At 42.8% G+C, this 288,358-nt stretch overlaps 2 protein-coding genes across 2 annotated transcripts; one reads left to right on the top strand and one right to left on the bottom strand.

Moving 5' to 3' along the window:
- The first annotated feature begins 14,520 nt into the window (after positions 1-14,520).
- On the top strand, positions 14,521-231,332 carry KCNAB1 (potassium voltage-gated channel subfamily A regulatory beta subunit 1). The gene is made up of 14 exons (XM_045852084.1): positions 14,521-15,488; positions 130,667-130,710; positions 158,404-158,441; positions 163,189-163,268; positions 165,611-165,655; positions 169,402-169,446; positions 171,292-171,335; positions 183,286-183,372; positions 208,839-208,924; positions 210,094-210,214; positions 211,274-211,368; positions 218,380-218,500; positions 223,983-224,071; positions 229,517-231,332. The coding sequence occupies exons 1-14, from the start codon at positions 15,268-15,270 to the stop codon at positions 229,604-229,606; spliced, it is 1,206 nt and encodes a 401-aa protein (XP_045708040.1). The 5' UTR covers positions 14,521-15,267; the 3' UTR covers positions 229,607-231,332.
- A 2,960-nt stretch (positions 231,333-234,292) lies between these two features.
- On the bottom strand, positions 234,293-248,202 carry SSR3 (signal sequence receptor subunit 3). Its single transcript, XM_045851664.1, has 5 exons — positions 247,999-248,202; positions 246,689-246,815; positions 241,706-241,804; positions 236,298-236,429; positions 234,293-235,347 (listed from the first exon to the last, which is right to left on the bottom strand). The coding sequence occupies exons 1-5, from the start codon at positions 248,129-248,131 to the stop codon at positions 235,281-235,283; spliced, it is 558 nt and encodes a 185-aa protein (XP_045707620.1). The 5' UTR covers positions 248,132-248,202; the 3' UTR covers positions 234,293-235,280.
- Between the last annotated feature and the right edge of the window lie 40,156 nt (positions 248,203-288,358).

The following is a 288,358-nucleotide window of genomic DNA, read 5'->3' on the forward strand; positions in this document are numbered from 1 at the left end:
CTTTCTCTTCCTGAGGACACTGTTGTACAGCTAGTAAACTTACGATTTTTATGTGGTAAGAGGTGTTTATGAAGAGGTTTGACAAATAACTGCCATTTCTTTGAAAAACCAAAGGCAAGGAGGAGCTAAATGCAATTCATGTGAAGAACTTATTTGGACTATGCTGGCCACGAGACCTTGTTCTGCTGCCTGCCCTCAGCAGGACCACACCTCAGCCAGCCCAGAGCTGGACACAGGGATGGACGTCACCCCCAGGTCAGGCCCTGGCCACAGGCATCGGAGCCGTTGACTGCACGCAGATCCCTGGCTAAGCCCTCTGTCTCCCAAGGGGAGCATTTTCCCGGGGCAGCGGAGGCTGGCTGTGTGGATGTACTCGGCGCACCCATGCTGAGGCAAAAAAGGTCTCCAGACTTGGCTTTTTGCAGCTCAGCAGCTGCTGCTCAGATCCGCAGCAGCCTTGTGTGCTGGGGGGGCAGGGGGGGGGGGCTCAACCACTTCTCCTCAAGGACTGTTTGCAGCCCCTCCCAGGCTTACGCGCAACTCTGTGTGAACTCCGCACAAGGCCGTCCCAATATTTGATCATCACAAAGGCTTGCCGCTGAAAATGAGATCTTCACTGGGCTCTGTTTTCTTATCTGAGCCCTAAAGCAGAGGCAGCATTAGTTGCTAAGAGCTGGGCTGAAGTCTTCGGCTTCCTCTCCATCTCAGAGAGTTAACTTTGCCGAATAGATCTGCTTTCACACAACATCCTTGCCATCCCCCAGTCTTTAACATCAAAATCTAAAAGCATTTCCTGGTTTGGCCTTGGGTATTAGGTAATGGAGCCTGTAAAGGAAGCAGAAGGATTTTTTTCTTTTCATTTTTGATCCCAATTGCCCCGATAGAAAGGAAGCTGCAGTGAGTCACCATGGCAGGATGCAGACATCAATTAGCAGGCTCCTGCTCCTCGCCCCCACCCCGAGGTGACTGAGTGGGTGACACGCGGCCCCCCACCCCTACTCACACTGACTTATGGAACATTCAGCGGCTAAGTTGGACGGCCTTTTAGCCACGCAGCCTGTCTGTCCCAGCATGACTATTTATAGGCTGCTTTGTTCCAACAAACCACTTTCATTCCAAGTTCCTTCGTCCGGTTGGTATTGAACTATTTCCATCATCTATGAGGGTGCTGTGCGCCAGGTCTTACTTACAGTTTGAAACCATTAATATCATTTGGTTGAAGTGCTTTGATGTGGGACATTAGGCCTGACTGCACTAGATATTTTACTGTCACAAAAACAAATTGGCCACAGTCGTGAAGCAGGAAGATGGAGCTGCAATAGACTGTGATGCTCAAAATAAAACAACGAAAAACATGTGTAACGTACATCCCAAGAAGACATGCCACCCATCAGAGTCTCTAATGCCTCCAGAATAGAGTTAGGCAAGCCATTTAGGGTTCTTCACGATATGATTCAACACCTTTCCCTGCCCCATCTGCCTCTAATGTCCTCTTTCACTGTCCCATCCGACTGTACCGCATCGCCTCCTCGAGGCACATTTGCCCAGCACTTCGTGCATCCATGTCTGTTTGCCCCTAACTCGAGGTGTCCCTGTCTTATTTGTCTAATGATGAACTCCTATGCCCTAAAACAATATCCTGTTCATTTTTAAAGCCCAGAGCAAACATCACCTCCTCCATGCAGCCTTCTCTGATTTTCACATAGTCAAAATGAATCTCTGCTTGGCACTCCCACCACTCCAAAATTATCTGAGCTGCTCCTTCTTCATTTTCTGCGATTTATTAATTTTAATTTTTAAAATACAGTTGACATCAGTATTGTATTATTTTCAGGTGTATAGGATAGTGGTTAGACATTTACATAACTTACAAAGTGATCCTGTCACAGAACAACAAGGGGAAGCCAAAGGCAATATACTATTACCTAAAGGAACCCCCCAGGTCCGTTATGTCTGCCGCCTTATAGGAAAGATGTCTCTCAATGCCCGAGATTCATAAAAAGGAAAGGAAATGTTATTTAATGCTATACAGACTTAAAGTAGTGACCTAATGCCTTCATCGAAATCCCAAAGTCCCTTAAAACACCTACAAATACACACAGTCCTTCCTTCCCGCTTTGCCCAGTCTGGGGTACCATGTCTTGGGAAAACAAATAGAAGTCCGAGGCTCAGGCAGCCCCTGGTTCTTCCCAGTGATCCATTTCAGCTGGTAGGCCTCCCTTGGTTCCCAGAACCATCAGCTGTGTCGCTGGGATCTCTGCTAAAGCTGAGTGGTGGTTCCTCCTTCTAAAGCTGCGGGGGTCCCCACTCTGGCAAAGCCGCGTGGTTCTCCCTCCTCAGTGGCTACAAGGAGGGGGGTCGCCACTCTGCTAAAGCCGAGTGGTGATTCTCTCTCACAGAGCTGTGGGAGTCCCCACTCTGGCAAAGCCACGTGACTCTCTCTCCAATGGCTGCTGCATCTGGGTTGAAATCCCCGAGCCAATCTTCCTCTGCAGCCCCATTTCCGACTCCTCCCACAATTGGCTACACTTGCCAGCCCTCTCATATCCTTCCAGCTGTACTGGGCTGCCATCTGAGTCTGGACAGGTGTGGCCCATGCCATGGAACCACTCATCTCCAAGCTCCCACGCAGGTGCTGTAACTCGGGGGACCTGCCCCCCAGTTACCTCTTGCGGGGGAAGTACTTCCATATCCCTGGCTCAGAGCGTGGCCACAGCTATTTAGCATATCTATGTAACCAGTTAAAGGTTAGAGATATGTTAAATGACCACACCAGAGGTTAGCTGCAAAACTGTTGCTATGCAAAACAGCTCTTAATGGCCCTGCTCCATTTGTCCCTTCCCCCAACCCACACCTGTGGGGGGGGGCACTGCGGGTGAGGATATCCTAATATTTCCTGAACACCTTGAGTTCTGGACCCCATTCCAAATCCCTCTTTGGGGCTCCCCTCTTGGCTGCACCCTGTTACAATCCCCCCCATAAGTCTAGTACCCACCTGGCACCATACATAGTTATTACAGTATAATTGACTGTATTCCCTCTGTTGTTCTTTACATCCCCATGACTGTTTGGTAACTGCCAGCTTGTACTTCTTAATCCTTTCACCTTTCCCCCTCAGACTCTCAATTTCCTTCGCATCTGGCAGCTATCAGTTCGTTATCTGTACCTATGAGTTCGTTTCTGGGTTTTTTTTTCCATTTATTTATTTATTTATTTATTTATTTTAGATTCCACATGTAAGTGAAATTATATGGCATTTGTCTTTCTCTGTCTGATTTAGCTTCTTTAGCATGCATTTCATTCTGTCCTGTATTGTAGTTTGCTAATTTTATGTTGGTCTTTCTTATTAGACTTTAAACTGCTTAAGGAAAAATGGGTCTTGTTTATCTGAGAATGTTCCTACCATTTCCAGCACCTAGAACAGTGTCCAGTATGTTCAGTAAATATTTGTTTAATAAATGGAAGGGTAATGTGATTTCTCTCCAATGTTAGATTCTTCCCAGAAAAAGGTGGGAAAAAACAGCCTTAGTTGGACTGCTGATTTGAATAATTTGAGTGAAACTGCTTGTATCTTTAGGTTTTAGTGGACTAATTTTAAATTAAAAAATGAAAAAGCATTATGTCTTCAACATGAATTATATTCCTGTTTTAATCTTAAATGCAAGGCAATGCTCCCAGAAACCTACCTTCCTTCTCTATAAAATTTTCACTTCCTGCATTTCAAACACAATATTTCTCCACATTTTGATTAAAATTAGGTATTTTAATGAAAGAATGAAAGTATTTTATCCAACTGTGTCTTTGGAAACGCCTGAAGGATGGTGTGGCCCAGCATATGTGGCTAGTGCCGCTTTAAACACATCACTCAGACTGCCTCCAAAGGTCACTGTGCTCTCCAGAGAGGCAGCAGTTCCTCGTTTCATGATATCCTCAAGCAGGGCAAGCCAGCCCCCCCAATCCGAGTGGATGCTCACCGTCTGGTCGGACATCATCTTCTGTTTCAGTGTCCCCAGAACAGGACTACATCTGCCTATTACAGCAAAGACTTATCAGTGAGCTGTGATATATTGACCTGTTCCTGCCTACTTGAAGGAAAATGTGACTTCAGTGCTCCCAACCCAATGTGTGTTGAGTAGTTTCTGTTTACCTGCCCAGATCCACGCCCTTCCCTTTTCTACTCTGTTTCGAACCCCAGGGGGCTGCTGTATGCTCCTGTGGCTTTTGGCTTCTAGTTGGGTTCAACCAATTGGCAGGAGATGGGTGGTTAGTTGGGACTCTGATTTCTTGAACTCATTTCCTGCGGGCTGGCCATATCCCTCCATCGAGGGTCACAGTTTTTGTCAGGTGGTTGTCACCACTCAGCCCCATTTGCCTTCAGATTGTCTCTTCAGGCCTAGGGCTGGTAAGAGATCCAGCTGCTACCAGGCCTGAGGCACTGCGGCCTCGGGGACACTCCCTTGTCTGTAGCCTCAGATGGCCCATGAATGCACTATCCTTTTCCTGCTAAGGCCTGACCAAACTACCATATCTCATCAGATGAGGCTCAGGTATCCCAGATTTGGTTTTGTTTTTAAATCTCCTTCCCCTTCTGGAAAACTGGTGCCCAATAGTGGGACAGATATTGAATGGTGGGTAAGAAGAGAAGAAAAATGAATGAGGTTTTCTGCCTGTAAACTCCCTTTATTAATCTTTGTGGGACACATCTCAACACTAATAAAAATCCAAACAAAACAATTGAGAGAGAATTAAAAAGGATAAAAAGGATTGTAGAAAGCTAAAATTAGAAATGGGGTGGGATCCGGTCCATTCCCAGGGCCACATTCTGAGGATAGCTTCTATACCTACAACACCTTTACCTGAAGAAAGAATTTTGAAGCGTTGGCCTCTTCCTCTTCATATATGGACACTAATCTCATTATGCTCCCCCTCCATGACTGCATCTAAACTTAATTACCTCCCGAAGGTCCAGCCTCCGAACACCACCACATTGGCGGTTAGTGCTTCAACATAGGATGTAGGGAGACAAAAAAAAATGTTGAGTCCAACACAGTGCCTGACATGAAGATAGCCTTCTGGGGTGGTCGGTATGAGATCTAGAGTTTACTTGTGTGTATCACATGGATGGTGACGGTATGGTGTGGTCAGTTTCTTTCTCTTGGGGAATTGATGTGGGAAGTTTGCAGTTAGTCAGTCTGCGGTCCCTGGAGCCCTGGAAGCAGAGGCGCAGTAGCTGAGTCACGGTGATATGGTGGGTAAAGCGCCAGAGAAGGAAAGAGCAGGCTCTGCCTGCTGAGGGAGCCATGAGAAGGAGGGGGCACTACAGGACATGGCCGCCTTCCAGTTAATTCTCAAGCAGGTCTTTTCCTGGGCTTAATGGACTACTAGTTAAAAAGACAGAAAGAGAGAGAGAGAGAGACAGAGTTTCTTTTTTCCAATAAAAGTCCCAGGATTTCGTATTATTGAACTGAATTGGGTCACATTACTGATCATCCTGCATCAATCACTGTGACCTGGGTCACATGCCCACAGCAGGAGCTTGAGAGTGGCACTCTGTCCCACTTAAATGGGGGATACTCTTATCAGAAGAAGGGAGGAGAGATGGACATGCCGAAAGAGCAAACCCATTTCAGTTTCTTACCACCTAAAGGGATCATCGAACCCGACTACCGTGCAGAGAAGTAAATTCTTTCTTTTCTCCATCATGTACATCTGGTCCTGCGGCCACACTTTGAGGGCTTCCAGTGACAACAAGCTCACCACATGTCCAGGTGGGCCGCCCGGTGTGCGTGGAACAGCCCTCACTGTCAGTGGGCCCTGCTGCCGATTCCCGTCTCTGTCCTACATATTCAACGACACCCCCCAAACTGAGTCCCCCCTCCACATGACCACCTTTGGAATTTCAGAAGACAGTTAACAATAAGCATGATTACAGGGGAATTAAAATCAAGCAGTCATTTTCTGGAAGGCATATATTTTCGCATTAGGTACATGTAACATTAGATAACTCATTTCCAATCAATTAAAAGGAAAAGCCCCGAGCCAAAAATGTTAGGTGTCCAAATGCCCTCTTTCCTGCTCCCGTACATGAAAGCCTTTTATAACAAATGACCGTGTTGCTGTGAACAATGTGCAGCACTGTTGCACGGATGAGCACTGAGCCTAAATAGCTGTGTTAGCTATGGAGTGGGGAAGGCTCCCCTGGATGTGGAACACAACAGCGGTCTGTACAGACGATCTGATCTGTCCATCAAGGAAGTGGCATGACTCTGCTTCCAACTGGCTTTTGTTTAATGATACCTCACTTTAAAATGTCACTTCAAGAGTTACAAACAGGCAACCTGATCTGCAAATGAACCTGGAAACACTTAGGGTGTAAGCCAAAGCAAGTGCTCGGGACTCTTTGTGTGCTCCCCGCAGAAGCAAGCCCCATCAGAGCCCCAGAGGGCCCCCTGTGGCCGGGGGTTTTGCCTGAGGCTCAAAGTGGGAAGATCAGTGACTAGACGAGAGGGCCCTAGTCATGACCTTTGGGCACCTTGTCCATCTGCTCAAACCTTCTTAGGAAGACCTGAGTCATTCCGACAGAGACAAGGAAGCTTTTTAATATGAAAAAGTGAGTCTCCTTAAACCCAGAATTGGCCGTTGGAGGACATAGAACGTTCTTCCAGGAAGGTCAGTCTGGGAGGTCTGAGGTCAAAGGTGGCAGCATGAGACCCTCAGCTTACTGGGAGTCTGCTACATCCTGCAAATGTCCATCGGTGGCCAGAAAAGAGGTTTTTATTGGCTGTCCTCATAAGCCTTCTTTCTGACAAAGGCAAGAAGAAGCTAGCAACTTGAAGAGCTCGGAGTGAACATTGAGCTATTTCAGAGTTCCAACCCCCCATCAGAGCTGATCTTTGGGCTGAAACCTCTAGGTTCTTCTTCTTCTCCTCTGAGTGGTCCCTTGTGCACCTGTTGCCTATGTGTCCCAGAGCTGTTCCAGCTGGTCTTTTGGGCCTTCACCTGCACCCAGTATGTTTGACTGTAGACCTTGCACAGCCTCCGTATCCAGCTCTGTGCTCTGCGACCTCCTGTGTGCCCCGGAACCCCAGTGGTCCTTGGCTGCTTTGTTGCCTGTGGTACCACCCTCAGCCATTGCTGCTCTGCCATCCCTGCATGCCCTCCCAAATCCAGTGTTGTGCCCAGTGTGGACCTTCTTTGGGAATGCCTTGGACTCTCCCTCAACCTAGTTAGGGTTTCCAGGATCTCAGCTCAGCAACGAAGGAAGCAGAGACTCTTCTGGGGAACCGCACAGCAACCAAACTCTTTGTTCTTCCCAATCTTGTCCTCAAAGCCTTCTCAGAGACATCCCAGACCTCTGGCTTTGTAATAAATTCTATGTTCAAACCTCCAGTCTTTGCCTCTGATAGCGAAAGGGAAGCCTGGAGTTTAAAACAACACAAAACAAAACAAAACAATACAAACTTTCATCCAAGTCATGCTTTGTTTTATTATTTTTTAAAACAGCTTTATTGAAATACAATTTATATGTCTCAAAATAAATCTTTAAATAATTTTAGTAAATTTATAGTACAACTATAATAAAAATTCAGTTTTAGAACATTCCCATAACCTCAGAAAATTTCCTCCTGCCTGTCTGTAGTTACTCGCGGTTCCCATTCCAGGAGCCAGGTGACTGCTGAGCTGCTTGTCCCTGTAAATGTGCCTTTCTTAGGCATGTCATAAACACAGAACTATGTAATGTGTAGCCTTTTGGTCTAGCTTCTTTTACTTAGCATAATATTTTTAAGGGAGATTCATGTTGTTGCATATTCCATTCTTTTAAATGCTAACTAGAATTATATAAATATAACATTTTATTTATCCACTCGCTATTTGATAAACATTTGGATAGTTTTCTAGTTTTAGTTATGAATAATGCTGTTATAAATATTTGTGTACATGTCCTAATGTGGTCATATTTTTTAATATCTATTAGTGGAATTCCTTGGTTCTCTGTGAGATGAACTTTTTAGGAAAATCTTTTGTCCAAAGATAAGACAAATATTTCTGACCAGCTTTTTCTATTGTAAGGCAGTGGTAGAAATTTTGCTAATGGTTAATAATTTAGGAAGTACTAATGACACTTATAAAAAAATAAACATACCATGTGTCCTGTCTTCTCCCAGCATTATGACCAGGCTCCAGACAAGTTTATGAGAAATTACCTATTATGAAGAGGCCTGAACAAAATAATTTGAATTGTGAATTTCCAATTTTTCCACACTTGCCTCCTATAGCGCTACACCACTTTCCCTTGAATATATAAAGTGATGCATAAATACTGGAGATCTTGCTGATGGCTGTGGGCATACTTAAATGTTAATTGAAAAGCTTAACTGTCCTGGAATTATGTTTTGGTTTGGACGTGTGGCTGGTGCTGTGAGAATACCTGTGTTGGCTTGTCCTCAGACTCTCTTGGTGAGGGTTTTCTGATGAGACTTCTCTCCAGGGAAGCAGAAGAGTTGACATCTGAAAGTTTCTTTCCTTCAGCAGAGCCTGGAGTTTTTCCAATTTGGCCTCTTTATTTTACTTTCTTAGTTATTCCAAAACTAAGCCCATGCAAATCTAAGCCCATACTAATTTTCATGGCTGGTTCAATTTCTCACAGTATAATAAATTGTTCTCCAAACCCACGTGTTAAGAATGTCTGATAAATAGCAAACTCCCTAACAGTTCCTCTACTAATCACAAATAGTTGGCACATAAACTGGCTTGCCATCTGTATACTTGCATGTTTAAAATTCTTTGGATATTAGCAGATTCTTTTCTGTTTTCAATGAATCCAGTTTTGTGGCTGCATAATTAAATGTTTCCTGGCCCTGGCTGGCTGTGGTTTCTAATGGAATAGAAACCATACGTTCTAAGTGGACTCAGCCAAAAGCATTTGACTTTACTTGTAAGAAATTGAATCAATTAAAATTTTTCCATGTCATAGAAAAATTTTTTGAGCCGTGGGATCCATAACAGGCCCCCAATGCTTGATCGGTTAGCCAATGATGGATAAGATTCCCCAAGGGGGGAATGACCTAAGACAGGCATGATCATGGGGTGGCCCCTAGGAAGAACTTGGGGGCTATAGCAAAAGGGGGTGATGGACCCTCGCCCCTTGGCTTTGACATACCCTGAGTCCTCATTCTGTCTGCAAGAAGTCTCCTAATCACTTGGCTGCCTTACTTCCCCTGCCTGACTTAAGTCTGAAACAATGACAGAGGGCAGTGTAGCCCTGTGCTGGAAAGGGTGGGTTCCCCTGGTGATCAGGCCTGAGAAAGAATATGTAAAATCCTGTGAAATCTGCTTTGCTAAGAATGCTGTCAATTAAATGATAAGGGCGCGAGCAGGAAATGAGTGTGTTTCCCAAAGTTTTGTAGCCCTTTAGCTAACAGACCCTGACTCAGAATAAGCCCTTGTAGTTCTTTGTACACTATCTGTTGTTTGATCCTTACTGCCTGACAATGATTAATGAGCTTCTCCAGTATTCCTGTGCAAATTGAAAGCCAATAAAAACTCGTCAAGGCAAGGGTCGGGGCACTCTCCTTTGAGAGAGTGGCCGTGCCATCCCTTTTCCTCCACAGGACTCAGTCTGTGTGAATGTATCTCATCTCATTCATAACTACGCAGACACTGGTCAGCAGTGTCCGCAACATTTCCTGACTGTGTCACCTTGGGCAACTTATTTACTTCTCTGTATCGCATGTTTTCTCATCTGTAAAATGGAGCTGATAACTCAGCGCCTCCCCATGGGATTTCATAAAGAGTAAATCAGTTATTGTGTGTAAAATGTTCTTAAGGGTTTCTAGGCTAGAGGAAGTGCTATATGTTACTGGTATCAGTAATTGCTGAGTCTCCTGGTGTGCTTGTTTGAGAGATTAAAGGGTTTTTAACAGCTCTGCTTTTAATAAATCTAGACAGATACGTAGCAGTTATTAAGCACCTTCTGTGGGTCAAGCACTATTTCATGCAATTCCCACAATTATCCAGAGACCACTTCTTGCACCACTTTTTTCCTCAGAGGATGCTGAGGTGCAGGGAGATTGAGAGTACTGCTCAGTGGCTCATGGGAAGGAAGAGGAGAGTGGAGCTGGGATTTACACCCACACTCCACACTGGCCCCATACTCCAGAGTCCTGCCACATACCATGAAGCCTCTATGATGAAAATGAGAAGATAGGGTGCCAGTTAAGTAGTGTGTGATCTGTTCCTTACCACCTCTGTCATCATGACCCAATGCTGACCTTTTGACATCATTTCCAAAGACTTCTAAATGTCAAGTAATAGAGACCAGATCAGATCAAGGTAAAATTGCAGAATAAGTGGTGATGTGGCTTTATGTAATCTTGCACCTCCATGTCTCTCTGAAAAAGCACTTCATGGAATCTATAGAGCAAGGAAGGATCTTGGAAACAAATATGTATTGTCCTCATATTTCAAGTGAGAGAAAAGAGGCAGAGAGAGCTGTAATGCCACTGGAGGTGACAAAGTGACATAGCCAGGGCTGGAACCCAGGCCTTTGCTTTCTGTTGCAGGCCTCTCTTCATTGCCTTATGACACATTTACGGGCGCTGAGTCCAGACACCCAGTGCAGAAAAAGCCCCTAAAAGACCAAATTGACGGAATAAGGAGATTATTAAGAATAAGAAAAAGTACTAGAAGTGCCTCGAAAATCACCGCTTTTGTATCCAGAGTCAGCATGTACAGGCTTTATGAGTTTTTGGAAAGGAGTAAGTTGTAGTTGGAACATGTCTTTAGAGCCTGTTGTGCTGTTGGTTTAGGATTCATAAAGTGGCAAGATGATGATGTTTATCACGGTCTAATAAAGACTTTTAGGGGCTGCTTCTTTAGAGAGCTCCAGTAGTTTCACTTGCCCCAAAATATAAGAATTAGAATAAAAACAAACAATACCTATATCTGTCTTAGTTTGTTAGGGCTGCTATAACAAAATACCACAGACTGGGTGGCTGAAACAATAGAAATTTATTTTTTCACAATTCTGGAGGCTAGAAGTCCAAAATCAAGGTGTCAACAAAAGTTGATTTCTTCTGAGGCATCTCTCCTTGGCTTACAGACGGCTGTCTTCTCCCTGTGTTTTCTTCCCGCTGAATGTGTCTTTGTCCTAATTCGCTCTTCTTATAAGGACACCAGTAATATAGGATTAGGGCCCACCAGAATGACCTCATTTTACCTCAATTACCTCTTTTTAATTGTTGTTCTATTACAGTTGTCCCAATTTCCCCTTCCCCTGTTGATCTCCCCTGCTCCAGCCACCCCCCCACTCCGACAGCCGATCCCCATCCTGTTGTCCATGTCCATGGGTCATTTTACCTGTTTGTTGATTAAACATTTCCCCTTCTTTCCCTCTTTATCTCCATCCCCCCTGCCCTCTGGTCATTGTCAGTCTGTTCCTTGTTTCCATACCTCTGGTTCTATTTTGCATGTTTGTTTGTTTTGTTTTGTTCACTAGGTTCCTCTTATGGATGAGATCATATGGTAATTGTCTTTCACCACCAGACTTATTTCACTTAGCATAATGTTCTCCAGTTTTACCCATGCTGTTAAAAAGGATAGTAGCTCCTTCTTTCTTTCTGCTGTGTAGTATTCCATTGTGTAAATGTGCCACAGTTTTTTGATCCACTCAATTACCTTTTCAAACACCCTATGTCCAAGACAGTCACATTCTGAGATATTTACTCAGGTGTTAGGACCTCAATATATGAATTGGGGGGTACCCATAACAATATCTATGTCTGTGTCCAATCTATGTTTATATCTGTGTCATCATTTGTGGGTCTTATTTGAACTTGAAATAATAATGAAAACTCCTGCAAATCTTGTGTGACAATGAAGGCATGCACATTCCAAATCTAATTTCCCTAGCTTAATTAGCATGTGGCCTGTTAGCACAAACTTATTGGAATGAACATTCTCACAGTCACCCATCACCTAATTTCCAGGCTCCTGAGACCCACTGCTCCATTAATGCTGGGAAGGGTGAGAACAGCTGGGTAAGTCCCCAAGCCACAGGCTGGCTGTCAGAAAGCCCATGTGGCGTCCGATCTGAAAAGACGCACTGTGGGTAGCAAGAAAAATGCTCACCCTGTGAGCATTCCTCTGGCCTCAGTCTCTTTGTTCTCTTTGTGGCACGTACGAATGTCTGGAACGCTTGTCTGCACACAAGAGGTGCAGACCTGAATGTGGGGCAATTATTTACTCCTTCTAAGTGGGCAGGCTGTGTGAAACTAGAACATGCAGAATTTTCTATTCTTTTTTTAAGAAGTCACATTTATCAAAGAATTTGGTATATTCCCATACTCCTCCCTTCTTCCCTCCCTCCTTCCTTTTCTTCCTTATCTTCCTTTCTCAGTTATTTTCAGGGAGGGTCTGCCTGTACAAGGCACTCTGTGAGGTCCTGTAGGGGATCCAAAGATGACTCAGAGGGGTTCCACCATGCATGTTTTATTCCGATGACCTATTCCTTGTTCTGCTTTTGGGTATATTTTCAGGCCTTGGTGTGCTAGTTCTTGGCAATCCTGAAAGCCACTTCAGTGAACAGTGTTGAGTGGAGATCTTCTGAACCCTGGATGCTTCTCTCTGTAGAATTGACAGCACTCTTACCTGGTCCCTTAACCAGCTTCCCAAACCTTCTCCCCCTCAGTGACTGGTTCCTGATCCCTCCGGACCCACCATGATCATTGGGCTCATCTTGCCTCCCAGGCTGCTTTATTTTTCCCTTTTTCTGAGCTGTTCCTTCTGATTGCCTCTTCTCACTTTGACTCTTTTCCTGATTCACATTGATCATTTCCGATGAGCCAGCTTAGTATGAAAAAGTAAACGTTTGAATGATCTGCTTCCTCTGTACCCACTGTTGTTTATTCCAGAGAACAGAGATATCGAGGGTAAAAAGAAGTCATCCTAAGTTCATTTGTTCTTTTCTATGGCCCTCACTCCATCCTAAAGTTACTTCCCAACCACTGAACATTAGGCAGTATATTTATTTTTAAAGAGTGGGAAGGGCATGGAGTGTAAAGAATGAGATTCCACAATGTGATTTAAACCTTATCTACAGGTTAAAAAATGTTTAAAATTTATATCTGGACTAGAATTCAAGACAAGCACACAGTCTACTTGAAAATTTAATTCTTACAACTTAATTTGGCTGGGAAGAACTAGTCAGACCTGCTATTTTTTTAATCATATAGACATTAATCATGTAGAGTGTTTCCTTCCACACCTGCCAACCCCTGGGAAGGCAGCCTCCCTCCTCTCCTGCTAATCAAATGCACGCCCCAGGCAAAGCCCCACCCCTCTGTAAGGGCTGCCTAGGCATCTGTGAGCTCCTTGAAGTGCAGCCTCTACATCATCTTTGCACCCCAGCAACAGCAAAGTCAGTACCTAATAGGGTCTCAGTAGAAGTGTGGGGAATTAATAAATGAGGAGCCTTCTCCAGCTTCCTGTAAGCATTCCCCTGCTAAACTCCAGTGTGTTTAGTGTCCGTACAGCTCATTCAAAAACTAATGTGTGCCTGACATTGCTAATTAGCCCCCTTATGACTGCATGCTCTGTCCTTTCCACCTAGATTGCCACTTCCTTGAAGAAGACAGTGTTTCATTTTTTCTCTCCATATTTCTCTCTATTGTCTAGTGCAAAGATGGTGCTCACAAATGTTGATTTGTACCCTGATCCTTTTTGCTTGACAGCAGTGTCTGTTGGGAACCACATTCAGAAAGCCAATTTAGCGGAAGCCACAACTTTATTGGAAATACATCCGTACAAGGAGTCTGGCCTCCATGCATTTTAAATGGAGAGATAAATTTCTACCGGCCAGTTGGTGTTTAGCTTGATTCATTTATGAAGCAGTTGCTCTGCACCTGATACTGAACCAGGCAATGTTCCTGACTCGCACTTTGCTGCTCACCCGTGATTTGGGGATAGTGCTAGTCCTCACCAGCGGGCCACAGATGACCAGCGGGCAGTGTACACACTTCCAGACACCTGGCCGGCACCTTTCTGGGTGGTGATGTGGACCAGCTTTTTCCCTAGTGTATGCAGGCCCCTTTTGGGTGGTGCCAGAGTGCTGTCTCCTCCTCCCCCACCCTTGGTCAATCTCTGGGAGCTGGAATAGATTTTGCAGCAAGTTAGATGGCTTGAGTCCAAGAAGTCTGTATTGTGGCTTTTCAGGAAACATCAAGCTTGTCTGCTTAAGAAATGATGTGCAAAGGGGAAATGAACCCTGGCAAGGCTAGTAATAGGGATTTTAGGCTGTGTTTTCGCAAGTCAGCCAGTCACAGAGTATTTCTGTGTTAATTCACTGGCATGTTCCGTGGCAGAAGCACCTCCACTCTGCCTCTCCCCTGTTCCAACTGTTGTGCTGCAGCAAGATTTGGTTTGAATCTGGGCAGAGGCCCCCTTTTATGAGCTGCCCTCAGATTCTGTTACAGCGAGTCTGTGAAAGTGATCCTTGCCTCTTTCCCCTTGCACACAAAGGCAGGGAGCTCTTTGAGGTAACTAACTGCCTGCTCCTCCGTAACTGCAAAGCCAGTGCTCCTCTGGGCTCCACGACCCAAGCTTTTGCCTGAAAATGAGTGGGAAGGGGTCTTGAGGAGCCCCCACGACATCCCTGAGTAGGGCAGGGAGGGAGCTGACAGCTGGAGTGGATGGAGACCACCGGTCCCCGGGGACCGGGTTCCGATTAGCTGCTTCTCGGGATGCTCAGCGTGCCAGCTGAGCATCCTGCCTGTGGTCCAGAGGGTGCTGGCGGCGCATCTTGCGGTATGCCTGCGTGGATTTGAGCCATCGCCCAGAGGCGAGCCCGCATTCAGAAACAGCAGCGGACAGGCTTCCGGCCGGGCTGTGTGCAGACAGCACGAATGCTCAGCTCTAGGCGTCTGCAACAGCCTCCCGACTGCATGGATTTGGCCGTTTAATCAGCCGAGATTACTGCCCGGGAAGACTGGCGAGCCTGATCCCCGCACCAGCTGCGGTGACAACTTCAGGGCTGGCTATTGACTTCTGTGGGTGCCTGGGCTCCGTCCTACACTGCATCTGCTGCTGCTGCTGCCGCCGCTTCCCGGGATCTGAAGTCGGCCACGAGGACTCCTCCGACGGCATCCCCAGGAAGGGGGGTGGGACAAGGAGGGGTTAAAAGACGAGCAGAAACCCACCCAACTACTCACCCTCTCGTGACTGCCTGCGCTCTGGGGTTCTGAGAGGGACCGTGCGCTGCCCGGGGAAGCAATGCAAGTCTCCATAGCCTGCACAGAGCACAATTTGAAGAGTCGGAATGGTGAGGACCGACTTCTGAGCAAGCAGAGCTCCAACGCCCCCAATGTGGTGAACGCAGCCCGGGCCAAATTCCGCACGGTCGCTATCATCGCGCGCAGCCTGGGGACGTTCACCCCTCAGCACCACATTTCTCTCAAGGAGTCCACTGCAAAGCAGACTGGCATGAAATATAGGTATGGATGTAAGATTCCCTCTGCCCGGGGTTTCCGTGGTCGGTACAGGTGCAGTGGAGGCAGTTCCTCAGGTTTGCAAAGTGACTTATTCATTGGTGGGTCGCTGAATTCAGAATTATCAGGCATCTCCGAAATAGCTTCTTAGGAGCATGGCTGTGTTGGGATGTGTGTGGATAGGATTTTTTTTAAATGCGGTCCTTTGTGTATATTTTAAAGTGTTAGGAACACCTTAGGAGCTGTATGCATTCCGGTCTGCAGAGAAAAACGCAACTGCTGGAAACTGGCATTGAGATCAGGGCAGCTTTGCAACAGCATGTGGTTGTCCCAGTTTATGGTACAGATTGTAGTGTCTGTGGTTATACTATTAAAAATAGTTTCCTATCTAGTACTGCATTCTTATTTATCTTTCGAAAGACCAAGGTATCAAATGGTATGCAAGCTTTTGAGGAAGTTTTGTTGGAGGCAGAGACACCTTATGATGGCAATTTAGATTGAACACTGACGCATTTAAATCCAAATTACTGCTGGAAATAAAATGTAGACTTTGTTGTGAAGTACGGAGAAAGAAGTCAGTTGTTGTAATACCATAGTTTCCTCATGAAAATTTAAGGTCCCTCTTCTGCTGTTGTTCATAGTTGAAAGTCTTCTTGGTAGTAGTTGATGCTCTCTTAAATGGGGGATGACTTAAATTTGATACGTAGAAAATTGCAGTATTCAGTTATGTGACTCCTGCTTTCTCATTAGATCTGCTTTGTACTGAGTTTTTCTGACTTTATTTTTTTTTTAAAGCTACTGTGCTTCTAATCTCTAAAAGAGTTTGGAGATGCAGAGGAGAAAAACTAATGATGCACCTTCCAAAGACTTTGCTTACCTTAATTTGCAGGTACAATTTCGTCAATGATTTACATTTAACTGTCCAGCCTTTTTCTTAGGAACCAGGTTTTAGGATAGAAGGAACTGAATGCAATTAAAATAATGCACATCTAAAATTATTCCCCATGTGGGATTTTTGAAATAAGCACTTACACCAATTTCTATAAAACTTGTCCCTGAAAAAGTTTTCTTTGCAGAGTTATAGGAAAGCTTCTTATTGCAAGAACTTCAAGCTCTGTTGTTTTGATGTATTTCTGAGCCATAAAGAAAGTGGGGCTGGGGGCAGGGGCACTAAAAACCATAGCGAAAGCCCTTCGCCCCAACCTCAGTACAGTGCACAGAGCCTGACTCCAGGCAGCTCCCCGCCTGTCAGCCGTGGATCTCTGCTTTCCTGCTACTCCCCTGATGGGGAGTGGGGGCCCACACTGCCAGTTCACTAACCAGGACTGCACTCTCCAGTGCACTGGCATTTTCTATTATTGCTGCTTCTGTGGCACATACCCAACCCCTGCCCCGTGGACACAGCGCCGCTCTGCTGCTCTGCATCCAACTCCACTGCATCCAGCTCCACTGCTGAGACGAAGAGGAACTGCTCGCTGCTTTTCTCCCAAGGGCCTCCTTGAAATGGGACCCTCAGAGTTAAGGCAAATCAGAGAGGTGATTTGAATTGTGGCCTCCAGCACTTTAGCAGCATCATGAACTTTTTTTTTTGTAAACCAGAAGAAATAAAAAGTAACCCCCTTCATTTCTTGTGGCAGAGTTTCATGGTTGCTTGGGGATCATTGTACTGAAGAGTTTGGCCTTATGAAGGCTTTCGGAGGCAGATTTTCATTAAGGGTTTTCTCATAATACTTACGGTTCAGCTCAGATGGATGATAATTGTCTCTTGCCCAAAGGCCCAGTGTGCTAGTGAGATTCACATGGGGCTCTTTCATTACTGGTAACTAAGGTCAGCTCTTCTCTGACAGAGTGCGCCACATGTGGTCTTCAGTGTACTTGGAATTGAATATGCTATTTGTTGTTTATGTTGACTGGACCAGATACCTGGTCTCTACTTCCCTTCTTATTCTGGACCTTTCTATGATAGGCAGGCAGTTTTGTGTCTGAGAGAGTATGACTTAACCCCTCTCTTTTACAAATTCCACTCAGAGTGACCTTTGGGAAAGAAATTATGAGATTATGCCAAATGTACACAAAGATTTTCTTAGTGTCAGAAAGAGCGGGGAGGAGAGACAAACTAACCGTGTACTTTATAAAAAATGATAGAAATAGTTTTATCAGCCAAGCTCTCCTTTTCTTTGACATTGATGTCACTAAAATATAATGTACACGTGTAGACTAATGATAATAGCAAAAAAAAAAAATGCCATGGATTGGGGAAGCTTGGGGAGGTAATCAGGAGAACGTCTGAAGGAACTAGAGGAAAGTCATTGACTAATTGTGTTTATAATAATATTCTCATCCTTGAAAATGATTTCTATAGATATAGCTTAATCTAGGATCCATAAACCCTATAGAAGATCAAAATTGTTATAGTTTTGTACATTTTTCAAGGAGAAGGTTCATAGATTTCATTGAAATTGGAAAAGTGTCTACTGCTCAAGCTATGAAAGGGCAGTGTGAGAGAGTAGAGCGATGTTTGTTTAGTCAACAGGTACTTACTGAGCACCTCATCTGTCCCAGGAACCTTACTAGAACTGGGTGCACAAAGGCATAGCAACAGGCAAGGTCTGGGACTTACATTAAGGTTGGGAAAACAGACCATGGATGAGAAAACAAATACATAATAATCTACTGTGAGATATTCCTATGAAGGCTATATTTTGGGGGTGATAGTCATGTCTGGGCCAACTTGGTTTATACATTTTGAGGCTGTCATCTCTGCTGTAGTTTCAGGATTACGGTGGCATCTTGGGGCATGGGTAATTGTGTCCACATCTGCCACCTGTTTTTGCCACCCCAAGGACTTCTTCCACATTTCAGCACTGCTGCAAGGTGCTACCTGGCCTTTGAGGACTTACTTATAACCCTGACAGATGAGTAGAGTGCCTCCTATCATTTAATGCCTTATGATTTTTGAAGCCCAATTCATATCAAAATCTGTGATTCCCGATTAATCAGGAACTCACGAATTTGGGGTTTTAGAAATGCATATATGTATGTGAAGCATCTGAATTCTGCAAGAATAAAATGTTCAAAGTCACTATTAAACCCACACTACCCTTGTGCAAGAATCTTGCATAAAATTAATTAGCTATTGTTTTAAGGCTAAAGACGGAAAAAATTCCACTAGGACAATTTGCAACTCAAATGATACTGTCAGCCCAAAGAACAAGATTCCACCTAATATTCATCCTGGGGACTATCTTGTGTGTTAATAACAGAATTATTGCATTACTGATAGAGTTTACACCTGTGCTTTACCAATGCATGAATGCTTTGTGTGTGTTATGTTACAATGCATATGTTAATTGTGTGTATGTGTTTAATCTCAGACTTCATCACACTACGTTAGAGTTTGATGTATAATCTGCAACCATATGTGGTAGATGTAGACACACACATGAACCTTTCATCCTACGAAAGCCAAATCACTCAGAACACAAATTAAGTCAGGTTGGTTTGGTTGCTTTTGCTTGTTTGGTTGTTGGTGTTTTTTTTTTAAATTTTTAGAATGATCCAACTAGTAGTGTTTGACATGGTTTTGGCACTTTCATCATTCCAAATTGAGCACATTTGTACTGATAAGCTACCTCCAATTCTATAGTTGTTACTTTTGCTCTAGAGCATTTGAGTATTGATGAACCCAAATTCACTGAGAAAAATTTTACCTGTAATGTATACATTCATGTCAATATAACCTTGTGCTGTGTAGTTACATAAAACATTCATTGGAATCCTTAAGAATTCTTTCTCAGAAGAAATTATTGCCTGAGTAACAATCTAAATTCCACTAAAAACTTCTCTTTTTCCAAATTTCCAGGTTAATCATATTACCAGTTTTTGTTATCATTTTAAAACTTTTTTGAAATAATTACATATTCACAGGAATTCACACACACACGCATGTGCAGGGAATTTCCATGTACTCCAGTCCAGTTTTATAGTGGTCACGTCTTGCATGACGATAGCACAGCATCAAAACTAGTAAACTGACAGTGACACAGTCGACAGACTGTAGTCATATTTTACCAGTTACACATATATTCATGTGTGTGTATGTTTATTTGTCTACGCAATTTTATCACATGCAGAACTTTGTGTAACTAACACCACCACAAAGAAACAGAATTCTTACATCACTACAAAAGACTCCATTATGGCCACTAATCTGTGGTTTATCTCTATAATTTTGCTGTTTCAAAAACATTATATAAATGGAATGGTACAGTTTTTAAAATATTTTGGGATTGTTTTTTTCCCACTTAGCATAACTCTCTTGAGACCCATCCACATTGCTGTGCATATTAATAATTCATTTCTTTTTAGTTCTGAGTAGTATTCTATGGTGTGGAGTTTCCACAGTATTTTGTAACCACTCATCCACTGAAGGAAAATCAAGTTGTCACCACTACTCTTAGGATGCATTAGAGACCATCAGATTATAACATTATTTCCAAACCCTTTCCCTGCCATTCAGTAGCTCAGGAGATCAGATTTAAATGACCTAATGTGGCACCTGAGGTCCTTCACGATCTGACTATCATCAAGCTTTCCCATTGCTGTGTTTTGTTTTCTCATCTTACCTCCAACTTCCTGCTTTATCAGAAGTACCTAGTTATGAAAGGTCTGCTCACAGTGCCCTGAACCTTCTTGTTTCTTATGTCTCTGCGTCATTTTTCACGCTGTTCCTTCTGCCCTGGAATTCTCCTACCCCTCTTTATAAGTCAGGTAAACTCCTATGCATCCCTTAAGACCAGCTCTAGCATAATCTTCTCTGTGAAACCTTCCTTGGCTCCTTCCCAGATAGCATTAAATATTTACTCTTTAATGCCCTCACTGACTCTGGTCCTTATTTCTGTTATGGAAATGATCGAGAGCATAGCACTGCTATTATATATCTGCATTTATGTCTTCCCATTAGTTTGTGAACAGCATGACGTCTGGATTTTATTTATCCCTGTAACCCAGAGTCTAACCTGGCACCTAGCACATAATAGCTACTTAATAAATACTTGGAACATGACTACCCATGTGGGACACTCTGTTAAGTGCTGGAGACACAGAGAGTGAGAGTCTTCTGTTGACTATTTATAGTTTAGTCTGAGTAGTTTTCTACACAAAAGGGTGATATGTTAAGTGATGCAAAGAATAAATCTTGCTGTAGTGTTGGGAGCCCTCATTCAGCAAGGGCTGTCGGAGTCAGGGAGAGGTTTCATGAGAAAGGCGAGTGGAGCTTGGCGTTGAGGAAGGAAAACTACCAAGATGAGCAGAGAGGAGGAGAACAGCAGACTTTGGCAGGGGCAACTGTGTGTCCAAAACCCTGGGCGTGGAGTGATGGGAAACCATGGAACAGGGCAGAGGGCTCCTGCAGGGAAGTGGTGAGAGAGCACAATGCAGAAGTGAAGAGGGGTCGTATTGTGGTACCTTGGCGGTCACGCTAAGCAATTCAGTCACAAGGAAAACAGCTGTAGTGGAACCATTACTGATTTTTGATCAGGTATCTGGGTACAAAGTTCTGTTAAGAGAAGTTTAAACCTACAGTTATTCCAAAAAGAAAAATCTAAGAGTTTTAAGTTTGAACTAAGAGAATTCCTGTTGAATTCCACAGCACTCTGTCTTTTCCTACAGAGAAGCAAGACTACAGAGAAAAGACGCAGACCAGATGCCTTTTCCATGCCATTCCTTTCCCAGCCTCTTAAAGCACACGTCTCATCCACGGTTCTTTACCTCCCACGAGTGGTGGGCAGATTTTGAATCAAAGCAATTGAACTGAGATCAGTCTTGTCAGCCGATTACATAAAAGGCACTGTGTGTGCGTGTGTGCATGTGTGTGTGCGAGTGCCTCCGTATAGGGGAAAGTGGGAGGAAACAGGTGGGCTGAAGTGGAGGAAGAGGAGAAGAGCCAGCTCTGTGGCTGTGTTTCAAATAGAAAAATCTGACTTCAGTCCAGAGAAGACAGCAGCGTGGTTATTTAAAATGCCATTTTTTTTCTGTTTTTGGTAAAGAATACAATTGTCATTTCCGCTAACTCTCATCATGGGTGTGGGCCTTCCTCTCTTCCTCAAAGCAAAATGCTGAGAATGGGGAGGGACCGTTCTGAAAATTACTTGCTGATTCAATCTCCTGGAGTTTATCCCACCTCTGCAAAGCACCAGTCAGAAGTCTGGCATCCATGGGATGGTGAGAAAACGGTAGGAGGAAGGGAGCCTTCTGGAAGTTGTCAGGCAAATGCTGCTACAGTTCCCTGGTTACATGTGCGTGCACACACGTGTGTGTGTGTGTGTGTGTGTGTGTGTGCAGGTGCGAGGGAAGGGAGCCGTCCAAAGTGTTTCCAGAAGCAGCTCATCATCCAGCTGCAACATTTAATTGGGTTGCTTCCAGTGGAATCCTTCATCCCAAATCCACTCATTGACCCCCTGCGGAAGTGTGCTCATTTTAGAGGTATCATTTCATGAAAATGTCTGCAAACACTTCAACCTGTGGTAATTTGAGAAATGTTCAGAGGGGAGAAAAAATAACGTTAGACTCAAAAGGAAAATCAGATTAGTAAATATAGCTGATTTTCCCAATTCATTTTAACGAATTCATCGTCTATTATTAATATATTAATTCATGAAAGTATGAGGTTTGGGTCCAGTGAATCTGATTAAAATATAGGACTGTCGATATCTTTGAATATTATTCAAAACTCCTTTTAGGAGAGAAAACCTCTTTGTGAGAAGAATTGAATACATAAGCATCGATTCATACTTTTCCTACAAGAATTTAAAAGCCATTCTGATAGTTATCAGGCATTAAAAATGGTTCAGTGTTGCAAATTAATCATGCTGCAGGCTTAAAAAACATCACTGTCCTCAGTTTTCCACTCTTTTCAGAATTAGGAAATAGAGTGATAGAGACTGAGGAATTTCAGGCAAAAGTCTTTAAAGTTTCCATTTCAGTGTTGAGAATGATCAATCCCATTTGATCACTAGTAATGAAGAAGTTAGCGGTGGACATTAGCAGTGAGGGGACCTTAGGTACCATCTACAGCAGTCACGTTATTTTATAGAACATGGCCTGCTCCTTGGTCGGAGTTTCTCAGGGAGCTGATGGAAAGGTCAGGGCCAAACTCATGTCTCCTGACGCCATGGGCAGGACTCTTTGTACTCCTCTAGTTTCTACATTGCAGCTTCTTGGCGATGCCCCATTTTCAACATGGGAGAGAAGTACAGTTCGTTAACGGTTTCCGGAAGGGACAATTCCCATCTATACATATGCACAGTTTGCAGTTTAAGCTTTTATCTCTAGAAGACGCAAAGCCATGCTGTGCACTGAGCAAGACAGAACAGCTTTCTTTATCTCCTGTGGAGTTGTATGGACCCCAAAGTGTCCTCGAGATAACTTTCTACTTATACATGTTCTGAAGCTGGCCATAAATTAACTTCCAGATGACAGTGTGCTTAGCATCCCAATGTGTAAAGAACTGGTTTCTCAGAAAGAGATCTACAAAACCATGGATACAGATAATTGGACAGTGCAACGTGCCAATCTGGGATATGAAATGCTCACTTCGGCATTCAGTGCTGACCCTGCTTTACTCTCCTTCATGCTTTTAGAGATTACTTTGAAATCTGGCTGCTGAGGCTCAGAATGCAATACATTTAAGAATCCTCCTTGTAGGATGGTTTTCATTTACTCACATTGGAAACCAAAACAGAAGCCCAGCATTGATTTTTTTTCCTTTGGACTCCAACTGCTAGGGAGGACTCTGAGAGCGCTCACACCAGCCATCTGGTCCAGCCCTCACGAGAAATCTGCTCTGTTTTTCCATTTGCACTGTGCAGCGAGTACTTGTAAAGGCCCCTGAAGAAATACTGTGTAATCTCCTTTCACAGCAGACATGAAAAAAATAATGGCTCTTCTTTCTAAGAATTAGAATCATTCATTAAGCTCTGAAATCCTCAGAGGAAGCTCTAAGGTGAGGGTTTTTAGAATTCTCCTCTAGTGTCTGGCCCTTCGCAATCAAGCCAGTTTAGAAAGTGAAAATAGGAGATGGGGGTGCAAAGAAAGCAAGGGCACAGCAGGGAGGCAAGAGTGACCCTCGGTGGCATGCCGAAGATCCCAAGCCCCTGGGACACCGGGGAGGAGACCCCGTCCATTCTGGTTTCAGCACTGCTCACCTGGCCTGACTGTTCCACTGCTGAACCGTCCAAGAGTGAAAAAACATTTCACGAGGACAAAATCCTTGCAGTTGACTCAGCTTGTTCCAAGCTGTATTGGAAGCTTCTTGGTCTGTCCTTGATTGAAACAGAAAACAAACCTGCTATGATTTCCTGCATCGTAAGGCTGCTGGTACTTGAAAATCCTCCTGATTTCCAGAATGGTTCCATCCTTTTTCCTCCTAGATCTCATTTTCTGATTCCCATCTGTAAGAATGACCCTCATCCTTTAGGTCCTCCAGAGCAGGATACAATTCCAAGTAAAGTGCTGGGCTTTTCAGTGCAGAACAGTGAGCTGTCCTGATATCAGAGACAGGCTCTGTCGCCTTGTTTGCATGTCAGGGTCATGCTGACTGTATTAGGAGAAAAAATATTTTTAATATCGTGAGACAACCTCTGAAAAAGTGCTGTGAGACATTTTTAATAATTCTAACCCATTTATTAGAATCATGGAGCATGACTGGTGATAACACAGTAACTCTTATAAGATCATCAGCCCTAAAGGTTGTAATGGTAACAACTGAAGTCTCTGGGTTGGAGAATTATGATGAAGTCAAGTTTGATGTATAGGTTTCAGTGGTAGTGGAGTATCCACATGAAAACTAAAAACTTGCAGTACAATTAATTGGACTTTGCAATACTTTTATAGAGGAGTGTTTTTTATTTTTTCTTCTAGCAGGTTTAAATGTGAAGGTGACTGTACGTGGCTAGTATTACTCACAAGAAAAGTTTTCTGTGTTGGTCATGACCACCCTCCAGGAGAGTGTCCCAGAGGGACTTGGCTGCAGAAAATTCCAAGCACAGTATTCTTCAGGACGAGTTTGTATCTACTGGAAGGCCCATTTGGTTTAAAAGAGCTCTTACATAAGAAAAACAGGCTTTTCCCCCACCCTGAGGAACATATGCTAATAAAGCACCCGCTTTCCAACTTCTTTGAAATGAGTTTCCACTTTAAACTTGGTTTTTATGTCACTAGGTTTTCTTGTTAGCATCTTTGTCCTGAGACCAGAGCAGCAAGCTTGTTATAAAAATCAATTGTGTAAATAATATGGCTTTAATGAGTGCTGCTCCTCTCTCAGCTCAAGAACCAGCGATGAATTCCTCTGAGACATTTGATGAAAACAGGCTTTTGACTCACTCCTGTTCCGTTTCCCATCTCTACACGCACAAGCACCTCTGCGTCACAGAGTCTTTGTGTTTACTGAAAAGGCTGAAAGTGCTGGAAAAGAAGTTTTAGTTCGATTCCAGAGCATTTTCATCTCGATGGAAACCATATATGTTCAGTTTTAATGAAGAGCAAAAGTAGATGAACGGCAGAGGGACTCAAATGAAAGTGGGCGTTGGGAAATTCGTGGCCTAACTTCCCACTCACTGATGGCTTATCTTTTGTTTCCAAGGAAGAAGGTTCAGGTTTCAGATTTCACTCAAATGTAATTTCTCCAAGAGCAGTCTTCTGGAAATCAGGAGGCTTGGATCCCTTAGTCTCTGAAAGAACAGGATCATTCCTTCGCCAGAGAAGCAAATGACTGCCTGCCTGAGGACTCCAGATTTGACCAGATGTTTCCCGAGGCTTCCGCAAGACCTTCTGTGGTCCTATTTCAAAACAAGTAACGTAAAAGGGGATACAGCAAGTACCCTTAGTTTTCTATGCTGTTGCAACAAGCTACCATGAAATTAGCATCTCAAAACAACACAAATTTATTCTCACAGTTCGGGAAGTCCGAAGTCTCAGATCAAGGTGTCAGCAGGCTTGTGTTCCTTCTGCAGCTGCAGGGTAGAAATTCATGGCCTCCCCTTTTCCTGCTTCTAGAGGCCACTTAGCTCAAGGCTCTTCCCTCCACCTCTTCAACTTCTGATTTCGTCTTCACCTCTTTCCTTTCCACTTTGATCCCCTTGTCTTCCTCTTATGAGAATAATCTCTCTATCTCAAAGTCTTTAACTTAATCACACTTGTAAAGTCCCATTTACTGTGTAAGGTGATATTATTCCCAAGTTTCACAAATGAGGACATGAGCATCCTTCAGGGCCATTAGACAGCTTACCACACACATCATGCAGAGACGTGACAAGCAAGAGGAGAGAGTTAAAGGAACCCCAAGGAATCAAACATTACATACATCCTCATCACTTTCTCTAAGACTTATTCAGGTGTGTCAAGACAGCTAAAGGAATAAAGAGGTCATGGAAAATTCAGGGCAGTCTACCCCTGGCTGGGTTACTCACCTGGCTGGAGCTTCGGCCTGTACACCAAAAGACTGCTGGTTTCAGTCTCTGATCAGGGCACATACCTAGGCTGTGGGCACCTATAGCCTCCGTTGGGGCACCTGTGGGAGGCAACCAATTGATGTCTCTCTCCTCCCACCCCCCATCTTTCCTCGTGCTCTAAAAATCAATAAACATATCCTCGGGCAAGGATTGAACAAATGCAGGGTACTCAGGATTTCAGCGTTTAAGGCTATAGTTTAGGTTTTGAATCAGAACAAAAATTCCTTTTTACAGTGTGTAGCCCCAGTGTGAAAAGTTTAAACAGCTTAATTTGGCCTTGGCAATTACCATGATGGCAGTTACATACTGCCTGAATCTGCTCTGCTCCTTAGACTCCTTAATGCAGCAGCTACTAGAAATATCTCTTTTTCCTTTTTTTTTCTTTCAAGGCCAAAGGACAAATGAGAAGATTTGGAAGTGGACATTAGTGGAATATCAATAGATAGCCATAAAGATCAGCTGTAATTAAAATTCCTGTGTCTCAACAGGTAACACCTACCTCTAAATTTCAGAACTAGAGTCTGAGAGAGGGAGTAGTCACCCTCCTTCCCAGCACCTGGGCTGGTGGGAGCCGCCGCCGCTGCAGCAGCAGCAGCAGCAGCAGCAGAAGCAGCGGTGCACTTTTCATCCTCACGGGATGCATCTGTGCGGCTCTGTGCACATCCGCTGACAGGGTTTTGACACCCGTGAAAGTCCCACCGCACCTCCTCATAGCAGTTGTCGGGGCAGTCTTGTGGGGGAAGGAGGAAGGTGTTTCTTGCTGAGATGTAAAGTTCTCTTTCTAAACCCTTTATTAAATATCATTCCCTTGAAGCCATTAGGTTGGCCAGTCATTTTATTTTAATCACAAAAAGCTTTAATTCTTATTCATAAAATTGGTACATATTCTGACAAAAATTTTCAATTTTTTATGTCCCATGCAGCTTTCCTCTGTTGAGCTTGGCCTCACTCACCAACAGAGGAAGTCGGCTGTTGCTCAGTTTTTCCCTCTCCTTCCAAAGACCCACAGCTCCTCTGCCACCACTCAGAACATTGGGCTTTGAAGATTACGTGTTCTTGACGCCAAATCATTTAAACCTACACCCTCTCTTGGCATGAAAGCAATAAGTACCAGATTGCATCAAATTTGTGGTGAAAGATTAGTGGCTGCAGATCAAAGTAAGAAAAGAGATTCACTGGGAATTCAGAAATCAGCAGAGTCGACAGTTAAAGCTCAACCTTGGCCTGTAATTCCTTCTCTCATGGCCAGATCGTGTTTCCTGGGGGCTGCAGGGAATGCAGCTCTCCAGAGAGGGAATTGAGGAAATGACTCCTGTGGGACGGCACTGACGGTGGGCTGGGCCACCACCCTCAACTGCAGAGTGGGGTGCAGTGCACAGGCCAGAAAGCAATGGGCAGAGGCAGTAATTCTAAACCGGAAGTGGGAAGGTGTTGTAAAACCCCTCCCAGGGCTAGCCAGCTCCACGTGCATTTCCAACTCAGTGTCGTCATCTTTACATAGACAGCTCAGTGTGCTCAGAGCCAACAGAAACCACTAAGCCCCTCTAAGAGTACATTGAGGGCAGAAAGGGGAAGAGCTGGTTGCTGTCTGCCAAATTATTTTTTTAACTTTATTTGTGTTTAGAGAGAGAGGAAGGGACAGAGAGTAACATCAATGGGAGAGAGAAACATTGATCTGTTGTCTCTCATAGACACGCCTGACTGGAATCAAACCCACAACCCAGCGTGTGCCCTGACAGGGAATCAACTGTTAACCTTTCCGTTTCTGGGACAATGCCCAACCCCCTGAGCCACATCAGTCAGGGCCTCTACTGAATTCTCATCAACAGGGTCTGTATGCCAACTCAGAGAAGAGAGTTTCTTTAGGGCCTAATGCAAATTCAGCAATGACAACATTGGTTAATGTGTACAGCAGAACAGAAAAATAAACACATTGAAGTCTGTATGTTTATTCTGCTAATAAACTCTGCCTGATTACAGGTTGTTGACGGCCACTAATGGAGCAAAGAGAAGTGTGCTTTGATGTCATTTCTTAGCAGGAAGGCAACACCACCACGTGACAATGCTCTTGATCAAAGTATTTGAACTTACTTTAACAATGGTTACTTTTAGGAATAGAAACATTCATAAAATGTTAGTTTATTGCTTTTCTTGTTGTTTATTCCTCCAAGGGGATTCGCCTGGTCTATACTTATTTTGAGATAGAAATACCTTGGGGCAATGTTTGACAAGACAAATGCTTATTATCAGAATGTGTGAATAACATACTTTTCCACTGAAAATCTTACTGTATGTTGATTGCCTATGTAAACAGTTAAACCAAGGGATGGAAAGAGCTTAATTAATATTATTTTTATCCTTGAAAAAACACTGAAATGGGGTAGCAAGTAGAGTTATGCCTATTTTCAGTTCCAGCGAATGAGACATGAAACAGAACCTAATGACATATTGTGTAATCCAAAATATCCAGCTCTTGGTTTTAATTTTAAGTTCAGACAGCTTCTTGCTTAGTTCTTCTGATAGTGACCAGCATATGTTTATGCAAGGAGTGAACCAGGATGAAAAGATATCTAACATTGGCATATGACAGTTCTAGGCAAGGTTTCGTTTTCCCTTGTTGGAGTGGGGTGGCGGGGTGGTCCCGGTGCTCGGCGTTCTCCATCCTGGCAGAGATGGGGCTGGAGCAGCAGGACGGGACAGAGGATGTGTACTCAGGAGCTCAGAGCTGGTCCCAGAATCCACAGGCCGATGTGAAGTTCAGGAGCCATTGTATTTATTTTGGGCTGCTCAAGCTATTAGAAATCTTCATGAAGGTGGGGAGTAAGTGTGTCTTCAGGTGTTAATAAGTAAATTTATATATAGCTTAAGGAAGCAGCAGATATTTTGAAGGTGGGCTTCTTTGGCAAGTATTTCTCATGCGTATCTGGTCCAGCAAGATGTGTGTTGGGGGTGAGGAGGGGGGAGAACCACATAGTAACTAAGGGTCCTGTAGCATTTGCTTACTCAGCTTTATCTTCACTGGACAATAACTTCTCTGTGCCCCAGTATCTGTGAGATGAGCCTAGTAATCTTTCATGGTGTTGTTTGGAAGATTGCATGAGATAATGTATGTAAAGTACCAATTGTTACCATCATAACTGTCATTAACATCAATAACGAGGGGCAAGAATAAATGAGGCTCTACCAGCATATAGTATGGTCATTGTGGTAGGCCTTTTTTAAACTTTCTTTTTGGCTTCAAAATATTCATATTTTAGTCGTCCCCAGTACTAACATTGTGTCTGGCATGCCATAGGTAATCATTAAAAGTTTGTTGGGTGGATGTATGGGTGTATGAAGGTCCAGTCTTCACAAGTTGCAAAGGCTACTGTAAACATTTATTACAGTACAACTCTCTTGGCTTCCAGTGCAAACTTCACTCTCTACAGATTTGTCTTGTTCACACTCATGATGCGTCTTCTTTCTTTTGGAGGCAGGAATCCTGTCTGCTTTTGACCTTGGCTGCTGAAGAGCCTGACCTGTCTTTGAGGTCTCCCATGGTTTCTGTCATATCCAGTTACACTCAGCTTTGTACCAGAAAAGAATGTAAGGTGGTTCCCAAAATTGTATGGATTATAACAAGAAAAAAGAAAACTAACATGACAGGGTAAAGACAGGGGTTAGGATGCTGGTAACATTTGTCTCATTCAAACGCTAAGGCGTGCTCACGTCCTTGAAAACCAGGTGATGGCCTTATGCTGTGTGCAGGGGACTGGCCAGGAGGAAGGATTGGTCAGGGACTGCTCCAGTCTTTGTTTTTGTGGGTTTTCTGCTAAGAATGAGGGTCTGTGTGAGATGGTGAATCCTGAGTTATCATTTGCTCCTTCATAAAAAACAGGACGATGAAAGCAAGTCAGTTTATAAAATTATATATCAAAATATATTCCTTTATCACTATATATAGTAAACAGATTAGTCATGAAAAGAGAATACCTGTATGCAAATGATATTTGGGGGGCAAATTATTTATAATAATAAATAAGATTCACAGGTTCATATTGATCAATTAAAATAATGATATAACAACTCCAAGGCTCCTTCAGTGACTTCAGTTTTGAACAGAACGTGATGTGCAGATGGAGCTTGTTGAGTCTCCTCCCTATGGCACGTCCGGCTCCCTGGCCTTTTCTCGATGGCTGCAGCGGACTACCGAGGGTCTCAGTTTCCCAAGGGCAGAGGTAGCAGGGGACCCCAAGTCCGGGTCCACTCACTCCAGCCCACACTGAATTATGTTTTCTTCTGAGATTCGTGAACAGAGAAGTGATCTCCTGGTTTGTTTGTAATGGGGGCAGGTGTGGTGAGACCATTTAAAGACATGTATTAACATATATGGTTTCTCACTGCATCTCCCCACTTTCTTTCTTTTTCATTCAAGAGAGTAGCCGATGCTTTCTTATTTGCAGAAAAGGTGGTTTTTGCTTCCAGAATTCTAAATCCACTGAAGAAGTTCAGGTTTGAGAGAAAAGGCACTTCCCAGATTCAGCCCCATGAGCCTCGCTCCCTGATAACACCGGAAGAACATAATAGGATGTCAGAGGAAATGGCCCTGTGGTGTTGGAGATGCTAGATCCCCAGCCAGAGGTCTGCCCACTGCCCCAAGGCCTATGAAGCTCCCTGAGTGGCTGCAAAGTAGTACAGCCAAGCACCACATGGTCTGGGCAAAGGTCATTGGGGGTAAGAGTGGACAGATGACTGCTGATGGGAGGGAGTTCCTAATACCTCGGACGTATAAGACCCTGGCCCTTGGCCCAATAACAGCTGGGGAGGGAGCCAGGAGGGAGCCAGCATTGTCTGAAAGTTCAATTAACGGTCAGCTTGGCAGGAGGGAGTCCCTGAGTGGAAATTAAGTTAATTTTATAGAAAACTTTTAACATGTTTATTTCTCGCACACCTGAGTTTGTGGTCTGAGAAGGTTACCTGCTTCTTGTGCCTTTTGGAAGGTGGACAAGGAGGGCAGGAAGGACAATCCAGGCATTGTTTCAAAGTGGGAACCCAGCTAGTAAAGCAAGAAGGATGAGGAAGGGAAAAAGCACTTTATGCTGCAGAGGTGAGTCTCCAGGCTTAGCCACCCAGAGGCCAGAGGGATTCATTTTAAGAGCAACGGAAGTTCATTTTATGGAAATGGGGAACTTTTTTATTTGAAGATTTTTTTCATCATTTTTTAATTTTGTCTTTACAAAGACAGAAATTATTTATTTGGTTAAAAAGTTCCTTTTACTGTCATGCTTATTTCTCAAAAGAACAAGTAAACGGTCTCCAGTTTAGAACAAGAAAATATCTTATTAAAATTAAAGCCGCATTTGGTAGTGCAGTGCTGAGTACAAAGAGAAAATTAAGCACTCTGAAGTTGCCCCGATGCTGTTATTGCCCCTCTGAGAATGGAGAGCCAGGGGAGTGCAGGTGTATAAATAAGGGATGGAGAGACACCATCTCATGGAGGCCTTTGATGGACCACACATTACTGAAATATGTGCCCTCTTCTCACCACCATGCAGCAGAATTAGAGGACAGATGTGTCTCATTGTTAAACTATTGGCCTTAACACTTTTTTTTATATTAATTGTGATCATTGAGAATGAAATAGGGATTGCACAGAATAAATAGCTCCTAGAAGAGCATCGTGCTCACATAGTGCATGGATCCCTAATTATTAAGGCCAACATGACTTCGAATGGATGGCTTTATTCAACAAGCACTCCCTGAGTTCCCACTCCATGCCAGGCTCCGTGCTGGTTGTGAAGAATAAAGAAATGAATAAAATAGTCTTTGCCTTTAAAAAGCTTACATTTTAGATCAGGGAGAAAGAGAAACAAACAAATATTTTGAGTGTTGGGGGTGAGACCTGCTATGAAGTAAGCAGAGTCCTGGAGGGCACTATTTAAGAGGGTAGATAGGGGTGTGTTTCAGTAACTTTTGATCGTGAACGAGGAGAAGGTGAGAGAGGGAGCGCCTTCTGAGTACGGGGGCAGTGGTGAGGTGGGGAGGCTGATCAACCCAGACAGACAAAATAGCAAGTGCAAAGGCCTGGAGGGCACTTGCTGCATCTGAGAACAGTTAAGAGCTCAGTGAGGTTGGAATGTGCCAGGGAGGGAGAGGAGCAGCCAGGAGCCAGACTGGGTGGGCCTCGTGGACCATGGTGAGAACTTTGGGTTTATTTCCGAGTGAGAAGGAGCCATTGCAGGATTTTGAGCCGAGGAGTGAGTGACAAGAATTGACACAGGCTTTGTAACGATAGCTCAGGTATCTCGGTGGAAAATGGGCTGTGGGAGTACAAGTGCAAGTCAAGAGGCCAATCAGAAGGATGCCACAGTCATCTTCATGAAAATGAAGGTAGCTGGACCTGGGGTGATAGGGATGGAAATGGTGGGAAATGGTCAGATCGCAGGTTAACCAGTCTATGAGGGTAATGATAAGGTCCTTTTACATATGCAGCTTCTAAGCTGAGGCTGTTCACTGTAGTGATTAGTCTTGAGCTTGAATTCAGCTCTGTCACTTACACTGTCTTTGATGCTGAGCTAATTTTTCACCAGTAAGAGGTAGATGATGACAGTATCTGACTTCCAAGTTGTTAAGAGGATTAAGTAAAGCACTGATCTTAACATTTTGATGTTTTAATTCTGTCATGTTAATGTCAGAAAGCATCTTATAATCAACATCAAGAATTATTGTGGTAATGTTTCTTTGTTCTGAGCGGCTATTAGTAAATGGATGGTACACTTTCAATTGCTGGAATGTTAGAATTTAGGAAATACAGGGTAAAAATTGGAACACATATATCCTGAGAATTTATTAGCATTAGCTTTTATATTTTGACTAAGTTATTTTTTCCTTTTAGTTAGGGATATATTCCTTACTTTTTTCTTATTTTTTCCTTCCAAAAAGAAGAGCAAAAAAAATCTACCTTCCCTCCGTCAGACTTAAAAACAGAAAAACAAATATTTCTTCAGGAGTGCTAGCAATCTCCTTGTTTCCTCACCTTACCGGTTTTTCTTTGACACTATCCTGAGTTGCAAACAATCAATGGTGTTTTGTTTTTAGTTTTTTAGATAAAAGGCAAGCATTCAATATATGGATGTCTTACTTCCCTGACACTAGGAATCTGGATTTTAATTCCGTATTGAGTACTTGATGAATGAGATTCATCTTGAGGGTCACATAGACTTGCAGGCCAGAATGAGGCTGCGGCCCTCTCTGCCCCAGAGGTCTCAGCCCTCTGCAGCTCCGTGGCAGTAGGCAGCTGCACGGATTGCTGCCGCACAGACTCCTGGGGTCTCCAGCTTCTGTGGTCCCCCATTCAAACCAACGGATCCTTATGTAATCCTGATGTGTTATGTGCACAGCACTCTGTGCATAGAGCAAAAGAAATACTGAATTCTACTTCTTCTTTAAGGAGCATCCCAGCTTTTACCTGGTTGGGGAGACAAGATTCATCTGCCTAAGAGACTTGAGAACAGTATAAGTAATATAAAATAGATTGCTCAGTAGAATTATAACAATATCTCAAGTTGAATGGTCTAAACGGTGGGTTCCAACACACTGCATCCTTGGGGTCAAAGAGAAGATAGCAGACCTGCGATCACAGAAAAAGGAGCAAGGAGAAGGCTGGCAGCTCCCAATCTTTCTGCCATCTTTGTGACCAACCCTATTATCAAGTGTCACACACCAGAGAATGCAGGGGCAGAAGATTGGGATCCCTTTCTGGGATCTAGACGGAAAGCTAGTGCAATGCGTCCCCACTGTTCAGGGAATGATCTAGTTCTGTATAGACAGCTGCCAAGTGCAGTGGCCAACCACCTCCCACAGGCTCACTGAGGGGGGATTTCGGCAGAAACAGCCCTGACACCATCTCTACCACCCACTCCCTCAAATTAATCTAGAGAGGCTGACTGGGGAGAGAGTGAGAGCTCTCCTTGTGGAATAGCAATCGTCTTCCTCCTTTCACTGACCCTCTACAAGGAAATGGGGTATTTCTCCTCTCACCTCAAAGCCAAGAGGGAGACACCAGAAGAATCACTCATAAATCTTCCATAACCACCCACCATCTTCAAAGTCAGGGTTAATGATGGACGCCATCCTCATAGTTATCAAGCTACTGGCAAATGCCAGCGTGTGGAGGAAGGGTCAGGAGAGAGATGGCTGGCATGACGTGGGGCAAGGGCATGAAGAACTATAAAGAGGTGTGAGGGCAGGATCCCAGCTGGGTTCCTGCAAGCCCTGGAAACTGAGGCCAGAAAGATGAGACTACAGGCCACAGATTTCTGGGTGGTGCAGGGAAATACACATCAGAGGGGTTGGTAGGAAGCCATCAGCTGAGGGTTGATAGGCTAATCTCATAAAGACCCCTTTCTTCTGATCTCCAAGGAAACCAAGCAGGGTGGCAGTTAGGCCCAGACATGGGGAGGAGCCAAACTCTCCACATGAAGAGCGGCAAGGAGACAGCTCTCGCTCTCCCTTCTCCTGGACCAGCACCAGACAAAGCACAGAAGAGCGGGAAGGTGCTGAAGAGTGGAAGGCCCCAGTCTGCTCTGCTCCACTGTCATGGGCCATTGTGTGTTAACTACGGTGGTAGGGTCACGGGTGGGAAGAGGAGAGTTATATGAATTAAATTCGAAGTTGACATTTTAAAAGAAGCAAAGCTGACTCTCAGAAAATGTTTTAAGAAAAGCAACTGAAAGGTATGGAATTGAGCCAGCGTGCCTCACTGGGAACTGTCACCCCGTGAGACAGAGGTGGGGAGAGTTCAAAGAGTAGAGTTGGAAGCAGTTAGTGAGAAAAATACAACTGACTGACTTGTATAATCCAGTGCGTAAGGCAATAGTGTGTGCTGTGAGAAGCTTGGGAAGGGAGAGGTCAGTTTTGACCAGAGGGTTATCATGAAGGCTTCAGGGAGAAGGGGGGTGCGGGGCCTGAGTCCTCCTGTTGAAGGATAGGCAGGGGAGGAGCAGAACGGGGGTGGGGGGAAACAGGTGAGCCACATGGGGCAGTGGGGGACCAGCCTGGATGGACGACAGGCACAAAGAGTGTGACACACACATGACCAGCCTGGACCAGAGAGCCTGGCTCACAGGGTAGAGGTCTGAGGACGTGAAGCTCTGCAACCTGACCGTAGTTGTCCATTAAGAAGCCCAGGCTCCCCATCTTTGCACAGACATTGCTGACTCTGGAGCACCCCACCCATGGCCCATGCTGGCTGTGCCACTCACAGCTGTGCCAGCTGTGCCAATTCTCCCGTCAGCTACAATGCCCCGATGAGGAAGTGGGGGTGGCGAGCACACCCTTCAGTCTGGGGGATGTGACAGGACAGGTGCCCTAGGACGATGACGAGCCTATGAAAGAGAGCAGAGGGAAAGATGCTCCGTGAGAAGCTGTCCCAACCCCCCGTGTGAGGCAAAGGGATTCAGAAGCATGACGGGGACTTGTCCCACCTACACCTGCACTTAGCCCCGTGAATTGACTATAAATATTGCACTTGTGCACTTGAGTCTCTTCATTTCAAGCATTTGAAGGGCTCACAGGGTAGAGGTCTGAGGACGTGAAGCTCTGCAACCTGACCGTAGTTGTCCATTAAGAAGCCCAGGCTCCCCATCTTTGCACAGACATTGCTGACTCTGGAGCACCCCACCCATGGCCCATGCTGGCTGTGCCACTCACAGCTGTGCCAGCTGTGCAAATTCTCCCGTCAGCTACAATTTCCGATTGCTCTGCTCCCCTCACCCCTTGAAGTGCATTAGTAACTATGGAGACGTGGTGCTATTAGAGTGGCCAGAGCTTAGTGACATGCACAATTGCAGTACTGAGGCGGTTTTATGTGACAGCCGGCAGCATGGATGTCTTCATTGAGTAAAGTAGGTGACAAGTGTTGTGACCACATTTATGTAGAACATCCCCTCTGCTTGGAGATGTGGATATTGAACTTCAAATGGAAAATAGGGCTACACCTTTACTTTGAAGACAAGTTCCCCAAGGTTTTAAATTGCAAGAAAAGTGAACTATCAGGAGTACCAGGAAGGAGACTTTTCATATGCTAAACACAAAAAAGCCAAATTTCCCAAAGTATGTGCATACAAAAACCGATTGTGGAAATGTCAAATATCTCATAATGATGAGCATGGGTCTAAGTGTATTTGAATGGCCTGAATGCTACCGTGAAGAAATAGGTGTATTGCTGCTGCAGGCTCCGAGGGTGCGGGTTGACTGCTCGTCTGGCTGTCTCCCCACGGATTGTGGGGATTGTTCTCAGGGAAAGAGCTGGTCACCTCTGCCTTTTCTGTTCGCCTGGCCCCAGCCGGAATGAGCCCTGAGGCCTTCGCTCACTTTGTGAGCATTACTCTCCTGACCTCATGTCTCTCTAATCCCTCACCCCACCCACATACCTCTGACTGTATCTTTTTTGCTCCATGTTTCTATTCCTTTGGAAATATTGATGGTTTGGCCCTTCCACAGCATCAGTAACAGACAACATTAGCTCAGACCTGAACATCCAAATGAAATTCAGTGGAAGAATTTAAGCAAAATCTGATCCATGGTAGACATAGTATGGCAAGGGTGTGTGTCTTACTTCACTGACAAAGTTGCTGGATTCAATATTGAAATGGGCTAGAAAAAAGTAGTGTTTGGTCGGCACCGCCTCTGTCCCCTATGTTATTGGCTACCATGGTAGGCCGCAAAGTGGCCCAAAAGATATCCAAGTCCTTATTCCCGGAGCCTGTGAATGTGACCCTTACATGGCAAATAGGACTTTGCAGAAAGTGATTAAGTTAGGGATCTGGAGATGGGGACATTATCTTGGATTATCTGAGGGGGTCTTAAACATAATCACAAGTATTCTCGCAAGGGGTCAGCAGAGAGATTTGGCAACAGAAGAGTCAGGCAGGGCAAAGCGATGACAGAATCAGTGAAAGGTAAGACGTTACACACACTGCTGGCTTTGGAGAGGGAGGAATGAAGGAGCTGCAGATCCTGAAAGCCGTGAGGAAATGCCTTCTCTCCTAGGGCCTCCAGGAGGAACCGGCCCTGTCTGCTTTATCTGGACTTTAGCTCAGTGAAACTGATTTGGGGTTTCCGACCTCCAGAACTGTAAGAGAGTAAGTTAGTTGTGTGAAGGCACTAAGTTTGTGGTAATGTGTTACAGCAGCAATAGGAAATGCATTCAGCTACCTACTAAGCTAAAACCAAGAAAATGGAAGTGAAATATTCAGCATATGAGTGACCAGAGTGTGTAGTAACATTATCATTTTTCAATGACAGTTTATAGTCATCATGATTTTACATTAGTTTCAGGTGGACAGCACAGTGGTTAGACAATCACTTTTTTAAAAAAAGATTTTATTTATTTTTAGAGAGGAAAGTGAGGGAGAAGGAGAGAGAGAGAAACATCAATGTGCAGTTGCTGGGGGTCATGGCCTGCAACCCAGGCATGTACCCTAACTGGGAATCGAACCTGCGACACTTTGGTTCACAGCCCACGCTCAATCCACTGAGCTACGCCAGCCAGGGACAATCACTTACTTTACGTAGGGTTCCCCCTGATAATTTTAGTCCCCAGCCAGCACCACACATTGTTATTGCAATATGATTGACTGTATCCCCTGTGTTGCACTTTAAATTCCGTGACTATTCTATAACTGCCAATTTGTACTTCTTAATCCCTTCACTTTTTTGCTCAGGCCCCAAGTCCCCCTCCCCTCTGGCAATCATCAGTCTTTTCTCTGTATCTGTGAGTCTATTTCAGTTTTGTTTGTTTATTTTGTTCTTTGGATTTCACATATAAGTGAAATCATATGGTACTTGTCTTTCTCTGACTGACTTATTTCACTTAGTATAATGCCTTCTAAGTCCATTCATGGTGTCACACATGGTAATATTTTGTTCTTTTCCATGACCAAGTAGTATTCCATTGTATATGTGTACCATCACTTTTATCTACTCTATTGATGGGCACTTGGATAGCTTCTATAACTTGGCTATTGTAAATAATGCTCAATGAGCATAGGGGTTCATATATTCTTTCAAAGTAGTGTTTTGGTTTTCTTCTAACATATACTCAGAATTGAAATCACTGAGTTATAAGGCAGTTACACTTTTAATTTTTAAATGAATCTCTGTACTTTTTTCCATAGCAGCTACACCAATGTGCATTCCCAATAACAGCGTATGAGGGTTCTCTTTTCTCCACAGCCTTGTCAACACTTGCTTGTTAGTTTATTGACAATGGCCATTCTCACAGGTGTGAGGTGATACCTCATTGTGGCTTTAATTTGCATCTCTCTGACAATTAGTGCCATTGCACATCTTTCCATATGTCCATTGGCCACCTCTGTGTCCTCTTTGAAGAAGTATCTACTCAGGTCTTCTGCCCATTTTTAAATCAGACTGTTTGTGGTTTTGGTGTTGAGTCATATGAATTCTTTATAAACTTTGGATATTAACCTTTTATAGCTGTATCTTTGGTGAATATATTCTTCCATGCAGTAGGTTGTCTTTTTGTTTTGCTGATGGATTCTTTTGCTGTGCAAAAATGTTTTAGTTTGATGTAGTCCTATTTGTTTCTTTTTTCTTTTGCTTCCTTTGTCTGAGGAGATATGTCAGAAAAAAATAGACTGACATTCTTTGGAAGCTGCCCGACTGGAGGGGTAATAATTGAAGAGCTCCAAGCGCCCTTCTCCATGTAGCGTTCCATTCCAATCTGGGCAGAAGGATTCCTTCTCCTGCCCCTGTGTGTGTAACTCGCATGCCACTCACTTGCAGCCAGGCATAATTACTACTTATCTGGTGGGTAAATATTTTATCTGTCAACTTGATAGTGAACTTCTGGAGGGCAGGACCCCATCTTATACTTTTCCTTGATTCATTCATTCAACATTTACTGAGCACCTGCTATTTACTAGGCACAGGTCAAAGCATTGGAGGGGCGGCGTGGGAGATGGGAGTGAAAAAGCAAAAATGTAAGTAAATTTATGTGATGTGTTAAGTGCTGTGCCATCAACGTACAGTGGCAAGTTAACACTCATTTGGTTCATGCTAAGTACTGGCACATTGCTAAATGCTTACATTTATTCTGTTTACAACTCTCAACATCCCTGTGAAGTGGGTGTTGCTATCTTCATTTCACAGCTGAGTAAAGTGAGGCTTAAATGGGAAATCAGTCCATGGTCGCACAACCCGCCTGACTCTAGAGGCCAGCCTGTAAACCCTTCTGCTTTATTGCCTCAGTCTGCCTGCCCAGCTACAGGGCAATATTAGCAGGATCATCAAGGATGAGCGGCCCGCATGGCTGCGAGCCAGAACCTTGCATTTCAAAGATACTAACTTCCAAATGTTTATTGTCTAAGTAGAGCGGCTCGTTTATAAGGATGTGATAAATGCCCAGATGATACCAGCTCAAGATACAGAGAATTAATTGTCTTCATCTCTCTGTGGCAACATTTTCTTGGGTCTCTTAAAAAATCTTCAGGAATCGTATGAGCAAGAGGCCGGAAGCTGATAGTTTGTTGGTAGCAACATTGAGTCATGAAACAATTAAGTGGTATCCCCAATATCAGAGAGTGAGCCAGAATGACAGTGCAAAGAAGGTGAGACTTACCCATGTCTCAGTGGTGCTGTATGAATGCTCATTTCTACCTCCCCGTGCTGTGGCCAGCCAGCCTCGTCAATGGGGAGGAGGTCAGTATCAACGTATCTGTAAGCAGAATGGGCTGGTAACCAGGGCACAGTCAGGGACCCTGGCTTTGCCTCTGCCAGGCAGTACAGCACCAGCCAAATTACTGAGGTTTTCTGGGAGCCTACCCCGCCACCACTTCCATATCAGGGAGCACCTTGCTCACTCGCATTTTCTGGAATTCCTTATGATGTGAGGCTTTATCGATTCAAGCACCGATTCCTACTGCAAGCCAGTGTCCCTGAATATTGTTAAATATCTACCCACCTCCCAGCTGATGGAAAGGAGTGGAATTCATCTTTTCACTATTTCTTACAAAAGGCTTTATTTTATTTTGGATCCCAAATGTAATATGCATTCTGTATTTCAGCTATAGTATATAAATGGGCCTGGTTTAAGAAAAAAGTTCCTCTTTACCTTTTTATGTGAGATAAAGCTATTTTGTAAAACATATCTTCGTGTCTCTATTATCCTATTCCCTAAGGGTATAGGCATGTCTTGTTACACAGTGGGTTATCAATAGTGAATGAAATTTTTTTTACATTTTAAAATGGTTGAATAAGAATGTGGGATCCTAATAGTTACAACATATAGAAGTTTGAACTCTGGGCTAATAGTAGTAGATACTTTAACAAAGAGTTTGTGTCATGGAAGAACAGTGATATTTTACCCTACACAATACATGAGACATACTATTTCACATGTGGGTGCACACACAAGTGTACATAAATACATAGAGAGCTCTACATGTTAACATTGTTACCAATTGCACAACTCAAAGGAAAATAACATTTACAGGGCATGCACATCCTTTTGGGCCCTTTCACACCCATTATGTCACTTTTATTCTTATAAGAATGCTGAGCAATACGTGGAGTAAACGTGTTTCTCCCATTTCATGGATGATAAAACTGAGGTGCAGAGAAGCCAGGCGGCTTTAGAGAAACAACATGGCCCAGCTCAGCAGGGCAGGGGAAGGGCTGCTCCTCTCCTTGGGCTGGGAGTCCAGACCCTTTCCTTGTTTGACGTCTTGGCAGAAAGCCGGCACAGTGGGGATGCGGTTACAGACCATGCCCTGTACTGGGTAAGAGCCTGGGCTGAGATCTCACCCAAGTCTCGACTCCGGTATCTACTGCCTGTGAGATCTTGGAAAGGTCACATGACATGTCAAAGCCTCCGTTTGTTTTTCATTCTACAAAAGGGAACTGATAGTACTGTGTTGTGCACAGTCAGTGAAGGTCAGAGCCAGGGCACGGGCCAGGGTGAAGAGAGGTGGAGAGTAGGCCTGACGGGGCTCACGAAGAGTAGCCTGCGGAAGGACTATGTCACAGGGCCATCGAGACGATTCTACACAAGGCAGGGAACGGGCCCAGCACAAGGCCTGAATGAGTGCTCAACAAACGTTAGTCGTTGAAATTATTTTTATGATTACTCCCATTAATATTTATTTTTCACCTTCAGGGAGATATTTCTAGAAACTCTACTGAAAAGAATCTACTTTTATCTGGAACTTTGAATAATTATTCTGCTCTGAGATGGGAGAGGTGTGTCGGATGTTCAAAACAGGACTCCAGACACATCTGTCGGACTAATTCATAAGATTAAAAAGGAACATTTACATGCACATTTTAGCATTGTGTCTGGTGACAGTGTAATTAAGATTGTGTCAGGGTTTCCATGTGTCTTGCTATTTTCAAGCTTTTATAACTCGGTTCTGAAATTTTGTTCTGCCAGAAACTTGGCTTACTCTGTCTCAGCCTTTAGATGAAAATCTTGACAGAGAAAAATTACCTCTTAATTGTCTTTCATTTGAGTAATGGGATATATGTGTGTGCACACTGTGGATATAGTTCAGTGTATACCTATCCATTAGTACATGCAATAATTGCTTGGTGTTCCATTTTACTTCTCTGTCTTGATACTCTTAACCCTGCTACTTAACAAGAAAATGACTCAAAAAGATGACTCATCTGTAATCTCACCTAAGGAAGAAAGAAGAAAGAGCAAAAGAACAAGCAGAGAAAGACTATGGGAAAGATGACTTACAGTAACCTTGCAAATAATTTTTCAGTATCTAACAACCCACATATTTTTCGCAAAGCCTTTTCCCATCGGAGCTGAAGCACGTCACCATTACTCAGCACCCACCTGTCTTCCTGGATTCACTGTGAAGGGGAACAGTGATGCAGTTAGTAAATAACATTGCAGAGCAAACAGAGAATTTTCCAGAATCTTGTTACAGTGATATGCTCATTTCCATCCAACTGCTGGGCTAAAATTTTAGATACATAATTAAATATTGAAGATACCTAATGTATATGCACTCCTGGCTACTTCCAAAATGAATCTGCATCTCCTGAATGAGAAGCTGCAAGGACAGCAGCAGCAGAGAGAGGGAAGGAGACTTAGACCCACAGTGTGCTGGGTGTTCTTCTCTCTGTCCGGAAGAGTTCAGTCACGTGAGAGGTGGCGGGGCGAAGAGGCACACGGGGCAGAGGCCGTTTCCTGGCTTTACACACTCGTGCATCCATAGCTCAGTTTATACAATTTGTAACAGTATTAAGATGTAGGTTTTCTGTAACAGTTGAAAATATGCCTTTTCATTTTGTGTTGCATATACTTTTAGAGTCATGGCTGTTAGCAGTGAAGGACTCTGAGAGGTCACCCAGTCCAAGCATCGCAATCATAGATGCCCACAGGGTCCAGGCAGGTAAAGCGGGCACCCGGCTGGGCCGCCTTCAGGCCTGTGGAGGCGGGACCTAATGCCCAGTCTAAAGGTCTGGCAGCTCCTTCTCGTCTCAGGAACCCTTGCCGTGTTGAAGTGTGGGCCCCCTACCGCCCGACCTTCCAAATTGCCCAGAGGAGCTGGAAGTCCTCTAGAATGTCCACTCCAAGAGGCCATGAATTTTTTGCCTGTTTTGTGCATAACTGGAAACCCAGTGCTTAGAAGCACATATGGCACACAGTAAGCACTCAATGAGTGTATATGGAATGAATGCTTGTAGAAAAACAAACAAACAAGTAGCAAGCAGTATTTTCATGTGAATTATTTTGAATTCTAATGTTCACAAATAGATTTTTATGTTGTCGTGGTTCAGTTAAAAGGGAGAACCGCCCCTCCCCACCACCATGTGGACTGAACCAAACTTATCTCAGGACCAGGTACAATTCATCATGGGCACTGCTTTGCCTCCAGGGGTCTAGTCCAAGTTCCCTGTGCTACAGACAAGGAAACTGAGGCCCTGAAACATTATTGTCTTGTTCAGGGGTCACACAGATGATTCACAGCGGAGGCAGAAAAGCAGTAAAATAAACTTCACCTTGTAATTGTACATCTAGAGCTTTCTCCTCCTTTGTACCTTGCTATGACTTCAAAAATACAAAAACAACAGCAATAACAAAACATCAAGAAATAAAGTTATGTTTCTTTACAAGAGGTCAAAGGCTAGCCAGGAGCTTTGAAATTAAAAGATAAATGGCAGCAGGGGTGGGGGGCGGGGGGCGGGGCAGTGAAGCTACTTAGGAAGATACGGAAGGAACCCCGCCAGTGATTCCTACACAGCCAGTCCGGTGGTGGAATAAGCTCTCCTGTCCCACATTCAGTCTGTCGGAACCTAAACTCCATGTTACGCTACAAGAGCAAACAGCTTCCAAATCTCAGTGGCTTCAAGCACAGCGTTTGTTTCTTGCTCACACTGCATTTCCTCATGGGTCAGCTGGGGGCGCTCGGGTACCCATGCTAACAAGCAGCCTCCTCCGGGACATTGCCCACTGCTACGACAGAATAATCGCGAGAGCGTCACAAGTGGCACACTGGCTCCTAAAGCTTCTGCCCAGAAGCGAGACCTGTCACCTCTGTTCACATGCATTGGCCTTGTAAGTCATGGGGCCACTCCTAATGTAGAAAAGGCAGCAAGAACAGTCCCGCCACACGCTGGGAACGCAGGGCCAGAACTGCTGGTGGACAGTTGCACAGCTTGGTTTAGCGAGCTCGAGAGCACGCAGAAAGAAACGCGCCCTTGAAAAGCACCGACTTGTGTCTGCACAGTGGTTTCTTAGACTTCGGGCTAGTAAGGGAAAACCACATGTTCCGCTTGTCAACACATCTCATTGAGTATTCTCTCTGGTGCTGTCTCTTTTTTCAAATTGTTCCAAATAGCTGGTAATGAAGTGCTTAACTAGATGGAAGGAAATAAAAACCTTAAATATATGGCTTAATGTGAATACTCTGAATTTCCAAATAAATAACTATGCATTTTGCTTTGATGAAGTCTAATTTTAATGTTGATTGTAAAGCTCCCCCTATAACTCCATGAGTACCCTTGTCCATACATGTAACCCTGGGCAGGGTGGAGCTGGGTCCACTCCAGAAAATTAGAAGTGTGTTCAGAGATGCTGTAAGTCCTTCCTCCGTAACCAAAGAGTCTCCAGGGCATCAGACAGCGCAGTGCACAGAGGACCAGGAGCCACTCTGCAAACTACAGGCATAGCTGCTGGGCCCCAGCGGCACCGAAAGGCAAAGCTTTGGCCTGTTAGCAGGTGGAAATACATAGGCCTGCCCTAATCCAAGCTGCTGTTTGCGCTCCCGAACCTACACTGTAAGCTCTTGGAGGACAGGAAATTTTCTTTAAACAAAAGTTTTATTTATCTCTCTTTTAGAATATTAAGAACTTTATAACAGACTTGCTATGAACTTGAGTTCACCTACAACATCAGAGTGGTGATTACACTTAAGATTAACCCATGAAAAGGTTTAAGCATCATGCTATAGATATGCACTACCTGAAATTCCAGAAGGTATTCTTGGGATCTAACAAAAGATTTATCGAGTAAATGAAAGAATGAATAATACAAGCATTTGGTATGTGCTTAATTGCGTTGAGAGAGGTCAGGGACTATAATTTCATCTTCCAATGTGTTTCTTACTCAAGAATTCCTTTTCTGAGATTGAGAAACTGCTGAGGTCCACCTACAGTTCTGGGATTATCACTTGTGTACAATCCACAGTCTCCTGCCATTGTTCATGGAGAGCATTCGGAAGACCACAAAGAAGATCTAGAAGGCAGAAGGCCACCTGGTGGGACTGTGTGTGGTGAACAGCTGGGCACCGGGCCAGGGCTGAGGGGTGGCTCAGGAAGTAGCTGGAGAAGCTCTCCCTGGTCCCTCTGCCCTGCCTGCTCAGGGCTGCTTTGTAAGGATAGCTTCACGAGGTTTGTCTAGTAGTCTCTGGGAAGCCTGGAAGATGTTCTCCCCTATCACCACCTCATGTTCTTAACTGCCTTATGGCTCAGACACCCCCTGACCAGAGGGGAGCCGAAAAGGGTCAGCACAGTGATGGGCCAAGGAGAGAAGCGGGAGTAGAAGCATGGTGAGAACGACTGTTCCCAGCTCCCTTCCCATCGACACACCTCTCCTTTTCTTCCTTTCACATTGCATCAAATGTTTCTGGTTTGGTTTAGATTGCAGAATTCCCCCTCTCAGAATGGCAGGTGTTTGCAGAAGCACAAGTAGTGGAAATGCTGCAATGTGTGAGCAGTTCACACCCAGAGGGACAATTGTCGGAGCAGGCACAGAGCCCTCCCTGTGTGGAATGTACATTGGATAGACTGGTTATATCTGTACACACACTTTAAAGGGAAATACTCTATTAGCCCCACTTTATAGATGAGCAAACTGAGACACAAGAAGACTAACTTAGTTAAGGCCAAAAGCTAGTGGGTGGTGGTATTTGAACACAGAGAGCCTGGCTCAAGCACTCTTAGCCACTACACTATACTTCCTTCTCTGTACCCATTTTCCCCCTTTTCCTTCTATTTTCTTTTTTTTGCAATGTATAAATTTTAGAACAAAGATGTATGTGGGCTATTCTGGGAACCCACATACCTTTTGCACCATTTCTAACATTGTTTTTATAGCAAAATGCATTATAAGTTCCAAATAGCCAGCTTGCAAATAAATGTTGAGCCCTATTTATAAGCTGGATATTTATTTTATTTTATTTTAAATTTTAGGTAGTGAAAAGAACATTTTAAAAAAACCTGGAAATTCTGGTTCCAGAAAGCCACAGTCCTCTGAAATATCCTAGAATTAAAAATAGCGGAGTTGTGTCTTATACATCAGTTATGTTCCAAAGTCACTGGGTAAGGAGAAAACCAGGTATAGGTAAAATTAGCCTTGAAAATCCTTTTGGAAGTCTCTCTATGCGAGGCCAATGTACCAGCTCTGGCCTACTGTTTCTTCCAGTGCTGTGAAACACCAGCTGTATTTATGACCATGAACTTCAGGATCACTTCTGCACTGTAAGGTGCACATTCTGCGTTGGCCATGATGGACCAGGTCCCACTGAGGAAGTGGCAGATACTCTCACCTTCTGGTCATCCCAGAATAGTTTTTAGATGAAAAAAATCACTAGCAGAATGGCTTAAATTATTATTTCTCTTCTCACTTTTCTGACCCAGTGCCTTTGGTTGAATTTGAGTATGTTGAATGAATGTTTGATGTGACTAAACTCAAAATGCTTATACAATAAGGCAGAACACAAAAACTTAGGACTCTGAATGATCTCAAAAGATGCGCAAGCATTCCCATTGTTACTCTGTCACCCACTCTGTAGAGCTCTTTAAAATTGAACAGAACCACAGATTTCTAAGAGAATTCCCAGTAGAAACACAACACTAAGGAAGAGAGGAATCACTGAACTGCTCAAATTATTTCGATGTTTTTCTGGTCTCACCTACTGAGCCTGTTTTCTTAGCCCACATTCAGCCTCAAGATTTTTTAAGCTGACATATCTGAGGAGACTTTGTGTTATAAGCTGCCTGGGTTATGAGATATCAGCTCTCCTTTTATTAAAAGATGATTCTACTGATGTGCCAAAAGCAAGCCTGCATTTTTTTATTATTTTTCCAAGAGGTGGAATGTGACCAACCAGCCGCACCTCTTCACTGGCTCGGGTGTGGTGCCCAATTCAACAGGTCCCGCGACTCTCTGGTGGATTCACTCTCAGTGTCTGACTCCTACACCTTCTTCATTTTTCATGATTTGGGACTCGTGGGAAACGAATTCTCCACCTGTCCCCCATCCACATGGCTGGGTGCACATTAGTGACTGGTTTACAAGAAGATTCTTTAGGTAAAATGACTGGAATAGGTTGGGAGTGCTTTTCAAAGCAGCATAAAACTGAATCACTACTATTCCATTGGTATTGGGGGTGAGGGGTGGGAAAATGCACACAGATATTTGTTTATTTATTTGCACCACTACCGTAGACCTTTGAGCCATTTAATCTGTAAAAATATATAACAATCATTTGTGTACTTGGTGTATCTTTCATCTGTCTATACACCACCCCCTTCCTAAATGCATCTTTTAGCCATTAAAAATAGCCTTGAAGAAGTATTATTTAAACAAATCTGTTGTTCTTGTGTGTCAGATCTGTGTCATTCTGAAAAAAGGATTTGAGGTATTTCTTGTGTGTGCGTGTGTGCGGGAAGGTTAAGTTGCCATGGCAATGGCTTGCTGTGAAATATTGGGAGAAGTGCATTAGGAACACTGCATGTGGCAACTCCATATTGGGTTCCTGTTATTATAGCTGGGGCAGAACTTGACTTTTCTTGGTCCCAAACAATCTTTTGATATTTTTATAATAGTGGGAATTTGTATTTCTAGCCCGAGGTCGCCTTGTTTTTCTACCCCATGCTGCTTTTAAAACAAAAAGAGAATCATTATGGAAATGGCCTTGTGTCAGGTATTACAGAGGAACAGAGTTCTCACAGTTTTGACAGCATTTCAAACATGGAGAGCGCCCTGCTCCACTGTTTTCTACTTTGCATGGCCACTCCTTCTTAAAGCCAAGGAACAGCACAAAGAAAAATTGACAAGAACTAGAACAATTTAGTTTGCATTTGTGAAATATTTGCTTTCATTTCCTTGGGACAACACATATATTTTCTGAAAATATATGAAGAATTGGGGCTGCTTTCAGGACGTGATCAGAAATGTGAGTTGGAATTAATCAAAAAAGAGAAATCATAATCTAGATGCTGCTGTGTCAGCATTTTTTGAGCTGCATGGACAGACAAGTATTTTCATTTAAATAATTCAAGTTCATCCTGTCCTTGGCAACAGTTTGGCTCTCTCAGGCTTTGGGTCGGTCAAGCTGTCTTCTCTAAATTGGCCTGTATTGCAGTGCACTTTACGGATGAAACATAATAGGCGAGTACAAAGTGATTTTATGAAGACCATGTTCTGTAATTTCCATCTGCCTCCAGGAAAAGGATGCCCATATGATTTCCACGAATCAGTGATGGTTTAGTGATATTGGTGAAAAGATTTTGCAGAGACTGCCTTATTTTTCTCATGCATTTATTCATTCAGTAGATAATATTGACTGTCCGTGTTGTGTCGAGGATCATAACATGATGACACACTGACCTGGGTGACAGAATTCTCAAGTTCATAGCCAGTTCCAAGTGGGAGCCAGTGGTCAGAGGCCACCCCTGTTTCTTGGGCTGTGCTAGTTTTGGTACTTTCTCCCAGGCCCACACTATCCTAGCCATTTTACAATGGCTCTTCATCTCAGCGTCATTCATTTATTCAGCCGGCATTTGGGGGGCCAGGCTCTCTGCCGTGCTCACGGGGTATAAAGGCAGCAGTAGTCCCTGCCCGAAGAGGATTAGTCCAGAGCCTGCTGGGATCCTGCCCTTGGGAGTGTGAGCCCAGAGGAGATTGTTTTCTCATTGACCTTACTGCAATCATGCTCAGCCTTTCTTCAAACTTTTCAATCTCTTCATTTCTTCTTTCCCCTTTCCCCTCCAAGCAAGGGTTCATGAAGGTGCAGTTCGTAAGAGCATGACACCGAGCTTCATTTGCTGGGTGTGCCCAATAGTAAAAGAGGCAGCTTTCATTTATGGAGAATTCATTATGTGCTAGATGCGATGTTAAGCACTTCACACGTTTTATCTCATTTCGTCCTCACAAAAACCATGCAAGGTAGGGATTACTGTTATTCTTGAGAGAAGCTATTCTGCTGTCTCCTAGGTAGTTCCGTGGGAAAAGCCGAGGGCCAAATCCTGTTTTGTCTAATGCTAGTGCCCAAGTCCTTAAACATTGCAGCGCAGACATGATTATTTTACAGTAGGTATCGGTCTAGTTCTCGGTAGTGTCCATTCTCACTTGTGAACTATGATATCCATGCCACTATTTTATTATTATACTTTATTGACAAACATACGTCTTTTACAAGTCTCTTTAGAAATAAATGTAACTCATAGATGTAGAAAGAAAAGGTAGAAACTTATTTAATGTATTTCAGAAGGATTTAGGAATTAAATAAAGAAAATAACTTTCCTTGCTTTCCTTTGAATACTTGTTCCACATTTAAAAAATACATTTTATATATTAAGTAGTGCAAATTTATTTTTTTGAGTGATATAGCTACATTAAGGGATGTAAGTTTCAACATAACATAAAAGTCTAAAATATGTGTCATGTGTCTTTGGCTCATTGAAGTTTTTCTCTATAATTTGTATTTGGTTTTCAACAGTTTGACTCTAATGTGCTTATGGGTGATTTTCTTTGTATTTATCATGTTTGGGTTTGCTTACCTTCTTGAATCTGTAAATTAAGGTGTTCACCAAATTAAAATGATAATACCAATTATTAAAGCTGGTAAGCACTGAGCAGCAGGCTGAACTTTATTAATAACTTTGGTCTAATTAGTTTTTTTTTAATTTTTAAGGATTTTATTTTTCCAGGGCAGTGCACACTCCATATTGTTTTGTATAGTTTTGGTGCACAACACAGCAGTCAGACAGTCATACGTTATGAAGTTATCTCCCCAACATTTCAAGTCAATAACGTTGCAATTACTTTGTACGGTGCCAGGTGGGTACTAGTCAGGTTTTTTAATTTGCACAAAACAAAGGCCCCCTTACATTGCTTCAAGTGAGGTGGGGTTTAATGATACCCATAATGTAATGGACCTTGAATGACTGGAGTCTCACGGGACTCCAGGGAAAGCAACCACAGAACAGCCACTTCTCCCCTGAGCTGTGTACCAGGTTTTTTAACTGATGTTTTTGGTCCAGTTGTTCTATTAGCTCCTGAAAGTGGAATTGTTTATTTCTCTCTTTAATTTTTTCAATTGATGTATCATATATTTTGGAACTCTGCTATTAGGATATATATATTCATGATTGTTATGTCTTCCTGATTAATTAATTTTTATATCATCATAAAATGTGTCGCTTTATTTCTGACAGTACTCTTTGTCTTAAAGTCTACTTTATCTGTTATTAACATAGCCAGTCAGCCTTCTTTTTACTGTTGGCATGGCATGACTTTTTCCATCCATTTACTTTCAGTCTACCTTTATGTAGAGAGTGCATCTCTTGAAGACAGCACGTATTTCGATCTTGCTTTTCTATCCTTTCTTACATCCTCTGGCTTATAGCTGGAGTGTTTAGTCTATTAACATTTAATGTAATTGTTGATAATGTTGGATTTATGTTTGGATTGTGTTTTCTGTTTGCCCTTTCTGTGTTTTTTTTTAATCCTTATCCTTCCTTTCTGTCTTATTTTGGCATTTTAAAATTGCATTTATGAATGCATTTTGGCTTATCGATTGCCTTTTTAGCTATACCACTTTGCATTATTTAAGTGTTTGCTCCATGGAGTATAGTATACATCCTTAACTTTTTACAGTCTGCTTAGAGCTGGAGTTGTAATGCTGCACATAGAATATAGAAGTTTGCAGACATATACATCTCTTTACAGCCCCCCCACACCCTTTAGACTATAGATGTTTAAACCCTCATGACAATGTCATATTTTTTACTTTATAGATTCAAAGGTATTTTAAATAAACAAAGAGAAAAAATCATCTTTTGTATTTACTCACATATTTATCATTTCCAATGTTCTTTATTCCCTCCTGGAGGTTTTCTATCTGGTATTATTTTCTTTCTGTCTGCAGACTCTCCTTTGGCTTTTCTTCCATTAAAGATCTGCTAGTGATACATTTTCTTAGGTTTTTTAATCTGAAAAAAAGTTTTTATTTTGTCTTTGTTTTTCTAGGATATAGAATTCTGGATTGAATCCCCTGCCCCAGTGATATGCGTTGTTCTCCATCTGGCTCCTAGTGTCCACTGAGAAATTGGTTGATTTAAATCACTGTTTCCCTGTCAACAATGTGCCATGTGGCTTTAGTTGCACTCAAGTTTTTCTCTGTATCTTTGGTTTTTTAGCAATTTGACTATAATGTGCCTAGTGACAGTTTTCTTTGCCTTTATCCTGTTTAGGGTGTGCTGATCTTCTTGGATCCATAAATGAATGTCTTCACCAAACTTGGGAAATTTTCTGTCATTGCCTTTTAAAGTACATTTTCTCTCATCTTCAATTAATATATTTGTTAGCCCTTTGAATATTATCCCCCACGTTTCTGAGGGTCTGAGCATGTCTTAAAATTTTTTCCTCTCTTATTTTAATTTGGTACTTTTTATTCATTTAGCTCCAAGTCAGAGATTTTCCTGTTATCTGCATTCTGATGTTATGTCCTGCCAGTGACTGCTTCCCGGTACATTGTATTATTTGATTCTGAATGTGCATCTTTTAAAAATATGTCATTTCTATCAACTAAAATTTCCTTTTCTTCATTATGAGCATATTTTCCTTTCCATTCTTGAGTTGAATTATAATTACTGCTATAAAATTCTTGTCTGCAAATTCCAACATCTTCTCTACTTGGTGTTTTTCTCTGTTGATCGTTTTTTATCTTGAGAATGGGTTGTATTTTTCTGCTTCATTGTACCCTGAGTAATTTTGGATTATATTCTGGACATTGTAAATGTTGTATTCTAAAGACTCTGAAGGGGAGTATAGTTCTCCAAGGAGTTTTTTATTGTCATCACAGGCAAGTAACTTGATTGAATTTAAAGTGCAAATTCTGTCTCTTAGGCAACAACTGCAATCTCATTTCTGAAATTTTAGTCTCTCCTTGGCGATTTAGAGTTGCTTTGTAAATGCATGGTTCAGAGGTCAGCCAGAGATTTGGACAGACTCGATACACAGAATTTATAGTTCCTTTCTTGGCTCTCTCATTTCTGTGATTTATTTCTCACTTTTCAGTGTCTGAGCTTGTCCCAAACTCTAATTCTTTAAGTGAGAAAGACTGCACACTTTCTATCAGAGTCTTAGCCACTCTGCATGACATAGACTGAGAGCTGCTGCTACAGCAGAAGTCATGAACTTGGGAAATCCATCTAGTGCCATTCCTTTCTTTCAAGTGTCAGCTCCCCTCTGTCAAGTCTGGGATTTGATTTTACCCTCCTTACAAGCCAATATATAAGTCTGTCAATATTTCATGGGTCACAAGCATGGGCTTTATTATTTATGGCAGAGCAAGCATCATGAGTATCAACAAGCTAGCATTAATATCTCTTGTCCCCAGGTTCCACATGGATTGCTCCATGGGCCCAGAACACAGTGGGCCTGTGCACACAGTGGGTTGCATTATAGGAGAGGAACACTGAGCTCAGGGAATCTACCTCCCTTTTATATTAAGAAGTTAACTAGCCTGCTCTTGGTCCCTCAGAGAGACCTTATGTGATCCCTCAAGATCATTTACTGCACATTCAACCCTGAGTAATGGCCCAGGTCATGAGCAGTCAGGTTCTTATATCCTAGGCATATCCAGAAAGAGTATGCAGGGACACAAAGCAGATTCTTTCTCCCAGCACTCTCCAGACTCTTTCTTCTTTTGGTTGTTGTTCTGTGCCTTCCGGTAATTATTTTTTAATATTTTGTCCAGTATTTATAGTTATTATCTTCAAGAGGACCATTCTGATAGATGCTTATTTAGCCATTACAGGAAGTGAAATTGGCCTCTTCACCAAGACAGACCACACTGTGAATGGGATGGGAAGAGCCCTACCCAGCATTGACCAAAGTGCATCCTGCCTTGCGTGGGACAGCAGCCCAACCATGCAGCAGGCGACCTTGCTTAGACAGAAAGTTAGTCATCTGTGAAAGGTCAGATAGAGGACAGAGCCCTGAGATCCACAGACGTGGCCTTTCTGCCCTTTTTCTTTCACAATTCAGTGAATCAGCAGATCTAACATGCCCTCATCTTAGTTTCTGGTTTAATTAACTGAGTTCCCAGGAAGGAAAATGTCAGGCAACTAAGGTTCTCATAAATTCTATTAACAGGAAAGTTCTGGACTGATAAATAGGGGTTTTCCTCAAGAAAATACAACGGAAGTATGAACTCTTCAAGGAAACCCCAGACCAGAACGAAAAGTGCGAGGAGACAGATGGATCCGCCGTATTTGCTGACACCAGCAGATGAGGACTTGCTGTCACCACGGGGCTGTTCACAGGGCAATCCTCCCACAGGGCAGAAACCTGGGCCAGCAGATTTGCTGACCAAGATGCTCTTTCTTCTGCAAACCAAATGAAGAAAGAAGCCGATGTCTGTTGGAGTCATCAGTCCTACCATATTCCTTACCATCTACAAGCATCGGGCTTTGCAGTGCTCTCCCTTCCTTACTTTATTTGTTCTTTTGTTTTTGTTTTGCACTTGTGATTTCCTCTACTTGGAATGCTCCCAGCCCAGCAGTTAACATGCCTCCCTCCCTCACGTCACTCGGTTCTGGCTCAGGTACTGCCTCTTCCTTGTGGTCTTGTCTGGAAACACTACCTAAAGTAGTAGTTGCCATCATTTCCCATTCCCTGACTCCCTTTATTTTTTCTTTTCTTTTCTTTGTAGCATTTATCACTTGGTATAATAGTATATATTTATTTAATTGTTTGTTTTTCTCTCCTCCCACCAGAACATAAGGCCCTTCAAGGCAGGATGTTGCCCGTCCTGTTACTTGATGTATTCTCAGCACCTTGAATAGTAGCTAACACATAATATTTGTAGGATAAATGGATGACTAAAGCTTATTAGTTTTAAGAGTAGAAACAACGTTTACAGTGTCGCAGCTCAGACTCCATGCTCTGAAGAGCAAAATAGATAAGAAGCAATTGACAAGAATGCTGACCCGTGAATCTCTCTGTGTCTAATTTAGGCATAACACTTTTCAAAATTTACTCCACCAAATTAAGCATATTTTTAAAGATCTGGTAAAGGCAAACGCAAGAGCAATAATAAAATAGCACGTTTCCATGGTAGAGATTCAGCCTACTCACATGCTCAAGATTTGAAAGACAGTGGAAGGGTTTTGTATTAAAATCAGGTACTTTGTTTCCTTGTCAGTGGAAGACTTACAGTTCACCCATATCAGCTCTAGGTAGGCAGCAGTGCACCTGGCGACACCATATGATCCAAATTCCTGGCTTTCGGGCAGATATAACTAACTCAGAACATGGACTGAAAAATACTTTCTTCTTATTTTTAAAAAATAATTTTCTCAAAATGAGATAGATCAGGAAGCATTGATTCCAGTATGTTAATATTAGCATGATACTTTGAAAAATATGGTTGTCACTAAGATTTAACAAGTTAGAAACACCATTAATTTACTGAACATATACACATATGTGTGCATGTATGTAAATATATGTGTTGTATGTGCTATGTGCAGACACTGTGGTACTGCCACAGGTGCAGTACTGTGAATTAGACTCTGGGATTACACAGGGAAATCACGACCCCATCATCACACAAATATTCAGTCCAGTATGAAAACTGGAAATATAAACACATAATTGAAAATCTGGGCCATATAGAATCTAACGGAGAAATATTCAGGGTAGAGTTGCCATAGGGAAGAGAGTGGTCAGCTCTATCTTGGAATCATGAGAGAGAGAGAAAATAAAGTACAAAAAGGTTTGGGAAGAAAAATAAAGAAAGCAAGCATCTCAGGTAGGTGCTTCTTCCTTCTTTCCCAAGTACCACTCTTGCTTCCAATGTTTGACTCTCATAGCCTTGGCGCCTCCTTTGGCACCTTCCTGGCATTTGGCTCCCCCAGTTCTGCACAGTTCTGATGTCTGCCTGCCACTTCCTTCTGGGTTCTCATGCTGTCCAGCTCCTGACTCGGAATTGTTGTTGCCCACACCTACCACCACCCCCAAATCCCTCCCATCCTCACTGTCCCATACCTCATAGCAGAGTTGAATATTTAGACAAGGATGACTTAGACAGATAAACAAAGGCACAACAGAGCACGTGGAGGGAGTACGCTGTGGTTTGGAACAGGACAGAGGGCAGGAGACATGAACAGCAGCAAATGAGGCTAGGTCGCTGGAACAGATTGTGAAGGGCACAGTGGGCACACCATAAGAAAAGAGTTTGGACCTTGTTCCGGAGGCAGTGAAGAGCTATGACATGCTTTGGAAGAGGAGCTGAAACACTTGGGGGTTGAACTGAAGGAAATGTACTTTTCCAGGACAAACTATAATAAGATAAATGCTTCTTATAGACACTGATCTTCTATCAACACAGCTCAAACCCACAAGATACCCCAATTCTCATCTCTCGTTCTTGGTACATATTACTATTATGGTTAAGTCTTCTTACATATGAATTTGATGCCTTTATTATTCAGCTGGGTCACTTCTATCCTGTAATTATGATATTGCTATATTAAATATAACTACAAGATACAATTATTATTGAGTTTTCATCAAGTTAGTTCTTGGCTAGTTATTGCAGCTAGTGTCCTTCCTAGCTGTGGGCCAACTACAAATGCAATAATCATATCTTCTGTTCTTAGCAAAATCATTAATAGAGTTGTTGAACAGAATGCAGAATGGAATGAAACTGTGTGGTACGGCATTAAAGGTCTCCTTCCAGAGAGAAACTGGTCTATAATTCAATAAGCTTCGAGCAAGCTTCGAACAAGTTCAGTCACCAACAAAATCGCGTGGCTCCACGGTCCATCTGGTGAGCCTTTGCCTTATTGGGATGGAAGTGTTTGATATTTATATCGTTTCTCTAATCTACCAAGTTAGTCCTAAGTGAAATGTGAAAATAGCTGGGAAAGAGAAAGAGAGCTGAAAGATGAAGCCACCTCACCTTTGCAAAGAGGGGACAGAGGAGAAGACAGTGTCATGGACTGTCTATTAGAAGACAGCTAAAGGACCAACCCAGAGACTTCCAGCAGATACGGACATAGAGGCAACTGTCCTTTGAGGATCTTCAGTCAATTCACTCTACATTTCAAGGGGGGTACAAACTCGGCCAGATTAAGAAGTAAAGGTGAATGCCTTTCATCATTCACCACTGGCATTTTCATAAACCCACAATTTATAAACAACTGCAGGGAAAAGGAAGTGAATAGAGAAAAGAATCCTGAATGAGACAAAGACTTAATTGCAAAGTGATTTTGGAATCATGAAATTTCATTGACTTTCCTCAAATATAATGAGATGACATGTTCTGCAAATGAGAGTCTGAAATAGTTACAGAAAAATTTTAAAACTCGCTTTCTTGTAAAATATCCCATCTGCCATACTTTCATAGTAAAACAATGGAAAGTGAGAAAGCAGAACTACTTTTCTATGGCTTATCCATGCTGGTGGCTAATTATGAATTATCACTGCTTTCTCTGCTGCATGGATCTCATTGGTCCAGGAACCAGCACCTGACTTATCAGTGTAGTTTCCAGGGCTCATTTTTTCCCACTTAAACAAGTCAGGGCAGCATTTGCCTGCCCCTGTCCTTCAGGCACTTCCGTTACCGGAGATTTCTCCCAGACCCTGACAGGTTCTAGAGTCTGGATCTCTAAACTCGTATACAATGACTCAGAAGGCCTCCAACAAAACTTTTAAATACAGCCCCAAGGATTGTTTTATTCTTGCCCCCAGTGCTGGGTCTCTGTTGCACTATGAGCCATTGCTTCTGACACTTTCGCCTTGAGAACATTGTCCTTAAAGGGGAAAGATGAGCTCAAAAGGAGAGCTGAGAAGTTTGACTCCCGGTTGTCACCAGCCACATCACATCACCCGTCCCAAGTCGCAACCATTGTTTTGTCACTCCCCTAAGACAATGTCTGACGCCAGGAAAACCTCTGCTGAGTGAACTAGTGTTCTCAGCATCGTCTGTGGTCTTCTGCCTTTTTGAGGATCTTTTACCACTTTTGGTAGACCTCGGCTCACCTACTTCTGTGCTCCATGGACACACCGCAGGCCTACTCAGAGCTTCAGAGCAAAAGCCCTAAGGTTCCTGCCTCTGGGTTACTATTTTGGTGCTCCTCTTTTAGAGTGTGCCCTTTGTCTGTTATTAAAGCTGTTTTAAAGTCCAGAGAGACTGAACCTCCTTCTCTTCTTCTTAAGTGCAGCCATCACCTTAGTCCAGGAAGAGCTGTTCACACGAATGGAGAGGGGCCAGTCATGCACTCAGAGGGGGCCCGGGGGACCTGCTCTTAGAAGCCTTGAAGTGATTGACTTGGCTTTGCAAACAAGTATTTCCCAGCCTGTTCTTTAAAACTATCCTGAGATTCTTTTCTGAACACTTAGCCCCATTTGTCCCCTGGCCGGTCCAGTAATGGGCAATGCAGTCCGGTGTGGGCATGGTATTCAGAGGCAGCTGGAGAAAAGTCAAGCTGAGAAAGGGAAGAAACCAGGCTGCTATTGCCCACCTTAGTGGGACTGATACTGGAACAGAGGTCCCTACTGGTTCAAGAAGACAGTGTCAACAGTACGTGGCAGAATGAGAATCATTAGAACAACAGAGTGAAATTTTTCTTTTAAGCTAACCATTCTGTATAAAAGAATACTTTGGAGTTCATCATCACCAAGCCTTTCTTATATGAAATGTTAAAGGGACTTATCTAAGAAAAAGAAGAGAAAAAACATGTACAGTAAAATGACAGCAAACTCACAATTATTAACAACCACATCTAAAACAAAAAAACAAACTAACTAAGCAAACAACTAGAACAGGAACAAAACCACAGAAATGGAGATCACATGGAGGGTTAGCAACAGGGGAGTGGGAGGAGGAGAGAGGGGGGAAAGGTACAGAGAGTAAGTAGCATAGATGGTAGGTAGGAAATAGACAGGGGAGGGCAAGAATAGTATGGGAAATGTAGAAGCTAAAGAACTCATAAGTATGACACATGGACATGAACTAAGGAGGGGGAATGTGGGTGGGAGAGGGTGTGCAGGGTGGAGGGTTTTTACATATAGTCACACACCCAATTTTGCATAAATGAGAGCATATGGTTTTTAAAGTAGAATTTAGAGAGAGTATTGTCTTACACTTTTTGTAGTATGAAAAAAGCTTTTTTAAATTTATAAGAACCTGGTGATAGCAGATGGCGATGGGCATTTTGTTCTCATGTTTGTTAATGTCCTAACATGACAAAATATAAGTCAGCAACCTTATGTCCAGTGCCCAGTTTTTTTTAGAATATCTACCGGCACTTAAAATCTCAGCCTCTGGGAACCCTGAGTGTTGGTAAATTCCCCATGACGTAAGTTCTGGCAGCAGAAAGTCATGTTTTCCCAGGTCTTGTATTCAGGGCCCTGTTGGGATGAGCTGGACAACCCCTGGAAGAAGGGGGAGTCTGCGTCTGCAGAGAAGTCATCAGTGATCTGGAAACTCTCCCCGCTCCTGCCGGCACGTGCCTGAGCTCTGGGCGGAAGGCTGGGGCGCAAGGGGACGTGCCTGGAGCCCTTCTCTCATTCACCACATGTAAATACGCACTCTAACCCGGCTTAATCCTAATCAGGTCCATCTCTTAACACATTTTATTTTTTTAAAAAGCCATAAAGAGTACATGGACTTTGTAATTAAAATAAGTTGGTTTAAAAACGGTTGTTCTGGGCTTTATGTGTTTAGATTCTTCATTAGAGACTGTGGACATTCTTTTGTTTGAATGGTCTATGAAACACTAATGTGGCTTATTATATATATGACTAAAAAGGTCAAGCATAAATAGTTTGATGCCAAGTTTTCTTGCTCTTACACAAGATTCTTGCTCCTTCCCTAAACAGTTTTCACCAAGTTTAGTCATCTAGTTTCTCTTGATCATGGGGAATCCTTTATATCTCTTTAACTAGTTCAATTGAAACCTTATTTATCTGTGTAACTGTGCCTTACCTTTACTGCTGGGAACTGGTCTGTAGTAGGATAGTGCTCCCCCTAGAGTGTGGGTTAGTTCCAACCAGTATTTGTGATGGTTCACAGAGAATGTCTCTGCACCTACACTGAAGAATGTGGCCTAGACCTTTATACTCAGTGAACTTCTACACACACAGACCCAGAATTGCAGTGATTTCCATCTGGTGCTAAGACCATGGTCAGACCAAGAGGTGTGATCCTTCTTTCTGAAAATATGACCATTGTGATACCAACCCTTTACATAAAATTGAAAGGCAATAATGAAGTTGTGTTTGATGGTTGTGAAAACTGCTTCAACCTTAGATTAAGGCAAATAACAGCACAATACTATATGTGATTTGTGACCTCCTCCGGAGAGACCAGTTTTGCCCCCGGATTTTATGATCCATGGCTCATTTCTAAGTTTCCACAACCAAGCTTGGTCAGAACCCTAAGTGTAACATAGTTCTCAAAATTTCTTCTTATCTTTTCTTGCTTCCTTAGCCACTCTTTTGTGGGGTTGATCTTAACCATGTAAAGCCTCAAGGAGCCTTGAAATGAGGCTGAAATAAAGTGGGAACGGAGATAAAATCTGTTTGGTAGTGCCCCTGCACTGCTATCTCTCTTATGTGTGCATCGCTTTTCACTCCCTGGGCCCTTCTTCGCCCTGCTCCTTTTGCATAGAAAGAGAAGAAAATACATGCACACAGTGGAAAAAAATTCCAAACACTGACAAAGGGTGCAGATTGATAAGTCAGCTTCATTCCCTTACCTGTCCTTAGTTCCTCCACCTTGGAATGGAAACAGCTTTCCATGCATGTTAACAGTCATGCACATACAAGTACACAGAGGTATGCAATACACATGTACATGCACATGCCTTTTCTCCTTCTAAAATAATGATACACTATATACATTGTTCTTCATCTTGCTTTTCGCCTGTAAAAATACATCTTGGAAATCAGGTCATGTCAGCATGTATCTGCCTCATTCATTTTAGTAGAATATCCTTTGTTTAGCTATACTATAATGGACTTAGAGAGTCCCTGTCAACTAATTTTTACATTGTTACTAGTTCTCTAGGAACACATACACATGCACACACAATAGCTTCACAGAACACCACGATGCACACATTTTTTATACGTAGGTACATTTATAGGAAAAATTTCTAGAAGTGAATTTCCATGGTTAAATGGAATGTCCATTTAAAATTTTCGTGCATATTTCCAAATCACTCTGTAATAAGATAGCTTTGTAATACATTCCTGATAATGTTTGAGAATGCACGCTTCCCAGACCCTGGTAATGAAGAGAACTATCAAACTTTTAGGTTTTGCTAATCCGATAGACTAATCTGGTATAACAATGAGGTTTTGAAATTAGCATCCTTTCACAAATTAAAAATTCACTTCTGTTTTTTTTTTTTTTTACTTTCTGTGAATGTGCTTTTTTAATTTGGATTGTTGGTGTTTTAATATTGTTGTGTTAGAACCATTATTTATTGAGAACATTATCTTTTTGTGTATCAGGTGGGAGGCAAATCACACTTTTTCAGAAATGTGTAGTTTTTAGGTAGTCATGTTTTATGAAGGCATTTGTGTCATGCTTTGAAAGTCCTTCTAGACTATTTTTTCAAATCCTGAAGTTTCTTCTAAACCTCTTAGGTTTCATTGTTTTACGTTTAGGTTCTCAATCCCTCTGGAATTTTTTCTGGTGCAGCAAGTACATTTCTCCCTTTGTCTTTAAAGAAAAAGAACATCCCCAAATGTGTCAGCACGGGGTCAGGGAGATAGGAGACATAGAGTAAGTCGTTGTGGGACTAGCCACACCCTCAATAAGTAGCCTTCTCTGCCCTGCCAATTCATCTCCCTGGCTCTGAGCATTTTGACAATGATGTGTTTGTTGGTAGAATGATGCTGTAGGCTCCTCAGCGCCAAGGCCCGTGGAAGGGCCTTCTTTTCTTTTCCATCTCTTGCAACATGGGTTCAGAGTTCCACAGAGCTGGGAACAAAACTCTGCTTTATCCTAGTGAATTTTGAAGCTTCAGACCAGTTATTTTATCTGAGCCCCAGTTTCTGCATCTGTGACAGTAAGGACACCAGTTCACCAGTTCCTGCACACCATAGTCATTATGGAGGTCAAGAGTGAAAAGGTGTGCCATGTTGCCCAATGCAATACATAGTAGCATCTTTTTTTTTTTTTACTATTTTTAGAGAGGGAAGGGAGGGAGAAAGAGAGAGAGGGAGAAACATCAATGTGTGGTTGCTGGGGGCCGTGGCCTGCAACCCAGGCATGTGCCCTGACTGGGAATCGAACCTGCAATGCTTTGGTTTGCAGCCAATGCTCAATCCACTGAGCTACGTCAGCGAGGGCACGTAGTAGCATCTTAAAGTCACCCAATAAATGTTAGTTTAATCTTCCCTTTGATGAATTCATTCATTTAACTTTGGCCTTTTTTCTCATACAAAGAGAAATTAACTTTAGCCAGAAATCATGGTCCCTAGCTTCCCATTTTGGCCTTATTCACAACTTGACCCCTGCACCCATCCTTTTCTGGGACTTGGGACCTTCCTCCCTATACCCATTAGGACTCACTGTGGGTCAGGTACACTTGCATGTGAACTTAGCCTGAACCTCAGTTCTGTCTGGATTCTCCCAGCTTCTAGACTGTCTTCTCTCTGGGATTATACACTTCCCTTCTGATCATTTCCCTAACTCTAGCCTGGCCCTCTCCTCCAGATCCATGCTAGGGACTACAGCTAAATTGCGAAATTGCTAAACTCTGCTTCCAGAAGAAAATCCAGTCCCATTATTTCCGTTCTTAAAGGCTAAAACCCCAGCATCTTTGGGGGCTGGACAGGGCTCTCCACAGCTCACTCCTGCTGTTGTCTGGTACCTCCTCTTCAGGTGCTGGTAGATTCCCTGACACGCTGTCCTTGTCCATGCTGCTGTGGCTTTTCCTTGGCCATTCTCATCCCAGAATGCCCTCTCTTTCACTCTTTTTTTTTCACTGAGAAAACTCTTCCCTGGACCTTGAGACCCTGTCCCTGCTTCTTCTGTCTCTCTGAGTTTGCACACCTCTCCCCTTTACCTCCATCATGACTTGCCTTTTCCTCTGCCTCTGTGCAAGACAGTGGCTGCGAGTCACCACTTATTTTATGCCCACACCAGTCACAACACTTACTGTGTGACACCTCCATTATCCTCGCACAGTGCTAAATTATTCATACACATGTCTGGTTTTCCCTAGACTGAGTTCCTTGAAGTCGAGGCTACCGCTCTGTTTACTTCTAACACATTGCCTAGTGCACAGGCCACTCTCAAAATGATTTGATTTGTTAAATATTCAGGTGTTTTCTGGGCCTTGGGGAAGGAATGGTAAAGTTAGGATTTCAGGCTTTGGAATATGTCACTTTCAGCTAATACCAAGATACCTCAAGGAAAAAGCTTCTACTTTTTTTTTTTCACTGTCAGAATTTCTTATTTGGTATTTTATAACCTGAGCCTAATATAAAACATTGGCTAATGCATTAGAATTGTACTCAGATAAGAGCAAAATGCTTTTTTAAAAAAGAGTATGATCTGTGGGAAGTGCTAAAGCCATGTGGGATTTGTTTGTTTGTTTGTTTGTTTGTTTGTTTGTTTGTGGGATTTTTTCCCCATTCCGCAGATGTGAAAATTATAGCTTAACATCCGTTTGGCTAACATTGTGCATCTTACATTCTACTGTGAGATACCATTTTTATGTGACTGATTTGTGGTTATCTACTTGGGGGTGAAATATCAGAAACATTAGTTACAACCAAGGAACTATAATTATTTGTCTAATTTAACTTTTGTAATCCAAAATATATATATAAAAGTAACAATACTGTAACCATGCGCTAAAATAATCTTGGTTGGTATTGAATTAATTTAATAAACTATAGGAATAGCAACCACAGTTCTTTCAAGCTCCTTATGGAATAAAACACTGGACAGAAAATGGTTAACACTTTGGGGCTTAATTCTGAAGATCCACAGATTCTGTACATTCAGGATGGCCCAGATTAAGGAAATTTGGCTGCTGCTGTTGATAGTGATGAAAATTTACAAGACTCTATTTACACATATGAGATCCTGAAATTTCCAGTATTAAACCAGGAGATGCTTTGGGGAGATTCTAGGAGTGATTCTATCTCTTGGAGATAGTTCTCTCTTCTGAATAAAAGTTCTACCTTGAGAAAGAAATGTAAGGTGTGGAAAGCGGGGATGGTCACCCACCTGGGCAGCTCAGTTAGGTGACCTGGTTGTGGGTTCAATGAGTTGATACACCACAGCTCAGTCATACCCAAGTCTATAAACAAGTGTCACATGATGATATCCAAGAACCACAATTTTAAAACTAGATTTTTGTGATAAATGCAGATTGAATTACAGCACATATTTATGACCACTGACAGTGTAAGGAGTAGGCATAACAGCCAGTGAGAATGCTATTGTAGTTTGACAGAACTGGTAGGCAAGTAAAGATCAAAATATCTTCAATTACTATTGTCACAAATTTTTCTTGTCACCGTTATTATTATTAGTAGTAGTAATACAATTATTATTGTCACCATTATTCTCTCTTTTTTGCCTTTGCTACCAATCTCACTAAATGTAACATAATTCATACAGCATTTAGTTGCACAGAAATTATTCAAATTGTTTACATCTGCCTTAAGGGATCAACATTCCTCTTTTAGAAATTGTTTCAATATATATAAGTGAGATAAGTTGGAAATAAATTATTGTTTAGGATCGGGGTGTTGTGGGAGAGGAGTTGCCACTTTGAAGCATGCGACTTAGTGGCTTTGGAGCTATTTGCCCAGAAAGACTAGAGCATTTCTTATTGGAGTCAGAGAGCTGAATAATGTTTGACTTCCTTTTTCTTTCTTCCCCACTTTCTTCTTTTGTCCTTTTGTCTCTCTTCTCCTCAGTCCTCTTTTTTTCTTATTCCTTCACCCTGCCTTCTGTTTTATTTTCCCACTTCCAATCCTTCTCCCCTCTGCCCCTGGGAGCCGGGAGGCATTGCCTTCTCCAATAACGACGTCCCGTTGTGGAGTCACAGCACATGCAGCAGTGTGGATGCTCTGTGGCTGTTGCGCGATGTCATATGGCATGTATACATCGTGCATGCATGGTCACTACTACATTTTATCTTATTCTGGAAACTCCTAGGTCAGCACATGTGTGTAGAGACCAGCTTGGCCTTAGACAGATGTGGTTTTAAACCTTACCTTCTCCACTTAGAATCAGTCACTAGTAACGTTTGGTGAGTTACTTAACCTCATATGTGAAAGGTGGACAGTGATGCCTACCTCAAATGGTTCTTTTGAGAATTAAAATACGGTGGGAGATTTGAGTACCTAGCATAGTGATATTGTATGTGCTTGATAAATACTATTTTTCTTCCTTTACCTTGTTCCACATTCAAGGTGTTGTCTGTTTCTTTGTTCCAAACACTATTCAGTATGCACTAATGGCAGATCCTATTCTTAGGAAGCTCGTAGCCTGATAGGAAGACACTGTGTACACCAGCAATGTTGGTTCAAGCCATTAGGTGATGTGTGCTGACAGCCTCCAAGATGAGAGAAGGTCCATCTCTCTAGCCCCTCTGCTCACTGTCTGCCACCCAGGGAGGGCGTCACAAATCTGATTGATCAAGTTCTAGGACACACGAAGTGGGTCAAGTCTGGCAGTTAGCTAGTGGGCCGGATCTCTGTGTGTTCCAAGGTTGTGCCTATGGGCACTGACCTCTGTTTAGGTCAAAAAGCAGTAATCCATTTTCATTTGGGAAACCAGTCATCTGTTCTGTTTGCTGGCATGTCCACTTATTTTCATTTTAGTAAGCCTCCCAAAGGGTGGTAAATTTCAGGTTTAAGTTAAAGAGGAGAAGGTGGGCTGTTTAGATCTTTATCCTTGACCGTGTCCCAGCCATCAGTCCCTGTGATTCCACCCTGGGTCTGTCAGTGAACCCCGAGCTAGTGCACAGTGAGCAGTTTTTCTTATTGCTCATCTTAGTGAGTCTGTCCTGTGCTGTACCTTCTTTGGCACCTCATGGGGTTGTCGGGGGGGGGGGGGCAATATGCCGCAGCGCAAGACTGGGCACACCTGTGTCACCACAATACCACTAAAACCCTACTGACACTTCTAACATAGGCCTTTAAGAAGATTTTCATCAAAATATGAAGTCCCAGAAAAGGAAAATTATTCCCAGCAAGGGCATGATAAAGGGTGGGGAGTGTCCTCAGGTTGGAAGGTGTCAGGCAGGAACCTGGCCTAGACTTGAGGGTCGGAAACACAACTGACCCAGGCAAGCTGGTCCACACTAAATGGTTGTGAAGTTTTGCTCAAGAAAGTGGAAATGTGGGCCCAGGCATAAGCGTGGAATCTCTATTTTAGCTAATATTTATTAGTGTTTTATTTTATACCCATTTTTTGATGTCCTGGAACATAAGGACTATCTTGTTTACTTTTCCTAATAAAATCTATATAAACAGGCTTTATTCCAAGTGTAATATGACCTAGTTGAGGCCCAAGATAGTAGTAAAACACCTTCCCTTCAATTATTTAAGTACTGATCTTTACAACCCTGAATGGTGACTATTTTTCCATTTTATAGAAGCAGGCTGGAGGCTCACAGAGGTGCAGTCTCTGTCCTAAATCTCATTGGTAATAAGTGACAGGGCCATGATGCGAGCTTCAGATCCGTGGCTCCAGAGCTTCTGTTATTGTGGCCTCTCCCCACAACCTTGCTTACTTCAATCCAGCAAAAGGCCAGCCCATTTTAGTTAAAATAAACCTTGTGTCCATTGTCTTGTGATCATTTTCTCAGGCAGGCAGCAAGCCTATGCTACTGAGTGTCCCAGTCACTGTCACAGACATGCCCCAGTATAGGTACGTTCTCTTGCCTTTGCACCCCTGCAACCTGCGTGGAGGGTGGAAAGCTCACAGGCCGCCCAGGGACAACGAGCCTCACTCCTGTTTCATGATTGCTTGTCCTCCTTCTGTGTGGCATCCTAGGAAGAGGTGATGCTGGGAGACAGGATAATCTGGTTCATTTCCTGTCTTTTCTGCTACCTAGTGAGATGGGGAAAACTCCTGTCAGTTTCTGTGTCTCCATTCTCTCACCTCTGATTCTAGATAGTGATATCTGCTCAACTTCTGTCTCAAGATTATTATACACATCAAATTTGATCACTGAGGTAAAAACAATTTCTGAAGGTACAGTGCTGTGTATTATCATGGTTTACATTAGAAACAAAGCATTTCTGAGGGATCCACAAAAGAATCACACACATCATGCTTCCTGGACGTCAGTGCAACTCCAAAATATCCTTCACTAGGGCCCAGTGGAAAAGTCCATCTTGATGAGCATTTGGCTCAAGTAAAAGGAAAAATCCAAAGGAAACTGAATTCTGGATAAGCTAAAAAAATTAAATCCCTGAAGTTCTTAGCAGTGATTCAGTATTCCTTCTGACAGGGAGTTTTGTTTAATTGATATTAAACAAAACAAAAACTGTTTTGTTTAATATCAATACCCCCATGACACCTCTTTCAGAGAATAAGGGGCTTCAAAAACCACCACCATCCATTACCCCTGCAGATAGCTCCCTTCCTGAGAGTTCCGGGTACCTCCACTCCATTTCCGGCCAGTGTGCCACCTTGGACAAGACTTTCTGGAATAACCAGCCAAAGCAAGAACTTTGCAGGAGAGATTACCACCTGCATCTCTTTTTTCAAGAATTATATTTTATTGATTATGCTATTACAGTTGTCCCACTTTCCCCCTCTTTGCCCCTTCCATCCAGCACCTCCTACTCCCTCAGGCAATTCCCTCAGCATTGTTCATGTAAATGAGACATACATACAAGTTCTTTGGCTACTCCATTTCCTATACTGTACTTTACAGCCCCATGACTATCCTGTGACTACCTATTTGTACTTCTTAGTCCCCTCACCTCTTCACTCATTCCCCTACCTTCCTCCCATCTGGCAACTATCAAAACACTCTTCATATCCATGATTCTGTCTCTTTTCCCCTTGTTCTCTTAGTTTGTTTTTTAGATTTAATTGTTGATAGATATATATTTTTGGCATTTTATTCTTCATAGTTTTGATCTTTTACTTAAATAAGTCCCTTTAACATTTCATATAATAATGGTCTGGCGATAATAAACTCCTTTAGTTTTTTATTGTCTGGGAAGCTCTTTATCTGCTCTTCGATTCTAAATGAGAGCTTTGCTGGGTAGAGCAATCTTGGCTGTAGGTCCCTGTTTTTCATGACTTTGAATATTTCTTGCCACTCTCTTCTAGCCTGCAAAGTCTCTTTTGAGAAATCAGCTGACAGACTTATGGGAACTCCCCTGTAGGTCCTCTTGCTGCTTTTAAGATGGTCTCCTTAACTTTAACCTTTGGTATTTTAATTATGTGTCCAGGAGTAGGTATCTTTGCATCCATCTTGCTTGGGACTTTCTGTGCTTCCTGGACTTGCATGTCTATTTCCTTCACCAAATTAGGGAAGTTTTCTTTTGTTATTTTTTCAAGCAAATTTCCAATTTCTTGCTCTTCCTCTTCTTCTGGCACCTTGATGATGCTAATGTTGGCTTCTATACTTGTTTTTTTGGATTATTTTTTCTTGTTGTTGTTCTGATTGATTTTATTTTGCTTCCTTATATTCCAAATCATTGATTTGATTCTTGGCTTCATCCACTCTATTGTTGTTTCCCTGTAAATTGTTCTTTATTTCAATTAGTATATCCTTCATTTCTGACTAGATCTTTTTAATGCAGTTTAGGTCCTCACTAAGTTCCTTGAGCATCATTATAGCCAGTGTTTTGAACTCTGCATCTGATAGATTGCTTATCTCCATTTTTGTTTAGTTTGTTTTCTGGAGTTTTGATCTGTTCTTTCATTTGGGCCATGTTTCTTTGTCTCCTCATTTTGGCAGCCTCCCTATGTTTGTTTCTATGTGTTAGGCAGAGCTGCTATGACTCTCTGTCTTGGTAGTGTGCTCTAATATAGTAGGTGTTCTGTAGGGTCTGGTGGCACAGCCTCCCCTCTCACCCAAGCCTGGTAGTCAAGGTGCGCCCTTTGTGTGGGCTGAGTACACCCTCCTCTTGTAGTTGAGGCTTGATTACCATTGGCAGGTCAGTGGGAGGGATTTACTCCAGCCAGTCAGCTGCAAAGATTGGCTGTGACCACTTACCACCAACTTCTACCCTCCTTGAAGGATCAGCTGTTCAGGGACAGGGTGGTGGTGCTCTGACATGGTTTGTAGTTGTCCATTAGCTGCAGAGGCTCTGGGGGTTCCCCAGTGGTGCAGGTCAAGGTCAGCTTCCACCTGTGTTCTACCCAGAGCCACCCTGCATGAGCTATAAAGCAGTCTAAGATGACTTCTACTTGTGCTAAGCTTGGATATTCCCAGGCAAAGCCAAACTGTGAATGTAAGCTGTCTGTCACTAGTGCCATGCCTGGGGCCATCTAGCAAAAGGTACAGGGCTAGGAACTCACTGATGCCACCTATTGCTTGTTTGATAGGACTTAGGAAGTTGTGAAGCATGAACCAAGACCAGCCATTCAGGGGAAAGTCATGGTTAACAATTTGCTTGGGTCCATAAGTTGGGTGGGACAGAGCCTCAGAGGATCTCCAGGGTGTGGCAAACAGTGTGATCCAAGTTGATGGAGGCTTAGATATGGTGCCCGCCTGCTGGCTCTGTGGCTCTGTGAGGATAGGACTCAGAAAAGGGACAATGGCCTCTGCCTACCTTTCTGTCTGAGAGAAAACTCTCCTCCAGCTCTCTCCTTGATGCAAGACACTTCAGTTCCTCCCTGTATACTACTGCTACCCTTCAAGCTGCTACCCAGTGCTGGAGCTCAGATAGAGTGAGTTCGTGTGTGGGTTCTTTAAAGGGAACTGTTTGGGACTCCAGAAGTTTCTTCCACTGACTCAATCCCTACTGGATTTTGCAGCCAGAAGTTATGGGGACTTGTCTTCCTGCCACTGGAAACCTGGGCTGGGGATTCTGGTGTGGAGCTGGGACTCCTTGCTCCCAAGATATCCCTCCTGAATTTCTATCCACCACCCATTCTGCATCTCTGCTCCTCCTACCAGTCTGGATGGATGTGGTTTCTTTAATTCCATAGTTGTCAGGCTTACATTCAACTAGATTTCTGATGACTCTGAGTGATGGTTGTTCTGTATTTTAGTTGTAATTTTGATGTGGTTGTGAGAGGAGGTAAGCCATGTTTACCTACGCTGTCATTTGACCAGAAGTCCACCACCTGCATCTTCAATAGGCCTGCAATGAACTCAACTGATGGGCCAAATCAGTGAGTGTGAGGAGAGAAAATAGATTTTATAATTTGGGTGCCTGCCCAGGCCTTTACTGCTATTCTTTATTGGTCATCTTTGCTGCCAAGATAGCAGTTGCATCTTCACAGCATGTAATAGTTGATACATCACTTTTGTTATTACTGTTTTTTACTGAGAGTATTAGACTTCTCTAACATTGTCCACTTCTCCCCCCCTCAGATTAAGGTGAATAACAGAGAAATTTTGTTTTTGTCAAATGATTATCAAAGAAAAAACACATACACTTTATGCAATATGCTGGTCTGGAAAATGTAGCATATTATAGGGTAAATTTAATCATTCAAAATACCTTTCTAAACTCAATTGTATAAGTATTCTATACAGTTATTTTTGTAATGTAAAGTCACTATTTATAGATATACATGTTAGTGTCTCCTAGAGTAACATACCTACATTCATGGATAATTCATAAGGTTAAAATCTAGTAGAAAGTTGTTGACTCTCAGTGAAAGAATCTTATAAAATAAAAACAAGATCTAGACAATGGGTCAAGTTCTTTTTCGGCACATAAGCTCATCAAACTGTACACCACGTTTGAGATGAGTGCCAAGACAAAGCTATGGTGGAAAGCTCCCTTCTCACCACCTTAACCACACTGTCTTTCTCTGAATTTGTACCTCAATCAAGACCTGCCCCATGCCATAGAAAACTAGGTCACATGTTGTCACACCATCCAGTCCTCATCCAGGCATTGGTCTCATAGCCCTGCTGGCCCCTAGGCTGGGTCAGGTTGAGATTGCGGCTTATCTTCCCAGTGGCCTGTCTCGCAGTGACACAGAGTGCTGTGCCCACAAACTGAGTGTAATAAAATTTATTTTTCATTTTGCTGCAAAGAAATGTAATCTAGTCATTCTCAGATGTTTTGATCATAACCATAGCAAGAAATACATTTTCCACTGTAGCCCACTACGCACATACTTATCTTGCATACATGCATACCATAAACCAAAGTTTCACAAAATGAAAGTTATCCTCACATATGGGATGGACTCTGAGCCCTGATATTTTCTACTCTATTCCATTCCATGGCATTTTTTCCTGGTTAAAAATATGGGATGTAACCTTTTAAAAAAATCTTATGACAAACTAGTAGGTCTCAGTCATCAACTTAAAAGCCACTCCCTAGTGTATGTGGGGAGAGGTTTATCCCCTGCCCAGAGCAGAGCCACCCCCAGCTGCCACCCCCGCCCCATGCTCTCAGTGGAGCTTGTGGTGTCCTCAGCTGCCCCAGGGACAACACCCGGAAGGTCTGGCTGAAGTCCCTTCAATAATGCCTTGTTCCCAAACAAATGTGAATTTTAAAGAAAGTGTGACTGAGGGGGAAGCCAAATTTCCTTTTATGCCTACATTTCTTTTTTTCCCCTCTAAACTGCCAACACCACAGACGGTGCTAAAGGTAGACTACTCTCTGGGATGGGGAGACCTAAATGGAATTAAAACATTCAACAGGCCTATTGTTTTAACCCAAGGGAAAGCTACAAAAGATGTTCAGTTCTTCCCATGCGATCTCCCTGTGGATAGACCTCAGTGTCTACTCATCCTCCTATTCTCCAGTCTCCTGAGCTCCATGCCCTGAGGTTGCCCTAGGAGCTCATCTAAATGTACCTCCCCTCATCTCTGTGACACACTGTTCACTTCCTAACTCAGGTTAGTCAGTCTGGCCTGCACACCCAGAGAACCCTTCCAGAATACCCCTGCGCAGAGCCTCATATCCAAAGATTCCCATGTGACTGGCCTGAGGTGGGGCCCGAGTACTGGAGTTTTTGAGAGCTCGCAGGTGTTTCTGATGTACAGCCAGGGCTGAGTAACACTGGGACTGCCTGATACTGCTGGGGGACTTCAGGAGAGGAGTCCAGGGGTCTGGGCCTCCAGGTCAGTTCTCTTCAAGATGTTCTCTCCACCCAAGGAGCATGGGGAGAATTCTCCTTGATCACATGGATGGGGGCTGGGCAATCAGAAACACAGAGATGTTTCCCAGGACATGTTATGAGTTAATTAGAGTCAGTACAGTTTACATACACATTAAGGAAGAAAACTCATATCTGCAACATAATCTGCACAGGTTCCTTCATTTTTATAAAGAATTATGTTAGTCTCTCAACCTCCACTCCCTTACTCAAACTCCACCTTCTAGGTTGTGAACTTAGACCTTGCTGTATAAAATAAGGTCCAAATGCAGAGCCCCCAGCTGCCACAGCTTTGAAACATCTTGTTTAAACTTTAATATGCACATGAATCACCTGAGGTTTCTTGTTAAAATGCAGGTGCTGATTCAGTAGGTCTGAGGAGTGGCACAGATTCTGCATTCCCAACTGGCTTCCAGGTGATGTGATGCTGCTGGTCCATCTGTCTATAAGTGTTAGAACAGAACAGCTTCTGGCCACAGATCCTCTACATATTGGCTCTAGCAAGCGAGGAGTCATGTGGGAGTTTATGATGACCCCATGAAGTCTACCCAGAGACCTGGGGTCAGAGGGGAGGGTGCAGCCAGCTTTCCTGGCTACAGAGAAGCTTCGTCCAGCAAAGTGGCCTCCCAGGTCAGGGTCCTTTCAGCATCCTCGGCTTGTGGAAGGGAGTGGGGCTTGTTGAAAAGGCACCATTTGGTTCTTGCTCTCACTAAGATCTTCACTCCTTGGTTGCCCTTGGCTGCTTGGCTTCAGTGCTGGTTCTGATGACCTCAAGGACACTGGGGCTTAGGCATGAGTGTCTTTAGGACAGGAGAATTCAATAAGCCCAGGGAGCAATCACCAGTGAGTACACAAAAAGACTACTTATTTATAACAACACCAAACAACTAATTTACTTAAATATATAAATCACGAAATGCCAAGTCAAAGAAAACAAAGAACTTCTAAGTGGAAAAATGTATACTGCCTCTTCGTACTGAAGTATGAAGATCTGCTTGATACGTTCAGCTTCTTGGTGTTTTTTTTTTAACAGTTAATACCCTGGCTGAGATACTACATTATTACTTTCCTACTCAATAATTGGCTAGCACTGTTGTGTCTGGAATTCATTTGATCTTTGATAGTCCTGTTCTAGACTCCTGTTCTAGAATGGCCTGAAGATATCCATCCAAACCTCCTTTTAGTTAGATCTATATCATTGTTACTTGAGTTTAGCTCTTTCTGGCTGACTTCTTAAGGGGGTCATTTATTTGAACCACAAATAATATTAGAATTGAAAAGAAAAGGGCCATTTTCCTTAATAAAATAAAACTGCACTCTAAGGTTGGAAAGGGAGGGAAATTCACCTTGTAGAAATGGATTAAACTTCTCAGTCCTGATTCTTCTCTGTTCTCTACTCCTCTGCCAAGACCCACTTGCCCCTCCTGGAAGCTATCACTAGCTGCCGTTGACTGTCCACCTCTACAGCCAGGTTGTAGATGCCAGTGCTCCCTCTTAACAGTCTTGCTTCATGTGGAACAAAAGGTACACTGACAACTGGCTTAGAGCATAGTTAAGAAAGTGGGAATAGTTAAACAGACCTTTACTAAAGACCAGGGCAGTGACCCTCAACTGGAGGGCCCATTGAGTATCAGATAATAGGGTCTTAATCCCAAAGATTTTGCTTTACTGCACCTGGGGTGATCTAGGTGATTCTAATCTGGTCCAGGGACTACACTTTGAGAAATACTAGCCTACAGATAAAACACCAAGACAAAGGAAATAAACTCAGAGAACAATATAAAACAAAACAGTATCAGGTTGCATATTTATTTTATTTTATTGAAGGTTTTTATTTATTTATTTTTAGAGAGAGGGGAAGGGAGAGAGAAAAAGAGGGAGAGAAACATCAATGTATGGCTGCCTCTCGAGTACTCCCTACAGTGGACCAGGCCTACAACCCAGGCATGTGCCCTGACTGGGAATCGAACTGGCAACCTCTTGGTTCACAGGCCGGCACTCAATCTACTGAGCCACACCAGCCAGAGCAGGTTGCACATTTATGATCTGAAGCTCTGAGAGCCTGTCAAGTCTTATCTCCAGGTTTGGCTCTCTTCTAATTCTAGACCCAGAGGGTGAGATCCAGACACAGAAAAGTATGCTTCCAAGTTCACTCAACTATTGAATATGAAATAAGAACTTTTTTGTCTGAATTTTTGCTTCTCCCACCTTATTTTGCTGGTCACCCCCAAATATTCCGCATCTTCCATGGTGAAATAGAAAATCTAGTTCTTGGGAATGTACTAGTATATGCATGGTACACCAGAAGTATAGCTCCTTCCTCCCAGAGGTTACATTCTAAGCAGGCTAAACAAACTAAAATCAAATTGTTCTTAGGCATTCTCCCCCACAATAAAAAGTAAGCTGCCTAAAATCTTTTCTGGAATGAGAGATATAAATAAATAGCATAATGCGTTTTCTCCATTTGCACTTTAATTGCATGCTGTGTTCAGCAGGCAGTGGATCAGATTCAGAAGGCTTCGCAATTCTCTTTTCCTAGTAACAAAAGGGAAAAACTAATCACTACATCAGTAATGTGTGTTTGGGGGCTAAAGAAATAGATTAATGTTTTAGAAATAAGCATATCAGTTTTAATGTCGCTTTCTAACTTAGGTACATTTTTTATTATGGTTCTTAATTCTCTAAGTTTATCATGTAATTGAAAAGGAAAGTCTTTGTTCAAGTGTATTCTTAACACAAAGGAAAAAATACAAATTTACTGAAACTCAAGAACCCTGGGATCTGAGATCATAAAACTTGAATTGAAAGCAGGTTTGTGGATTTGTGGTATGATATTGCCATTGTTAAAACATTATGTTATGACCTACAAAACAAAAATGTTTTAGTCTGAGCATGCTCCATTTGATATCCCTGGACTCGGGTAATGGAAATGTGAAAAGTTGTATTATTACATTTTGCTGGAACAAACTCTGTTAGAAGCAGGGATGATACATTGGCCTTCCTTCTGAATCAAGGCTTTAACCATTAGCTGCTGAACAGTGGGGACAGCCAGAGGGACAGGTCGGTAGCTGGGACCGTGGTGGCTGGGGTACTGGGGAGAGCTTGAGGCAGGAACTGCTTCCCAACTGATTTAGAAGTACAGTGGAGGAATATTGTCTACCTTCATTTGAACCAGAAACAAAGAGGAGAAAAATGATCAGTTGTAGCCTCCATAAGAAAGCAGTAAAGGAAAAGAAAAAGGGAAATAAGTTGATGAGGATGTCTGGTTCTGTGCACCAAAACAGCATCTCGCCACAGTGCCGCCTGAATTTAAACAAGTCAGATTTGGTTAGGCCTCATTTGGGAGCCATCTGGTTGCTCTGAAGGAACAAATGAGAGGAGAGCAATTTTAAATTGAATAAACATTAAGCATTTACCCTACCTGGAGTAACAGCAATGGATTTGGGCCTGTCATGGTTTGATACATAAGTTTTCTAAGTTGACATAATAGTTAAGTATATGATCATGAGTAGTTATTAGCAACAAGTTCATACAGCAGACACAGAAAGGGAAATAACATATCAACTACAGTTTAAGCCCTAACTTCATTATTTTTGAACTGGTAGGAGAGAAACTCAGAGGAAATAATGCAATTTGTAGTGTATGAAGTGCTAATGTATATGTGGTCTGTGATGAATTACAGTCATATGGAAGTCCATGCAGAAATCAGTTAGCAGGAACATCACCTCTCCAAACACATAAGGGACAGCTACATCTCACTAAGAAGAGTGGGGCCTGGTGGGAAAAGGCATAGAATTTGCGCTTGACCAGGATTTCAGTTCTAGTCATTGACATTGTCTCTTACATGCTTTATAATCAGGAGAAATCTTACTAAGCATCAGTTTTGCTTTCTGAAAAAAAGCAGGTGAAATAAGCCTCAGGGTTGGTGTGAGGATTCAATGAAGTGATATATGTAAGTTATCTTGTTCATGATAACTGATCATCTAAAGCTAGCTATGATAATCATCAAAAATTAAGTAGTCAAATATGAAGGAGTCTAGGAAAAATGCAGAAGTTGGTTAATGTTATGAAACATTTTTTTCAACTATAACCCTTATATTAACTCAGAAGATGATTTTCAGACATTTTGCTTCCCTGGTTCTATTCTAGTCAGCCTGCCCCTGCCTAAAAACTTAAGAGTAATCAGAGTGATAGAATAAGCCAAGCTCTCTTACTAAAATAGTCAAAGGAGAGAGAGGGAGAGTGGGAGAGAGGGAGAGGGAGGGAGGGAGGGAGGGAGGGAGAGAGAGAGAGAGAGAGAGAGAAAGAGAGAGAGAGAGAGAGAGAAAGAGAGAAAGAGAGAAAGAAAGAAAGAAGAAACTAGCCCTAGCTGGTGTGGTTCAGTTCTGGACTGTGAACCAAAAGGTTGCTGGTTCGATTCCCAGTCAGGGCACCTGCCTGCATTTGCAGGCCAGGTCCCTAGTTGGGGGTGTGCAAGAGGCAACACACTGATTCATGTATCTCTTGCACATTGTTGTTTCTCTCCTTCTCTTTCTGTCTTCCTCACCATCTCTAAAAGTAAATAAATAAAATCTTTAAAAAAACCTAAGTGATATTTTGTTTTCAGAATCTGTGTGGCATAAATATTTAAAGAAAAATAATCCTCAGGTCAGAAACATATTAATTACTGTTTTACTCATAAGGTTAAAAAAAGTATCACAAATTTTAATACATTTAAAAGACAATTTTTTTTAGTTTAGCCTCAAGTACCAGGTAAAATGTATGATTTAATATTTGGAAACTATAGCGACAAGAGGAAGAGGGCACCCAGCACTAAACGAGTCCCAGGAGAAATGAGACCTCGGGTCACACTGAACTGAACGGAAGATGGAGTTTCCCACCCTGGGAGTCAGGGCTGCCAGGCGCATGGGGGCGCTGCTGCTTGCTGTCTGAGCACTGTTCTGGGTCTGAGCTCTCGGCAGACTTCTTAAGACTCTAAAAAGATGACTCTGAAAACACACCTCTGTCTTCCATGGCTTCATCATCAATGAGACCCTGATTCATTGAAGAAGCTAGGGCATCAGTAGGATCAGGCTTGTTTGGTGTCATGTAAGAAACGGACCCACCAGTTAGCATGCTAATTACACCATTGTATTGCCTCTGTGAGGTCAGTCAGAACAGCCCTTCAAGAGTCGGGAAACTCCCCTCCTTAAGAAGTCCTTTCATAGACTTATGTAACTAATGAGAGAGCCTCTCCATCCTTTCTAAGAGCTGTTTTTCTTCCAAACACGATTTTCTAGCTCTTCGAAATTGTGACCTTTACATTTTCTCACAAGTCACATCTTTGTATACTTTAAACTACCTTGGTGCTTCTGTGAGACTTCCATGGGAAATTCTCAAAACATGTGCAGTGTGGATCCAAAAGGGCAGAGTCAATGAAGTAAGAAACAGCGGGATCAGTTAGGAGGATTCTGGCTCACTCTTCCTTCATTTTGTTTTTCATTCAGGTAGTTTCCACGAACCATCTATCTCCCGAGGACCAGATGTTGTTCTAGACACTGGGGAGACAGGGAGAAGGGGACACAGTGGCCCTGCCCTTGAGGCACAAGCACACAAAGCAAACACATTCATAAAAAGTATGTAGGGAGTGATGTGCTCTAAAAGAGAAAGGAAAGAAACCAAGGGTTGGGATAAAGAGGTGGAAGAGGAGACCTGTTTTATAAGATATACTGATCAGGGTGGGCTCACTGAAGCTGTGACATTTAAGCTGAGAAATAAAAATGAGGAGATAGTTCAGAATGGGCGGTAAGGCATTGAGACCGTGGGAACAGCGTGTGCAAAGGCCGTGAGCTGGGAAAGAACTGAGTGGCTTGGAGGGGCGCAGGAGAGGAGCCACAGCCAAGAAGGTGCCGTCCCAGCAGTCTCGGCAAGGGTGCCAGTGGTCAGATGAGGGTGGTGTCGGCAGAGATTCAGGGCCAAAGTTCCCTATTTCAGTACCTGTTGGTTTCCTTCCAGTGAGGAAAAGATATGGCATTGAGATAATTGTCGGTGACCTTGTACCCCACTTCTTCTACTGGAAATTTCCCAGCTTCTTGTCTTTGTTTTTCGTCCATTTTCATTTGCTGCTGAGTTTTCTTCTCTCTGTGATTTCTTTGTCTTCCTGTTACTGACGGAGACCTGGTGGTGTTGGCTCAGACAGCTGCCACGTTTTTTCTCAGCTCCAGGCGGGGATCACTTGGAATGTTGTTCATATTTTTCAAACTATTTTCAAAATGCCAAGCTCCATGTTCTGTTTTACATGTACCAATATTTGGGTGTTTATCTTGTTATTTTTATATTATTGTTTCCTGTATCTGCCGCCATTTCATTCTGAAAACCCTTCATGGACCATGACCATGTTGGAATAACTAAACTTTGGTTCAGTGCTGAGCACACCTCAGTACAAGTGTTGTTTTTGTTTTGTTTTGTTTTAATTTTTAAATAATTGAGCTAAAAAGCTGAATTGATCAACTGGGTCAGTTATGAGAGGTGATTTTCTTCATTGGGAAAAAAGCTCTTCTTGGGAAAGAAGTGTTCTTAATACATGTAGATTTTTGTTTATAGAGCATTTACTTGAGAAGGTTGAGTGAGGAAAACTGGAATTCTGAATTGCTTCTTAGCCATTGCCTCCTAAAGATGAACAAAAAATAAAAATAAAGCCTTCAGAAGTTAAGACAGAAGTCCATGAAGATACGTGTTTTGTTTCATCAAAACGTTCAGGAGAACATTATGGAGGTAGTGCCAGTGACCCTGTATCACAAATCCCACTAAAGAATTCAGTAAGATCTGGTTGAATGAGAGAACTCCCAGTACCTGCTGAGTCCCTGGCACAGGGCGGGTGCTGGGGGAGGTGTTTACAGATGCAGCCTCAGCCCCACCCAGAGTGGGGCAGCAGAGCGAGGGACTCAGCATCTGGGACACCGGGTTAAAGGTTCTGAGAGAGATACGCCTGGGGCCCGGAGAGGGCTCTCCGAGTGAGTGCATGGAATCCGATAAACAGATTAATAGGTCGTTGGGGTGAAGGAACAACATGTTTTTAATCATCCAGGATGGAAAGGAAATCAAAGCCTGAACTAATCTGGAAGCTCTCATAAGAAAAGTCTCTGAAGTTCTTTAAGAAATCTCAGAGCAGACACAACAATGCTCTTGTTATTCTCCTAGTTGGCAACACTGAGCTTATCTTGTGAGTTGGCAGGTAAGCCAAGAAAGCAAACAAAATCCTACCGAAAGGAAGCGTCGGGGCTAAGCAGACAGCTCTGCGGTAAAGGAAGGTTCTATGTCACGAGTGCGTGGGTTTCTCAGGAAGAGGCAACGGAGGTGATGGAGACGGGCAGGAACAGATGTCAGCTTTCCGTTCCTGCCTCATGGTGTGCGGGGCGCACTCCAATCCCCCAGCAGCCCTCTGACATTAATCGAACTGCAGTTTATCTCTAATTTAGCACTTACTGTATCTTGCTGTTCGAGGCCACCTGGTTTCCTTGTACTCTTTAGGGGTCCTTTCCTTTCTCATTTGGGGTCCAACCGGTAGGACAAAGATCTGGACTCACAGAGAATTTTTTCCAGCCTGGTGAAAGGTGGAGGGGCCAGGGGCAGTGGGTTACGGCAGAAGCTCCCCTCACTCCATAACTCCTCTCATCTGCCCTCCTGACATGTGGGAGGCTCGGAGATGGGTACGGGTCCTGCCTCATCCCTTGAGCTGTGCATGACCTGCGACACTCTTTTCATCTCTGTAGCTGAGATTAATTTTATTTTGCTCTTCATTCCAGTGGGTGTGTGAAACAGTCTCAGATAATTTAGGGCCTTTCTCTGCCCTTGTTCTGGGGCTGTACCTCTGTCTTGGGGGATTGGGTCAATGCCAGGGTTAGTGTGGTCTGGACTGCCCTCTCTCCCAATTCAGCCTAGAGTCCCCATCCTGCCCTACCCTATCCAACCATGGCGGCCTGCTCAGGCTATCTGCTGCTCTTTGCAGCCCTGTTCCGTGGCTCCCTGCATGGCATTGGGACCCAGTGAACCCTGTGAATCTGGCTAGGGCTCATCTGCCCAGGCTTCCTACTCAGGCACTTCAACTCAAGTCCACCATCAGAGAACTGGGGCTGGGGGAACATTGCTGCCTCCTGGGGCCATGCTTTTGCCCTCAGACTCACTGTCCCCGATCTATCTGAAGTGTCCACCGATAATGGCTCTTGGGGACTCACATCGATGTCTGGTTCTCTTCTTTCCCCCTCAGAGGCTGTCGTTGCCCACAGGCTGGAAGGATATGGGCTACACCTGATCACAGATCCTCCCAAAGCTGTTATTTGTGTGGAGTCCTTTCTCTGCTCTGAAGCTGAGCACCTGTGTCTACAGCTTCTCAAAGGGGATGGTCCTGGAGGAAGGGGTGGTTGAGGGAGCAGGAAACGTAAGAGAAAGATGCGTCAGTGAACATGTCATCTCATGTCCACTCAGAGCTCACACAGTTGAAAAGGAGCTCAGCGTTCATCCACCCCAAGTCATCACCCAGGCTTAGACTTTCTTACAGCCTCAAACACTGCAGTGGCAGGAACCACACTGGACCCCGGCAGTCTCCTCTATACCAGGTTTCCCGGTAACATCCACAAGTTGGCCAGGTTCTGCCGTCAGGGTCACACTCAGTGGATCTATTTATTCCTTTGATGCTCCCAGATGTCCAGGCCCCAGGTGAGCTGCCGGAAAAGGAAAACCCCACCCACAGCAGAAAGGCCTTGGCCAGTTCTGGGCAGGGAAAGGCCACAGCCCCAACCCCACCCTCCTCCCCCGACCCCAGAACCCATCTGGCCCATTCCTGATGCCTTCTCTGTTCTCTGCAAGCTTCTGCCTCAGGGCTTCCCCACAGGCACCTCACCACGGTGGGAGGTGGGAGCCCGGCTGGGGATGGCCTTGGTGCTGATGGGCAGGCTGGACTTCTCAGCCAGGGCATCACAGGTGTGGGCTCACCCCCAGCGGGCTAGGCTAGTGGGTCTGGCATTCCACACTCACATGTTTGACAGAAGCTCCTGAGATGATTTCAGTGCATACCCAAGGGGAAAACAGTTGTTAAGCTGTTCACCAAATATAAAATTAATTAGAAGTGGAGGTAAAATCTGTCAACTGAGTGACTGTTCTTCAGGCAGTCAGCTGTTGATTCTCAGTGTTCTGTCAGCTTGAGTTTCTGTTCTTTCACAGATGCCTACTTTCCCCCTTCCTCACTCCCTTTCTCTGTCCCTTTTTCTTTCTTTCTTCTCTTCTTTCTCCAACATTTATGGAGCTTCTGCTGTGTGCCAGGGGGTGTGCTAGGTGCCTAACATACGTGGATGAGTCAGACCTGGTCTCAAGGAGCTCACACACAAGTGAATACATTATTATGATAAGTGTTGTAGGCTCTATTAGTGGTCTATTGCTGTGTGACAAATTACTCCAAAATTTAGTGGCTAAAAGCCATATTTATTATCTCAGAGTTTCTGGGCATCAGTCATCCAGGTATGGCTCAGCTGGGTCCTCTGGCTCAGAGCATCTCTTGAGCTGACAATGCATTGGACTGGGCAGCAGCCATCTCAAGGCTCAGCTTTGGGAAGACGTACCTCCAAATTCACCCATCTAATGACTGGCAGACTCCAACATATGATGAACGGTTCCCTGCTGGAGCCGTTCCTTGTTGACCAGAAGCCTCCCTCGGCTCCCCACTACATGGGCCTCTGTGTAGAGCAGCTCACATCGTAGAGGCTGGCTTCTATACGAAACAGCAAGCAAGAGAGGGAAGAGGAGGCCATGGCTGTTTTATAACCTAGTCTTAGAAATGACATCCCATCACTTTCATCATACTCTATTTGTTAGAAGCTAGTCAGTGGCTCCAGCCCACCCTCAAAGGGAGGAGATTATACAGGGTGTACAGGGTGTAATACTGGGAGGTAGGAATCCCTGGGGTGGGGGATATGAGATCATGCCTACCATGGAAGTGTTGCTATAATGTCTTTTAAAACACTGAAGCCTCAAATAACTGGCCCAAGCACAGTAAGTTACAAGATCAATTACCCTTAAGATGCAGTGAGGAAGGCAGGTGAGGAAACTTAAGAAGCATTAGAATGAAGCGCCAAAGATAAAATAAAGAAGGTTTATTATCCCTGTTTCCTGACTTTGCCAAATGTTACATCTCAGTTTCTGTCTCCGTTGGAGAATTGAGACAACCCTACCAATTCTGTTTAAGCTTATCCTTCCCACACATCCCCTGAAAAGACCAGTGCCAGTGACGCAAGTAGAGATTATTCAACCGAATATTCAATATTTGGCTCAATATCCATCCAAGTTAGTTCCAGAAAAATAAGCTCACTACAACTTGTGATATGCATATCTACTTTGACTCAATACCTTTTGTATTCAAATTTCCAACCAGCAAAACCTGTGACCTTAAGAATACTAGTTCACACACAATATCCAAATGAAAGATTTCCATTCAAGAATCTAGCCTATGAGTCTGGTTATTATTCATTTATCATGTCAGAGGAGGGGAAGATTGAAGGCATTCCTAACTGGCTGCCTTGGAATAACGCATTGAGACGAATTCAGCTGATATCTTACTGTCAGTTAGATGTTAGAGCTATTTATAGGGGACTTACATTTATTCTAAAAGATTAATAATGGATCACTCAACTGGATTCTGGAGTATAATTTGTGTAAGAGTTTTAAGAGTAGAATCACACTAGTGTCATCATTTTTAAAGAAACATGCAGAATGGAAACACTAAATATTTTATACAGAATGCATGATATATCAGCAAAGAATCTGCTATTTTTATTCATATAAATTGCCAACATTGAAACAAGACCCACGTTCTTAGATCCTAACTCAGTCTCACAGGCATTAATGCAGTGGCCCTCGTGAACCCCCTGAGAGGCAGGTCACCAGCGGTGAGATGGAGGTAGAGGAGATGTATGTCCACACTGCCTGGCCAGCTTCCTCTGTCATGGTCAATGCTGCCTCACCTTTCTGCAAAACCATCAGCCCTGCATGTGTTGACCTACCTTAAAAGTCCTCATTAATTGAAATAGTGCATATTAAATTAGATTTTATAGTACAAATGTAAAATAAAATCATATTTACTCTATAACTCAAAACTTAGAATGGTATTGTTAATTTTATCAAGGAGTAAATTTGTGTCAGTAATCAGAATTAGTTTGGGAATATTCCATATAATGCATGTGACTTTTGATAGTCACCTACAGTCATCTTTGAGGAATTTGGTTTTGATGTCTCAGAGCTTCAATTATTATATTACTGTTTTATTTTTCTGAAATGTTTGAAATTTCACACTACGGAAAATGTGACCCCCAAGTTAGAGATCGCCGAGGAAGAAAAACATGGAAACCTGTTTTATTCCATCATTTACAGAGGGGTGAATGTGAACACGAACATTTTCATTCTGCAAAACCAGTTTTCACAGGAACACATCAAGTGAGGCAAAGGTTATAACCACAAAAATAACCTAACTTCTGCCTTCACTTTAAAAAGAGGATACTGTGTCTGAGAAGTCACGTGAAGGCATTTCTGTCACTCCTCTGACCAAGGCAGGAGCCAGGATCATTGGCCCAGGTTGCCGATAGGCCAACAGAGTCACAGAGGGGCTGAGTGGCGTGAGCAGTCGAGCACTAATTCAACCCAAGCTCTTTGATTTTTACTTGTGGCCTTTTGTAAACCCAAGAGGTGCATATTTTTCAAACTTAGAAAGTGAGCAACTCACATAGCTCCTTTCTCTCATGCAAACAACACAACAAAATGCAGCACAAGTCAAACCTGCAATTAACTTGGAAATTCATCACCACTGGCCCCATAAGGTACATGCATGTCAGAGTTCTAAGTGAACTTCCCTCACTGGCTGCACAGGTTCTGCAGAAATGTCTTTTACCAGTTGAGAAAAGAAGGACTCAAAGAGCACTGTTTCTCAACCAACAGCTGTCCAGAGTGATATAAGCTCCACTTCTCCTGTGGGCCCTGCATCACAGTAAAGAAAGGACATAGGGTAGGGGGAGTGGTGCTCCGGCCAGCTAAGAACGGGACAGCAGAGAAGCCGGAGAGGGAGCCAGCAGAAGCGGAGGCCTGCTCATCTCACCGAGTTCCTCGCCCCTGCCCTATCTGTTCATTCCCCTCTGCCACCACCTCCCAGTCACTGCAAACCGGCCTGCAACAGCATGGGTCTCCGAGGTCTCCTTGGGAATTTCTATGGAAGAGCCAGAAGTTTTCACACAAATTAGAAAACACCGCATGTGCCTGTGGAAATAATTAAAATCAGTTATTTTCGATGGGTTCTGATTTTCATTTTTTGAAAAATGAGTTTGAGCTAAGATGACTGTTGAGTCAGACTTCCAGCGGCCCTTCTGTCCCCGTGTGGCCTCAGACAAGAACCATGGCTGGGTTTCCCCACCAGAAAGCACAGCTTCAATGAGGATAAAATGACATAGTATTTTCAGCACCTCTCAGGGAGTCTGGTCGGTGAAAAGTCCTCAGGAAAGGGTAAAACTTATTATTATTGTTTTAGACCACAGACATATAAAATTTATCAAAAACCCTACGTACTCCCTATGCATAACGTACAGGCACTTGAGAGCAGCACATCCCACACTGCGCAAAAGAGAAAAGCCCTTGTATGATTTCTCAACCAAGTATTTATTTTGAAATAAGCCAATCTTGACTTACTTCGTATGAATGTGTCCAGCAGCAGCACCACCCCAGTTATTCCGAAGAGGAGCATATATCACCTGCAGACCGCCGTCCAGAATTGGATGGCTTGAGTCATTTTATTCGTATGCATTAAAAATGAATGCCCCTCCACTTGTTGCGGAAGAAAAATACAAATTCTGCCCATGGTCAGTCATCTGCTTTTCTTTATGAATGCATGACTTCTTCCTTATTCTTTGCCTGTTTCTCCTCTTCTCAGCTCAGTCGCCAACACCCAAAGGGGCCACAGGGCTCAGGCTATGGCTTAGAAGGGATGTCAGAGGCCAAGCTTCTATGACACTAAGAGAATGTGTAATGACTTCATACCATGTCATTCCTTTCCCGTAACCTATTGCCATTGGTTTTTAAGGGATTTCAAAAAGTGAAGCCCTGCGAATAAGCAATGATTTTCTTCCAGCTCATCAGGTTGGATCAGTGGGCTCTTATTGACGCCGGACTAGAAAGGTCAGTGACCTTCAAGGGATCCAAGAGAACAAAAATGAGCAAGGACACCAGGAACAGGACAAACGATTTTCTTGTGTAACACTGAGGAACTAATCACCACAGTGTGTGCACATCATTATGTGAATTTATGTCATCTGCAAATGATCACATTAGGTAGAAATTGCACATCACCAAGTTATGCAATACACAGAGAGTGTGTCTTTATGGGTTTGTTTTTGGCAACATCCTGAAATACCTAACCAATATTTAGCTGTAATAAACTTTTTATAGATTCATAGTTTGAGAAAATTGAAACTGGGAATGTTATATTACAGGCAATGGTGGTAAAAAAAAAAACCCTGCAAAATCCAAGTTTGCATTCTATCCTACCACATACTAGTGGGGACCTTGGCAAGTTCTTATGCCATTGAACCCTCAGTTTCCTCATCTGTCAATGAACATCAAAATATACCCTAATAAATATGTGAGGATTAAGCATTATAACAAATGTGGTTTTCTAGGGCTATTCTTAACCTCAAGTGCTTGAAATTCATTTTAAACACACATAATTTTATTTACCCACATAAGAAAAATGTTCATAATAGATCATTAAATGGAAAGAGTAGATTAAGATATTATTCATAAGGTCATCTAATTTTTTTATTAGATACTCTCATCATTGTTTCCAGCCTGATTTTCCCCCTCAGGCTCCAGATTTGCACATGCAACTGCCCATTTGGCATCTCTGCTTGGATCTTCCCATACCCTAAACCAACCTCCTGTTATCCCCCACCTCTGCCCAAACTGTCTTTCCTCCAGCCTTCTCCGTCTCCTCAATCAACAACAGTTCATTCCGTCCATCCTTTGGGGCATGAAAACCAAAACTTTGCACTCATTATTGCTCTTCTTTTTCTCTCCTGCCCCACATCTGATCTATCGTCAGATCCTATTGGCTCTTCCTTCAAAACTACCCCAAATTTCAACTGTCACTTCCTCCACTGCAACCATCCAATGGAGGCTTTCTTTTCTCCCCTAAGCTATTGCTATGCCCCCTACCTGGTCTCACTGCTGCCTGCTGCCCTTGAATCGCCTACATGTGACCTAGCAGCCAGAGGGATCCTTTGAACCGCAAGTCAGTTGTCACTGCTCCGTGCAGAACCCTCCAATGGCTCCCCACCCACTAAGAGTCAGAGCCAAAGCCCTTACAAGGTTCATCAAAACCCTACATGACCTGATCTCCCCCCACTCCCCCATATCTCCTGGTCCTCATCGTTCTCCCCACCTCTGTTCACTCTGTCTCTGCCACATGGGCCTTGTGGATGTTCCTCTAACAGACCAAACCCTCTGCTGCTTCAGAGCCTTTGCACTTGTGTCTTCCTGCCTGCTCTTCCGCAGACACCCACATGGCTCCCCTCTGACAAATTTCAGGTCTCATCTCACATGGCACCTTCTCGGTGAGGTCCTTGCTAGCTCCCTATGTCACATAGCCCCCTACCCCACCCCTCACTCCTCGTCCCCCTTCCCTGCTTCATTTTCCTTTGGGAAGCTTATCACCATTTGACATTATCACTATTTGATGTGTATACATGTGTATGTGTGTGCATAATATGTATGCATATAAACACAAATGCATGTAATTTGTTTATTGCCAGCCACTTCCTACTGGCATGTAAGGTCCATGAGGGCAGGGATCTGTTTACCACTGCTGTAGCCCCACTGCCCAGAACAGTGCCTAGCACAGAGGAGGCGCTCAATAAATGTTTTTGGAGTAAGTTTACCTTGAATTATTTACCTATATTCATTCAACAGATGTTATTGAGCCCCCACCCTGTGCTAAGCATTGTTTTAGGAACTTGAAATATCACAGTAAATAAAATAGACAATGATAGGGTTCTTTTGGAGCCCTACTTATATCTCTATCTGTGGATATCTCTCTCTCTCTCTCTCTCTCTCACTCACACACCCATCTACATATATCCGTATAGCTACCTACCTTCCTATCAGAAACTGAAAAGTATATGTAATGGAATTAGGGGTGATTTTCCATATTTGTGCTCTTCTGTGCTTTCAAAATTAACCAGCAATTACTGTTGTAATCAGAAACAACTAGGTAGATAGGAAAGAGGAGTGAAGGAACAGTTAAATACAAAGGAAAATTTTAATATCTCTCCTGTGCTCAGTGAACTCAGTCAAACATCGGATTAGATATCAAACCATTATATTCCTGCTGTTGAGGCAGTGTGGCACTGAATTTAAGAGCAAGATTGCTGAGACAAATTGCCTGGATTTAATCTTTACCAGTTACATGACCTTAATTAAGCTTTCTCTGTAGCTCAGTTTCCTCCTCTAAAAATTGGAGATAATAATAGTATCTACTTCTTAGGTTGATGTAAGGATTCAGTTACTATACGTGAAGTGCTTGGAACAGTGCAAGACACAACTAATAAGTACTGTTATTGTTTTTGTTGGCATTATAATTATCTTATTATTGAATGAAGGGGGGGTCATTATTCTCCAGACCATTGCATTTAATTATGCATCTACTGGCTCCTAGAAAAAAAATACTATGTAGAATTTTACTCTCACACACACATTTACATAAATTTATGGTAAGATCTTCTGTTGGTAAATTCACCAGGAATTGCAGAACAGTTCTGAGAGCAGGAGCAGTCTCCCCAACAGCCGCGCCCAGTGCTCAGAGCCGTCTCAGACCCAGCCTGCGGAAGCTGATTTTCTGGCTGCAGGAGGAGGGAGTCAGGACGCTGCCTCTTAAGCTGCCTCAAGAATAGCAGGGAAAATGAATTTCTGTAATTGGCACTCCAATGTGAATGTCTGGATGCCTGATTGGAAGTTAATTATATTAACTAGGGAAACAATTACACTGTCTCAGAAAAAATAATCGAGTTAGCCCCAGATCACAATTAAAATTAATAACACTCTTGTGTATTGGTAAGAACATTCTCAAATGCTATTGTTTGACAAGTGGTTATGCCTTATCAAGTCCAACCTGGAAGGTTTTAATACTTCGGTAGTTATTTATTTGTTCATTTGTTTTTTGCTTCTCTGTATGTCTGGCCAATTACATTAAACCAATTACATTATTAATTGTGAATGTTTTCATTTAGCATTTTATCATATTCATTTACAAATAATTCAGCTAAATCCAGTCAAGCATGTTGCTTAATGCAGGAATCAGTGTTAAGACACCTGTGAATTCTGTGCCTTGGCAGCCATATTTATTATAATTAGGAACTTTTACAAGGCAACTGCATAGAACGTGCAGAATCCCAACATTAACCCACGTTCTCCGAGGCTGATGACCAGAATGCTGAAAGGCGAGGCTGCACAACTCCGTTTCCATTTCAACAGCTGAACAGAAGTGGCGAACGACAAATCCAGTGTGGTGGCTTAGGTGCTCTTTGCTTATGTATTTGACAGTTGAACACTTCTTACTTTTTCTCAGTTCCATACAATACATAGCACTCTCTCAAATTTTTTCAATGCTTGTAATTCCAAGAGAGATGCCAGGATACCATGCCAGGGAGGCCACAGAGTTATCAGTCTGAAGGAAGTATCAGAGTCAGTCTGCTTCATTCGTCTGTTTTCAGGCTGCGTCGCACAATTAAGACTGAATTTGCAGTTTTCTCTCCTCCCTGAGCAATTGAGATGTATGCGTGACGAATGAGGTGTATTTGAACATTGGGGAGAAGTGCTTTGTTCTAGTTAAGTTCAGTCCATTTTTTATGTCAGAAACTCTCCCCCAGACCTCAGTTTAGCATGAAGCCGAGTCCTTTGATGAATATCCAATGATCCTTAGCGCTTGACAGCGCATATTAGGAATTAATCTGGAACGAATGCCCTCAGCACAGAAACCAGATGCCTCTCTGTGGGTTAAAACTGTGGCACAAATAAATGCAGCCATCTGCATGGGGAAAGAGTCAATATTCAAAAATCTATTTCATTGGAAGCACCTGTATGCTTACTGCTGGGGAAGGGGTGTCCAAGAAGAGGTCACAGAAGAAACGATGTCCGGGAAGAAGGTAGAATCAAAGCTAAATATTAAACACAATCCGTTAGTGGTAAAGACAGGGTGGATCTCTCCTCAAACCGTTACTGTGGGACTTCTGGAACATGAGCTGGGAAAAGGAAGAGGAAATTCAGGGAATTTCTTTGTTTGTTGTCCCAGAGACTGAAAGCTTGCTCCAAACCAAGGCTGAGCAATAGAAGAGTTAAGAGCAGGGCTTTAGACTAACATGACCTAGGTTCAAAGCTTGCCACTACCAGTGGCAACCTCCTGCTATGCATTTATAAAATGATGAAAATGGAGGTGATGATAACAATGGTACCTGCAACCTAAGGTGGTTGAGATGCTTAATGATGGACTACGTGGTGCTGGGTGTATATGTAGTGTCAATATAACTGTTAGTTTCTACCCTATGTATAGAGTAGAATAGGAGAAACATGAGTGCAAGAGGCTCATCTCCTGACCTAAGGAGAATGCCATTTGCCATTAAACTTCCTGTAGACCCACAAAATGTGGGCAACTTTATTAAAGCATTTAAACATTCCCCCGCCACTCTCCCTTTACAACAACACGCAGCACTCGGCTTTGCACCCATTTCCAGTGTTCACTTTTATGCAACAGTGTTTTTCACATTTGCAATCACGGTGACTGCATGCTTTCATATTTCAGTATTTTCTTCTCACTTCCTTTGAGTCTCTCTTCTGCTGGGCCATACGTCACGCTCTTTTGTCTACTGGGATTTGAGGAGGGCCTTGGACCAAGACAAATCAAACCATTTTGTCAGGAAGGGCCTGAGCCTCTGCATCTTGAACTTCCACTCCTAATCACTCATTATCTCACGAAGAACTTGGTCCTCGCTTCACTCTTTCCACAACGAATGAAAATAGAAAAGGTCCCAACCCTCAAGAGTTCACAGTCTCTTTCAATCTAAATGGATGCAGACCAGAACATAACCTAGGCAAACAAGTTTTGAAAATTGCAGAAATTAAATTGTGTAGACTGGGGAAGTGTAATACACTTATGGCTTGGTGGGGTGGGCATTGCCCAGAAATGGAAGGGCTGGAGGGGAAAATGCTCCTTACCTCGGCCTTTCTCTTGACTCTCTATCAAACATGCAGTATTTTGTTCTATACTTGGCCCTCAGACATGAATGACATTAAAAGAAAGTAGAAGTTCTTGGCCCTCAAATGGTTCATAAAATTATTGTAACCAATGCACAGATATCACAGTATATGAAATATGCATACAATATGACATTTTCATGAGTACTAATGATGGAAAATAGTAAATACTTTTCTTTTACCATTTCTCTTTTGAAATAATATGTCCTTCTTTCTCTCCCATCATGTTTAAAACAAATGACAGATAAAAGAGAACAAACTTTTTTTTTAATTTCTTTTTTTAAGAGTTTATTTATTTAGTTTTAGAGAGAGGGGAAGGGAAGGAGAGAGAGGGAGAGAAACATCAATGTGTGGTTGCCTCTCGTGTGCCCCCTGCTGGGAGCTGGTCTGCAACCCAGGCATGTGCCCTGACGAGGAATTGAACCTTGACCCTTTGGTTCACAGGCCCACGCTCAATCCACCGAGCTACACTAGCCAGGGCAAGAGAGCAAACTTTAAATAATTGAGCAGAAACTGAAAGTGTAGGACAATGCTGGAGGAAGGTGAAGGGAGCGAAATCGTGTACTCAGTTTCTGGTTAGTTTTCAGAACGCTGATGGTCCTGTTCACATTTACTGCTGTACCCTGATGTACCCAGGAGAGGGCTGGTCCATAGCAGGTGCTCAATAAATATCTGTTAAAGAGTGAGAAAACAAAACACAGAATTTCAAGCCCCCGAGTTTACAGGGTGGGTAAAGTTGGGCATGATGGCCCCACTGGAATAGCAACCATACCCATGGAACATTCCAGCTCTCAGCAGGCATGATATCCTCTCAGGTCACTTGAGGGAGACCTCCAATGCAGGAACTGAGATTTCCCAGCATCTCATTACTTAAATGTAGAGGAGTAACACTTCAGCCTGCAACAAAGACTACTGCATTGCCACCTGACTCCCTGTTTAGAGTGATAATTTGACATTATTACCCAGTAAGAAGGAAAACCCAATGTCTCTACCTCCTAATTTTGTTTTAATAACTTTCAAATAGGAAAACTACTTTGCTCCCTATGACCTCTCATGCAGTGTATACTATATCTCATCTTAAAGTTTAATGCCTTTAAATTTAAGCCACACAGCTCTCAAGGATAATATTGTTTAGCTCCTGAAAACAAGCACATAGTTAGCAGAAGGAAAGGACCAGTCTCTCGAGTATTGTCGGAAACCTGCAAGAGAAACAGAAAGTTGTAATTGTGTTGTGGATAACCCAATACCTGGGCATGTTGAGTGGATTCTTGAATTTAAATGGAAAATTTTTTAGAGATTTCTGTAGTTCATAAAACTCTTTTGTATGAGTGATTAGTGACTTCAATAATTCTTATCTGCAGTAAGTGGCATTACAGAGTGATCTGAGTACCTTAATACAAATCCTTTATGGAAGAAGTTATTTGGAGAATATGAAAAAGCAATGCCCCCTCAAAAAATCAATAATTCAAAAATTGCAGCTGGTGCTATTTTAGTGGCTGACAATTTTGAGCAGGCTTTTCATTTTCCTTAACAAGTTGCCAAGTGGAAACGGCTATAGCAACAACATCAGGAAGGCACAAGAGATGCTTAATGTTTAATCCCTCCTCCTCCTGCCCTCAAATGCTGCAGACAGATACACCAGAAATGCAAAGGGCCCAAGTTGCTATTCAGTTACAGTGAGATCTTTTTTTAAACCTGTTCTCAAAACTGAAACATCTTTTAGAAAAAAATGAATGAGATGAAATTTTTGGTAGCAAAATTTCCCTACAGGGTCACTTTTTCTACCCTGAACCCCAAGGCTGACTGGTCCTCTTTTCCTCATCAAAGCTGTTTTCAGGGCTGTGTGTGTGTTTGGCTTTTTGCAGTTACACCTGAGCCCTGGTTGTGACACAAAAGGTTGTAGAACTTGCAGGTTTCATAAAAAAGATGGATGTGAGAGTGGTAGGGTTGCCAAATTTAGCAAATAAAACACAAATGCCCTGTTAAACTTGAACCTCAGGTAAATCATGAATAATTTTTTAGTGTAAATACCTTCCTTGCAATACTTGGACATACTTGTATTTAAAAAATGTATCCATTGTTTGTCTGAAGTTCAAACTTCACTGGGCATCCTGTATTTTACCTGCAACCTGGGGAGGGGCTTTCCTGGGCACGAAGCACTCCCCTAAGCCCCTGAAATCTCAGTGAGTGCATCTGTGCATAAGGAGGACCTGGTGATCCACCCAAAGGGGCCAAAGTGTCTTCCGATGAAAAAGTGATTCTTACCCTTGGTGGTGGTTGCTTGTTGGAGAGAGGTTCACCCTTTGCTGGTTTACATATACTTGCAAATAGAGTTTGCAAATAGAGTTTGCCTGGGAAAGCAGCACGGTAGAATGGAAGGAACACCCACTTAGGGGCCAATGTGCCCTGGATGTAATTCCAACTCTGTGTCACACTGTGACATTTATTCAGTGTCACCTCAGACTCAGTAATCTACATTGGCTACCAGAGATGATAAATAGCTGTTCTGCACACCTCCCAGGTTGGAGAATTAGAAGTGAACATAAAGCTACTAAAATGAATACATTGTCCAGTATATAAAACCATGCTCAGTGGCCGTAGAAAGGCAATGCTGTGATGATTATAGCACCAAACTTCTCGGTAAAGTGTTGGTGCATAGGTTTTCTTGTTTCTCTCTGTATTTAATACAGTCATCTGTCACTTAATGGTGGGATACATTATGAGAAATGCATAGAGCCTAATACACATCGAGGCTGTGTGGTATATAACCTATCGCACCTAGGCTATAAGCCTGTACAGCATGATATTGTACTGAATACCTTAGGCAATTGTAATTATTGTGCTTCCACATTATGACATCTGATGTCACTGGGAGATAGGAATGTTTCAGCCCCATTATAATCTTCTGGGACCACCGTTGGAAATATGTACTCATAGTTGGCAGAAACATCCTTATCCGGCACATGAGTATATTTTTATTGATGTTTAACTTACATGTGGTAAAGGGCACAAATATTCAATGTACAACTTGATAAATTTTTTCCTATGTACACACACAGGGAACACAGGCAGGTCAAGACCTAGAACATGTCCAGCTCCCCAGGAGGTTCCCTCGAACCTCTTCCTTTCCACACCATCACTCCGGAAGTAAACACTCCTACTTCTGTCATCGTAGGTTAGTTTTCCCTGCTCTTCAAGTTCATGGCAATGAAATCATACAGAATACTGACTTTGGGTCTGGCTTCTTTCACAGAATAATATATGTTTTAGATTCATCCATACTGCTGTGTGTATCAGTAGTTGATTTTTTCACTCCAGTGTAATATACCATTGAGTGACTATACTACAGTTTATTTATCCATTTTGTTGTAGATGGACACTAAGGTTGTTTCCAGTTCTGAGTGATTCTTGTACGTATCTTTTTGTGAGTGTATGTAGTCATTTCTCTGAGATTTGTAGTACTCTGGCTGGGACTTCCATGTTCTCACTCTCTCCAACGCCAGGTGCATAGCTTGCATTGTAAATTTGCAAATACGTTTTTTTTTTTTCCAAGAGGGAATGACGGACTAAGTATATAAGAAATGAAAAAAGGGAGGACCTGTGAGTGTAGTTCCTTCACCAGACTTCACCGTACTTAGATGCATGTTTTAAATTCACATCTCACTGCAGGAGGGGGCCCTGAGTTTAGGGAGAAAGCTTCTTTAACATAGTTCAGAAAACAGAATCCCTAGAAAATCTTGGGCCATGAGTGACGGTTAATTTAATTTAAGTTTAAACAAATGTCATTTAGTTTAAGGGAAAAAAAAACGGTTATTTTGTCCTACATAAAATTTATGTTCAAACCTGCATATTCATTTGTCTTATAGCAATCATAATATTTTTGCCAGTTCTGCAGTTGCTCCAACTGTCGCGTCATAGAGATTAACTCAGACATGAAAATGCTTTACAAACAAGTCAGGTTTTAAAGGCCAAAGATGTACCAAACATCAATAGAGTTGTTCCATTTTGGAAAGAAATAAAATATATTGAATTTTATGAAAAATAAAACTTTTATAAACTAGGACAATATATTACAAACTTCAATTCCTGTGGGCATTTTGTGCCTGTTGCTGCAATTTCTCAGTATAAGATTCTAGTCCTCCCTCCTGTGTTACGATGGTGAGGGATGCTGCATTCTGGCACCAGCAAAAAAGGACTTGACCTTGAACTACATTACCACCTGCACTCATCCTCCTCTGATGTAAGTGCTAAACTACACCATTCCAGGGGCACCACTGTTGAAGTTACTCAGGGAAGGCGGCTAATAGTGATAAGGTCAAGGAGAAGAAGCAGAGTCCCTCAAAATGAGATCTTTCAAATGAAACTCCAAGAAGTTAAGAACGTGGTTGTAAAGTACAATCACTTGTAAATTGATGTGAAATGGATTATTCTGCCTGTGAATATTTTTTGGCACTGAAATAACCAATGTTACCAAAAGCCCAGTGTCGGGATAGCAGAAAATAAGATCAAGTACTCAGAGGGCGTATTTTTATACCACAGGGCATCAAAAAGATGAGGGTTCTGGTGTGGAGCTGTTCACTCAAAACTCGCGTAGCAGAAACTGATGTACAGAACAGAGCCAAGTCACTAGAAAGGGAGGGAGACGTGATACAAAAGAAGCCAGAGGGTTTGTCCCCAACTTCTCGAATTGAAGAATTAAAGCCCTCCCTGAATTGTGCCTCTCCCACCATCCCTTCTTAAGGGACTGAGGAAATTGGTTAGAGAACAGCATAATCTTGGGAGGCAGCAGGCTTGAGTTCAGGTCTCAGACTTGCCACTTACCAGCTCTGTGACTTTGGGAATGTTAACCTCTGGAATTCCAGTTTCTTACCTGAAAAAGGTGGGATCAACAGTGGCCACTACAGGATCATTGTGAGAGAAGGTCAACAAACATTGGTATCGACCCCTCTCCCACCACAGTCCTCCCCCACTCTATTTTTCTGCTCAGATACCCTCAGCAAGTCAGTACGTCACTTCCTCTTTTCAAGGTCATCTTGCACGCTGACTGTTGTTTCACTTCCTGAGACATGATTCTATTTAGAGAAAAATGGGATGTTTTACACTAGGGTCTCCAACAGCTTTTGAAATATAGGAATGCAATCTGAAAGGGAGGTTATCAGGGTAGATTTTTCTTATGTGCAAAAGAAACCAGGTGATTTGGGGCTTAAACTAATTACAATGTTGATCAATTTTGGTTAAAAAAAACAAATCTGCCTCTCAATTTTCACAGTGTTTTGCAGAAAAATACTCAGTATAGCCAATAGGGGTTGAAATAAATTATAATGGTCAGTCTAACTCTGCATGCAATATAAGCAGAGTCCAAGCCCATTTTTTTTTTTTTTTGCAGAAAAACTACCCTGAATAACCACAAGGCAATGAAACAAGGATGCTGAATCTATCAATCTTTGCTCCTTAGAGAATACTGAGAACAGTTTCAGACTGATTTCAGTGCAGCAAAGTTTTGATAAAACCCTGTGATTTATTTTTCATTCTTCAAACAAATGTTCATTGACCGTCTACCCCAACCAGGCATGAGGTTTCACATCAATGTGCAGCATCACCATCCTGGTCTCCAGAAAACCAGAGACTCACAGTTATATATTATAATAACAAAATGGGAAAAGAGTGATTACAGATTTGACACAAGATACTGGGGAACACAATTTAGAGGAAAGGAATTTCTTCATAGAGAAAAAAAAAGTCTGTGAAAGTAACACAGTGAATAAATAGCAGGATATCGGGTGGGTAAGAGTGTGACCCTGGGTAAATGATTCAACATCTCTGTGCCTCAGTGGACTCAGCTGTAAAATGATCATATTATTTAACCTCAAGATTGTTGTCAGGGTTAAATGAGCTAAAATAGTGGGTCTCAAACTGGAGTGTGCATCAGAATCACCCAGAGTTAAGGCTGAAGTTGATGGCTCTGCATCCGAGTTTCTGATTTACTAGTTCCAGAGTAAGAATCTAGACTTTGCCTTTCTAACAAACTTCCAGGTGAACCTGAACCTGGTGCTGGCAGACAGGGCACAACACTTCGAGAACCAGAGTTAATACAAGTGAGGGCCTCAGCACCAGTCCTGGCAGATGGCAAACACTCAATAAATGTGAGCTCCTACATATGGGCTTTGAGTGGGGTTTCAAAGCATGAGTAGGAGTTTGCCAGGTGGACGAATACACTCCCAGAAGAGGGACTCTACTCCGAGACACTCTGGCCAAAAGAAACACATGATGTCTCTGGGATAAATGAGAGATTTGGTGTAGCTGGAATACAGGTTAGGGAGTGCTAAGAGGAGACTGCAGAAGGATACTGGGGAACAGTTTGTGAATGCTTGTGAGTGCCAGAGACTAAAGCATGACTTGATGAGCCCCTTATATTATAATATTTTGCTCTCAGATCTTATCTCTTTTTTGCAAGACTTCAGCTACTGGAGGGCAGCTACTGGGGGGCAGTCATGAGACCACACAGTGAGCTTTTAGTAAATGTTTGTGGGCTGAATGCATATTAGCAGTAAAATTTGTGTCAATTATAAAGAGCAGTAGCTGAGCAGTTAGCAACTTCCTAACTTGAAAATCACAGGCAGCCATGAGCTACTTAGGTCAAACACAAGATTTCAAGGCAGCTAAAGCAGCTGAAAACTGTCTCCTTTCATTATTTCACCCCAACAGAACAAGGAAAATCCTCAAAGCAATTGTATCTACTAAGAAACAATTATAGCTGGGTGCAGGAATAACACAAGAACCTTAGAAATTTCCTGAGAGCCGGGGTATATGAAATCCAGATAGAATGAATCGCCCCTGTTGCAGCCAATCCTTAAATGGAGAGCTTAATCTCATTTTTATTTTCCATAAGAATAATTTGAAGAGCCTTTGGGAGCTGAGAATCAAAGTCTCTTGGAGTTCAAGAGAGGCCTTATTGTTTAAAAAGCAAAAAAGAAGAAAAAAATGCAAAACGAAGGTTGCTCAAGTGCTTTTAAATGTTTCAATTCTGTAAATTCACCCTTTTAACACAAAACATAAAATATGAAATCACTGTTTTCATGGAATGATGCAATAATTTATGTTGAAAAACACAGCCAGTTTTGAGGATCGGTTGCCAGGCTGTGAGATGAAGATGGGCTATTTCCCTCTTTGCCCTGTCTCTCTGAGACGGTGTGTGTGGACGTAGAAAGATCAATATTGAAGGTCTAAATATAAGGCCTGGACCCAATGGCCTTTCCAGCCCCTGCTGTGATAGACTTTGGCTGGCAAGAACAAAAGAAATTTCACTCTCCTCAGGTATTCGTTGCAGGAGAGGAGGGGCGGGTGGGCAGGTCCTAGGGGCTCTGTCTGACCTGTATGGGCTGCCTGGCTGCGTTTGTTCTGTGTGAAAACGGGGTGGGTTATTGAAGGTCCAGAAGAAAGAAGTTAAGAAGAGTCAAATGTCCTCTTGGCTCTGCCATCACTGCACAGTCACCCAACCTCACTATACCTCAGCTTCTCCATCTGTAAAATGGGTGTGGTAATAGTACCTACTTTATGGAATTGTTGTGAACATCAGATGGGTTACATCTGAGATGTCACCACTCAATGGGCAGTAATCAGATGCCTACCAGCTGTGTGGCCTTAGGAAACTCACTTAAGCTCTCTGGACCTGAGATTTCTCAGGGAATGAGACGGCAAGATGAGTTTATCATTGAGAGCCTTCCTGGACTTAAACTTTCTGATTCTGTGACTGTGCTGTGACCGTACTGCCTCGATGTGGGCAGAGAAATAAAGGGATGGACAGGAGCAAAAGACTGACTTTTATCTCCTCACAAGTTCTGGTCATGAATTCCTGAGCTACTTGAGAGTTTGAACCACTCTCAACATTTTATTTGCCTTGGGAAACTTGATTTGTTCATGACAATCTGCACATAGAGAGTGTTTGTTTGCCAAACATCATTTTTTAGAAGGTACACCAATATTGAACTTTAATTCATAGCACTAGATAGCTCCAGTTCAAAATCATTATGTAGGAGAAATTGCAACAGAAATAACAGCTTTTCTGGCCAAGTGGGTAGAGAACTTGAAGACAAAATTCTGCCCTCAGCAAGCCCTCGGTATCACTGAGTTTTAGGAGCCAGGTGCCTTTGCCTTTCCCACCAGAGCCAGGCGGCAGGCACAGTGCAGTGGTGAATGGCACGAATGCTGGTCCCTTTGAGACAGATTTGAGTGCCATGCCCAGCTCTGCGACTTAGGGGTGTTTGGCCTTGGCCATGCTACTCAACTCTTTAAAGCCTCACTTGTCTTATACATAAAGCAGGGGGATTAACAACAATCCCTACTTCTAAGTTGTTTGCAGGGGTGCATGCAACCTGTGGGCCGCATGCAGCTGAGGATGGCTATGAATGCGGCCCAACACAAAACTGTACCTTTATTTGACACCTTTTCTTTGCTCATCAGTTTTTGTTAGTGTTTGTGTATTTAATGTGTAGCTCAAAACAACTCTTCTTCCAGTGCGGCCCAGAGACACCAAAAGTTTGGACGTCCCTGTAGGGTTAGGTATTTCTAATGTAGGTTGAGTGCTCAGTGTGATGTTTAGAGTAAGTAAGTACTCAACAAAAGTGAGCTCTTGTGATGGGCAACATAAAGAAGTTTAAAATGTTAAACCAGTGTTTTTTCTGTGATATAAATACACTAGGACTCTATGCAACCTATAAGTCTCCCTCTTGTCTCCCTTTACAGACCTTTGCAGGGATATAGTTTTAGTTGTGTGTTTAAAATAGGTCAGTTAAAATAAAATAATAATAAAGTAATAATCCTTGCATTGTTCCCTCACAATTTACAAAGTAAGTTTTTCTTAAATTTATTGGGGCAACATTGGTTAATAACATTATATAAGTTTCAAGCATACAATTAGGTAACACATCATTTGTATATTGCATTGTGTGCTCACCACCTTAAGTCTAGTCTCCTCTGTCACCATGTATTGGACCCCCTTAAAGCTCTCTTCAACCTCCTCCCACCCCCTTCCCCTCCAGTAACCACCATACTGTAGTCTGTGTCTAGTAGTTTGTTTCTTTGTTATGTTTATTCATTTGTTGACAAAGCTATTTCACATGCATTGTCTCCCATAGTCAACAAGTGGAATTTCTAATGAGAAAGCTAGTTCACAGGGCTGGTGAGTGGTAGAGCAGGGAATAGAACACAGTTTTCCTGACTCTCTGTTCCCTGCGGGAGCCACAACCCTTGTCTATAGAGTTTATGACTTGGGGCTGGTCTTACTACCCCCATTTGTTAAGTGAGGAAATCGACACTCCAAGAAGTTAAACGACTTTCCAAATGTGACATGACTGGTGTGGGGGCAGAGAGAAGATGACAACTAGCTCATTGTTGAGTGATACAAATGGAAATATAGATAAGCAATCAGAACAACATAATAAAGGGTATAAGCCTTCTTAAATGAATTATAAGGTATAGTTCGCTAGAGGCAAAAGATAACAATTGTGTTTGTGAGTTACATGTGAGGGTATATATTGTCCAGGGAAGGTTTCCCAGAAGTAATATTTGAATTAATATTTGAAGAAAAAGTAGGGTGCAAAATATGCACTTGATGGAACAGTAGGTAGTGGAGAGACCTTGTGCAAAAGAAGGTCTCCTCCTAACACTTGTGACTTGAAGATGAGGACGCTCTGGAGGAGGGGACACTGAGGCAGTGCAGGCTGGTGGCCTGTACTGTCTGCATCAGAGAGGAGACCTGACGTGGCACTTCTGTGAAAGCTTTGCAGCAGCCTCCACACATCTCAGCACTTCCACCTACTCACCCCCAACGCCCCTCTTTCCATCCCGTCAGAAGTGAGGGGGAACGAAGGTCGGTAAGGTGAATGCAAAGAGATGCCTATCAGGAGATGGGAGAGGTGTCATGCAGAGGTGGGCGTACCTGCAGGTAGTAGGAGGGAGAGAAGCAAAGGAAACTCGAACCATGTCAATCTGGAAAAATAGCTCTTCAAGTTTATTAGGGAAAGAAAGGCCCAGTAAAGATTCCAGAACAAGCTAAGTTCATGGAAAGTGCTGAGAAAAGCTGGTTTATTCTCAGTGTGTCTTCCTATTTTTATAACTTACCTCAATTCTTCTTCAGACATTAGTGGATGGCCCCAATAGTGTTGCTCGGAGAGAGACACTGGCAGTGTAAATATTCATGGGAACATCTCCAGGGAGGTGCTAGAGAAGGTGCTGGTGAGCGAGGGAAGGCAGCCTCCCTGGCGTTCTGAAAGAGGATGATTAATGTGCATGTGGACATGCAGAGAGGCTTTATCCTCAGAGCACAGTTCAGAGATGAAAAAGCAAGCAAAGCTGATTGTAAGCAAAATGAATTCACTGGAACCAAGTTGTAGGAACAAACCCAGGGGAGAAGTAAAGGCTGTAAGCTCTTCAGAATCAGCATGTCCTAGAGCTCAGAAGTGGACGCTGCACACGCTTGTGTGGGCCAGCTAGGGCACTGCCATGGCTCTGGAACAAAGGGCGGAGAAGGTGGGAATGGGAACCACTGCCCTGAGGAGCTGTTCCCACCTTCAGAGTCCATGTGAAAAGAAGGCAGCCCTGGTTGGTGTAGCTCAGTGGATTGAGCACAGGCCTGTGAACCAAAGGGTTACTGGTTCGATTCCCAGTCAGAGCACATGCCTTGGTTGTGGCCCAGGTCCCCACAACCAGGTCTTAAAAAAATAAAAAAGAAGGCAGATGCTTCCAGGTCAGAGTCTGGGGGAGGTCCCTGACCTCACTCACTCCAGAATTATGTCCCTTGAATTTGGGCTTTGAATCATGGATGTTTGGATGTTTCCAGGAAACTTGCTCCTTCAGGTTGGCCTATTTTCTGTCAGCCCTTCTGAGCCAGTTTAAACCCAGCCACCTCCATGAACCCTTCTCTGGGCATCAACGTTCCAGGGCCCCCTCGCCCCTCCTCTGTACTCCAGTGATGCCTCATTCATTCAACATTTAAATCAGGCCTTGCTTCACTGTTCTCCTGTCCACGTGCATCCACCTCATCTCTCTCGAGGGAGTGGTGTGGGGTGGGAGTGAGTCCTAGAGGGCACCATCCTTGACTGGTTCACTGGGGTCCCTAGAACACAGCACAGTTTGTAGCAGACAGTTGATGCTTGGAAAATGTTTCTTAGTTGGATGATTCATTGCCTTAAGGTGGCTCCAAGCCCAGGAACCAGGAGGGCCAAGAGCCAAGCCAGCCTCAACCAAATCCAAGAATAGAGGACAGGGACGGGAGGAGGGCCTGTGACAAAAAGGCAGGCCATCCCCAACACCTTGAGTGAGCTGCCATGGGAACCATTATAAAGTCAAAGGCTGTCTCTTCGACTGTTTCTGCTGATAATCCCAGAGCTATCACCTGTCTGTAGGGACCATGTTTCCTGTGGGATTTCTAGCCAGCCACTCCTTGAGAAGGGTTTGCGAGGACTTGCTGAATCATTTTTTTTTTAACCTCATCCGAGCAGATCACACAAGTGTTCCATGGCAGTGTTGTGAAGGTGACACTCCTTCTGGAAGGCCAGGTTCTTGTTTAGTTCTGAGCTGGGTGCTAGAGGCCCCTCTCAATTCTGTGAGCTGTCCTCTAGCCATTCATTCATTCGTTCATTCATTCATTCATCAACAAATATTCACTGGGCCCCTATTACACCTGCCAGCTCTGGTTCAGGAACTGGGGGTATAGCCAAAACAAACCTAACAAAAATCCCTGCCTTCAAAGGGCTTACATTTTAATGAGGAGACAACAGATTGTAAAGAAGATGAGGAAAATGTGTACTGTGTTAGGTGGCAATTAAGTGCATTAAAAAAAAGGAAAACAGAAGGGGGTGTGGGTGTGAGCACTGTGTTTTTTTTTGTCCAGGACAGTCAGGGAAAGCAGCCATGGGGAGATGACACTTGAGCTGAAGGAGGTGAGGGAGTCAGCCATGTAGTGGTCTGGAGAGGAGCATGGCCTGTGCAGATGCTCAGAGCAGGAGTGTGCCCATCTTGTTAAGGAAGAGCTAGGAGGCTGGGGAGGTGGCCACAGTGAGAACCGGCAGAGAATACAAGATGAGTGTGGGAGGCAGCGGGGGCCAGGCCCCACAGAACTCCGTAGGCCTTTGCACGGTAGATGTGGGAATTCACAGGAGCAGAGCAGATAGGATCTGACTTGTGTTTTAACAATATCCCTTTGGCCTCTAAGGAAGAGACAAGGTTAGAAGCAGAGGAACTCTCTCATGGCTCTTGTAATTGTTGAAGAGATGGGTGATGGCAGTGGAAGTGGTAAGAAACAGCTCGGTCCTGAATGCATTTTGAAGGGAGAGCAGACAAGATTTACTTCTCGATGGGCTGGGTGTGGAGGGCAAGATGAAGAGATGAGTCAGGACCGATGCTGTCTTAGTCTGCTTGGATTGCTATAGCAGAACACCACAGACCGGGTGGCTTATACATAACAAACATTTATTTCTCACAGTTCTGGAGGCTGGAAGTCCAAGATCACGACACTGACATGGTCAGGTGAGGGCTCTCTTCTGAGTCTCAGACTTCACATTGTGTTCTCACGTGGTGGAAGGGGGTCAAGGGGTCTCTTTTATAAAAGCACTAGTCTCATTAGGTCATGAGAACACTCATGAACTAATCACCTCCCCAAGGTCCACCCTACCGATGCCATCACATTGGACATTGGAGAGGACACAGACACTCAGCAGATGGTGAGGTTTTAACTTGAGTTACTGGAAGGATATGGTTGCTTCCAGTCAAGTTTGCTGTCTACGCTTCGTGATTCTAGATATGGGGATTGCCACGGCAGGCTTGTCAGCCACTGAACAGTCACACTGCAGCAAGGCGAGTTTCTCCATCCCGAAACCTTCCCGTCAGTTGAGGACTCTAAACACATCTAGTTCTTCTCCAGCATCTTCTTTCTGCTTCATTGCCAGGGAAAAGAGGAGGAAACCAAGGCAACCAACAGGAAGAAGGTTCACTTTCTCAGCTGGTTGGGATTACAGAGAAATGCCATGGTTCCCCCTCCGAGTGCCTTGATTTGGTTTGTGAATCATGTGTTCTGCGTGTGGCCAATGTTCATTTTTAGATGCGATCTGCATTCCTTTTGGTCCTGAACATTCATCTGGGAAGGCCTGAATGATATTTGAATTGTTTTGACTTAGATTTAAGAGAACTAAGGCCTAAACCTCAAAAATGACACAATTAGTTCACAGAAAACCAGAATTCAATCCCAGTCTCCAGGTCAAACAAAATCCTGAAGTACTTATTTGAAATGATTGCTGAATTGATCGAGGTTGGGGATAAGGTATACACTCAAAGATAAATAAAATATAACCTTAGAGTTACTGAAATCTAGAGAGGAAGATGAAATAACCTCCCTTCTTTCCTTCTTTTTTTCTTTCTTCCTTTACTTCCCTCCATCCTTCCAGAAATGTGCATTCAGCATCAGATATTACAGGATTTATGCAAGATGTTAGCAACACAAACATACAAAATAGATCAGCTCCCTGCTCTTGCAGTGCATAGTCTATTGAGGACACATTGGCCTCCAAGTTAACTCATAGTAGGTGGAAAAAAATCAATTTTAGAAAAGACCCAAGAATGCAGAGCCATTAGACTCTAGGAAAAATGAAGGTTTAATACTGAGTTTAAGGCATGGGGAATTTTGCAGTGAGTGTTGATACCTGAGCTGGTTGGCTAAAGAACAGAAATTTTGGCCCAAGAGAGTGGAACACTTTAGACTGAGGTTCAGTGTGAGGTTGACCACGGCACATGACAGTTTTAGAGAACAGCCCCAGAGGCCTAACCTGAGAGGGTTTCAGCGACACTGGAGAGAGGCAGAGGTGGGCCAGGACAGTGTGACACTTCCAGCATCCGAGAGAACCAGAGCATTCACCAGCTCCCACAACTGCTGGTCTCATCTCTCACATGCAGGCACTCTGTGTGGGTGCCCTCCAAGGAGAGGCACAGGCCGGGAGAGGCTCATGGCAGGGCTCCCTAATGGGCTTCTTGGGAAAATTTACAGATCGCCGTGTCTGACTAAATCAAACACTGAGAGACAGAAGGCAATCACCAACTTGGCCAGAAACACAAAGTAAGGAAAGGTAGGGGAAAGTGGAGGAGCTTCAGCACCCAGGAAACTCAGGGAAGTGGACCTAACAGACTCCTCTACCCTGTTCCTTCCCTGCTCGCCCCAGGAGCCAAGACGCCTCTGGAACAGATGGGGCCTGGGCAAACTTGGGAAGGCCCAGCCACTCATTCGACATGTGAAGAGGTCCAAAGAATTGCCCTATCGGCCTCAAACAAATGCTTACTGTTTTATTAAAGATTCACTCCTTTAGCTGAAGAGAAAAAGATAAAATTCAAACCCTTCTGAGGAAGCAGTGTAGGCAGGTCGGAAGAACACTGGACCAAGCGTCAAGAGACCTGACCTCATCGGACTCCTCACCTGAGCTGCTATGTGGCCTCAGTTTCCACAGATCACGCATCGGCACTTTCCCAACATGCTGCCCATTCCAAAATCCTAGAGAGTTTTAAAATCTATCTTGATTTCCAGGTTCTACCCAGGTTCACTGAATCAGAAACTCTAGAAGCTGGACTTAAAATGTACAATTTATGGGGCTGTGTGTGTGTGTGGTGCCATTCACCAACTAGTCCCTGTTCAGTTCACTCTGGGAAGCAGGTCAGGTTGTGTTTCATGGTCCTTTGGTGGTTGGGTGAGGCCATGGGACTAGTTCTGGCCACGGAGCTGTGAGTAGAAGGGGCCAGTGTCTGCTCCTGGCTGGAGTGTTGAATCACAAGAGTGAGAAAGTCCCTGTGTGTGTTTTCTCTTGGGCACTGTCACCAGCCTGTCCCTTTGGGGTCCCTGAGGGACCACAGTGGGCAGAGCACCCTGCTTACCTGTACTGGACATGAAGCCTGAGTGAAAATAACTTTTGTCATTATAAGCCACAAAGATGGGAAGCTTGTTTGTTCCCACAGCCTAACATAGTTGAGACCAGCTAATAACCATCTTCAGGTGGTGCCCACAAGGCCAGCCTGATGCTGGCCAGGCCTCTGAGAACCCCTGGCTAGACAACCTTTCAGGTGTCTTCCAAATCTAAACTTTTTTGATTCTGGAAGCAGGGTGTTAGCTATTCACCTCTGAGAAGATGCTGGCTGGCCATCAGATTGGTAAGGCCCTTCTGAGGTCTCTCTGAGAGCTACAGAATGGGAAGTGTGGGGAGGTCCGATTGGTGAAGGGGGCTGTCTAGGGTAGGGGTGCAGCGGAGCTCTCGGAGAGAGCAGCCATACCTGGGAGCGAGGGTCCGGCATATTTCCAGGCTCATGTCTTCCCTGGGCTGAGAGCCAACTCAGCAGTTGCAATTCCTCCCTTTATCATTTCGATTTTTCTGGGGATGGAATTTTTAAATGAATGGATGCACAGTCTGCTTTGGGGTTTTCATCATGGGTGAAGATGGTCCCTCAAAATCCTGCTGCCTCGAAAGTCTTTCGTGAGTTTGAGGTCTAAGCTCCTGAGCACAACAGTTCGGGTCACCTTCAACCGTTTCTAGGGTGAACAACCATCATGGTGTTCCCGGAACTGCCCTGGTGTTAGCACTGAAAGCCCCAACTATGGTGAACTCCCCAGTCCCGGGCAAGCTGAGACAGTTGGTCACCCTACGGGCCACTTCATTCCTTTCCAGTAATGTCACTATGAAGATAAACTCTCGCCACCCCACCGCCACGCCACTCGAGAGTTGGCAAAGTTAGATTTCAAGCTCTTTCCATGTGCTCTAGCTCAAGTCAGGAAAAAATAAACCCTCAACAGCTTCTGTTTCACAGAAAAAGGTTTACAGATTTCAATATGCCAGCCAAAAAGAAAAAAAAATTCTCAGTTTGATTCTTTTGCCAGCTTGATAGGCAATGGCAGAGATGGGTGGTTTCCAACAGAGCTTTTCTCCCCTGAGCTGGGTTTGAACCTCACAGCTCTGCCACTTGACGGCATCCAGGTTTCCAGACGCTGGCAGGGATGCCACAGTCTGTCACCATCAGAGCCGCTTGTGGTTCTCCTGTTCTGATGATTAGACAAGATGTGTTTAGTACTTGGGTGGTTTGTTTTCCAGACAAACCCCAGAACAGATTTGCTTCAGAAAGTATTAAATGTTGGAGACTGGTCCGTTTCCTACTTGAAGAGTCTGCTTAAAAAGTTATAAGGTTAGACATTTTTGTACTGTAATTAAGTAAAGTCACTGACCTTTTGTTGAAAATGGTCATTGGGACCTGAGTAATGAGGAACTGAACGGAAGCTTGTAGGAAAATGGCCGAAACCCTAAGCATTTAAAGCTGATACAGCTTTTGCTTCTCCTCTGGCTTATACAAGGTGTTATGAAGTGACTAAGATGATTATTTTTAACTTTAGGAAAATACCTCTGAAGTGAGCTATTGGCCTGAACGTCCTTCTACTCTGCAGCCCAGTAGAAAATAGGATTTGAAGAAAGGCCAGATTGCCTCTAGCTCGCTAACCCTCCCCCTCCTTTAATTCCCAGTAAGCACTGCATCCCACACCAGAGGTTGTTGTAGAAACAATTTGCCCTCGGAATAATGTACACAAGGGAAATAGGGTGCAAAAGGAAAAATCTGCTTCCATGGAGGTGGAAGTAGGAAGAAAGGAGAAGATGAAATACCAAATACAATGAGTGGGAAGGAAGGGAAGGGATGACATTTCTGGAGGCTGGGGTGGCCCCGGTGGGAGGCAGAGCTGTGGGGGCCAGCGAGTAAGGTTTGACCAATGCTGGGAAAGGCTTCTTGTTTTACATATTCACTCCAGCACAGGAACCACAATATTAAAAAGTCTACTATTTCTTCTTTTATTTTTATTTATATTTTTTATAATTACTTTTATCATACTTTTTCATTGCCTCCCCTTAGCCCCCTTATGCCTCCCTCCCCGCAGCAATCACCGTTGTCCATGCCCATGAGTCCTTTTTCCTTTTTGCTCAATCCCTCTACCCCTTAATAATGCCCCCACCCACTTAGTTGTCATCCTGCTCTCTCTCTCTCTGAGTCTGTCCCCATTTTCTTTGTTAGTTAATTTTGTTCATGGTATTTGTCTTTCTCTGAGTGGCTTATTTCACTTAGCATAATGTTTTCCAGGTCTATCCATACTGTCACAAAGGGTACAATTTTCTTTTTTACAGCCAAGTAGTATTCCATTGTGTAAATGTCCCACAGTTGTTTTATCCACTCACCTACTGATGGACACTTGGGCTGTCTCCATATCTTGGTGATTGTTAATAATGCTGTAAGGAAGATAAATGCACTTTTCTTTGGATCTAAAAAGATCCATTTTTAATTTTTTGAGGTATCTTCATACTGTTTTCCACAGTGGCTGTACCAGTCTGTATTCCCACCAACAGTGCAGAAGGGTTCCCCTTTCTCCACATCTTTACCAGCATGTGTTGTTTATTGATGATAGCCATTCTGTTATATGTGAGATTATATATCATTGTGGTTTTAATATGAACCTCTCTGATGATTAGTGATGTTGAGCATATTTTCATAGGTCTACTGGTCATTTGTATGTCCTTTTTGGAGGAGTGTCTATTCAGGTCCTTTGTCAATTTTTTAATTGGGTTTTTTGTCTTTTTGGTATTGAGTTATGTAAGTTATTTACAAATTTTGGATATTAACCTCTTATCAGACATATTGGCAAATACATTCTCCCATTTTGTGGGTTGTCTTTTTATTTTATTGATGAGTTCCTTTGCTGTGCAAAAACTTTTTAGTTTGGTGTAGTCCCATTTGTTTATATTTTTTCTTTTGTTTCCCTGCCTTGGGAAGATATAGCTGATAAAATATTGCTATGAGCAGTGTCTGAGATTTTGCTGCATATGTTTTCTTCTACAATTTTTATGGATTTGGTCCTAACATTTAAGTCTTTAATCCATTTTGAATATATTGTTGTGTGTGGTGTAAGGAGGTAGTCTAGTTTCATTTTCCTGCAATCCCAAGAGGGAAATTTATAGCATTAGAGGCCTACCTCAAGACTTGATGGAACTTGAAAAAGAACAACAAACAAAGCCCAAAGTGAATAGAAGGAAGGAAATAATAAAGATCAGAGCAGAAATAAATGAAATAGAGTCTAAAAAACATGATACAAAATATCAGTGAATTGAAGAGCTGGCTCTTTGAAAAGGGAAATAAGATTGAAAAACCTTTAACCAGACTTGTCAAGGAAAAAGGAGAGAGAACCCAAAGAAATAAAATCAGAAATGAAAGAGGAGAAATAACAACTGACACCAAAGAAATACAAAGGATTGTAAGAAAATATCATGAACAACTATGCCAACAAACTGGGCAACCTGGACAAAACTGATAAATTCCTAGAAACATACAGTTCCAAAACCAAATCAGGAAGAATCAGAGAATCTGAATAGGCAGATTACACCTAGTGAAATTGAAACAGTAATAAAAAAACTCCCACCCAACAAACACTCTGGACCAGAGGGCTTCACAGGTGAACTTTACCAAACATTCCAAGAACACCTCTCCTTCTCAAACTATTTCAAAAAATTCAAGAGGATGGAAGGCTCCCAAACTCATTTTACAAGGCCAGCATTATCCTAATTCTAAAACCAGATAAAGATACTGCAAAAAAATTATATAGGCCAATATTCCTGATCAACACAGACACTGAAATCCTCAACAAAATATTAACAAATCAAATACAGCAAGGCATCAAAAAGATCATACACCATGATCAAGTAGGATTTATTCCAGGAATGCGAGGTTGGTACAAACATTCACAAATCAATAAATGTGGTTCACCACATAGAGAAAATGAAGGATGAAAACCACATGATCATATTAATGCATGCATAAAAAGTTTTTGATAAAATCCAGTACCAACTTTTGATCAAAAGTCTCAGCAAAGCGGGAATAGAGGGAACATACCTAAACATAATAAAGACCATATATGACAAACCCACTGCTAGCATCATACTCAACTGGCAAAAACTACAAGCATTCTCCTTAAGATCAGGATCAAGACTGGGATGTCCACTTCCACCTCTCTTATTCAATGAAGTACTGGGAGTCCTAGCCACAGCAATCAGACAAGAAGAAGAAGTAAAAGACATCCAAATTGGAAAGAAAAAAGTAAAATTGTCTTCATTCACAGATGACATGATATTGTACATAGAGAATCCCAAAGATTCCACCAAGAAACTACTAGAACTAATAAATGAATTCAGCAAAGTAGCAGGATATAAAATTAACATCCAGAAATCAGATACATTTTATGTGCCATTAATGAACTAACAGAAAAGGAAATTAAGAAAACAATCCCATTCACAATTGCCTCAAAAAGAATAAAATACCTAGGAATAAACCTAACCAAGGATATAAAAGACCTGTACTCAGAAAATTATAAGACACTGAAGAAAAAAATTGAAGAAGATACAAATGATTGGAAGCATATACCATGTTTATGGATAGGAAGAATTAGCATCACTAAAATGTCCATACTACCCAAAGCAATCTATAGACTCAACACAATTCCTATGAAGATTCCAATGACGTATTTCAAAGAACTAGAACAAGTGTTTCAAAAATTTATAAGGAACCACAAAAGGCTCTACATAGCAACGATGATCCTGAGAAAGAAAAACAAAGTTGAAAGAATCACTCTACCTAATATTAAACTATACTACAAGGCCATAGTAATGAAAACAGCAGAGTACTGGCATAAAAACAGATACATAAATCAATGGAACAGAAGAAAAAGCCCAGAAATAAACCCACACCTTTATAGTCAATTAGTATTTGACAGAGGAAGCAAGCACATGCAGTGGGCTAATGATAGTTTATTTGATAAATGGTATTGGGAAAACTGGTCACTATTTCTTCCATTAGATTAAATTTTGTTCTCCTTAGAAAACTTCCATTATGTTGAAATGTCCCTTGGAATGGGATGACATGTACATATGAGTGGATTTATCACTTAGAGTTCATTCTGCCAGCAGCAGAGCACGGCACCTGAGGGGCAGGGGCACCTGGAGGTGAGAAGGGACAGGAAAGAGTGTGCCGTAAATATTATTCCTTGGACTTCAGCACTTTCCCACAGCTGACCCTGAGGGAGGGAAAAGAAAACCAGAAAACCTAAAATTGTTTAGATTGGGCTTTTCTCCCCACCAGCCCCTTCATAAATTTAATCTTGGTAACATTTGTGCAATTAAATCTTGCCTTAATGTCTTTAATTTTTACAAGACTTCAGTGTTTCCTGCCAATGCTAAAGTGCCTGCCTTCGTGACTTTGTAAATCATGGGCTTTGAGTGGACACCCTGTCACGAGCATATGTTCGTGATATAGTCTTTTCTATAAGTCACCCGGGCAACTGCTTGGCTAGCTGCCTGCTGAGCAGCTCAGCACAAAGGAATGGACAAGAGTCACACACAATAACTATGCTCTTCACTTAGCTTTTATTGAACGCAGGTTCACTCTCTAACACTCTCAGAATTATAATGTGTGCGCGCACACACACACACAGAGCAATCAGTGGGGGATAGGAAAGGGGATAGAGCTGCATGGAAAGGGGACAGGGAAAACGGGACAGTCCCACCCTCTCACAGCTTTTCTCTCTGTTTCCTGGCAGCGTCAGTTATCAGAAGCTCCTCACCTTGCCATGACCTTGGCTTCTTTTACTTCCTTAGCATAACCTACCCCAGCAAGGCGTAGATTAGAGGAACAGGCAGGTCTGCAACTCCCTGCTGCTCTTGCCCCTCTAGCCCCTGCCACCATTACATTCTCATGACCACACCCAGACCCCACGTAGAGGAAGACATGTATCCATTACAGGGATTCTCAAAGTGTAGTCTTGGACCCGAAGAATCCACACCTTCTGGGAACTTCTGAGGAAAGCAAATTCTCAGGTCCCACCACAGACCTACTGAGTCAGAAATATTGGAATTTGGGACCTGACATTCTGTTTAGGAAGCCTACCAGGTGATTTTGACACAAAGTTTGATCATTTGCATTTCTGACAGTTGTCCAGGTAATGCTGATGCTGCTGATCTGAGGGCCACGAGTTGAGAACCAGTTTATGAGCTTTGGGAAATTGTTATTCTATACCAGAGTCTAGCATACTATAGCTCATATTCCAAATCCAGCCCCGGGTCTGTTTTGCAAATGAAATTTTATTGGATCATAGCCATGCCCATTGCTTTACATATTGTGTATGATTGCTTTCATGCTACAAGGGCAGAGTTGAATAGCTGTGACACTGACCATATTATCCTCAGAGCCTAAATTATTTATAGAAAAGGTTGTTGACTCCTGGTCTACACAGACAAATCCTCTTTGGGACCATCTACATGGCTCCTTTCAGAGCACAGAGCGTGATAGCACACCACATTGATTCTGGGCAGGGGAGAGGTGCCGTGTGCCAGATCAAATGTAAGCACAATGCAGAATGGGCACTTGCATATTTTGTTCTGCCTGAAAATGAAATGGCTTTCTCCAAACCTCTGAAAGCAGCGCTAGCTGAAATCAGAAGTCTCTGGTAGAGGCTGTTGCGGGCACTGAGCCCCAGGAGACCCTGGGATTGATGGCTAGACCAGGGGCAGAATTGCAGGTTCACAGGAATGGAGAGGCAGGGATGCTGGGCTGTCAGCTATGCACAGAAGAGGTTAACTTGTAGCAGTCTAAGCATCCCTTGACTTAAAAAAACAACTACAGATTTTTTGAGGCAGCATGCTCGTGATTCTCTCAGATTAACATGTCTATAAAATGAAAGCTTTTATACAAAGGCCTATTTGATTATCTTAGATGCTTAAAAAAGAGGAGAGGATGTTTAAACACTTTCCCTTAGCAGCTAAGAAACTCTTTTTATTTTTTGCCCTCTCTACAATATCGAAAATGCTTTCTCCGCATTCCCCAGCTGCAGGCTATTCCAGAACAAGAGCAACCTGTAAATGTCGAAAGCTGGAGAAGGTCATTAGGTCAGACCTCCAATTTAGATGTGTAGTTCAGTCCCCGATACTCATGGGAGGCGGAGGGGTGGTCCTCTGCCTGGAAAAGAAGATATTGTCACCTTTTCTTAAGAAATATAGGAAATGGAAATAGACATTCTGACACAGCAATTTCTGAAGATCAAAACGTCACAAACTTATTTTTATTTTTAAATTTTTCTTATATTTTTTCAGAATTTCTTTTATTTTTTTAAGTTGTTGTGCATCAGTATACTTTGTTCATCAGCGTCCACATATAACTGAGATCACATGGCAGTTGTCTGTCTCGGACTGGCTTGTTTCCCTTAGCATAATAATCTCCAGGTTCAACCGTGGTGTCGCAAATGGTAAGAGTTTCTTCTCTTTTTCCCAGCCGAGTACTTATTGTTAAGAAGCCGTTTCTTTGTGGTCTCTTCGGAGTGTTTGTCCCTTGGGCACACCCCATTCCTCAGAGCAGCCCCACAGCCCGTTCATTCCCACACCTTCACTTCCACACCCTCACCGACTCATCCTCTCTCCAGGGAGGTCCTCCTCCTCCCCCCACAGCAGCTCAAATCCCACCTTGCTGCCAGGTGCCACCTCTTCTGTGGACCTTCCTCTTACTAACCCAGCCTCCACTACCTTCCTCGTTGCCCCCAGCAACCACACCGCACACCTAAACATTTCAGTCCCTCCTGCTTTGCTTTCCGGTTAATAATTATTCCAAGTCCCTATTCCTGTCTGCCTCTTCGGGGCCACCTTTTTCAATGCCAGGAATAAGCTTCCCTTCCTTGCGTGGTACAGTGGAGGACACTCCCTCAACAAATACTCCTGGGTTAAATAATAGCAACCAATGTGCGACCGGATAAGGAATGAGGTCTTATTTCTCCCTCCATTTCCTCTTTGGGGGGAGGGAGGATGAAGGGATGTTCAAAAGAAAACAGTTTGATCCAGTTAAGAGAGACGGGATTAATCTATTCACCTGCACAAATTGGAACTTTAAATTGCCAGCTGAAAATGATTACCACAGTAGCACTGGGAAGAAAACGATAAAGAGAAAAGGCTTTAAAAAAATCTCTAGCGCCCTGGCTGGCGTAGCTCAGTGGACTGAGCGCGGGCTGGGAACTAAAGTGTCCCAGGTTCGATTCCCAGCCAGGGTACATTCCTGGGTTGCAGGCCATAACCCCCAGCAACCGCACATTGATGTCTGTCTGTCTGTCTCTCTCTCTCCCTCCCCCCCTTCCCTCTCTAAAAATAAATAAATAAAATCTTAAAAAAAAAAATCTTTAATACCTTTTTGTCACCAGCTGAGAGTGGAACCATAGTTCAGGGAGAGAACACCAACCCAGAAATCAAAGACCTGGATGTGAGGCCAGATCCATCCCTTCATTTCTTCTCAGTGAAGTCAGTTAACTTCTAGAGTGCTGATTAGTTAGACGTCCCTGGGACAAGAACCATGCCTGGCCTGCCCAGTCTAAATGTGACTAATGAATGCAGTGGGTTCAAATGAGACATAGTGCTGTTTTACTGAGGCAAGATTTGGCTTATGCTGGGGGAGCAAAAAACTGGAGATAAACACCTCATTTATATTAGCCGCTTCATCTCTTCTAGCGTGGAGCTCAACAGCAGTGAGGGAGCTACAGTAAGACAAATGCTGATTCTGCCATATTCTGAAAACGAGCCCAGAGGAGTGAAGTCTATTTTCAAAGCTAGGGACCAAGAGCGGTGGAAGAAGTTGGACTAACGAACAAAAAGCTTCAGAGGAAGTTCACCCCTCCAGGACGACACACCACATTGATTCTGGGCAGGGGAGAGGTGGCGAGAAACCTCTTCCCCAGCTGACATGTGCTAGGGAGAAAGCTGCCTCCACAACCACTTGTCAGCTTCCTACCTTTACTGATTGTGATGAAGACAAGCACCATGAGGCTAGAAAGGAAAGAAAAGAAGAGTGTTTGAGGCCAAATCTCATAGGGGAATTCAACATGTTTGCCTCATGTAGACCCCATTACGCTGTCCGGTCTCCAAGTCACCCTTCGGCACAGTCTCTGCACTAATCCTGGCAACTACCAATTAATTTCCAGTTTTGCATATTTTTGTTAACCAGCTTTATTCTGTTCCCTTCAAGTCCCAGAAAGCATGCAGTGGGAGTTCCTGCTCCAGTGTTCAATGACACTTGGCTATGGCCCAGGATATAAATGAACTTAACAATTATATGTCAATCACCCAGGGTTATTGAAAGCTGCTCACTGCAGACACTGAAATACTCTTAAATAACCAAGACGACAATGTGGGAGCTATTTTACATGCAAGCTCTTGTTAGTATTCTGCCATTCTATTTCATATAACATTCAGATATAAAGGAGAATTTCCCTAAATTAGACCTCTTAAGCTTCTTTGTTCAAAATGTTGCAATAATGGATGTGTACTCTTTAATCCTAAGAATGCACATTCTTTCCAGTAGAAATGCTCGCCACAGTCTGATTTTCTTTCATCAAGACAAATATCCAGTTTTTCTCTTTGTGTATGTAATCAGCGTCTTCAGATGCACTTGACTTACAGTCTCAAAGCCAGGCATTTTGATTTGTGAAGGCCACTGGTTCCAAGCATTTGCAAAAGGAAACTGGTGTTGCAATATTTATTGTTTTTTCTTTCTCCTGAGAAAACAGTAGGTTGTGGATTTAAGGTAAACATTCCTAAAGCAACATGTATCATTTTAGGAGGCTCTCTCTTTCCAGGTTTAAAGACCTGTGTACACTGCCCGTGGTGTGCATGCACACCTATGAGAGCGGGCAAGACAGGGCCAGGCCAGTGACTGTGGAGAGACCGATGCCTTGAGTACTCGGGAGAAGCAGCCTCCTCCCTCCCTACATCATACCTTCTTACCGCATGTGGACAACGCCCACTCAGTCCTGCCCTTTAGTGCTTTTAAAGGGTGGTCAAACTGAGCCATAAGAAAGGATGAAATACTGCCTTTTGTGACAGTGTGGATGGATCTTAAGAGTATCATGCTAAGTGAAATGAGTCAGATAGAAAAGAACAAGACCCATGTGATTTCCCTCACATATGGGGTATAAAATAGAAAGCGACAAATGAGCAAACAAACTCATAGACACGGACAACAGAAGGGGTTTACCAGAGAGGAAAGGGGTTGGGGGAGAGATGGAGAGGGTAAAGGAAGTCTGTGGTGATGGAAGGAGACTTGACTCTGGGTGGGGAATTGTGCGTTTGAAACTTACATAATATTATTAACCATTGTGACCCCAATAAACTTGTTAAATAAAAACCTTTTTTAAAAAAAAGAGGATAGTCAAACTGAGCCAAAATATGATTACTTCAAAGGCTAGGGACAATGAGCTTATAGACCAGTAATGAGAAGGTTAAACAATAGTGAACCCACAAGGTTCTGGTGAGAACGTCTGGCCGGTAAACCTTGTTTGAGGTGACTTTGAAAGGCTGAAGAACATCCCCACTTGATCAGGGCATGTGGTGTTTTTCTCTGAAGCGAGATCTAATTGTTCTCCTGCATTTACTGATCCTATATAATTTTGGGGTTTTTTTTTTACAAGTAGTTTACCTCTGTTGTAACCTCAGTGACCCTGTATAGTTTCTCATGCGCAGCTGGCACTGATCTTGTTGGTTGCAGGCAGGTGGAACTAACTCAGGGGGGACCTGCTTTGACAAGTAGATTATGCAAATTGTAAAAAGAAGCTAGAAACTTCCTTTTGTTTAATTTTTGTTTTAAAACCACAACACTGTAAAATTACAATTCAAAATATAAATATTGAACAAGGCAGCCACTGTCATTCTTTGATACTTAAAATGCGTCTGTTCCACCAGAGCAAAGCAAACATTTCTCACCAAGATTTGCTTATGTGTGGCCTCATTTCCCAAAGAGCTCGGTCACAACACCTCCTAATCAATCAGCCAGATACAATAGTCAATATTTCTACTTACTCCTCTCTGCTGCCCTGACTCCAAGCCCTCCCAGCAATTACAGGACCAAAAGAACATGGTAGAGGGGCCTCAGGTTTTCCGGAACAAACGCAATCTAATAAACCACAGGACTTCTACTTCCCCGAGTTTTCTGAGTAAGCCGCATCTGCCTGGGTGTGTTTCACAGCACTATCATTTTCCAACATTTTCCGTGACAATTAATCATTCTCGAAGTGGGGGTGGACGGCAGATATGTAATCACTCAGGAAGTTTATGTGAGCAGCACGGGGGCTGGGAACACTGAGGTCCACGGGGATTCTATTTTGGTGGCTCTGGCATTCCCATAACTGGTTATTTCCATTCAGATTCCTTTCATCTCAATTAGGACAGGCGACGTAATGACACAATCAAACACATATGGTAGAATTATAAAACATTTGTGATGACTGCTGGCTGCTGCTCTGGTGGTATTTACCAGCGTATATTGATTTGCACATGTAAAAATATTGGGCTGAGGAGTAGGAATTGCCACTGCGCCTGAGGCAACAGAATTGATATATTTTGGCTACCAGGAACCCACCAGATAATCCGAAGCTAGGCATTGTCTTACAGAGCATTTGCAAGCTACGTGTCATGGCAGACAGAGCCCAGCAGGGTTAGCTGGAATTCTTGCTTTAACAGTGCGAGTTGAGAGACTTTGCATTCGTCCCTGAACCTCTCTGTGACTCCGTGTTCCCCTCTAAAACTATGGGAGAGCTACCACCTCACAGCTGTATTTATGAGAAGTAAATGAAGGGACATATATAAAGAGCTGGGCACAAGTTCTCTGTGAAGAGAATTATGAGTATCTGGGTGCCTCATTTGAATTTCTTTACTCAGCCAACTTCTGAACTATGTGTTCAGTTTACACTAACTCGAAGAGAGATCTTGGAACAGCTCACATGGTCGACCAAACTGCCTTTGTGAAAAAAAAAAATGGAATTATCAACGTTTTCCACGCCTTTCCCTTCTGCTTTGTAATGATGCTCCTCACCCCCGAGGGAGCTGTAATGGCCTGGCTCCCGACAGCCTGTGTGAGCTGTTTCTGTTTCCTTCCCATTTCCTTCCATAGGGACGTTAAAACTGTCTTTCCACTGGTGTCTTAAGAATCTCATACTTGCAAGAATAACAGCCTCAGAACCCAGAGGCCCATCCTGTTACTGGGGAAGAGGGGTGCTCTTTGCTCTTCACCTCCATCCTACTCACTCTTTTTCCTACACCTGTCCTGATCTTTGAGAACAATTACCGTGTGTGTGTGTGTGTGTGTGTGTGTGTGTGTGTATACCTGGGGGGAAACAGCCACTGAGTGTCTGTTTCTATATGTATGTATTGTCAGCTCCCTAACTAGAATGTAAGCCTTCAGAAACAAGACCTTTGATGTAGGGCTGGTTTTTTCCATAGCAGGTCCCCCAGACCACTTTCATTGAATGCCCGAGAAAACCAGCTATTTCCAATAAACAGGAATTTATTTTTAAAGTATGTACTACTATGCTAATATTATAGTAATCATAAAATAGACAAAAAGCAGGCATTTTCAAAAGAAGGGATTACAAGTGCAAATATGAATACTTCTATTATCATTCCCCCCCCCCACACGGCAGTGGGCTGTCGTGTAGGCATGGACATGCTGTGGAGACTGCTGCCCCGCGGCACTGAGGAATGGCTGACTTCAGACCGAACCCTTGCCCTGGCCACTCAGGCCCCAGACACGTGTTCTGAATCGCTTATTTTCCCCATCAGCCACCTGCCCACCATGCTGTCTCTTCAATGCCTCCCTCTCCCATACACGTTGACTCAGTAGGTATCAAAGAAGATATATGGGAGGCGAATTTCTTACTTAACTTATACTCATACTTTCTGTGACTATTTTCTTAGATGTAAAAGGTGTCCCAGCAGCCTGCATTCCCCCATCTTGCTGGCAAATACAAGAAGTCCCCAGGGGCTGCTGGTTTGTGAGGATCTCACAGTCCGCCCAGTGTTTCGGCCGTCTTAGGTGGGCTGTATGAAATGGCCGCCCATGAGAGTCATGGGGAAAGTTCTTCGCAGAAGCAATCCAGCTTCTTTCATTCCAGGCCAGATGGAGCTATGGTAAAGAGGTGGGGGGACAGGCTGGGGTATGCGCGACTGTGGAACCGGGCCATCTTGTGGATTCTCAGGGAGCCCACACACTAGCTCTCTCACCAAACATGTGCTGAGGCCCTGTCACAGTCGGAGAACTCTAAGGTAGGGTTGTCCTTTTCAGGGAGTTTTCAGTCTTCCTGTGAAGACCAAAGTACGGAGTGGAGACACTGTATTACACCGCCAGCTGCGTAAGGACAGGACGCGGCATAGTCCTGTAGTGATGGGACGTGGCATGGTCATGCAGAGAATACCTGCGTGTACTATCCAAGTCCTGCCAACACGCCGAGGGGACCAGGGTAGCCCAAGAGGGATGCCGGGTTGACTAGCGATGGACACGCATACTGAGCAGGGTACTGGACACAACCCTTACCGTGGGGCCAGACCCATTCTTGGTGAATAGGAGCTGTCTTGAAGGGGCAGACTGAAGAGCAGAATTTAACAGGTGGATGAGTCTTCTCGCTGGGAGAAATTTTCATCACTGGAATCTGAAGAATAAAATTCCTTCCATCGTAAAACAGTCTGCAATCATCCATGTCAGAAGCCATATCCTATTGCTGCACCACTTTCTCAACCATAGCTCTCCCTCTGGACTGCTGGCCTCCTCATCCAGCTCCGTTACCAGCATGGTCTGTTATTCTCCAGCCCACACAGAGGCCCCGCCATGCTCCTCATGAGCCTGCGTGGTCAGGGGAGCCCCTCGGTGCTGGCCACAGACCGGGCACCCAAGAGTCAGGGAGAATCCATGGGTAATCCTTCACAAGACACCCCAGTGTGATCTTTCCATTTGTGCTCAGTGCCCACTAGGGGGGAAATCTGTTATCTGTCAGTGACATAAAAAGGAGAAAAGATTTATAAAGGTTTGACATGAATGTTAAAAAATGTTTATGTTTCCTGGGGTTGTTTCTTGGTTTGGTCTCCCTTCAATCACCGGGCGTGATGGCAATGATTTCAGAGTCTATAAAATGCTGCAGTCTGCAAAGACAACAGCTGTTGTCCCCCCAGGTCCCTCACAGACCTCTTGTCAACTGAAGACAGCTGCTCTAATTCAGACTGATACTTTCTTCTTTAGACTACTGAAATCGCCTCCTCATTGATCTTCTCCCTTCAGTCACTGCCTCCGCCAATCCATCCTCCACACTGCTGTCAGTATCTTTCTGCAATGCAAATGGGATGATATTTTATCTTTGCTTAAACACTCTGATAGCTTTACATCACCCACAGGTTACATTACTCATCAAACTTGGCCTTCAAGCCTTTCTCACTCTAGTCCCATCAATCTCTCCAGCTGTCTCAAGATCCCCAGCTGCACTTTGACCCACGGTCCATCTGTTAACCATGCCATGCCCCCCCTTGTTTAGGCGTGCTCTCTATTCCAACTGGTTCCTCTGCGTGGAACACTTTCCCCTCCCCCGCCTTTTTTTTAAACTAGTGAATACCCCCTCTCCCCTCAAGTCTCAGTTCAGCTTTTTCACTCCTGCAATGCCGCTTTCAAACACCAGCAAGCAAAGATCCTCACTCACCTCTCCTCTCTGCTCCCACCCACCTCCTACCTCCTACTTAGTGTTGTTGTGTACTCGCCATTGTCTTAGACTGATTCCTGTCTCCTCATTGTCCTTCTTGCCTCCAGAACTGATACAGATACCCCAGCGCCACTCAATAGACCCTCCATGAGTCTCTGAATAGAAGGGAATTATTGATCTTTGAGGTTTCCTAATAAAGAAATCTCAGCCCTGGCTAGCGTAGCTCAGTGAATTGAATGCAGGCTGCAAACCAAAGTGTCGCAGGTTCGATTCCCAGTCAGGGTACATGCCTGGGTTGCAGGCCATAACCCCCAGCAACTGTACATTGATGTCTCTCTCTCTCTATCTCCCTCCCTTCCCTCTCTAGAAATAAATAAACAAACAAACAAAAAAAAGAAATCTCCTCTCTGGGGGGTTTACATAATTCTTCTTCGTAGGTGGCCCAATCCCCAGGTCTGAATGTGGAGGACCTCAGATTCATTCACCACTTCTCTATAAATACCTTGAATCAAATTATAGGACATCTGTAAATAAGTAGAAAACCTCAAGCTGAAATAGAATATAAAACAGAACATCATTCAGAAAGTGTCTGTCATTGCTAAGTCTTTTTCCTTACCACATATACTGGCCACTTTTTAGATGTTAATTCTGTTTTGTGCATATATGTGTATGCAAACCAGATAAATCCTGGATGAACTAGCTGCAAATTGGATTTTAACAGCAGCCCCACATCTGATGTTCTATTACTGAGCCAGTCCTGGACATTGAAAATGTACTTAATGAGTCACTGAATTGGGTCTTGATTGCCTTTTTTTCCCCCTATTTTTATAGGGAGGCAGTGAAATCCAAGTTAAGGGTGCTTCAGATAATGGATGCATCTTGGCATTGAAATGAGGCCGTGTTAACGCATCCATGTCCAAGTTCACTCATTTAATCCATAGAAAAGCCACCTGGAAGGTCTGAGTCCAGATCTCCATTCTCTTTGTCTAACAATGAGAACCCACCTTCCCTTCAGCTGACAATTCCCAGCTCTGAGGCTGTAGCCACCTCACGGAATCTGCCTCTCTTGCAGAACAGCAACAAGGCGCACAGCCAGTTTTTTGAAATACTCTCTCCAGAATGAGCTAAATTAAATGTAAAGCTCATTCCAAAACATGTTCCTTTCTACATTTATAAAAGAATGACTGCTTGGCAAGGCACTATTAAGAGAAAAGGGCAAAGTCTCCCCAAAGATTTTCAACTTTATTTTTTACACTAGTTAGAAAAGTGTTTGGAAAAGCAAATTGCAGTTTGACATTTTTTTTTCAGTTTTGTGGGTGGGAACATTTGAAAAAATGTAATAATCATAGTGTTTCATTATCCCTTGAGACCAATATTAAGTGCTACCAGAATCTAATATCTCTAAAAATAGAAATAATGTACTTACAAGTTAATATAAGAGATATGTTTATCTGTTCACTTAGAGAAAAAAAATGCTTCACACAAGCTCTCATTATAAACATATATTTTTGGCCTACTAGTATTTTGCATTGAAAATTTTTATTTTAGGGAACTTTTATGTAATTACCAAACTGCCCAGAGTTAAGTAAATAGAGTCTAAATAACTGAATCCACATTTCTTCAACACCTACTATTTTAATGATAAATCTAGAGAATATTTTCTCTCCCTTTGCAGACAGAAGAGGGAATGATACATAATTATTTAAATTGTGTTTTGTTCAACTGGTAAAGCTTGGGACACTGGGGTTTCCTTAATTGAGGTGGATCAATAGAGGCTACGATATGGTAGCTTGCTTCTGGCAATAGCCTATGTCAGGTGCCTTGGAGGAAGCTAAATCCTGGTAATGTTAGAGACTGGCTTGTAATATACCATGAGGAGACATAGCACTGTCTAAGACACAGTAGTTGACAAGGCTTGGATTCTAACCTGTATCTGTCTGATCACAGCTTGCACTCACAGAGTACTAACCTTGTGCCAAGTACTATCTTAAATGCATTCATCCTCACGATTACCCCATGAGGTAGTTGCTATTATCATCACCAGTAAAAGATGGGGCACACAGAGGTTTGGTAACTTTCCCAAGGTTTCACTGAGAGTGAGGGGTCAAGGCACTTTAGAGACTATTTGTACTTCAGCACTGCGCTGTGCTGGCCAGCGGTTTCCTGTAATCCACAGAGCTGCTCAAGACAAGGGACAAGTGAGAGACAATGTGGTCTTTATCCACAGCAAAGCCATAGCATTAGAGCACTCACTGTGGGCATCACTGAACACCTACTATGCACCTAGCACTGTGCTAAGTGTTAGGAATAAGCAGATGCATTAGACACAGTCCCTGCCCTCACAGATCTCAGTGTGAAAGGAGAAACAACCTCATACACGGTGCGTATAACGCGCACTGTGATACATGGCACTCTGATGGCAGATATAAAGGCTATGGACACACAGAGAAAACAGGCATTAATTTTCTGTTCTTCTGTCAAGGACAGTGGAAGGCGAACTAATGCACAATGGCTGAAAGCATTTGCTTCTGATAAAGTGGATATATAAATATCAAGCTGCCTGTCCCTCAGGCTCAGGCCTCGGTCTGCATTGCACTGCTGACTCCGCTTTCTAAAGAGGAAGCAAGAAACTCCCCCACAGTAAATGGAATTGAAAAGATGTGAAGCACGGAACTCCTACCTCAGATGCTTTTTTGTTTCATTTGCCTTTGAAAACTGCACAGCTCATTACAGTGGAACTAATCATAGCTCCCATTACAATGAGGATGCTGGGAAAGACTTGACCTTTGCTTCAGCTAGTCTGTATGTGATATTTACATAGGAAAATAATCATGCTCTTGTGAGGAGACATGTGACCCTGGACAAAATTTGGTAGAGGGCAAAGTGTATTCTTCCCTCTGGGGATCGCTAGTCAGCATTGTGTCTCTGTCCTCCCAGGAGTGGATCTCTCCGCCCTATGACACCATCTGTACCTCGGCTTCTACACGGACACTTTCCTGGTGTCCTTCTATGTCTCTGCCACTCCTTCCTTCTCAGCTTCCTCTCCGCCACCTTGGACACATTGGAGCCTCTCAAAGCCAGGTCCTTGGCCCTCTCCTCCAACTGAGTACCATCTCCTTTGGCAGTTGCCCCCAGCCCATGGCACCTGTTGCCCTAGAGACCCAGAAAATGCCTCTCCCCACTCTGAGCTCTAGGCAACTAGCTAGGATATCTCATGCATGTTTGCCCATATGCCCAAAGGTGAGTCAAAAACCTCTGTTTCTCAAATGAACCCTACTTTAGTGAAATGTACCCCTCTTCACTCAGCTGTCCAAGTTAGAGACCTGAGAATGACCCATTACTCCTCCTAATCTTTCACCCTCATATTCAACCAAACACAGAGTCTTACAGATTTTACCAGATAGGAACATCTGGAATCTTCCCTATTCTCCTACCTCCACTAAGTCCGATTTCAAGGTACCATTATTTCTCATCAGGACTCCTAGCTCAAAGTAAATTCCTAGCTCTTCTTCTTGCCTCCCTTTAACCCATTCTGCTGTTTCTTTTTTTCAGTAGTTTTCTATTACTCCTATATACTAGTTTGTTAGTTTATACCAATTTCAGTCTTAACATGAAGGAGTAATGGAAAACTACTGGAAAAAAGGCACAAGGGTGAAGGGATTAAGCAAATAAAAAAAAAGAAAGACTCATGGGCACAGATGAGAGTGTGGTGATTGCCAGAGGGAGGGGTTGGGGGAGGCGGAACAGGGTATAAGGGAGATAAATGGTGGTGGAAGGAGACTTGACTTAGGGTGATAAACACACAATGCAACATACAGACAAAATTTGGTAGGATTGTATACCTGAAACCTGTATAATTTCATTAACCGATGTCACCCCAATTAATTTAATTTTTTTAAAAAGACCAAGATCGGTAATATAAACTAGCCAATAAGGCCCTGTTTGGTGGGCGTCCTTCCTCTCTCCCAGTCACCCCTTCCTCACCTGGAGTCACTCTGAACTCTACTTTTCCACTTCTTCAGCTACCTGTGCTTCTTGCAACGCTGAGCCTTTGCACGTGCTCTTCACTCTTTTTAGCATGCTGATCCCTCCCCTTTTCATTAATTAACTTCCTACTCTTCCTTTGGTTCTCAGATTAAATGCTGCTGGAGAAGCTTTTTCTAACCATCCAGACAATGTCAGCTTCCCCAACATCCCAATTTTACGCTTAGGGTATACTCCTGGGATTATAAGCAAATACTGGATTCACTATTTAACGTCTATTTCCTTTTCTTTGATGTGAGCCCCACTATAGCAGCAACTGTCTGCTGCTTAGCCCACTCCAACACCAGAATACAAAGCTTGTTATATAATTGAAACTCAGTACATCTGTATCTAACTAATTGATTACAGAAACTCTCTTTTGCCATGCTTCTCTAGGATTTTCTAGAATGATAAAGATCAAGAGGTGATTTTTATATATTCAAAGAAAACAAATAAGAATTTACATTGCCTGTTGGAATTTACAACTGACAAAGGACTTAAACCTATAACTCAGTGAACCTAGAAGAACCCCGTTCTGCTTTGTTGCCACTGCCATAAAAGTTGAGAAGAAAACAGAGCTTCATTGTGCTACTTGTCAGTGCCTGTCATCAAAATGCATGGCTTTTTGGTTTCCAAACAAATCGTTATTCACTTTTCAACAGTGACGCATGGTGCCTTCACCAGAAAGCATTGTTACCATTTGTAGTCACCTGAATGGCAGTCAAAATGTACGTTCCTGTGTGATCAGCAAAAGCAGCTGACTGACAAATGAACCTGCCTTACACTCTAGATTTTTTTTAAGATTTTATTTTTATTATTTATTTTTAGAGAGGGAAGAGAGGGAGAAAGAGAGAGAGAAACATCAATGTGCGGTTGCTGGGGGCCCTGGCCTGCAACCCAAGCATGTACCCTGACTGGGAATCGAACCTGTGACACTTTGGTTCACAGCCCACGCTCAATCCACTGAGCTACGCCAGCCAGGCATACACTCTAGATTTTTAAAGAAAAATTAAATGTACATTTCTTGTTTTTTAAAAAATTCCATGCCCCAGACTTCACTAGTAACTTCCAGGGAAGGCACCCCACAACAACGGTGTATGAGTTAGCGGAGTCAGAAAGATGCTCACACAGAGTGAGACAGCAGATGGTGCAATGGTCTGAACACATGCTAACAGGGCAAACTGAAACTCATTTCTGAGAAGCTGACATGGCCACGTGACCCCTTTCAGGCGGTCTCGTTGTGTCAATCTTTAAGTCAGGAATTTTGTCCCATGCAATACGCATCTTACTTGGTCAAATGCAAGGTACGTAATTTAGCTAGCTACTCCTCTTTCCTGGTGTTGCATCCAGCAAACGCGAGAACAAATGTCGGAGACTTTCAGGGTATCAAGGATGTTACTTTATTGGCCAAGTTTAACCTGCGCAGGGGCGAACTCTGAGTGTCCAGAGACACGGTACCCACAAGGGACTGCAAACGAGAGCCACGCCGAGCGCTTACAACTATGTCCTTGTATGGGGCGGGCAAGCAAGTGTTATACAGAAGCAGACATGGCAGTTAGCAATTCGCTTACAAAGACCGAGCGCGGGAATTTCAAACCAAGCATTCTTGTACAAAGCGGGAAGGCAGGATGTTTGTTCAGTAACCTAGTAATCTCCTAGCTCTAGCTAGGTAGGTTCCTATTTTCTCATGGTCTAAGTTTTTCCCTACTCCTTACACCTGGGCCATTCGCAACTGTGTATAATCTCTAAAATACATGTATTCAGAAACAAACAACTTAAAACAACACACTGGGGTTGCTAATCTCCTGCTTTTAGCACCTTGGATTTGTAAAGGAACAGCAAGCGTCACAGTGGCTTGCGAAGCTCTGCCTAAGCGACGATTGATTTCAGTTCTCAAAACTCCATCACTGCCTTAAAACCAGAAAGAGCCTGGCGGATGCTCCGCAGAACAACCCTAGGAGTTACAGTTGACATCTCTGCCACAGAACTAACATTGTTCTAAAATAAGTTCAGCCAAGTATTCACTAAGCGACTGCCCTGCCTTCAGAAAGAAATACCATGGTTGAGTTCTCAGAAGCTCTATCTCTTCTCTTTACTGAAGTTTCTTGAGTTAATATTTAGGATTTCCAAAATTTGACTGGCAAAGCTCAAGGTCCCATGCCCTCACACTGATGTCATTCACTTCTAATATTAGCAGCAGCACAGCTCAGATTCACCTGGGAGAGAGGAGCTTTTATTTTGAGTCAAACAGGAGCAGATACTAAAAATGAACACTCCGAGACTTCCTTCTTGTATACCTGGCACAGATAAAATAGTTAAACCCATACAATGAAACTGGTGTTTTGAATCAAACGGGAAAGAAATTCAATCTAATTGGAAATGTGATATGCCTACAAAATTTTTATGTAGCCTCAATTGTGCAAATGCAGAGGAATTAAGAAATAACATAGAAATCTATAAAGCTGTTTTGTTGTGCAATGTCACACAGGATCATAAATTGTTCATGAAAATTCCATTTGGTGAGATAAGGAAGGTTCCAAGGCCTCCATTACAGCCCAGCATGATGTGTAAACTGAGCCATTATTTGGTGCTATAGCCATACAAACAAGCTTTTTATATGGGTGAGACATGTACTCATTAGATCAAATACATCCAGTATTTGAGATCCTATTACCCAGCAGAGCTTAAATAGATGAGCATAGCTGGACAGTTGCCACATCTCCAGTTAATATTGTGCAGACATAAGCATAGACAGGAGGATGCAGATATGCCATTTGGAATCATGGAAATTGGGTTGGAATTCCATGCCCTGAATTGGAAGGAGCTAATTCCTCCTACCTTTTCCATCTGCAGAGTGAGAGGCATCATTATATGCTGTAAGAGCTTTATAAGGTAGGAGTCTCACAAAGATACATAGCCCTGGACAATCTCAGGGAGATTAGATATGGCTCGTGCACAGAAAATGCCTCTCACTTTAAAAACAACCACCTGAATATTGTAACCATTCCCTACAGAGGTTGAAGATATATTTTTAAAAGAGTTAAAGGAAATAAAACCATCAAGGCCTAATGTGGGACCTATCACCACTACATCAATATTTGTCTGTGACTGAACTTTTCTTACAGTGCAAAATCTGCTAAGGCTTTCATTCCAGAAAAGCTGGCCTGGGTGCTTAAACAGCAGTGGGAAAAAAAAAAAAAAAAAAAAGCAAGCCACGTTTAGTGCTTGCTACTTTGCAGTTTGATTTTGCTGACAATTCTCAAGTTGTTTCTCCATTTGGTCCTCCAAACCCATACATAGCAGAGTAACCATTATCCTCCTAAGTCATTGTCGTAGGAAAATAGGGCAGGCCTCCCCACCTCAGGTGCAGAGATGTTGCTCAGTAAGTGCCCAGTTATGTGACTTGCCTTATTTTCATTTGTAATGAAGATGTCTTGCTCTGCGTAGTTTTCTGCACCATATCCCTCCTCCCTGTGGTTCGCAAAATCACTGAAAGATAGTAAAATGACAGGAAATATTTGTCATTAAATTGACAAAAATTTTTATTTTTTTCTCCTTTTTACAAAATTTTTTATTGTTCAATTACAGCTGTCCCTGTTTTCCCCCTATTACTCTCCCCTGCCCTACCCACCCCCACCTTCCACATTCAGTCCTCCCCCCACCTGGTTGTCTTTGTCCTTGGGTCCCTTATACATGTTCCTTGACTTGCCCCTTCCTCTTCTTTTCCCCGTTATCCTTCTCCCTGCTCCCCTCTGGTCACTGTCAGTTTGTTCTTTATTTTCATGTCTCTGGTCTATTTTACTTGCTTGTTTGTTTTGTTGATTAGGTTCTACTTATAGGTGAGATCTTATGGTTTATTTGTTTTTCACCACCTGGCTTATTTCAGTTAACATAATGCACTCCAGATCCATCCATGCTGTCACAAAACATAAGAGTTCCTTCTTTCTCTTTGCTGCATAGTATTCCATTGTGTAAATGTGCCTCAGTTTTTTGATTCACTCATTTAATAATTGGCACTTAGGTTGTTTCCAGCACTTGGCTATTGTAAATTGCACTGCTATGAACACTGGGGTACATAGGTTCTTTTGGATTGGTGTTTCAGGATTCTTAGGGTATAGTCCCACCAGTGGAATTGCTCGGTCAAAAGGCAGTTCCATTTTTAGTCTTTTTGAGGAAATTCCAAACTGTTTTCCACACCAGCTTCACCAGTCTGCATCCCCACCAGCAGTGCACTAAGGTTCCCTTTTTTCCACAACCTCACCAGTCCTGGTTTGTTGACTTGTTTATGATAGCCATTCTCACCTGTGTGAAATGGCATCTGTTTGCAGTTTTAATTTGCATCTCTGCTGGCTAGTGATGTTGAGCATCCTTTCATATATCTCTGGGCCCTCTGTATGTCCTCCTTGGAGAAATGTCTATTCAGGTCCTTTGCCCATTTTTTAATTGGATCATTTGTCTTCCAGGTGTGGAGTTGTGTGAGTTCTTTATATATTTTGGAGATCAAACCCTTGTCCTAGTTATCACTGGCAAATATATTTATCCATATGGTTGGTTCCATTTCCATTTTGCTAATGTTTTCTTTAGCCTTGCAGAAGCTTTTTATTTTGATGAAGTTCATTTGTTTATTCTTTCCTTTATATCCCTTGTTCTAGGGGACATATTGGTGAAAATATGTGTGCAATATCTGAGGGTTTCCTGCCTATGTTCTCCTCTAAGACTTTTATGGTGTCACAATTTATATTTAAGTCTTTTATCCAACTTGAGTTTATTTTTGTGTGTGGTATAAGTTGGTGGTTGAGTTTCTTTCTTTCTTTCTTTCTTTTTTTTTTGCATATAGCTGTCCACATCTCCAAAGACCATTTGTTGAATAGGCTATTTTTACTCCATTTTATGCTCCTGCCCCTTTTGTCAAATATTAATTGACCATAGAGACCTGGGTTTATTTCTGGGCTCTCTGTTCTGTTCCATTGATCTATGTGTCTGTTCTTATGCCAGTACCACGCTGTTTTGATTACTGTGGCCTTGTAGTATAGTTTGATATAAGGTATTGTGATCTCTCATACTTTGTTCTTCTTTCTTCAAATTGCTGAGGCTAGTTGGGGTCATTTATGGTTCCATATAGATTTTTGAAATGTTTATTCTTATATCTGTGAAATATGTCATTGGTATTTTAACAAGGATTGCATTGAATGTATAAATCACTTTGGGTAGTATGGATATTTTGATGATGTTAATTCTTCTAATCCATGAACATGGTATATGCCTCCATTTATTTGTGTTTTCCTTAATTTCTTTCTTCAATGTTGTGTAGTTTTCTAAATATAGGTCTTTTACCTCCTTGGTTAGGTTTATTCCTAGGTACTTTATAAAATGACAGGAAATTTTTTACCTAGATTTTTCCCCCATGATATGCATATATAGCTATGCAAATATAAGCCTGTGATGGCAGCCCCCTTCCCATGTACTCCCAAAGACCCTGTGCCTTGTTCCTCTCTATAATCCCATGACCTGGGCATTGTCTGGAATGTGGTCACCTCTCCATAAATCTTCGCTGACTCATCAATGTTGAAAACTCCTCCTGGAAGACTCAATCACACACACATACACACACATATATATTTTAGTTTGTTTGTTTTGGCATAGTCTTTTTCTTTTATTCTCCTTACTATATAGCTTTGCTCTTAATGCCTATCCTTAAAATTGGTAGACTTTTAGACTAAAAGAAAGTTCTTCTAGTTGCACACCCTGTAGTTTTGTAAGAAACTACTAAAAGGATGATTTTTTAAAAATTCTCATCTGAGGATATGTTTGTTGATTTGAGAGAGAGAGGAAGAAAGAGGGAGAGAGAAAAGAAACATTGATGTGAAAGAGAAACATTAATGGGCTGCCTCCTGTTGCCCCCTGGCCAGGGATTGAAAACACAACCCTCTGGTGCATTGGATGATGCTCCAACCAACTGATCCACCCAGCCAGGACTAAAAGAACAATTTTTTACATACAATTATAATTCAAAAAATTTAACAATTAAAATGAATAAATAAATGAACAATTTCTTATGCAAAGTATTTTCATGGGAGAGGTCCAGTGACTTTTTTTTTAGTACAATAGTTCAAAATATTCTTCATACCCACTTTTACATGAGAGTTTCCTTCTAGGAAGACATATCCAATTCATGTGGGAAAACTTAGCACTATGTCTGTGAGAGGGTGAGCAGAGACAGAAATACCAAAAGTAATTATGCCTTGCCTTTGTTTACTGGGTAACACTTTAGCAGACATTACCATGTCCCCACCCCAGATGCTGGATGAATGGCACAGCCACTAATATCCCATCCTACTAATGAAGAAATTGACCCCCACAGGAAGGAAGTGACTTCTCCAAGGTTACCTGGCTAGTTGTGACAATAGGATAGAAACCTGAGTTTTTCAGGTCTTTGCAATGTGATGCACTGTGGACTATGTTATGAAATTAAATGTGTTGCTTGGGTGATTCTATAAACAAGAATAATAAGTAAAGGGAAGAAATCGATGCAAAAGCTAGAGCACTAATTACTAACTCCGAAGAAGCTACACTGCGGAAGATCTAGGGAGGACCTGGAGGAGCTGAGCTGTGCTGTAGTTGGAAAAGCGTGTGCTGTTCTGTTTGGACGGGGGGAGGAAACTTGTGTTCTCAGAAGGGCATCTGATTATAAACTATGGGATGTGAGTACTTGAAATATCAGGGGGATCACTTTGTAAAATATATAATTGTCTAAACACTATGCTGTATACCTGAAACAAATACAAAATAATACTGATTGTAAACTGTGACTGGAAAAGGAAATTTAAACAAAAAGAAAAAAGAAAGGGATGCAATTTTCTTCTGTGTTTCAATTATTTAAGCTTCACCTCCCTACGAAATTCTATGAGGCATCTTCTCCCCGAGAATTCGATTTCTCCTCTGACAGCAGTTAGGTGGATGACAGGAAGATGGATTGGGTTGGGGTTTCCATGGACAAATACCTTATAATAAAGGCCAGAGTGCCTGGCTCTCTCCCTGTGCATTTCCTTTCCCTGACACGCTTTTAGGGGCAAAAAGCAAAGGTGCTGATGAGGGGGAAAAGAATCGTTTAAAAATGACTATCTGACCTTCTTGTAATCAACTTCGTGCAACATTTTATTTTTCAAGAAATAGAATTTTATTTAAATAGCCTTAAGGATTTTGTATTTGTTCTTCTGATAATCTTCACCCGTTAGTAATAATACTTGGTTTTAGAAGTCAGTCTGTCAGTTGCTCAGCCAACAAATATATATATTCAGAGTCCACTGGGCATCAGGCTCTGCTGACGAAGAACAAATAAACAACGAGTGACTGGCTGATGAATAAGATATAAATCTTGTCACCAAGGAACCCACATTCTAGAAAGAGAAAGACAATTGGTAAACAAATTAATAAAAACTATCATTCGGGGCTGAAAACCTGTGTTTGGTGGGGACGTCTGTTCCTGTGCTGAGCCCGAGCACAGTCGGAGCTCCCTAAGGCCTGAGTGGAGATGAATATGAACCTCCCCAAGGCCACACAGCCGGTGTCTGGGGCTCAGCCTCCCCCATGGCTCCAGTCAGGCGCAGTCTCATCCAAGTGAGACTAATATGCATGGTTAAATGTATACAGCATCACCTGAGTTCGAAACAGTGACCACATGTTGCTTTATTTTTATTCCAGGAACCTTGGAAAATCAGGACTCAGAGTTTCTTGCTTGGGTCTTGGTAAGTACTTGGCGTATCATGTAGGGTGGGCCGGGAGGTGGGAGATTGGGGAGCATGCCAAGGAGTGACTGGGATGCAGGTCTGAGGCGAAAAGGACTTTGTGACCAGCATTGCCCATTTCTGCTTCGGATCCTTTCCTGCCCAACGCAGCCCCGCCTCTCTCTCACTCAAGGAGACACTGTGTCCTTGATGCCTTCTGGGGGCCCATCAGACAGAAATAAATCACATGGGAAGGCACGCTCTGGACGAAGACTCACGTGGTACTTCCCTTTAGCGCATGTGAGGGACCTCGTGGCCCCCCGTCTGTGCGCTCGCCTGTCCTGCAGCCTCACCCGCACTTTTTTATCCTTGTTTTCTCTTTGCCAAAATTCTTCACTTGTTTTTCTATGTCGTTTTATATTTTAGATTTTTATATACTTTCACAATCTACCTTACATACTTTAGGAACAGGGTGATTTTATATATATATATAAAACTAAATTTGGGAGGAGGGTTTCTTGACTCCTATTGAATGGAAGTATGGAGACCAGGGAAGGGATGACAATGAATGAAAAAAGAAAGTGGCAGCTAATTCCGCCTCCTTTCACTGTATTTCAAAGATATTAAAGTTGTTGAGGCCTAAGTTTCCCTGATTCTTGCTAATGATCTGATTTGGGAGGTAAGGGTGATCTTTGTTCACTGTAAGTCTAAGGGACTTCAGCTTTACTTAATTTAGAGCTCTAGTCTTGTTACTGCTCACTTCTGTTTTAAAGGAGATTCACTATCAGGGATAGTCTAACCTTAGTTTTATAAGAATTAATAATTCTCATAATAATTATTCACTATCCACTTTTGAAAGAAACTATAAATATAGCTGCCTATAAATATACTAATTTAAGAAAATACAAATTAAGGAATATGGTAAAAAATCATTGACCAATTATCTCATAGAGTCAGGAGCTATAGTAGAGAATCATTTAGTCAAAAGGACATAAAAAATTCTGCCCTGGCTAGTGTGGCTCAGTGGAGTGCCAGCCTGTGAGCTGAAAGGTCACTGGTTCGATTCCCAGTCGGGGCACATGCCTGTGTTGCAGGCCAGGTCCCCAGCTGGGGGTGCACAAGAAGTAACCGATCAATGTGTCTCTCACACATCAGTGTTTCTCTCCCTTTCTTTCTACCTCCTTTCCTCTCTCTCTAAAAATAAATAAGTAATTTTTTTAGTACATAAAAAATTCAACCAAAGGCCCGTAAGACTATAAAAAATCTTAGGTATCTATGATGTGCTGCATGTAAATGAGTCTCCAGAAGGCAGACAGCAGTTTGTTAGAAACCCCATGTGCTTGAGCTGTAGGGGTGAACTCTGGAGCAGACGATTCAGGAGCAGAAGTCCCGATTTGAGCTTCAAGCTTCTCTGAGAGTCTGAACACTTGTGATAAGACACTGCATGAAAAATAGGAGGAAACAAGGAAGTTTAAGGGTTGACTGGCTTCATTCAAAACAGGTAACAAAGCTTGACAGCTTGAATAAGCATTCTTTAAGAAATTTTCTGAGCTACCTCTGTAAGCGAGAAGAGACAAAAAAAATTAGAGAAAGGAATAATGCACCCGCCTTAGATAATTTGTCAGGGTCTGCAGACCCCATCTGTCAAACCGAGGGGGGGCTGGGTGTACTGCTGTGGGCTCGGGGTGCCAGCAAACAGCCCGTGTTCAACGGGAGCTTTGGAAACTAAGTATTAAGTGTTCCAAGCAATCCCAGAACTGTAAATGTCCTTTATTTAAATACTTGAAAAGCCATAATTAAAGCTAACAATTCTGACTTTCTTCTCTACCAGAGGACTGGCTGGGAACTTCTTGCCCTGCCAAGCTTTCTTTTGATCAACTAAAACCATGTGTAACTGAGAGCAAGCAGGGGGAGTAACTTGAGGATGAACTGAAAATATACCTGAAGGAACACAGCTCTGCCGATGAGAGAAATAGGGGAAAAAATTAAGTGGCCAAACCCATTTGTGGGTTGCTGTGACTGACCTGGTTTATAAAAACACTGGCAACTACTATTGAGACTCAAAGTCATTTAAACTGATGGAAAAAGTAAATCCATCAAAGAGTGACCGAAAATCATCTCAGTCTAGTGGGAGGTGAGACCCTCTTCTCGGAGAGGAAGAATCATTCATTCTGAGCAAACATTTAGGAAACCAGCCCTTGTGCTGGTTATAGGGGACACCAAGATGAAAGCAGCAAGGACCTTGCTCTCAGACAGCTCCCAGTGCAGCAGGAGTCATGCACGCAGAAACAGACATTGCATGTGACAACGCTGCAGTAGAGAGTCCAGGACGAACCAAGCACAAGGAAAGGCTCTTGGGGAATTTGGGACAGCTTCACAGGGCGGATGCTGCACAGTTGAGACTTGAAGGGAGTCATCAAATGGAGAAGGAGGTGGGAAAAGGGGGTGAAGAATTTGAGATAGAGTGAGCATTTCAAGCAATGGCCCGGAGGGAGACTCCCCCAGAGCAGGAGGTACTTGGGGAAACACTGGTGTGTGTGCAGAATATTGTGAACGCAAGGTGCCTGGGAACCTTAAGAGATGAGCCTAGAAGGAGAGCTAGGCCTGACTGGGAGCTCTCGCTTGCTCCGCTAAGGCCGTCAGCTCTTGTCTTCTAGGTCTCTGGTGTTCCTCCGAGTCCTAAGGTCCCAAGGTCTCAGGGAAAGCTTGGAGGATAAGTGACAGACAGGGCTGTCTCCACACTCCTCCGCCCATCAAAGTGGCTCTTTTTCTAAATGTAGATATAAATTTTTCAATGTAGTAAGTAACAAAGGACTATTTTTTAGAGTGGTTTTCAGTTCATAGCAAAACTGAACAAAAAGTACAGAAAGTTCCCCTTGCCCCACATACACACAGCTTCCCCCACTTTGGATATGGCGCACCAGAGTCGTACCCAGGTTACAATTTCATGTTACCACATTACTATCTCCCGAAGACTATCGGTCACATTAGGTACATGTGTAACTCTTGGTGTTTTACATTCTGTGGGTTTGAATAAATGAACTCGGCATATATCAACCATTGTATCACACCAAGTAGTTTCGCTGCCCAAAAAATCCTCTGTGCTCTTGCCTATTCATCTCTCCCTTCCCCGTAACCCCTGGCAACCACGGATCTTTTTACTGTCGCCATAGTTTTGCATTTTGCAAAATGTCATATAGTTGGAATCATACAATATGTGGCTTCTTCAGGTTGGCTCCTTTCACTGAGTAATATGCAGTTAATTTCCCTCCATATCTTTTCATGATTTAGTAGCTCCTTTTGTTTTAGTTCGTCACATCACATTTTGAAGTGGGGCAGGTGGGGGAGGTGGAATTCTGCCAAACAAAAGTTTAAAACTCTGCTCTAGTGTGTGAAAAACCATTTAAAAACTTGGGTCAGAAGTAGGACATGATCAGACATTTAGAATTGTTTTCTGGCAGTGATACAAAGGCTACATTAGAGGGGGAAAGTGTTGAAAGCAGGGATAGGCAGATAAGTTAGGGGCCAGATGACGAGGCAGTGGTGTTGAACATGGACCGGAAGGAGATGGTTATTTAGGAGGAAGAATAATCGGGACTTGGTGACCTTGGGTGCAGAATGAGAAGTCGCCCTGCACAGAGAAGGATGCCCAGGTTCCTGGACTGAGTGTGGGGGGGATGAGACCAAATCTCAGGAGGAAATGCAGGAGGGAACAGTCAGAGGAGGGAGGATTCAGAGAAGCAGGAGCTGCGTTGGAAAGTGGTGATCAGAGAGCCTGTGAACTCCTGCTTCAGTTACCCAGAGGGAGCTCGGGGCTGGAAAAAAAAGACTCGGGAACTTCTAACCCAGGTGGTGGACCCTGGGTTGTTATTAAGATCGCCAGCACAGAGGACTGAGCTATTTGCCCAGGTTTCAAATGGTGGCCTTGTGGAGTTTGCCAGATTGTATGTTCCCTGACAGCAGCCTCTGTTTTTTTCTGCACCCCTATTGTGCCTTTAGCAGATCACAATATCTGGCGAGTAGTAGGTGCTCAAAAATATTTACTGAATGAGTATCTGCATAGATGGGTCAATTGCTAAGGAATGAAATAAAGCGCACCAGGTGAGAGTGAAGATCTGGCAGAGGGCAGACAGCATGAATCGATGGGGTCCAGCCAACCCAGTTCTTTGGTTTTCTTCAGCAGCATTTCAACTCAGAAACAGAGAAGGCCGAGTGGAAGTGGAGGGTGGGGGAAGAGCTAGAGATCAGCCCAGTGTGAGGACTGTCCCCAGAGCAGGTCAGGGCCCAGGGGTCTACCGCATACACCATGCCATGGAGTGCATGAGTTGGCTCAGAGCCTTCTCAGCAGGGGCTCACTCCTGCCGTTAGCAAGAGGCAACTGCCCACACTGAGTGGCTCCACATGGTCTGACATGAGGAGCAGGAGGCCCATCTCATCCGTGCCATGGGAGGTGACACACCACAGTGGGCAGCTGCCCCTACATGTCCTTGAATGGGGCTGACTTGACCCACCATTCACATCAAGAGTGTGCACTTCCCTCCCAATGAGAGGCTGTTGAGAAAAGGGGCCTGTGACGATTACTTTTGTGTGCCAATTGACTGGGCCATGGCTGCGCCTGGAGAGTTGGTCAAACATTAATGTGGGTGTGTCCTGAGGGTGTTTTGGGTTGAGGGTATCCTCAGTGTTGGCCTTAAAGTTCTCTGGAAATCCTAGGAAGGTACCTGTGGCAGTCACTGTGCTCAATTCCCTTCCATTCAGCACCTGCCACCTGGGCTCATCTCGCCTTATTTCCTTCCCTACCCAAGGGAACCTTCTAGAGCAAACACAGTGAATCAATCATAAGAATAAATGTGTGACTTCCTTCTAATGTGTTGCACAGATGCAGGATATACTCCTGGCTCATCTTCCTCTGCCTTAGAGATGCTCTCGCTGCACTAAATATTTTGGCACTAGGAGAACATGACTTTAAGTATTTAACATGGATGTATTATTTTTGTGACACTCTTCATGACTGTCATTCTTATTACAGAAGCCAATACAAACTAGCCACCTCCCCTATTACCATAACAATGTAACGACAACAACAGTATTTATAAAGTGCCTCCAAGACTCCTAAGAAATAATTTAATAAGTGCAATTCCTTCTGTCAGAGAGTCTACTAATTTTTCTGCACAACACAATCGGAACTATCTTAAGACCAAAATACTCACAGAATGGGAATGGTGTATGAATATCAAACATATAACAAGAGAGGCTTGTTACTTTTCCTTGAAAGTCTACCTTGAGTAAATGCCATGGTGCATACACATTAAAAAGGAAAAGGCATTTGTATTCTTACAAAATTGTTTTAAAATATTGCTTCTTCATTTTTCATATCTTCCTGGATAAAATCCTTCTTAAGAATTGCTGAGAACTTGGCCGTCTCTGAATTACCAGTGACTGCTGCCCACGTGCCTTTGCCCTCCCTCGTGGAGCATGTTAGACGCAGCGGGGTGAGAACACGAAGCCTGGGGCTGCATGGTTGGAGCTGGAGCTCGGGAAAGGACTTGAGAAAGCATAGGCCTACAACACCCTGTGTGCGTGCACGTGCACATACACACACATATGCACATACCCTTCATTGCCCTCAGTGTAGTGGTAAAGGGACAAATAGCCTCTAATGCTAGCCTGGGTTTCAGAAGTGAAACAAATGCCTGCAAAATGTTTCATTCAGTGTCAGGGGAGAGAAGGTCTTCCATAGACCCAGATGTGGGCAATTTGTTGGAACTGATAACAATTCAGAAACAGGGTCTCACAGTTAGGAGAGGGAGAATTGGTTATTGCAGTCACCAGCCCCTTTACAGATGAGAAAAAGAGGCATATACAAGGGAAATGCCCCCGACCAGTGGTAGAGACAGCAAAGCCCCCATCATCCCACCCTGATCCCTCCACCAGCCAGCAGGTTCCTGCCCATCACCTCCAGCCTCCAAGTCCCCATAGCCCCATGTCTCTCCACTTCCTCCGCCTCTTCCTCCAGACGTAAATGGCTGGACCAGGCACAGAAGCCCATTCCAGCTCTCACAGTCATGATGAGCTCAGTGGTCAAATTCAGCCTGACTCCAGGACGGCAGCTGGGTAAAAATGCCTTTACTTTAGAAGTAGTAAATATTAGAGCCTGAGGAACTTCTGGCGTCACTCTCCATTGTTAGGGTAGACGATGACCCATCAAAGTTCTACAGACAGAACAGCAGCCAGAATCTGTCTCACGTCCATGATCAAGTGTGCTTTCACTATAAGAGATTTCAAAGTAGGAGTGCCACTGAGTGCAGACCTTTCGCTTTTGTGTGGGTGCCCTGAATGAAGCTCTGAACTCCTGCCTTTCCCTCCTGTGCATACTGCCCTAGAGACCTCATGAAGTTCTGCCCTAGCTCCTGCACTCACAGAAGCAGCCTAAGGCACACCTTGTGTACATGCAAGTCTATTCATACTGTGTGCCCAGAGTTTGCTCTGAGCACTCTACAGTTATAAAATTCTTTGCCTAAACCCTATGAAGCATAAAAACCCAAATGAAGTTTTTATAATTTCAATCAACAATTCAGCTGAGTTACTCTAATAGTGAGGCTAAACATGAGGGAAGCAGTTGGGGTGAGTCCACCCAGAGAGCTGGGCTGTGCCTCTGGTGTGCTTGGGTTAAGGGAGGACAGGGCTGCGGGGAGCCACCTCTGGGAGGGTGGCATAAATGCCCAAGGGGCAACCTGCTGTGGGTCAACACACCGAGGGAAGATGAGTGGAGATTCATACATGTGCCTTAGAGGCCTTAGCTGCACCAAGTTAGGAGTGAAATCTCAGTTCATTTTAGGTCTACCAAGTGTGGATCAATCAGAAGCCTTCTTGAATAAGCGAACTGAAAACCTAGCTCAAAACAAAGCAAAAACATCAGCTTAGGCAAAACCAGAAATTTCTAGGCTCACATAGAATTTCTGGGATCACATGGACTGTGGACCCATATGGCTTGGCCAGGGATTAGACTAAGAGCTCTGCAAACTGGAAGGTTGGTTCCATTCTCAGGCTGGGTGACCAGATGGCTCTAGCACCTCCAGGCCTCTTATCCCATTGGTTCCGATTGGTTTATATATCTATCCTGAACCAATCATTGAAGGACTTCAGCCAACCAAGACCCTCCTCTGTGGCTGGGGAAGGGCTTAAATCCACCCAACCTTCAGAATGCAGATTCCCAAAGGAAATTTAAAGTGTACTAGCTTAAAGAGCTCTGATATTCCTGGATCCTGAAAGCCCTTCCCCCTATTCTAGCTTATCAGAGCCTTTTCTATGTCATTGGTAGCCAAGGTTGAAAATTTACATTCTCCCAACCTTTTCTAAAGCATGAGACCTGCTCAAAATTTGGGAGGTCAGATCATGTTTACCTCCTGCTATCTCAGTTCATCTACTTGACAAATTTTCCCTCTGCAGGGTAAATATGCAGCTTTGCCTATTTAATATACTCTCTTCTGTACATTTTTGTCATAATCCTGAAGGATCCATAAGACCTGAGTCTCATTTACAACTAAAAGCTTCGTCATAACACCTGGATGATGAAAATAAGCAAAGGAGGACCTCCACGAGAACAAAGCAGAAAATACCCTCAATGCACATTTTATATTTGATAACTAATTAAATTGAGAGGAGGAAGAGGCTACCCAACATGTAATTATAGAGAGCTGGCAATGCTGTGATGCATAGGAGCTAAACTGGAGCTGACGGTCTAACCAGGGGGAACTCTTCAGGCTGAAGAGAAGGGAGTGGGAAGACAGACAGTCCTGGCTTGGCTCTGCTGACAGTGACTCAAAACAAACTTTCTACAGGACTTTGTCCTGCTTCTTCTTAGTCTCTACCTCCCCTCCTATACATTTGGTACCTCCACCTCCCACTCCATGCTACCCTTTCCTGCTGCCTTTACTGAGCAGAAACTGCAGCCCAACTCAGCCCAGATGCTTTTGGCAATGATACCCATAAGTACTGGCTGAGGAGAGGAGGCCAGACTGGTCCTGAGACATGTTTCTGGAAGTGACCCTTCTTCTGACTTTGTTACCTGTTATACCATTCCCAGAGTCAAGGCTGAGGAGCAGAACAGTACCTTGATCGCTGTCAGTGCTTTCTTGGGTGGGCTGGTTAGCTACCCTGGCCCTGCCAGTGAATTTGCTGCCTTAGAGGGCAGAAACTGCAACTGCTTCTGTCTGTCTCTCCTGTAAAGCATGGAATCCAGCACTCTTCTCATTGATGCACCAGGTCATTGATTGCTCAAAGGTATGCCAGATGCTATGCTGGGGAAGTGGGAGAAAAGATGCTCTAATGCAGAGAGCCTGCCCTCACACAGCCTGCATGGGAGTGGGGGTGGGTAGGGGAGAGCTGACCTAATTGCCAGGCTGGTAACCCCGGAGGACACCTTGCATTTATAACTCTTAGACTGTCATTTCTTGCTGGATGCTCAGTTCAGAACATATGCCTAGATTGGAGAAGGTGCTCAATATATACTCATTTATGAAATGGATGAGTGACTGAATGAGTGAATGAATGAATGAATGAATGAATCACAATGTGAACAGTGCTCTGGGAGAAATGTGAGATGCTATAGTAACACATACAAGTGCTGCCTCAGTTAGAGTTGGGGGTGTCATGGAAGGCTTCCTGAAGGAAGAGATATCTGAGCTGATTACTAGTAAGGTAGGAAGGAGATAGTTCAAAGAGTAAATGAACTAAAAACCAGTTTAACAATAATGTGATGGAGTTAGAGAGACAGAGAGATAGACATAAAAGACACAGAAATAACAGATCAGAAAGTGACTAGCTTTTCTGGGGGGCAGGGAGAAGCTTCAGAAGGAAGCAGGATTTTGAAGGATGCATAGGAATCTGTCAGGTTGATAAGAGAAAAAAAGCCATGGGCAATTAATTCTTTTTGTTGAATTTCCTACTTATTCTTCCCTCAGATCCAGACTTGATGGTTGCTTTCCTGACCACCTGAATCCAGCTAGGGGGTTTCTGGTAGTCCCATAACAACCCTTCTTACTAGTGTATAGCCCCGTTGGTCCCTGCACTGTGATTGCTTGAATGTTTTTCTTTCTTCCCCCACTAAACTGGGAGCTCCATTATTATCATCTGCCATTTTGACCCCACCATCTGGCATGATTCTGGAAGAATGATGGGGACTCAATAAATATTTTCTAAATGAATTGATACATAAATTTCAGGAAGGAAACCTTGGAAGTCTAAATTCACATGGTCTGGAGAGGGAACTGTATGGGAAATAAAACAATGAGAGAAGGCTTTAGAAAGATTACGAACCTTGAAGATCATGCCACAAAGCTTGCAATTAATTGGTTTTGTGACTGGGAGTCTGAAATAGTTAACTCCAGGAGTCACTTGACCAGATGGGTTTAAGGAAGCTCATTCTGGCCGCAGTGTTCACCAGTGCAGACGGCAAACTGGAGAGGGCTGAGGACAGAGGCAAAGAGAAGGGCAGTATATGACTCAAATATTCCCACTTTTACAGCAGATTTCAAGTAACAATTAATCAGTTGCTCACTAATTGTGAGCTCAGTTCATTATATGGTGGACATGTAGAGAAAGTCTATGCAGAATATACAATGTCTAGCACAAATAATGCCCCCTTTTTATTACAAAATGCTAAGCATGTAATTTGGTAATATAACAATATCACACTCAAGCACACTATATGACACGTTAGGTGGAGTGTTCAAATTAAAACTATAAATTATTACACCCACATTATTACCCTACCAACCACACTCCAGCAGGCATTACTTCTGCCGGACCCTGTGTATGGAAGCTGGGAGATAAATGAGGCTTGACCAAATTAAAGATAGGCAAAGAAGATACAAAAGGAAATGTTCTAAAAGCATGAAATAAAAGTTCAGAAGAAAAGATCCAATAAAGATGTCATTGTAGTAAATTGTAAAGTTTTAGAATTGAGTAAAAATAAAAGTGTTAGTTCCTACCTATGTTCTTTAAGGAAAAGGACAAAGATAAATGGAAAATAAGGACATGGGCAAATACAAATCAAACAAGTATGGGAAAATAAAAGGAACTGAATCAGAAGTGTAAAATTAATATTAAATAACCAAAGTAGAACCAGACAGAAAAGCTACAATAATGGAAGATGATGACCAATGGAGTAAGGTCCCGGGAAGAAGCAGGAAATAGTACCTAGATAAGCAATGGAGAAATAAATCTTGAGAAGAAGGGTCCCCTCTTCCATGGTGACAAGAGAAGGGGGAAAATGATGTTCTCTTAGTTATGTTTCCTTAACTCTGGCGCCAGTGCACACCCAGCAGACGCTTAGGAAGGTGGAGCGTCTGCACACCAGGGGGAGTTCTCAGACAGGTGGACACCCACAGGGAGCGGGGCAGGACATCATTCTCATCTGCTCTGGGGAGGTCGGTTGATTTGGTAGCAGAAAATGGAGGGGGTTACAGTTTGTTTGCTTTTATGTTCTTTGCTGAATTGCTCTGTGAAGGTGTGATTGTCTGCCAGTGATGAAGGAAGAGGAGGTGGGATCTGAGGATGAGAAAACTAGGGCAGGTTTGAAATCCAGATAGGGAGAGAAATGATTAGAAAACAGAAGGCTAGTGGTCTCTATGCATAATTAGAATAAACCGAGAATGTACAGCACATGAGTCTCAGCAGTCTGTGACTTTCTCCAGCACAGCTCAGCATCTTGGTTATAGGTGATGAACACAGTCAAATTCATCCAGATATGAATTTTTGCCAGGCAGGTGCAGTGAAGGAAGAGTGAAGCAATGGAGCTGAGAAGAGGGCAAGAGAATCTTCTAAATAATGAACCATGTTATTCAGCCATCCTAACCTTTCTGGTTAAGAAAGGAATTGAAAACAGAGACTAGGTGGACGGGAAGAAAGTAAAGAGTTGGAGGCCAGAGTGTGTGAGGAAGGTAACTGCACAAGATCCGCCAGAGTGAGAGATTAGAGCACCCGAGAGCTGATGACCAGACCTCTAACACGTGAGTTTGGAATCTGACTGAGGCACGCCTCCACCCAAGCTGTTCTGTGTGCATTTTTCATGGCACCTTTCTGGTCTTCTAGTTCCACCTGATCAGCATTTTTTACTGTTCCATCTAATAGTCCTCACCTGTCTTACAAACATTTTTTTTCATTTTTTAAAAATTGAGTGTTATACTTGGGAGTTTGCAATATCCAGGGTGAGCTAAATGTATATAATTTCCTTACCAGTGTACCTTTAAGGAGGGTTGGCATTTTATTGAGGTGGCTGCTGTGTTACTCCTCCAGTTGACCCACCAGTTATGTGAGGAAGACAGCAGATCCTCAATTACGTCTGCTAAGGGAGGAAACAGTGACACAGAAAATTAAAAATGCATTTATGTTTGTGTTTAGAATGAATTTTGCATTTTTATTTTTAGGAGCCATAGACATGAAAATCTGGTAGTGGAAAACAAGAGTTGCCCCGAGTTAATAAAACATGTTGGGAGAATATAATGACTTAGTAGGCCGTCTCTGACTAGGCTGCAGTCAAGCTTTTAACTCTCCAAGTTGAATTAATCATTCTACATGGCTCCAGTGGGAGAAATCTGACCCTGAACCCATAATACTGATGTGTCTCACTTGTACCCTATTCTATCAGGATTGGTGGTCCTTATAATCTTGTCCTAGAAAACAAGAGTGCTAATGCTCTTTTTTATTCTGCTATTTTTTATGTCCACTGGACTATTTTTGCTAGTCCATTTACTGCCACTGGGATTTTTGCAGAAGTTTAATAGTACTAATAAAATGAAGGGCAAAGAGAAAATCTTAAAAGAATAGTCTGTAACCCTTTGTTTAGCCAGGGCTAAAGACCCCACAAGGCATTACAATCTCCAGTTTGAGGTCAAAGCCATGTTCATTCTTTGCTGACTTGTTTTTCAATGTCTGACCTTGTACTCTGAGCTTCCCCTCATTTTGGGAGCTTGTAGGGGATTTGAGTCCATTTCAACAATGTTTTTAATCACTGCCTAGACCAGTTTTCAACTCTGGCTGCCATTACCATCACATGGAGAGCTTTCCAAAAATACCTGTGCCTGGGCCCTACCTCAGACTAACCGCACCAGAATCTTGGGTAGGAGAGGGCCTCAGCTCCCAGGCTTGAGGATCGCTGGACCAGACAAGGAGCACCAAACTCATCTTCCTGGATCCCCAGTTGAGTTACTTGCTCACCAGAGGGCTGAGTCTACCATGAAAGCTTTGAGCACCTGAGAGATTTTGCTTCCCAGGCAGCATGCAGGAGACACCGCCAGTGACCGGGGGGACACCACCGTTGGTGCCTAGTGCAAGAAGCAAGTGCCACGTGGGGTCTTTATTTTTCCTTTAGCTTGGTCTCCAATTAAAATTAAGAATCTTGTGGCATTTTAAAATGTTTTAGTCTATTCATTAATCTACACATATCCCTTCAGAACAGTCCATAATAAATAATAAATATTTCTGTGCTTCATTAAGATGGTGAATTGGTTAGAATCTATGTATTCTAATGTTGACTTAGGCTTTCACTGTGGTCTCTGGCAAAGTCATTTGTCTTCCTGTGAAATTGTCTGCCGCCTAAAATATCATCTCCTTGGAAGATCAGAAAGAAAATAACATGTAATGAGCACCTGTTGTATGTTTAGTTCTGTACTAGACACTGGGCATATGCCCGCAATTTTCAGCCAGCGTGTCACAAGAGGCACAGTGCTGTGCCATAAGAATTTTTAAAACATGCAATACGTGACTATGTAGTCAGGGCCACTGACCTGTTTTCCTTTAAGTTGTCAAATAAAGAAATGACAATAGCCAACACAACGATAGCCATCTGGTGTGAATGAATCAAAATTATACCTGTTTTTGTCAGATTGGCAAGGAGTATAATATATTTTTTGGTGTGCCACAGAATTGTAGTAATTGGTTTATGTGCACTATGAGATGAGAAAGGTTGAAAACCACTGACCCATACTGATAAAATCATTCAGAGCATGGCTGTGGAGTCAGACTGCCTGGGCTCACATCACACCCGCCCAGCCACTCCCCAGCAAAAAAACTCCAATCACAGAGTGCCCAGGAGTTTCAAGTGAGATAATGACTATAACGTGTGTAACACGGTGCCTGGCATCATTTAAATTCTCAGAAAACTGTTGGCTGGCATTGTCATCATCCCATTAGCTCTCACAACAATACTGGAATGGGTATCATGATCCACTTTTATTTTTTAAACAAAAATGCTGGTTATTTATTTTATTCCCTAGTTTGTTTGTTTTTTAATGTATTGGGGTGACAGTTGGTTTGCAAAACCATACAAGTTTCAAGTGTACAACTCAATAGAACATCATAAGCATGCTGCATTGTGCACCCGTTGCCCCAAGCAAAGTGTCTTCCCCCTCTTTGTCCTCCTCACCTCCCACCCCCTTTCCCTCTGACTAGAGATAAGCAAAGTCTCAAAGATGAATCTATTTATCCAAGGACATACTCAATTCAGGTATGTCTGAAAGAAAATAAAAATGCCTACCCTTCAGGGTTGTTGAAAATTAAGAGAAGTAATTTCAGAGTGCATTGCCTAGGACCTGAGAGACAGCTGACGGGCAAACCAGAGGTCTGGTCTGGGTGTTGGAGGGACAGGGATGAACAAGACAGTTGGATTCCCCGTCCTTGTGGAGAGTAGGCTGACATCTCCACCCAACTTCGGGAGCCATGAGGTGTGGTATGCACCAGATCTTTTGGTGACACGTCCTTTCCTGGTTAACAGAAAGTTCTAATCCTTAGTAGTGAGTGGTCCCTAAGGTTCTTGACTAATCACACAATGGTCAAAGATAGAATGTCACCAGGCGAGTATCTCTACTCCCCCAGGAGTAGAAGTTCCTTCTAGGAAGACTCTCCTTTGTTTCCTGAAACCAGAGCCCCTGGTGCTAGCAGAAGAAGTATCCAGGTGCTATTACTACTGTAAGATGGAAAATACAAGTATTATTCTGCTGTAATGACTCCATACATCCATGCCAACCTCCCAGCCATCCTCTGGAACGTTCTGCCACAGTGTACACTGGGGCAGTAGCTGGTAGATACCCAGACCACTAATTCGTATAAAGTCCACAGATGTATTCATTCAGATTAACTCCTTTTCAAGCAATAAATTAATGAAAGGAAACACAGGTTATAAAAGAATTTATTGAACATTACTTCTATGTTAATCAGTCCCTCTCTGCTGTTCTTAAAATTCATTCATTCATAAAGCACTTAATAAACCCCTCCTGTGTGCCAGGTTTCACATAGTCTGTGGGGATACAGAGATTATCCCAAGATTTTAGTGGTTTCGAAAATGTCTTAGGATGGCCTATCTTCTGTGTTTGAGAGCAATGCAAATTACTGTTGACACAGAGATATAACTTTTATATTCTTTAATGTCTCTGGTTACCTAAATTTTTTGAATAACTTTCCATACAGTATGTTCAGAAATTTCATTCCAACCCCGTAAACTCAGGCCTGTGTGGTTATGTTGCCATCTGCCTGATGCCCAAGCCTGGCTGGGGACGGTGGTGCCAGATCAGGCTGCCAGGAGCTGTGCTGGGCTTCTCCCATGCCACAGTTAATTTTTCAGTACAGTGTCAAATAGCATTTCAAAGGAGAATGAGTCTGGGAAGAGTTTTAATTAAATGGGATCTCCTAAGATTAATGATATACCAACATGGTTTTATGACTTAGTATTGCTCCATTTTCTTCTTTAACGTGAGAAATTTCTGCACATAATTACTGAAAAGGGAAGGTCTCTGTCTCTTAGATAGAAATCGAGAGTCAGTTCGTAAGAACAGTCCATGCACTGTTCTATGGGAGATGCAAAAATGCCCCATCTGCGTGATACAGTGATGAATTTTCCATTAGGAAAGGATGTTGTAGTTTTGTTTTTGTTTTTTTAAAGCTAAACTCATTAACAGTTGGTACCCATCAGGCACAGATAAAATAAGTCAGTCTCTATATGTAAATGTATGAATCTACAGGGAAATATGAGAACTGAGTTAATTCGGGAATTTTTTAAATCTTTAGGTTTTTGCTAAATTATCCCTTATACACTTCTCCAGTTTTAATTTCTCTACATTTCAAAATTTTTCTTGGGTCAAAAAGTATATGAATCATTGTGTACCCTTATTTTGAGTTACTAGTGATATTGAATATCATCAACATCACAAAGTCCATAGCCCAAGAAGGAGAACTGGAAAGGACTGTTATAAAATATTTTTCATTCTTTTTTACAGTGTAATATCTTGTTTTCACTAAGAGTTTCTTTGCCTCAGCATGGAATAAAAATTTCTTTCTTTACATATCCTGATAGTCCTGTGAGCACACACTGTTTTTTACATACAGATATACCAGTTATTCCAAATTATTACTCTTTGGGAAAAATAACTCACTGAATCACCAAAAAATATATCCCCACACAAAAATAAGAATTTGACCTGAACTTTCTAGAGATGAAAGTGTAAAGACTATGCTGACTTTCAAACTTCTTGACATCTGTGTTTTTCCTGAGAGTTCTTATTCACAGTAACTTACTATGGAAACATAAATCCAAAAAAGAAATAAGAACATATTTTTTAGTATATACTATGTTTTAGGACCTGTGCTAGTTCACAGAAAAATAAAACTTTCAATCTTAAGAACAGATCCCATTTTAGAAGAAGATATTGAAAATATTTGAATTTGTTAAAAAAACCAAACAAACAGAAATTGCCACTTGGGCCTAGCGTCCCATAGTAGGTGTCTGATTTTATTCTAACACTGTGTTATTTCACCTATGTGTACCTTCCTTACGTGTGTTTTTCCAAAGAACAAAATGAATCAGGCACATTAACGAAGCATGCTAGTTGTAAGTGCTCCAGAAACTTCATTGTAAGAAATAATTTTCACATGTAAATATCAATACAAGAAAATTGGAGGAATTTTGACCAACAAACTTAGGAAAATATACTAGCAAAACAAAAACACTGCCTCTTTTTCACGTTCAGGAAGTAGGAAGAGCTATAATTTGTTGAAACCCTTGTTTATGAATGGATTTCCCTGTGAAGTAATAAGGACTTTTTTAAAATTTTGCTTTTATTATAAAAGTAATAATATTTATTTCAAAAAATTTAAACACACAGAGAAGAAATATTCATCTAAGAATTTTTGGGCTCCATTTTATTTTAAATTTTCATAAAAGGTTCAAGGTGTTAAATCAATGCAGGAGTCATACCTACATAAGGAACTTTAAGGAGCTTAAGCCTTGCATTTAAATTACTAAGCATTATTAATTCAAATACCTACACTCTGGGGAGTGGAGAAAAGTTTGTTTCCTGGGGGAAGACTTAGGGCACTGAAATTTCATTCCTGTCCTACGCTCACAACGGCCTCTGCAGAGAAATACCCAGCCTTGCATTTCTGCCTTACACACAAAATTGCCTCTTCTAAACCCCTCCCCATGCTTCACCCTATTTCCTCGTCTCTAAACTTTACTGATCAGATTAAAGAGAAAGAGAACAAAATGATTCCGGGAAGATTTGCCCCGAAACAAAACTTAAAACAAAATGGAGCTGGCGGCATCCCTTGGCACTTAAGCACATAAAACCTTCAATCAAAGAGGGAAGGAAAATATCAAATATTTGTACATTCTCTACAAGGATCATGAAGAACCTAATATCAACCCCAGCCAGTTAACCCTCAAACCTCACTTACACACGACATTAGAAGAAGGCCCCGGGTCCACCTCCCCTCTGATTTTCATGGGAGACCCAGCCAGCCAGCCAGCCAGGTCCACCTCAGCCTTGCCTAATCTAAAACCGAGCTCTCCTCTGCCACTACTGCTTGAACACTGGTCCACCCTGCCCCAGATTCCTTCAATGACAGGCACATCCTATTATCTCCCAGCTCTTAGCCTTGGCTCCAGGTTTCTTAAGGATTCGAGAGCTTCACGCTCAGGATGGCTCTGTGCAGGAGGTCTCTGGGCAAGACAAGCTACAACCTGTTCTTGGGTCAATCTGGGAGGCTCTGGGAACAGGAAGGTGGTCTAGAGGACTGGGGGGAAGTAGGTCTCCACAGACAGGGCAGTTTGGGGACAGGGATGGATATGAAGCTTATCAGAAGAAAAGTTCAGTGGGAGAGGCATTTGGCAGAGGGAAGAACACAGGAAGATTCAGGAGAGCAGGATACTGTTACAAGCACTTAGAGCAAACACTAGGCAGCAGCATTTGGCCCAAGGGGGTGGGGAAGGGCGGTAGGCATCATATTGCTAGAAAGCAGCGTGGGGCTGGCAGAGACCATGGCCTTGGAGACCCCACTTCTAACCAGCTGTGAAAAGTCACTTCCCTACCACTCGCTTCCTCATCTGTAAAATGAGTAGAATTCTTCAGGCTGTGCAAAATTGCCTGTAAATGGGAACACTGCTTGCACCTCACCTGCCCGAGAGCCCGCCTTGATTCCACACAGCCTTTACCACTTCCTTGCCTAGTCCCATTGAGATCTCAAACGTTTTTATGAAGCGCAGTTGCAAAAGCACCACTCCCCCCCCACCCCGAAGGACTTGAGTCGTATTATTGGTTCTTGCAAGAAAAGGTAATCAAAGTTAAAAAAAAACAACAACAAAACTAAGTTGTTATCACATCTGTTAACTCAGGCCAGATGCTCATTAGCAATACACTAGAAGCCAAAAATGAAAGGCCAGGCTACAGCTTGAATTCTAAAATAAGGGCCAGGCTCTGCAGAAAGCACCAACAGATGCAAACCAGGCCAAGGAAGAGCGCTTTGTCTGTGCCGTTTGTAAAAGATAGAGCCTTGAGCTGTGTCCCAGGTGCCCAGATACAGGTCCACCTCCAGCTTATCTGTTGTGGCCACACTGGGTTGCTCAGAACAGTGTTTTATCTCCCAGCCACCTAGGATGCTTGTTAAATAAAGAATCCTGCATTCTACCTCAGATGTGCCGAACCAGGATCTCAGAGCGGGGCTCCGAGAAGATTGTTCATACACCCTGAGGAGTAGAAACCATTGATCTGAAAATGGAGATTAATGCTCACATGTGGCAGACGCTGTTAAACACCAACAAAATTTCAATGAATCCTCCTAACAACCCTATAAACTAGATACTATTATTACCCTTCCTCCCTGTGCTAGTGAGGGATGGACTTAGAATTCCAGCCCAGGGCCACCTGATTTCCCTTACCTGCTCAGCCACTCACTCTACTGCCTCTGCAGCAGGGCCATCGATCTGTTTCGTGTTCTTCAGTTAGCAGAGTGCCAAGGGCAAGTTGCCAATTCTTCACCTCTGTTACCTTTCTGTGCATCCCAGCCCCCTCATCTGAGGCTTCCCCTAGGGCCAGACTTCTTGCAACTTGCTTTCTGTGTTTGATTCGGATCCTGCATCAAAGCAAACATTCAGGTACCTGTGTGACTTAGGTATCTTACTGAAGGAACAGCGCTGGCTCCACACCACCCTGCCATTAAGACTGGAAAGTTGGTTGTGGGTAGGAAAGACCCTGAAATAAGTTTGCTTAGATTTAAATCCGAGCTCCACTGCTTACCAGATACTTGAACTTTGGGCAAGTCACTAACCTCTGAAAAATGGGGACCGTAGGAAAAGAACGAGAAACGCCAGTCAGGACATAAAGAGAAGGGTGAGATACTGAAACATGAGCATGGGAAGAATCTGGAGCTGTGGTGCTCAACCCTGGCTGCAGTTAGAATTTTCTGAGGGTATTTTTAAAATTCTGACGCCAGATTCCTGTTCCCAGAGATCCTGGTTGAACTGGTCTGGTGAGGAGCCAGGTCAGCAGAACTATTGAAAGCTCCCCAGGATATTCACATGCGCAGCCAGGGTTGAAAAGCACTCATCCCAGATGGTGAGCGAGGGAAACCGCCAACAGGCCGCATGCACGTGCTCTCTCTCGGGTCAGAGACGCTTTGTTACCAGAGCGAAATGCTCGTGGTTTACAATGTTTACTTACTGATTCCACAAATGATTATTAAGCACCTGCTGTGTGCACGCTCCACTTCAGCGGCTAGAATCAAAAAGTCAGACTGAGTTTGATCCCTGCCCTCAGGACAGTTGCAGTCTGATGGGGAAGTCATTTGCACAAATAAATGTGGCAGTGACGCTGCAGTGTGGTCAGTGTGGTAACGGTGGCTTGTTCGAAGTACCAGCAGAAGAGAAAATGAAACTACCCCTCCCTTCAAAGTCCAACCACAGAATCATGAAATTACAGAGATAAAGGAAGCTTACGGTCCCTAATTTTTTTTTAAAGACTTTTTTAGTTTTAGAGAGAGGGGAAGAGAGGGAGAAAAACACTGATATAAGGGAGAAGCATCAATCTTCTGCCTCTCGTACACGCTCTGACCAAGAACTGAACCCATAACCCAGGCAGGCGCCCTGACCGGGGATCGAAGCAGTGACCTTTCACTTCATGGGATGATGCCCAACCAATGAGCCACACCCATCAGGGCTTAAGGTCCCTAATTTTTGGCATACGGAAACTAGAAATTAAGGAAACTAGAAATCACAACTTTCTCGGGGTCACAGGGTTCATGGAACAGAGATCTAAAATCCTCACTTTGACTCACCAGGGGAAGTGTTAAGACAGCAGCACTAGACTGTGAGGCTGAGGTTCCAGGTCCCGAAGAATGACTAGGATAAGAACGTAAGTACACGGGAAGGGTTACATTCTCAGAAGACTCAGCCCAAAGCCCAGAGGAGTGAGTACGCAGAGGGCGATGCCCTGACCCTGATCTCCGGGGGTGGCCAACAGTTTGGTGCCCCTCCTCCAAATCAGTGCTGGTCCTGGGCTCACACCCTGTTTCTTGCTCTCCACAGGATTTGGTGGGCTGCTCCCACCTCAGGCTTCACCTCTCTCTAGGAATAGCTGCATTCAAATGAGATGGTAAACACGTTAATTTTGCCCAGTGTATTGTCTAAGTCCAGTGAGATCTGGGATTTGAATGTCCAACCTTAAACTTTTCAGGGATATAACAGACTTTAGCAAATAACTCTAAGCTAAACACCTCCAGATTAAATAACTAGCTGACCATCACGTGGTCCACCTCGACTACATTAACCTGGAATCGACATGCGCTCTACTTACAAAACTTAAAATAATTAAATCCACAGTGAAATATGTTGAATTGGTTCTCTCTTCTCCCCCTTGCTCTGACCTTGATGCTTGCTCTGGAAGTCTCACCTGTCACACTCTACATTTTTTAATCAAAAATTCAAGCACGTCTCACGATCCTCACTCCCACCACCCTGGACCAAACCGCTGTCATGTCTCACCTGGCTTATCACAACAGCCCCCTAACTGCCACTCACAGCACACAGTCCTATTCGAGGGGTGTCAGAAGGTATCACTTTCTATTCCAAACTCTTCACTGGTCTCTGCAAGTTCCTTTCATTAATTAACTTGACCCCACATGACCCGTTCCTCATGACTCCTTGGACCTCCTCACCTTCTCTCCACAATGGCCTTCTCACTGATCTTGAACATTCTAAGCAAGCACACCCCACTCCCCCGACATGTTCCCCACACACACACCCTGGAACGCTCTTCTGCAAGATGGCTGCACGGCACCCTCCTTCACTTTCTTTGGGTCTTCTCAAAAGCTCCTTTCTTTGTGACCTTATCTGGCCACCCTATCAAAAATCTCAGCACCTACCCCCTAACCTTTCTTATACCCTACTCTTACAAAAAATGACTCTCTTTAACACTCATCAATAAACATGGTGCATTTTATATTTTATTTATGTTTATATTATATTTATTTATAAAGTTAATATTTCTAAAATAAAGACTATGTGTCTAACTTATTTTTGTCTCTCCCTATAATTCTGCCCCATGGAAGGAGAAGTAATCACCAGGTTTTCTCCCTGTTGTATCATAGTAATTTAACTACAATGCCTGGCACAGGGGAGACTCAAATACTTGTTGAATGGAAGGTTAGTTGCAGTATAATAAATATTACCATTGCATTTTTATATGTCCGTCTTGATAGTTATAAAAAAAATCACCCAAACTATAGCAGGTCAAAGTGCAATAGAGAACAAGACATCACTAAGTCTATCATTTTAAATGGATTCCAACCCAGATTGAGAGACATTCTACAAAGTATTCGATCAGCACTTTTCAAAAGTGTCAAGGTTGCAAAAGACCAGGTAAGACCAAGGAACTATCACAGATCAGAGGAGGCTGAGGAGACACGCACACTAAATGTGGCCTGGGTCCCCCATAGAATCCTGGAACAGAAAGGAGGACAGTGAAATTCAACAAAGATCTGTAGTTTAGTTACTAATAGCATAAAATCTAGTTTCCTGGTTTGATACTTGCACTGTGGTAATGTAAGATGTTAAGGGGCCAGGGAGGTAGCATCTGTGAACAAACATTATTACATCTAAATGTCTAAATAGCAAGGAGGTCATTTAAATGAGCATGTTTCTTGAATGAATGACAACAAGTAAACCACCAACAAAGTAACTAAGTAACCAAGATAGGAGTGTGTGTGTGTGTGTGTGTGTGTGTGTGTGTGTGTAAAGGCAGTTTTCTTTTTCTGTTTCCATTTTGCCAATCATTTTTCTATGCGATGGTAGGTGTATGCCAAGGCACCCAGAGTTTTCAAAGCATATATTCCTTGGTGCATGAAGGAGTCTCATCAGAAGATAAAATAACAATTCAAAGTTCTCTTGATACTCCCTCTGCTCTTAAAGGGTTAGATATAACAAACGTCAGTTTAGTGAAATTACCTTCTAAATCGCATCCCACTAATTTGAGATTTCACAGTGAAATAATCATATGCCATTCCTAAGTCCCAGGAAGGCGTGTTCTCATTAGAGGCAGAAAAATGATTAAGAAAGCAGTCACAGAGTGTTTCCAACAATCATTTTAACTAATAAACCACCTTAGATCTTGTGGAGGTAGGCAGTAAAGGAAAACATCATACGGGCAGAGGTCCCCTGTCTGGAAGGTTCTATCGCTCTCCATCAGGAGGGAATATGTCGTATTTGTGAGTGGCCACTCTTTCTTGGGGTGTGGCTGGGTGGACCCTGCCTACCATGTGCCACACACAGCCCCCCACCCTGTGGGATGGGGGAAGGCAGGGAGAAGATCCCCGGCCCTGCTCCAGGGGGCAGAGCTGAGAGGGTACCCAGGGACCCAGAGAAACATGTTAATCACCTCGGGACTAGGACTGTTGATGAGCATTATATTGAAATAAAAATATATTGGTTCGCTCAGAAATTTGTACAGTATTTTGTAGATTAATGACAGAACAAAAGGCCATTTAATTTAACCAATTATTGACTGTCTACCAAGGACTCGCTTCTGTTGTAGGGCTGTGGAGATAAGAAGATGAATGGAATCAAACCAACCCTCAGACAGTTTACCCCTAGTAAAAAATACAAAGTTGGGAAGGAAACAAGTGACTATAAAACAGATGAGTAGGAAATGTCCAAAGGGCCAGGTGGGTCGCCAGCCTCGCAAAGTGAGCTGAGCATGAGGGGAACACAGTCCCAGAAATGTTGTCATGCACGTACCTTACTGCACCCGTAAATATATATGCTATCTGTATTCTATTTTACACCAATTTTTTAAAAATAACACACAAAAAAAACATTTACTATGACTATTTTTTCACAATTTATTACTGCTTTTACTTGGAATAAAAAATCTGACGTCTTTCATTCTGTACCAGAATGTGGGGCAGGCCCTGTAGTTTTCACTGCCATGTGTGGTGTACAGCCTTCAAGGCTTAAACTGCGATCACTGGGCAGTTCTATTCAGATTCACCTTTCAGACCCATATTTATAAAAACAAGCTCTTCCCAGCATGGATAGAATTATTGTAAATGGCTCTGTGAGTAGGATGGTCTCCTCCAAGGTCCGCGGACAGTGCTGGCTTCAGAGTTGTCCTGCTCAGTCTCCAGTGCCACCTTGTACTACAGTCGTCCCCCACTATTTTGAGGTTCACTTATCTGTGGCTTCACTGTGTCGTGGGTTTTCTAAAACCCGCGTGATACAGCGAGGGATGACGGTGTACTTCACTGGTGAGTGCCCATATAGAATTTTATATATTGTTAAAATTACGTAGGTTTAAGAGTGTAAAAAGTGTTTAAGAGCATGTGAAGTGTTTTATAAGAGTGTGGGAAAGGTTAATAAGAGAGTGGGAAAGGTTTATAGGAATATGGGAAGGGTTTATAAAGCCTTAAAAAATATATAAATAATAAAATAAATAGAACAGCACTACTGCAAGGATTTTTGCCTATCTCGGGGGTCCCTAGAACGTAACTCCCGCAATAGGTGAGGGATCACTGTATAGCTTAAGTACTTCAAGTCATAGCCTTTCACTTGTACTATCAAAAATTAAGTAAGAGCCCTGTGGGGTGTCATCCTGCAAAGCGAAAGGTTGCCGGTTTGACTCCCAGTCAGGGCACATGTCTGGGTTGCGGGCTCAGTCCCCAGTGTGGATGCTTGCAAGAGGCAACCAACCAATGTTTCTCTCTCACATCAATGTTTTTCTCCCTGCCTTCCTTTCCCTCTAAAAATAAATAAACTTTTTTCCCTTCACAGTAATTGGCTTTATTATATTTTACAGCTAATAGTTGTTTATAAATTCAATATCGCATTTAGTTTGAATTTTACATTCAATTGGGCAGGCTGCTTTAATACATTCATTATACTTAGTCAGAATCACAATTCTTTGGGAAATATATTTCCAAAACCCTATTAATCTATAAATGCTTAATGCAGTCAAGACTGATTTTTGAACTAATACTTTTGCCTATATAAGAAAAAATTTACATCAATGAAACATTCTCAATTAGTAATACATTGCTTCCTTTTTTTATTTACTTAAGAGATAAGATTTTAGGCCATAAGATTTTTTTTACATTTATTGTTGTTCAGTTACAGTTGTCCCGCATTTTCCCCATTGTTTACCCTTACCCCACTCCTCCCAACTCCCACAGTCAGTCCCCCCATTGTCCGTGCGCATGAGTCCTCTATTTGTGTTCCTGTGCTTGCCCCTTCCCCTTCTTTCTCCCATTTTCCCCTCCCCTCTCCCCTTTGGTTACTGTCAGCTTGTTCTTTATTTCCAAGCCTCTGGTTCTATTTTGCTCATTTGTTTGTTTTGTTGGTTAGGTTCCACTTATAGGTGAGATCATATGGTATTTGTCATTCACTGCCTGGCTTATTTCACTTACCATAATGCTCTCCAGATCCATCCATGCTGTCATGAAGGGTAGGAGTTCTTTCTTTCTGCTGCATAGTATTCCACTTTATAAATGTATCACAGTACTTTGATCCACTCATTTACTGATGGGCACTTAGGCTATTTCCAGCACTTGGCTATTGTAAATAATGGTGCTATGAACATTGGGGTGCGTAGGTTTTTTGAATTGGTGATTCAGCATTCTAAGGGTATAGTCCCAGCAGTGGGATCTCTGGATCAAAAATCTTTAAAAAATTAATTAAGAAAGCTAAGCCAAATAGTGTTGGTTTATTTTCATAAAGTTTGAAATTCCATATTCAATGGCCCAATTTCAAAGAACAAATTTCAGGCTATCAATTTCAATTCTGGAGACTGACTATAATATAGGAAAATGGATAGGATTATTTTTTAACAACTGAATTTCCCAAAGAGTCTATTTGTCAGGATGGAGAGAAGCAAGTGAGAGATATTTATGCAAATACTTGTGAATGCCCCCTTAAAAAAATATTCAGAAGGTGTAGATGAGTTGTAACATCAGCAGGAAACCTGGAACTTCCAGCCGGTCTTTGCTGCTAAGTGGAGATAGGACTACTCCCTTTGATGACATGAGGCGTTTTAAAAAAACCTCTGTCATCTCAGTACAAGTAAGCCAGCCTATTCATCAAGCAGACACTGACCTGATGCTGCTCCAAGATATAGAAGAATGGTGGATTCAGGGTATTAATTACTGAACTCATGGCTTGTTCATTTTAACTTTTTAGCCCAAAGCAACTCCTGATGAATGAGAAAATTAATGAACTTACAGACCTCATTGTTTAGTGCCCCTACCAAATACTGCCGCCTAGGAATCAGATGCGTGACAGGTCCGATGTCAGCCCCAGCCTTTGTGAGAGCCCCTCCTGCAGTTAACACAGACCTTGGACCAGTGCACTCTGCGCTCGCTGGTCTGGGACCTTTCTCATCACAAAGTGAGCCATTTCCTGAGGTTTTGCCTTGTAGGATTTCTTGTTCAAAAGTCCTTTGCCCTCTCTGAAATTTTCAGAACATCACAAATAAACACAGCTAACAGTGTGCTATTATTTATATCTGTGTTCTCATTTGCTGCAATAGAAAATGCCACCAATAATTTAACTTATCCTCCAAGTTTCAACCATATTTTTAACATGCTGAGCTAGAATGTTTCTGATTACACTAAAATCTGCAAATGCTTATTTATTCCCTGGACACATCATCATTTCTGCTGCACTCAAAAGAGACTCTTATAAAAGCATTGTCTATAAAACGGTTTTGATGTCCCTGCAATTTTTTCACTTAATAAAGAACTGCATTTCACAGCAAATCACTTCTTTTACTCCCATTCAAATACAAACGCTGCCGTTTCTCCAGTTCATTAAGTTTCTCAACACCCGTCTTTTCTGTACACCAGTCATGGTGCCTTAAGTTGGAATTTTTCTATGCAAATAGTCTCCATTTTTATGTTCTTCACATCCACCCCCCAAAAGTGCACTCCTATTTTTTTTTCTTGAACTTCTCAGCTGTGTGTGTGTTTTAGGAGATGCACAAGTTCATTTTTCTTTTTAATTTTACAATAAAAAGAGCAATAAACGTGGCAGAAAATAACAACTGCATTTGATTTCGGTGCTGAAGATACAAAGGAAGGCGTGCAGACTTGGACTAACCCTGGAGGGCATGGCCTTCCACAGAGGACATTGGCCCTCGGATTCAGGGGTGTCTGCCTTGTGGGGACACCAGCCATCTATTGTTAAAAGAAACTGGAAATCAATCATTTGAAATAAAAATCTCCTAATCATTTAAACACTGATAACTTACTCAGAATTTATTAAACTAGCAAATGGGTCACCATTGTGTTAGTCTGCATGTGAGTGCAGCCTTTGGACTGCCCATCTGCAGCCTCTGGGGATATGGAGTATAATAGCCAATCAATCAATTAATCAATAGTCAATTAATAGTATAATAGTCAGCTTACCTTTGTTTTAGTCTCTGGGAACTAAGAAGAGAAAAGGTACAATCAACATTCTATGGAGTATGACATTCTAGTGCCATAACCGATCTGGGAATATTCTAGAGGCAGTGAGTCAGTGAGATGCAATAAAAAGGACATCCTTCTTGGAGTCAGGCGTGTGTGGGGAATGCCGGGTATTTTGTTTATTGGTTGGTTGATCTTAGAGTTCTCATTTGGAAATAGGAATAGTAAAATTGCCTTGTTAAGTTCATCAGAATGATTAGAGTGTGAAAGCTTTTAGGACACTGTTGGCATTTGGAAGGCATTCCATAAACAGTAGCTAGGACTGTTGTTATGAAACGAAAAAGGTCTCCACAGCGTTTCTTTGCCCACGAATGTGAACTGTGCCCAGGCTGCTCTGACTCCTGCCACCCCCCTCTCTCTGCATCACGTTTCCTCGCTCGGCCCAGTGGCCCACGTCATAGCTCGTCAGCACACTCTAAAGTTCTCTACCTCCTCGCCTTGCCTGCGCTCATACCTATAGCTGAGTGCCTGTCCCTTTCTCCTTTGTTCAGTTACCTCCTTTGAGATTCAACTAAAGTATCACCCCTTCTAGGAAGTTTTTCTTGAGTGCCACATCCCTCCAGTCTAGGTGGAGTCCTCCCTCCTTTACTGCCTTGTGTTTGCCTCAGTGGGCGAAACTGGATCAGTCACCTCATAGTCCCTACCGCCTGGGTGCAATGCGTTTCCCTGGCATGTAATTAGGACTCAAAAAAAAAAAATGGATCAAGGAGGGAAGGAATGAATGAAGTGACTGTAAACTAGGGTGACAGAGCCCATGCAGTGTCTGCTTCCCACCTGCTTCATGAAGACAAACATGGCGGCTGGTTATGCCTCTTTCCCTTACCTTCCCAATCCTCACTCCAGCTACTGCCCCCAGTCCAGGCCCCAAAGCAATGCAGATTTCCACTCTGGAGTAGCAGGTCACAGCAGAGAAGGTGGTTAGGTGTCCTCTCCTGGGGCTTGGAAGTAGGGACTGGAAAGACTTTTGAGAGGGTTCCTTTTGAAAGGTAAGAGGGAATACAAAACAGAGTCAATTGTTGGAGACAAAGAAGGAAAGAACCCTAACCCAAATCTTACCTTCACTTTCAGAACTGGTGGCTCCTTAGCTAAGTGAGAGCAAGGATGGGTGTGTGGCCAGAGTAGGCATGATGACACTGCCATCTGCACACTAGCTTTCATGGTCCTCTACCAGCAGAGAAAGGCTGTGTAAGGCTGGGCTGCTCTTATGAGGTGCCTGTGGGTGCAGAAAGAGAATCCTTTCCTCCAGGGGCCTGCAGACCCCTGCTGGGCGGCTTAGTGAGAGGATGGGCTGGACCTCAGCCCTCCAATGCCCCCCAACCAGCTACTTTCATAAACAACCTGTGAAATAGTCTTTCTGTAAGAAAGAGTGTTTCCTATCATTATACACATATTAGAAACATGATTATAAGTAATGTGCAAATATTTCATCTTTTCTAGGAACATGGGTGACATTTGGAGGTCAAATATCAGATGAGGTAAGTTACTTTTGTCTTCTGTTATGGCTACTGATCAAAGAAAACATAGAGAGCATGGTACAATAGGAGCATTCTTCCTGAGATTCTGGCATTGAACAAGGACAGCATTTCAATTACAGGAAATGGTTAAGATTGACTCAAAGATTATTTCCAATTTTATCTTGCTTCTTGTGTTTTTCACATTTGTACTATTAATCCTTGAGACTGTCAATGTATTATATGTGGTAGTCAGTTGATCAGGAAGGAACCAGTATGGATGAATATTAGCTCCTTTATGGAAAGATTTTACTGCTATTGTTATTTGTTTTAGCTCTGCCTGGAGTGACCATCCTGGTCCCTGTTTGCATGGACTTTCTCATTTTAGCATGGGACCACTCAGGCCTGGGCAAACCAGGACAGGTGGTCACCATGACTTAGACAAGTTAATCCAATCACTCTGAGTCTCAGTTTCCCCTATGTAAAATGGGATAAAAGTGTGGACCTTCAGGGTCTGTGGGAAGAACTAACCATGATATACCTGTCAGACATTTATACAGCCCTTTGACTAGTAGGTAGCAGACACTCAAAAAAATGGCAACTATAATAGTTATATTTACCATGAAATTCCTTTAAGGGTTTACACATTCAAAACAGTGCTTGTGAAGGTGATATCCTTATCATTGGATTTAAGGAATACTGGCACGTGAAATCTTACTATTCATGACAACATGGATAGACCTAGATGCAGGGGTGTCCAGCCTGTGGCTGGCAGGCCACATGCAGCCCAACACAAAATTGCAAATTTACTTAAATCCTTTTCTTGCTTTGCAGTTTTCGTTAGTGTTTGTGTATTTATGTGTGGGCCCAAGACAACTCCTCTTCTTCCAGTGTAGCCCAGAGACGCCAAAAGACTGGACACCCCTGATAGAGGATATTATACAAAGGCAGTCAGAGAAAGACAAGTACCATGTGATAGAACAAATTTTTTAAAAAAATGGAAACAGAATTATAAATACAGAGAAAAGAATGATGGTTGCCAAAGGGAAGGGGGGTTAGGGAACTGAGTGAAAAAGGTGAAGGAATTAAAAAGTACAAATTGATCATTACAAAACAGTCATGGGGATGTAAAGCACAGGGAATATAGTCAATAGTATTGTAATAACTATGTAGGCTGCCAGGTAGGTACTGGAAATATTGCAGGGGGAGCACTTTGTAAAATATATAATTGGCTAACCACTATGCTGTATACCTAAAACTAGCATAAAATAATACTGAATATAAACTGTGATTAAAAATAAAATGTTAGTAAAGGGCATGCCTTCATGGCATCCGTGAGCTAAGTTGGCAATGCCCTGCAGACCCTCCAGTCCTTCCTCGCCTGCCTGGAGCACCACTGAGGGTCAGGGGTGGTGTGTCTGAGCGGGTGCGCTCAATGGGATCCAGCCCGCTCTGCCACTGACCAACTACAGTTACTAACATTTACATCTACTAACAGTTGCCATATCAGTGAAATGCAGATGGTAGCCCCTACTCAGTGGGACCATGGTTGAGATGAACGACATGATGCCTGTAAAGTGCTGAGCCGGTGCTTGACGCAGAACAAGCCTTTTGTAAAGGCAATTCTTACTATCATTCCTAAGTAAAAGCATGGGGGACTTGGGGGTCTTGTCAACAGCTCCCAACATCACCAGCATTATTTAATAGATCCAGGAGGAGAAGACTTATCTGCATATTCTTACCAGTCTGAATGCCTGTCCCCAGTATCAGGCATAGGTCACCATAGAGAGTTTGTCTCACGGGGGATTCCTTGAGAAGCAGATTTTGAGATGGAGATTAGCATGCAGAACAGTATTAAGTAGTGATCTCAGAATCCACACATGGGACGGCCATGCAGAATTGCCCCAAGTTGGGGCAAAAGGACTGAGCATTTATATCCCCTATACGAACAATCATTAAATAGGGCTGCCCTGGGAAGCAGGTCTGACGTTGAGCTAGTTGACTCTCTTTAGCCATATGCAATTTCCAGACAGAGCTGACAGCTTGAAGGCCAGGATTCCTAGCAGCTACGAGAATAAGTCCCTCAGTTCTGCAGGAGGATCTGGGCGTCCATCACAGGGTTCACTGCAGGGGCCTCTGACTGGCATCAGGTAGGGTATGTGGGACAGGCACATAGGCAAGTCCACAGACAGCAGAGCAATGACCGCTGACTTACATACAAAATAGGTGACAGGTAGGGAAGGAGGTCTAACGTTAATAATCCATTGTATCCAGACTGTGCATAACCTACTGCCTGGTGTGGTGTTTGGAAGGGAAAAGACAACAAAGGCCTACTGTAAGTGCACCAATTTCCCTTCATCCTTGCTCCGCCCTTTATAGTGCTGGCCACTCTGACACAGTGAGCCCAGCTTTGCTCCAGGTCAGAGTGGGCAGGGCTGGCCTCTGAAATGAATCATCTCAAAATTACGGTTCTAAAAACCGTACTATCAAGTTGTCATGAGTGTCTGGAGCAGGCCTCACCTCAGATGCAGATCAGACAAATAAGTACTGTCCTTCCAGAGACAGCGGTGGCTTCCCCCTATGTCCCTGCACAGAGAATGCCAGCAAGGAGGAGGAAGGGGGGCACAGGGAGACCAGCCACACCAGTGGTTGTAGTGCTCAAGCTCAAATATCTCCAAGTGGCAAAAATGCAAACCAATAGCAACAAGTTCACCTCCACAGATTTTCCCACTTCCTCTCTCAGCACAATGCAAATACAAACAGGAGATCCTGGAGTGACCACAGTATGATGTGCTGGGTGACGTGGTGCTACCTCTGAAAGTGATGACATCCCCACCACCAGGAGAGTTCAACCATATATTGAATAGCCACTTTACAGGGGTATTATCAAGAGGATTCAAATGTGAAACTAGATACTGCTGTGAGGTGCCTCCCAAAGAAGATTTGGCTTCATTATAAAGCCAAACTAAATGTTATTCATATGATAAATACTTTCAAGTAATAGTAAGAGTATATTATCATCTTACAGCCCTTAGTTTTCAGAGTCTTACGTTTTTTCATCTGTAAGGTAGTTAGGCTTCCTTTAATTGCAGGTAACAAAAAACTCAAATTGGCTTAATGAATAAAGGGAAGAAATTATTTTAATTTGCACACTAGAAGTGTAGGCTTAGAGCAAGCCTTAGGGTTGACTCAGTCAGTGGTCCCCACTCCATTTCCCAGTGACTGGCCCTGTGTTCCTCTGTGCATGAACTTCAGTCTCCAGCAGTAAGAGAGCCATAGAAACTCTAGGCCTCGATTAGAATCATAAGTCCAGGAAAGAGCGGGATGAGCTTCCTCTGGGCCTCTAGGCTCCATGAGGACCTGAACAGAATCACCCTCATTCTGCAGATGAAGACACTGAGATGCAGAGATTTCAAATGACTTGCTCAAGTTTCTTCATCCAGTAAGTGATTTCACTCAAGACCAGAAGTCAGTGTTCTGACTTAGTTTGATGATTTCATTATTCCACGTTGGGGCCTTCAAATGTGGCGGTTGGTTAGAAAACATCTCAGCAATCATTCAGTCTAACCTCCATCTAGGAGTCTCTCTTATCTTAAAGTTTCTGTCTGTATAAGATTTATTGTGTACATTTCCCAATAATAATCCCCCACTATGCCATGTGATACAGCACAAGGGCAATATTATAATACAATCACAATAACTTCTTAAACACAGAATAAGTCACTTTGGAAAAAAACATACTTGTCTTAATGTTTAATTTTTATTTAGAGTAAATGTCACAATGCTACAAAATTAAAAGCAGTTGTAGCTTTTAAAGGGAATAGCATGTTTGCTGCTATTTTTCTAAAGTGTTTGCAGGGATCCCACTTTGCTAGCCTAACAATTTCCTTGGTTGGCCAATTTGAAAAACAGGAAAATAATTTATCTTGGAAATGTTGATGAAGCAACTTTAGCCCACCATCAAAAACATAATGGAAAAATCAATTTTAATTATTTATGAGGTATGTAGCATCTCAATTGACTAATAAGTCTCAATGAAAAACTGGCCCCCTCCACTTCTCTTTATTGCTCTTCCTCTGTAGTTATCCCTGTATTCTCGTCACACCTCCCGCTTGCCATCAGCAACACAAAGGAAGGGACAGGAGCCTGGAGGTCTGTTTACAGGCTGACAGTGTGGAGCTGGACCCCGGAGCCTCACCCCCTCCTCTGTGTGCGCGTGGATTCGGCTGGCTGGCCACTCTGTGATCGTGTCTGGGGATTTGCTGAGACGTGCAGTCACCATTCTGTCTCACCTTTGGTTCCCAGAACAGTCTGCTGAGCCATGAGGAAAAAAGGCACAGACTTTTTAAGTCACGAGTCACCCTGGTGCCACAACCGATTGGCTTGGAGAAAGAAGAGAAATGGAGTTGGCTGCAATACAAATGATCCTCTCTGTCCAAGAGATTACAGTGTCAGAGAGAATGTTGTCAAACCAGGTCTTCCACGCAGAGTGAGAAACAGTCCACCCACCTCACTGTGCTCCTGGGGGGCTGCCTTATCCCAGCACCTGCCGGAAACCCCTTAGTGCCCGGTCTGTGTCTGAGGGGAAGGGTGCATTTACCCTGTACATGCTGCCTAAATCTTCTTGTTTCCTTTCTTTGCTCTGATTGAGAAAGGCAAGGAGTGGTTAGTGAAATTTCAGTGTTCTTCAGGACCACTAAAGGATTCAAAGTTGCTTCCCATAGTTGGAAAGCATTTGGCTTTTTTGACTGATCTTCACATCTTCTTGTAGGTTGCTGAACGGCTGATGACAATCGCCTATGAAAGTGGAGTTAACCTCTTTGATACTGCCGAGGTCTATGCCGCTGGAAAGTAAGTCAATACCTGTACCAGTCCTTCAGGTGGTGTTCTTAGAACCAAGGGACTCTGCCCAAACCATCACTGACATGCTGGCACAGAAGGGTCTGTCATTGTCACACATGTCAATGGCATTGCTTTTTCCCCTCCTTCCATCACCATCGCCAGGGCTTAGGGATATGGACTGTCTCCGGCCCCCTCTGCCCACCCCAACTTTCCTACCACTGGGCCCTGTATGAAGGACACACTGGAAGCAATTGCTGTGGTCTACATGAGGGGCAGAGGTGGCTGGGACCAGAGTGGTGGCAGTGGAGATCAATAAATGTTAGTTCAATGTGTGAGTGAGCAAATAAATGAACAGATTCCAGCATGGGTGTTCAAAGGCTAGTCTTGTTATTTCATAACCACATCTCATAGTTTCTCAACCCCTGAGGGAAACTGGGCCATCCTCTCTGCAGGGAATCAGGAACTGACTTTCCTGTTTGCAGGCTTGTCCCTCCCTGTAGCATTACAGGTAGATCAGAGATTAAAGGAGGGATCCCCAAAGATGCCAAGAAGTCCAGTATCCTTTACAAGGGGCATTTCAGACCCCAGTCAGAGGACAGAGAAGGAGGCTGCAAAGAAGCCTCACTTCTTTTGCTGGAGAAGTTACACCTAGTTACGACCTTCCCAGGGACACACGAGCAGGTTTGGGAGCTCAGACAGGGCTCTTGCTAAATCAGAGCACACGGGTGACGTGACCTGACCTCAGGCATGCCTCAAGGTCCATGTCCTCCGGGTTCCAGCATGACAAGCACATTTCAGAACAGAATGGGAATACCTTGACCTCCCACTGTGAACATGGACACAGCTGCAAGAGCTGAAAGGGACTAAATCGCTAGACAGCAGCTTGAGCAGCTCTGCCATTTGCTAACAGGCTGAGGTACATGATCACCTGCAGGCCGAGTGCCCGCGCTTCCAGGTGAAAATTGCAATGAAAATGCTGGACGGTGCTGAGTCTGGCTCAGCATCGCCTGGTGGAAGTGCGTTTTCCCTGTGTGTGTTTCCTCCCTGTCAAGGGCAGGTCTCCATGTAACGTCCATCAAGGAGGTCCAGAGCACACATCCCTGATGTTTTCTGTTGAGTCCAAGAAGAGAAAGTAAAATTGATAAGGCCTTGCTCCTTTCAACATCACACTCTTTCTTGGAGTTTTTTTCTTTTGTTGAATCCGGCTCACTACCAAATGAGGCCAAGGTTGAAAAAGGGAGGCGTGGTGAACAAGTCTGTTAGAGCTCTGTTTGTATTCCCATTGTGAAGAATAATCAGTCCTGGTTAATTACTGATTGATTGTCAGTGTGTAACTGAGATAAGTTGCCACTGTGAAAAGCAAGGTTGCAAAAGGCAACTATCAGAGAGATGGAAGGGGAGGAAGCCAAGAGCACTGCAGAACATTCCGTGCATGTCTGTTTGGGGTGTGCTCCATAGCAAACTGCATCGTGGCTTACTGCCAGTCTCCAAAAAATGCACCAGTAAAGACAGAACCCTCAGTCAAGACAAATAATGATTAGCAATGACTCCCATCTACAGGACCCTAATAGACAAAGTGTTCATCTCGTTAGTGTCCCCATTCACAAAAGCTCTGAGAGCACAGTGATTCTCACAAGTTGGTCTCACTGGCAGGGACCTAGAATAAAGTTTTAGTCTCCTCAAGCTGGGGTACAAGCTGGGCTAGGGAGATGGGGAGAAGACTGGAGATGTCTTTGGTACACCTCTCCATGACTGAGCCTTAGTGCAGGAAGGATAGTTCTCTAAATCTCCTTATGTCCTGCTTCTGTGACAATCCTTGTCACTGGAACCTGAGACATTCTCTATATGGGCCACTGCATCTGCAGTCCTGGGTCTGATCCATCGAAACCCACGCACAGGCTGTTTTTCCCTGCAAGATCTCCTGGGAGTCAATATTGTCCATCTAAACAGCATGAGGTCTCGCTGTCCTCCAGTCACCATTGGAAGCCATAGCAAATAGAAGGAAAACCTTGACTCCCCTTGGACGCGGCCAAGCAGGACATTTATAGATGAGATCAGTAGTTTAAAAACACCGAACTGCCAAATGACTCCACTGTTTCTCAGTATCAGGACCACAGGGTGGTCTCCTGCCAGCGCGTCAGGGTTTGGCAGGTGCTCCTGGAATGCTCGGGAGCAGGATTCTGCAGGCGCAAGCAGAAACAGCGGAAACTGTGCTACCAGCCGAGAACAGCTTCTATTTTCGGGACATAGAGGCTCTGAGAGTTCAAACAAGGGATGGCTCTGGTGTTTTGGATTGACTCTTGCGTTTCCAGGTCACTGTAGCCTAAGACACTATGTGTTTCCCCCTCCAGGGCTGAAGTGATTCTGGGGAGCATCATCAAGAAGAAAGGCTGGAGGTAATGCATTCACTGTCATCATTCACCTGCCTTTAAAAAGACAGTCATTATTTTGTACCAGGGAAGGGAAAACAAAATTGGGTGACAACTGACCAAAAGGTTGTCCAAAAAAGGTCAACTGTTAGTAATGAAATGATCTACAGTGGTTTGAAAGTTATACCAGCAAGTTCATTACTTGTGCTTCAACACTTATTGACTAGTCATTAGTCACAATGAATTACCTTGGGGTTGAGCTGAGAAAGAGGGGATGTTCAGGAGGTATTCATCCCTAAAGGAAAGGGACACTCTCATGGCTTCCGACTGCCACTTATGGTACTTCGGTGAAGGAAGCCAGCTGGCAGGAACTGATTATTTATACACACATATTTATTTCCACTGCTCCTTTTATTCACAACTCTGAATGCAAAGAAATGATGAAATAAGAAGCCCTTGGGATAAATACCCCAAAGCTGTATCTCCCAATGTCTCTCCTGTGTCCGGGGAGCCCTGTCGCCTGGGCATTCAAGAAAGTGCTTCAGCTTCTGTCCTTGAGGGGTCATGTCCCATCCTCTCACCTTCTGTAGCCAAAGCCAGTGGTTATAGTGGAAACCATAACATCCAGGGGGCGGGACAGCACCCTCCATGTCACTGTGCGTGTCAGCTCCCCCACTTCCTCCCCCGCATGAGTACAGCATCAGACAGAGCCCAACAAAGACCAGTGGACAAGTTGGGGGTCCTCTTCTGCTCCGGTATAATCTCTACTGAGGGTCAAATAAATAACAATCAACAGTATTAGTGAGACAGCTGTTCAAAGTGAACCCTGCACCATGCTTGTATGCAAAACTTGTATAAGATTTAGTCCAGGAAAAAGGGACATTCTTGAGGAGTATAGGCCAGACTGATTTTATTATGACGTTGCACAAAGTATTTCAGTTCCCTCTGGAGGGAAAACTAGAAGGGTCGAACAGAGCTCCACGCATTCCTAGGGCTACTATCCCTTCACTCTTAGAAAAATGTTTGGTAGGAATACAGGGCCTTATGGAAATAGGAAAACAGAAATTTATGGAGTTGTCAACAAATTTTGGTGACCAAATTTCTCCCTCTTGCTTCTCTTCCTCCCCAACTCCAGGGACAGTAAGGGTGTTAAGAAAGACCAGTATTCAACATTAAATGTGGAAAAGTATTCATGCCTCTACCCAGTTCCCCGTCTTGTCTGAATTACCTTCCCACTCAGTACATTGGCCCGCCCACCACTGCCCAGACAGGACTGCATCAATTTCCTAGGGCTGCTGTAACAAAGGGCCGTAAACTGGATGGCTTAAACCAACAGAAATTTATTCTCTCACAGTTCTGGAGGCCTGAAGTCCAAAATCAGGTTTGGGCTGAGCCATGTTCCCTCTGAAACTCTGGGTGAAATCTTCCCTTGCCTCTTCCCAGCCCCTGGGGGGTGCTGGTGATCATCAGCGTTCCTTGGTGCACGTGCAGCTCTTCCGCATCTGCCTCTGTCATTGCAGGACTTTCTCCCCTGGTGTGTGTCTGTGTGTCTTCTTATAAGGACACTGGTCACATTGGATTAAGGGCTCATCATTCTCCAGTATAACCTCATCTTAATTTAACTAATTACATGTGCCGTGACCCTATTTTCAAATCAGCTGACATTCTGAGGTACTGGGGGTTAGGACTTCAGTGACATATCTGTCTGAGGGACACAGTTCAACCTATAACAGAGACCCTGGGGATGAGTCCACTAGCAGTCCAGTGAACTCTGCAGCAGGGGGTAGGCAACCGCGTACACCTGAAACAGGAGGGGCCGTGTCAGTGCTGTGGCTCCTTCTCCCTGGAAGCCCAGAGAACATTTACCCATCACTCTCCATAGTTTGCAGAGCCTATTTATGCCTACAAGAAGGTAGATTAATGTACATCTTCCACAAACTGCCTTTCAGTCTTGCAAATAAAAAATCAAGCTATCACCAGGCCACAGAATATTGATGTCTGCTCACTGCTGCCCCTAGAAAGCTGGGGAAAAGATAAACTATATTATCATAGCATGGAGCCCATAGAGGCACTTTCTACTTGGACATACTCAGCTTCTAGTCCCAGTGCCACCACTTGGCTGGCTGTGCTGCGCAGGACAGATTACTTTCCTTCTTTGAGTCTAAGTTTCTCCACCTGTAACATAGATGTCATCGCTGTTCAAAAAGTGTCCTGCTGGCAAAGTGACATAAGGTGTGCAAAAGTATTTTGAAGGCTGTTCTGCATCAAAGTAAAACATTCCTGTGATCATTCTTCACCCATTCTAAATGCCCCTGTGAAGTGAGGGATCATTTGCCAGGTTGCTGTCTGCTCTTGCTGTCCGAACGTTCATGTTCGTGTGCACAGCCACATAGGCCCAGCATTTTACAGGAAGCCCAACTCGGGAAGATTAAGTCTATGGTGGTTGTATTGGAGGAGGATGTGCAGCTTTGGCAGGCCCAAATGCTCTGAATAATCACGAGGGCTGTGTTCATTTTTTAACAATATTTCATCCAGCCTTTTGTTGAAGCTCTGGAAGTGTTTGCCAAAGGAGACCTGGCTCCCCCCGGCAGATCACTGCCCTACTAGGTCTCACAAGATCAAGGATCGACCAGGGAAGTGCATCAGCTCACCTGGGTGTGTAGTCTCCAGATGCTTGTAGCTATAGACCTTCCGTTACAGTGATTCCAACTATTTTTCAGGGAACTAACTTCGGTGGGATGGGTGCTGACATTTTCTACAAATTCTTCTTGTAGCAGCCAAGTTGTCAGAATTGTCACTGCTGTTCCCCATTGGTTACCATTAACCATGCGAGGCTTTTATACCTGAGGGTTCCGATGTGTCGCCGCTGTAGATGATGAAATTTTACAAATGCCTTATTGCAAATACTCCCAAAGTTTGGTCTTAACCTTTGAGTCACAAATGATTTTTCTTCTAGATGAGTTCAATTGAATTACATACGCAGAGAAACTAAACTACACTGAGATCTTCTCAATTGCGAACTATATGACCAAAGTTCTCCAGACATATTTCTTATTCCATGGTCAGAATGGATTTCTTCCCTTTGGGTGTGGTTTTGAGAAAGTACTATGTTTGTGACAGGATTTCAAGATAAGGATTTTTGGACTGTTTTCCTGAAATAGCATTTCCATTCAATAAGACACTGCTTATTCCTGCTTATTGCCCATTATAATTTACTTCATCGTTCATGTTTCCTTGTAGTCATTTCCTGCCTGTGTATGGGATGGTTGGTTAGGGTAGTGACTCAGAGCCACTAGGTCCACGGAGGATGGACTTACCCCCAGGAAAGCTCACGCTTCATCAAGATTATGTCAGATACTAAGTTAAGTGTTAGTTGGTGGCTGTTTGAGATCCTAAAGCAATGCATCATTTAAGTTCTTTCATCTCCCCTTCTCATGTGCTATTGCTGACCCTCCATGTCTACCGCTTATCTTCGCTCTGCCAGCACCCACCCCCGTAGTCACAGCCCTCAACCTCCTCCATCCAGCCCCTCCGGGTAGAGATGACTTCCATTCAGCCCCTACCTGTGGGACCTGACTTCAGGTCCTCACTCACTAGCTTCTCTCTGTTCTCATTTTGCGGTGATATGAATTAACAAATTTATCTTTCTACCAATTTTTTTAAAATGTGAGGTACAATAAATTCTTTTTGTGTTATAATAATAATATGGTTCAGTACAATAACCAGCAATTTTTTAATATTGCTCTGTGTGTGTGTTTCTGTTTAATATACAGGAGGTCCAGCCTGGTCATTACAACCAAACTCTACTGGGGTGGAAAGTAAGTTAAATACCTTTTACTTTTCCTACTTGACAGGAAAACAACTAGTAGTTTGTGCTTTTATATTTCTAGGCAACCATTTTATATCTAATATACCAAAATTAATTGGTTTAGAGAGAACGATGATTGTTTCTCACTCAAAGGAAATAGCAACTAGCTTGGATTCAATATTAGCTAGATGATCCCAAAGAAATTTAGTGCAAAGTATGTGGTCACTTGTTATTAAGTGATTCATGGAGAGTCTTCAAATACCAACCTCATACTTAAAACCATTTCTAATATAGAGTTCAAATTTTGGGAAAAGGAAATAAGCACATAGCATTACAGAAGAAAAGCTACTCAAATCTACCAAAACTCGGAGACTTCTATGGAATGCAAAGATAAAAATACCTTGTCTGGCCCCACATGTAAGTCTCTGATCATTTCTGCAGAGGGCTCTGTAAGTGCTGCCCCAAAGGGGCATCTCATCAGAGAAGAATGCAAAGCTTCCTGTGTCCCTCGTTGTCAGGCCACATGAAAGAGATGTCCTCTCTCCGGTGTGGGATGCAGAACAAATGTCAGAGGGTGAATTGCCCTCTGATGAACCTCCTGGTGTTTAAACTTGTACTTACATTATCCAGCAGGACTTAGAAGTCTGGCCTTTAATATAAACATGTACGAATGCAACAAACTATTCCATACATCTTTTCATGGAAATCTAAAGATCTATCAACAAAAACCAAGCACAAATGAAACCTTATTTACCTGCCTGTAATTTATAGGAAACAGTTAAAAACAAAATTGGAGGCAGAGGCCAGTTTTTTATAAATCTTCTAATCAAAATGTATGTGTGCACACACACACTCACTCGTGTTTTTGTTTTTGAGCTTGCTTATGATGAATACAAAAACAAAAATGGAACTTAGGTTTTTACTACTCTGTAGTCTACATAAAAATAAAGCAACACAGCACCTATGAGAAATGTGTCGGACTTTCACTGTCTGTGCGCTGATTCATGGTGCCATGGCTTGGTGCTTCTGCAGTGGAGCTCCAAACCTGGCCTATCGTTTAGAAACAAGCAGGGAGTAAGACAATCTGCAAGCACCAATGTGTAGTAGAGTACTACATACAGTTTTACATAATATAAAAGATGCAAAATCACTGCAGACAAATGGCGCCTATGCTTATAAAAGAGGTCGCCAAAAGTATTGATGTTGAAGAAACATTTCCTCAATACTTTCAAACACAGGGACCACATTTCTTTCTAATTGGCCAGAGCTTGAGAATGGTCTGAAAAGGCAAAAGTCCTCATTAAATGTTGGTCATCTTAGGATACTAATTTAAAGACATTGTTTTATCACATTTTAAAAGGCAATAGTTGTTCATTTCTTTTGAAAGTCAAAAGGCACTTTCAAATTTGCTTCCTTTCTTGGAAAAGCTAATGGCACCAGCAGCACGGCAATAATTATAATAAGCTAACAGACTTATATCGAGTATTGTGTTGTGTTGTGTTGTGTTGTGTTGTGTTGTGTTGCATTGTATTTGCTTAGGATTGGCAAGAACAAGGTGGGAAGGTTGAGCTGTGTGTCAAATTATATATGGACAAGTGTGGGTGGCTGAGTAGTTATCACCATGGTGCGGAGACAGACGTGCTTGATTCACTGCCTGGGGTCTCCGGAGAAAAGAGGCTCAGTATGCTGCCCACCTGCCTTCTCCCCTCAGCCTGCATGGTGCAGAATTTTCCAAAAACAGGGTATAAAATAGCCATTCAGTCTGGAATCCAGAATGATTATTCTTCTGTACTTTTGAAACAGTGATCAAAGAAAGCACACCCCACTCAAAGTCATTTGCTTCTTTTCTTCTTAGAGCTGAAACGGAACGAGGGTTGTCAAGAAAACATATAATTGAAGGTAGGCACTGCTGCTTCATTTTACTTTCATCTGTGGGCTGCCGATTCAAGAAAGGTTGTCAACCAAACAGGTTCAAAGCATATTGGGAGGGAGGAAACTTGCTATAAAAAGAGCCACAGTCAACCAGGTTTCTTCCTGGGGTTGAGTGTGGGGAGTGCAGTAACAGAGGGAAGAAGGGAAATTCAGAAAAAGGTCAAATTTTCTAGAATTCTTATTTACAGTTATGATAACATTAATAAAACTTTCGTAAGACTTTTAAAAAGAGTTTTATTTAGATGTAATTTATAAACCATAAAAGTTTACCCATTCAAAGTGTACAGTTCACTGTTCCTGAGTATAATTAGAGTTGTACAATCATCACTATAATTTAATTTTAAAACATTTTCATTTCCCCCCAAAGAAGTCTTGTACCCACTAGTAGTCCCTTCTGATCCCCTCCTTACTCTCTCCTTCAGCCCCAATCAACCACGTATCTATTTTTATCTCAAATCTGTAGATTTGCCAGTTCTGGACATTTCATATAAATAAGCGAGATCGTACCATATGTGATATTTTGTGACGGGCTTCTTTCACTTAACATGATGTTCATCCACGTTGTAGTGTGTGTCAGTTCTTCATTCCCCTTTATTGACAACATTTCATTGTATGACTATGCCAGATTTTGTTTATCCATTAATCAATTAATAGGCATCTGGGTTGTGTCACGTTTTGACTCTTACATGAATAATGCTGCTGTAAACATTTGTATACATGTTTTATGTGGACATATGTTACGATTGCTATACTTTAAAAAAAGAGTATATATGTGTGAAAAAAATTGTACAAAATTGCCCCTGGGTGATTGATTCACAATGCCATTGCTTTTGGGATGGCACTCAAAACTTTGTACAGCTTAAAAATAAACAGGAACTAAAACAGCCTGCAAGAACCGTTGCATAGTAGGGTACTTTACTGTGAGGATTATGAGAATTGTCAGGAATTTTTATTTCTTTCTTTCTGGTTTATATATTACAAAATTTTACATTTACACCTTTCACAACTAAAAAAAACAATGTTAAAAGGGACTGCCATATATTTCCAACATCTTTATACTAGTTCATGAACTATTTCATAAAAGTCCAAGATTTTATAACTTTAGATTCATAATTAATCAATCAGACAGATGATTTTTATCCTTTTTAAAACTCACTTTATTTATGAAATACCCAAGTCACCCTAACTATACAGTATATACTAATCCCACCGCTTCAAAAATAAAAGTAGACAAAGAGGTGAAGTCCTGCCTTTGCTCACCTCCCCTTCTTTCCCAGTTTGACAATCTGGTGCACATCCTTCCCAGCTTCTCCCTGCTGTTACACTGACTTATGCATGTGCACAACCTACTTACAAACACAAAAACTTATGTGTTAAACCAATGGAAGTAAGCTATATGTATTTACCTAAACTTTACTTTTTTCTCAACTAAAATAAATTTAGATACACATGTATACACATACACATACGATTTATAAAGAATTGTGCAAACGACCATTCTTATGTAAATGAATAGGAACTGGAAGTGGCATTGGTAAGTCAAAGAATAATGCATATTTTAACATGAACTTATTTTTCTCCTCTTTTTTAAATTGTTTATTCTATTACAGTTTTCCCAGTTTTTTCCCTTTTGCCCCACCCTACCCAGCCCATTCCTCTCGCCTGCAGTCAATCCCCTCTCGTTGTCCATGTCCATGGGTCATTCATACACGTTCTCTGTTTATTCCCCTCCCCTTCCTTTCACCATCCCTGCCTCCTCCCTCCCCTCCTACAGCTGTCAGTCTCTTCCATGGTTCCATGTCTCTGGTTCTATTTTTCTCTTTAGTTTATTTTGTTCATTAGATTCCAGCTATCAGTGAGGTCATATGTTATTTCTCTTTCACCGACCGGCTTATTTCATTTAGCATAATAGCCTCCAGTTCCATCCATGCTGTCGCAAAAGGTAGGACTTCTTTCCTTCTGCTGCATAGTATTCCATTATGTAAACATACCACAGCTTTTCATTTGTCTACTGTACCATCATTTATCTACTGATGGACACTTGGGCTGTTTCCAATAGTTGGCTATTGTAAATTGTGCTGCTATGAACATAGAGGTGCATAAGTGCTTTTGAATTTGGTGTTTCAGGATTCTTAGGGTTTATTCCCAGCAGTGGAATTGCTGGGTCAAAGAAAGTTCCATTTTTAGTTTTTTTAAGAAATTCCATACTGTTTTCCACAATGGCTACACCAGTCTGCATCCCCACAAACAGTGCACTAGGGTTCTCTTTTCTCCACAACCTCTCCAACACTTGTTGTTTGTTGATTTATTAATGATTACCATTCTGACAGGTGTGAGGTGATATCTCATTGTGGTTTTAATTTGCATCTCACTGATGGCTAGTGATATTGAGCATTTTTCATATGTCTATGGGCCCTCTGTATGTCCTCCTTGGAGAAGTGTCTATTCAGGTCCTTTGGCCATTTTTTAATTGGGTTTTTTGTCTTCCTGGTGTTGAGTCATATGAGTTCTTTATATATTTTGGAGATTAAACTTTTGCACAATGTATCATTGGCAAATATGTTTTCCTGTACAGTTGATTCCTTTTTCATTTTGATAATGGTTTCTTTAGCCATGCAGAAGCTTTTTAATTTTTAATGGGACTACAAATGTAGTCCCATTTGTTTATTTTTCCTTTATTTCCCTTGTCCTAGGAGATATATTGGCAGAAATGTTGCTATATGGAGTATCTGAAATTTTATTGCCTATGTTTTTCACTACAACTTTTATGGTATTATAACTTATATTTAAGCCTTTTATCCATTTGGAGTTTATTCTGGTATACAGTATAATTTGGTGGTCTAGTTTCGTTTTTTGCATGTACCAGTCCAGTTTTCCCAACACTGTTTATTGAAGAGACTATTTTACTCCCATTGTATGCTTTTGCTCCCTTTGTTAAATATTAATCAACCATAGAGACATGGATTTATTTCTGGGTGATCTATGTGTCTGTTCTTATGCCAGACTGTCTTGATTACAGTGGCCTTGTACTATAGTTTAACGTCAGGTATTGTGATCCTTCCAACTTTGTTTTTTACAGAATTGCCAAGGCTATTCTGGATCTTTTTTGGTTCTATATACATTTTTTGGAATATCTGTTCTAGATCTGTGAAATGTGCCATTGTTATTTTCATAGGAGTTGCATTGAATCTATAGATTGCTTTGGGTAGTATGGACATTTTATTGCTGTTAATTCTTCTAATCCATGAACATAAGATATGTATAAATCTGATGAATGAGCTAGTTTTATTTATTTGCTTATTTTATACATTTATTTATACATTTCTTTCTTTGTTTGAGTTTCTTTTTATATTTTTGTTTTACTTTTTCTGGGAATTAACTCTCATATTCTTAGGCTATTTTTCTCTGGAGTTGTTTGTCTTGGTCTTATTAATTTGTAGAAGTTCTTTGTGTATTAATGATGTTCACTCTTTGTTGGTTACATACAGTGCCAACATTTTCTCCCTGGCTGTCATTTCATTGTGAACTTTTCTCTCCTGTGAAAGATAATGCTGAATTTGAAGACATTCATCCCAGTTTGGAAGTTGGGAATCTTTATTGACCTATAAAGTTATCTTTTTGGAAATATCTTAGACTTCTACTGGAAAACTAATAGTTCCAGTATTCAATCATTTAATTTAAAATGGAAACTTCTGAAGCCAAATCTTAGGATATATATATATACATACACACATGTATATATGTATATACACACACACACATATATATACATCCCTATATATACATGCACAATTATATTTGATTGTTTCTGTAGTTTTTGTTTGAGTTTGGAAATTCTCATTAATTAATTTTTAATATATTTGTAGGCATTTTGAGCTCCGAAATCAGGCAAATATTGGTTTGAGTTCTAGCTCTGGCATTTATGAGCTGGGGGACTTGGTGCATGTTACTTAACCTCACTAAGTCTGCATTTCCTTGACTATAAGATGGGCTATAGATAGTTCTACCTTATGATGTTACTATATATAGATTGAAATTAGGTCATTTGCATTGAGCACAGTGTCTGCCACATAATAAACACTTAATAAATTTCATCATCATCATCATCATCATCCTTACTAGTGCAACCGCTCATCACCATTCCATGGATGAGGACACCCTTTACTAAGTAGGGAACATTCTCAGGCTGCCGCAGTGAATGACCACATTCTAGCACTAGAGAAAACTTCCAAATTCCTCACCCAAACAAAATCACTTCTCAGGCCTTGGTGTCCAATTTGACATTGTAAGGTCAGACCCAACCTGTCTCTCCAAATGGTTACCATTCCTGCTCTAGCATTTTCCCTTCTGACTTGTGTCGTCTGACAAAGTTTGTCGGTAAGAAATAAACCCAAGTAGGCTTTAGCAACAAACTGAACAAAGAAAGCAGCAGCGTGCTGCCTACAGAATCCTTGTTTTCGTTTTCTTTTTACTCTAATTGATTAAAAAAGAGATCCAGAGAATGGTTCATACTGGCAATCAACAAAGAAACAAAATTGAAGAGAAAAAGAAGAGCGTGTTACTGGGCTTTTTACTGAATCTCTCTTGCTTTAATATTTACCAGCATCTGTTCATAATTTTAGAATTCTCTCTCTTTTTTAAAATCAGTTTTCTTGAATAGAATTCTTTCTTTTTTTAAATATCAGTTTTCTTAAAGTTTCATACAACTTAATAAAAATATCTTGACTTCGCTCTCTTTTTATTTTTTTAATTTAGAATTTGTTTATTTATTTTTAGAGAGATAGGAAGAGAGGGAGAAAGAAAGGGAGAGAAATACCAATGTGTGGTTGCCTCTTAAGCACCCCCAGCTGAGAGCACCCCCAGCTGAGGACCTGGCCTGCAACCCAAGCATGTGCCCTGACTGGGAATCAAACCAGCAACCTTTTAGTTCTTAGGCCAGCTCTCAATCTCCCTGAGCCATACCAGCCGGGAAAAATTCTCTCTCCTTTTAAATAACTCAGGACTTCTCTTAGGAACTAATCTCTCAGGATGGATAAACCAGTTCATCTGAAATTCAAATTGACCCAGATTCAAACTTCAACACAAAATTTCAAACTCTCAAGATTGAAAAAAATGGGATCAGTTATTATTGTGGTGTTATTATTGCTATTATTTTATAGTTCATAATTTCATCGAAAGACAAAAATTGTTCATGAGTACAAGAGAGTCAGCAAAAGGGATATTTCTAGGCTGGCTAAAATTAGGGAATTGAGTGAATTTTGCAGGAAAAAAAGGGGGAGGACATTGAATTTATAAGACCCAAAATAAGGTTTGAATGATTTAGAAAATTTGGGTTTCATTAGTACTTGTCCCATGATGAAAGTGACCTGACTTGACCTTGGAGATTTGTACACATATTACATTTGAGAACTGCTTTTAAAGAATAAGACAGAAGCCCGATTCATGTAGAGTTCAGGCCACTTGTGTGCTGAGTGACCTTGGCCACCAGAGTTAGCTTATAAAGTGTAAAATGAGCTTGACATGTACATAATGTAGTTTTGAAAAAAAATCATATGAAAGACCTTTTCAATGAGTTCAAAGTCCTTGACTTAGAGCCAGTTAGGAATAACATTCTCCTTAGATTCACAATGTGGCGGGGCGGGGTAGAAATTTCCCTAACAGGTTAATTATATCCACTTAGAATCCCAAAGTCCTTGCAGACTCCAAAAGTCCATCTATTCATTTACCATTCCGCAACATTCATTAAGCCCAAATTTATGCCAGTGTTAAAATTCAGTAGATGAAATTTCTTTGGTATCTAACATGAAAGAATAAAAATGGTTTGGTAAGCCAAAGTGTAAGAATAAATTGCTTGTGTGCTTTTATGGGGCCCATGTGTAAGTCAGTATTTGCTTTTCAGGTAAACAACAGTTTTCTTATGTGATTCAAAACACAAACCCACCGTCATTGTTTTAGGAATAGAAAAAGAAAATCTGAGAAAGCTCTGCTTAAACTATTCTAATGAATGACAAATTTTAAACTCTCCTATCTAAACTAATTTTTCAAAAAAGATTCTTTATGATTTTTTAATTCAAAAAAACTTCATAACAAATGGATTCACCACAGAATTCCTTCCCAGTGTATCATGTTCATAGTAACTGAAATTATCCAACAGGATAATCATGTTTTATAGTAGGAGATGCAGGCACATATATTATTCTAATGCAGTGCAGTCTTTATTTAAAAGAAAAAAGCAAGTGTGTCTTAAATCATGACTGGGAGATCTGCCAAGAAGAACCTGGAAAGTCATATAGGGAAACTGTATATATTACTTATGGCAACTTTCTTTCAAGCTAGATAGGAAATCAAATGTGTGGTAGGTATAAAAGATGGCAATGCAGCATATTTAATAGAACCCTTGCAGAATCTCCAGACTATCCATTTCCTTGCCCCTGCACAGTTAAACTTGCAACACTAAGCACCGGATCCGCTTCTCTGCCAGTCTGGACTGAGCATATGTCTTTAGATAGTTGCTTGTAAAACAGGTATAAAAAATTGATTTAAGGATCACCTTATAAACAGTACAGTTTCCATTAAACTTCATAACCTAAAAGAAAAATGAACTTAGATTTCTCTTTACTATTGTCACTTGAAAGCCATTTCCTTTGAATAACATAATTTATTATCCTGTGGACTTTTGAGGAATTGCCAGTTAATTTCTAGTCATTCCTCAAGGGCAGGGAGCATTTCCCCTGCTTCTCTTGTATCTGCTCCCGCAGATGCTGGGTTGGTGTCCAGGGACAGGCTAATGTCAAAAATGCCTTCAGCAAGTGCACTCATGACACTGGAGCACTTTCCTCCTTAGGTTATCATTAGCTGTCAGGATGCCCCTCTGGAGCCAAGGTTAATGCATTCTTGTATGTCTACGTAAACGTAGAGCAATACCTGGCCCCAAGCCAGTGCTCAACAAACATTTGCTGAGTGGAAATACAACTTGACAATTTGTTTATGGGAAATAAATCCTAAATGGCTCTCAAGGAGACATTTTTTAAATATATTTAATTGATTATGCTATTACAGTTGTCTCATTTCCCCCCTTTACTCCCCTCTACCCTGCACACCCCCTCCCACCTGCATTCCCCCCCTTTAGTTCCTGTCCATGGGCTGTACATATAAGTTCTTTGGCTTCTACATTTCCTATACTATTCTTAGCCTCCCTCTGTCTACTTTCTACCTATCATTTATGCTTCTTATTCTCTCTACCTTTTTCCCCTCTCTCCCCCTCCCACTCCTCTGCTGATAACCCTCCATGTGATCTTCATTTCTGTGATTCTGTTCCTGTTCTAGTTGTTTGCTTAGTTCATTTTTTTTTAGGTTCAGTTGTTAATAGCTGTGAGTTTGTTGTCATTTTACTGTTCATATCTTTTATTTTCTTTTTCTTAGATAAGTCCATTTAACATTTCATATAATAAGGGTTGGGTGATGATGAACTCCTTTAACTTGACCTTATCTGGGAAGCAGTTTATCTGCCCTTCCATTCTAAATGATAGCTTTGCTGGGTAGAGTAATTTGGATATAGGTCCTTGCCTTTCATGACTTGGAATACTTCTTTCCAGCCCCTTCTTGATTGCAAGGTTTCTTTTGAGAAATCAGCTGGTGGTCTTATGGGAACTCCTTTATAGGTAACTGTCTCCTTTTCTCTTGCTGCTTTTAAGATTCTCTCCTTATCTTTAATTTTAAGTGATGTAATTATGATGTGCCTTGGTGTGTATTTCCTTGGGTCCAACTTCTTTGGCACTCTCTGAGCTTCCTGGACTTCCTGCAAGTCTATTTCCTTTGCCAGATTGGGGAAGTTCTCTTTCATTCTTTTTTCGAATAAGTTTTCAATTTCTTGCTCTTCTTCTTCTCCTTCTGGCACCCCTATAACTCAGATGTTGGAATGTTTACAGTTGTCCCGAAGGTTCCTAAGCCTCTCCTCATTTTTTATGAGTTCTTATTTCTTCATTCTGTTCTGATTGAATGTTTATTTCTTCCTTCTGCTCCAAACCGTCGATTTGAGTCCCGGTTTCCTTCCCATCGCTGTTGGTTCTATACATTTTCCTTTATTTCACTTTTCATAGCCTTCATTTTTCCTTCTAATTTGCACCCATATTCAACCAATTCTGTGAGCATCCTGATTAAGTGTTTTGAACTGTGCATCTGATAGGTTGGCTATCTCTTCTTGGCTTAGTTGTATTTTTTCTGGAGCTTTGATCTGTTCTTTTATTTGGGCCATAATTTTTTGTCTCAATGTGCCTGTTATGTGTAAGGGGAAGAGCCTTAGGTATTCATCAGGGTGGGGCAACCCACGTCATTGCGTTGTGACACTGTATGTGGGGGAGGGGTCCAAGAGGGAACAGTGCCACTTGCTCCACTCTCTGCCGGTTTTCAGTTACTTCCCTGCTACCCACAATCAAATTGGGCCCTTCTGATGCTGATTCCCCGGTGAGTGGGTTTGTGTACATTTCAGGACCCTGTGGGTCTCTCCAACAAACTCTCCTGTGAGGCTGAGAGTTTCTCCTGCTGCCTCAACCCTCATAGGTTTTTTCAGTCAGAGGTTTTGAGGCTTTATTTCTCCACACCTGAACCCTGGGTTGAGTGGTCTATCTTGCTCCCCAATTTTTCCCTCTGGTTTATCTGCAAGAGAATACGGGACCACTCTGTCTACCAGCTGCCACCTTGCCGTGAGTCCTCTCTGCCCAGCTGCCTGTCTCCACTACTTCTACCAGTCTGGATGAATGTTTCTTCTTTAACTCCTTGGTTGTCGGACTTGCACACAGTTCGATTTTCTGGCAGTTCTTGTTGCTTTTTGTTTTTAAATTTGTTGTCCTTTGGTTGTGCAAGGAGGCACAGTGAGTCTACCTATGCCTCCATCTTGGCCAGAAGTCCTCAAGGAGACATTTGTTGCTCATGTCTTTCTGTTGCTGTGATTTAGCTATTTTTACAAGATCAAAGTATCCAGATAGGAAGAGAAAGGACTACCTGATGTGGTTTACAATCACATGAAAAGTCAAAGAAGAAAGTTCATCTAACTCCATATTGTCTTTGGGCAGATGAGGAACCTAAGACCCAGAGAGGCTAAGAGACATAGGCAAGGCCATTTGGCGCAGTCCAGATTAGTGCTCTGGATGCCAAATCCTGTACTTCACCTATATACACAGAGAGGTCTGCCTGAATGCCGGACTGGTCCATGCAGCTGCCAAGAGCTCCATGTAGTGGTTGACTGATACACTGTTCAGAGTTACCTCGGCTCCCACTACCACCGCTCCCAATCTGCTTTTCCGTTGACTTCCTCATTTTACTAACAGCCACTTCACTTCTCATGCCAAAAACCTGAGTCATCCTTGAGTCCTCCATCTCCAAACTCTATATCCAGCAGACCAGCAAGTCCTCTTATTTCTGCTTATACAACTTGTCCCCAAATTAAACACTTTTCACCAACTTTGTCCAAGTTTGATCTGAGGCAGTAATGTCCTTAGTGGTCTCCCTCCCTGCTTTCTCTCTTGTCCCCTACAGGTCATTCTCAGCCCCCTGAATGATCAGTTGAAAATGGAAATCTATCCTATTAAATATTTCAGGGAAATATTACTTCTCTGCTTCATTCCCATTTCCTTACCTTCCAGTTCCCAACCAATGTTTTTCCATCTCACGAAGAGTAAAATCCATAATTTATATTACAGGTTACAAGACTTGAGATTTTCAATGTGAGTGGACATAGTGTCTCATAGGGGCACAATCTCCTTTTACTCTGCTTCAAAGTAAGAGTAGGGACAGGGGGATCACTGACATGATGCAACACATCATTTCTTACATGAATACACTTGAATCTATGCTTCCTAGAGAAAGAATTGATAGGTAAAGAATGACCAAATACAATGACTCTATCCAGTTCACACCATTATTTAGAGTACATATTATTAACTTGAATACTGAATCTATGTCAATAGATACTCTTGATATGCACTCTTAGCTCCTTGGGGATGAATGCAATGTCCATACATCCTTATACTCCCAGAGCCCAGCACAGTTTCAGAATCAAATTGGAATTCAGAACACGTCTGCTCAGAAGAGTAAGTGACTTAAGTCATGACTGATCACACAGCCTCACAACAGGGCCAAGTCAGTCACAGCTTCTTCTCCTGCTTATTCTCAGCCCACGCTGAGCTGCTTAGAAGAGACACAGAAGGAGAGGGCCGTCAACAGAAAGGAGCACATTGTGTCCAGTGCCAGGCACGGGCCAGAATGTCACTAAATGCCTCCCTCCAAAACCAGCAGGTCTAGTGAAAATCTCTGGCATTTAATCTTTGGCACCTCTCATTCTGAACCTTTCCAGATGTGACCACCACCTTTCCAATTACTACATTTCTATAGACTATTGCATTTACAAAGTACTTGACAACTGATTTGATTTGCTCTCTGGAGCAGCAATTCTGAAGGTAGTGAATACTGTTATCCTCACTGCAGATCAGAGAACTGAGTCACCAAAAAAAGGTAAACTAAGCCAAGGGACATCACACAGCATGCTAGGATAGATTTCCAACCTTTCAGATCTTGTAACTCTGTTTACTTGTTTGCTTCATTATCTTGTCCTCCCCTTACCTCCTCCATAGATACGATTGCTTCCAAAAAGTGCCTCATATCATAGTGCTTTTTAAGGTAAATGTAATTGCAATCTCCCTCTTGAGGTAGCTGGTAATACCCTGAGCCTGAAAGTCACCACAGCTCTTCAAGAGCAGGCGTTAGACCTCGTGACACCTGTCTTCCCTAATCTCTTCATCAGTGCTTCCTTTAACAAGCCGCCACCAGAGACAGTCCCTTCTCAGTGAGTGAAAAATGTTTCCGGAACTGTATTTGAGCACTCAATTTTCCTGTCAGAAAGGTAATTGTGACTGGCCAATAAACCAGTTTGAAAACTCAAATTTAAATGAGCCGAATTTAAATTTATAAGAGCCTCATTTAACATGCAATTAATTTTATGCCTATAATAAAAAGAGAAAAACCTCCGGTCTTCCTGAGGAATTAAACAGGCTGATAAGGAAATGCCGTGCCTCCTAGAAATGAGATAAAATGATTCTTGAACACTGTCATCCTTTCGGTTGTATATTATATACAATACATGCTATTTCAGAGAAGTGTTAATTTTACTGAAATTGAATAGATGTTTCCTGAGTCTTTACAGGAATGTGTCCAAATGGTTAGGGTTGAAACACAGATTATGGGTTCCAGATTCCGTTTTATGCTCTCACTCTGTCCTTTATATTACTTCTTTGGTCTTTATAGCTTCCAGTCTTTTTGTTTCTCCCCCAAAGAATGGAGAATAATGGAAATGGTAGAGCTCAACTATCATTAAGGTTCTTTGAACTTTGTTCAAATAAGTGAGATGTTGAGTGACGCCCTCATGTACTTTATTCCTATTATAATGCATTGGGGGGTTGGTAGTCACATTTCTGATTTATATTACTATTCTTATTTTTTGCTGTGCATCTCCATCCCATTATAAGCCCATTAATAATGTAATCCAACACATGACATTAATTTGCATTTTTCAAGAAGAAACTCTTAGGCTGCGTTTTATTCTAAACTTTGCTCGAGATACTGCCACACATGAGTCACTGTGCAAGATTATCACTTAAATATGCATTTTCCGGTGTGGTAGGAGTGCTAGCATCACTGAGAAAATTCTATCACTTTTCTTTGTTGGGGACAAAATCAGCCTTTGACATCGTTTTACAAAGTTTTAGGGGTCAATTAATACATCACTGTATTCAATGTGTTTTTTAAACTAATCCAATATTTTTTTTAAAAAGGGAAATTCTTAAACATAACCACACTTCAACCCTTTCTAATAGTGCTCATATCTGGACTTTCTCTTATGGTTTGTCCTGCTTCTTGGTCCCAGGGTTGAAAGGCTCGCTCCAGAGGCTGCAGCTCGAGTACGTGGACGTGGTCTTCGCGAACCGGCCGGACAGCAACACCCCCATGGAAGGTGAGTACAGAAGTGTCACAGAGGATACGGTATTGATTCTATCTTGATGACTTATTCCACTCACAGGGAGAAGTGAAATATAGTCAGCCCCATTTGACTGAATATGAAAAATAAAAACTTTTCCGGCTGATGTCTTTCAGTCTCGGTATTCACCTGCACAGCCAATACTCAGCATCCTGCATCTTCATTATTTTTTAAAGTAGTTGCAGGTATTGGAATCGTGGCTCCTGCTGGGTACAGTGCTCACTTTTTCCAGGTTCATTTCACTTCTGTGATTCCATCAACTAAAACAATAAAACTAATTGGAAGGGAGGTTTATAACCCTGCCATCGTTATTTGAAGTAAGTCATCTGAGCGGCTTCCTCTTTTATAATGGCTCCAGGTCTGATTACTCTCCAGTCTGTGGTAACAAGTGCTAGGTGGGACCATGAGCAGAGGCTTCACAGGAGCCACTGTTCAAAATGAGACTCTTCATTGCAATTTGGTTTTTGATTCTCAAGGAGCTTCAACATTTTATTTCCTTTCCATGACAACAGTTTGAAGACAATAGTTTAGGCACCTCCTGTGGAAGCTTTTAGAACATTCCTGAAACAGATTTTCTTCACTTTGTATTTATTTGTGGAACCTACCTAGGATTATTGAGAAAAAAAAAAGATAACTTGTGAGGATAAGCTAAAAAGAATGTCCAAGGCCATGGCCAGCTAGCTCAGTTGATTAGAGTGTTGTCCTGATACACCATGATTGCGGGTTCAAACCCCAGTCAGGGCACATGCAGGGAACAACCAATGAATGCATGAGTAAGTAGAACAACAATGTTTCTCTCTCTCTCTCTAAAATCAATTAAAAAAAGAAAAAGAATGCTCTAGTTAATTGAGTTTTACAGTCATGGATTATTGTTTACCCAAGGCAAATAAAAATGAAAATATTTGTGAAGAAGAGGGAAAAAAAGAATGTTCTTGTTATTTGAGGTTGACAATATGACATAGATTTATACATTTGCAAAGAATTAGGCTCGAGCAATCAACATAACATTATAGAGAAGATAAATTTGTCCTTAATGATTCAAAAAGTAGTTCAGGATATTATAATACACCAGGTTCTATAAAAATTTATTCTTGTTACTGGGCTCTAGAAGTTATAAAGGTTTTAATGATCAAAGTACATAATTGATTTTTCTACAGGTTGCTTTTCTGACCAATATATGATTTTCTCCTAGCGTTTTCTGCTATCTTGATTCTGAGTGAATTAGGAGTTTATTATAAAGCAGTATCAGTGTTGGAAATTCATAATAAGAAATTATCCATGGAAATGACATAAAACATATATTTTTATCAAAGCAAAGAATGGGTGTTTGATATGGCAGATTGTAAATGTTTTTAGTCTAAGAAGTAGTTATTATAAGGATAATATGATGTCACACTATTCTCACTGAAACATGAAAACAGAATGCTAAAGCTATCTGGGTGAGTAAAAGTGTCAAGTAAAATGCTGTTTAGCGGGGGCTGTGAAAGACTGAAGTTGCTTCCCATTTTAAAGCCTTAGCCACTCTTTTCCTTTGGAAATGTGTCCTTGGCAATTATACCATGCACAGGGTAAAAGAACATCTGGAATTTTTCAGTCATTTTTTCCTTATTTTGCCCGTCCTACTCATATCTTTAACTTCAGGGATATAATGTAGTAGTCTCTCCAACAAATAATTTTATAATTTGTTTTATGTACCTATAGAAGGAGGAAATTCTCAACTGGGAGCCAAACTATATGATATACATAAGATAATGGTGTCTGTTGTATAAACACCATAGAAATTTATTAGAAGGATGCTTCAAATTGTTTTCTTTCTTTCTTTTATTTTTTAAGAACTGCAGCATTGTCTAGCCTCTGTTGGAATTTACGGTTTCCCTTATTTCCTTGTAGAAAATTCTATGAAATGGAATAGGAAGCTTTTCTATCATGAGTCATTGTCCAGGCTCAGAAACCTAATGAAGAATTGGCACTTGTTGAGTGGGTCAAGGAGCATGGCTCTGTGGCCATCAGCCATGTCAGGCTGCAGTGCAGCCTTCTGTCCGCCACTCCCACAAGGCGCGGACCCACTCCTAGCTGGCCCGTCAGGCTCTGAGTCTTATTCCTCTAGCACAGCTTAGCAGGGACACACCACAAGCAATTTCCTCACATAGGACTTGCTCCATGTTGAAATAGCTTCCCTGTGATTTCTCCCTAACTTTCAGAAAATGCACTCAAACTTCATGTACCCATTTGTTCCAAGGTGGGCCCGATGGAAATGGCAGTTGGATACTTGTCTCTGGAAATGCATTCTCTATATTTTGTCTTTTCTACTTCTCTATACCAGTGGAAAGCACTGGTCTGGGCAATAGAGAGAAGAAGAAATCGCAACTAAGAAGAAAATAAGAAATAAGGATCGCCAGGCAGCCTTGTTTGTGTTTGCTCCTCTAAAAATGGAGAAAATGGTGTCTAAGCTGTTGCTGGGTCCCATACTGTGATTAAGACTCATTTCGGCAGTGATTTTGTGAATCACATGTGTACATACATCAGTCAAAGTTGCACAAGTACAATGGGGTCTAGCTTAGGTGGGGCCGGTAATGTTTCTAAAAATAATATAGAAAGTAAATGTTATCTATAAGCAGAATTACTCTTGAAAACCCTACAGTAATTTTTAGTACACATTATTCTGTTTAATTAATTATTCAATTAATTAATTGAATAATTAATTAATTATTCTTCTCCAAATATAGTGACAAAACTATCACTAGATACTTGTCCACTATTTTTGTAATAGCTAGAAAATTCCCAAAATCATTCACATAGTTTTCTTATTTCAGCAACTCATATTGGCAATTTTAGGCTCAATTACAACCATTTCTATCTAACATAAGTGAGGCAACAGTGGCTGGCAAGTGCGTATTGCTGAATTTTCGTACATTAACTCTGCACACATTGGCACTATACTATATGTGAGTGCCTGGGTATATTATCGTAGACCCTTAGCACTGGCAGATCCCTTTCTACTGGTTTCAGCCATCCCCTGACAGGTCCATGGAGCCACAACACAAACCAACTTATAGCTGTGCTGTAACTCCCATTTTAAACCCCGAGAGCCCAGCCCAGCTTTTGAAGGCACACTTTAAACAACTTTGGTTTAAATTTATTAAAATGCCGGTCCCATTCATTTAATTTGCACCATGAATCTACGGCCATACCACTGTGAATGCACCCAATCTTGTCTAATTTGCACCATGAAAGGATGTTAATTGGGAACATTTCTAAAATAAACTAGGATGAGTTTCATCCAGTTTAGACTTATCATATAGCAACCAACTGAGCCAGAAAAAGATTAGCAATGGCATCTTCTTCACAATGTATTGGCATCATGTATTCAATGAGTTGTTGCCTTCCCTCCTTCCTTAGAAAACCAATAGGTAAAAAGTGAGCCCTCTGAAAAGAATTCTAGGTGTGCACTCAGTGGAAAAAGGACACTTCATTCGCAGCACTGTGGAAGACCATTAGACCTTCTACAGCTGTAGGGAGATGTTCCGGACAACAGAGGGGAACTTGTGTCCTTTTTCCTCTCTCCTTGTTTACTTTTTCTGGTTCACCTAGTAGTAAATCATTTTTCCTTTCACAGCAGCTGCCACCCCATCTGTCTCTGCTACAATATCTGGCATGGATGGCCTGTTTTCCGGTCCGAGGGGAAAATCAGCCCATAGTTTTTGTCTTCTTTCTTATGCTGCTGTGTTCTTCCCAAGAGAGCCATGGACAGTTCCTCATGCTCTGTGATACTCATATTCTTAATTCCCTCATTTCTAGAAATTCTCAACGTGTATTTTAATATCTTCTCTTGAGCTCATTAGACAAGAGAAAGTTCATCCCAATGAGTCATGCCAGACAGGGATAGACAGGCAGCATTTGAGTGTCTGAGAACCTGCACTAGGAGGGGTTTTTTGGTGGGGTGAGGGGTCTTGTTTTCTGTCATTCCCAAGTGCCAGGCTAATTTCTTCATCAATTCTCTTCTCACTGCTCCAGGAAGGAAGTCATTGAGCATGATTGTAGGCAGGAAAGGAGGGTATAAACAATGTACTGAAAGAGGAAACCAATTTTAACTTATATACCTTTCTAAAAATGAAGGAAGGATGCCCAGTATTTTGTTAACCTGAGAATATGATGATTGTTAAATTAAATTTTAATTTAAAAAACACTTGGAATTGAGCTTTCTTTTATTTAGAGCATTTTTCTGAAACTAGTTAATCTCAGATATTCCCTGATTCATTAGATATTATTCCCAACCAATTACAATTCAAATTATTTATTCTTTTTCTGCTAGCAGTCTATGCAGACATAAAACAACCCAGATGTCCTACTTCAAATAAGAGAGACAAGATGAAAGTTAGCTTCATTCCCGTAACATCACCGTATCAAACAACCCATTCTTCATTGAGTTCTTTCTCTTGGTTTTTCCAGTGTTACCATGTGTACTCAGGAATCTAGGGTGTCCCATAACAGCTCAGGAAATACCAGGAAGTGGCAAATACTGAGCACCCCAATTTTTCTACATTTTTAAAATTCTAGAACACTGGGTCTAGAAATGTAGCAACAAAAATAAAATTTTCAGCATAAAAATTTAATGACCTAAAACCTAGAAATATCATCTAATCACACTGGATCATCCCTTTTGCCTTTAAGGTGTTTTTTCCTTCCCCGAATGACACCCTCAACCTGTCATAATAACAACAACAGTATCAGGAAGAAATCTCTTGTAAATAGTATATTACAGTGCTGTCTGATAGAAATATTTTGCAAACCACATATGCATTTTAAATTTTTATTAGTATGTTAAAAAGGAAACAGGTGAAACTAATTGTAAAAATATATTTTAACTTAACTCAGTATTTCAACATGTGATTTTTATAATTAATCATTATAAAAATTATTAATGAGATATTTTAGATTATTCTTTTCATAGTAACTCTTTTGAAATCTGTTGTATATTTCACAATCATAGCACATCTTAATTTGGATCAGCCACATTTCAACTGCTTAATAGCTACATGTGGCTACAGTATTTGACCACATAAGTCAATGAATTTGATTTCCAGTCTAGCAGAGCACCAGACACATAGCAGTTGCTCATTAAATTATTTATAGAAGGATGGAGTAGATGAGTGAACAAGTATTTGAGCAACTGAATACATGAAACTCTGAAGATACAACTTAACTTTTCCTACTGAAAACCCTATTCTGTTTTCCCAGCATCTATGACCACGCTGGTATTTATTCTTGCCCAGCACATTTCAGGGTGGAATGAAGAAGGATGGGTTGCTGGCACGCAGCCCCAGGACACTCTGGCTTTCCATCTCTCTTCATCTGCAACGGCGGCAGCATCCAGATGCTGGATCTCTCCCTGGAAATCTGATTGATATCTGAGTGTGCAGAAGTGAATGGAGGGATGATTCTCTGGCAGTTCAGTTGTCCCTGAGGATTACTATATCAAATTAGAATTATCTAACACATTTCATTTATGACTCCGGCCAGGATGCTCCTGAGGACCTCTGGTGTCTGTCAGACCAATTTAACCTCCTGGCTTGAAAGGCTGAGACAGCTGAGTGTTCAAGAAATTAATTTGGAGAAAATGGTTTTCATATTCAAGAAAATGAGCCAAACCCTACCAAGCCTATAGAAAAAAAAATGTGTTCCAATTTTATGAAATCAGTTTTGTTTCCATTTTAACTGTGAGTTTACCAATAATTTTACTGCTGCTTTCAACTGATTCAGCTGATGTTTTATCCTTTACAAAATAGCAAGCCCTGTCATAGAGAAATTCTTTCCAGCCATTCTAAGAAATGACATTGGGGGATGGCTGGGTTCATTTTGGGTTCTTTCAGTCTCCGGTGAGGCTTTTTAGGAAATCTCATGTTTCTGTTTATTGGGAGTCTCTTTCACCATTGGAACAATATTTCTGCAAGGTGGACTGGGGGGAGGGGACATTTGATGAACACAGCTTCAGAGCTTGGCTTCGTACCTGGTAAGCTGTGTACCAAGGGCGAGTTACTGTCCTTGCCGGGGCTCCACATCCTCAGCTGGAAATGGAGGTAACACAGAAAGTGACTTCTGGGTGAGTTAACAGTGTGAGTCTAGCACCTCACCTATAGCAGGGGAACAAACATAGCCTCGTTCTAGAATGCTCCACATAATGCACATGCGTATAAACCTCCCGGGCCTCTCCTCAGAGGTAATCACAGGAGAAGTTGAAGGCCCTGAAACTGTAATGCGATGAAAAGGAAGGTGGCCTAGCTGTGGGGCCAAGCTGGGTTCTGTGGTGAGGCCAAGGAAGAATCGAGATACAGAGTTGGCAGTGCAATTTTTTTAAAGATTTTATTTATTTATTTTTAGAGAGGGAAGGGGGAAAGAGAGAGAAACATCAATGTGCGGTTGCTGGGGGCCATGGCCTGCAACCTAGGTATGTGCCCTGACTGGGAATTGAACCTGCGATGCCTGGTTCGCAGACCGTGCTCAATCCACTGAGCTACACCAGCCAGGGCGGAATTTTTTTTTAGATTTTGTTTATTTATTTTTACAGAGAGGGGAAGGGAGGGAAAAAGAAAGGGAGAGAAACATCATGTGCGAGAGATACATGGATCGGTTGCCTCTTGAACACCCCAAGCAGGGGACCCGGCCTGCAACCAACGTAGCCATGTGCCCTGACTGGGAATCGAACCCACAGCCTTTCAGTCTGCAGGCTTGTGCTCAGTCCACTGAGCCACACCAGTCATGGTAGGCATTTTTTTCTAGCCAATTTTTTTCCCTGGAATTTTGTTCTGAAATTCTCCATTCTCTTTAATGTTAATGTAATTATACATTTCCCAGAGTTAATATATTCAGTCAAAAGGCAATCTAGAGTCTGTGACTTTATTTTCAAATGTATATCCAGAAAAAAAAAAACTCAACAATCGGATTCACTCATTCAGCCAATTGATACTCATCGAATGTCTACCATGTGCCTAGCACTGGGAGAAGCTGAAGCTAATAAATCAGGCAAACATCCTGCCCTTATTGAAATTACATTCCTGTGGGAGAGACAGAAATTAAATTAGTAAAAAAGTTACATTAGATGGTCATAGTAGTGTGGAGAAAAAAATCCTGGAAGAAGGATAGGAAGTATGGGGGGTAGACTGTGGATAGAGTGTCCACGGGACATCTAACTGAGAAAGATATAGGGGAGATAGCTTGCCCCCCCCTCCAGATAGGAAGGACAAGACTTTAGAATCAGTCAGACCCTGATTCAAAACATCTATTTTGTACTAGTTATGTGATCTTAGCGGTGTTATTTAACTTCTCTTAAGCTCAGTTGACTTATCTGTAAAATGCAAGTAATAATATTTATTCTATGGAGTCAATAGGATTAGTTGAGATAATATATACAAGATGCTTAGAATGTTGCTTAGTACATAGTATAAAATTATTGAGAAAGTTCGAGCTATCATTCTTTTGTTGTTATTATTTGCATGGTCCTGCTGTAAACAGGACCATGTGGGAAGTGACCTTGATGCAGTCATAGCCTCCAAGTCCATTACCAGACAATCCTGGAGGTTCCAAAACAGAAAGGCTCACACAACAAATTGAGATGCATGAGTCACGTGGTTTGTTCCACCAAGTAAAAAGCACAGTGAGAGAGGGTCTAGGACAAAGAGACAGGGGCAATGAAACAGTTAGGATAGAGTACAAGCAGGTGGAGGGACCCAGCTACCTGAATCTCAGGGCTTGCTGTGTTCCTGTGACCTGTTCTCGCTCTCAGCCACATTGCCCTTCCCTGTGGTGGCGTGGTTATAATGGTCAGAGGTGAGGCTTGAGCAAGAAAGTTCAGCAGGCAGAAGGTGCCTGGGTCAAAAGTACACTTGCTGTACTGGAAAGCCTCGGGGACAGACCCACCTGGCCATCAGCCGTAGCTCACCTGTAAGCCTGATGCACAGCTATAGATGCCACATTTCTTGTGCACAGAATTTTTGAGGACAGAATGGGCTCACCCATGGATGGCTGATTTAAGACCTCATTTGTGTCCTCACGTATTTCATGTGTACTCAGTGTATCTCAAATATTTGGTGTTGTACACACATGGATACACTGTGAATATCACATCTTTTCATTCTTCCCTTTCTGTGCTTGGCACGTACATTCTCTACTTTGTCTAAAGCTGCCGTGACTCAAAGGTTCCTGATCCACTTCACGTTACCATACACATCATGTGACTTCTGCCTGTGTCCCACAAGTGAGTTGTTCCTTTATCCAGTTTCATTTACCCTTCTTAGTTGTTTGTTTCTTGTACCTTCTTGAGCAGAACTGAATCAAGGAACACAGCAAAGATGCATTACAGAGTTTACCACTCTTAGTTGTCGACATGCTGCCTCAGATTTGCAGCCTTCTAAGGCCACTGAAAAATCTTCCACAGTTAACAGAGGACCCCAAAGTTCTGAACGTGGAGCACTCCACGTCTGTCAGGAACAAAGCCCTGGTCAGCAAGTATCTTTCTCCATCTGAGCACCACAGAGAGACGGGAGCTTCAGAACAACTGCCCCTGCTGCAGTGTGCCGAGGGGTTAAGCGTGCCAAGGCTGCCGAAAATACGTGATGGGCTCGCTTTAAAGAAAACTGAATTTCAGCTAATCATTTGTTATCATCTGGTGCTATGTTTTGTGCTTTCTTTGAAAGTCAAAGATTCCCAACCTCATTCCATAGAGTCCTGGTCTGAAGGGGAGGATCTGGAAGAAGAGTATGCTTAACTTCTATACAATTTAGCTATTTCCTCTATTCTCCCCACACCCCCTTTTCCTTTCCTCAACAGTGAAGGCAGAAGAGATTCAACCCCCATCATTAGTAAGACACAAAGGAGAAACAAGGTGGGCCACATATCTGGGGGCCTGTGGGACCTCCTCATCACGACTCTGTGGCTCTCAGTCGCAGAAAGGGCAGCTCAGAAAGGGTGGGGTCTTTCTTCCTTAAGGAACTTTTAGTTAAGGAAAAAAAAAAACAAAACAGACAGAGACCATGAAGATGGCCTCTGCTCACCCCAGCTGTTAGAGGAAACAGAACAGCTTAATATTCTGGGCTGTGGGTTTGTGACTCATGTGCACTTCCTTCTGTGGGAGTTGTCGTCTCCCTGGAAGATCGCTGGAGTTGTGACAAGATTTACCTCCATATTCTGAGAGGATGTTGACTCAGTCTCAGGAGAATTCACTTTCATATTCATCTTTATAAGTTCCTCATCATGCTGCAGCTGATCTGCAATGACATGGCTAGGACTCAGAGACTAGCATTATCTAGCTGTCGAGCCCGGGCAGGTGGGGTTACAGACCTCAGCAGCCTGCCACTTCGCAGCATCTCAGGGTTTACCAGCATGCTGACTCAGTGGGGTGAGCGGGGCCACCTGTGCCGTTGCTAATCTGGAATTCCCAGGTGAATAAATACTCTTAAGTCTCTCTCTTACTTTCTGCATAAAATGAAGTAATAAGAGAGCAAATGGTTTTGTTCAACCTTTCTTGGGTATTTAATATGTATAGTTAAAAAAAATTGAGAGTCTGCAATCAGAGGGCGAGGGCGCTAGTTTTAGGACAAACTTGGCTGAGTCACTCAGACTTGCTGCTGCACAGTTTTTTATTTGGAAAATGTGAAGAATAAAAATATTACCTTCTCTAGCTACTTCCAAGATTGTTGTAAATATAATATGAGATCGTGTAAGTGAAAATGTGTTGTTATGCATTGTAATGCCCTATACATACATATTAAGGTTGAAATTGTCATTACATATGTTTATACTTTTAGGAATTGATACACATAGTAAGATTAATAGTCAAAGTTTCAACCAGGCACCAAGACACAACTGAAATACAATTTCAAAGAGAGACACCCAGTGTCCATTTGTATACCAGCAAAAAAAATGGGCAAGGACTGGGTCCATGTCTCTTTCTTCCCCTAGCTTTTTTTTTCATTAAAACCTACAGAAAAGTTGAATACAATACTATTCATGTAGATTTACCAGACTGGGCTGTATCTGCCTCTGTTTTTCCCTTTTGTGCTTTCTCTCTGATGACATTTCACCCGTACTTTCTCCTGTCCCCTGATAATAAGTCCTTCTTCTATATAACCATAACACAATCATCACACCCAAGAACTTCAACATTTGATATACCACTGTTATATAATATACCAGCCCTGTTCGAATTTCCTAAAATGGCTCCTGTAGGATTTTTTTTGTAGTTTTTGTTGTTGTTGTCATTGGGGGTGAATCAAGGAGGCAGGTTCATGATTCAATTAAGAATCTCACATTGTTTTTAGTTATTACAGCTTCTTTCATCTCTTAGTCTAAAATCATTCCTCCACTTTCTTTTCTCTTTACTGACATCAACATTTTTAAAAAATGGAAGCCAGTGCTTTGGAGAGTATCTCTGGGTCTGGATTTGTCTAACTGTTTTCTCATGATTAGATTAAGAAGAAGCATTTTTGCCAAGAAGACTACACAGGTGATGTTGGGCTCCTCTCAGCGTGTCCCTCAGAGGGCCCAGGAGTCACTGTGTCTCCTTATTGGTCATGTTAAGGTTGACCACTCAGTTAAGAAGACTTCTGCTAGCTCTCTCCACCATGATGGTTCTTCCCTGACCTAGTAATGAATAAATAGCATGGGGCGGGTTCCTGTGAGACCAGGTGAATAGGCTGGTCCCTCACAGTCCAGTCTTAGCATCTGAGAATCCCTGCCCACCTTGATTATTATGGGGACCACAACCCTTAGCCCTTTGTGAGTGAGCATCCTTCAGTAAAGGTGAGCTTTCTATTCTCCTCCTCCCATACTCTGAGCTCTGTGACTCTGAAGCCTCCTCACTTGCCTGAAGAATGAAAACATTTGGACAGAGGAGGAGAGAACCTGGTGAGAGGATCTAAGTGATGACGGCTTGGTCAGGACTAGCTGTGGAAGTGTAAAAGTGGTTGAGTTTGGATACATATTATTGAAAGCAGAGCCAGCGGAAGTTCCTGATGAGTTGGATGTGGGTGGAGCAGAAAGAGAGGTGTAAAGGATGACTCCAAGGATTTAGGCCTGAGTCACCAGAAGGATGGAGCTGTCACAGCTGAGATGGGGAACACCACAGGTGGAGCTGGTTCATAGGAGAGATCAGGAGTCTGGTTTAGTCATGATGAGTTTGAAATGTTCATTAGACATCCAAGTGAATGTTTAGGAGGCAACTGGACAATGAAACTGAGAAGACAGACAGAAATTTAAACCTGAGGGTTGTTTGCAAGTAAATGACATTTAAAGCATTGAGAGAATACCTAAAATCACGCAAAGAGGAAAAACAGAAAGAAAGAGAAAAAAAGACATAGAAATAAAGGACCAAAAACTGAGCCCTGGGCTTCCCCAACATCAAAAGATTGGGAGGAGGGAGAGAAGAGTTTGGTGCCCAAGGAACAGGCAAATAAGACACAAAAAGAAGGAAGAAGTGGTCAATTGTAGCAAATGCTGCTAGTGGGCCAAGATGAGGACTGAGAATTGCTCGTTGGGGTCACCAGTGCAGAGGTCATCAATAACCTGAACAAGAGCAGTTCTGATGAAACAGGAGTGGGCAAGGGAGTAGAAGCCACCGAATCTCTGAGTCTCAGTTTTGTCATTTGGAAAACAGCAAAAAAAAACCAAAAACAAAAAAAACCCTCTTGATTTAGGATGACAAAGTGAAATATCTCTGTCCCTTTTTAAAAAATTCAAACTCACCCAATAAATAGCATATGGGGCAAAGAACTAAATAAAAACTTCCTTATAAAAGTAGCAGATTCAAAATCTGGGCCAATATATCTGAAAGTGGAAAAGGGATGGAGAAATTGTAAATGACTTGGCAGAACTGAAAAGATGTACTGAAAGTGTCCACAAGTGAGAAGCAAGTTAATTTGTACCACACAACCTGAGAATGGTGAAGTTACAAGAGGCACCAAAGTCACTGAAGACGGGGTGTGCGGTGGGAACTAGAAACAAGGTAGTTATTCAAGACTATGTAGAGCGATTAAAGCTCCATGTCCCCATATCTGTAGGCAGGCTCCTGCCTTTCTCCTCCAGTGAAGGAGGCAAGAGGTACACTAGCCAGAGAATTTCACTGAGTTCTAGTCTAAGGGATACCAGACACAGGAAGGTGGGGCCAGGCTTAAAAAAAAAAAAGATTATTAGACCCCAGATCTTTCCTCTCATTTACCTCCAGGTTACACACCAGGCACTTCTCCTGTGCAAAGATGAGAGAACATTTCTCTGGAGAAAATTAACTATCCCAGAAGAAAAATAATCTAACAGATACTGGCATTGCTATGAAAGAAAACAGTGGGACAAAGTGGCAAGTCCCCTAATTACTCTAGCTGGGAAGTGTCATCCAAGCACAATTTTAGTGCTTTACTCTTAAACAAAAACCCAAGGATCACATGACATTCAAAGAAAACCTCTAATATTAAAAAAAAATTTTAAGAACTCAACAGAAGAAAGCAGAACAATGCAGAAGGATATAGAAAACTTTCAAAAGAAGCTATAATTAATATACTTGGTGAGAAAAGAGAAGATATTGCAGCAATGGAGTAAGAACAGCATAAAAGAGAATGCAAGAGCAACAAAGAACAAGAAAAAATGTTAGAGATTATAAAACACAATAGTTAACATTTTTAAAAAGTCAATAAAGACATTGAATATTGAAGTTGAGGAAGATTCCAAAAGTAAGGAGACAAAGGCACAGACTATAGGGGTGAAACGATAAGAAAATGAACGTTCTTTCCAGGAGGTCCAACATCTATTCAACTAAAAGATTTCTAGGGAGAACAGGAAAGATAGAGAAGAGGTCATTTCAAAAATACAAGAAAATCTCCTGATTCGAAGAATATGAGTCTCCAGATTGAAAGGCCCACCAAGTATCCAGGACAATGAATGAAGACCTACACAAAGGAACATTATAGTGAAATTTCATAACTGTAAAGATAAAAAAAGCCTCCTAAAATATTCCAGGGATTTAATAATGGACACCCATTAAGTCTGAAGAATAGAGATGGCCCAACAGTTTCCGACAGCAAAATGGACAACCAGAGTACCATGGGGCGAGTCTTCAGAATTCCAAGCCAGAAGATGGTGGGCAAGCTACCAACCATGGGTGAGGAAATAATAACATTCTACTTTTCAGCCTCCCCAACACAATTCCTCAGAAGCTACTGAAAATGTGCTCTACTGAAATGAGAGAATAAACCACACAGGGGAAGCCATGGATCTAACTCATTAAAGGGAGGAAGAGGATCTCCAGGATGATGGGGGTGTAGGGTGTGGCAGGAGAAGGCGGGGGGAGGCTCTAGATGGAATGTTGCCAAAAAAGAAAAGTAGGAACTGAGTTCCTCACCAGGTGGAAAACTATATTCAGAGACATTTATTCAAAACATGGGAAATTTAGCTATAGCTCCAAATAAAGCTAAGTGAATGTAGCAATTGTCACCTAAAAGAAAAAGGAAAAGTTATACAAGAAAGCAAATGCAGTCATCATAAACTACTTAGCTCAGCAGTGGACACTAAGTACACATTCATTGTAATGAAAACAGAATATGAATGTAATCCTAAACTGAGATATGAATATGTTGAAAAAATAGTGAACTTAGAAGGATGCATGCTTGGAAGCTAAAACTTACTTCCAGAATGGTGGATAATGTCTAAAAAATCTGGACCATGATAGCAATGCATAAATGCCGAGAAATGTACAGACTGACTCCAGAATGAACACTCACGTATGTTGCAAGCAGTTTTCTCTGATGGCAGACAGAGTCGAAGGACTACTACTGCTCTTTGTTACAAGGCTTTTAGTTTTGATTCTTTAAACAATGGGCTTGTGTTACTTAGACAAAACTAAAGATTAAAACAATAACCACACACACATACACACAAATGAGATAAAAATGCCAGTAGCACTGAGTTGTCAATATTTACTATGATCTCACGGCTGTTGAAGTCCAAAGACATTCCTTGAGGCTTAGAAACACACACACAATCACGGCTAGTTTTCCTATCCTAGATTCCTCCAGCAGAAGCCGGCCCACTTCTCACACACCCTCCCAGAAGCAGGCCGGCACCGCAGACCTCCCTGCCATGCCCTGAACAAGCCGCACCGAACCCCACGCTTTCCCTCAGTGGCTTCCAAAGCAGGCTGATAACCCATTGCAGGATGAGAAGAAAGCATCATTTCCACTTATTTTATGCCTCATTATTTTTAGAGAGTCATAACAGAGGAGCACCACGTGGTCACACACACACCGGGCGGTCACCTGAAGCAGCTCTGCAGTTAGCATTTCGTTCCTTCCACGTAAGCCGTCCTGCTCCGTCAGCGCGTCCCAGTGCACTCGTCGGCCCGAGTCTGCCTATTTCTGGCTCGGCCAGGTGTTCTCTGTGGCCACGGGCAGACTAGAGCTGGACTGCTTGCTTTCAAACCGCAGCTCCAGCACTCACTAAAACCATGTGCTCACCCTAGCTGTGCCTCAGTTTCCTCATGTGCAAAACAACAACAACAACAACAATAATAATAATTGACCTCCTTGATAAGATTGTTATGAGGACTAAATGAGTTACTATATGTAAAGTGTTTAGAAACAGGCCAAGTGTAAGTGTTATATTAGTGTAAGCTATCCTTATTAATACTCCAGAACAGCGATTTTTAACCCTTTTCATCTCATAGCACACATAAACTAATTATTGAAATGCTGAGGCACACCAAAAAATATATTGTTTGCTGATCTGACAAAATAATAGGTATAATTTTGATTCATCCGCACTGGATAGCTATTGTTGCATGGGCTGTTGTCATTTTTTAACTTGACAATCGAAGGGAAAAGAGGTCGGTGGCCCTGACTAATCAAGTACTGCATGTTTTAAAAATTCCTGCAGCACACCAGTTGCAAATCGCTGTTCCAGAAGACAGAAGACCCTAGTATTACATGAGGGAGCCTCATGAAAATCCACAAAAATCCTCGGACATAAGGGGCTAGGCCAAACGAGGGTTCTGTGTCTAACTGAAGACCAGTCCCAGGGAGGGCTGTTCATTACACCTTTCCAGCCCCTCCCCCTCAGCTGCTCTGTGCCTCACAACCAGATGTGCACCTCTCCTGAAACATGGGGAAGGAGATGAGCTGTGTGTGGAGAAGGCGGCTCGGGGAGGGAGAGGGGAGTTGGATGGGCCACAGAGTGAACATGGGGCATTTTCCTTCCATGTCAGTTTTACTCAAAGATTTGTACAGAAAAAAAACTAGTATTATCATTTTAAAGGAAACACCTTATTATGGCGTAGAGTCAAAATTTGCATAAATTTTTATGCCAAAGTCAGGGCTGTCTAATATTTTTCCTTTGTGGCTCTTTAGTGGATCACTCAGTAGAGATATTTAAGAAGCACTGTCTTCTATGGAAAACCTCGCTAAACCCTCCCTTAGCAGAAGATTCCAATGGAGAAAATGAGGAGAAACAGACATTTTTGGGTGGGGGGGTGGAGAAGAACCTCAGCAACAGGAAAGCAAGCCCCGAAGAAAGAGAGGAAGGGGTCCAGATACAAGCAGACAGCGTGCAGAACAGGGTGGAGGTGCAAGGAGGAGAGTGTAGGGCCTCCCAGGGCACACCCGGGGGCCGGGCCCGCTGCCCCTGCAGTGGCTCTTGCAATGAATGTCGGGCCGTTCATTCCTGGGCCTGCCTTATATTTTTAACATGCAAAGCTGCAGGTGCCTCATTTTAAAATATTAGCAAAGCTGGTATTTCCTCTGTACCAGGTGGTTCACTGTCAAAAAGCTGAGAAAATCATCCATTCCACGTTGTCAAGTTCAAAAGTTGCCTTTCGGTTAGTTACCAGGCACCTCACAAACACAGATAAGCTCCGAAGAGCCAAAACGGATCTGGGGCAGCCAGGAAGCGGCCTCTGCTGGGAGGGCAGAGTTTTTAATATAATTAAGAGGAAGATAGCATCTCCTTCCAGACGTCTCCCCTGGTAGGACCAGCAAGAAAGGCCAGCTCTACACTTTTAAAGAACCAATAAAGATTGCTTCCTGTTGCAGCATGAAACTAGATTTGCCAGTAGAAAATCTCATTAGGATAAATATTTTTTTCCTCTTATCAATCCTCTGCCAAGTTGACTGCTTTAATCTTTCATCCACACGATAGAATTCCTTTTAAAATAAAGTTAAAAGCCCATCCCAAGCAGCTGATACACACAACCAGTTGTATAAATAAAAAAGCTGCAGACTGGGTAATAGAATAAGCTACACGGGTAAGGTCCCACATTGGCCTGTCTGACCATTAGATAACCTTCACACAACATACAAGACCAGAAATTCGGGGCTTGAGTCAGACATCTACAACACAATGACAGATGCTCCCAAGTGTAAAAATAATTGTTCCACTAATGATGGGTACAGAAATATTGGGTGCCAGATACAACTTGCAGGGTTTGCTTAAATTTATTCTTTAGTATTTCAGTGAACATTTGGAAAACTATTCCTTAATGAGTTTTGCACAATACATTTCCCTTTGACACACCCAAAGGCTTATTCCCTCAGCTGATAGAGATATTTTAACCCTCTCCACGCTTCAAATACCAACATCAAAAGAGTGGGCATGAACTACAGACATAGGGATGAAGAGAAAGGGAAAAGCATGTGTTGTTTCATTGTGTTTGAGCATGGGGGGTGGGGGGTGAAGCTGGTTTTAGAGGAGAAGTGATAATCTGGCTTCATCATGTTCATCGCCTCTCTGAGCCTCCAGTTCTTCAAATGTAAAATGAAAATATGAAAAAACCACCTCATTTGGCTATAGTAAAGCTTCGATGCAATCATGTTGATAAAACTCCCAGCACAGAGCCCAGCACACAGTAGGCACTAGTGGAGTTAGCTGTCTCCCCATCCTTCTGTTGTGGGTGTGCCCAACCAGACCCAGTCTGAGCACAGAGGACATTGTTGGCTGTCAGCCCAGAAGTCTCCTGTCCCCCCTCAGGTCCCCAGATATTCATGTGGGTGATGATGCTCCCCTCAGACTGCCAGCTGACTCAGGGGAAGGCCACTTCCTCTCCCTTTGCTGGACCTGAGTTCCAAGGTGAGTTCTGGGTTGTGTTAAGCCCATCAGCCCATTCATCCCTTGGCCATTGTCACTGGTTCATGTGACCAGAACAGCCCAATCAGAGTGAATGTCAGGAGCTGAGGCAAAAGAGCACTGGACAAGGATGGGCAAGGAAGCAGGTGGCCGCAGAAGTTACTGATAGCCACCTGATGCCGCAGTGGAATCCAGCCTGGGGAGAGCAGAACACAGAGTAGGAAGAAGGCGGTCCTCAGTGGCTTGGAACAACCAATTCTGAAGCATGTATTACAACCTCTGCATTTCTAGTGACAAAAGCTGATACATCTCTTTTATAATTTAAGGACTTCTAGTTGAGCTTTCAATAACTCTTTCCACAAAAAAAAAAAAAACAATAACAGCCCAATTGATATACCAAGAAGTCTGAGACATCCTCATTTCTAAGAAAAACTAGAGCCCAAAGTACAAGACAATCACAAAATAAAAAGCTAATAATTCTCAAAAATATCATCTTTAGATCTATGATTCACAGAGTCTGGCAGAAGTAAGACCTGCTTGAATGTGGTTCATAGGATAATTATATGGCTGTAATCATTTATAGTTTCAATTTAAGCATTTCACCTAATATGTCATATGGTGTGCTTGGGTATGATATTGTTATGATAACAGAATTACATGTTTATTTTTGTAATAAAAGATTTTGTAATAAAAATGGGGCATTATTTGTGCCTAACCCTGTAAATAAGGGGTATTTATAATTTCTATCATGTCTTTCTATGTGTTATTGATAGGTTTTATTGTCTACACCAGAGTTCCTTTCACCATCATTGTTTCTGATATATATAAGAAAAGTTTCACTAGGCTTAATCCACACAGCAGGTTAATTTCCTTGTTTATTTCTGCATGTATTTTGTAAATTATTCATCCTGGTATATTCACCAAGAAGAGTCAGGTTATTCAAAATCAGGTGTTCATGGAATGTCATCTGTGGCAAAGCAGAACAACTGGCAACACTTGCTTTGGGAGTTTTCTACGTCATCCTTGCTGGAGACAGTGCTTTTGTTTCCACCAGAGTCCTACATTGAAACCTAATACCCAATGTGATGCTAATAGGAGGTGGGGCCTTTGGTATTCGACCAGGTCATGAGGGCAGAGCCTTCATGACTGACATTAGTGTAGTTATAAAAGAGATCCCAGAGTGTCCCCTCACCCCTTCCGCCATGTGAGGACACAATGAGAAGCTGTCTATGATCTAGGAAGAGGGCTCTCACCAGACACAGAATCTACCTACGCCTTGACCTTGGATTTCCCAGCCTCCAGACTAAGAAATTAATATTTGTTGTTTGTCCCCTGGTATGTTTGTTATATGTCTATATAACAAAAGCTGACAACACAGCTTCCAGCTTCACAGGGGAAGAGATAAGTCAGGTATCTAGGAAATCTGCACAACCCTGGAATTTCAATTCACTTAGATCTGTTTATTTATTCACGTTTCTTTATTTGTTGCCTTGCTCCAGACATAATTTAAGGCAATGGGGTTTTTACTTACTCTCATTCTGGATGTCTCTAAATTAATTAGAACTTATTCTACTGTCCATAAACCTTACAGAATCTGGTATATGGAAGAAGAACACTGTATTCTTTACTTACCATGAATGCTACCTCTCTTTTATCAGGACAGAAATGGTCTAACTGTCATTTCATTACTACCATTTAGTGTTAACCAAACACAGGCTTACAAACTGATGTTTTGGAATCAGCAGGTTTTAGTAGGAAGTAGTGGGGACTATGTTCACATTACTTTGAAGCACAAGGTGTGATTTTATGATCTATATTCCACATAATTATTTGGAGCATTCGCCAGCAGTAGTTGGTCTGGTGAGCTGTTGGTCTCAGTGAGCTGTTGGGTGTAGTGATAAGAAGATTATAAAGAAATAAGGAGGAGAGAGTAGTTTTGAAAGACCAGAAAACTGTGCCTTTGCCTCAGTCAAGTCCCTTGGCCACTCTTATCTAAATGTGTGATGAACAGGCGCTCCCTCTCTAGGACTGAAGATGCCTGTGTGGTGAAGGAAGAAATATTAAAAGTATGCAGCATCCCACAGCCTCCCCCGCTGCAGGGAGAGCTGAACACGGAGTGAGTAGAGTCCCCAGGAGAGCCTGTGTGTGTGCTCAGAAGTCACAGCAAGTTCAGGCTCTTACTGGAGGGAGCTGCTCTTGTTTACAGGTTCTACAAATCAGATTTTCTGGAGTTTTATTCAGTTTGAGATAAGGTGAAAGATGGAGGCAGAGGGAGGCTTCATGGGGAGGTAGGGAAACGCCACAAACTCAGACAAGTCTGATTAAATTGTCTCTCAACCTTGGGGGTACTTACCGACCACTGTTTTTGCTCAGGGCCTTTGGACTTGGGGTAAAAGTGAGGCTAAAAGTGTTCCATTTCAGTAATGTGATGATACTAGTCCACATTCCGGAATAAGATTTGGAAACATCAAAGGCTCAGTTCAAACTGTCTGGGGTCAGGGAAAACCAGTATGTGGCAGAGCAGAGAGGTAGAGGACCATGTGCCCTTTGGGGGCGGGGCATCTCTCAGGGTAGCTGCAGGGTGAGGACAGTGCATTGTCCTTGGAGACATATAGCTCCACATGTGTCCCTTTGATCCTTTTGAATCTGGGCTGTTCTCAGACAGAATCATTTTGACTGACACCCTGACCCAGAAAGCTATTCCGTGTAGAGGAACACCTTGTGAGGATCACTCTTTCTCTAAGCTTCAACAGGTCCGATGCAGACACAGGCCACCTTTTGGCTCCCTTTTTCAAAGTGTCATCAGATTTGAGATCTTTCCTGGCAGAAGCAAAAAAGATAGCTCACATTTCTTGTCAAGCGCATCATGAACTGTGGTCATCGGCATATTACGTGCAAAGGGGTAGGTGCAACCACAAGGCATCACACATTCACAGATACACAGTGGGGTCAGTTACGTAAATACTCTGTTAGTTTTCTGTCCCCAGCCCACCCTCTCCCACAGTGTGCATTCCAAGACAACCGATCACAGAACTGCAGAGCTCGAAGTGGCCTTAGACACTGTCTCCTGAGAACTTGCCCAGATGCCTATCTTTCTGAGCCTCAGCTTCTTCATCAGGAAAGTGGGGGTTAAAATGTAACCCACCTAACGAGTTGTATAAAGATTTCTTATGTGTTCAGTTACTATCAATCTGCTCATTTGTGTTGAAGAAACTGAGATTCAGGAAGGTTGAACAATGTGCCCAAGTTAATGACAATGATGGGACATAAATGTCTCCTAAATCCTGGCATGCGCTCTGCAAGGTAAACGAAGCCAGGCTTTCCTTGGACACTCAGCAAGCCTTTACGGCTAACCGTGGTGTCACTTCCTTTGTGGGTATGAGTGTCATTCCTGCGAGAAGGATTGTCCTCTACCTCCAGACCCTCAGCTGGGCACTGAGGGAGGAGTCTCCAAGGCAAGATGATAAAGGACTGATAAAGAACCAAGAAGAAATGTCTAAGCCACAAAGAAGCATCATTAGAAACCAGCACCGCCACAAGCGTCTGAAGTTAATGAACAAGTCAAGTTTATATATACAAAGAACAAACAGCTGGTTTGGAGTAAAACTTGCGCCCAGGTCTAGATCTGTTTGTTTTTTATCAGTGTTCACAGTTCCTCTGGTGAAACCGAGCCTCCACGTTCTGCCCGCGCCCCAGCCGCCACCTTCCTTCCAGGAAGGAAGATCTGATGGCAGTGAGGCCGAACCGTGTCCATGACACTGCCAATAGTCAACGATTTTTGACCTCTAAAAATTCACAAAACCTAACATTTGTGAATTAATCTATAGCATGTTAGTGCTTTAAAGTAATGCTATTCTTGTTAGGGAACCTTCTTTCTTCTTTATTTTTTAGATTATGAAAGTATAATAACACACATTTATAGAAACTTAGAAAACTAGGACAAAATCACATAGTCCACTATATAGTTCAATCCAATCTCGGCATTTTGTAACTATATTTGAAATAGTTATAATTATTAATAACATTCGAGCTTTTAAGTATGCCTTAAAACAAGGGACTCCTAGCCTGTATTTCCTCCTCTAGTGAGAGGAGACTGCACTGGAAGGTGTCTAATGTTCCTTTTGTTTTTATTATTTCATGTCTTCGTGGCCAGGCGAACTCGAGTGCATTTTATGAAAACACTAATTTCTGCACATTTACCTTCAGTCCCTGGGGCTCACGCAGGGTAACTCTCCGCTCACAGCCTCCAAGGTTCTAGGGAGCGATTCCCCTGAACAGAGGTCTAATGCGAGCGACCATTTTTGGCATGAGAGACAATTAAAAAAATGTTTATCAACAAATTGTTTTCACTTAAAATAAAGTTTTATTAAGGCCGTTAGCTTAAAATACATATTTTAAAATATAGATGACCTACATTACTGAAAGGAGAATGCCAGCTTTTTTTTTTTTTGTAACTAAAATGTGAGAATCGGAGTCTACTTGAGAAGCAACAAGAAACAACCAGAACCACGTCCTGCTTCCTCGCTTCTCAGTTTGTGTTGCTCTTAGATTCACAGATCACTCTACACACCTCATGTCAGGTCAAGCTCGAAAGGGCTCCACAGGATCGATACCCTCCTCACTTTACCGCTGGGGACACAGAATCTTCGGAGAGGCAGAACTGACTTGTGGCATGCACAGACGGCCAGCTAGGTGCTGGGGCGCAGGGAGTGGGAGAGAGAGCTGCCTGCGGCCTGCAGGTTGAAGAACAGCAATGATGACTCCACCCTGGAAAGGAGTGTGCAGGGAAGATTTAACACGGGTTTTGGGTTTGGTGGTGGTTGTTGTTTTTTTGATAGTGTAGACAGTATTTCTCGAACTTTGAGATTTGAGAGCTAATGAAAATAATCCAAAGGCCCAGGCTCATTGAAGAGGGACAGGACCTGCACCTCTGTGTGTTTATCACCTTCCTCAGGTGATCCCGACTCATACCCAAGTGTGTGTGCACATGCACACGCACGTGCAAGAGTACATGCATGCCATAGTGACTACCAGTTTACACATCTACTAAAGCAAATAACTAACCTAAAGGTTAAATTGCAGCATGAAGCATTGAGATCGGATGAAAGAGCAGAAAGAATGGTGAGAGGAAGTTCATACCCACTGAAACGCCTTACTTGGGAATGTTATAAAGCGGTGGTTCTCAAACTTTGTTCTGCACCAGAATTGCTTGGAGGGCTGGTTAAAACAGACTGCTGGGCCCCTCCGGCCCCCAGATTTATAATTCAGGAGGTCTGGGGTGAAGCCCTAGGCTCTGCATCTCTAAGAAGTTGCCAGAGGTGGCTGCTGCTGCCTTGCTTGGGGAACATTGGTGTAGACGAGCACGGTGGTTCTCAGCCCTGCCTGCACCCTAGGCTCACGAGGGATGTGTTTTTAAAGCACCAGTGCCAGGCCTCAACTCCAGAGATTCCGATATAATAGAGTTTCGGTTAGTACAGTTCTGAGTGTAGTGTAATACTGAGCCTGGATAGTGCAGTTTTGAATGTGCAGTCAGGGCTGAGAACCCCTGGTGCTAGGGCTTCCTGGAAAAACAGGATAGTCACATTCAGTATTGGATTGCCAGATTTAATCAGGTTGTCTGTGTTCTTTCCCAGGAGCAGGTGAATGCAATGCACTAAGTGATCTTCCTAATGTCCTCCTGACTCAGAATCGATGCTCTGACTATACTTTTAAAATGCATTTCCATGCCGCACAAGTAAAACAACAGAAGTTAATTTTTTTCTCAACAATGCTGCCCTCTAGTGTCCCTAAATAGTAGAACCACGTAAAAACCCCCTCAGCCATCAGTATGGCAATTTCCTGTTAGCTAAACACTCGGGGGATTTTTCTCTGACATTTAAAAAAAATTAATGTGTGTTAAATTAAATTTTTCTTTCTGGCAACACGAATCTCCAACTGCAGCCTCTCAGTTCCCCCCTAATGTCTCCCTGAAGCCTCCTCCAGGGTAAGAATTCCTGGATTAAAGCTTTTACTACAAATGAAAGGAAACTGAAAATAAGAGCCTTGGTCCTTCCCTCTTTCCATACATTCTATTTTTAAATAATTCCTGGGGACAGTCATTGGGGCAGTGTGTGGTACTATCCATTAAAGTGGTTCTAAAAACACCTTTTTCCTCAGAACTCGTGAGAAGTGCTTTCACCCAATTAAGGCAAAATGAGAAGGAAAGAGAAACTTGGCTTAGTTCATTCAGCCCAGTTTACAATTTTTTTGTCATCTTTTGGCTCTTTTTCAAGTTGGAATACTGTGCTCAATAAACTACAAATCTTGCAATACTATATGGTTTACAAAGAAAACTATTTTGCTTCTGACAAAGGAATAGGACTCCCGGAGTTCTCCTTTCAGTATTCCACCCAGCTCGTCTCTGCGGGGTCAGAGGCCAAGCAGATGAGGGAGAAAGAAATTACCAACAACCCAAGTGCCTGTGGCATCGGACTTTCACGCATAGGGCCTTCCACACTCGGGACTATTTATTCTCTCCTCTTCCTCACTTCCCACACCCACCTCACTCTCACACGACTGATCGCTTATTGAGAGTAGGATTCCTCAAACAGGAGCTCCCGTGTCTTCCTGGGCGAGTCCTGCACACCTCTGGGGCCCACCAGCTGGCAGGAGAGTCCTTCCCACCCGACTGTTCCCGCCTCCATCTCATTCCCACGAGTCTCCCTCTCCCTTCCTTCTTCCCTGACCCGCGTCCCCAGTGTTCTGTGCTCATCTTACCTGATCACAGACTTAGGGAAAGGGGAGCATCTTGGGTTCGGTGTATTCTCTGTGAGCCTCAACAGTATTTACCCATATGTGGGATTCACCACAGTATCCCCACCACCCAGCGGAGCAGACACCTAATTAATACTGTCGGTTGAACGAACTCTTCCTTCTCGGCTGTGAATGGAACCGGAGGGGAAAGGAAAGGGAGCAGGACCCCCATGGAGATGTCCAAAAGGAGAGAATACCTCTGGGGCTTTCAACTTTCAGAAATGTTTATTACCATTTGCAAAATAACAGAAAATCTTTCATATAACTTTGTGTATCTAATTTGTTTTAAAAAGGGAAAATAAACTTCCTAGTTTCTATTGCTGAGTTATTTTAGTTTGCTTATAAACCAAATTCTATCTCTGTTGGGTAGACAATGGTGAAGAAAAACATTCCCATCTTCCCAAGAAAGAAACCAAGGGCAATTTAAAGTGGTTTACATAAACCAAGTGAGGAAGCTAAGACCCTAACCTTGCTGTCACATTCCAAACCCTGTTCCCTATCAATTTACACAGTGCTTGCTTGTGAGAAATCATATAAAAATACATCTACCACAACTCAACTTTGCAGCCAGGATTTGACTCTTCTGAAGGACATTGAATCCACAGGTACTACAGGGACCCAGAGAAGCTAAGGTCTGCAGCCCTTGAACATGTCAACTGACCTAGCATCCTCGGTGGTTGGCTGACCTGCTTTGTAGAAGAAATGCAACCGTGATTGTGACTTCTCACTCAGCTGAACTTGAAGCTCTCCGTGCTCTCTGGTTCTGCGCCACACCTGGCTGGTGCCCAGAGGCTGAGCTGCGCTCCACCTCTCTGGGGATTCAGTGTCCTGTTCAGGAAATGTGATGTCAAGCTGAAAGAGGCTGATGAGCAAACTGGGTGAGGCCATGAACAGGCCCCAGTGAAATCTATTACATCGGCGTCTTGAATAAAATTTGGTTCAAAGTGGTCAAGCACAAGGAGTGCCATTGTGGGCTGGGAGCCACTGTGGCTTCAGCTGTTTGTTCTTCATTTAATATGTTTATCTTTCTGCTAAATTCATGTCTGCTGAGTCACCTCTATTATACACCACGCTGTGTGAGGCCCAGCTCTACACATGCAACACACAAAGGCAGGCCTCCTATTCTCGATGACCTTCCATTCCACAAGGTCAAAACCCATGCTGTCTCTTCCTTCTCACATTAGTGAGCAAAGTACCCAGGTTCCGAAGGAGGTTAATCATGAGCTCTTTTATCAGGCCAGGAACCATGAGGCAATAAAAATAAAGGAAGAACTTAAAGTGCTCATTATGTTTTTAATATCATTTAGTGCTGCTGCTGCAAATGGAAATGGAAAGTCAATTTACCCAAAAGCACCACCAGCTTCCACACCATCAATATTTCATGGTAGACTATTATGTTGTCACCAATGTCAGAGCAATTATATTAATCAAACAAATACTTGGAAATATTTGGATTAAACATCCAAGCCTTGGCCGGGGCAGTGGGGGTGGCGGGGAAGACCACATAACTTTGCAAAGTAGAGAAGCTCATGAAATGCTCTCTGTTCGGCCTTCCACAGAAATTGTTCGAGCCATGACGCATGTGATAAACCAAGGCATGGCGATGTACTGGGGAACCTCGCGGTGGAGTGCCATGGAGATCATGGTAATTTCGTTTCCATCTTTGAATGGCCGTTGGGCATCTCATTGCAGGGATTATTGCACTTTGCTTTATTGCGCTTCACAGATACAATGTTTTTTACCAATTGAAGGTTTGTAGCAATCCCACAATCAAGCAAGTCTATTGATGCCATTTTTCCAACATCACCTGCTCACTTCGTGTCTCTGTATGACCTTTTGGTAATTCTCACAATATTTCAAACTTTTTCACTATTATTACATTTGTTCTGGTGATCTGTGATCAGTGATCTTTGATGTTACCACCCACCAGCTAAAGGATTACTTCTTGCTGAAGGCTTAGATGATGGTTAGCATTTTTAAGCAATAATGTATTTTTTAATCAAGTTATGTGCATTTTCTAGATGTAATGCTATTACACACTTAATAGACTACAGAATAGTGTGAACCTAACTTTTATAAGTACTGGGAAACCGAGCATTTGTGTGCCTCACCCTACTGTGAGGTTCACTGCATTACAGCTGTCTGGAGCAGAAGCTGCAGTGTCTCTGAGGTGTGCCTGCACTGGTCTTCAGATGCCACGTGTAAATCACAAGACCTCTTGTAATCTTTCCTCACAGTCACTGTGGCCCTAGAACTCTACAGTCAATGCTATCATTACAGAGAAGGATACGGAGGCTGGACCTCATCAGCTCGGAGCACAGCAGGGAGGGTTGATCTCTAAAAGGAATCATATTTTACTGTTTTTGGTGGTAAAAGAGTAAGTTAAATTTCTTAGCTAATGAGATATATGAACACGATAGTCTAGTTTTTTTTTAAAAACTCTATTTTAAAACTGTACTATTTTTCACGTGCTAATGAGAGGTTATCTGTAGGTATTAGTCCAAGTTTCATTGTTTTGGAAACCTAAAAACAGGCAAACCTCATTTTCCTTATCATGGTCCGTAAGTCACACTTGGACCAATTCACCCTGGGCTGGACTCAGCCCAGGGCCTCCTGAAGAATAGTAAGGGTTACCTGCGTTTCGTATTGCCCTTAGTGAAACTGATGCTTACAACTCGGCTTATTATTTTGCATCATACGTGTTTCTTGGTTTGTACTGATTTTGCTGCAATGAAAATTTCTCATGCATATGAATCACAGGGCCGTCTTATTTCTCATCAGTATAAACCCAGCTGCAATCTTATTTCTCCCTAGGAAGCCTATTCTGTAGCAAGACAATTCAACATGATCCCTCCAGTGTGTGAACAAGCTGAGTACCACCTTTTCCAGAGAGAGAAAGTAGAGGTTCAGCTACCAGAGCTCTACCATAAAATAGGTAATTTTCTCAATCAAATTTACTGATGACTTTTTAACAATAGGAGGCCCAGTGATCTGGAAAAAGAGTCACTGAAATGCTTTCCTAAATGCCCCTCATTAACCCGGGGATGGGAGAGCTATGCATTCCAGAGACTGCAGACGAATCAAATGGGCGTATGTGCAAACAGGGCGGCTACAGCACATTGTGACTGGTGCATAAGCCGTACTCAGCAGGTGTTCAAAAAATGCATACAGAATGAAGGGAAGAAACAGTAAATAAACTCAATTTTCATAGGGTGCTTGCTGTAGCCAAAACATGAGTGGATTATGATTAGCTTTTCAAAAAAACATGGATATAAACATCTGTCTCCCACTCTGTGCCTGGAGCAGAGTCAGACCGGAGGGATTCCAGAGCAGCTCACAGGCCAGGCTCTACGTGTTTGTGTAAGCGGATAGAATGATTGCAAAGAGAGAGGGGAAATACATGCACAAGACATACACAAGAATTCTGGACCTCAGAAAAAACATGAGAAAGCCACATTTTCAGGCTTATTTATTTTTTCTTAAAAAGTTTCCAGAGATAACTTTCCTCCTAAGAAAGAGGTTTATATGAGCAGGAAAATGTTGGGTGAGGGAGAAACAGGATAAAAAAAAATTTCAACAGTAGCAACTCTTACTATTGCTAACACTTACTGTGTGTTTAGCATGCACTAGGCATTGTGCATCTGGTATGTGCCAGGCACCATTTGGAACTGAGTGGTCAAGCAGAGCGCTGCATTTCCATGCAAGTAAAAGTGTTTGTGTCTGAGTGTAAAAAGAAACGTAAAGTTTGTAGGTGAATAAGCCACCTTTCCAGGCTTGTTTATAAGGCCCATTCCCTATAACTGACTCTGCCTGTGTAATTGGTTTATAAAAGCACAGTTTATAAATGTCTAAACTTTAATAAGGATGTATGCTGACATTCGTGCTTCCTATCTGCCCAGCTTCTTCCCATAACTAGCGAAGTCCCGCTTGAACACCCCCACACCTTTGATTCCATTCGCAACAAGCAGCTTTGTAAGCTGTTTTTCTCCTGTAGGAGTTGGAGCGATGACCTGGTCCCCACTTGCCTGTGGAATCATCTCAGGAAAATATGGGAACGGGGTACCTGAAAGCTCCAGGGCGTCTCTGAAGGTATTTCCCTCCACCTCTAGGAGAGAGTCTGGGGGTGGGAGACAGGGTTGCAGAGAGGAGGGAAGATGAATCAGAACAGCGGTGCAGCAGCCGGTGGCTTCCGGCTGACGCACAGCGTGGCCTTGGCCGGGAGAGGTCCCTGAAGCAGGCTCCAGCCCTTCCCAGTCTGCCGGCACAGACACCTCTCCTCCTCTGCAGCCTGGCGGCAAAGCCCAATGACCTGGTGGGACTCCTGGAGCGCGAATCCCTACACTGTTCTTTATGCTTATGTTAAAAAAAAGGCATTTCAAACTGAAAAAATGTAAAAATCCCTTTCCTATGTAAGGAGGATCTAACTTCACTTTTCTTGACAAGACAAAATGTAAGCCACAGAAATTTAATCCACATGGGACCAACCGGTTGCAGCTGAGCGAGGTTGTAGGGTGGCTGATGTTTTCACCGCGTGGGGGGGGAGGGTCAGAAGGGGGCACTCAGAGCAAACACACAGCCACGCCCTTGTCACTGGGGCTCAGGGCTGGTGTTCAGAGGTCCGCTCTGGCCTCGAAGTCCTGTGGCTTAAATTCTTTCCTGCAGCATAAAGATATTCAAGATCATTGGCATAAAATTGCCTCTATTCAGAACATCTTGATGCTTAATTTATTGGAGAGTACTCCAAACATCGCTCCTTATTAATAACAACATGTTTGTTTTTAAAAACGTATGAGAATGTGTAATAACATTAGAATCACAAATTACTCTGTAGTATCGGGAGAGAGAATCCGTGCATTTTCAAAATCCAGATAGGCCCCGCGCCCCACAGAGGCAGCAGAAGCCTGAAAGCCGCTTGCCTCCATCAGCACAAAGTCAGTGGGAGGTCAGCTCAAGTTCGGCCCAAACCAGTAGCCCTTTCATCCGTGTGGCTGGGACCGCATGTGCTTCCCTAATCAGAACCATCTTAAGGTCTGCCACTTTCCTTTCTGCCCGTAACAGTTGCCCTGTTTGTTCTAAACAAACAGTTGGCTTGTTTGTTCTAAAAAATAATACAATATAAGCATGATGGTCCTATTTCTAGTTTTGCATTATCACAAATGTAATTACACTAGAATATGAAATATGGTCTTGCTTCTAAACATGGAAGATTGTTCTGAACCAAGTCTGAATAAGTCAGCAGAGAAAAACTAAGAAACAGTTTAGGGAAGATGGTATAAAAGGCAAGAAGAGAGTGAAGAAGGAAGGGAAGCATTGAAAATAGCAATTTTATTGAGCACCTACTATGTGCCAAACACTGGGCTAAGAGTTTTTATTCATCTCCTTTTACCCTCACAAAGACAAATGGATAGAGATGGATATTAGTCAGTGGCAGCTAAGCATGTGGCCTGACATTCTTTCAAAGACTTTCTAAAAAGCTCAAAGTACTCCCATGTTTATGTTGGGGATTTGTTCTCAGACTATCCTTACAAGGCTTTTTCCAGATGTAGAGCTGAGCGCAAAGAGGTTGGATACCGATCCAAGAGCGTAAACTCATAGTAGAGAAGGTTGCCGTGGGAACTCAGGTCTCCTGGCACTCAATTTATCTCCCCCAAACCCAGTTTTTGAAAGAAGAGGTGGCTACCCTAGATTTGGAGTGTAAGATTGGCTAACCCCCATCACCATTTGAGAAAAGCTTACAGACAGCTGGGGAAAAAAAACAATGTTCACAAATGCACTAACCAAAGGAGAAAGAAAAAAACAAGAAGGCGTATCATAGATACAAAGCCCAAAAGCAACTCAGAAAATATTTCTATTTTTGACTTTTATAAAGTCAGCTCAACATCTATTTTGAAACATCCTTAATGATAACCATTAAGGGCTCTCAGCAGGTGAAAGGCAGCCTATCCTATAGCACACTTTTTAGAGTTCCAAAGACACTTGAGGCTTCCTAAAGGGTCAGCCTGAGTGTTTCCTGGACTAACAGAGGTGCACATAGAAAAGCCACTCAAGTGGGGCGGCGGTGGGGGGTGGGGGGGATAGCAAGTATCAGGGCAGCCTTAGGAGTGAATGAGAATGCTAATAGTAAAATACAAAAAAAACAAATTTAATAGAGAGAGCTAAGCACATAGATAAATGAGTTGCCAACTTTCACATACCCTCTTCCCCCCAAAATAGAATGACTGATGTTTCAAACTGGCTATTGTAAGACACACCAATAAAATGAAGGTGCTGATATTTTGTGTCTGCTGTAAGTATAGAATTGTATTGGAGGGATAAATTAACCCCGTACAACAAACACTTTTATTTTAGAAAGTAATACTACCCAGGAGGATTCTGGGAGGCTGCTATAAAACCTAAGGGAATCTATCCTCACTCCCAAAACCTGCCCCTCCTTCCCGGTTAACAGCGCCTCCACCCACCCACGTGGTCAGAAGCCAAGGCTGTGCCCTGTCAAGCTGCCTCCTCCCCTCCCTCGCCCTGTCCCATGGGGCAGCCGTCCCCCAGTCTGCGCCCTGACCCGCTGCGCTCCGTCCTGGGCAGCCTGGGTTCGGACCTTCATCGTTCCTTTCCTGGTTTGCTGCGGTAACCCCCTCTCTGCACTCTCTGAATTTCCTTCCCCTCTTCTCAACTGCTGTCCCTGTGGCCAATTACATTTCTAAAAAATTGATCTGACCATATGATGACCCTGCTTAAAATTCTTTAAAGACTTCCCAATCACTGCTTACAGGACAGAACCCAAGCCCCACAGAAAAGCATTCAAGGACATCCCCTTGGGATCTAAGTCGGGCTCATTTTTCTGTTCTTGTCCCTCCCCGATTGTATCACTTTGTTTTCCACCCAAACGCACTGGACTCCCTTTGGCCTCCCAGAAACGCCCTTCTTTTCATCCTGCTGTGGAAGTTCTCCTCATCTCCAAAGACAGAGCTTGGTTGTCTGTGTAGCCTGTCCTCACTTTATAAAACAGTTATTTGCACCTTCTTCTATTATTCCATAAACGCTTCTTACAGAGTCAGAATTCTCTGGATGCAGGCAGTAGAACTCAATTCAAACTAATGTAATCAAAGAAGGGGACCACTCAGACGCTCCTGGGGAAGGCCTAGTGGAGACGGCTTCAGGGGCGACCCCTCCGCAGGCTTGCACGTTGTCAGGACTCGGTCTCCTCGGTCTCTCTCTCTCTCTCTCTCTCTGCACTGGGTGTCACTGTCTTCTACCGAAAGTAGGTGTTCTCCACGAGGCCGGCAGCAGGAAAGCTGATGATTGCAGACTTATACCCTGAAAGCCATGAAACCTGAGAGAATAGAGATACTTTATTTATCAGTTTCAGTCAAGAAAAGACTGACCAAGGTTGGGTCATGTGCCAACCTGTTAGACCGACGACAGTGGAAAAAAAGATAAGGCGCTGTCATTTCCTCACATCATCTCCTTGGTCGGGTATTTCCCACGGGGAGGTGGCACAGACATGGGCTCTGAGGAAATCACTGAGAGGGACACCCAACTACAACACACTGCTCAGTGACTTGAGACTATTTCTAGGAAAGACACTGAAACTTGACTCATGTACCCCATCACAGAGCCTGGCACATAATAAATGCTCAGTAAATGCTTGTGGAATGAATGCAGTGAGCCATAAATAGAAGATCAACAAAGTGAGCGAGAGACCAGGTATGTAGCTTCTTTTAAATAGAAAGTCTAGAAATGAAAAGTGCCATGAGACTTAGGAGCAGCTCCCCTCAGTTGTTAGCAAAACACCTTATAGAAAAATCACAAAAATGTGCACCCCTCTGTCAAAGGGAAATAGGCAACGTGCGAAGCTCAGTGAATCCAAGCTGGGGGAGAGGGGCTGTCCGGGTACTTACCGCAGGTGTTCACGTTAAGGAACTAAGGATATTGCATAGCACGGTCTCATTTCAGGAAATTTTTTGTTTGTTTGTTTTTTAAAGATTTTATTTATTTATTTTTAGAGAGGGAAGGGAGGGAGATAGAGAGAGAAACATCAATGTGCAGTTGCTGGGGGTTATTGCCTGCAACCCAGGCATGTACCCTGGCTGGGAATCGAACCTGCAACACTTTGGTTCACAGCCCACGCTCAATCCACTGAGCTGTGCCAGCCAGGGCTTCAGGAAATTTTTTAGCTCCAGCACTTTCCCTAGTGATTTCAACCTCACTAGTGAAGACTTTGCTGCTCTTTGGAGCCAAAGAATTTGATGTTTAATCAGAAAAATCAATGATCTTGGATGACAAAGTGTTCTAGACGAGACCCAGAGGTGAAACGTGACTGCCACTATCCGTGGCTTCGTAGTGGCTGTCTGAGTTCCAGCCCGGGGTCATTGACAACCAGCCGGGGCCGCTCAGGGCCAGTCTCACAGACTGTCGCCTGTCCGGTGTCAGTCCCTGTAAAATGCAGACCCATGGGTCACAGTCGCAGCACTGGGAGGCAGCAAAGAAATGAGCATGAGGAAAACTTGAGAAAATACTGTGACTCGCAGATACAAGTAGTGGCCCACTGACCTGTGGAGAAAAGCTCTTCCCATTGTCCCTTTGGCTAACAGGTATTCTCTGCTCCATGCGGGGCTCCGTGCTGAGTGCTGAGGGCACAGGGGTGAGTGGGGCAGCCTCGGCCCTTGCGGAGTAACATGGGGGCTCGTCAAGAGACCGGCAGTGAAAGGGTGCATTAGGGACCAACGGGGAGCCCACCAGCACTGTGGACTCATGCAAGACTTCCGGCAAGGCAAAGCTGCATGCCTGAAGGTGGGGGTGCTCAACCCCTGGTTTCTCAGGTTCCTCTCCCCAGGCCGTGTGGGCTGGCCCCTCCTCTGCCAACCAGTGTCAGGACCGGAGATGCTGAGATGGATAAGAACCTCCCCCTGCCTTCCTCTTAGAAAGAAATATCAACACACAGTCAAATCACTGCAGCAATGGGGTGAGCAATATAATAGGGCTGGAAGAGGAAATTTCATCTTTTGATTCATAGATTATTGCCCAGTCTACAAGCTGGTTTCTTACTGTGCACAACCACATCCACTGCCAACCTTCTCAAACAGTGGTTTGTTTCCATAGTTAATTAATATTTTAATTAAGCCTCACCTCTTAACATTTTCCCCCTTGTAAAGCAGGTAAAGCTATTTATTTCCAAAGCACTTTTGTTTCCTTTGGTAGGAGGAAAGCAATGTAAATCCTATGCATCTACTTTTTTAAAAACGCTAACCTCCTTGTCTTCCAATAGTTAAACAACAGTGAGGTTGACAGTGTTGAAGTGGAGAGAGAGTGATTCCACAACTGAGTATCTGACATGCGTCACTTTTGGAAGCCTGCCTCTAGCAGGGCGTTATGCTGGTGCACGCGAACACACACACACACACACACACACACACACACACACACAGTAAACAACCTGTAACTCGATCCCCAGGGTAAAAATGCATTGCACAAACTATTTGAAAAATGGATTCCCGTAGATTGATAAGTAAACCAACCACTCTTTATGTGTGTGGTATATGCTGAACCCTCAGGAACTCTCTTAGTTATAATAAAAAGTAATTGTTCAAAAAGCATCCACCAATTGGTTTTCAATCCTTTTAAAATCTGCATGATATTCAGACACTGGTCCTGTGAAGGGCATTGTGAAGGGAGGCCTGGTGATGTTTTCCCCTTTGGGGACAGCACGAGGAAGCTCAGGGCTCTCGGCACACCCAGCACCCCGCTCAGGGGAGACTGCTGGGCCCCGGCCTCCCACTCATGGTCATAACTGTGCACCTCATCACTGTTGGCAGCGGCTGTGGTCTGCAGGCCACCCTTCCTCCCGGAAGAAGCAGAGGTTTCCCAGGGCTGAGGCTGGGGAAACAGCCAGAGGCTCCAGTGAGGAGCCAGGCCCCGAGCCTTTGAGAGGTCAGAGACGCACAGAACTGGGGTGGCTTGCCCTTTCTCTCTTTCACATCTGCAAAACCGTTCCCCAAGATCATAACAAAACCGACTGTGGTTCCCCTGTTCTTTGGAAACACTGTCTTAGAATTGGGTGGGGGGGCGCGGGGGGAGTACTTTAAAAACAAAAGCCAGCTGCCTGTTGAAATGTGGGCGAGTGCCGGTGACAACAACCGCAGAGCCCGCAGCTGCCGCCTTGAGGAAGGGGACGGGCTGTTGCGGCCCTGGTGTCGCAACGACACACAATGCAGAAAGTCCACGCGGCCCCACGCAGGATGGGTCTCATTATTTTCACTAAAACAGGCCAGCAGACTCTTAACAAATATTCTTTTCCTTGGGGTGTTGGAGCTTAATGCTAGCTTTGTGTGGAAGAGTCTATTGTTCCCTACATCCTAGTAAGAGCAGAACCTTCTGGAAAGTAGGCCACTGAGAAGTTTTAAAGATTTTTCTCCTCGTATTTAGGAAATCAGTCTCGCTCTGCAGTCTACACATCAGGGTCAGTCAATTCTCATAGGTTTTAAAGAATAGTTTCCCATTTTGAGTTTCTTTACCTTTTTAAGTTTCATTACACATTTGGGAAAGTCTTTTGTCACTTGAAAAGCTTAAAAATGTGCTTGATTCCTATCAGTGACACCACGTGTACTGCCAGGAAGGAACCAGCAAGCTCATAGTAAAGCCCCATCACAAGAACACGGGACTGGGAATAAAGGGAAGGCAAGAAAAAGGGAGTTATAACACGGACGTAAGATAACAGCTTCCTCTGAGCAGGGAGCTAGATGCCCAGCTTTCTTGAGGAAAAGGACATGTACTAGACCTTGGTGAAATGTAAATGCTTTTTTTTTTTTTCCTTTGGCTACCTTCTAAAATCAGGCTAGTTCAATAAGAAACACCATTTCTCCCACTTAGCAAACTGGGCATAATTGATTACGTCAGGACTTCAACCACTGTGGTGCATGTTGATGGCTGTCTGTCTTGAGCCCGTAAAGGAGGAGCAAGACCGCGAGGAACGTCTCTTCTCGCCTGCGGCCCAAGGCAGGGAGATGCGGGGATTCACCGGGATGCTCTTCTAGTTCATGGAATTAGCAGGCTCTGACATCAAGCCCCTACCAGACTTGAACGTTCCAATGTTCTTTTCATTCCTAGTGCTACCAGTGGCTGAAGGAAAGAATTGTGAGTGAAGAAGGGAGGAAACAACAAAACAAGCTGAAAGACCTCGCGCCCATCGCTGAGCGCCTGGGCTGCACGCTCCCCCAGCTGGCTGTGGGTAAGGCAACGCCCCCCGGGGCGGGGCTCTGCCGGAGCCCAGACGGTACCGGACCGTTCCCTCTGCTTGGCCCCCACCCACACCATGACAAAATATCTGTTGTAGGGCAGACTGATCTCTGGAGCTTAAATTCCTGGTTAAAACTATTTAAAACAGGGTTTTCGAAGCTCCCCAGAATTTTCTATGAGCTAAAAACTGTTTGCCCTTCCCCTCTCCCTTATAACACAGTGCAAAGGAGAACGCGTGCGTGAAAACGCACTCATCCGCACTCCCAGTGTCGGGTGAGACCATCTGAACCGTGCAGGGACATCCACTGCCTCTGGCTCAGTTTCCATCCCTGTGGAAGGTTAGGCAAAGGGGGTGAGAGGCTGGGACGCCGGCCTTGGGCGGGCTGCGGGGGAGGCCCACGGCCACGTGGGAAGCCTGTCCTAGAGGAGCAGCTTCACCCTGAAACTCCCAAGGGGCCGTAGACACTGCTCTTCTAGACTGTGACGTCGATGAAAGGTCACGGTCACTGGTAACAACTGAAAACCTCATGCACCAGCACTGTCCGATAGAAGTATAGCATGAGCCACATATTTAACTTTCAGCGTTCCAGTGGCCATATTCAAAAAGGCAAAGGGACATAGGCGAAATTAATTGTGCAAAAGGATTTTATTTAACCCCAGATAGCCAACATATATCACAACTATAAAAGTAATTGAGATCTTTTACACTGTTTTTCATACTAAGTCTTCAAAATCTGAAGTGTGTTTGACACCAACAGCACATCTCCGCGCAGCCCGACCACGTCTCAGGTGTTCGACAGGCACTGTGGCTAGTGACGCCCAGGAAGGCATTTGGACTTTCAGTTTCCTTGCTGGGGGAGATTTGCCAGGCTCTGTGACAAACGCTTTCTGCCACTATCTCGTCCCCTTAATGGTCGAAACGATCCTAGGGGCCAAGTGCTATCACAAACCCTACTGCACAGATGTTAATGGAGCATCTGCTGTTATTACCTCCACTTTACAAAGAAACTGAAGATAAAGAATTCATGTGGTAGCTGGTGTTACCAGACTCAAGGAGTTCGCAGCTCCTTGAGTCTGGGACACGGTTGTCACAAGGTCGTTTTATTTCCTGGCAGCACATAAAGGAGACAAGGGATTCATATCCAAAGCTGTTTCCGGAAGGGAGAGTTAGCCATTGCTTATGTACCCTATTTGGTCAATCACACGGTTTCAATTGCCTATACTCACTGGGTTGGGTTACTGCCACACGCATCCTGTTTACAGCTGGCTGTGAAATACTGTGCTACATTCTCACATACAGCAAGAAGAGCATTTGCAATAGTAAGGAGGGCCCAGACCTTGAGACCGTTGTCCTAGCTAACACTGTGGGAAAAGAATAAAATAGTGGTACAGTCTAGGAAAAAAAAATTCCTAAGGATTAAGAAATAGCAGGAATTGGGAAAAATCAGGTACAGTGTCCTAATGAGATTTTTTAAAAGAACTTAAGATAAGTCCTAGACAAATAAAATAATGTGATAGAATATTTGCCAGGTGCTTGACCCTTCTGAGGCTGGAAGGCCAGGAAACAGTAGCTGCCATTAACAGGAAATGGAAATGGGAGACGGAAAGACGGAAATGGGAGGTGATTGTGGGGGTGGGGGGAGAATACCGTTCACCGAAGTACATAGATAACTGCTGCTTTAATCCTTCCTTAAAGAAAAAAGAATATATGTAATGTGATTAGTTAGCATCCCTACAGCTGAGATAAACACAGTAAAAAATATTAGTTATTTGACCATCAGCAAGTTCTTTAACATGCTGTCAATTTTCTCACCTGTAAAATGGGTATAATAATACATACCGTACACACTTGTTGGCTAAAGGGAAATTACATATGTAAAGCAAAGAGTAGGTGCTCTTTGTAGTAACTGTAACGATGATGATGAGAATGAGGATGTGTTTTGTGAAGAATTAAGACACCCTGGACCCGAAACTGAGTCTACCCGTAGCCATGACATGTGGTCAAAGGAATAGGCACAAAGAGCAATACTTATTCCAGGAACAGTCAGAAACACGGTTTTTAGGCAGTAGCATGAAAGTGAGTATTAAATTTAACTCTGAAGGAGTCGGAAATTGTCTCTCTAAAGAGGAAATCTTTACAGGATTTAGACTTGCACTAGATATTAGATATCTACAATAGACCCTCTCTAGAGAATCTGAGTTTAAATTAAAACATGCTTTGTTTCTCCTTTTCCTCTCCGTGTGCCCCCAGATGTCTATCTTGCCAGTCATTTTTTTTATTCTTTATAAACAAGTAATTTTGTTTTTAACCACAGAACTCTCAAACCAAGAAAGGAATTATTCCAGGCATATTACCTTTGACCTGCTAGAGGGTGTGGGGGAGGGGAATCCTCCAGCAGGAAACAAACTGCTTGAAGCCAACTGCTCTCCTGTCCTGCACCTGCACCGCAGCCAGCATCCACACCTTGCTGGGCAAGAGCCAGGCTGGATTGCCTGCTTGGTCACACTTGGTTAGATGCTAATTATCTACAGTCATCTGCACGTGCTGCCTCTGCTGCTAGCCAGTTCTGCCCGGTAGGGTCTCTTATACGCTGCAGGCCAGCGTGGGGAATTGGCTGTGGCTGATACCAAGCAGCTTGTGGGCAATGATTTTCTCCGTATCCTGCTTTCCCCTCAGAACTTCCCCTAGCACCAAAGAGTTATAAGTGCAAAGGAGGAAATAATACAGCCTCACAAAGAAAAAGCCCTGAATCACTTGGCTTGTTGCCTTTATAGAGCATTATTTTGCCCAGGTGGAAAGAGTTAGCAATTGCCTTAAAAGGCCTGAGCGTGGCAACAGCTTAAGAGTACTAGTTGACAGCAGGGCCTTGAGCAAATGGGGCAGGAGAGGAGCTCGGACCCTCTTCCATCCACCGATCATTCATGCCTATGTTTGGTCAACAAACATTTCCTGAGCACCTGCTGTGTGCAGGTACTGGGCTGTGTGCCGAGCATCCAAACACAGATAAACACACCTCACGGCCTGATGGGAGAGTCAAAACAGTGAGCAGATCACTGTGATACAGTGCTGTAGTGAAATAATTGGGAAAGGCCCGGGGGTTTTGGAAGCAACGTCTACCGGCTCCCAACCCAGCCTTGGATTCAGGGAAGGGCTTTGGGAGAAGATAGTTCCCACGGGGAATCTCAAATGATGAGTAGATACTAGTGAGGCAAAGGAAGGGAGGAGGCAAAAAGAAATTCCAGGTCAAGGAGACTGCTTGAGCCAAGGGGATGGAGAGGATTTACAAATAATTTAGTGCTCCTGAAGCACGAAGTTCAAGGCAGGAAACGAGGGGACAAGAAGCTGGAGAGCTGGGCTAGAAAGCCAGGTGTGCCAGGGTGAGAAATGGGAACCTCATCTTATAGAACAGGAATTACGTCAGGCACACGTCGAAGAATGCTGAGCCAGGCAAGCAACATGGTCAGATTTATATCTGGAGAAACTGCTGCTGGACACGTGAAAGCTGTGCCGGGGTGGAATGGGGTAGGGGTGGGGGCCATCTGAACAAGAGGAAAAGCCAGACAGTCGGGCAGGGGCTGGTGAGGGCCTGACGGAGGGCAGCGGATAATTGAACCAGAGCCGTAATTCTCGGCTGTGGTCTCTGCATCCACACAACTCAGCAGGAAAAAAAAGTGCCATACTGATGCATGCTGTAACACGGATGAACCTCACAAATCTGTGAAGTGAAAGAAATAACTGTATTTAGCTGAAGCATCCAGAAACAGTAAGTGCCCAGGGCACAGAGCAGACGAGCACTCACCTGGGGTTGGTAGTAGGAATGGGACGGACTTTGAGAACAGGCATGAAGGAGCTTATTGAGGTGATGGAGATGTTCGAAACCTGGATCTTAATGGTGATGGTTGCACGCTTGAGACATTTACTAAAAATTACTGAATTATACACAGAATAGGTAAAAAATTTTGGTATGTAAATTTCACCTCAGTAAAGGTTTTTAAAAAAGAAAACATGGCCCCTGGATCCGCAGCATCAGCAGCACATGGGAGCTTGTCAGGAATGCAGGTTCTCAGTCCCTGCGGGGTAGCTCAGTTGTTAGAGTGTCATCCCGATTCACCAAGGTCGTGGGTTTAATCCCTTGTCAGGGCACGTACAAGAAGCAACAAATGAATGCATAAATGAGTGGAACAACAAGTCAATGTTTTCCCCTCTCTCGCAAATCAATTTTAAAAAGATGAAAGAAAAGAAAGAAAAAAATGCAGATACTTAGGCCCGCCCAGAGCTTCTGAGTTAGTAACCCTGGGGGTGGCACCCAGTAATTGCTGTTTCACAAGCCCTGGGTGGTTCTGATGCATGCTAAACTTTGAGAGCCACTGGATTAGAGAAATATTTAAATAGCAACTAGACTTGGCAATTAAAGGGGAATGTGGGATCAGAAAAGGAAAATCCCTAAGTATAAGCCCCAGGTTCCCAGAGTGGGAGGCCAAGCTGCTAGTGAAGCCACCCAGTGAGACTGGGAACACAGGACAGACGGGCTTAGGAGAAAGCAGCAAGAAGTCTGCAGTGCCTATGGGACCCCTAGCAGGGACACCCAGCAGACACTGCACCCATGGGTCTACAGAATCACCTAGTTCCAGGCAGCTACGAACTGAGAAGTCTACTGTAAGCACAAGGAGAGAGAATGAAGGACTCAGGTCCAAGAAAGGACAGAGAGACAGGTCCAGGGCAGAGCGTGGCCTCAGACAGAATCAGCACGTGGCATCCTCTGAAACTGGAGGACACGGATGTGGATTGTGTCCGTGGGAGAGTGATGAATTAATATCCCACCTGATGAACGGACTTAATTGTTTACAAAGTCAAAGGCCAGGCTATCTGCTGGGATCGAGGGGCAGGTGTTGACAGAGGGTTTTAGAGGTTACCAGAGAGGCAGAGGAAGGAGAGGAGTGAGGGATTTGAGGGTTGGGGAGATCGTCAACACAGGATGAATCCCGTGTTAGGAAGAAAGGGTCCAGAGAGGGCTGACAGGTAGGTGGAAATGAGGGAACCAGACACTCAAAGTCTGCAAGGACGCTGCGGAATAGATGAGGCGGAAGCGAGAGAATGACTAAGATGGAAAGGAGGAGGCTGTGGGCCAGCATGGACACAGGGACCCAGACGTCTGCCAGAGGGCAGTGTCAGGTGGTTTCCAGAGCAAGAACGTGGACCTGGGCTGGGGAGCTGGATTGGACGCCCCAGTTAGAGCAAGGGCCTACGTAGAAAACACAGAGCTCTAAACTCAGGATTCAAACACACGGACCCTACCAAATCCTCTCCAGGACAGGGCTGCTGCTGAGGTTTTTAATCCTGGAGTGCGCTGTCTATCCTCCCCGATGATGTTAGTAAGTTTTGGTCGCAGCAAGGGTGGCTGTAGGTGGTGTTTGCAAGCTAATCGATCATCAGGAGGGCTTCGATCCCCTGACCCAGTGTTCTCTCTTTCCAGCATGGTGCCTAAGAAACGAGGGCGTGAGCTCTGTGCTCCTGGGATCATCCACACCTGAGCAGCTCATTGAGAACCTGGGTGCAATCCAGGCAAGTACCACAGCCCTTCCCACCACTCCGGGGAGTTTCATGGTGACTTTGAAGATGTCCCCGGGCAAGGTCCTGTCTCTCCCCACATCTGTCCTTCCTCGTGGCACAGTTTCCCAGTTATATGAACGTCCCTAACAGGCTGTTTGTTCCCAGACTGGGGTGGGGGTGGGGGCGGGGGTGGGAAGTAGGAACAAAGGCATAAGAGGTAACAGAGCTTTCATGGTACATGGATCCGGGAGTGTCCTCTTATTAACAGGCAGTGTTCTCAAACCTCATTTCTCCGGATGGCGTGTGTCTGTGGGGCAGGGCACTCCACGATCCAAGCAGTGTTACACCTGGTGACCCGGTCCTCTGGCCTGACCGCGAAAGCCTGCCTAATAACCTACTTAAAATGTAACAGCCACAGAACACCACACTCACTTGTTCTTTCCACAAACACATCTGGCAGCCTAGACTGCCCTCCCAGCGTCCTGCCCGCCCTCTCCCGTCGCAGCACTTGTGACTCCGTGGTGGAACTGTCCCCGCTGGACTGTGAGCTCCCTGAGGTCAGAGACCTGTTGTGTGTCTCGCTTCTCCACTGATCTCCGGTTCTAGCACACGATACAGCCCTTAGTTACGCTCCAGAAACACCTGTTGAATGGATGTTTGTGATGTTGCTTGAAAAGAAATAGGGTCAGAATTCTAGTTTGGATGTCCAGGGTTACATTTCCCTGGCAGGAAATTCGGAGGTGCCCATCCCCACTCACAGCCCTGGGTGGATTGCCTGAGGCCGCAGGCACTGGGCGGAGCCTGCAAGGGCAGTAGGAGGGGCCAAGGGAGTTCTGAGGAGAGGGGTGGGGCTTAGCCGCTTCAGGACGTCCTCCTCCCGCAAAGGCCGAATCCCAGTCCTGGGCGCTGCTCAGCCCTGCTGAGGGCCCGGAAGCAGCCCACCCATGGCTCCTGCCATAGCCAACTCTTGCCCCACGGTATCTTTTCCTTTTGCTCACTGGGGAACAGACCTGTCTCACACCTTCTTCCCCGTCCACCTGTCCCCGAAGCAGGCACTTATCTCACCCCGTTACCTCTCCCGAGAGAAACAGGTGGAGGTGGGGACCAAGTTGACCGAACTTAAAATGTTTAGAAACCCTTTTGAATAGCCCAGGGCATGCTGGGGGTGCAGTCTTCCTCCCCCCGCCATCACCTTCATGGGGCTGTGCGGCCGTGTCATCATCTCCACCTCTGCTTCCATGAGCCCCTCGGGGCCCCTCAACTCTCCTGGATTCTGGGGGCGTCTCCACCCTGGCATGGGGAATGCTCCCTCCTAGGGAAGCCGCCCCACCATCTCTTCTTCTCACGGGTGCTCGGGAAAAGATAAAGGCTGCACAGTGACGAGGAGGAAATAAGGGAACAGTCTGTACACGAGAGCACTGGGATTCCACCCCATGATTTCAATCCCACTAACACGCAGCGAGCACGTGTTCTACGTCTGGCAGCACGCCAGGCACAGAGTGCTGGGCTCGGAATAGGACCCTGCCCTCAAGAACCCGAGGGCTAGCCGAGAGCGAGTTAGCGATCTATTCCTCAGCGCGTTCAGCAGACCTCGGAGCGCCTACCGAGACCAGGCAGGCACTAAAACATATTGTCCAGCCTTCAAGGAGCTTCCATTCTAGTGGGAGAGACACGGGGTAAATGAATACTTTCACATTGTGAGGAGGGCTCTTGTAAAGAGGGCGTTGTCATACAGACTCCTTGAGAAATGGGTGGACCCGCTTTCAGTAACGTCCTTGCCAAAGCCCCGCAGGTTGCGTGCACTCTGAAGCCTGGAAGATGAGGAGACAGCGTGCGGAAACCCAGGACAGCGCATTCCAGACGCAGGGAGGAGCTGGGTCAAGGCCCTGAGGCTGGCAGGGACTTGGCCTTTTCCGGGAACTGCCGGCCTGGGACTGGCGTGGCCAGCACACAGAGAGCAAGGGACAGTGGATGCACAGGAGTGGAGCGGCAGGCAGGGGACAGATCTCACAGGACACGAGAGGGGTCAGAGTTTTACTCAACATGTAACAAGTCCTTTGGAGAGTTTTAAGAAGAGGAGGAACATGCCATTATTAGAATTTTAGAAGATTACACTGGCTGCTGTGTGGGAAGTAAAAAGAAAGGCACGGGCAGTTGTCCAGGTGGCAGGTGATCATGGCCAGGGAGGTGAAGTGGATGGGTCCTGCAGGTTTTGGAAAGAGGTTTTGGGACTTGCTGACAGACTGGCGGGAAGAGGGAGGAACCGGGGTTCCTGTAAGGCTGACACACTGTGAGCCCTGCCATCCGGGTGAGTGCAGAGGCCTGGATGGGAAAGAGGTCACTCCTGCGCTGTGGGAGCGCTCCAGGTAGCTGCGGGCACATTTCAGGGAAAAACTAAGGCATCTTCCCACAGCATCTCCCCGGCAAGGCCCTCGCTAGTAGCGAAATGGGCCACCATGCTCTAAGGGTAAGAGAAAAGGGTAAGAGAAAAGGGAGGTAATTACCCAAGAACTGAGGCTGCCCCCGTGGGCGCTTAGCATCCACCAGGCCCCCTTCCTACTCCCATCTTCCACCAGCCGAGCACCTAAGAATCCACCCCAGGCAAGCTGTGACTGGGCCCCTCCACGGGGCAAGGAGCAGGCTGGGTGGCTGGGGGTCCAGGGCAGTACTGGGATCGGGTGCAGGATAGAAAGCTGCAGTGCCAGTAGTTGAAAGGAAATTTCTGGTGGGCCCATCAAGACCACTGTGCCAAGGGATAAAGCACACCAACGTCATGTGTGAGCTAGAGGAGCACATGTAAGTCAGAACCTCGACGGATGGGAGACGGGAGCGGAGAAGCCAGAGCTGCAGGCGGCCCGCCCTCGTCTGCACAGGCCCCTGTCCTGCCCGCTTCTACCTGAAAAGAAGAGGGTTGCCTCTCCCCTCCACCCCACCAGCCTCAAGACCCTTCTGAGGCCCCATCACCCAATCAGAGCAGTCCAGGCTCCCCAGCGTCCGGCCCTTCCCATCCGGGGCTCACCTTCCCCGGATCTCATCCCCAGCCACCAGGAACCACTGGGATCCCCAGAAGTAACAGTGGTCCTCTGCCGACAAAGGGTCCACCACCCCAGCCCACGAAAATACTGCTCCGACCCCAAGGTCCGACTCAACGGTGACCCAGCCCCGGGAGGACTTCCCTAGCACCCCACTAACTGGGCAGCACTGGCCAGACTGCCCCCTACCCACCAATTCCTCCAGTCAGTATAACGCCGACATCGCAAAACTGGTGGCCTGTGGGATGTTGTGTAATCTGTGGATGCAAGTGTTTTAAAACAGCTGTCAACATTTAAAAACTTGAGCAATCTCACATAAAATTCTGGGTGGCTTCTCTTGAAAATTTAGGTCTGTGACACTATATATACATGTTTCATGTTTTATTCAAGTACTTTTATGGTTTCAGCTTTTTTACATGTTTAAATCTCTATCTGAAATTTATTGTGGTGTAATGAGCGGAGTTTCTTTCATCATGTGGTTCACCCACTATATTTTAGCACGAAACTTCCAACAAACCCAGTTTCTAGATTTGGGTCTCACGGTTGCAATCTCACTTTAAATGACACATTAGTTTAGATCCTCAGAGACTCCTGAACTGCTGGGAAGTGTCTCCAGTGTCAAACCCCTCCTTCACCTTCTGCTAGAGAAACAGTAATCAGAACCAGTTCCCCAAACTGAGCAGCTCTGCCGCTCTACCAACCCGAGGGTTTCTGAGAAGGGCTCCCGAGTGGAGACAAGGTCGCCCTGGCCAGCGGGACTGCCGCAGAGGAAGGGTGAGGCCGCAACCGCAGGACTGGTTGTCATAACTACATTTCATCACAGTCCCCACACAGGGTCAGGCTATTCCTGTGAAGTCTGCCTCTGTCCCTTGTCTTGCGGTGTAGTGTGTGCCCTTGGCCCGCTTCTCACAATGAGTGCCTGCCCTGGGTGATCTCATCCGTTCCCAGGGCTTCAGTTAGCGTGTCCGTGCGCATGACTCAGATCCCAGACTCCCGTCCTCCTGCTTCTGGCAAGCCAGCTCCACAGCGCATTTCCACACGGACATGCCACAGGCACCGTAAACTCAACACGTCCTACCCCCCGCTTCTCCTGTGGCGTCTGATCTCCATCACCCACATCAGCGTCTCTCTCGTCACGCAGTCCGGGCATCGCCATCCTCCTCCAGTGTCTCAGATCCATGCCCCTTTTCTCCTCCACGGCCCTGTCCTAGTGAGGCCTCAGTGTCACTGCCTAGGACAACAGTACATTTCTGACCTGCCTGTCCCCTTTCCATCTGCTCCAGCTCTCCCTTCAAACTACCACCAGGTGTCTGCAGGGTTCAGTCCCAGCTGAGAAGTTCTGAGAGGTTCCCCACTGTCTACAGAATAAAGTCCCGACTCCAAAAAGAAAATGATATTCAAGGCCTCCCACCCTGTCTTCCACTCTAGCTTCTCTTTCCCCAGTTCCTACCATGGCCCTACCTCCACCACTTGTTTCACACTTGCATCACTGTGTTTCACGGACATTTTACTTTCTCATGCTATTCCATCTACCCGGGATGCCCGTTAACCCCTGGCCATCCTTCACCAAGGTTCCGACCACCAGTGGTAAACCCCTCCTTGCCCCTGGCTCGTGTAGCTCACCGGATTGAGTGCTGGCCTTGGGACTAAAGGGGTGCTGCTTCAATTCCCAGTCAGGCCTGGGTTGCAGGCCAGGTCCCCAGTAGGGGGTGCACAAGAAGCAACCACACATTGCTGTTTCCCTCTCTTTCTCCCTCCCTTCCCTTCCCTCTATGAATAAATAAAATCTTTTTAAAAATTGTTAAAAAAAAAAAATCTCGCCTTAGTCTCGAAACCTGTGCTGGCCAGCACAGTAGCCTCTAGCCACATGTGGCTATTTAGCATACGCTAGGCAGCCAGTCCAAACGCAGTGTCAGTGCAAAATGCACGGTACATTTGCAAAACTTAGTACTTTAAAAAAATGTAAAGCATCTTAAGAATTTTCTATACTGACTACAGGTTGAAATGATGTTTTGGATATAATGGGGTAAAATCATGTATTAATTTCACCCATTTCTTTTTACTGCTATTAATGTGGCCACTAGAAGATCTAAAAGTACATTACGTGGCTCACATCGTGTTTCCACTGGGCAGAGCCGCTCTGGATATATTTCTTTCAGCCTTCATTTGTGTCTCATGTCTTCCCTTATTCAGTCAACCAATAGTTATGAGCCCTAACTACGGGCCAAGTGCCCTTAGAGACACTGGAGATAACACAGGTGAACAAAACAAGGTCCCTGACCTCAAGGAGCTTAGTCTCGTGGGGAGCTTGTATTTCAGTCATGGTTCCTAAACGTACAGCAGTCTGGACAACTCTGCCTAACATCCAGCACAAAGAACAAACATCAACAACTAACGACATCTTTTGTGCTTCTCATGCCCTCAGGTTCTCCCGAAGATGACATCACATGTGGTAAATGAGATTGATAACATATTGCGCAACAAGCCCTACAGCAAAAAGGACTACAGGTCATAAGGCAATGCATGAGCCACAGGCGCTGCATGGTTAAAACATCGGTCCACACCGATACAGAAAGGTGTTACTAGCCAGTCTTTTAAATCACTTAGCAGCCGCTGCTCAACCTCTAGTGTCCCCGGACTCTGAGGTGTCTGCTGTCACTACCACTGTGCACCTGAATTATGAGCACATCTGAAAATTCACAACGAAGAAAATCCATCCTATTTTCTTATCTTGGACTGGAGTCACCTGTTCTTGCATTGCTCTCTGTACACCTCATGCTAATGCAATGGAAAGTATGTGGGCAGGAAGGACGTAGTACTTTCAGACATTTGGTAACTTAAAGAAGGCTATACAGATAGATGTTTTTACGGAAGAGCAACACTCACAGACGCAATGTGACCACACCAGAAAGAGTAGGCTATGTTCGCGCGCAAGTCCTGTTTGGGAAAATAAGCAGGAACAATTTTACATTTTTTTTCTATTCCCACATTCCTGTTGTTATCAAGTTGTTTCACTAATCATTTTCAACAAAACTGTAACTCCTAGCTTTCATTATCTTTTAAATATTCACTGTTGCTTAGCCCAAGAACAACCCTGTAGATAGCAGCTTACCCAAGGTGTCTATCAGTATTCTAATGATGTTATGTTCATTTACATGCAGAGATGGTAAAAGGGCGATTATGGTAAACTTATGAAAAGGGAGGATTACATTACTATGGAAGTTTAGCTTTGAGTAAAATGTAATGCATTTGCAATGAAATGTTCATTTTTGACTACGTTTTATGAAAACCTGCTTTATATTTTTGACTGCTTATAGACACAACTTCTGCAAGTTTATATTTTTGAGCTTTAAAAACAAATATACACAGGCTCGGGGTTTTTTCAGTAAACCTGTAAAATACCCAGAAAGGCAAATGTTTGCTGTTTAATTAGCACTGGGATTTTACAATATAATGCTTGGTGTTTTTGAGGAGTTAACAACATAAAAGGAAATCACAGGCTTTGTGAAAAATGTTGTCACCACTCAGCATATGCTGGGTGAATGAACTTGCCCAACAAAAAGCAAAATGTTAAAGAACCTCCTGATTCTGTAACCACATTATGTGCACTGAACTATATGCATGAGAGCTCACTGCATGGATTCAAGTGGCCCAGCTTTGGTGCACTCCGAAGCCGAGGTCTACCCGGCCCTGCCACTGTCGGCCACCTACCCTCCGGAATACTCCACGGGAGGGAAACTGGGGGGAGTATATTGTGTGTACCTGTTAGAAGAGAGAAAAACAATTTTTTTTTCTCTTTTTGGGGTTGTATGTTGGGGGCGGGAATGCTGTAACTCTATTTGGATATCTAAGCATGTACAAAATTTTAACTTAATTTTCTGGCCAGCTGGTCCCTCATATAGAAATCATTGAGATTTACAGAAATATATCAGCTTTAAATGCTATTTTATACCATCATTTCCAGATATGTATTTCATAGTAAAGTTCTAAATCTCAAAATGTTAATGTGAAATACCAATAAATTTCCTCTTTGGTTACTACTATCTGTATTCAATTAAGGAAATAGTTTGGGTTTTGCCCCAAAGTATCAGAGTGATGATGAAAATGGATCACTTCTCAGTTGTTTCTGTGAATTCAATCAGCGAACTGCTGTATGTGTAAATGAGCCGAAGTTGTCTGACTGAAGCTGCAGTTTAACCTATTAATTTGCTTAGAGTAATAAACGCATTTTGTGCATTTAATGTTTTTTATCTGATCTTCCTTTCACGAGAAGGCTGTGTGTGCGTGCATATATATCTATATATGGCTGGAGATACATACCTCCACCTATCCAGCTTCATAAAACAGGCAGTAACATTCATTTAATAAAAATTATGTTGGCAAGTAGGCTACAATGAATGATATCTAAGAAAAATAGCAGTGATCAAGAATTAAACTGCAATCTATATTTTTCTTATTAATGGAGTAGAGGACTAGCTACTGAAGATATCATTTCTCATTGGGTTTTAGAAGTACTCTGCACTAAGGTTAAAGCTTCTCAATCTCATTTATTAATAAAAGAGCCTGCAAATTAAAATCAAATACAAACATTATTGCTTAGTCGTAGGATCAGCAATCCTTTTTTATATACAAGTCATCTGCCGTGGTAAATATACTAGATAAGAAATACACTTCACAATTATATCCTTAGGAAAAATTTCCATGCACTCTCATTTCAGTTTCTTCCATGGAAAGAATTCCTTGGGACAGAACATACCATTCCTCAGAGTAGCCCGGGCAGCAGCCCTCCACACCCTGAAATTTCAGCCAGGGTAAGTGAACACTGGAAACCCTGTGCCTGGCTTTCCACTTTCAGAACTGTCACTTCACCTTCATTAACAGTGTGCCACAGGTCATAAGACAGATAGCAGAGCCTCAAGGGACCCTGGCCATCAAGACCACCCTTCCTTGGCAAATGAGCAAACCAAGCCTGAAATGATAGAAGGTCTTGCCCAAACTCACACCGCCAGTTGATGGCAGGACCAGGCCTGGAATCCAAGTATTTAGTTCAGTGTTTTTAAAAAGTACAATTTTCTTTTTTTAGCTTCGAAGCTTTGTGGAAAAGTAACTGTGTGTGTGAATTTTTAAGTTAAAAAAAGTTTGGATATGAATCCAAATTCAGAACCAGTAAAGAGGGAAAGGCCAAGAAAGTGATACCTAAAACTCAGGAAGGCTAATGCCCATGAAGGCCAATGTGCGGTCTCTAACCACCTCCGTGGAAACTTAAACCAACCACTCGAAACTACCCCTAACCTTAATTCCCCTGCCTGGGAGTCCATGCAGGCAGGAGACAACCCCTTCCAGCCCAGATACATACTCTGTAACTGCTTTTCTCTACACATGCATGTGCCTATGTCTATCCCCACTCTCTGTCTCCAGTACCAGGAGTACCCAGCACGAGCACTGGGGTGCTCAGCACAGCATGGCAGGCACACACTGGCAGAGGCCTGCCGTCCTGCTCTGTGATGGAACTGCACACCACACCAGACACTGCCACGCAAACATGTGATGAGGAACTACAAAAATGCCCCTTTACATGTGTGGGAAACTTAAATGATGGGTGGTGTAAAATAATGTAATAGAAAGATGATGTACTCACTCACCTGGTTCTTATATAGACTAGGGAAAAAGAAAATTTAAAAGGTAAGTTTAATGACACCTAATTAGCAAGACCTTTCACAAAAATTTTAGATATGAATCCAACCTCCATATTTCAATTAACTGTAAAACTTGTTTTAAGTTGTTCTTTCCAAATTAGGATAATACGCTAAATAGAACAACCAGTAAATTTTTTTATTGGCTAAGAATAATTTCAATCCAAGGTTTTTATTAAGTTGCAAATGAAGAAACTAAAAATAGGGAAATATAAAATGTTCCAACACCTTAAGCCTCTAGTGTAAAAAGGGATTGAATCACTCTAAATCCCAATAGAACCCTTTATTTTCCTGTTGTTGGATCTGAGAGTCTTTTTGAGATGAGAAATTCTCCAGCAAGGTTTTATCAACTAAACCAGAATCAGCACACCCGAATTCTGTGTGCCACGCAGCCATTTTAGACGACACGGGGAGGACTGGGGAAGAGGCTCTGCAATTTGCAAGAGCAGGGTATTAATGTCCTGCATAAAACTGTGGCACTGTGAGTACACGCCTCATACACTTGTGCAGAGAAATTTATCTAGTATAGGAAGCTAGAAATAGTTATCAGGATGAAAAACAGAGTGCTGTAAGAAAAATTCAGAATCAAAATGAAATTATGCTTACTTGCTTTTCTATGAATTATTTGGCCTATCAATTCAAGAAAAAGTCTTTGAAGAATTCTAAGTTGATGCCTCTATTTCACCACCCCACTTCAGCCACACTGTACATACTAAGGAGGACCGCAATTCTTCCCCCATCTACACAGGCACTGCCATCTAGTGGCAATTTTTTACTGCCAATTTAAAAGGATATGCCGCCCAGCTCTAGTAACCAATAGTAGATGCTGAGGGTTTGTCAGTCATTTCTTCGAGTAAGCAAGTCCATCTGGTACACAAAACTCAATGCTACTTGTCAAACTACTGACTGGTTATTTATCAACAGGGGAAAAAAAGGTTGAACATAAAAATAAACCTCTTATGTGCCACACTAACTACTTTGCAGTGCATCTCTTCTGACATCCCCATTCACTATCATCCAGTGATGGCACATGGGTAACAATGCATCAGAGCAAATGACTGCAACCTTCCAGAAGCAGTGACGGAATATAATCCTCTACTGCAGACAATGACGACCTGGGTCACGATGCAAGTGTATTCCTCCCTGTCTTCCTTCTGAGTTCTGGGTTGCGACCTCACCAAAACACCTAACTGCCTAGAAGTAGAACATGAGCTCCTGATGACTCTTTCTATAAAGTTAATAAAACAGCAAGTATTATTGGCAACACTCATCTTAAATTCAGAAGTGGAAAGGGAAGACTGATATCTTCCCCAGGGTTGGGAATTAGAAATGCATTTCCTTTGAGGTACTGCTTATAAGGAATATTGGATGTGGTCAAGCCTAACAGGAATATGAAACCACTATCACCTGGGATTCCAAGAGCTTCCCAAACTTGTTCAAATCATGACACACACAGAAAATAAATCTGTACACACACTGGTTAAAAAAGGAAAGAAATGACTCTTGACTGGACCCCCAAGGGCTGAACAGATCAATATTTTATTCACAATCAATGGGAACCTGTGGACTGGAAGGTCAAATTTATAAACATCTGAGTGGAAAAATGCTGACGAGCTCTAAAATCACTTTCATTCCTTGGAATGCTCTTCAAATTCTGGAGCTAAGATCACAAAAATTACTCTGGTCTTTTACATGTCAATCTCAGGGACCAGTCCTCCAGCAGTAAAACCCCGCTCCAAGAAAACGGTGCCAGTCTCTCAACAAGTCAAACTAGCACGCCAGGGTCAAACTGACCTCCCCGGCTGCCCAAGGCCAAAGCTACACAGCTGAACAGGGCGACTTCAACCCCACAGGGCAACTCTCACATGCCTGGGCACTGTCAGTCGTTACTGCTGTGGCTGCCTTGCTTCTTTTTTAAAAAAAGAACTTTTCCACAAGTTTCTCTTCCCCAAGCTGGATAAACCATGTTTTTAACGTTAATTGAGTTATTTCCAATCACAAATTCAGAGACTTGTAAACATGAAGTTCAGTCCCGCCGCCCAGCTGGGGGAAAGGGGAAGGAAGAGGATTCAGTCTGGTATTTCTGGTTCCAAAACAGTTGTAATATTGTGTTTGGAACACACAGAACCAGCAGTTAACTTCTTGCTACTATTACAAATAACAACAGTTCAGTCCAGGTTACTGTGACCTCTGACAAATCAAAGAAACAAGTTATTTTCTCCTCTTGTGATTACAGCACGTTGGGAGACACACTTTGCCTTTTAATAAGTGTCCTGGTACTCTGAGTGTCCCTTTCAAGTCATATAATTTCAACAATCTGTCAAAAAAAGAGCCAACAAACAAATACTAAATTACATCGTGCTGGGTTTTTCAAACCTTCCAACTCCAGACTACAAAAACATCTCATGTGTCTCGCACCCTGACCACCCGCTGCTTTTCATATGCCACAGGCCACCCGTAGATGCAGAGCCGGGGGGTGAGGCTGATGCAGTCCATCTACTTGGAGCCAGTAGAAAGGAGGGCGATGAGACCTGATGAAGCGCTTATGGACAGAATATAGTTCCTGTAAGAATTTAATGTTAAGGAAAAATTAAGAACCCAAAATCAGTTTTTCAACAAAACAAAAAGAGCCCTTCTCTTTGGAATGTGCCATTTCCAAACCCTGTATAGTATGTAGTCCCACTGTCTGCAAACACAACTTACAAACCAGGAGGCTGCAAAAAATAATGTTCACAGGAAGTGTGCACCAATTTTAAGAAGAAAACACCTGAGATCACAAAGTATCTGAATTCCATTTAACCTTCAGAAGAGCTGAACAAAGAACATGGGAAGGAGAGACTTGTTTTGCTTTCTCCCCTCAACAGCAAAGAAAAAATAAGACTCCGCTATCCATCCGTGTATTGGCCACCGTGGGCCTGTCAAAGGAAGGAGGTTCTGGAAGTTCATAGCGACTCTCGGACTCAGGACTAGGCTGGGACAAACCACTGCAGTACTCCCCAGAAGACACAAGGTGCCTGATCATTACAGCAGAACCTGCAACTGTTAAAAATGTGGCTGCACATTCCTAAGTAACACCTTTAATAAATTACCATAACCAGAGAAGACTGAATCTTGCCTGTAAGTTCAATTTAAGAGCAGCATGAAACACTGTGAAGATATTATGAAATATGCCTATTTAACTGCTCTGGCTACCCACCCAACCCCAAAGCTCCAAAATATCCACAGACACATGGCTTATACCAGGAGCTATCACAGAAAGCAAGTTTGCCTTTGCTCCTTGGAACTCTTTTTTTAAATAGGTGCACATATCTGTGAGGCTGCTTATTTTTACATATCATGAAGTCCTAATTTTGTAACTTGAAAGAAGTTTACATCAAACCAAAGCCCTTATTTTAAATGCTCAGAAACTTGCCTAAGGTCACAGTCTGTTTAATAAATTGACTCCCTGTATAAAACCAAAACAAACTACTGTTTCTAGACTTCTAAAAAACATATCAGCCGGTGGAAGGATACACTGTGGGGTTGAAGTTCTTCAGTATAAAGAAGGATGCAACAATGACCAAGACCAGGAACAGGGTGTTGTTATAGAAGATGGAAAATGTTGTAGCTTCATAATCAGCAACTTCATTCTTCTTCCACAAGATTCTGTAGACAGAGAAACAAGTCAATAAAGTTTATAAATATGTATTAAAAAATGTTAATACCACATGGCTCTACTTCATAGTAGCATTAGTTTTTCCTTCAGTGTTCTGGGCAGAATGTGTTTTCACTATTACATTTAGCCAGCACTGTCCCCTTTACTGAAAAAGGTATCTCACTCTATTGATGACAAAGAAAACAGTTGCTGGGGAAGTTACCTTTTTACCCAGGCAGTCAGGACTTTGGAGAAAGGGGGTGATTAATTCAATCTGGCTTGATTTCACCAGCTAAAACAGGCACCTTGCTCTAGGTCCTCGCCTAACACGAACTTGGCCAGCCGCAGCCTGATAGAGCTTCCTTGGCTGCTGGCTGGCGTGAAACTGCCCAGCCAACAGACGTTGGCCTTCAATATTACACTTTATAATACAATCCCCAGACAAAAACTAGCTGAGGCCTCACAGAAGCAGACTTGTTTATGACTACCTTTAGCCATTTCTACTTAATTCAAACAAAAAATCTGCTTTATCATTTGGATACTTTTTTGGTAAAACCCATTTACTCTTTTTTTATCCACTTTGCCCATTATATTTTACTCGTTTACCGCTCGTTTACTCGTTTAGCACTTTATCAACCTTTTCTTACACTTCTTCACATGGGCAGCAGGAAGGGCCAGGGTGCTTGTGAATAAGGGCGGCTTTATGTCTCTTGGTTAATTTCTTTGTAGTTTTTAAAATGGTAGGTTGTGACCCATTAGCAGGACTTGAAATCAATGAGTGGATTCAATGCTCATGGAAAATAACAGTGGGTTGACACTAGCGCTTTGTTGTTTATTTTTAAGTATTTCTATTTTTTAGTGACAGTATTAGTTTAAGAAGTACAGCATAGTGGTTAGACATTCATATAACTTACGAAGCGATCCCCCCACCGATAAATCTGGCACCCACATACAGTTGTTACAGTATTCTGCACTATGCTCACTAAGCTGCACGTGAAATCCCTGAGACTGTTCTGCAACTGTCAATCCATAATTCTTAATCCCTTCACCCTTTTCACCCAGCTCCCCTACCTCCTCCTGTCTGGCAACCATCAAAATGTTCTCTACATCCATGTTTGTTTTGTCTCTTTTGTTTTTAGATTCCATATATAAGTGAAATCATATGGTATTCATCTTCCTCAGACTTATTTCACTTAGCATAATGCCCTCTACGCCCATTCATGTTCTTGCATATAGTAAGACTTCATCGTTTTTTATGGTCAAGTAACACTTCATTATGTATATATGCACCTCATGTTTATCCATTTGTCTTTCAATTGGAGTATTTAATCCATTATATTTGAAGTAATTATTGATAGGTATATCATTATGGCTTTCATTAATTTTTCTTTTTTATTGTTTTTGTAGTTCTTCCATGTTCCCTTCTTATTGTCTTGCTCTCTTCTATGTTGGTGACTTTTTGCAGTGTTATGTTTTGATTTGTTTCTTTTATTTCTGGTATATCTTTTGTAGATTTTTGGTTTGTGGTAACAATGTGCTTCATATATACCAAGCTATGTTTACAGAAGTCTGTTTTAAGTTGATTGTCACTTAAGTTCAAACACATTCTAAAATCACTTCCATTTCTACTCATCCCTTCCACATTTATGTTTTTGTCATTACTGTTTACTTCGTGTGTGTATGTATATATCCCTTAATTTGTTATTGTAATTACACATGATCTTCCTACTTTTATCTTTTAACCTTTACACTAACTGTAGTGTTGGCTGACTCACTGCTTTTATTGTGTTTGTTTTGCCAATGAGATTTTTTCTTTGCAACATTTTCATACTGATTTTTCTTCTTCTTCTTATGGAAATCTCATTAACATTTCTTGCGATAACTGGTTTGGTGGTGATGAACTCCTCCAGCTTTCTCTTGCTTCATATTTAAAAAATATATAGGAAAGAACAAAAACACTAAGTGCATCACACACAGTAAGGTAATTACTGTTTTGTGAAACATTACACATGCGTATGTGTGGGTGTATTTGGTGAAAGGGAAAAACTTATATTTTACTGGGGGTCATTATCAAGAAGTTGATAGCCCTTGCCATTGATGCTTTGTTCCCCCCGCCCCACCAAAATACACTCCTCTGGGGCCAGATCATAGACACCCGTCACTGATCCCGTGGACGAGACTACGGCTAATGTCACTGGAAGACGCCCCATTTTGTTCAGCAAATATTCTCATCCAGAGTCAACAAGTGTGGCAATATATAGGAGCTAAATGAAAAGTATCTGCGTTTTATTTCCATCATAAGAAATTTGCAGTCTCTAACATATATGCCATATTTCCTTAATTCTATGAATATCATTAACTTAATAAGTCTGATTACTGTAACTGTGGGAGATGTGAAGAATATTATATTCAATGCAGCCATCAACTATAAAACAACTTCTGATTTTAGAGAAGTTTAAATGTAAAAATATATATGACTTGACCCTGACTGGTGTGGCTCAGTGGGCTGGTTTGATTCCTGGTCAGGGCACGTGCCTAAGTTGGAGGCCAGGTCTCTGGTTTGGGGGCGTGTGAGAGGCAACCAATTGGTTTCTCTAAGACATCAATGTTTCTCTTCCTCTCTTTCTCCCTCCCTACCCCTTTTTCTAAAAATAAATGAAGAAAAACTTTAAAAAAAAATATATACATGTATGACTTGGAATGGGAGGAGATACCTCATACCATTCTAACACTGACTGATCAAAGGAAATACCAATTCAGAAAGATGCATAGACGCAACATGGTTTAAAACACAGAACAACTGTCTCTGTTTTTAAGACTCTGGCACAAGACCCAATGGAGACAGGTTCCTTGTATTGGCTATTAGTGTGCCTTTACTATGGCTGATGACATTACCCTACCTCCATCACAGCACTTCTCCCAAATGCCCTGCCATGCCCCTGAATCAGATACATCTTCAAAACAGTCTGGATGGAAGAAATAGCTCAAGCCTTCAGGTTACCCCAGTTCCCAATGCAACAAGGTGTTCCAAGTGGGAGTCAGGACTGCCTGACAGCTTTTAGAACTTTTTGTAGTCCACACATATTCTGATTCATTTTGAAAAAAATTCAGGACTCCCAAGTGGCCTCACCAGAAATGCTTCTGACAAAGCTTCACTCTTAGGAAATCTAACTTGAGAGAGTGCTTCCCAAGGAGCCATTTTTCCAAGGAGCACTTCTTAGTACAAAAGTTGAAACCAAACTCAACAACTGTTACAATCAGATAATGGTAAATGACAGATCACTGGTAAGTCAAGGAGAAATAAGTCACACCCTGGGGCAAATATTAATGAAATTTTGGTTCTCCTCTGCTGATTTCCTTCGTGAATGAATGGCAAACCAGTTTCAAAGTGGCATGTAGTACATACTCTAAATGGTCATAGATGGAGATTTGATAGACCTGCATCCCTGCCTTCTCTTAAATCAAATCTCTCCTTTGAAGAACAAAAATAGGAGATCATAAGGGGAATCTTGGTCTCTGTTTTCAGAGTGAGTCATGAGTACAGACCTGGGTACAACTACATCCAGTGTGGCTTTTGTGAGAGAAATACAAAATGAATAGTAGCTCCAATTTTTACTAATAACAAGAACAGAAATTTTATAATCTTCTAACACTCTGCATTTTCTGTGTCAGTGAAACCTCCACTTCCTCCTCCTTTGAAACATCTGGTCCAGCCAATGGCACAGAGGTTTCACTTCCAATTCCAACTCTGATCCATTAGTAGTGACCAACTGAATACCACACTGAGAAAAATTCTGAGACACATCCCAGAACCAAGAACAAGTATCAGACCAAATCAGGCAAGTCTGCAGTGGGCAGATGAGACCCACTTACTATCTCTGATATAATTAACCACCTGAAACCTACAAGAGCTCTAACAAGCATTTTGAAACTGGGTAACTAAGATGTGCACTCCAGTTTAAGAACTATTATTCTCATTATAACTCAATAAAAAGGTTTCTAAAAAAGTGCTCTAGATTCTCAAACCTCCATCCCTATGCCAAAATTTGCAATGAGAAAGCTATGCAGCCAGACCTCATTAAAGGTACTCTCTGTAAAAAGACCTTCCGGGTCATGATTTTAGTACGGTGCCTTCAGTTTTATAAAGGATCCATAGGAGATAACCACTGCAATAATGCTTTGGTGCTGTTCCAAAATGAAGACATTGTTCATTAAGTTACTCAGTGGCCCTTAAGTAAGGATCCACTTGATAAAGTCCTTCCAAGATTCAGTGCCAGGAAAGTTTCTTTTCAGGAGGACGTGCATACACAGCTTGTCATCGGACAATGAAAGCAGCACCGGCCCAGATGCAGCCCCTGACACTTGGAAGCTCAGAGCTAAGCTGAGTGCTCAACTGCCGTTACTAACTCTGAAGTCCTCGTCTACTCTTTCTTGCTTTTAAATGGTTTCTGCCCTTTTAAAACTGTATTGTTTTATGTATAAGCACTTTGATATTGCAAATCCCCACAAAGTCTTTCTGGAGCAAAGTGGGATAAAAATTTCATTTCACAAACCACTCTGTAGATACTAACTTAAGATCCATGAGAACAACCTCGATTCATGACTCTATTCAACCATCTTGCAACTCTGGAGCATGAGTTTGCTTACTCATTCAGAGACTCTGCTGCTCAGACGTTAGACTGTTTATTAACCCTTCTAAGAGTAGCTGACAGGAAAAATCTGGGTGGGGGCTAGGGCGAACAAATGTGACGTAGGTTGAGTGTTTTCCTAACCGGAGCAGATAACCCAGACTGAAGGCTCAGTAACGGAAGTACGACCACCTACAAATACCAGCACACAACACAGTGTGAACTCTTCAGACCCAGAGGGGCCAGGTGATAAGCCCGAGGTCACACAGCTAAGTCAGCAGCAAAGCAGCTAGGAGCACAAGCCGGACCACATGTGTTCTTACCAGGGCTTCACCACAAGCCAGGCTCCGGCTGTGGGCGAGTCACTCGAGCTGCGCATACCTCCATTTCCTGAGATGTGAAATGGAGGTAACAATAGCACCTACCTTAGCGCTCTTTAGAGAAATACGTGAACTGTGTACACAACTCAGAGGAAAGTATCTGGTAGTAATAAAAACTCAGGAAGTCAGCTACTCCCATTACTACCCTCTTCTACAAAACCAGTGTTGGCCTCAGTCAATTCCAACACCCACATTCTCTAAGCAGAAATCAAAAACTTATCTTCTACAAAGTATGCCTTTTGTGTGATTACCACAAACACTTTCAATAAGGAGTCAAACCTTTCATCTTTTTCCTTCCGAGACATCTTCCTATTGTCAGCTTCGGAAAGCTTCCGCGTCACTTCTTTGGAAACAGCGTCTTCTCTCTTCTGTGCGACTCTGGAAGGAGAAGGAAACATGTTTCCGCGTGCCCCGGGAGTGAACGCCGCAGTCTCCCAGGAACACCCTGTGCTCGTATTTTGTATTGGCAACTGTTTGATACTTTACATTTCAAAAAAGTAAACTGTACAGGAAGTTCCAAGTTTATTACACTGGACTAGCCAAAAGAGAGGGAGTTCGAGAAACTTCCAAGATATGGTTTATTAGTTATGTGTTTCGTTTCTGCTTAAAAGGAAGAATTTTCCAAAGTTTATGTATTTAATATGGAAACTGAAGTCAAATCATATTAGCACGATTTAGTTATGAGTCATGATGAACCCATTTTGTTTCAGCCTATAATTTAACTGTTCAACAAATAAATTTGACAAGGCATTAATTAGCAAATGATTTATGACTTTAATTCCAGTAAATAATGGGAGAGAAAACTAGGTTCAAAAAAAAAAACAAAAGGGAAATTAACAGCTGTGATATCTGAAAGTAATGCTTTTAACTCCACTCCAAAGGGCTATTTCACTAACAAGAAATAACACCGCGTGGTCAGGGACTGACCACACCACTTTTACTTAAATGGACCACTGGTTTGAGAGTTGCCCAAAAAGATACTATGGAATAGACCAGAAAAGGCTGGAAATGATATATTCACAATATCAGATCAGAGTCTTCAGTGACAAGTCAGACTAAAGAGAAATTAAATATATACTCATCAAAAAATCTGTATGATGAATTTTATCAGATGGATTGCCAATGAAAGGGAGGATAAAATTTAAACTATGATGAGATACAAAGTCTCCCAAAAATTATGAGTTAAATTTAACATGATATATTTTTCACAACCTAGGAAAAACTTGCTAGCCATCTATAGTAAGAAAAAGTAAAAACTGAATGCAAGCAACATATAACAATTACATAGAGTCCCACTATGAAAACATCTGACACGATACTGAGATGTACTAAAAACAACAGAACGTGAAACGCAGAGACAGAAATCTGTTCAGTCTGTGTTCAGTGAATCAGTCCATGTGACTACGCGATACTTAGTTCTGCTTCGTGCACCACGAAATACCAGAGAAATCAGGATGGCTTCCTGAAAAAAGGCCAAAGATCATTCAAGGCAACAGTTTTCAACCTTTCTTTAACTGCAAGAGCTTCTGAGATACAAATCAAGAACTCCTTCTTGTTTTACCTATGTCTCTATCTCTGTATCTGACCCAAGAACCAAGTTAGAACCAACACTGTTAAAAGTAAACCTTTGGTTAGTTTCAAATAAAGTATTTTTCTACAAATTGATAACTGGAGGGAGGAAAATCAACTTCTCTAAGAAAAAAAGATAAAAGGAAATTGAGTTCCGAAACCTAAAGAAAAAGGCAGCTAAGGGGGCAGACAGCTATGTACCTTTTCCTCCCAAAAATCCACCTTCACCTGACTGATGGCAAAGTTCTGAACCTCTCTAGTAGACCAGGCATTCAGTAAGTGTTTCTGAACTTCACATAAAGCCCACTCTTTTCCAAGAACGACCAACTGAAAAGAAATGCACGTGGTTCACAGCAGAAATCTTTCTTAGCTGAAGAGAGTACGAAAAATACCCATGTGCACGCACACACACACACCTGCCAGGACACCAGGAATAAACTATTTTCGAAAAAGTTGGTTATCTCTAAGCATCTTTAAGGGCACAGAATCAATCACCTGTTCACATAACAAATCCTCCTGAAGAGACTGAATCAGATAAAGAGTTAGTTTCTCTTCTAGGTCTAAAATTCTAAATTCAACAACCACACTATAGGTTTATTAAAACTCAAGAAGAAGCCCTACCCTCTGTCTTAAGGATCTTAATAAACCTCACTCAGCACTGTAAAAAGAATAGAGGTCACTCCAATGGCCCACTACTCAGCCAACTGAGATAACCCACAAAATCAACTGTATTTTCTATTTTTTTTTAACATCAGTATGTCTGAACCTTTCCAGAATAAAAAATAAAAATACTACCTATGGCCCTGGCTGGTGTGGCTCAGTGCATTCAGCACCAACCTGCAAACCAAAGGGTCGCCAGTTTGACTCCCGGTCATGACACATGCCTGGGTTACAGGCCAGGTCCCTACTTGGTGGTGGGGGTGAGGAAGTGAGAGTCAACCACACACTGATGTTTCTCTTTCTTTCCCTTCCCCTCTCTCTAAAAATAAATAAATTAAATCTTTAAAAACAATAGTACCTATGTAATTTCTTAAAATAAGCACATTTTTGCAAACATTTTTTAGGTCCTGCCAACTCAAAAACAAATTCTAAGGGCTCTCTAACCCCCAAACTCTCCAACACTTACTTACATAAACAGTTACTGTGTGACAGACACTATGCTCATCATATCACACATTATCATATTTAATCCTCGTCATCCTAGGAGGCACCATTAGTACCCCCACTTTACATCTCAGGAATGTGGAAGCTAGAAAGGTGAGATGAACACCCAAGGTTATACACTTAAGAACAACAGAGCCCGGACTGAAATCCAGGCTGTGAACTCTGAGTCATCTGCCCTCTACCACTAATACCCGTCTGCACTCGGCACCCCCCTCCGTCTCTGAGCTTTAAGCTTCTTACGTATCTGTAGGAGTTTCAATCTCAGTGGCAATATTTAGTACTGAACCAAAACTATGACTCAATATAATTTCACCGATCGAATCTATTAAATGAGTAATCCATTGAAATGTTTACTGAAATAAATGTACCCTTAACTGTCATATAAGGCATATAAAACAAAAGATATGGCAGTTTTAAGTAGAAATGAGAAGGCAAAAAGGACATGATTTTGATTCCAAAAAAGTGAATAAAAATGATATGCGGAACAAGCGAAAAACACCGAGTCTCAAAGGGACTGAGTTCCAGGGGGATCGCAAAGGACGGGCTGCACGAGATGCCTCACTGTCCTCAGAAGGCGGTGCCTCACAAGGAAGGCAGCCCAGAACGGTGCGGGCGGAGGTGGCTGAATCCTGGAGTGGCAGCTGGTGAAGAGGGGCTGCCGAGCAGAAAGACGACAAAGGTGGCCGATCACTCTACTGGCCAAGCAGAACTGCAGCCACGCACAACCCGAGCTCCTGTGCGACCGGAATAGCAGCTGGGCCACTTCCACCTGCTGAGCCTATTCTGTCCTTCTTACAACAAACCCCCGGTAACTGAGATCACTTCACTTTGTTTCTATTCCTTGTCACCAGAAAGACCCTAACTCAGAGACAACACACTTAGGAAGAATTTCTCTGGAAAAGATTCTCAACTCTTGAAATAACAGATATCTAAGAATGGAAAGGAAGGAAGACCATTAGAGGCAGGGCACAAAACCCTTTCAAAGGATGGCATGAAGGCTGAGTAAGAAGAGCTAAGGCCCAAGTGGCCACACTGGTAGGAGGCAGATGACTTGCATCCCTAGGGCCTGGCAGAATGTGGCTTTAATACGGTTAGAAAAGAGAAGGCCGTGGTGAGTTCTAAGTAAGAGAGTGACAGGACAAAAATGATGGCTGATAAGAATAAATACATCTTTGTTATTCCATAAAGAAGTGAATGATAAGGATTGCGTAAGTGCGTTGTACTGTGCATGGCATGGAGGGTCTGAAGCTTTAAAGCACTAGATAAAGACTGCTACAGCAATCCGAGCAGAAATAGCTTCCAGACAAGAGCGGGAACTATGAGAATGAAAACACAAAGCGCACGTGAGGTGCACTGGCACCTCAGTCTCAACAAAATCCCAACTGCCTTGATGAGTGGCGTAGTAGTGAAGGGAAACTGGAGAAAACTGTACTTGAACAACAAAAAAAGGAAAGTAATTCCAGAGAAATATAGAACCAAGAAGGCTCCATGAAGGAAGCAGAGAAATGTCCTGGCTATCCTGAATCAAGTATCAAAGTGTGCATGAAAGCAACTTCAATGGGCACCTTCTCCAATCAAACATTAATTGATACCTATCTCCCATGAGGACCACAGCGCTCCAAAGTAACAAATGTTCCTACTTTTCCTTACGTTTTCACTATTTCCCCCACATTCTGACCTTTGTGAAACCAGAGTAGATACTGCTTATAATGAATGTATAAATGTGTAGTTGTGTGGCTTGGGTTTTCTTCTCAAACGCTATCATTAAAATAACGACATATTTTATGCCCTGGCAGGGCGGCTCCCTTGGTTGGAGCACTGTCCCGTATACCAGACGACTGAGGGTTCAACTCCCCGTCAGGGCACATACCTAGGTTGCAGGACTGAACCCCAGTTTGAGGAAACGGATTGACCCTCTCTCCCTCCCTCACCCTTCCTCCCCATCCTTTCCTCTCGCTCCCTCTCCCACTCCCTCCTTTCCTCTCCATCTAAAATCAATGGAAGAAAAACATTATATCACCGGATGGGAATTAAAGAAATTTTTTAAAATGATGTACTTTATAAAATTTGTGATCTTAAAGTAGAGGAAGTATGGTAACCTTTTACGTTTTCATATACTCATAAGAAAAAAATGTAATTAGCATAAAAAGAGTTTAGTAACAACTAGACCACTTTTTACACATCCAAAAATAGAACATGGAGAGCCTGGAACAATTCTTTCCAGAAAGAATTCCATTTGCTTTTGAAATGTTAATTTACTCGGTGGTTTTGTTTTTCTGATTAAACTCCATGACTACAGATAGTGCTAAAGTGATCTAATTCCACTCAAAACCTACTTTCATAGCAGTGGTAGAAGTCTGCTTCAAGTTAGTTAGTAATTCTTCATAGCAGTAAGGTGCCTTCCCCCCAAATACAGATACATATATATCTCAAATTAGTGCTCACTGAAACTAACACAAACACAAATGGTCTTTAAGACATCCTACTACATAAAAATGCATCACACTTTCACTTGAGAAATATACTTACTTGTGCTTGAGAACAAATTTCACATTTTTGTAGGCAAAGGCTACCAAATAAGTGCTTACTAGGGTCATCACACTATACAGAACAGCAGACTGAATAAGATCCATATGCCATATTCGCCAGTATAACCCTGAAGATAAAAAAGGGGGAGAACAAAACATTACCACCAGTTATAAAGGCCTGCTGGTAAAACACAATCTGGGTTAGGGGATGTAATGCAGCGTATGAGGAACTTCTTAAGTGGGATATCCAGTAAAAATTTACAGTCTCAACTTTACCCAAATATAGAACACTTGAAAAACATAACCTTCCAGATGAGATTTCTGTGTCTTCTAAAATGAGAACTCTGGCTCAACAAAATCACAATTCTGACTTCCAAGTTCATTCATCAGGGTACTATTAAGCTAAATGCAGGCCATTCCAAAATGCCATGTGCAGTCCTAAGGCACAGTTTACCTGCTGACGTGGCTGTTATCTGAACTCAAGGCGTGCTCAGTGCGGCCACTGAGCCACAAGGGCTTCACACCATGTAAACTGCGCTGGGTTTTATTAAACAAAAAAACAAAACAAAACAAAAAAACACAAATCTAGATTTGAATGCCCAACAAGAGTGCAGCAGTGACAGAGACTGGATATTCAAATTCTGGAAACCTGAGCCCTAAAAAAACCTTTGGCCAAGTCTGCAAAGTTTTGCCATCCAAGTGAGAACTGCCCTAATGGGATGGTTAAAAAAGTAAAACAAGGTAAATCGCTGGTCCAACCTCATTCGTCAAATTAAGAAAATGATGCTCAGCAGTATGAAGTGGTTCACCTAAAGCTACACTTCTAATTCAGTGCGCGAGTTAATGGGAACCTCTCCCTCCCTTTAATTCATTAGTTCTCCAATATAAGTAATGATAAGTTTAAGATCTCAAAAGGGCAAACAAAAGTTTTGGGGCCGGGGGAGTGGAGAGGGGACAGAGAACAGGCTATATGCAGGAGTGTCAGCACCAGATCTTAACCAGGGTTTCAATACAGAGCCGGGGCTGCCATCTCAATACTGGTGAATCACAATCTCTGCAACTGAGGCCCGGGAACCACCGTACTTCTAAAAAGCTCCACCAGTGACTTTCGTGGGATGCAGCCCACCGCCACCCCAGACGAGAACACTGAAGCCGGCAGAGTCTACCTGCTTCCCCGAGTTCAGCGCGATCTGGGGAGAGCGCGAGCCCAGTGCCCCAGCGCCGTCTCGCCCGTACGCCAGGCCCTGCCACGTCCCCGCCCAGCTTGACCCGCCCGCGGCCTCCCCCAGCCCGCAGGCTCCCATAACTCACAGATGGGGATGGCAGACACGATGAAGGCGTTCCCAAAGAAGAGTGCGGAGGACTTGGCTGAGAGGTTGCGGCTGAAATCCTGAAGGAGCAAGTCCTCCTCGGACTGCTGCTTGGAGGCGCCTTTGGGGGCCATGGTGGAGCGGGAGCCGCGAGCAAGGAGGGCCCAACCCCACAGGAGGTCGGGGAGAGATCTCTGGCTCCGCCTCCCGGGCCGCGTATCCGCTGAAGACCCGTCAGCCTTGAGCAGGAAGGCGGGACCCGCGCGGCGCGGAGAAAGCCTCCTCAGGATTGGCCAGGCTGGGTGCCGCTGCTCAGGCTTCCCAGCGTGATTGGGCGAGCAGGCAAGACTTCCGCACTCCTGGCCATCCACTGGGTTCTATGGCTTCCACGAGACAGCTGGGATTTGTAGTTTACTGTGTGCTTTTTTTTTAATTAACGAAACTTTATTGACAGTCCACTTCACAGCTAATAGATGGACGCTTTGCAAATCCGATTCCAGGGTCAGAAGCTCTGGCCCGGTGTCATACAATCACTCATTCAGCCATCAAATATTTAGTACCTTCTCTGTGTAGCCAGTACTGGAGCATGAGAGGAGGAAGAGGAGAAAGATAAGTACAGCTAACACGTGTAGTGTTCCTTCTCCTTTACACATTCATTATTTCATTTAACATCCTCAGAAATTTTCTGTTCTTCATATCATTGCCCTATCTTGCAGGTGAAGAAGCTGACAGTGGGAGACCAACAGGACTGATGGTCCGGACGTGGGCCCTTTTCACCGTAAGGGCTACCTTTGTAAGAAAAAGAAGACAATTTCAATTTTAAGAGACTCGCAGTCTTATTAAGATAATATATGGATGTGAGGGCGATCTGGCTGCGACATCTGTCACCCCATTGATCGCCAGGGTTGATTCGGCTGATCTGGCTGGCTAGGCGGGTGTCCCCTTCCTCCCTCATCGATCCATGTGTGTCCCTCCCGAAGCTGCACGCTCAACCAAAGAGGACAACCTTCCCGACTAGAGGAGAGGACCGGTCTTCGGTCAAGGATATAGGAGTAGCTGCGCTCCCCTGCTAGAACCTTCAAACAAGGTCTCAGGGTAATATTTAACATGTGTCTAATAACACATTTACAAACTACTACTATTTTCTTACTTTTATTTCAACTAAATCCTTAAAGCAGTGTGGTCTCCAGAGCCGTACTAAATTAAACATTATACTAGGTAGAGACAACATATTGTCTGGGCAGGCCTCTGAAGCTCAGAAAACTGACTATGCCTATTAAAACGGCTGGATGCCATGTTGAACTCATGAAATTATCACTTTTCCTTCAACAAGTAATGTTCAACCATTTCACTCAGCAAAAGCTTCTTTCATCTACTAATTGACTTCAGACACCGCTTCCTCAACCTCCAGCTTTCCTATCAAATTTATAGATCTTTCTCTTTCATCATATACAAATTGCAATCTACCTCCACGGATTCCATTCTAATGGCATTGTCTTCAACCTTTTCAATCAGTTCTCTCTGTAGGTACCACAGTGAGTTTTCCTGGACTATAAATCATTCCATTATCTACAGCAATCAGTCCCAAATGCCAGAAAGTTTCATCAATTCACTGCAAAATGAGAAAGAAAAAAATAGAGTTAGTGAATTTTTTCAGACAACTAAAAGTATTCATCTTAAAATATATGCACTTGTATCTCTTTTTAATGTTAAAATGATTTCTCTTTTATTATGTGGTGATGGTGATAGTAAAAGAAACTTATTTTCTAATCCCACCTACTCCTCTGTCAGTTTTTCTTGTCTTAATAAGTCACTCCCTGTTGTGCCCATTGGCTCTAACTAAAATGCTAGGTTTCAGCACTAATTCTGTTCTTTCTCTCTCCAGCTATGACCAGTACATCAGCAAAACTGTCTGGCCCTGTTCTCATAATTAGGTTTCCAGCTTGCTATTGTAAAATACACATGTGAAAAGAAAGATAAGAGATAAAATCAGAAACCTCTTAAGACCAAAAGTGACAAAAATCATCAGGATTACTTGAAAGAAAAAGAGGAAGGAAATAAGAAGCAATGGGAGTTAAAAATAATCATTGCTAAGAAAAATGTTTAAACAATTAAATAGGAAAGATAAAGATATGAAATGTTAAGTAGATTTAAAAATGTTAAAATTGAAGTGATCAAAATAAGTTAAGAAAAATCAATACACTTTGTAAACCAAGAATAAAAACCTGAGATAATAAATATAAACAGAAGAGATTCTAAAATAATAGGAATGTAGCCTTGGATGGTGTGTCTCAGTGGATTCAGCACCAGTCTGAGAGCCGAAAGGTCTCCAGTTCAATCCTGTCACAGCACAAGCCTGGGTTGTGGGCAAGGTCCCCTGGTGGGGGCTTGAAAGAGGCAACTGATCCATGTTTCTCTCCCTCTCTTTCTCCTTCCTTTCTTGTCTCTCTAAAAATAAATGCATAAAATCTTTTAAGAAATAGGAACTTAAATTTTGTATGGGGTAAGTTAAAGAATGATAATAAGCAAGGATGCTCACAACAGAGAAGGCTTTATGATTACAATGAAGACTATGAAGCAGCACACCTTAAGTACTAGAGCAGTGTTTTCTTACACTTGATGTTATCTAGTTACTTTTTTAAAAGATTTTATTTATTTATTTTTAGGGGGGGAGGAGAGAAAAAGAGAGGGAGAGAAATACTGATGTGTGAGAGGAACATCAGTCAGTGACTCTCACACACCCCCAACTAGGGACCTGGCCCACAACCCAGGCATGTGCCCTGACTGAGAATCGAACCAGCGAACTTTCAATTCTCAGACCAGTACTCCACCCACTGAGGTGGAGCAGCAATATCTAAGGCATATGGCATATGTGGTCATTTACATATGGTATATATGCTCATGGCACATGGGACAAGCAAAGTAAACAATGTGCTAAAACAAGGAAGAAGGGTAGACAATAGATTCTGTCCAAAGAGCTGCAATACTCATATGTTTTGACTATTTCAACATAGTTCAACTCTGTGAATGAACCAGATGGACTTGATTCCATACCAGCCTGTTTCTAATCCATGAATTTCAGGCTTAATGTTGCCATCATATCACTTTACACTTATCAGATTGGTGAGAGAGAAACAGAGAGAGAATTGAAAACAATTATTACTGTCAGGGTTACAGATAACAAATTTCTCTCCTCCACTGCTGAGGGCTTTGTGGAAGAAAATCTGGCAAGTTAAAAATTACTGTATCTTTTGTAGCAGACACTGCAAATTGCCTAGCCAATAAAGAAAAGGAAAAAAAAAAAACACTGCTAGCTTTTCACTGAGACCTTATGAAGAGTAATAAATGGATCATCCAGGGAGAGAGGAGGAGCTTTTTTTATAAGGTCCATTTGAACTGCAAATCTCATTATGGAGATTTAAAGCAGTAAAATAAATAAATTATTTAAGAAAAGATAAAACAGGTATATTATTCTCTAGGTATAATATTTTAAAGTCCTACATGAAAGACAATTTACTCTGTCAAAGCACATTTCAGACACTGGTATATGATTAAATCATTGGTTCACAATTCATACAAATATTGAGAAGTTGCCTCCTGAAAGGTTGCTAGACCCTTGGAAGTATCCAAATAACAATCATAATTCTGTTTATAATAACCAACACTTATTGAGTCTTTGTTATGTATCTAGCTCTATGTTTGGCCCTTCACATACATCATCTAATTTAATCCATACAGCAACACTAAGTGTTATTATTATCCCCCTTTGTTAGATGAAGAAACTGAGGTAGAGATTAGTAAAGTGCCAGTGATAAAAAGTCCAAACCTTATAAAAGTTATAAAAACACTTGTAAGAGTTTATCAGAGTTTATTTGAGGCAAATTGAAAGCAAGCCCAGAAGCAAGACCTCAGAGGACTGAGGAAATGCTCCAGAGAATGGCAGTTTTGCAGTTCTCTGCATACATACATTCAGAGTCAAAGGGTGAAACGCAAGAAGGCTACATGAAATCCGTTGGTGATAGATTGAGGAGGCAGGAGAGCAAGGCAGGGGAAATTTCTAGAATTGGGTAAAAAGTAAAATGGAGAGGTACATCTTTTATATTGATGCGTACAAGATAGTTAACATTTAAATGTATGGTAAATCGAGGTGGTATTCTGGCAACAACAAGGAGGAATTTCAGGATCATCGTGCTCTGGTTGGACCTATGAGGGATTTGGAGAATATTACTCTAGCATTTTAAAGGTATGTTACCCTAGATGCATAAGAACAATGGACAGGTCTGGCTAAAGGTAAAGATTAACCTTTTGCTGTGGAAGCTATGGGCCTGGGAGGACTACCTACCCATCATGACATGCCTGGTGAGGAATTTATGATCAGATCACCCTGAGTGATTACTTTTGGTCACTGCGCTTGTCAGCCCTGCCTTGTAGCCCCTTTTTCATTCACAATAGTAACTCACCTAAGATCCCACAGCCAGTAAGTAGTAGAGTCAAGTCTGAACTACAGGCGATGTGCCTGGGATATATGCTCTTATCTACAAATGATTTTTGGTCTCCTTTGGGGAGGGGGTAGGAGAGGGGCTGCAGATTGACTTACGGTACTCAACTTAATCACCAAAGACCAACAATTTCATCAATACACTTACATAATGGAACCTCCTTAAAAACCCTAAGCAATGGGATTCAGAGTCTCCAGGTTGGTGAACACGTGGAGGTGCTGGGAGGGTGGGACATCCACAGACAGCAGGGCAGCTGCATGCTTTCCCACATCCTTTGTTCCATGGTGCGCTTTTCCCATTTGGCTGTTTCTGAAACACGTGTTGACCTAGGAAATGTCCACACCTGCAGAGAATTTCTCTGAGTTTCTTTTAGCCAAACTCATGATAATGCCAGAAGGTAAGATCACAAATGCTCTGGAGAATAACAGTTCTGCAGTCTCTTTTATACATTTGGAATTAAGGAGGGAATATAAGGCAGGTTACAGGAAAGTAGGAGAAAGCCAGGTGGGGATTGAATTACAAAGTAGGTAACAAGATTATGTGCTCTCTCCAGGGTGATTATGCTTCCAAAGCATAAGAACAATGGACGGGACTGGATTAAAGTGAAGATTAACCTTTTAATAAGGAATATTTAAGCCTGGGATGTGACTACCAAGCTTGACCTGCCTAGTTAGGAATTTATGATGAGATAGCCCTGTGAGGGTACTTCACTGGTCATGTCAGATGATAAAACCCCCTTTTCCTGCACAGTTGGATCTTCTATAATAAACCAGTAACAGTAAGTAAAGCATTTTCCTGAGTTCTGTTAGCTGTTCTTGCAAATTAGCCAAGGAGAAGATTGTGGAAACCCTTGATTTATAACCAGTTGGTCAGAAGCACAAGTGACAGCCTGGGACTTTCAATTGGCACCTGAAGTGGGGGACAGCCTTGTGGGACTGAGTCCTCCACCTGCGGGGTTTGTGCTCACTCCTGGCAGTTAGGGTCAGAACTGGTTGAATTGCCCGACACCCAGTCAGTGTCCACCAAAAATTAGAGAATAGCTTGGTGTGGAAAGATCCACACATTTAATGTAGGAAAAGCCCACAGGAGTATTCAGAGTACAATAGAAGGAAATCCGTTCTCTTCCTTTTATAATAACTGCAGTGAATGAACTATGTTAAATATAGGACATGAGATAGCGGGGGTGGGGGGGGGATGTCAAAATAGCTGAAAAGCTCACCTTGCCAAAAGGCACTCAAACTGAGATAGATTAGATAAACAGAATCAAAAGCAAATAATTATGTAAGCCAACCACAACATGTCTGGTGTTTCATCCACCCCATAAACTCCCAAATTTACAGATTTAAATTCATACAATATAGAAAAAAATTTAAGGTTGTGTATTCTTTTTCCCACCACTGAGCAATTAACTCAATACCCCTTAGACACTGATGGGCACTGACTGGGTGGCCCATAAATGTGATCAATTCGGAAGACACGGAGAGATCTAATCAGATGAGTAGAAAGGAGTAGGGAGGGGCCATAGGAGGAGTTTGCCTAGGCAATGGTAAACCGCTTACAATGGGATTCACTGAGAAGCTGAACGCCTCCAGAGCGCATGGAATTATGGGCCAGAAGGTTTGAAATAAAAGAAGCATTCTTAGGCCCTTGGAAGGGCATTGGTTGTCTCTGGCTCACTCCTGGGCTCTCTTCCTCAAGGAGGATAATCCTACTGCAGCTGCCTGCATTTCCCAATGGATGGTATTTTGTATGGTAAGGAACTCCCGGGGCAGCCTAGGATGGGCCGGTCGGGCAGAGGGTGGCAGGTTTATCCTTTGGGTGTTCTAGAGGGGACAACCTCTGAGGCTGAAACCTGCTATTGTTCCAAAATTGTGTAGCTGTTGGATCTTATGTTGTTTTAGTTTGTAAAGTAACCCTATAGAAATAAGATAACTAAAACTAATGGGGGAAATGATAGAACTTAGGTGTTGAAGAGTTTAGCCTTAATTGATAGTCTTTGATAGCCTTAAGTGACTAAAGCATGTGGAAAGCTGTTATTCCAAAATTGTGAAGGTGTTGAATAGGGACTCCTTTGCTTTATCACCAATCCTTTGCCTCTGGAATTTTGCCTAGTGGATGAGGCAGACAGAGGGACCCCAGTTCCTGTTCCGTAACACTAGTGCTATCTCCCTGGAGAGTGTGTCAGATCCTTCCTCACTGCCCCTGCTTCAGATGCCGAATGCAAGTGCAGGTTGTCGCCAACTGGCTATAAATTGGGGATTCCCATTACCCACTCCTTGGGTTCAATTAACTTGCTAGAACAACTCAGCGAACTGAGGAAAACCAGACTACTTACTCCCTAGATCGATTATTGGTTTATTACAAAGGATATTAAAGGACATGAATGAACAGCCAGATGAAGAGATACCTGGGGCGAGGTCCCAAACAAAGGAGTTTCTGTCCCCAAGGATTTGGGGGCCCAGCTTGTGGATGTGTTCTGGTTCACCAGCCCGGAACACCCTCCTTTTGGTTTTTATGGAAGCTCAGGTACATTGGCAGGACTGACCAAATCATTGGTCATTGGAGATTCAATCAACCTCCAGCCTCTCTCCTCTCCCTGGAAGTCTGGGCGTTGGGAGAAAGTTTCAACCCTCTAATTCTGCTTAGTTCCCCAGCAAACAGACCTTAACCAGTAAGTCACCTAGGTGCTTTCCAAAAGTCACCTCATTAGCATAACAAAAGACACCTTTATGTTCTCAACACTTAGAAAATTTCAGAGGTTTTAGGAGCTCTGCACAGGAAAAGTAGACCAAGACCAAATCTATATTTCTTATAAATCCCAGGACCACAAGTGTAACAACAAAAAAAATGCCTGTCCATTTCAGCAAGAAAAGTACCCTTTTGCAAAGAATGCTGTAGAATGGTGGCCCTTACACTTGCTCGCGCCCTCCCTCTCCCCCAACACCAAATGCACACCCCGCCATGGACAGGAGATGCTTGCCAGCTGGGTTATATTTTTTTAATATAGATAAGATCTGGAGAATTCTACATGCCAACTTGACTGTGGAATTGATTTTTAAATCAAATGAGGCATTAAAACATTTGAAGGACAAGCATTTGTCTGTGAACTTGAAGCTTATGTGTTTCAAGATAAATGGTGTTTTCCTTTTTGGGAAATAACGATTTGACCCACGTTAACTGGGTAGTGCTTCTGAAACAATCGGAAAAGCCTGCTTCTTTTCTGCCTAAGGGGTAGTCATAGAGTCACTTACTTCTTTAAGAAAATGATACACATCTACAGAAAATATATTATCTTCATAACCACTGATAGAGGTGATAATACTTTAATTCTCAAAACTCCCTCTGGAATTGTCTAAATATGAGACTTATCACACATGCATCATCCACGTCGCACTGCAGGGCACAATAAAAATTAAGATTTGCACTGGAAATCAATCTTCTTTAGTTTCACATTGAACCTAAGCACTATGGCAACAGAATATAAGATAAAGTAGGTCATGAATTCCAACTGGAATGGCTTAGATGATAGCAAAGCTCAATTGTAATTTATTGCTTATCTTTTAGAAGTCTTTATTTAAAATTTCTTTTATTTTAAAATTCTTTTATTTCATGTGCCCCTACAATAAGTAAGTAGATGAAAATCATAAGACCAAATTCTTTTTTAAATTACTTATTTATCTTAGAGAGAGAAGGGAAGGGCAAGAGAAAGAGAGAGAGAAACACTGATTTGTTGTTCTGCTTACTTATGCATCCATTGGTTGATTCTTGTATGTGCCCTGAATGGTGGTTGAAACTACAACCTTGGCATTTGGGGACAGCGCTCTAACCAACTGAGCTACCCAGCCAGGGCAAGACCAAATTCTTAAATGACAGTTATTTCATCTCAGTCTTTGTCATTTGCTTTGCCAATTTACTAGTAGTGTCGACCACCACCCATCTCACATAAGGCAAAGAAGGAAATTCCAGGTAAAAGGAATAGGTGTGTGGGTGTAGCCATGCAGTGTATGATTTGGGATCATTTGGGGGACGACTGAAACTAGAGACAATAAAAGGATAAAAATAGAAAGATATGTTTGTCACTGCAAGGTCAATAAAATCATCAATGGTCTCCTAGAAACCTAGTTGGACAACTATTCCAGCTACCTAGTGTATTTGTATCCCCCCCAAAATGAAATTAAGTGGTACTCCATTCTATCGTATTTTCTGATTCCATCTTCCTTTGCCTTTGGGGTTGATATGCCCCTCTGTTTTACTGATTCATATATTTTTTTATATTTTATATATTTATTTTCAGAGAGAGGGTAAGGGAAGGAGAAAGAATGGGAAAGAAGCATTGATGTTTGAGAGAAACATCGATGGGGTGCCTTTCACGTGCCTCTGACTGGGAACCTGGCCTGCAACCTAGGCATGTGCCCTGGCAGGGAATCAAACCGGCAGCCCTTTGGTTCACAGGCTGGCGCTCAATCCACTGAGCCACACCAGCTAGTGCAATCTATAATTTTTATTCCAAATCCAATTACCTCCTCTGGGACCTTTGTGTACTAAATATACTTGCCTCTTTTTCCTCTTTTTCATGCATAGAGTTTATGGGTCCTTAGAATCAGAAAGATATGTCTGTTTTATCTGCCAGAGTAATAGCTGTGTAATCTTGGGAAAATTATTCACCCTCTCTGAGCCTCACTCTCCTCCCAAGGTTGCTGTGTGCATTAGAATGAAACAAATAATGTGAGACCCTAGCACTGTGTCTGGAACAGAGTGAGTTCTCAATAATGGTAATTATTCTCTCCTCTTCTCTCTTGATGTTTTGCTTCCTGCTCTGTTTATAAACCGGCTAAGCTTTCTCATGTCCATGCATGTGCACTTTTTCCTCAACTCTGCTCCATGCTTAAACTTCCCACCTGACCTTGACTGCCAAAGGAAGAGTCTGCCAGGGTCCACTCAGCTTCCCACTTCCCACTCTCTCCACACCACCATGCAACATGAATTCTGCTCTTGCCTATCTTCAGAATTTGTTCTGGAAATGGTCTACTAACTTGCCAAATCCAACCTTTTTTCTTCAGCTTGTAACCGCTTAACCTGTTTTCAGCATTTAGCAATACCGAGCATCTCATCCTCTGGACAGTTTCTCTTCTCCGGCCTCCAGTGCAGCCGGAGGAGCCCCTCGTGCTCTCCCCACCTTCCCTGGCCCCTCCCTGATTCTTCCCATGAGTAGTAGCTTTGCCCATCCGTGCAGCTATGAGAGAGTCAAGGGGTAAAACTGTGGTGGCGCCAACCAGAGACCTCAGGAAGTAGGGCCACATTGGTGATGATTTTGGCAAAATGGAGATAACCTTTTCTGATCAGTCTTCAACTCAGTGTTGCTCCCTAACCAACAAAACTGAGGTGACCTTTAAACTGCTTCCCACCCCCACAACACAGAAGAAAGTGAGGGAAGGCTGGAAAGTGTATCCAGAGCTTTACAGTGAGCACCTTGGAGAGTATCCTTCCTTGTCTTTTTCCCCACACAGCTCCGTGCAGGATCTGCTGGGAGGAAAATATCCCAAGTGCCTCACATAACTGCTCAGCCCTGTGTATGTCAAGTCGGAGCTTCAATCAATTACAAGTTGAGCATTTTCTACAGTTATTTTTAAAATCCTTGATCCCAAGAAGTCTTCATTCTATTGTACACCAGTTATGAATCTTATTCAAATGAACATCAGGAAATGGTGCAGAATCAGATCATGAACCAAGAAAATTTTTCTGAAACGTTTTCTTTACCAGCCTTTGCAAGGGTTGCACTGATTCTCAACTAAGAAGACATTAGAATTAGTATAAAAATCATGGTGTATATTACAACAGCCTCTCATATACATATTGGCTAACAGCAAACACCCCTCAGTAAAACTGCCTTGGTTCAAATTCTTCTTCGGCCACTTGTTGTTTGTATGCAGTTGAGAAAGGTATTTCATCTTTCTTAAAGACTCTGTTTTGCTAATCTATTAATGAGGGAGAAATGGTGATAGATTTTTTCAGAGGGATTTTGAAGATATTAAATGAGAAAACATACATAAAGTACTCGGCACAGTGCAGGACAAGTGGTCTGCCTTCCCAATACATTATGTAAATATTTATTTTTCTTTTGCTATATTTCCAGATCATGTCTTCCATTTCTGGGAGATTCTGCTTTAATTATTTGTACATAAACAAGTGTGTGTGTATGTGAGAGAGAGAGAGCGGGAAAACGAGAATAGGATGAAGCAGGGGAACTTGGCTGTAGAAAGACAGACAGACTCATCCCTGGTGGAGGTTTTGACAAGGTTTCAGTCTCTGCCCACAGCAGAAACTGGCCCCATCCACTATCTCTACCAGGAACGGCAGAGGGGACTTTAGCCCCTGACCTGGAGGAAGGAGGGAAGGTGTCGCGTGTCCTCTACCAAAGGGGTCGGAGCGAGGAAGAGTTGCTATTTCAAACCTCTTCTCCACCAGAGTAACACTTTACTGTTATATGATGGTTATAAAAGGATAGATCTGGTCCTTAAGGTTGGAAAACATATACGCATATAAAGCAGAGAACAAAATTAACCATGATCTCACCCCTCAGAGATAACTTCCATTAATATTTTGAAGCAATGTCTTTAGTCATTGCCAATGCATCCATTTGCACATCTATAACTGACATCAGTGCTGAGACCAGTGCTATGCACAGTTTTGTCGACCTTCCTTCCCAATTGTTCTATTATGTGCATTTTTCAATGTCACTGAAAGGTCTTCAAAACATTCTTTCTAGTGACTACAAAATTGTCCTCTGGATGAATGTACTACAATTTATATATTGTATTAATAACTCATTATTTTCTAATCACAAAATAATTGAATGTCCATTTTAAAGATTAGAAAATGTAATCTATAAATCACTCATAATCTTATTCTCAGATTATTACCACTGTTTATATTTTCATATATTTCCTTGTATGGCTAGCTATTCCATACTTAAAATAATTGAGATCATATATTACAAGTATTTTGCCATGTCATTAAAAATGCTTTCAAAACAACTCTCAGTGCCTGTAAAATGTTAAATGGTATGTGTGTGATCTCACTTCCTTATGGTAGGAAGGAAAGAGATCTCTAGCCAATGAGAACTGAAGATATACAGAAAGAGAGGGAGAAGGTTTATATCAGGCCATGCCCTCTAAGTCGAGCGGTTCTCTGGAAACAGAGTCCAGACTTGCTTGGCACGCAAAACCAAGTGGGTCTGTACAAAAACCAGATCATCAAACTAAGGGAGGGTTAACTGTTTGAGTTAGAATTCCTTCATTTTCAAGTGACAGAGCCCTTTCTCAAATAAGCTTAAGAAAAATCCAACAACAGAAAAAAAAATAGAGATAAGAAGGAAAGAAGGGAAAGAGGAAGGGAGAACAGAAAGGGAGACATTTATTAACTACAATAAAAAAAAGTTTCATCATTACACAATCCAGAGGCTCAGACAAGGTCCTTTGGACTCTCTAACGTGTCATCTCTCATCCCTGTTCATCTGTGTTGGCGTCACTCTCCGCAGTATGGACATCATGGATGTTTTCTTGAAAGACAAGAGGTCATATGACTCTCTGGCTTACAGTTGGTTTGTAAATAAATGAGTGTGCATGTGTGTATGTGTGAGAGAGAGAGAGAGAGTGTGTGTGTGTGTATGTGTGAGTATATAGTTAAAATAGAGGGCAAAGCAGAGGAATGTGACTATAAGAAGACAGATTTAGTCCTGGTGAAGGTTTTGACAAGGCCCCAGTCTCTGCCCAGAAGAGAAGTGGACCCCCTTTCACGACCTCCTCCAGAAAAGACAGAGGGGACTTCAGCCTCTGACCTGGGGGAAGGAGCAAAGGTGTCAAGCATCCTGTGGGAAAGGGGTGGGAGTGAGGTAGAGTAGTCTTGTTTCACACACAAGTCAGAGGGAAGAAACAACCCACCCCAGAGGACCCTGCAAACTGCTCTGTGGGAAGGAGGAGTGTGGGGGGAAGGAATGGATAGAGAGTTCTCCAGAATGCTAGAACAGCCTGGCAGAGCTGAGAGTTAGGGGTGGGTGTCCTGACAGTCACCCATGACTGGGAAAACAGCAGGGGGAAGGGAGGAGGTGGAGAGGGACCAGAGTGGGTAGGAGAGATTTTTAGGGGCCACCATGAGCTTTGGAGAAAATAACTGTTTTCTGCCAAGGAAGATTTCTAGGATGCTTTCTGTAAGGTGCCGTGTGTCTAGTCTGGCTCTTTAAAAACATCAAGAATGAAGATGTGCATTAATCTTCAAGGCTTCCAAAGACAGGTGCATGTTTCTTTTCAATGTGACTCTGTAGAGAGACTGGGCCCTGTGCAACCTGGAAATAACTTTTAAATGTAACAAAAATATAAACCACCATATCTGCTCAGAAAGAGGCATTCACTCTGTTTTGCACATGATGTGTAGAATATATTCACTCAATTTTCCCCCTCTCTGGTCCTCCATTCAACTGTTTAATATCTTTCTATTTTATGATTGGATTAACTTACCCTGTAGTTGTGAGAAAAAGGTGTTCTAAAGTCTTCCAGGTCTTAACTTCTGCTCTGTAATTTTCTTTCCTCATCTTACCTCATTCTCCTAACTGATTACAGGTCACTATTGTGGCGAGTCTCGCTTTTCCTTGTCCTCGTACACCCCACAGCCTCGATCCGAGCTGTACTCCTAATGCTCAGTGTACATCCTTGCTAAATTATAGTGAAGGGAAGGAGAAATGTTTCCATTGCTAAAGTCATCCGCTTTGTCTTCACTTATTCTTCAAATCAAACACGGACTCGGGGTTCAATAAAGATAACACTCACTTCTTCAATCTATTCTACTAACCTCTTTCCTATTCTCCTTCAAGAACGTGACTTTTCATCTGTTGACCATTTTTAAATCGACTCTAAACAAATTGCATAGTAGAATGAAGAGGAAGGAAGGTTTCTTCCTGATAAAACTCGCCTGCTACCATCAAAGGGCAGAAGCAGCCGGTCCGTGTTCTCCATTTCCAAAGAGCAAAGCACCTGTTTTGTATTGAGATGGTTAAAATTCTTTTTTTAATTAATTTTTGATTTTTTAAAAAATTTTCAATTACAGTGGACATACAATATTATATTAGTTTCAGGTATGCAATAGAGTGGTTAGATGTTCATATAACTTATGAAGTGATCACCTTGCTAAGTCTAATACCCATCTGACACCATGCATAGTGTTACCATGTTATTCACGATGTTCCCTAGGCTGTGCTTTACATCCCTGTGACTGCTTTTATAACTAGCAATGTGTACATTCTAATTCCTTCCCCTGTTCAGCCATTCCCCCCAGCTCTTCTACCATCTGGTGAGAGATGGTTAAAATTCTTTTTTTTTTTAAGGTTTTATTTTTTATTTATTTTTAGAGAGGGGAAGGGAGGGAGAGAGAGAGAGAAACATCAATGTGTGGTTGCATCTCACGTGGCCCCCACTGTGGACCTGACCCACAACCCAGGCACGTGCCCTGACAGGAATCAAACCTGTGACCCTTTGGTTCACAGCCCGAGCTCAATCCACTGAGCTACACCAGCTGGGGCTGGTTAAAATTCTTGAATCAAGAAGTGCTTTGGCCTAATAATAGATTTACTTTATCTGATCTGGGGATGAAAGGAGAAAAGAAATGTGGCTTGGGACAGGAAGAAGCCTCAGGACACCAGGCACAAGACACACAAAGGTGTCTCTGAGCCCAGATAGGCCAGAGAGCTTCCTCAAAGAAACAGTGGAGGAGAAGGCAGACAGACAGGGGTTTTAGGAGTTAAAGCTGCATGGGTGTTTCACTGCACTCTGGTAAGAAACAAGATGGGGCAGAAGGAAGAGAAGAGTTTGTGGTTTTCAAATAATTCTTGGTACCTCCTTTTACCACCTCAGTATCCCCCCCTCAAACCTGGGACACAGATCCCTTTCTCTGCTAGTCTCTCAGGCCACAGGAGGGCAAGCACTTGTCAGCAGTGAGGGAGTTAGGGATTGTTGGGGGGCGGGGAGAGGGACTCTCTAGGCTTTAGCTCCGACAGTCCTGCATCTTGGGAAATACCTCAGTTCCTTGTCAAACTGGAGGTTTGGTTATTTTACTCACCATCTTGAACTGGTCTTATGGAAAATTCAAGTACTCATGGATTCACTTAGACATACATGTTTCCACAGCTTCAAAATGTTCAGATTGCATCTTCACAAATAATAAGTCACTCCATTACAAAATTGCAAAGGCAGTGAGTGTTGGACTAGACTGCACATGGGAAGAGGGGAGAAGGGCTCAGTCTGTGGAAGAGATTTTATGAACATCTCATGGCAAATCCAGGGGAGGAAGATCTTGCAACATTTCTAGAAAGCAAACAGTAGTTTAAAATACAGAGAACATACTTTTTGCTCATTTGAGATATGTAGAATCTGTTGACAGTCTCTTATTGATATAGGCTTTTATATCAACGTAAGTTTTATTTATCCCTTTGTTTTGGATTTAGAGAATGTAACTAATTAGAAGGAATTTCACTGGTTCATTTGTAGGCATGCCCCCGCCCCCACTCCCAACCCAGTGCTTCCCATGGAATCAGCTTTTCCACTTGGAATCCTCCTAACAACGCCGTATGAAGAATGTAAAACTCATACTTAAGGAAGTCCTGTTTTCACATTTCTTAATGCTCTGCTGTGAACCGTCTGCCTCACACACTGCTGACACTGCAAGTTCAGGGTCTCTAACCTAAACCAGGCACTCAGCATCGCCAAGTCCCCTCTGTTCAGCTCCAAAGGCTAATCTCACCGCCTCCTCTCTCTTACTGATTGGCAGACAGCACAGGCGCTTTAGGAGACTGCCTCCTCGCTATCCTGCCAGCCAGCCGTATCTCAACCCTGCCTCTGTCCACACTCCTCGATTTCTCCCTTTCTCCTGCCATAATGAAAGGAGAGCTTCTCCTTATTTCTAAGTCATATCCTCTGCTTTGCCTATTCCATCCCCACCTTCCTCCCAGGGGCCCCAGTTGCCCATAACCAACACCACCACCTCCCCGTGTCTTCAACACTTGCAGGTGCATTCTCACTCCTCTCTATAAAATAAATAATTTTATCCAATTGCTTTCAGCTCTGCATACTCATTAGAATCACCTGGGGAGTTTTAAATATTTTTATAGTGCCTAGGGGTAGGGCCCAGGTGACAGAATTTTTTTAAAAAGATTTCCAGGTGATTCCAGTGTACAGCCAGGGTTAAGAAACATTGGTCCAACCTGCCTTTCCCTCCGGCCGCCCCCTCTATTCTCACTCACTGTCAGACTTGACTGGCAGCCTCCTTCCTCTGACCCCTCATTCATGCATCAACCAGTGTAATCCGGCTCCTGCGTCCTTCACTCCCCACTGCCCTCCAGGGCATCCAGGTCACTGAGGATCTTCTCATTTCTGACTGGGCAGTGTTGACCCTGTTGACCCTCTCTTCCTTCTCGAAGCCTTTCATTCCCTTGGCTCTCCATGCTGCCCTCCCTTAGCTTTCCCCTTACCCCCTCTGCCCTCACCTGTTCCTTAGGCCTCCTCTCCTTCATGCCATCCTTATCCTTCTCTCTGCCCAATCTTGTTGGGTAGTCTCATCTGTCCTCTTGGCTTTCCTTGCCATCCAAATGCTGATGACTCCCAAGGGGCCTAGACAGCTTTCCTGGACCCCTCTATCTCTCGCTGCCTCCTGCACAGCTCCTGTCTGATCAATCAGCAGCACCCACAAATTTAATCCTAAGGTTGAACTCTTTATCTCAACCCACGCTCCCAAACAGGTGTCAAGAAGTAGGTGGATTCTCCCTATTTTAGTCTTGCACCTCATAAATAAGTAGGTCTGCTGAACTGACTCCATGTGAATTCTTTGGGGGAGAATAGAATAAATTGCATGTATCTTCATTTAGAAATGCTGACTCTAATAGTTAACAATACTGTAATGTATATTTAAAATTTGCTAAGAGAGTATATCTTAAAAGTTACACCACAAGAAAAAAAATGTAACTATATGTGGTGATGGATGTTAACTAGATTGATTATAATCATTTTGCAGTATATACATATATTAAATCATTATGTTGTACTCCTAAATTTAATACATTATTATATATTAATTATATCTTGGTGTAATAAAAGAAAGGGCGGGGACTTCTGGTCAAGATGGCAGCATTGGTAAACATAGTACTCACCTCCTCCCACAACCACATCAAAATTCAACTAAACTACTGAACAAACTCACTCAGAGCCACCTGAAATCTGGTAGGATGGAAGTCCAAACACTAGGGAATTAAAAAAGAAGTCAAATTGAGATTGATGGGAGGGGTGGAGACACTTAATGGACTGGTCCCACACCCACATGTGGCAGATAAAATTTGGGAGGGAAATCTCAGCTGCAGAGGTCTCCCCTGAGGAGCAACAGGTCCCAGACCCATAACAGGTCCCAGCCCAGTGTTTCAGTATCAGGAAGAGAAGTGCCCACAACTTCTGGTTGTAAAAAACAACAAGAACTGAGGCTGGAGAAGTCCCAGGCAGTTCCTCTTAAAGGGCTCATGCACGGACTCACTCAGACTTCTCCCTCTGAGCTCCAGTGCTGGAACAGCAGCTTGAAAGGCACCAGAGACATACAGGGAGGAACTGAATTATATAGCACCAGGGAGAGAGCTGCAGAGGCAGCTTTCTTCTGGACAGAAATATTGGCAGAGGCCATTGCTCCTTTGATACACCCACCCTCCATAGAGTAGGAGGTGAGCGCCATATCTGACTCTCCATCAGCCTGGCTCACACTGTTGGCCCTGTGTTGGTGATTGATTGCCTGAGGCCCAGCCCCATCCAAATTTTGGGCCCACCCTGGCTGTTTTCAGTAGCTCTTCCATACAAATGACCTGTAGTGGCTCATGCTTCAGATTTTTCAAGATCTCTAAAACATGCAGCATCTGGCCTCAGCATGGGTCCTTCCTCTTGCTAAGTCACCCCAGGCTTGGTACTAGTCACAGCCAACCTTAGTTTGCAGCTTGGCTTTGCCTGGGCACCTCTGAGCCCAGCACAAGTAGCAACCATTGACATATCGTTTTGTAGCTCATGCTGGGTAACCCCAGGCAGAACACAGGCAGTGGCTGACCTTGGTCTGCACCTCCTGAGTGAGTATACCCAGTAGACAGCTTCATACCTTGTCAAAGAACATCTACCTAACCACCTCCACAAGCTACACACTCAAGAGGCAAACTCAGCAGGCACCAGAGCCCTGCTGAATTAAGTTCTGCTCTGTAGGGTGAGTCCCTCCTCAGCTGATCCTCCACAGGGGTCAGTGGTCACAGCCAGTCATTGAAACTGATTGGTCCTAGGGTAATCCCTCTCACTGACCTGCTGACAGAAATCAAGGCACAACTACAAGAGGAGGATGTACACAGACTACATGAGAGGTGCACCTTGAGTACCCAGCTTGGGTGAATAAGAAGGCTGTGCCACTGGACCTTACAGAACACCTAATACATTAGGCCACTTTACCAAGCTTGGGAGACATAGCAGCTCTGCCTAATATATAGAAACTAACACAAGCAGGAAGCCAAAATGAGGAGATAAAGAAACATGTCCCAAATAAAAGAACAGAACAAAATTCCTGAAAAAGAACTAAGCAAAATGGAGATAAGCAACTACTAGGTGCAAAGTTCAAAACACTGGTTGTAAGGATGCTCAGTGAACTTAGTGAGAATGTAACAGGGTACAGAGCATTGGTCCCCTGATAATAAGGGACCACCCCCACAATCCTGCCTTCAGGCAGGATCAGGGTGGGGAGGGGTGCCCACAGAGTGGAAGGTACAATGTCTAGGCACACTACATAACAAAGGCAAGTTAACAGCAATGCCTTCCTGAAGGGAAGAAGGCTACTTCCCAGGGCGAATTGTGTACGTGACTCTGAGAACGTGAAGTGACTTGGACATAGCCTTGGGGGAGCTCATACAGCACCTGTGCGAGAGGCAGGGGGCAGATGCCCACTCCAGATGCTCCTGTGTCACTGGGAACTCTTGCCCTGATTAAAGATGGCAGCCAAAAGAGAGTAAAAGACACTGGGGAACTGACAAATATGGCAGACAATAACACATTATAGGAAGGGCCGGACATTAGATCACTTAGGCAGTTTTGGGCCAAACATTTAAATTAAGGCGGGCTGAAAGTCTGGGAGACAGAGTCACAAGGTCTGCAGTGAGAGAGGACGTCTGCCTGGAGAAGACAGCAGCAGAGCTGATGGAGCTGCAGGGACCTGTCTGGCCACCCAGACTCGCAAGAGATGCTTACAGCTGAACTGTGACTGGAAACGCTGAATTGCAGACCTCCGCTTCTCTGAAGGATGTACAGAGAAGTCACTCTCTTGGGACATGTGCCTCCCTGGACTCTACTACTATTCATTGTAACATGGCACATATTTTCCTGAATGACTACGTGGAGGCTGGGAACAGCACACCTCAAATCATGAAGGAGAGAGCTGCTGTGAGAGGATAGCGACTCTGAAACCCACAAATGCACATTCCAGAGAGGATGGAGATCTGTTTGCGTGACCAACTGATGGGTAGATAAAGATATGGGGAACTTCTGGGCATTGTTGTAGCCTTTTGGGAAGCAAGGGAAGTTCTAGGTCTAGCGAGAAAGGAGTGCTCTGAGCAGAAGTGCTCTCAGCTCCCTCAAGGTTGGAACCCTGTTAATAAAAACCTGTTTCCTTCAACACTAATTGTTGAGTCATGTGTAAAGGAGCCAGGTGGATGAGCCCTGGTTTGCTCAGTAACAAGAACATCAACAGCATAAAAATGGAACAGTCAGAAATGAAGGATATAGTAGATAAAATGAAGAACAGTTTACAGGAAATCAACCATAGATAAAACCAAGAAACCAAATCAGTGATTTGAAATATAATGAAGCCAAAAATACCCAATCAAAACAGAAAAAAAGAATTAAAAAAAATGAGGAGAATGCAAGGAGCTTCTGTAACAACTTTAAGTGTACCAATATTTGCATAATGCGGATGCCAGGAGGACAGGAGAGGCAGCAAGACATAGAAAACTTATTTGAAAAAAATAACAGAAAGCTTCCCTAACTTGTTAAAGGAAACAGACATATAAGCCCAGGCGGCACAGAGAGTCCCAAACAGGATGAACCCAAAGAGGCTCAGTCCAAGACAAATCATAATTAAAATGCAAAAGGTTAAAGACAAAGAGAGAATTTTAAAAGAAGCAAGAGAAAAGCAGTTAGTTACCTACCAGGAAGCTCCCATAAGACTGTCAGCTGATTTCTCAACTGAAACTTTGCAGGCCAGAAGGGACTGGCAAGAAATATTCAAAGTGATGAAAAGCAAGGACCTACAATCAATATTACCCTACTCAGCAAAGCTATCATTTAGAATTGAAGGACAGATAAAAAGGTTCCCAAAAAAGAAAAATCTGAATAAATTCATCACCATCAAACCAGTACTATATGAAATCTTAAATGGCCTCCTTTAAGAAGGAAAAAAGATAAAAAATGTGAAAAATAAAATGGCAATAAATATATATCTATCAACAATTTAATCTAAAAAAACAAAATAAACAAGTTGAACAGAAACAGACTCAACAAAACAAACATTTTGACGAGTGCCAGATAGGAAGGGGGTCGGGGGAAGAATGAAAAGATTAATGGATTTAGAAGTACAAATCGGTTGTTACAGAATAGTCATGGGAATGTAAAGTATAGCATAGGGAATGTAGTTAATAATATTCTAATAACTTATGGTGTCAGATGGGTACTAGATTTATTGGGATGATCACTTAGTAAGTTATGTAATGTCTAACCACTGAGGTGTACACCTGAAACTAATATAATAATGTATGTCAACTGCAATTGAAAAATTTTTTTAATGATTTAAAATTTTTTAACAATTAAAAAAGAAGGGAAAGAAAAGAAAGAAATGTTACCCTGTATCTGGAAGCCCTTAGACCTAAATATGGTCTGAAAAATCTAAGCATTGTAATTCTACAAACTAGTCTGAAATAAAAAATCTTAATAAGGCTTTGTACACCTGTTGAAAGATCCATTATATATTTATAAGTATTTTGTGTATGTTAAATATTTGAAAATGTATTATAGTTTATTGTATAGTACTTGCCCCCAAATTATGCTTACTTTCCTTTCCTAAAAAGAATCATACAGCTCTTAAGTTAATGAAGCCTATTCTTTGGTTTCTTGTACTGTATCAGCGAAGGACATTGTGGTCCATATGTGATGGAAGGCGTGGAGAGAAGATCAAATTTGGTGATGGTGCTACTGACTGAAAATTCCACTACCTTTCAGAAGCTTGTTTTCAAAGGGAACAATGAAAAAAATGTACAAATCTAAAAGCTGCTTTTCTTATACTTTTATTAAACTACATTTTCTGAAATTTAAAGTAAGTTCTATTGCCAGTTCTAAGAAAGGCTGTTTTTCCGTAAGACTCCTCTGTGGGCTTTTAGGGATTCCTGGGGTTAATAATTTGTCTCAGAGCCAAACCCCTGGCTTCATTTTCCTTTGCCCATCTGCACACTTTGCATGCATAGGGCTGTTGGTGTGCATATGTATCCAAGCTTTTGCATATGGAATGAGGGTGCTTTCAAAAAGCAGGCCCATAAAAGTTCCAAAGGAGGCAGTGAGTGCTTGGAGTGGGTCCAGGCGTACACTGCAGATGCGCTGCTGCGATGGGGGGTGAAGAGGAGGTCACAGCTCTGATCAGGCTGCCTTTGCTCAGAACCTCTGTGCTCTTGAATGGATGGCACTGGCTCTGCACATTTACTATTTATGAGGGGCTTTCACAGGGCACTAAGTATGAAATTCATGGAGGAAAATGCAAGGCTATTTTTAATGAGTGCAGAATAACGTCTGCTCTCCTTTGTGTGCAACTTAAAGCAAAAAAATTGATAATAATAAAGAATAAGAATAGTAATCATCAAACTCTCTAACTTGCTATGAAAGAGGAAACAAATAATAATGGGCCAGTTATGATCTTGGGGGTGTCTTAATCTTTTTCACTTAGTGCCACAGGAAGACAGTTGTCTACTGGAAGCGATGGTTTATATGGGTTTAAGTCATGATACTGCCTGAGGCGGCAGCTAGATGAGGAGGAGCGGAAGGGAATATTTGATCAAAGAAAGAATATTTAAAACATTAGGTCAGGATAGCTGGGGAACATTTGGAATGTCTAATTTTGAATTCAGGTTTTTCTTTGACACTTAAGTTTATATCAGTAAGTTAAAATTTTCAACAAAGGTTCAGATGAAGAACAAAATAACCAGCCCCAGGCCCTGACGGGATTTGACCCCAATCTGCAGCCACAAAGCAGATGCACTGGGGGAGAGTGGCTGACAGCACAGGTCAGGCCCGAAAGCCAGAGGAAAGAGACAGAATTGTGGTTTACTTTGGAAGATTCTTGTTCCATTTACCTTGCACTCCACTGTGCATGACACAGCTCCTTGTATACAGTTGGAACTCAAACATAGTTTTTAGCTGAAGTGATTGGCTACCAATTTGACAAACACAGTAAGGGCAGGGAGTTGGGATGTGACAATACTTGAAGTAGCTTGTGCAGTTGAGAGAGAATGGCCTTAAAGAGTGACCCGGAGGGAGGGCAAGAAAAAGATGTGGCTCATGAGCCTTGTAACAAATCTTTTGATGAGATGCAAACATAAGAGCCTTGACTTTCAAACAATGCAATGAGACTCAAACATGGTCTAAACCATTTCCAGGGAAAGGTAGAGTTTGCTTAGGAAGGACAGTTAGGGGTTGTCATGGTATCCATTTATATACAAATTTATTCCAGGAGTGGACATCCTACTTAGTGAGTGTCCCTCTGGTCCCTCACTGAGGCCCGACCAGCTGGGAAGCCAGTGAGTGGCTACACTGCCTGGATGCCTTCTTTAGCATGTGGATTTCTGCAGTGTGCTGTGGGTTTCTCACAGTACCTTCAGGTACTGTGCTGGCATGACGGTTGTTAAGACTATGGTAAAACAACATTAGAGGAAGCCCTTTGAAAGAAAGAGACAATCTGTAAAGGGGGAGGCAAAAGTAGGTTTACAGTCGTGAGTGTGAAACAGAGTTTATTCTTGTAGTGTTATTTATTAATTATTATTTTCCTATGAACAACTGTAAGCCTACTTCTGCCTGCCCCCCGTCTAACCTAACACTGATGCATCAGCAATCAGAGAGTCAGACTGGTGGAAAAGGAAATCAAAGGATAACACATTGGTTTATACACCTGTTCTTTGATAACCATTTCTGAGAGTTATGTGTTATTTTAAAAATAAAGGCTAGTGCAAATGTTTATATTGAACCTATTTCTAAGTTACTAAGTACCAGCACTTAGAGGTTAATGGCAGCTGACCACTATACAGAAGGTAGCAGGAGCTAACGGAGTAGATGAGGTTGTCCAAGCGAGGGGTAGCCAGAAAAGCGGAGGGCCTGGGGCAGACAAGCTGAGCGTGTGCGTTTGAGAGAAGTGCAGAGTGGAGGGCCTCTGAGGAGACAGGGGTGACAGCAAGACTGACCAGAGAAAAACCGGGGGAGTCATCAGAGGATACAGACACCAAGTGAAGAGAGTGTTTCTACAAAAAAGGAGTGAGTTGTGTAGATTTTACTGTATGATAGGATAATACTTCCTTTTGGTACTTAACTCCTTCAAGCTTCAGAGAGTTCTGTTCCAGCATGGCTATTTGTGGAGTTAGTGATCCAGAAATACAGGTGCTTCATAAGGATGTCTGTTTTAAGTAAGTCTACTATGACCATTTTTTCTGAACCAAACATGGAATCACATGAGCTGACAGTGGGGCAAATGTCTGACGTCAGGTTGCTCTGGAAAGCTGTGCGTGATGGGTCACTGGGCGTGCTCCCTCCCAGCCTTTGCTTCAAACACAGAGGGATCGCAATTGCAGTATCTTCACATGAAGTCTCTCCACCCCTCAGTAATTCTTACTGTCTAAATAAAGACATTAATGCCGTTTTGAAAATAAAGTGTATTAAGATTATTTTTACTCTAAAAATAATATTCACTAGAAAACATTCTCATTATAAAAAGATACAAGAAATGGAAGAAAATTACCCATTATACCAACATCCCTACTAGCTAGATCTCTACTAACAGATCTCTGCTAGCATTTTAATTGTGTTTCCTGTCTTTTTCTACACATTAAACAAAATTTTTTTACAGTTATGACAACTTCTTATAAATACTTTTATCTGTTTTTCTCCAGTAGACATGATATAATATAATCAGTTTCCCATTTTATTTTAAAGTATTTATAAAGATTATTTTTATGGTTGCATTACACAATTAATGAGGCCCCTATGATCAAACATTTGTATTAACTACTAATTTTCTGTGATTATAAGAAACTCTGCCTTTAACACATTTATTCTAAATGCTTTTATATTTTTCACAATATTTAATTTAATAGATTAAGAAATATGAATGTTTTTAAGGCTACTGATTTAATTTGCTAAATTGCCTTCTCAGTTGGGTCCCAGTAGTCTTTGTTTTAAGCACAGACTTTGTTTCGAGCACAGATCTGGGTTGAATCCTGGCTCCCTGGACTGCAGCAAGACCCTCAGGGGCTCCCTCCAATGATAAGGGTATATAGGGGGTCACCTGCTCCCCCAATAGGTAACTCAAGTACAACATACAGCTGAAAAATGTAAGAAAGTCTAATGAATAGATTTTTCCATGTGATAAATACTTTAATGCTTTTATTTTTTCCAATATCAAATTTCAAACTAATTTTTTTTTCTCTTTGTTGGTGCTCCTGTTTTACTAGTCTCCTTGACACATGTCTGGTTCACTTGTAGAGTGGTGGGGTCTCATAGAGCCACCCCCTGTGCCTGCAAGAACTGAGCAAATTCAATGGGTCTCTCTAAACTTTATCTTTAAACTGAAAATAACAATCTCTGTTTAATTGGGTTGTCTGAAGGGTTAAACCAGTTCGCTTGCTGTGCACGGTGTCCGTCATGCAGTGAGCATTCACTGAATGGTAGGTGCTGTGATTTTTGAAGAGCTATCCTTAAATATGACAGCACCTACCATTAAAAAAATCTTTAATCCTCAGTGGATTGAGCGTGGGCTGTAAACCAAAATGTCACAGGTTCAATTCCCAGTCAGGGTACATGCCTGGATCGCAGGCCATTACCCCCAGCAACCGCACATTGATGTTTCTCTCTCTCTATCTCCCTCCTTTCTCTCTCTAAAAATAAGTAAATAAAATCTTTTTAAAAAATCTTTAATCGTGTGTAGTAGTATTTTTTTTTGTTTTTTTTGTTTTTTTTTATAAAGAGAGAATCTTTTTTTTTTTTAAGATTTTATTTATTTACTTTTAGAGAGGGAAGGGGGGAGAGAGAGAGAGAGCTAGAGAGAGAGAGAGAAACATCAATGTGCAGTTGCTGGGGGCCGTGGCCTGCAACCCAAGCATGTACCCTGGCTGGGAATCGAACTTGGGACACTTTGGCTCCCAGCCCGCGCTCAATCCACTGAGCTACGCCAGCCAGGGCTTATGTGTAGTAGTTTTTTAAAAATGGAGCCCCAATTTTGTTTCATTGTACTTTTCTTTGCTTACTAGTGAGTTTGAATGTGTGTGTTAATAGGTTATATGTGCATTTAGAATTATGTGTAGGGGTTCAAATCTCAGTCCTGCCACTCACTTGCCCTGTCACAAGGCCTCTGGTGGCACACCAGGGAACACCCAGACTCAGCGGGACCAAATAATAAGGAAATGTGCTGTCTCCCAGAAGATGGAGCCCCAGTTAGAGCCACTCCAGGGTCCCAGCCTTCCCAGGAGGCCTGTCTCTGTCCCACTTCTAGTGACCATGAGACAGACACAGCACTTGTAGGTGTCACACTCACACGCAACTCTACAAAGACAGCTGAATTGTCTTCTGATTTCTCGTTGGGAAAGAACTTTCTAATCTAAGAAAGTGCGAGTTAATAAAACAATCAACACATTTAAATTCCATAACATTGTTAATTTCTTCAGGATATTGATTGCATTAGGTACTGTGTGTTTGTTTGAGCATTTCTAAGGAAAAGGAAAGTGAAAACAAGTGCATTTAACCTTTTCTTTTGAAAAATTTCTTCTAACACTTTTAAGCCTAGAAAGTACCTCAAAGCCCGTTTGTACTTTACTATCTAATACAAAGTTGCATTTCTCCTTCTAGGCTTTTTTTAAATGTGATTGGTTATGTTTAACTCTCCTTAGTCCATATTGGGTTTGGTATGGTGTTAGATGTAAGAAGAGGATCTATACTGATTTCTTTCCTAAAAATGTATCAATTGTTTCACTGTCCCTTGTTAAATAATGCTTCCCACATGTTTCACTGTCCCTTATTAAATAATGCTGCCCACATTGATTGTGATGCCTCCATTACAACAGAATATATTTGTTATGAAATCTGGAGCAAGACACCAAGAATATCTCTCCTCGTGTGAAGCAGAGGAATATGAAAGACCCCCTCCGACCCACCACCGACCCCCTCCACAGGCTGCATGCGTGAGTTTAAGAACTGACGACTGCCTAAAATTCAGTCTTTCCACCTGGCTGGCTGTCCTTCTCAAATCTTCATTTAGCACATTTGATTGACTTTCTGTAGTTTCGCTCATATCAAGTCTTCACCGTGCTGATTAAGATCATTATAGGTGTAATTATTCTTCCCGACATTGTAATTGGTAGCTCTTAGAACAGCGTGGTTTTTGCGGCTACCCCGTGACGTTGCCCATGTTAGCTTCCTTCTCCTACTTTTAACAATATATCCAGTACAAATTTGCATACCTTTTTCATTTTCATCTACCTTACCATTAGTGTACTACCAGGCAGAGACTATTTTGATAGTTATTTCTTTTCCCACTATTTTCAGCTCCAGACAAACTGATTCGCCTCGAACACCTTGTTTACTTTCTCACCTCCGTGCCTTTCCCATGCTATTTATTCCCTACAGCCGGCCAGCACCTGTCTCCTCATTCTGTCATGTCCAAACCCTATCCATAGATGTTTGGAATATTGGAAATAACCTAGTAAGTGAAGATGTGTAAGTTCAATGGTGTATTATACAATAACCAAAAATGAACATGATGAACAAAGTGTTTACTAATATATGTAAACAAGTTGCCTAAAATTGATTACAAGTAGGTGTATTAGTCTGTGTTTTTTTAGCATGACCAAAGGGCTAGGGAACTGGAGCAGCTGTGCAGAGTCAGAGATCCTAAGATTTGCCCTGGCTAGATCGATCGATTGATCTCCCTCTCTCTCTCTCTCTCTCTCTCTCTCTCTCTCTCTCTCTCTCTCAGTCTCTCTCTCTCTCTCTCCCCGCCTCTCTCCCCCATCTCTGTTTCTGCCCCTCTTTCTCTCTTCCTCTCTTTCTTCCCCTCTCATCTCTTGTTACTTTTTTCACTTGACTTAATTCTCTTTCACTACACATAGGCTTTCTCCTTGGGGGTGCGGGTGGGGGCAGAAAATGACTGTCAGAATCTGCAACTCCATGAACCAGTTCCAAACATTAAAAATCCACGGGAAGGACTCTGACAGGTATGAATCGACTCATAGGCTCACTTTAGACCAATTGCCATGGTCAGGGGAATGACTGCCTTGATGACCAGTCCAGACCTGGAATAAGACACTCCCTGTTGTCAGAGGAAGGACTAGTGTGATTGGTAGCAGCATCAGAATTGCTTGATTCAAGTGGAGGAGAAGTAGCTCCTTAAAGGAGAAGTGTGTACATAAATTGGTGTGGGAAGAAGATTGGGGAAGATTGCAGGAGAAGCAGCCAAGGTGCAGAAAAACAACAGTTGCAGTCTACAAACTGGCATGCAAGGCCATTTGTGATTTTGGGGGGAGGGGAGGACCTGACACTACAACATCCTTTTTCATCACTCCATACTTTCCATCCCGTGTTAGGGACACTGCACTAACTAGAGCTCTGCAACTCCTGGGCTCTCCCTTTGTACATGCTGTTTGCTCTTCACCTAAGCCCTCCTACTTCTTCTGCCTGCACCCGTCTAATGCCCACTCTTACCTCAGCTCATATTGCAGTTGTTGCCTGCTCCAGAAGGCCTACCATGCTACCAGGGATTCCATGCTTCCCCCAAATCGAGTTGGCATCTGATACGTGCATAGGGCTTACCTCTACCACAGGGCACACCACATCATTTTGTGATGCAGTCCAGTTTGTTTAAGTAGAAAGGGATTTGTTACAGGATACGTAGGAGGCAGCTTACAGAATTTCAGGGAAGCTAGGGAGCCACGTCTGGATATTACTCAGCCTGTGAGCAATGCTGTCAGGAGATTGGCCAACGTCCTACAGGAGCACCACAGCCCGCCGCTGCCTGCTACCTCACCCCTCCGACGCTGGAATCAGGATTTGAGAACCCTTGCAACAACGGTCACTGAAGAACCCAGCACTTCCACCACCCTTCCTGCCAGAAGGACCTTATTTTCTCTTATCTTCCAAATCTCCGCTTGGCAGAAGCTTAGTCACTCAGAGAATTTAGCTGTAAGGGACACTGGGAAATGTAGTCTTTCTCATAATAAACGGAGGGTTGGAGAATATTGAATGAGCCAATTTCCAGGAACTTCCACAAAAGCCATATTGTTAAAGGCATACAGATTTATGGTGGTCATACTGTCTTGGTGGATAGTTTCATAATTTGTATGAAATCTTGTTCCCAGAAATACTTTTTTAATTTAATATCCACTTTATCTGCTACTAATATTGCTAAGTCAGCTTTCTTTTAGGTATGAATTTCCTGGTAGATCTTTTCCCATCTATTTATTTGTAACCTTTCATGTTATTTCTTTTTTTTTTTTTTTGAGAGATGTAACTTATAAGCAGGGTGGATAACTGGATTCTACAAAATCTAAAACTTTGGACTCATAATAAGTGAGTTTAAAATATTTATTTTATTATGATTAGGAATGGAGTAACATCTCTGACATTTTATAGTTTCTAGATTATGAAAATTGTTCTCCCCCCCCACCCCCCGCTTCTTTTCTGACTTCCTTTGGACCGTCAGGTTTTCCTAAGTCCCTTTTTTTTCTTCAACAAGTTTGGAAGTTACACATTCTATCTCTAAAACTCAGTGGTTTTAACTGACATACATTTATATTTTCCTAACAGAGTCCATAGTTCATCTTTATCTCTAGCCTCCTCCAAGACAAGACTTCTAGAACAAGGCAACTTCCCTCCTGACTCACTCACCCTATTCCCCAAACACCCATGTTATTATTGTCTAGATTTTGGCTCAACACGTTTGTATCTGTGCTTGGAAAGAAGAAAGACGTTTCTCCTTGTGACCACTCTGCCAGCTTCATCTAGTTGTTGTGATAGCAATTTGAGCTCTTCCTTTCCCCAGGTTGCTCCTGGCTTCAAGCCTCCATCTCCACCCTTGACTCCCCTGCTGTTACTGTTTCATCCGCATCTTCTGAAGACCCACAGCCCGCTGGCTCTCTCTGTGCCTTGCCACGGAGTCGTCCTGCAACCCCCCAACCTGGAGTGGCAGAGCAGGTTCCCATTCACCCAAGAACATGAGCCCTGAGCATGAAGGACAGGAAACCACTGCATTTTCCCGAGCTCCCTAGTCTGCTCCCGCCCTTCCCTCTTTCAGCGCATGGCCTTGCCTCCCACTTCACAGGAAATTAGAAGCCATTGAGTAAGAAGTCAAAAATTTCCACTGCCTCACCAAAAAATTCACCTACATCCCCACTCATATTTCCCTCTCAGCCTCACATGAAGCAACGACTTTTTTCTGCTGCTGGACCAAGTTTAGGACATTGTCCCTCAATCACTGCTCCTGTTTCCTGGATTTTTATAACCCCTTGTATTTTCAATTTTCCCTTTGCAGTCCCTCATTGCACCACCAATCAATAGCAGTTAAATCAGCCTTACTTGTCCTGCACATTTAATAAATACATAAGGGAATAAATGAATAAATTTGTCGTATGTACAAAATAGCCATAATAGCTATCTTTCATCTGAGATATTGCTAAGTATATTAAGATATGATAAACACTCAGAAGTGTAACTTTTTACAAGTATCTGAAGGTCATATTATGAATTCACAGAACAAATACCTGGTTACAATTGCCCCACTCATAGGCACCAGGGATAAAGAGTGAGTAAAACAGACGTGGGGCCCGTCCCCACGTAGCTGACATTCTGGAAGAGGAAAAAGGAAATAAGTGATCAAAATAATTTCAAATGATGGTGGAGCTATGAGGGGGGGAAATGGAGTAATGGATTAGAAGGAATATTTGAGGGAAAACCAGGAGGCCAGTGTGGCAAAAGCATAAAGAACAGGGGCATGAAGTACGAGGTGAGGAAAGGAAGCCAAGGGCCAGATGGTGAAATCATGAGTAGATACTACTGTACCTGCACTGAAATCATGTGTAGATTCTGTTGTACATGCACTGAAATCATGAGTAGATTCTACTATATGTGCACTGAACTCATGTGTAGATTCTATTGTACATGCACTGAAATCATGTGTAGATTCTATTGTACCTGCACTGGCATAGGATCGGCTTTCTTAAATTGCAGTAAAACATACATTGTAAGATGTGCAGAAAGTGTACAGCTTAGTGACAACACACACACACACACACACACACACACACACACACCATGAAACAACCACCCAGTTCAATCTATAAAACATTCCCAAACCTCATGCCACTTTTCAATCTAACCATCCTCGGGCCCCAATCCAGGAGAGGTAAAGTCCCAGGAACCACTAGCTGGTTTCTATCACTGCAGATTACTTTTGCCAGTTCGTCAACTTCTTATGAATACAATCAGAGAGTACAAACTCATGTCTGGCTTCATTTGCCTGCCTGAGGGACTCAACTATGTTGTTGCGTGTGCCGGCATTTCACTCTTGTTTTTTTTTTTTTTTTGCCTGTTGTATTTTGTAATATATATATCACCATTGATCTGTTGTACTGTTGACGGACATTTAAATTGTTGCCAATTTTTATCTATTGTAGTAAAGTTGGTGTAAATATTCTTGAACATCTTTGAGTGGACATAGGCACTCATTTATCCTGGGGATAGAGCTGGGGGTGGAATTGCTAGATCATGGAATACGCATATGTTTAGTTTTATTAGCCATTGCCCAACAATTTTCCAAACTCGTTATATACTCCCTTCCACCAGCAGTGTATGAGAGCACCAGTTCTTCCACATTCTCAGCAGCATTTGATCTTGTCAATATTGTAAATGTTTAAAATAGTAGCCATTCCAACAGGTATGTAGTAGTATCTCATTGCAGCTTTTACTTTCCCTGGTGATAAATGATGTTGGATACCTTTTCATATTCCACTATATACTTCGATGTTGACACTTGATATTGATCTGATTAAAATATCCCTCTGGTTGCTCTGGGGGGATTAACTCTTGGGAGAACAGTGGAAGCAAAGGGAGCATTTGGAAGACGATCCCAGGAGTCCAGGCAGGAGATGCAGGCAGTGCCGATCAGCAATATCAAGGAGTTCCAGAGAAGTGAAAAGATGTGAGATGCATTTTGGAGGAAGCCTACTACGTGTACCTACAGAGAGAACACGAGTGAGTAACGGGAGAATTGAAGATGACTTGAACAATGGAATGAATGGCGGTCCATTTCCCGCAGGGTGGAAATCTGGGAGGCGTAATGGACACCTGGAGTGTTAGAAGGAAAGTTATCAGACAGGACAAAAGAGACTGAATCACACCACAGCAAACTGTGTCATCCCCAAAACTAAAGAATAACAATTCCGGTCATAAACTGTGCTCCAGGAAACAGTCTGGGCAATGACAGAGCCGCAGTGGCCTTGGATTTGTTTCCCTGCCTTGCAAATGAGCTCTGCAGCACCATGCCGTGCACGTTTGCCAGCGAAACTCACAGAACTTCATTTATCACCCATGTTGTTGCTTTTTTCCTTCTTCCAAGAATAAGTATGTCTCTACAAGATGAAATAAAAAATCTAGAAATTTAAAATTAGATTAGTTCAAAATTACTGGCATTTTTCTTCCCATGTAAGGTCACTCTGCCCTTGCGGGCCAGGGCTGGGGAAGTGACACATTTCGTTCTCCATCCCACACTTCGGCTTATTTTCATGTAATAAAAAGCAAACATTCAACATTTCCAAAGCTCAGGGCATGTGGCAAATATTTGTCTCCTCATTTAAACCTTTAATTCTCAGTAACGCTATGTAAAAGGCAGACTGCCAGACCACTGGTGTACCAGGTCATTTCTGCGTGGAAAACAAAATTCTGTACTTGCAGAAATAATAAGCTGACTCTTCAAGTCTCCACCGTGTTAGGCTGCCTGCTGCTTTGTTTCGTCTTTCAGTTTTTAAACCGGGGACAATACTATACGAAAGAAGGTCCTCACAGTTAATAACGGCTTGCTACAGAGAGTCCTTGTGCTAAACACCAATCCTATGAAGTATGCACTATTATTGAGTCCACTTAACACATGAGCAAAACTAACCTCAGTAACTTGGCTGGTAAGAGACAAGGCCAAGATCAGAACCCAGGTTTATCTAAGTCTAAAACTGAAGCTTTTAATGGTTCCCAGCCCAGGACAGTGTACAGTGGAAGTCGAATGTATGTATGCCTCTGGGGACCATCATGGTACCCGTCTCATGGGTTGTTGTAAGAATTAAATAGTTAACATATATACAACCCTTAGAACTGTGCCTCGATTATTCTATGGGAGTGTTAGCTATTACTTGTTTTTAAAATAATAGCTTATCAGGGTATAATTCACTTACCACAATCCAAGCATCTAAAGCATCTAATTTAATTGTTTTCAGTATATTCAGAGAGTCATACAACCAACACAATGACTTGCAGAACACATTATCAGCTCACAAAGAAATCTAGCACCCATTAACAATCTCCTGCCACTCCCACTCTCTCTCCAGCCATAGGCAACCTCTAGGCCATTTTCTGACCTTACAGATTATAGATCTACAAGAATCTGTTGAATATATTGCCTATTCTGGACACTTCATATAAATATGTGCCCTTGTGTTCCTGGCTTCTTTCACTTACTATAATGTTTCAAGGTTCATACATGTTGTGGCATGTATCAACACCATTTCTTTTATTGCCAACTAATATTGCATTGTACAGATAGATCATATTTTATTTATCCATCCATTAATTGATAGACATTTGTGTTGTTTCCACTTTTTGGCTATTATGAATAACAATACTATGAATGCCTGTGTATGAACTCTTATGTGGACATGTGTTCATTTCTCTTGGGTACATAACCAGGAGTGGAATTGCAGCTATCACTTGGCACTCCCTCTCTCTGTGTACGTATCTCTGAATATGCAGGCACATAATCCTCGCACGTAAGCATATATCTTAGTGTTTCTGTTCCAAATGACCTAATGAAGTAAGTGTCCTTTCGATTTCACATCATAAATGAAGAAACAGACTCTGGGAGATTGCTTTACAGCTTCTTGGTCTTCAGCTTTGCCCATGATAGATGCCAGTTTTTAGCCTTTCCTCCCCTCTGCCAGAGCCAAGACTTGGGGTTTGCACGTAAGCTCTGCTCCTTGCCAGGGAGCCTTGCTTGAACCCCGTGCTGGCCTAGGTGCCCTACTCTGTGCTTTCATGCAGTCCTGAGAGTTGCTTTACCATTACCCCGGTCACTCGTCTATATGCTATATTCATCACAAACTAGGGAAGGGGTACCGTCTTCCTCAACTTTGTCTTCCATGCCGAGCACAAGGCCTGGTATGTAACAGTTGCTGAATAGATGTTGATGGAAATTAAGAAAAAAGGGGGGAAGAAATCTGGCCTGAAGACATGCTAGGAAGTGGTCTATCAGACTACTAAAATGTTTTCCATCGCATCATACAGGCTCAATTTGAACTGACAGAAGAAAAATAGAGAGTGATTATTCAGATAAAAAAGAGTTTTCACTTTATTAAATCACTTAGCACAATATTCTTACAATAAGTCACCTGGGAGATTGTTGCCCAAAAGATAGTGTGTGTACCATAGTGATACCTGGGATGTTGTAAGAGGTACGTGAAGGACATTTTTAACATAGCCCCTAAGTCTTTACTTCAAAGTATAGTAGAGATAAATAAAACTATATCAAACTTATTACATCATTGTTTAGAAGTAGGCCAAAGTCTTTTTTTCAATGAAGACTGTTCAAAATATGTATTAAGTAAATAATGATGTAGTTTGAACAGAGATAGAGTGTAGATGGCACAAAAGAATTCAAGCTTCTGCACACTTAGTGGCATTTAAAATATGGAGAGTTTAAAGTACAAAGTTCACTTTACAAAGCTGTGCTTAAGCCACCCAGTCCATGTTAATTTGTTATAGCAGCTCAAATGGACTAAGCCAGTAGGTCTGGAGAGGGATCTGAAGTCCTGCCTTTCTCCATAAGCACCCTGGGAATGCTGATAAGCACTCAGAGCAATAAGGTTATAAAGCATAAATGAAGGATAAGGTAAACAGCAACAATACTGCCTACTACCCCTTCAGTTTCACTATGCTCTTCTAGGTATTTTACAGATGTTAAACTTAATACAACCAAAAAGTCCTATCAAGTAATTACTAACATCTCCAGTTTACAAATGAAAACATTTTAAATAAGAATTGGTTCAACTTTTCATCACAACTTTATTGCCAAAAGTAAGACACACAGGCAGAATAGGAATAATAACATTATTGTCTGTATGTCCATTATTACCATAAAGTACAGTAAACCGAACTAGAAGGGCTTAAACCATTGCTTTGGCTTTGGCCAATGCAGGTTCTTAGCATTTGTTCTATTCACGATTCCTCTCTATGGCTTCATTGTGAGTCGGAAAGCAATCTAGTCCAGGGATTAAAGCCCCACATTCAACACAAAACAGCTCTGGGCAAGGAATGTATTTCCCTTTATGGTTTTGGATGAAGGGGTGAGGGGGGAACCTACTAAAATCTGATTTGGAATTTTAAAAAAGCATTCTTAAAACAAATATCAATTACCTATGGTAAAAAAAAATAGGTACATATATACATAGGCTTGCCAATGTGCACAGCAGTTTTAGCTGCTTGTCTCTAGTTAAGTACTAATTCGCGTCCACACAGGTGCTGTGTGAGTTAAAACACTTTGCATGCATGTGATTCTTTTTTCAGTAAAGATTTCAAAAGTGCTTCATTAAGAATAAATCCGAAAAACAAAATAAAGCATAGCTTCTTTTTACAGCATCCTGGGGCTCTTTGTAGTTGCAAGGTAGGGAAGATAGTCTACTGCTAGTCACAGACCCCCAAGGTTCCTTAGGTGCCTTTTATAAAAGCCCGTAAAGTAGGGAACTTTATTCCCTACCTGGCTAAACAGCAGATTCCAAAAACTCTAGGGCTTAGGGCGCAATCTGGCCAGCTCAATTTGGCACTGTCTATATAAATCCAAATACCTGGCTTCATCCGAAAATAAGAAAACCTGGCAACAACTGGACCCAGATTCCTGCATTAGTTGTAGCTACTTGTAGCGGAGAGTGGCTGCTCCTCTTGACTGTCCCAGCAAGCTTCACTCTTGTCCATTACTTGCCTGGCCCTGTAGGCTTCTGAATTTGGAAACCCTGGTTTATGAACAGCCAACATTTGCTCATTATTATCTTGGGGGAAATCTGGCCAAGGACACTGGAACACTGAGAAACAATGTCCTTTTAGCAAGTGAAAGCAGCTGGTTCACACAAGAATTGCTCGTGGAGTTTGTGGTGTGGCCTGCTTTATGGTGCTCAGATATGCAAATGACAAATCCCCAGTGTTCCTCCCCGGGAGCCGGTCATTAGTTGGTGTACTCTGGGTTCATTTCCTGAAAGGCTCATATTAAGAGCTAGAAGGGAATCCAGAAGTGGCTCAGTAATTTTCCCAGTTTTTGTCTAGTTTGCTACTTAGTAGAAGGTGAATTTTCTACAAGTCATAAGGGACAAAAGAATGAGCGGAGGTTTCCAAGTACGGCGGGGAGAGATGATATCCAGAGAACTGAATTATACTTTTTAAAAAAGCAAATACTTTCTTATGCTCAATTTAGAGGGTGGAGAACCTTACAGTCGTCTAAGCTTTTATTCATTTAATAGACATGTATTAAGCACCAACTGCATGCTGCACACTGCTAACCTGGGGACACAATGAATGAGATCGGTCACCTGCCCTGATGAAGTTCAGTCCAGAGATTGTTATCCAAATATTTATACCCCAATAGTTACCTGAGAAGTGTCCGGTGCCATCACACAGGTGGACCAAAGACCTGTCCATTAGAATCCCCAAGGAGATCCCACAATACTGCCACCTGTTTGACTTCAGACACAGATACATTTTGCCTTAAAAAAGATTTTCCGAGGGTCATATAGCCAGTAAGACATCCCCACCAACATAAGTGCCCTCCAAGGCCTCCAGGGCCTGCAGGTGTCCCAATTGGGGCCTTGTTCACCTGCAGAGGGGCGGCCGCTGTCCAGGTACTGCTACCTGTTGGGCAGGACCCTGGCCCTGGTGTTGCTAGAACACCTCAGGGTTTTGTGAGAGAAGCCAGAAATTGGGATTTTAAAAAATATAGTAACGTTCTTTTTGGAAAGTTAGGGTTCAAAAATATTTTTACACCTCTAGTTCATTAAAAAATGGGCTTGCAAGCAGACCCAGACTGTTGCCTTTGATGCCAGGAGACAGAGCGCCACGGCCCGTTGCGTTTACCAAGGGAGCTTACCAAGAACTGGCAGCCTGGAATTTGCCTTTTCCAGGAAGTTGCTTTAAGTCTCTCATGTTCTTCAAAATCTAACAAATAATAATATTCAGACTTCCTACCTATCATATCTCTCTCTCCTTTTCCCTCTATGTATGAAAATAATTATTTTCATTAAAAGAGGTGGAACTTGAAAACACTCATTGATACCAGTCATTCTTTGAAAGTAACCTTTGAAAGATACAAAGGATTTCGATGTGATTTGGTTCTTCTGTCCCCAATCTTTAACTAACTTTGCACATTCACGTCACTTTGGCTGGGAATCGCACCCTTTCCCGAGCACTTGGCCCTCACTTCTGCACTGGGCTTGAGCCAAAGAGCCCTGGAGTGGCTTATCTTTCAATGGCTACAAAGACTTCATTCTCTGCCACTCACAGCTGTTCTTCTTTGCCCTGCCTGGATTGTGTAAGCTAGCTACAGGAGAGGTTTTGTTTTGATTTTCCATCTCTCCGTCCTCAGAGCTGCCTCCCTGCTCTCTGACTGCAGCGAAAGAGAGCAAAAGAAAACAGAGAGTGGAAAGCCCCCTGGTTTTGTTTTTATTCAGAGACGGTTATTTTCATTTTTCAATTATTTTACTGCAGTTTCACTCCTCATTAGGACCTAATTTATGCACAATAAGTAGAATTAATTTTAATTAGTAGCCCTGGATTGTGAAATTTCCTTAGCAACGTCCCAGAAGAGGCCTCGGCGTTAATAATGCTCAGATTTCCTGTTTTTCTGGAACAGCATTGTAAACAGCACAAATGAACCAGATGTGCAAACCAGTGTCCCTAACACAGTATATTTATGTAAAACATTTTAATCACCTTGGGACATTTATGTGTAACATTCTAACCACTTTAGGATGCTTTGACTAACATTGGGTTTTTTCCTGACCTCCTTACAGTCTCTGTAAGAGAATACGTGGTGAGTACGGCCAACACTGATCCTTCTCTCGAAATACCTGCCCCTTGGGAACTTAAATGTGATTGTTTTGTCATCGTGACTTCAAGTTGAGGCCTTCGTAGTTAGTGATTCCAAAAAGTGATGGAGTTTTCTGAGAATGAGGGAAGTGACAATGTATATACCAAGGCAATAATAACACTGGCATTTCTAACATTTTTAAGTTGCTTGCTACATTCCAGCATTGCCCAATCTCTGTCTGTCAGTTCATTGAGCTCCTGTTATATCCCTTTCTTCTCAGTGGCAGAGCTGAGGCCTGGGAAGGCCGCGTAATTCGCCCAAGGTCGCAGAGTTGGGAGCAGATCACACATTTAAATGCATGACCCTATGGCCCCAGAGCCTGCAGCTCAACCACTTGGCTGTTCTTCCTTCTGGGCTTGAAGGGAAAAAGCAGGAATATGGTTAAAGCTGATTTTTTTCCTTACAAGTTTGTATTGGGTACTCTCCCTTTTTGTCCCAAATTCTTCATTTGTAAGTGCCAACAATCTATTACCAGAATGCGGTGGCAACTCATTATTATATGTATTCATAGTTCCTTGGAAGAAAGGCTACATAAATATTATAAAACCATTTAAAAAATATATGAGTGTAGTCATCTAAATATATGGCAGTTGTATTTCTCATTATAAATAAATAAATGGGTGCTCACTTTCTAACCAAAGCCTGAGGACATGGTTGCTCTGAGTTCCTCTCTGTAGTTTCACAAGTCAGGCTGCTGAGGCTACCAGGTTCAAGGTCAGACAATATACTAGGAGTGAGTCTCCCTGACGCCACAGGAAACCGCTTCCCAGGCAGTGGCTAAGCCTCCATCTGCCCTTTCATTCAAGCCTTCTACTAAGCTAAGTAGTATAAAAGAAATAAGAAGAAGCAAGAGAATAGGTATATAAATTGTAATATGTTCATATAGTGGACCACTACTCAGCAAGAAAAAATGAACTAAAAACAGGTACAATATGGATGAATTTCACTATGTTGAAAGGAGACAGACAAAATCATACGTATTGTGTACTATCCTTCATATAAAGTTTAAAGACAGGCAAACCCGGCGGGTGGTGGGTGGAGTATGTATAGACTGGGAAGGGGCACACCAGAAACTATGGAGTGAGAAAAATGTTTTATTTACGGATCTGGATGTGATTAAATCTGGGTACAAAAATATATTAAAATCACAAAGTTCCACACTTATGATAAATGCACTTATAACTCAATAAAAAAGAAAAAATAAAATAAAATAAATACATAGGCCGACAACTATTGAGCTGTGCTGTGCATGGCAGGATCTGCAGCCAGAGCTGAAGGCAGGGGCCCACTCACAACAGGGCTTGTACGTCCAGCTAAGAGCTTACCCTTCATCCAGCGAGCCCAGGGGCCTCCTGAAGAAGCCACGTGACCAGAGTGGAGCAGCACAAGCTCACTCAGCGTCTTTCTGTATAGAGAGAATACCGGTGCTGGGCAAAACAGAACGCGGAGACGAGATTACCTTCAACAGTCCTTGTCTGAAAAGGTATTTCTATCCACTGGGTCGGTACACACTTTCTGTAAATACAAAGTGTAAATACATGAAGTTAGGGGAGGAGGTAGTAGCTATGTGGACCCACCCTGCCGCCCCAGGCATGCAGGCAATTTAAAAACTGCTTTTCTGAGGCTGCCCAACCACTGCAGATTAAGAAAGCCTGGAGCTTCCTAGCACGGGCCTTCCTGGCTCACTGCCCTTGTCTGCTTCTCATACTTCCCCACCCCCAGCTCCCATCAGGGTTGCAAATTCTTCTTTTTCACAGCATTCACATGGAGGAGGAAGAGGTGGTCACTGCTGGCCACACTGACCTAAATAAAATACAGGGGTCACAAGGTCATTTCCATGGGGATTGTGTAATTTGCACATTGTCACTCAGGCAAGCTGTCAAAATTCAAGGAAATTCCCTAATAGAATTAAATATTAATGACTTAAGTATAAGCAATTTTTTAAAAAACTGAATTGGACATGGATGATTTTTAATGTGTCTGATAACTGTGGGACCTTTAATGTTTTAGTGGTTTTTTGCTCTGTATTTACTTATTTAATAAACATTTTTTAGTAGGAAACTGTTGAAAGTGTATCTCTTTATGTGCTTTGTGTATACACAGGATAATATGTCAGCAGTTTGGGCTCTTTTCTGATGTAAATTTCTTCAGGTACAATCCTGTATTTTTCATTAGACATGTTTAAGTCGCCACGTATAGGCCATTAAATAAGATTTTTTGTAAATGCATTTCAGCAAATGTAATACTCTAATTTTATTGACATTTAAATTATATTTTATTGATTATGCTATTACATTTGTCCCAATTTATCCCCCTTTGCTCCCCTCCACCTAGCACCCCCCATTCCCTCAGGCAATCCCCCCACCATTGTTCACGTCCATGGGTCATGCATATAAGCTCTTTGGCTGCTCCATTTCCTATGCTGCACTTTACATCCCCATGGCTATTCTTATAACTACCTATCTGTACTTCTTAATCCCCTTCCCTCTTCACTCATTCTCCCTACGCCCCCCTCCCATCTGCCAACCACCAAAATGCTCTCCGTGTCCATGTTTCTGTCTCAGTTCTTGTTTAGTTTGTTTTTTAGATTCAATGGTTGAAAGACATGTGTTCATTGCCACTTCATTGTTCATAGTTTTCATCTTCTTTTGCTTAATTAAGTCTCTTTAGCATTTTATATACTAATTGTTTGGTGATGATGAACTCCTTTAGCTTTTTCTTATCTGGGAAGTTCTTTATCTGTCCTTTGATTCTAAACAACAGCTTTGCTGACTAGAGCTGTAGGTCCCTGCTTTTAGCGATTTTGAATATTTCTTACCAATCCTTTCTAGCCTGCAAAGTTTCTTCTGCCTCGTAGGGAGAATTAATGAAGAGGGAAGGGGATTAAGAAGTACAAATAGAAATCATGAGACTGTCTTATGGGAACTCCCCCATGGGTAATTGTTTTTCACCTACTGCTTCTAAGATTCTTTCTTTATCTTTAACTTTTGGCATTTTAATGGTAGTGTGTCTTGGGGTGGGCCTCTTTACATCCATCTTGTTTGGGACTCTCTGTGCTCCCAGGACTTGCAAGTTTATTTCCTTCACCAAATTAGGAAAGTTTTCTTTCATTTTTTTTTTCAAATAGATGTCCAATTT

Source organism: Phyllostomus hastatus, unplaced genomic scaffold (assembly GCF_019186645.2).
Source record: "Phyllostomus hastatus isolate PE091 unplaced genomic scaffold, TTU_PhHast_1.1 phas_contig_86, whole genome shotgun sequence".
NCBI classification, from domain to species: Eukaryota; Metazoa; Chordata; class Mammalia; order Chiroptera; family Phyllostomidae; genus Phyllostomus; species Phyllostomus hastatus.

What these genes read in the sequence shown, in the direction of transcription:
- KCNAB1 (XM_045852084.1), top strand. Translation starts at nt 15,268, where the DNA reads ATGCAAGTCTCCATAGCCTGCACAGAGCACAATTTGAAGAGTCGGAAT. An exon ending in GAGGTCTATGCCGCTGGAAA is followed by an intron (nt 163,269 to 165,610) that starts GTAAGTCAATAC and finishes TTCCCCCTCCAG; the next exon opens with GGCTGAAGTGATTCTGGGGA. An exon ending in GGAGTGCCATGGAGATCATG is followed by an intron (nt 208,925 to 210,093) that starts GTAATTTCGTTT and finishes ATTTCTCCCTAG; the next exon opens with GAAGCCTATTCTGTAGCAAG.
- SSR3 (XM_045851664.1), bottom strand. Translation starts at nt 248,131, where the DNA reads ATGGCCCCCAAAGGCGCCTCCAAGCAGCAGTCCGAGGAGGACTTGCTC. An exon ending in CGTGTCTGCCATCCCCATCT is followed by an intron (nt 246,816 to 247,998) that starts GTGAGTTATGGG and finishes TTTTATCTTCAG; the next exon opens with GGTTATACTGGCGAATATGG. An exon ending in AAATTTGTTCTCAAGCACAA is followed by an intron (nt 241,805 to 246,688) that starts GTAAGTATATTT and finishes TTCTCCTTCCAG; the next exon opens with AGTCGCACAGAAGAGAGAAG.